Genomic DNA, 288358 nt, shown 5'->3' on the forward strand with positions numbered 1-288358 from the left:
GGGAAGTTAATGCTCTGGAGCTTGCGGTAAAGGAAGAGAAGAAAACGGAAAAGTGAGGAAATCCACCGTGGACTTGGGGAAGAACAGGAAGTGAACCCAGTAGGGAGGGTGTTCACCGGGGCGTATGTAAGTGCGAAGTTCAGAGTAGAGGCAGAAACACACTGGTGCAGGGCCCTGTAGAGAAAGGTCAGTTCTTTTTTTTTTTTCTTTTTTTCGGAGCTGGGGACCGAACCCAGGGCCTTGCAGTTGCTAGGCAAGCGCTCTACCACTGAGCTAAATCCCCAACCCTGAAAGGTCAGTTCTTTAATGATTACAAAAACAACCTCCTCCGGTGGGGTGACTGATAATTTAGGAGAGTCACCTGCAAGGTCACCTTTCTTTAAGCTCCTCCTTCTGGGGGGTCGGGGTGGGGGAGGGCTCTAGATACTTAACTTTAAAAACAAATACCAGATACTCTTCTTCCTCCAGTCACAGCCCTCGGCCGGCTAAGGGCCTGTGTGCCTTATCTCAGTTCTTTTTCTAGAGCCAGGAAATGGCTCTTTTCAGTTTCCTCACTTAAGCCCTTGGCAAACACTGGCTGCGTCCTCCCTTTTCTTCAGATGTTCTCCTGTGTAGACTTAGTCTGTCCAAAGTGCAGACTTCCTGCAGGGCCTCCCTTGGGTTCGTCCTGGGGGCTCCCTTGGCACAGTTTGTCCTTGGATTTCACCCACACCATTTCATTGCCCAGTGACCCAAAGCTCTGTGGTTGAATAAATGAGCAAAGCCTGCCGGTCGAATGTCTCTTCACAGTCTCCAGCCAGTCCCAGGTCGACCCATCCTCATTATGCAGGGAGAAGGAGCCTTGCTAGAGACCAGGCAATGAGTACGGAGCCCGATTCCCAGAATTCACTGAATACAGGGATGATCTGAACGAAATAAGGAGAAACATTAAAAGGAGAGGTGGGGTTCTCAGTTTCAGTTTCTCAGCAGCAGTTCCTAGGCAGGTGGGGGTGATGTTGGGAATGAGGATGGGGGTGAGGATGGGGGTGTGCCAGGAGGTTCTGAAAGGGGACGGGGGTGGGGGGGCAGAAACCCAAACAACAAAACCAAAACACACACAAAATAAACAACAACGGTGAGCTGTGGCTACACCACCGGACTTAGCAGGAAACTTGGTTACTCTCAGGCTTCCCTTGTCCAGGGCATAGGACGAGGAGATCTGCACACTGTCTCCTTTGGGCCTTTGTCAGGGGCTGCTCCAGGGTAACTGATTGCCAGGCTACTCCAACTGGACACTTGCAGATCTCACGAAGAAGGTTCAGGTCAATGAAGTCAGTCTCTAGGGAAAGCCAGCAGGGCTCCAGGAGCAGAGCTTGGCTCAGGAGAGAGTGGGGACAGCTACTACCCTAGAGGCAGCTGTACCACCCCTCATAGGAGCAAGAACTTCTGCTCAGCACCAGTGAACCAGGAGCCAACACCCGGCAGTGTGATGCAGGCCTGGGAACGAAGGCAGAGCTCTGTTGGGGTGTGTTCACTACTCAGAATCTCACCTCAAAGTACTCAGCCTGTTTGGATACCTCACTGTGCTTTCCCACGAACACTGGCGACAATATCTACCTTACCCAGCGCTGAGAAATACACCCGGAAGGACAAACAGAACATTTTAAATGCCAGGCTGTAGAGAGACTCAATGATCAGTAAGTGGACTACACATAAGTCTAACAGAGCCATGGAGGATGGGTCAGAGCGAACCAGGCACAGACAAGCTTTTTGGAAGTGATTCAGGACCATGTGGATGGACGGCTGGGCTTGTCAGCCATGGGGCAGAATGCTTGTCCAGCATGCAGGGGACCTTAGGCTCATGGATGATGTGACATGGAAGGACAGTAGAACAGGACAGACACTGACTCCTATAGAGTACACTGCACTTCCTCCACCACTCATGGCTTCCTGCTAGGACCTGTGTATGCCACCGCTCTGCCCAGGCTGACTTACAGTGGGCCCTCTAGGTTCCCATGGGCACTTTGTCTTGTCCTCCATTTCCATGCTCTCCCAGCAGGCTCACGGAACTGTAATAGAGGCTATAGTCCAGTGTCTTGAATATACAAAACACGTGTACATGTGTGTAGCACACTGAGCTCTGGAAAACTGCTGTAGAGTCGGGGTTACAGACTCATCTTACCCGGCAGAAATCCAGTTTATATGAGGCTGACAGACAAATTAGCATGTGGGGGGGGGGTTACAATCTTTTAAAAATATTAGGCAGTCTAATTTCTATTATAAGCTTAAAAAAATTTACAGTTGTGAGGTTGGACCGATAAAGCCATTGTTAAAGTGCCTGCCAGACCTGAGCCGGGTTCTCGGGATTCAGCCAGGCGTGGTGATGCATGTGTGTAATCCCAGAGCCTAGAGACAGAGACAGGTAGCTCCCTGAGCTTGCCGGGCAGCCAGCCTAGCTGAGTTGGCAAGTGACTGCACTAGTTTAAAAAAAGTGTGTGATTTTCTTAATTTGCAACTTTAAAAAATAATAAAGTTTCAAAAAAATAAATAAATGCAGTCGAGTGCACAATTTTACACTTTTAATCCCAGCTCTCAGGGGGCAGAGGCAAATGGATCTCTGTGAGATTGAGGCCAGCATGGTCTACATAGTGAGTTCATGCTGGCCATGACTGTACAGTAAGACCCTGTAAATATATAAATAAAATTAAAAGGTAGATGGCACCTGAGGAAGGACAGCTAAGGGTGTCCTCTACCTTCTACACACATGAGTTGGTGCACACAAAGGTACATGTACACTGTCTGAGTCACTCTTCTGTTGCTGTGAAGAGACACCAGGACCAAGGCAACTCTGATAAAAGTAAGCATATGTGTTTGCTTACAGAGGTGGAGAGCATGGTGGTTCACAGGCAATGTTGAGAACTACTCCATGGGTATGTGTGCAAAAGAGAGAGGAGAGACAGAGAGAGAGAGAGAGAGAGAGAGAGAGAGAGACAGTGAGACAGTGAGACAGTGAGACAGTGAGACAGAAAGACAGAGACAGACAGAGAGACAGACAGACTGGAGCTCAGGGACTACCCCTAGTGGCACACTTCCTCCAACAAGGCCACACCTCCTAAATCTTCTAAGTTCCACTCCCTGATGACTAAGCATTCAAATAGATGAGCCTATGGGGACCATTCTTATTCAAACCTCCACATATACGTTTGCATGCACACACACATGCACAGACAGACACACACACACACCATGTCACATTTGTGTTCTAAACTGCTGTGCTGTCACCCATCACTCCCTAACTCCAGAAACCAACTCTGTCTAGTTCACAGTTGCAGCTGAAGAGTTCTCTACCCCTCAATGGGCAGAAACCCATAGAGCACCAAGGAAACGATGAGCTCCAAAATCTGCTCTGGACAGTGTGCCCTCTAGTGGTAGAGCAAAGACCCTCATGGAACTAGCCATCACCCACCCTGTAACTCATGTGAAAGTTTTCTTCAAGAGTTCAAGACAAGGCCTGCATGGCCACTTCAGAAGGGATGGCATGATGGTGTGATGTGGTCCTGCCCCTGTAGTAGAGCCCACTCTGGCCTGCTCATGGGCCTCCATGAGTGTTAATGGTTGCTGTAGGTGTAAGGCTTATTCCTCATTTGGGGAATGCTCTCCCTCCCAGGGTTGATGACTCCATGATAATTAGAAACAGCAGGAGTCTGAGAAGCAAGAAAGTGTCTATGTCCTCAGCAAAATGGTAACTGCTGTGACCTTCAGAACCACCCTAAGGCTGTGGGAAAGAACTCTGAAAACATGAGTTCAAAATGTATAATTTCTCAACCAAGCAAAATATAAGGATGCAATATGAGTTATATGAGAGACTTCATGAACCTAAAAGAACAGAGGCAGCTGCACTATGAGCTTGTCAGAAAGATACTAAGGAAGAAGATAAAGAGATTTCAGGAGTGGTGATCTCAAAGTGAGATCCCACCCAGCTAAACTTACTGTCTTAAAAAGGCAGGCAGATCTCTGAGTTTCAATTGCTATGTTAAAAAAATGTACTTAGTATCTTTTCTAAGAATCAAGGGGCTAAGTTCATAAAATGCTGGTTCATGGGATAATCAAAAAGGAGCCTGGGATGGAGAATTGAAGTGATATGCAAATAAAAGACTGGGCTTTGGTGTGCAAGAGCTGAGCTGTCTGGAGATCAATCTGGAGAGCTGTCCTGAGCAGAAGACAGGGCTGTCAGCTTGCATCTACGATTAACTTAGAGTCATTTCTTTCAACACTCCCAAACACCCCTTACTCAGGACCACCCTCTCCAAGCCAAGGCTGGTCCTTGGCATGTGGTGGTGCATGGCTTTAATCCCAGCACTTGGGAGGCAGAAGCAGTCACTTCTCTAAGTTCAAGGCCATCCTGGTCTACAGAGCACGTTCCAGGACAGACAAAGCTACATAGAGGAATACTGTCTCAAAAAAAAAAAAAAAAAAGGTTTGAGACAAAATCAACACCATGTGTTTGGGAGACAAAGGTGCCTTCAGCTGGCCTTTCTGAAGATGCCAACTCAAGTTGCAAGCCTGACAGTCATGTCCAAAGACTGCAGCCACCTGCTTAAGAAGCTGTTGTGATGGGAACTAGTTCATTATGGAAAATGTTCTTCCTCTTCATGTAGCTCTGGAGTTATGTAATCCCACCACCACCATGGAGTCAGAAAACTATGATTCCAAGTGGAAAAAAATGAGGCAGACCTCTGCTGTTGCCAGGTTTTCTGTTTACATTCTCTGTAAGGTTTTGATACAAATGCTTAAATGTAAGGCATTAATATAAGAAAGTAAGAGAAACAATACATACCAAAGTATTTCTGTGAACAAGATTTTACAATTTAACTTTGTAATAATTTAAATAAAACCATTAATTTTTCAGGACAATACTTTTATTTGGACTTTAAAGAAAAAAGTCAGTTGAGAACATGCTTAAGTCTAGGATTAAATATGGTGTCCATTCATTCATTTGGACTCTAAGTGGGGAAAATTGGAGCATCATGGGACCACAAAGATGCAGCTGAAACAGTGGGATCTTTGGGTCTGTGAAATAAAACCTTCGAGGAGGTTTAGCTGTGAGCTTTGTAACGCCCTGTATACAGGTAAGCAGAGATCACTGGGGTAAGTCAACTGATAAAAAGGTTGCCTCTAAATCTGAGTTCCTTCCTGGTAAGAGGAATCTATCCGTCTCCCGCCTAACACGCCAGTGGCCTGGCTTCTATCCCCAGCACTACCATCCCTAGCAGCACTGGGATAGAGTAAGTAGCACACTAAAAGACAAGGGAGCCACCTAAGCTCCCTTTGGGAGCGCAGAGCCTCACTCCACTGAGAGGAAAGCATCAGATGCTGAGAACCAAGATGCCAAGCCTGGAGAGACCTCCCTGGCTCTTCCGTGTGAGCTTTGTCCTCCTCCGCCTGTTGGGTAAATCTGGGGAGACGTTCCCTAGGGTGCTGCCGCCGCTCCCAGAAAACCTTTGGGCTTGACTATTGCCAGCGATCCTGAGTTCTAAAGTTCAATACAAAATTTTAATCAGAGTCTACTGAGAAAGCAGGGAGGGAACATATTACGGGCGTGGGGGGTGTTTTCAGCCTCCAAAGTTACATGCAAAGGGCTAGATGGAGGAGGAGTTTCAAAGGCCAGTATGGGCGTGTCTTTAAACTGTGTGGTGGGCAGACATGATTGACAGCTGCCTGTAAGCTCTATACCCAAGGGTCAGAGTCAGCAGGATTGGGAGTTCAAAGCCAGTCTGGGCTACACATGATCCTGTCTCTAAATAACCAGCCAACCCAAGCCTTTCAACAGCCTTTATTACCCTTTGAAAAGTGGTACAGGCTGTTATGTTCTTAGATTTGGGTACCCGAGCTGTGGGGATAAAATGAGCCACTGAACGCTGAGCCTTGGGTACTCGGCTGTAAAATATTACAGAATGCCAATATTCTCCAGGCTTCCAGTTTTAATGTTCATCTTCAGTTGTAAATACTTTATGTAGTTATTTACTTACATCATACTGTTTGTAAATTTACAACCAGATGTTAGGCCAGATGACAAGCATTTAGATGACCACTCTGCTATTTGAGATTTATAGATATCGATACCCATAAACCAAACCCAACAGTTGTGTTTTATGCTTACAGAACACTGATCATAAACACACAAGTCATCCTATGTTACAAAATGGCAAGCTGATTCCTCAGTGCCAGCAAGCAGGCAAGCAGACTCCATCGCCACTGTCCGTTTCTAACCAGGTTGTCCTGCCTGCAAGAGCTTATTCTGAATGCCCCCTGTCTGTTGTGCTTACTCTGTAATGGTAATTAAAGATACATTTCTTCCCTTAAAGCTGTTAGCTTTGAGCTTGTGTTGTATGAATGAATTCTGTTGGCACTGAAGCATGTCACTGAGCAGCGGTGCTGGGACCAGATCTGAGCATACAGGAAGAGTCCCCGGTGCCAAGCAGTGGGCATCAGGGTTGTGCAGGGCTTCAAGGAACACAAGGCAGCAGGACTCATCGTCAGTGAGACTGTCCAGTGCCTCAGCAGAAGGCGCAATGGAACAGGAGCAGAGTATCTCAAGAGTGGAAAGGGAAAGAGATTCTCGTTTGGTGAGAATGCTTTATCTGGAAAAGTGTGTTTCAAAAATGAGGAAAACATAATACATTCCTGTTGGTGCTTTTTTTTAATTTTACTATTTTATTGCGTTCTTACATCTCCACCTCCCTTCCAACCTTTAATCCCCCCAATCCTTTCCAACCCCCCAACATTAAGTAGGAGAGAAAGAAAGTTAGACAGAAAAGGGGGTATACATTTCTTTCAGCCAACAACATAGACTTCCTGCTGCTTAGGGGCCTGGGCTCCTTGGGGCAAATCCTATCTTTGTCATCAGGATATTTCCTTCTTCTTATCAAGCCAGAGCCATAGCAAGCAGGAGCAGCAGGGACCACAGCAGCCACATTTTCCTCCTCCTCCTCCTCTTCCTCTTCTTCTTCCCCTTCTTCCTCTTCCTTCTCTTCCTCCTCTTCTCCCTCCTCCTCCTCCTCTTCCTCCTTCTCTTTCTTTTCTTCCCATTTCTCCTCCTCTTCCTCCTCTTCCTCCCCTTCCTCCTCTCCCTCTCTTCCTCCTCTTTCTTCTTCAGAGTGCCCCAACCCTCTCTGAGCTCTGGCATTTATTCCGTCTCCTGAGTCCCCAGAATTAAAGTATCTGCAGCTCACAAAAGTCATGCCGTCTGAGTTAGCAATCACAGCGGCTGTGGGCAACCTGAAGCAGCCCCATAGCCCATACCTGGGATTAAAACAAAAAGCATATTCACATAACATAGCGCCTGCATAGACCAAGGAACAAATGGCTTCTACAGTGAAAAGTTTAAGAAATTACAGAAGACACTAGAGGTTTGGAAAGACCTCCCACACTCAGGGATCAGAAAATTTAACACCATGAAAATGGCCATCCTACAAAAAGCAACACAAATTCAGTGAAAGCTCAATAAAAATTTCTGGGCCATCCTTTACGACATAGGAAAAAAAAATCTTAAAATTCAGACGGAATCACAAAAGGCCCTGATAGCCAAAGCAATCCTGAGCCTAATGACCTCAGCTGAAGGTATCATCATATCTGATTCCAAGTCATGCCACAGATCCATCACATAAAAACAGTACGGTACCAGCACAAACACCCAGATCCCTGGAGAAGAGGACACAGATATAAGCTTACACAGCCATGAGTAATACAAGACAACATGCGAAAGCTGCCCTGGAGAAAAAACAGGTCTACAAATGGTGCTGGGGCAACTGGACAGCAGCCCATAGACGAACAGAGCCAGACCCTTACCTCTCATACAAACGCAACTCCAAATGGATCAAGGACTTCGGCACCCTAAAACCTAGAGGAAAATGTTGTGAGCATGCTTCAAGATACAGGCAGGGGTAAAGCCTTTCTAAACAGGATTCCAACAGCACAGGAAGACCAATAATAAACAAGTGGGAGCTCGTGAAACCGGAAGTCTTCTCTACAGAAAATGAAACTATCAGTCAAGTGAAGAGGCAGTCTATATGCTGAAAGAAGATGTTTGTTATCTAGAGAATTATTGTCTAGGATATACAAAGAACTAAGCACAATAGAGCAAACTACCCAATTAAAAATGAGCTATAGAATTGAACAGAGTTCTCAGATGGAAACCAGGGATAATTTTTTTTTTTTAGTGTTCAAAACTTTTAACCATCAAGGAAATACGTATTAAAAACTTCTTTGAGGTTCCATGTTCCCTGAGGCATCATCAAGAAAACAAAAAGCAACACACACACACACACACACACACGCCATGGATATGAGTAGAGAGAAAGCCTTTAGCTCACTTGTAACTTTATATATAGGGTGTGTGTTGCCTGCATGTATGTCTATGTACCGTGTGTGGTTAGTGCCTATGGGGGACAGAAAAGGGTGTTGTACCTTCTGGAACTGGAGTTACAGATCATGGTGAGCCACTATGTGGGTGCAGAGAATCGAACCCTGGTCCTCTGGAAGAGCAGAGAGTGATCTTAACTGTGGGCCATCTCTCCATCTCAAATAAACTCTCACTGTGGAAATCAGCCTGGAGGATCCCAAAACCTAAAAATAGACCTAACACATGACCCAGCAATGGTGCTCCTGGTCCTGTACCCAAAGGACTACATCCTACTGCAGAGTCGCTACATATCCGTGTTCATTGATGCTTCACTCACGCTAACTAGGAAATGGAATTGGTCCCAGTGTCATAATTGATCAATAACAGGAAACACACTCATACGCGAAACGGAATTTTATTTAGCCTCAGTAAAACGTGAGTATGGTTGGAACTGGAATGATTTGCACTGAGCAAGGTAAGTGTGGCCCAGAAAATCAAACAGCACGCATTGTCTTTCGTATGTGGTTCTTAGCTTCAACTTTGAGAGGTGAGTAAACCGGAATTGTCCGGTTAAATCTGGAGGCAAAGAAAAGGGCCAGAGAGGAGGGCTGAGGGAAGGGTCTGTGTAGGGAATGGGGATGATAGAAAACCGGAGACAGGGAAACAGAGGGAGGGAGGACTGGGGGTGGCAAGGCTTACTCAGGGGGAGAGGAAGGCACATGAGGAGAGTCAATGAAAGCCAAGGATGTATGGGGCCTGGGAGGCAGCTTGGTGGCTGAGGAACTTGCTGGTCTTGCAGGGGGCCCAGGTTTGGTTCCCCTGCACCTACAAGGTGGCTCACCACCATCCATAACTCCAGCTTCAGGGGATCTAATGCTCTCTTCCGACCTCCTTGGCCATCAGGCTTGCAGGTGATACACATACACACACACAGGCAAAATATACATAAAATAAACAATACTGCCTTTTAGAAAGGGGGCTGGAGACATGGCTCAGTGGCTAAAAGCACTGGCTGCTCTTCCAGAGGACCCGGTTTGATTCCCAGCACCCACATGGTGGCCCCTCGTTGTTTGCTACTCCAGCTCCAGGGGATTCAGTGCCCTCTTCTGCTCTACAGGCACTAGGCATACATGAGGCGCACAGACATACATGTAGCTAAAACATGCATACAATTAAGTCAACGCGGTGATGGAGAAATACACACAGTGTATGCAGAAGCCATGTGGAAAATCTGCTACTTCAAAAGCTGATTTATAAATACAATTCCAAAGAGAATATAAGAGTGGAATGCAAGAGCCAATTTCCTTAGGAAGCCAGAGGCAGAGGCGAGTGGAGGACGCTGGTGGAGAGAGTTTAGCATAATTAAAACGCTTGCGTGGTGCTTGTCATACAACAAAGCATTAACATCCCTAGTGTCAGACACTACACCTTCAAAATAGTTCAAATGATAGCTATGTTTCCTTCCCTCAAAACTCAGACTGAAAAGAACTGAAGGAAAAATTACTACCAACAGTGCCACTAACAGTCGCATAAGCTAAAATTCTCCTTGTGTCTGTTCAGAGAAACCGAACTTACTTCAGCTCTACTGACCTGAAGCAGTGGAAAGACTAGGCTTGGTGACTTAAATGGATTTTCAGAAAAGTAAATAAAAAAAATTGGGGTTGGATTTATTTCAGTGGTAGAGCATTTTGTTAGCAATAAGGCCCTGGGTTCGGTCCCCAGCTCGAAAAAAAAAAAAAAAAAGGAAAAAAAAAATCTCATGACCAGCATAGCATATATTATTAAAATAATATGCATTGTATATAAATCTATAACATGTATGGTACTCATGTGTCACCATTATTTTTGCATTTAAAAAGAAAGACTTTTTTTTTATTTCAAATTTGGTTTAATTGTAAAGAACAATATGATTTTTTTTTCTTCTTTTTTTTCCGGAGCTGGGGACCAAACCCAGGGCCTTGAGCTTGCCAGGCAAGCGCTCTACCACTGAGCTAAATCCCCAACCCCCGAACAATATGATCTTAACATAATACCAGATTGTTTACATTCAAAGGTCTTCCCCTTCATTATGGGTTGTCTTGAATGTTTAAGGCACTTGAAACTGGAAGAACACTGATTACATGAATCACATTTATCCCATAATTTTTCTTCTTTTTTTTTTTTTAATCTTTATTAACTTGAGTATTTCTTATTTACATTTCGATTGTTATTCCCCTTCCTGGTTTCTGGGCCAACATCCCCCTAGCCCCTCCCCCTCCCCTTCGATATGGGCTTTCCCTCCCCATCCGCCCCCCATTACCACCCTCCCCCAACAATCACCTTCACTGGGGGTTCAGTCTTGGCAGGACCAAGGGCTTCCCCTTCCACTGGTGCTCTTACTAGGCTATTCATGGCTACCTATGAGGTCAGAGTCCAGGGTCAGTCCATGTATAGTCTTTAGGTAGTGGCTTAGTCCCTGGAAGCTCTGGTTGGTTGACATTGTTGTCCATATGGGGTCTCGAGCCCCTTCAAGCTCTTCCAGTCCTTTCTCTGATTCCTTCAATGGGGGTCCCATTCTCAGTTCAGTGGATTGCTGCTGGCATTCGCCTATGTATTTGCTGTATTCTGGCTGTGTCTCTCAGGAGAGATCTACATCCGGTTCCTGTCGGCCTGCACTTCTTTGATTCATCCATCTTATCTAATTGGGTGGCTGTATATGTATGGGACACATGTGGAGCAGGCTCTGAATGGGTGTTCCTTCTGTGTCTGTTTTAATCTTTCCCTCTCTATTCCCTGCCAAGGGTATTCTTGTTCCCCTTTAAAAAAAGGAGTGAAGAAAAAGAAGAAAAACTTTTTAAAGGGGAGGGAAAAAAAAAAAAACAGGGACCAGGGCTTAAAAGTTAAGAACTCATCCTGCTTTTACAGAGGCCTGAGTTTAGGTCCAGACACCTGTGTCAGGTGACCCCCAATCTCCAGCTCCAGGGCATCCCCCGGCCTCCACAGGCTCCTATACTCACATGCACGCCCCCATCCCCAAACACGTGAATACACGTGACTAAAGATCATAAGCTTATAAAAAACCCTTCCAAGTCTTTTTGTGTCTTTAACAGCACGCTCGCTTTTGGAAGGCGGCTAGAGACCCACACGCACTAGGTGAGTGGCCCACTACTGAGCTGTGTCCCCGGTCTTCCTTACCTTTGGAAGGACGAGTCCCACGGTTCTGTTTTGATATGATCTCATCAGTTATGGCCCTGGCCCAGCCTGGGCCTGACATGGGACCTAAGTAATGAAGTCATTTCACCTCTGCCTGAATTCTTATTCCTCAAATAAAAATATCAACCTGGCCTAACAGAATAGGTGTGAATGTGTGGAGGGAGGGAGAGAAGGAGAGAGGGAGAGAGAAACAGGAAGACGGGGAGACAGACAGACAGACACACACACAGATAGAGAGACATAGAGAAACAGGAAGACGGGGAGACAGACAAACAGACAGACACACAGATAGAGAGACATAGAGAAACAGGAAGACAGGGAGACAGACAGACAGACACACACACAGATAGAGAGACATAGAGAAACAGGAAGACAGGGAGACAGACAGACAGGGAGACAGACAGACAGAGAGACAGACAGACAGAGAGACAGACAGACAGAGACACACAGATAGAGAGACATAGAGAAACAGGAAGACAGGGAGACAGACAAACAGACAGAGAGACAGACAGAGACACACACAGATAGAGAGACATAGAGAAACAGGAAGACAGGGAGACAGACAGACAGAGAGACAGACAGACAGAGACACACACAGATAGAGAGACAGAGAAACAGGAAGACAGGGAGACAGACAGACAGAGAGATAGACAGACAGAGACACACACAGATAGAGAGACATAGAGAAACAGGAAGACAGGGAGACAGACAGAGACACACACAGATAGAGAGACATAGAGAAACAGGAAGAAAGAGAGAGACAGCAAAGGAGAGACAGACAAGAGACTAGTTCAGAATGTGTGAGTGTTTTAAATACTTGTGGCGTGGTTGTCCCTATTCTTTCTTGTCACACAATCATGATGCACACCTGAAACGCATTTTAACCACTACCCTTCCTGGACCTTAAATCTTTAGATGAACACGGTTCTTGTTTAAAATGAGGATGTTACTGTATTTAGTATTTTCTGCATGGCATTCCTGACCTCGGAGAAAGCAGCTGAATGATAATGTGGTCCACAGCGGGTCGCTTCCCAGACTGGTAGGCATTTCTTCACGTGACCAAGAGCAAACTATACTGAAGGTGACGCCCAAACACTGGACTCCAGTGAGCAATCTCAAAGCGTGGAATCTCAAACAGGCTTTCTGATAGCAGCCTGGACTTTTATCTGCCTAAAAGGGAGGTGGGCGGGAGGATCACCACCAGGGCCGACAACCCCAGGATATAGCACTGAGTGTAAACAGACATTCTGCAGATTCGGGAAGGGATTCATCCCTGGGAGGACCTTTGCCAGATGGAGTTAGAGCCAAGGAGGGACCCAGGCAGAAACTGGGCTCGAAACCTGAACTCTCACCAAGGCACACTTGGAATTTAGCCCCTGGTAATCTGACCGCTGGTGAAGGTGACCCCAGTAGGGCTGCGAAGTCTCGCACACACCCTCAAGGGCCTCCCCAGGATAGGTATAGAGGAGGAAGTGGTTCGGGGTGTGGCTGAGATCTTGGGACAAGCTCTGCAGTCAAGAAGCCTGGGGAGCCCAAGTGTGCTGGAGAATCCCGGGACTCCCGTCCCCCCCTCGCAGAGTGTGCAGTCATCCCCTCCAGCGTGTTGGGGTCCACTGGGAAGTCCCCCTCTTGGGCCATCCTCATACAGCCCCTCCCACGGTTTCACCTTCGTCCTCTCTAATCGCTCGGATCGGCTCCCAGCCTCCATGGCTGTGTTTAAAGTCCACCTCTGGGGAACACAGACTGACTGTTCCGATAAGCCCGGGCACGGGGCTGTGCGTGTCCCCGGGCGTCCAGGGACCCTGGCTGGGGTTGGGGACAAGAGCAGCAGCGAAGTTCTACTTGTGCGAGCAAGATGAAGCTGCTCTGTGCCTTCTTCCTCCTGTGGCTTGGCCTGGTAGGCAGCCTGGCTCAGAGTGACCCCAGCCCCAAGGGAGAGGAGTCCTACTCTGACTGGGGCCTGAGGCAGCTGCGGGGCAGCTTCGAGTCCGTCAACAGCTACGTGGATTCCTTCATGGAGCTGCTGGGAGGGAAGAATGGAGTCTGTCAGTACCGGTGTCGATATGGTGAGTGGGTGCCTTCTCTGGGGGTGGGGGTGGGGGTGGGGATGGGGAGTGACGACATAAGCAGCAACACCGGTCACATCTGTCCTACACCGGGTAGGCCAGGTTGCCGGGCAGAGCAAAATCAGGAGTAGTGACATCAGAAATCCAAGCAGACAACTAAATTCTGTGAGGGGCCCAGAGTGACAACTGGGATCGATATCTCCCGATAAAGTATGATTTGTCTGAAACTCAAGCTCTACTCAGCTTACTAGGAACCTTCGCTGAGGCCTTTTAGTAGTTGGGAGGCAGGTAGGGCCTTATGGGAAGGCAGCAAGGTCTGAGAGGGACCTCAGAGACTCAGAGATGCTCCCAAGAGAAGAACGCTGAACCTGAGAATCTGCCCGGGGGGTCAAACAATTACCCTTGTATCCCTAAATCTCCGAAGGACTCTCGTCTGCTTCGGGCCTCTGACTGCCTGCGATTAGCCTAGATTCTACCAAGGGAGCCCTTGCCTAGTCACTGCATCACTGAACTGGCCTGCCTGCTGCCCACCAGGGCTCCCAAGCACCGCCCCAGAGCTGGATACCAGAGACACAACTGGGAACCGGGGTGGGCTCCCATGCTTACCTTACAAAGTCAGCAAGGGCAGGAGCTGGGGCTGAGGCCAGTTCCTCTTCACCCTCCTGGGAAGAGACTGGAAGCTGAGTATCATGTCCCCCTGAAAATGTCGTGGGTTCAAATTCTGGGCCCCTCAGCCTCATATTTACTCAAAGTTAGAAGGATGAGCACAAGACCAGGTCACCTCATTAAGCCCACCTAATTTCCACCAAGGAGGCAGGAAAGGGTTAATGCCTGCCATTTGAATCAACACAGATATTGTCAATAGACCCAAGGCTTAGCAAACATCTCACAACAGTAGGGCTTACTTCTCTAAAAAGACTTGAGTAAGTTTTGGTTGGGCAGCCTCTGACTGGGCGGGACCAGCAAGCTTTTCGATTGCTTATGGAGGAGGGTCTTGAGACTGTGGTCTCAGCTACTGGGGAACCTGGCTACATAGTGAGACCCCCCAGATCCCCTCTCAGCCCACTTCCTCCTAAGGGATGCTTAAACATAAATCTTTTTAAAAATTTGAATCAACAAAAATAACAGTGGCTGTTTATGGGAAAGCCTGATGTTTTGGTCCATTGTGGAAAGGTTCAGGGCCTAAGGGAGCCTCCCACAAGCTCACTGCTTATTTGTGGGGAGAACATTAGGCTACTTTCTCACTGGCTACAAATAATTTAAGGAGGGAAGGGCTTATGTCGGCTGAGGGTTTCAGAACGTCTCTGTCTGTTACGGAGGGACACCAAGGAAGCAATTGTGGGCGGGCGGTGGGAGCTTGAAGTGGAGGCTGGTTCGCCAGGCCATGTTGGGAAGCTAGGCTGGGTGTAGCCTTCAGAGGTGTGGCCCTGGACAGCATCTTCCGATACACAGGGCCTCTCTCAGAACTAATTCTTCTGCTTCCCAAAACAGTAGCATTGGCCAGAAAACTAACATTTAAAGCAAAAACCTGTGGGGAACTGTGTGTGTACCTGTCTAAATATGTACATGGAGGCCAGACATCTGTGTCTCGAATTATCACACTTCAGCTTGTTCCCTGAGTCAGGGGCTCTCACTGAACTTGGAACTAAGCTGGCAGCCAGGAAATGCCAGCCATCCTGTCTCTGTATTCTTACAGCCTTGGGGTGGCAGATGCATGGGCAGCCATGCCCAGCCTTTTACACAGAAGCTATCTGACCTCAGGTCCTGATGCTGCATGCCCAGCATCAGATGTATTTACCCACTGAGGCATCTCCTAGTCCCCATGGTTCAAATTCTAGCAGAAATATATAACACAAAATCATTAGCTATGGTCATCAGTATACTAAACTACTAAGAATGACTCCTTCCATCAAAAATGGGCCCTTTGACCAAGATCTCTCTTTCTCAGTTCCTCCGCTGCTCAGCCTCTCTGCTCTCTGCTTCTAGGAAACTAACTTCTCTTTCTTAGGTTCCACACTGGAGATCACACCATGTGTGTTTTTCTGATTCATCTCCCACCAGTGCAATGGCTTCCAGTTCCAGAGTGCAGGGTTTCCTCCTTCCGATGGTACAGCATCCCACTGTGCACACGCGTTTTCTTTATCTACTCCCTGTAGGCGTGTGTTGGGGTTGTTTCTGTGTCACAGGTAATGCTGTGAGGAGCAAGAGAGGGTCGATGTGTTTTCAGCTCGGTTTTGATGGATATGTACCAGGCGGGGGATTGCGGGGCTACACAGCAGTTCTGGTTTCAGTTTTTAACTTGCCAAGGAGCTTCCACATTGCTTTCCAAAATGGCTACGCTCATTTTGAGTGACACTCCCACCTTTGGGGTATGAGCTCCCTTTGGCCATTCTAGCGAGTGTAAGGTGGTGTCCCTTGTGGTCTCCACTTGCATCTCCCTGGTAACAGGAATGCACCTTTTCAATCCACCCATCATTTGCTGGGCTTCTTCAGATCGTTTCTTGGATGTATTTATTTTATTTTATGTGCGTGGGTGTTTCGCTTGCATGTAGGGGTGTCACATGGGTGCCTGGCTTGTTTTGTTTTGGTTTGTTTTGTTTTGTTTTGTTTTGGTTTGGTTTGTTTTGGTTTGGTTTGGTTTGGCTGAGACAGGTTTCTCTGTGTAGCCCTGGTTGTTCTGGAGCTCACTCTGTAGACCAGGCTGGCCTCAAACTTAGAGATCCACCTGCCTCAGCCTTCTGAGTGCAGGAATTAAAGGCATGGGCCACCACAGCCAGCAAGGAACACGTTTTGGTCATTCTAAAGTCAGGCTGTTTTGTTTATGCTATTGCTGGGTTTTGGGTGCCAGCCCTTTCCTAGCTGCAGTGTACGAACACCTCCTCCTGTCTCTCTGCCGTCTCCGGTCTGTCACTGCTCCTTCTTACATTCAGAAGCTTTTCGCTGTAGCGAATCTCCACCTTTTTAAATAATGTGAGACAGTGTCTCATACAACCCAGGCTAGCTCCAAACTTCCTACCAAGCCAAGGATGACCTGGAACTTCCCATCCTCCTGCCTCCACCTCCTGAGATCATAAACACATGCCAACACGCCCAGTTTCCTCACATCTGTGGGTCAAATCCACAGATTCATGTCAACACGCACTCCGCCCACTGAGCTACATTTCAAGCCCTATCAGTTTTATTTTTTTAAGAGACTTTTTTTTAATCTGTCTGAAATTTCATAGAAAAACTTCACATACTTGTGAGTTTGCCTATCTTCCCAGCGAAGGACTTTATTGCAGCCTTCACTGGGTTCTCAGAAGCCTGTGGGAAAAAAGGAAGTCTGTTCTGTGGATGGGATGGATGACGCTGTCTTGCCGCCTCCAAATCACAGTGCTGGTCATTTGGGCAAACCTGGAGGTTGTCGTGCATGTGTGCCCTGTGCCCTCGCAGGTGTCTTCTGGATGAGGGCAGCCTCAGCCTCCACAGGAGGAGTCATTCAGACCCCTGATCTGCGATGTGCCCTTCTCTCCATCTTTACAATAACAAAGATGAGAGAGGAGAAAGGCTGGTCAGGAGTGTGGGACCCGTGGCCGGAGGCAGCATTGTTGGGCCTCGTGGCTGACTCTTCCTGGGACCTCCATCCTGATGTCTGTGTTTTATGGGGTTAACTTTGCTTAGGCTTTACACTTTATCAGGGCAAATCTGTCTTCTCTCCTTTTTTACGGCCCCTGACTTTTACATCTTGATTAAAAAAGCATCCCCGGTTCAAAATTGCAGCAATCTCGTGGGATTTCTTTTCCCCGTGGAAACAGCCACAGCTAATGCATAATAAACGAGAGTGGCTGTGCCCCAATAAAACTTCTTTATGGGCACTAAAACTTGAATTTCATATAATCTTCACATGTCATAAAATATTGTTCTTGTTTTGGTTCCGCCCCTGATCATTAAAATAGACGAAGCCCACTTGTAGCTGGCAGGCTATAAAAGGCTGGCAGTGAGGGGACTCACCATTTGCAAGCCAAGGAAACAGAGTTTCAAATTCTCAACCGCACCAGGAAATAAATCTACACGTAAGTGATGCGTGTTGGGGACACTCAGGCTCAGAGCATCAAAACTATAACAGCAGCTTGAGGCCATGTGTTGTCTCTGCCTCCATTCAACTGACTTCACTAGAACTTAGACTCCACGCTGCTCTCCCAAGCAGCTTCCTGCAGCGAATCCAGCAGCTCACCAGCAAGCACCAACACCCGGGCAGCCACTCCATTATCTTTCAAACTGACTTTAGAGGCTTCTCTTCTGTGATTTCTTAAGTGCAAAAGACCAAGGGGTAACTTGGGAAGTCACCAGAGCCTGCAGCATCACCTCATGCAGTCACTAAAATGATGCTTGGGGGAGGGGGGCTGGAGGGATGGCTCAGTGGTTAAGAGCCTCTTCCAGAGGACCAGGGTTCAATTCCCAGCACCCGCATGATAGTTCACGATCATGCTAACTCCAGTTCTAAGGGGTCTGATACTCTCTTCTTGTCTCCGAGAACACCAGGCATACATGCAGTACAAAGACTGTACTGTATAGGTGAAGCACCCATACACATAAAATATAAAAGGCAATTTAAAAAGAAACTTTAAAAATGCATTGCCTGTGTATTCAGACATTAGTTTTATTTACTTTTTTCCTGATGTCTATAAAGGTAGCTGTGTGGAACGCTTATAAACGAGCAATCTGGAGAGGAGATAAAATCCCCATCATCTTACTTCCAAGAGACATTAAATTATACCACACGGCTCCATTGTTTGTCCATGTGTGACTCAACTACTGATGTCAGACTGTTCCCCAGTGTCACACACACACACACACACACACACACACACATGCCCACTCACACACATGCTCTCATGTGTTTGCACACACGCTCATTTACACTCACACTCTCACTCACACATATACTCACTCACACACATGCTCACACACACTCTCTCACACTCACACCCACACTCTTTCTCTCTCACAGACACTTTCTCTCTCTTTCACAGGCACTCACACTCTCACACACGTGCTCACACATACTCACTCACTCACACTCACATCATTCACACACACTGTCACACACATGCTCACACCCACTTACACACACACACACACACACACACACACTGTGAGATGATAATGGAAATCTTCAGAGAGGAGGAGAACCTGAGGAGGTGATGATGGGCAAACCCTAATGCTGCATACCCTAGTGCTTGGGTTTGAGAACAGAGAGTAACGCCAGACGGAGGACAGGGTGTCCGGTGCTCAACACCAGGAGAGGTAACTGGCGCCTGTAAGAACTGGGATGCTGAGCTGAGCCTGGGCAGCTGCAGAAGGAACTGAGTTTCTTTCATTTTCACAGAGGCGTATCTGCTGTATACATGTTTTCTGAGAGCCCTCGAGTTGGTCTAATTTACTTAGGGTTTCAGAACTGGGACCCAGTGCTGTCCTGTAAGTGTTGATGGCACTAGCATGGATACTTGTTAGGAGGAGGACCTTCAGGTCCTGGCCCGTGTGGACACTGGGCCTGGGGTACTTGCTTATAACCTAGCCCTGCAGGGCAGAGACAAGTAGATCCAGTTACCTTTCCCAACATGCATAACACACACACACACACACACACACACACACACCACACAATTACACACACACCACACAATTACACACACACCACACACATTATACACATACTACACATACACCATACCACATACATGTACACACAGAACAAACATACCACACACATCACACACATGCACATAGATGTGCACACACATACACCACACACATGTACATGCATATATATACACTATACATGCATGTACACACATACACTGCACAAGCATGTACACACACAGATGAACTCACTCACATGTGCAAAGAGATTACAAAATCTCAACCCACTATTATAAGAAGCATGAAGCCTCTAGCAGTGATGGGGGTGAAGAATGTCCGCCTGAAGCATCCCCAGCCCCAGAACGCCTCACACACAGGGAATGAGCAGAACTCACCTGCTCACCTATGGCCCCAGGAAAGCAGGCTGAGCAATACCTGTAGGTATTAGTCAGCCTGAGACTCTCACAGTCACAACCGAGGTGTTGGAAGGATGGAGCATAGACCAGCCGCAGGGTATGCTCTCACAGTGTGCGAGGTCCTGGTACAGGTCTAGAACACCCACCGTCGAAAGCTTCTTTGTGCATAAGAATAGGGGGCAGGGGTTGGGGATTTAGCTCAGGGGTAGAGCGCTTGCCTAGCAAGCAAAAGGCCCTGGGTTTGGTCCCCAACTCAAAAAAAAAAAAAAAAAAGAATTGAGGGGACGGGGAGACGCTGAGCAACTTAGACGAACTCTTAAGAGGTGCCCATACCTGTCTGGGTTTCCAGCTCTAAATGTGTCCAAAAGCTGTGCCCTCAGCGGACATGAGCATGTGCCCACTGCACCACCATGCAGAGCCACACGCATGCACAGAACACACAGAACAAAACAAGTGGTTTGGACTTTTAATTTTACTCTTAAATGGTGTGTGTGTGTGTGTGTGTGTGTGTGTGTGTGTGTGTGTGAGTGAGAGAGAGAGAGAGAGAGAGAGAGAGAGAGAGAGAGAGAGAGAGGTATGAGCATTTGAAGGATACACATGTTATGTCTGTACATGCAGTGCCCATGGTGGCCAGAATGCTTGAATTGCCCTAGATGCACAGAACACATGAAACTCAAGACGGATGATCAAAATGCGAATGCTTCACTCCTTCTTTAAAAGGGGAAACAAGAAGGGGTTGGGGATTTAGCTCAGCGGTAGAGCGCTTGCCTAGGAAGCGCAAGGCCCTGGGTTCGGTCCCCAGCTCCGAAAAAAAAAGAACCAAAAAAAAAAAAAAAAAAAAGGGGGGGGGGACAAGAATACCCTTGGCAGGGAATAGGGAGGCAAAGTTTAGAACAGAGGCTGAAGGAACACCCATTCAGAGCCTGCCCCACATGTGGCCCATCCATATACAGCCACCCAATTAGACAAGATGGATGAAGCAAAGAAGTGCTGGCTGACAGGAACCGGATGTAGATCTCTCCTGAGAGACACAGCCAGAATACAGCAAATAAATAGGCGAATGCCAGCAGCAAACCACTGAACTGAGAACGAGACCCCCTTTGAAGGAATCTTAGAAAGGACTGAAAGAGCTTGAAGGGGCTCGAGACCCCATATGAACAACAATGCCAAGCAACCAGAGCTTCCAGGGACTAAGCCACTACCCAAAGATTAGACATGGACTGACCCTGGGCTCCAACCTCATAGGTAGCAATGAATATCCTAGTAAGAGCACCAGTGGAAGGGGAAGCCGTGGGTCCTGCTAAGACTGAACCCCCAGTGAACTGTATTGTTGGGGGGAGGTGGTAATGGGGAAGGATGGGGGGGAACACCCATATAGAAAGGGGGGGGGAGGGGGCTAGGGGGATGTTGGCCTGGAAACCGGAAAGGGAATAACAATTGAAATGTAAATAAGAAATACTCAAGTTAATAAAAAAAAAAAAAAAAAGAGGGTGTTGGATCCTCTGGAACCAGAGTTACAGACGCCTGTGAGCCATATGATTTGGGTGTTGGAAACCAAACTTGGGTCTGTTGAGCCTCCTTTTTTTTTTTTTTTTTTTTTTTTAAGAATTCTTACAAAAATTACATTCTCTGTAAATTATCATCATGGGGAAAAGTGGATCAGCATTTAAAATGTGAGAAAAAGCCAACTATGGTAGCACATGCTGTTGTTCCAGAATTCAGATGATTGAGACAAGAGAGCTGTGAGTTCAAGGCCACGATGAGAGAGAGAGAGAGAGAGAGAGAGAGAGAGAGAGAGAGAGAGAGAGAGACCCTGGCTCAAAAAATAAAACCGCAGGCCAAAGCCCAAACATACTGAGAATCAAACCTCAGGTCCCAAGGACTAGAAATCATAATAAATAATATTTCAAATTATCTATTAAAAAGAAAACAAAGTTTTACAAGCGAAAGCCAAAGAAAAGTGAAGGCCCAAATCCGCAGGAAGAAATCAGTAGAACTCAATTGAAAAAATACAGTATTTGAAAGGAAAGCTTCAGTGGGTTAATTAAATGGATTAGTTGACCTAAAGAAAATTAATAAGTGGAACAATGTAGTTCAGTATTTTAAATTAGAGCCAGAAAATAGATTAGATGAGGAACGCCCGGATTCAGGTGAGAGAAAAGAAATAAACTACGAAAGGGAGATTGATACGTATGAAGATATATGGAGGATAGGAAGAAACTCAGCCCGACATGAAAAAGGCAGCTTAACAACGAGTCAAGCAAATGTGTACAGCGGCCGCGGAAATGAATAGAAGCCACGTCTGTCCTCTGATCTGGGAAGCAGGGGAAGGACAGATGCCCTTCTGGTTAAGGACAAGGGCGTGTGGAGATCGGAAGCAAGGACTGTGAGGGAGGCCGATAGTGAAGGTTGGTGCAGCTTCGAGGAGAAGCAGTGCCCGGGTACCCTCAAAAAGGTCATGACCTTAAGCATGGGGTCATGTGACCCAGAGGTTCTACTCCTTGTGTACTGTGCACTTCATCTCCTCCATAAACACCTCGGAGGAGAAATTTAAAGCAATTTAAAGATTTATGTTGTCTCCTGGTCTCAGAAGGTATCAGCAGGTAGGTCTGTGTGTGTGTGTGTGTGTGTGATGGTGAGGAGGGTATGGTAGAGCTCCTGGTTGTGGCAGGGGTTTCTCACATTCTGTTGCAGCAGGAAGCAGAGACCAGGGCAGGAAGCAGATGGGTCAAGGTTATGGGATGACTCACCATTACGCAATGGAACCAGCTTCTTTGACACATCACGATTCCTAAGCCCTATGACCAAGTTAAAGCATCCAGACTGTTTGCACAGAGTTCCTGAACACCAGGCACGGGCTTTGCTCGGTGGTCAGGGACGCTGTGTCTGCGCCTGCAGAGACGCCCCACGCTTTCTTCAATGCAAAGTTAACCTCTTTGGTGGCACAGCTGCCCATTCTGTCGCTGCTGATGTGTGACCTCCTGTGTGCTGTGCTGTGTTGGGGGGGCATGGCCCCACTCTGTCTGGAGGAGATATTCAACTTGTAAAACAGTAAAGAGAATTCCTCTATGACCTCCTCCTCACTACCTATTTAATGGGAATATCTTATGGGAGACGGTGACACACACGCTTTAAGGACATTTTTATTGGATGAGTAAGGGGCAAATGTTTGACTTCTAACTATTTCTTCCACTTTTCTCCTTCTTCCTGCTAGGAAAGGCACCGATGCCCAGACCTGGCTACAAACCTCAGGAGCCCAACGGTTGTGGTTCCTATTTCCTGGGTATCAAGGTTCCGGGAAGTGTACGTACCTCTAACATTACCTTCTGGATTGATATGTTTTTAAGTAAATAAGAGCAATCCAAGTGGTATCACTGACAGAAGCGATCATTTATGGAATCTACTAGAACAGTGAGATTTGGAATTTTAAACTAGACTGGGAGAAGGGAGAGGATTTGGTGCGGGGGGAGATACTTGAGGTCATTTTCTCAAAGACTGCTGGTTTTTGTCAACTTCAATGTCACCATTGTAAGCATCAGCCAAGATCTACGACATCGGGACACACATAAAGATGATTGGATGATGGTGTTTTACTTAAATTAGTAATTCATTCTAGTGGTGGACTCCAGTGTTTGGTGCTAGGCAGAAAGAACGGATGCTATGTTGGCTGACCTCTGCAAACAGTAGCTTTGTGTTCAAAGTGTGAACTCACCAACGTTTGCAGTTTGGGCTGGACAGATGGTCAGGGGTTAAGAGCAGAGGTCTTGAGTTCAATTTCCAACAACCACATGGTGCCCTGCAATCATCTATAACGGGACCTGATGCCCTCTTCTGTAGAGCAGGCATACACGCTCATACCCATAAAATGATCTTTTAAACACTTGCATTTGACACACCCACTGCTTCCTGAGATTCATTAGCATGTCACCGACCCTTCCTCAAACTCACAGCCTCTCCCGGAAGCAAGCTGTGACTTGACCTCCTTAAAGATTTCCTGACCCTTTCTGGGGTTTGTGGAGTGCTTGCCTTGCACGCATGACGTTCTAAGAAGCATCACAGGAACTAGGTGTGTGGCACAGGCCTGGAATCCCAGCGCTCCAGAGGTTCAAGGTCATCCTTGACCTCACAGTGAATTTGAGGCCAGCCTGGGCTACAGGAGGCCCTGTCTCAAAAATCAGGGGGTTGTTGTGCTGGGAGGTAGCTCAGTCGGCATAATGCTTGCCTTACCACCAAGAGAGTCTGAGTTTGAGCCCCAGAACCCACGTTAAGAAGCCCGGTCAGCAGGGGTTGGGGATTTAGCTCAGCGGTAGAGCGCTTGCCTAGGCAGCGCAAGGCCCTGGGTTCGGTCCCCAGCTCCGAAAAAAAAAAAGAAAAAAAAAAAAAAAAGAAGCCCGGTCAGCGTGGCACACACTTGTAACGCTGGCCCTGGAGGGATGGATGAAGGCAGCCAGGTGCCCACGGCTCCGCAGGCAGCAACTAATTTATTTGGAAAGTTCCAGGCAAAAGATGGACCCTGGCTCAAAAAAGCAAGAGAGAACTGAGAATGGGACCCCAGTTGAAGGAATCAGAGAAAGAACTGGAAGAGCTTGAAGGGGCTCGAGACCCCATATGAACAACAATGCCGAAAGCAACCAGAGCTTCCAGGGACTAAGCCACTACCTAAAGACTATACATGGACTGACCCTGGACTCTGACCTCATAGGTAGCAATGAATATCCTAGTAAGAGCACCAGTGGAAGGGGAAGCCCTGGGTCCTGCTAAGACTGAACCCCAGTGAACGGGATTGTTGGGGAGGGCGGTAATGGGGAGGATGGGGAGGGGGAACACCCATATAAAAGGAGAGGCGGAGAGGTTAGGGGGATGTTGGCCTGGAAACCGGGAAAGGGAATAACAATCGAAATGTAAATAAGAAATACTCAAGTTAATAAAGATGGAGAAAAAAAAAAGCAAGAGAATTGGTACCTGGGAAATAATAGCTGAGGTTATTCCCTGGCCTCCACTCACAGGCCTACATGGGTGCACACACACACACACACACACACACACACACACACACAAACATACACACACACACACACACACACACACACACACATACACACACACACACACAAAACATACACACACACACACAAACACACACACACCAGCACACCTGAACATACACACACACACACACACACACACACATACACACACACACACACACAAACATACACACACACACACACACACACACACACACACAGACACACACACACACACACAAGACAGACATACACAGACACACCTGAGCACACACACACACACACACACACAGCAGCACATCTGAGCATGTGCACACACACACACACACACACACAGCAGCACACCTGAACATGCACATACACACACACACACACACAAGCACAGACACACACAGGCACACCTGAGCGTGCATGAAAATACACATGCACAGAGAGGGGGAGAGAAAAAGAAAGAGAGAGGGAGGAAGGGGAGACAGAGAAGGAGGAGAGAGACAGTCAGACAGAGATCATGCTTTTGACCTGCACTTTAGAAGCGAGGTTTGATATAAAATGGAGCCGGAGGGACATCAGCTGTGATATTGAGTTGTGCTCTCTCTGTGTGTGTGTGTGTGTGTGTGTGTGTGTGTGTGTGTATGAGCACACACGCATTCCGGAAGGCAGAGGGTGGCACTGGATATCCTCTTCCTGTGCTCTGCACCTTATTTTTTCTTGTGTGAGTGTGTGTGAGTGTGTGCTTGTGCATGCTTGTGCACATGCACACGTGTGTAGAGTCCTGGGGTCAATGCTGGATGGTTTTCTCATTTCCTCTCCAGCTTTAAGTTTTTTAAATTGTACTTTTATTTGTTTTGAGCGTGGGACCACGCATGCCACAGTGCATGTGGAGGTCAAAGGGCAACATGCAGGAATTGTCTCCTTCCTCTGTGTGGGTGCTGGGAATAGAAGCTACGTCTTCAGGCTTAGTGCCTTGTGCTTTTACTACGACGGGAGCCATCTTGCCTACCGTCGGCCTTTTTTTGGGGGGGGCGCTTTTTTTGTGTTTTTTTGTTTGTTTGTTTGTTTATTTGTTTGTTTTTGAGGTGGGTTCTTTCATTACACCCAAAGCTCATCACGTGACTAGGCCCGCTAGCCAACCAGCTTTAGGGATCCAGCTGTCTCCATCTTCCCCCTCACTGTTGATAGAGAAGCTACAGTTCCTGGGTTTTATGTGTGCCCTGGGGACCAGGGCTCGGGCCCTCCGACTTATACAGCTGGCACTTTATCGAGTGAGCCATCTCCTTATTTCTTACCTAGAGCTCACCAATTTACCTAGACTGCCCGGCTCACACGCCTTGAGAACCCTCTTTCCAGGCAGCCAACCTTGATACGGACACCGAGAGCTACCTCTCAGGTCTTCGTGTGTGCGGCACGTACGCCACTAAGAGCCATCTCAGGTCCCAAATAGTGTCTTTTTGGAAGTTTTTTTAAAAATACGTTTTTTCTTTTACATTTTGATTTTATATGTTCGATGGTTTTGTGTGTGGGGCTTGCAGGTAGGTCTGTGCACTTCGTGCCTGCAGTCCCTATGGAGGCCAGAAGAGGGCATCAGATCCCGGGGATGGCGTCATAGATTGTCGTTGAGACAGCATGTCGATGATGATGCTGGACTCAAACTCCAATCTAACACCTCAGTGTTCCTAGCCTCTGAGCCACCTCCCCAGGCCCCTGGATTATATTTTAATACATACAGCTAAGCCTCAATTTTAAGCTGATTTAATAATTTCACTGGGCTTCTAAGTAGCTCTAGGACCCTTGTTCTATCTGACCTGCTGCTCGCCTATTAATTTAAATCCAATTTAATTCTGTACCAACTGCAGGAAGAGTCTCCACCCTCTAGGCAATTTCCAAGCATCTGTCAGAAATACGTGTTCACACACTGATTGGCTAGAAGAAGCTTGACTGCTATTGGCTGAACATATTTTCTTAAGTATGTGAAACTAAATGTCTTGCCTCTTTCCATGCAATGTTTTGGTCCCTTGCACAGCCTGGGACCAGCTTATTCACAATCGGTGGTAAATGTGTGAACACACTATCCTCTTGACTGAGTGTATTAGAGAAATAACACATTCTCCACTGTGAGCTTAACTCTTCTAGAAGTGACCGCACAGGGCAGAGGATGGAGCTCAGAGGTAGAACACTTGCCTAGCATGTGCAAGGCCTTGAGTTCAGTCCCGAGGGCTGCCGAAATCAATCAGTCAACCAATCAATCACCAATCAATCGATTTCTCAGTTAATGTAGTACAGTGTTGGTGCACACCTTTAATCTCAGCACTCAGGAGCAGAAGCAGGTGGGCCTCTGAGCTAAGGCCAGCAGAGCTACACAGTGAGACCAGCTCAAAAAACAGACAGACAGACAGACAGACAGACAAACAAACAGATGCACACCATTCAAGAGTCTCCCATTCGGTCAAGTGGAGTGAGTGGTGGTCACTACATTAGGTAATGGGCAGTTGCCTTGTCCTGTGTAATTCTAGTTTGGGGGCTGGGGCCATGCAAAGTCCTTTTGCCTTAGGCATTGAAAGACCACGCCTATGAAGACTTACAAAGCCCAGCCTGTGCCTCTGCTGGTGAGCTGGGCTGTCTTTAATGGGATTTTGTTGTTGTGTCGCTCAAAGGACATTTCAGATTGTGAAAGTCCTCACTCTGCATCAGGTGAGCTTGGGTTAAGAAGAGAACCTGAAAGGCGCTATGGAGGAGAGGCTGTACCACCACTGATGGCACAGTCCTCACACATGCCCTGAAAGCAGCTGTCCATCCCTCACCCGCATCCCAGCCCCCAAAGCCAGGTGTAGAGGCAGGAGGATTCATTCAAGGCCATAATGAGTTTGTGGATAGCCTGAGCTACATAAAAACCAGTCTGTAAAAACAATAAACAAGAAACCAAGCCCATGTTATCAGGAAACTGCAAAGGCTTCTAAGATGCCCTCCCTAGTACTAACCTCACCTGCTCTGTGATTTCATGCAGCACTGAGTGCACCCATGCACCACTGAATGCACCCATGCACCACTGAGTGCACTCATGCACCACTGAATGCACCCATGCACCACTGAGTGCACTCATGCACCACTGAATACACTCACCCATGCACCACTGAGTGTGCACATATGCCCATGTTTTTGGTTTTTAACGCCATCTCTTTCTTGCTCAGGATAATGTGTTAACTCTAACTTGGAAGGCAAAGCTATTTATCAGTTTCATGAAGAGGAGCAAACTCAAGGCTCAGGCATCACCAGTGAACCTGACCCTAAGGCCCACACAGCTTCTCCCGTGTGTGCACACGTGCTTGCATGCATGTGTATGCGTGCGCATTTCCTGCTAACCCCCTTGACACACTAAGTAAACTGACTTGTTAACCTGCACATTCTCCTTCTGGGCTCTGATCTATTTTCATTTTACTTCATCTTCTTCCTCCTCCTCTTCTTCCTTCTCCTCCTCCTTCTCCTCCTCCTAGTCCTCTTCCCAACCCTCCTCTTCATCTTCCTCCTCCTCCTTTAAAGGCATGGTAGTCCAGGCTGGCCTCAAACTTGAAAGGTAGCCAAGGATGACCTTTTCCTTCCAATCATCCTGCCTCTGCCTCCCGAATGCTGGGATACGGGCATGTGCAGCCAGGCCTGGTCTTTGCAGTTCTGGGGATAAAACTTTACAAACACGAGGCAAGCACTCTTCCAGCCCAGCCATTTCCAATCTTTTACTTCAACAGGCTCTCAGACCATTGCTAAGTTTTAAACTCCAACCCCCCGGTGCCCTGTGGACTGTCCCTCTAATATGTTTTCATCACCACACATGGCTGTGGATTTGAAAATAACTAACATCACAAAAGGAAAGATGAAAACTAGGCTAGCATCACTTACAAAGCTAGTAACAACGTTAAATCAACGTCCTGTGACTTGGAGCAGCTTTTCCCCAGTTCTTGGTGTCTCCGAGCTGATCTAATACGTGGCGCGCACTGGTCCACAGTGAGGGGGCAGGGTTGCCTCAGGTGCCTGCTCTTAACGTGGCGCACCCTCGTGCTTCACTTTCACAGATGGACTTGGGCATTCCAGCAATGACCAAGTGTTGTAACCAGTTGGACGTCTGCTACGACACCTGCGGCGCCAACAAATACCGCTGTGATGCAAAATTCCGATGGTGTCTCCACACCATCTGCTCTGACCTCAAGCGGAGCCTGGGCTTCGTCTCCAACGTGGAAGGTAAGTCTCTTAAGGACACTTCCTGGTGACGGGTGTGGCTGGCTGTGGGGTGGGGTTTGCGCCTGTCTTCACACAGGGAGCCAGGATTCCCTGGACTGGAGAGATGATGGGAGCTTGCAGGGAAGGTGGAGGGAGAGATTAGGCACTCTTTCATTAAAGATCTCGCTACCCACAAGCCGCTGGGCCCCTCCCTGCCGGAAAAGGCCACAGTGGCGCCTTCACAGAGAATAAAACCTGCCTTTTAAGACTGGAGAAAAAGCTTCCATGGCCTGTTAAACATTTTTCCGCTCAGTAGTCCCTCTATATGGGACCACGTGGTTTGGCTAACGCCCTGTTTTCATAGTTCGCTCTTAGCTTGGCCAGGAACTTTATAAAAATTCTCTTCTGTGTGTGCATAGCTTTCTGTGTGTTTTTGAAGCCCTGCCTAACTCCTGGGCGGCCAGCTCTGCCTCTCTTATTTCTTTTTCCTAATTTCTTTTTCCTAATTTCAAAGGTTTTCATCGCTCTACTTCGGAAGCCAGAACATGATAACCTGGTGTTAATGTTCAAAGTTTCCAGATGGGAGAGGTTGAGAATCAGGCTCCTCTGAGCCAGAGATAGCAACTGTGGGGTGTGGGTCTTAGAACGGTGTCTAGAGAACGGTCTTCAAGTGAATGTGTGAGGGCCTGGGATGTGGAACACTCACCCGGCCTTGTAAAGTGAGAGCTTCTCTAACCCGTGTCCACAAAGGGTAGGAGAGAGCTGGTGTTGTGGCTTGGGTCAGGGAATGGCTCTAGGCCAATGTCCTATTGATTTTTCTTCCTAAATATCTCATTGCTCTCTCACTGGCCAAGTTTCTGCAAGTTCTGATTTTGTGTTCCACCAGCCGAGGGGCACCCTCTGGGACCAGCTCTATTTTAATATCACCTAACTCTGACAGCCTTTGCCTACACTTGAAGTTGTCTTCTCTACAGGTTAAATACAAGCACCATGTTCTTATCCATAGGTCTTGCAGGGTTCTGGGCTTTTTTGGTTTGTTTTGGTTTTTTTTTTTCTCGGTGATATTAAATGGAACTGTTTTCTTAATTTTCTTTTTTAAATTTTGCTTTATTTTTTACATGTGTGTTTATGATGGCTCTCCTGACCTTGCCTCATCTCATTACAGGGGAACTGGGTCCAGCCTCTGCTTTTGTTCTTGTTTACTGGAGACAGCGTCTCACTAAATAGCCTTGGCTGGCCTGGGACTCACTACGTAGACCAGGCTGGCCTCAAACTCAGGGGTCGTCCTGGCTCTGCGTCCAGCGCTGGGATCAAAGGCGTGCGCCCCTACTCCCGACTCCAACTCCTGCATATTTTTGATTGTGAGCCCAGCCTTTAAACAGCTGAGCTGTCCCTTCAGCTCCCAACTCCAGCCTTTGTATATGGGCTCCTGGGATCAAACCCAGCCTGTGTCAGGTTTGTACAGCAAGTGCGGCTACCCACTGAGCCCTTCTTTCCTCCTGCCCCTTTCATTGTCTTGACGAGTGACTTATTGATGCTGTGCAGAGAGATGATTGATTTCAGTCTATTGATTTATTCTTTGATCTTGCTGAATTCATGTATTAGTTCTAGTAAGTTTTCAGGGCATCATAAGATGTCATCAGCACATCTTTCCATTGGGATTTAAATGCCTGCTTTTTGCTTGACTTTTCTGGCTAGAACCTTAAATACCCATTCGATGGAAGTGTTAAGACTTCCTATCTTGTGTCTTCTTCCTGTTCTGCAGGGAAGAGGCATCAGCTTAGCCCTGAACATGAGTACTGACCCTGGTCTTCCTATCAGGCGTGGAAGTCCTCCTGGTTCGTTGAGTGTTTCTATCACAGAAAGGTCTGCAGTGTGTGGTGTGTGACTTTTATTCCATTGGTAGGGGATGTGCTATACTGAGCTCAGTGTGTAAAACCAGCTTGAATTCTTAGGATAAGCCCCACTTGGTCATGGGTGTGAGTCTCGTTGACTGGAATCTGTTGAAGATGCTGCATTTAGCCAGGAGAGATACTTACCAGAGGTTTGCTGTCGCTCTGCTCTCTCTGTCTGATTTGGTTATCAAAATAATACTGACTGGGGTTGGGGATTTGGCTCAATGGTAGAGTGCTTGCCTAGCAAGTGGAAGGCCCTGGGTTTGGTCCCCAGCTCCAAATAATAATAATAATAATAATAATAATAATAATAATAATAATACTGACCATATACATACTCCTAAGTTTTGTAAGCACTTAGAAGAAATTGCTATGAGTTCTTTAAACATCTAGCAAACATTTCCTGGAAACCACATGTGGTGGATTTCCTTGGGAGATGCCTTTTTAGCGACCAGTCATCTGTTTTCATTTTCAATTTCATTGGATCAGTCCAATGGAGAGTGGAGAATTTATATTTCCTCTAAGTTGTTTACAATGTCTGGCATGTCCGTGGTATCTGGTATACAAGTGAACCAAGGTCTTTTCCTGCCCTGTCCCTCAGAGCTCCTTCTCTCAAGGGACAGAAACCTTTCCTCCAGTTCCCAGTCACCTTGTGGTTCCTGTCATCATGGTGTATAATTAGCTACTGTCCCGTTTGTTTGCTCCATCTCTTGGTTCAAACTGAGGTCCTTGAGTTGGGATGATGCATTCTGTCTGTCTATCTCTGGTACCCTGGAGCAAGGCTGGTGTACCTACCTCTCATACACATATTCCTTCCATCGATAAACAACTGTGCACCCATGGTTGAGCAGGGAAACGTGGCTTTGCATTCTAAATGAGTATTCTAAAATCATGAGCGTATGGGACTTCTAATGACTTCCCCCTCCCAGGGAGGGCACGAAAGTGAGACACCAGCAAGTGTATCTGCTTCATTGGACTAGAGGGGAGCTTTTCTGGAAGTGCATCTCTTGACGCACTTTTAACTCTATGCTGTCTCTGTCAGCCTGGGAACACGCTGCCTCGCGTGCCCCCGGGATAGTCTGTGCTGGTCTTTAGGGATGGTCTGTGCTGGTCTTTAGGGATGGTCTGTGCTGGTCTGTCTTTAGGGATGGTCTGTGCTGGTCTTTAGGGATGGTCTGTGCTGGTCTTTAGGGATGGTCTGTGCTGGTCTTTAGGGATGGTCTGTGCTGGTCTTTAGGGATGGTCTGTGCTGGTCTGTCTTTAGGGATGGTCTGTGCTGGTCTGTCTTTAGGGATGGTCTGTGCTGGTCTGTCTTTTAGGGATGGTCTGTGCTGGTCTTTAGGGATTGTCTGTGCTGGTCTTTAGGGATGGTCTGTGCTGTTCTTTAGGGATGGTCTGTGCTGGTCTTTAGGGATGGTCTGTGCTGGTCTTTAGGGATGGTCTGTGCTGGTCTTTAGGGATGGTCTGTGCTGGTCTTTAGGGATGGTCTGTGCTGGTCTTTAGGGATGGTCTGTGCTGGTCTTAGGGATGGTCTGTGCTGGTCTTTAGGATGGTCTGTGCTGGTCTTTAGGGATGGTCTGTGCTGGTCTTAGGGATGGTCTGTGCTGGTCTTTAGGGATGGTCTGTGCTGGTCTTTAGGGATGGTCTGTGCTGGTCTTTAGGGATGGTCTGTGCTGGTCTTTAGGGATGGTCTGTGCTGGTCTTTAGGGATGGTCTGTGCTGGTCTTTAGGGATGGTCTGTGCTGGTCTTTAGGATGGTCTGTGCTGGTCTTTAGGGATGGTCTGTGCTGGTCTATAGGGATGGTTTGTGCTGGTCTGTCTTTAGGGATGGTCTGTGCTGGTCTTTAGGGATGGTCTGTGCTGGTCTTTAGGGATGGTCTGTGCTGGTCTTTAGGGATGGTCTGTGCTGGTCTGTCTTTAGGGATGGTCTGTGCTGGCTTTAGGGATGGTCTGTGCTGGTCTTTAGGGATGGTCTGTGCTGGTCTTTAGGGATGGTCTGTGCTGGTCTGTCTTTAGGGATGGTCTGTGCTGGTCTGTCTTTAGGGATGGTCTGTGCTGGTCTTTAGGGATGGTCTGTGCTGGTCTTTAGGGATGGTCTGTGCTGGCCTGTCTTTATGGATGGTCCGTGCTGGTCTGTATGTAGGGGTGGTCTGTGCTGGTCTTTAGGGATGGTCTGTGCTGGTCTGTCTTTAGGGATGGTCTGTGCTGGTCTTTAGGGATGGTCTGTGCTGGTCTTTAGGGATGGTCTGTGCTGGTCTTTAGGATGGTCTGTGCTGGTCTGTCTTTAGGGATGGTCGGTGCTGGTCTGTCTTTTGGGATGGTCTGTGCTGGTCTGTCTTTAGGGATGGTCTGTGCTGGTCTTTAGGGATTGTCTGTGCTGGTCTTTAGGGATGGTCTGTGCTGGTCTTTAGGGATGGTCTGTGCTGGTCTTTAGGGATGGTCTGTGCTGGTCTTTAGGGATGGTCTGTGCTGGTCTGTCTGTTAGGGATGGTCTGTGCTGGTCTGTCTTTAGGGATGGTCTGTGCTGGTCTGTCTTTAGGGATGGTCTGTGCTGGTCTGTCTTTAGGGATGGTCTGTGCTGGTCTGTCTTTAGGGATGGTCTGTGCTGGTCTTTAGGGATGGTCTGTGCTGGTCTCTAGGGATTGTCTGTGCTGGTCTTTAGGGATGGTCTGTGCTGGTCTTTAGGGATGGTCTGTGCTGGTCTTTAGGGATGGTCTGTGCTGGTCTTTAGGGATGGTCTGTGCTGGTCTTTAGGGATGGTCTGTGCTGGTCTTTAGGGATGGTCTGTGCTGGTCTTTAGGGATGGTCTGTGCTGGTCTGTCTTTAGGGATGGTCTGTGCTGGTCTTTAGGGATGGTCTGTGCTGGTCTTTAGGGATGGTCTGTGCTGGTCTTTAGGGATGGTCTGTGCTGGTCTGTCGGGAGGGATGGTCTGTGCTGGTCTGTATTTAGGGATGGGCTGTGCTGGTCTTTAGGGATGGTCTGTGCTGGTCTGTCTTTAGGGATGGTCTGTGCTGGTCTGTCTTTAGGGATGGTCTGTGCTGGTCTTTAGGGATGGTCTGTGCTGGTCTTTGGGATGGTCTGTGCTGGTCTGTCTTTAGGGATGGTCTGTGCTGGTCTTTAGGGATGGTCTGTGCTGGTCTTTAGGGATGGTCTGTGCTGGTCTTTAGGGATGGTCTGTGCTGGTCTGTCTTTAGGGATGGTCTGTGCTGGTCTGTCTTTTGGGATGGTCTGTGCTGGTCTGTCTTTAGGGATGGTCTGTGCTGGTCTGTCTTTAGGGATTGTCTGTGCTGGTCTTTAGGGATGGTCTGTGCTGGTCTTTAGGGATGGTCTGTGCTGGTCTTTAGGGATGGTCTGTGCTGGTCTTTAGGGATGGTCTGTGCTGGTCTGTCTTTAGGGATGGTCTGTGCTGGTCTGTCTTTTAGGGATGGTCTGTGCTGGTCTGTCTTTAGGGATGGTCTGTGCTGGTCTGTCTTTAGGGATGGTCTGTGCTGGTCTGTCTTTAGGGATGGTCTGTGCTGGTCTTTAGGGATGGTCTGTGCTGGTCTCTAGGGATTGTCTGTGCTGGTCTTTAGGGATGGTCTGTGCTGGTCTTTAGGGATGGTCTGTGCTGGTCTTTAGGGATGGTCTGTGCTGGTCTTTAGGGATGGTCTGTGCTGGTCTTTAGGGATGGTCTGTGCTGGTCTTTAGGGATGGTCTGTGCTGGTCTTTAGGGATGGTCTGTGCTGGTCTTTACTTTTCTCTTTATCTTTCTTAAGCAGCCTGTGACTCCCTGGCTGACACCGTGTTCAACACCGTGTGGACCTTGGGCTGCCGACCCTTTATGAACAGTCAGCGGGCAGCGTGCATCTGCGCAGAGGAGGAGAAAGAAGAGTTATGAAGACGAGGCGGCTTTTCCAGGCTCGGCGGCACATCGGGGCTGTTTCAGAGACGGTGGTGAGGTACAAGTCCTGCCCTTTCTTCCAACCCTTCAGAGGTCACGAGCTGGAGAAGGGAAACAGCAGGCCTCGTCCTTTGAGGAAAGTTGAGAAAAAGACACGCAGAGTCTGAAGGCTGTTTGCTCTAACACCGGTCTCCCCAGCCGAGAACCATGTGCCTGGAAATTCAGTTCTTAGTTGAAAGACAAGCCATAAGTAGACCCGGCTATTCCTCGACCTGGTCATGACAGTCAGAAGCGAAATCTGGGGGAGCCCAAACATTTGGAGACAATGACTTTTCTCTGGCCCGTGTTTCAGTTGCCAGTTGACACCTCACGTTTAATAAAGCACACTTTTTAGAAAACTCTAAGAGAGATGAATGACTTCGTCTCCTCTGTGGTTCTGTTTCACTTAATGAGAACGGAATCCAGGCCGGTGAGTAAGTTCTGTCCGTGAGGATCTCTCGGTGGGGAGCAGAGCCAGTCTGATGAAGGTCAGATGGAACTGGGGCCTCTGAGATTCCATCTCTCCCTCGGGTGGCCTGCTCCCAGGGGTACGCTCAGACTTCAAGCTCTGTGAGAGCCATCTGCAGATCTGAGATATGGGGATGTGTCTGGTTAGGGGTAGGGGATGTGCTTGCAGCTGACAGGGAGTGAAGGCCATTCCCTCAATCGTGGCTCTCAGCACTGACTGTGCATTAGGACTACCTGTGGACCCTTTAAACTAGGCCAGTCAAGACTCTGTGGTCTCTGACCAGGCCACTTCCATTACTCTGCAGGTGGTCTGTTGCTCCAAGGGGGCCACTAATGAAGATTATAATTAGCTAACAAAGTCACACTGGCCAGATTCACTCCAAGGCCCGCTGTTTTGTACAGCCTTTCTGAACACAGCACACTCACTTTTATATTTGTTTCTGTTTGTTAGCTGCTCTCACCCTGTCACGCAGAGAGAGAGAGAGAGAGAGAGAGAGAGAGAGAGATTGATTATGACAAAGACTGAAAGGCCCCCAGGTCTAAAACAGTTACTTTTGACTATTTCTAGAGAAACGTTGCTTTCTGACCCAAAATTCCCCCTTCTATTTCCTTCCTTTTTTTTTTTTTTTCTTTTTTTTTTTTTTTTTCGGAGCTGGGGACTGAACCCAGGGCCTTGTACTTACTAGGCAAGCGCTCTTCCACTGAGCCAAATCCCCAACCCCTATTTCCCTTCCTAATTTCATTAAGTTAAATCAGGATTGTCCATCACCCCACATGGCAATTAAAGAGTAGAGGAAAAAAAAAAAAAAAAAACCAAAAACCAAACTTGTTCATTGCAGTCATTCTGAGAAAGAAAGAGAGCTCAGTTGAGCACATGTAAAGTCAGGAGTTAACTGGAGTATCAAGGAGCTGAATCCACTGCAGACAACACTTTTCCTTATAGTTTATGATATTTATTTCAATAAAATTTTTTGAGCACCTGCAAAGTAAGAGTATGATACAGTTTTATACCTTTTCCTATTGTCTTGCCTAACTGATGCACAGAATACTAATATTCAGAGCACATGGGGCCAAGAATTAGTTTTGCTTATAATATAGCCACTGAACTACTTATGTGCATTCTGATAACTTAAATTTTAATTTATTTTACTTGTCTGAGTATTTTGCCAGTATGTATGTCTGTGTAGCATATGCAGGTCTGGTGCCTGGGGAGTTCAGAAGTGGCCATTGGATTCTTGGAACCAGAGTTAAAGAGTTACAGATGGTTGTGAGCCACCATGGGGGTGCTGGGAATCGAACCCAGGTCCTCTACAAGAGCAACCAGTGCTCTTAAGCACCTCATGGATTTATTTTTAGGTGAAAACATTTCACTCAAGGCAATATGAAAGCACTCTATTGTGTTTTCTCTTACACATTATTTTTATTGATAAACTCTCAACTCTTCTTTAAATAGTCTATACTGGGGTTGGAGTTAGGTCACAATTATTAGATGTTTAGGAAGTCATGGGTTATGTTTTAGTAATTAATTATTTTAGGTTTTTGACTTGGAATGCCATCCCAACCCTCATGTTAGAGGTCCTGTTACATCATAAACGAGGTATTTCATTGTAAGAAAGGAACGGAGGAAGTGAAGGAGATGCCCTCCCATGAGGACAGATACAATTCTTTGAATCCAGAAGCTGAGGCCCGCCTAGGCCACATGGGCCAGCAGTGCTGCGATTTGGACCAACACAGGCACAAAGCCAGCCAGTCCTGTCGTGGAGCGGGCTTGTCTAAACTCACAGTACAGGATTTAAAGAAGCCAGGTATCTCAGGAGGTTCTCTGATGCTCCCCGAGGACACAGGAAGTCATTCTTGAGAGGTCAGCTGGAAGCCAGGGAGCAGGAACTACTCCTCCCAGTCGATGGTGATGGGGCCGCCTGTCAGTGTCTGGCTCTGCAGCCCAGCAGAGTCCTCGTCTTCACCCACCTCACGACGCACTCGCCGGTGGCACCCCTGGGCACAGCGGGAACGTTCATCCAACACCCCACACACAAGGACCCGGCAGTGTAGAAAGACCTCCTGAGGGGGTAAGGACAGTAAAACAGCAGCGTCCACTGTCACTGTAGGCGACAGCAGAGAGCCACCCACAGTACCAACCAGAGGCGACAGGGACCATTTTGTATTTGTGGACATGAAGCTGAGACTTAGGATAAGAAAATTGCCCAGTCCACACATTAGTGGCTGGAAAGGTCCCTTAGAGCATTGTGGGAGAGAACGCGCTCTGTGCAGCTTTCCTTGGGCTGGGTTTCAGCACTGCCAATAGCAGCAAAAGCTCGATCTTGTCGCCCATGCCCTCTTGGGATAGCCTCTTGCCATCCCGACCCATGTGCACACACGCTGTTAGGACACTTCTTCACACCTGCTTTTCTCATGTTCACAATCCTAAAAACTGCTTACTGTTCCATTAAATTGATACAGTGTGGCCCCCTTGATTGTATTTATTTGAGGCCTCCCTCTGTCCTCTTATGAGCATGGTATAAAACATATCCAGCAAACTGTTCTGTTTCTGCGAGACCGATGGACATGTAGTTAGACAAAGATCATGTGTCAAGTTAGTGATTATGTATACTGGCAGTAACATGTGTGTGTGTGTACGTGTGTGTGTGTATATATGTGTGTGTATGTGTGTATGTATATATATATGTGTGTGTATGTATATATATATGTGTGTGTATATGTATGTGTGTATGTGTGTGTATATATGTGTGTGTATGTGTGTATGTGTGTGTATGTATGTATGTGTGTATATATGTATGTGTGTGTGTGTATGTATGTATGTATGTATGTGTGTATGTGTGTGTATGTGTGTGTATGTGTGTATGTGTGTATGTATGTATGTATGTGTGTGTATGTGTATGTATATATGTGTGTGTATGTGTGTGTATGTATGTATATATATATGTGTGTATGTATGTATATATGTGTGTGTATGTATATATATGTGTGTGTATGTACATATATATGTGTGTGTATATATGTGTGTATGTGTATATGTATGTATGTGTATACATGTGTGTGTATATATGTGTGTATGTGTGTGTATGTGTGTATGTATATATATGTGTGTATGTGTGTGTGTGTGTATGTATATATGTATATATGTGTGTGTATGTACATATATATGTGTGTGTATATGTGTGTGTATGTGTGTATGTATGTATGTATATACATGTGTGTATGTATATATATGTGTGTGTGTGTAAATATGTATATAAATTTTACCATTGTTGTTCACTTCTTATGGCTTCGAAAGCCTTATAATTTGTAGTTTCCCATAAATTCCATATAGAACATTCCATGCTACGAAGTTGTGTCCTATGATTAGCATTCTGGGTTCTACCCTCTCCCCATTCCTGTGCTGTCTGTCCACGAGATTCCTGTCTAAATCCTGAACTGACAGCAACACTGGCTTTTCACGCTAATCTGCCCACGAAGATCCCAAATTGTGGTCCTGTGATAATCTCTGTGTGGGGGTGGCATGGGGCAGGCAATTGTAATGTGTGTGAACCCCGACTTTCTCAATGCTAGTTTAACTATATTCTCCCAGAGGTCGTTCAGAAGCTAACCACAGGCTCTTAAAATGTCAATGGACCAGGACAATGAGAAGGAAGGCTCAGGCATGGGGTTGTGAGACAAAGGTGTCCCGCTTACCTTGTGGTCTTTGCCCACAAACTTGAAGACGGGGACTTGGAAGTGCTTTGCTAGGTGGTCCCTGGATGAGTACTGCTTTACTGAGTCATCGGAAACACAGCTAAAAGTAGGAGAGACAGCAAGTCAGACCTGATCGCTTCCACAGAGGCAGCAGACACCCGCAGCCAAGGCATTTGGCCCAAGGAGAGGTAAAGTGGGTGGGGTGTACTGGGCTGCACGCCAGCCTTGTGAGAAGAAAGAATAAATGGCTTCCTCTCCTAGAAAAGGCATCTTCAGGTCTCCTCAGGGCTAAGTATGATGTCTGACCCTCCATTCACGGAGCCTCAGAGAGCACAGCACCCCCTGCTTGGGTAAGGGCTCTACGTAATTAGAAGCACTGAGATGTGCTCTTCAGAGAGACCGTTGGCTAGTAACGTTGTCTTTCCATCTGTGACATGTTGTAGGAATCTAGGTTAGTCTAGCTGTTGGTCTGAGAAGGCTCTCCCTTGATTTAACACCTACTTCCTGGACACAATCCCCCGAGGGTGGACAGAGGTGACGGGGCCATCTGCACACATACGTTTAAACTTCTTAGGTGACAAGTAGCCTCCAATGATTCCATTCCCTCTCTTCCCACAAGTAACAGCAAGTCGCTATTTTACAGTCTGTGTCTTAATCTTGGTTCAGTTTGGCTATGAGGTGCCTGCCATGGTAAACTGGGGAAAGGACTCATTAGCTGACACACGAAGGCCATGGCTTTGGATATCAATGCACATTTTCTCCTAAGAAGCTAAGGTGTGATTTGACCCATTCTCACTTATTTTATATCTTCGTACATGTACATACATGTGTGCACACACAGAGGCACACACATACACACACACACACACACACAGAGAGAGAGAGAGAGAGAGAGAGAGAGAGAGAGAGATTTTATATGTATAAAGGGAGAAACAGCAGAGCTGGTTTGAACGGTCTGAACCGAAGGTGACAGTCCTTTACCCAGAGTCTAAATGACAAGTACATGAGCAGACTTCCCAGCATGAGACAGCACTGACTCAGCAAATGTAAGAAATGACTTCTAAAGCTGACCTCATTGTATTAAGGGTCAGAAACCTCTGTTCGGGGCACTGAGGTCAGGGTGAGAAGGGAGCTGTGGGGGGAGAAAAGCAAGACGCTAAAGTGAACTGGAAACCTAGGAACTGGGCAACAAGGGGAGGGAAGGACTAAAGCCCAAGGAATGTTTGCAGACACACTACATCCCTCCCCCATCTAGGAGGCTGCAGTTCCTCACTGCCCGAGCTACTTCCCAGCTGCCATTTAGGCTAAGGAAAGAGGTCTTGGTATGAACTAGGGGAGCAGCTGGGTTCACTGACACCATCACACACATCCAGGGCCTTTCAGCGACGCCACAAAAATCTCCATCTCTTCCCTCTAGAATCCTCCCTTTCCAGTCCTTCCCAATTCACTTCTCATTTCTATGCATGTCTGTATGATGTCTGTTTGTGCACAGGTGAACATGTGACATGCGTGCATGTCTGAAGGTCAAGGGTCAATATCTTCCTCCGTTGCTGTCCACCTTATTTTTTGAGGCAGGGTCTCTCATTGACCCTGGAGCTCATGGATTGGGGAGACTGTTTAACCGGGTGAGTGGGCTCCTGGATGCTAGGAATCTGAAGTCTTCTCTATAGGGCAGGCATTTCACACACTGAGCCATATTCCCAGCCCCCACCATCAAACTTCTTGAAAGTGGAGTCTGCACAAGCTGTTTCCGTGGCTTCCCACAGCCTTGACTCCTAACACATAGCTCCTCCCTCTGAGCAGGCTGGTGGATCCTACTCTTAGGGACATATGAACAATTTGCTATTCTCTGTCTATAGTTCTGATCGTGTTCTTGAGACTGGCAGACATTTCTAGTGGCCCATCAAACGTCTTAGATATTCCACGGGTGTTCCAAGTGAAAAACTATTTATTGGCTTCTGACCAAATTCAATGGTATCTCAAATTTGTGTGTATGTATGTGTGTGTGTATATATATATGTGTATATATGTATGTATATGTGTGTGAAGGTATGTATATATATGTATGTATATATATGTATGTATATATGTGTGTATGTATATATATGTATATATAGTAGTATATTATATATGTATATATTGTAGTATGTTATATAATATGTAATATATTATGATAATATATTATATATACACATATACACATATACACATATACACATATACACATATACATATATACATATATACATATATACATATATCAGCACACACACACCATCACCATCACCATCACCACCACCCCCACGACCACCACCACACCAAAGCAGCGCTGCGCTCACCCGTCCCGGATCAGGTAGTACTTGAGGATTTCGTCCACCTTCGCAGTGGGCGTGGCAAAGCAGCTCTCTACCAGGCTCTCCAGGCCGCTCACATGAACCAGGGGCTCGATGCCAAAGTAGAGTGAGTCTCGAAGCTTGAGCGTGGGCAGAGTCTCCCGGTACGGTTCCTCGAACTCGTGGTCCTTGAAGATCTCCAGTGTGAAGGGGAAGATGCCGTGGTTCCGGCTCCTGATTTCCAGTGGGGCGTTGCGCAGGTTGGGCACGTACCCTTCTGAGATGGTGTACAGGCGTGGGAACTCGCAGGTCACCGGGATCAGCAGTTTGCTGGTTCGAATGATGATGTCCCCGCTGCTCCCAGGGGTCTGCTTGGGCAGACCCGTCACGAGGTTGCTAGCCACGATTTTGTCATTCACCACCTGTGCCGGTAGAGGGTGAAGGGAGATTGTGAAGTTTGTTTCTAGTTACCCCTGTCCTCCCCTTGACATCCTCCAAACACCCAGTCCGTCAAATGTTACAGATTTAGTTCCTTAAACCGGAGGGGCTTTAGCTCTGAGTGTGTTCGTTTTGAGAGGGGGCTGTTTATGTTGCCCGGACTGGCCTGAACTGGCCTCAAGCAAATCTGCCTGAGCCCTTCCTCTTTGTTGGTTAGTAGGACATGCAGACTGCTAAGCCAGCGGACCGGCTACTTCTTGGTCAACCCAGGCGTCCTTCTGGTGCGTTAGTCAGGAGAGCTGATCTAGGGAGATCATCAGTGAACCCCAAGCTCACAAGAGGACAGTGCCACATGTTCTCTGGCAAGAATCCTAGATCCTGTTGCACCGATCAGGCTAGCCCTGGATTCGTCCCGAACCTGCACCCATACCAGTATGGAGGGATTTCAGCTCTTTACCCCAGAAGTGTTTTTATTCAACCATGAGGAAGTAGTACCAGGCAGTTATGGGGCTATTCTCTCAGGCTCTCCATAGAAACAATCCACACGGCTCGCCTGAATGGGGAACCCCTATTCCTCCATAACTACCTTGTATCGTACCCAAAGTAATTAACCCCTGCGATTCATATATCAGGACTCATAAACAAATGATCATTAAGACCTCTGCCCTGACCTATATCCTGTATCTGTGTACATCCATCTTGCGCGTTGTGGGGTCAGAACTTCATTCAATTTTGGGGGACTCAAACCTGCTCTCTTCCAAGCACCCAAGCCAGGCCTTGGAAACAATCTCTACCCCGTGTCCTTTCCAGCTTCATTTTCTGCTGAGGGTCCCTTGCAGTGCAGTTGCTCTGCCTGTTCACCTTAGCACGGACCTGAAGAGTCCCCTGAGGTGGGGCTCCTGTGTTCCCCATCACCAAGGCCCTTTGCCTCTTTCCTTGTGTGTATCACACACAGTCGTACCCACGTCCAAGCCACAGCCCTCTCAGGGACTCCTAGAATCCGTGTATGTCCTGTGTCAGTCAGCCCAGCCTTTGTTTACATTTTGTATCTTGTCATCTCAGGACTGCTGTGTGCTTCCTAACAGACAGGAACTCATTCCACATTCCCTTCGGGTTTTCAGCGTTGGGGGGGTGGGCGTGTGAGCGTGTTTGGAAAAGAAAAACATTAACCTTTTACCTCAGCCCGGATCAATGTCTGGACTCATTCACCTGTCGTAAATGAACCACGGGTCCCCTAACCCATATCATCTTAGCCTCCAAATAGCTGACTGCAGGGTGCACCCTGCCTCTTGCTACTTCTGGGATTGATGTGAGAAAATACCTTGCATACGGATGTCTCAGGGCTGTGCATGAACAGGGATGGCAGAATTAGTCATTCCATACCTCACCGTTCCAGGACCATGGCTCGGGGCGGCAGATGTCTTGAGCTCAGTTCTTTTGTGTGGACCTATCGTACCCTCTGTCAGCTACCTCCCCAAGTAGCTTTGGTCACTACCTAAGCATCCTCTAGGGGAACCTACGTCGACCACGGTGCCGCAGGTCTTGAGGGAGAAGACGATGTTGACGTGGGTGCCATTGGACACTCCTCGACAGGAGGTGTTGGTCAGGAAGAGCTCCAGGCCTCCAGCCAGCTCCCGGGGGACACTCACTTCAATGGCGCTGGACTTGCACAACACAGGGACTGTGTGAAAGGGATTCTGTTAGAACAGGAAACCTGGCTCCGGGGAAGGCTAAGGAGGCTTCTACGGATGCTTTCTCCTCCGTGCAACCTGCACTCTTAGTTCTTTCCTCCAGGAAAGGGCTCGAAGCAAGTCGATGAATGTGATCAAGATCCCTAACGCCGGAGATCGTGGTCAGTGATGCTCCTCAGATCACACATTCTTTTGAACAGGAAATAGTGTGGTTAAGCTTCCGCTCAACAAACGCCTGTCCAAAGTGTGGCTGGCGTGACTCCATGGGACGGACGAGACATCGTAAAGATGAACTTTAGTGCCCACACAATTTACTAGCAGCCTGGAAAGACACCGCTGACATAGCCCGGGAAAGACACTGCTGACACAGGATTAAATGGAACAACAGAGCTACTTTGTTCTGACCATTAGTTACTGCCCCATTAAACAGGCAATAAACAGTGTTCACGCACTCTGGAAGCCTTCCAAATTGTCCTTGAGCTACTCAGTAAACTGTAAAGTCAGACTATAAATCCCACTTTAACTTAATATTAAAAAGAAGTCGCTTTTCTGCGGCGTTCCTGCACTCATGTTCTCTCACCCCACAAACATCCCAGAAGGGTACTGCCAGAGTCCCGTCTGTGAACACACATCTCGGCATCGAGACGGACAAAGAAATCAGACACTGGTGCTGGTCAGTGTTTGTTGGGTGATAGGGACACCAAGAGCTGGGGGACAGTTCTCAGAACACTGTTGATGGAGAAGAATTCAGCAGTCATCACTGTTGGAGTTTGGCTCGGCCCCTGAAACTCTGCGGAATAAGGACTGGATGAATAGTTGTAAACCGAGGAGCAGTTGCACTATTGGCTACAGAAATCAGAGACCAACTCAGGGACAGTCAGTGAAGCAAAGTTATCTTTTCTTGACAAGAGAGAGAGAGAGAGAGAGAGAGAGAGAGAGAGAGAGAGAGAGAGAGAGAGCTCTTCCCATTCCTGTTTGAGACAAGTTCTCTCTGGTAGCTCAGGATGGCTTTGCTCTCTCAGGCAGGGTTCTGGCCTCCACCACCCAAGTGCTGGGACTACAGAGTGAGCTGTCACACCCTGGAGGGGGAGGGATGGGCTTGGGGGAGGGGATGGGGGAGGGGTTCTCTGTTGAACCATTCCTGACTGGTGACTCAGGAGACACTGGGTGCTCAGACAGTCTTCAGAAAGATAAGACTTCCAGTCTGGGAGGAGGGAAGGCGAAGGTGGGAGGGAGGACCGTGTGTGAATCAGAAGGGAGTGAAACCTGGCCCTACCTTGGCAAGTGTGGTTATCTTCGGACAGCACCAAACCCCGAGGACATTCGCACTGATAACCCTTCTCAGACCCAAGGCAGGAGTGGCTGCAGCCGCCATTGTTACTGTGGCATCCTTCGATGTCTGCAGAGGGAACCCACAAAGATGAGAGTCATCCTTCTGCAGAAATCCCAGCATTAATCACTAGAGAGTATTCTTAACTCATGACGTAATCCCCTGTGGTCTCATGTGGTAAGTGGTAATGAGGCAAATCCACAAAAATGTTCATTAAATGTTATGACTGCCAAAAGTAATCTCCATCCTCAGCCACACTTACTGAGGCTCTCCCGGCATCTTGTAGAGTGTCTTTCTAGTTTTCTCATGGTTTTTATGATTATGGTGAGGTCATAAATATGTACGAGACTAAAAAACCATTTCTTAACTGTTGTAATATATGTACACATAAATTGGAATTTTAGAGGCCTATTGGTGGATGAAAAGAGAGTGAGTAAAAGTTCTTCTGGACCAGCTGGGTCAGAGTGGCTGCGGTTGGAGCACTGGCGCCTCTCCTAGACCCTCTAGGAATAAGAGCACCGGATATAAAGGTCTTCAGCAGGCTGGGGGCTGCGGAAATACCTGTCACAGTGTTTGCCTACCATTCCCAAGGCCCAAGTTCCACCCCTGCCCCAGCAGGTCGGTGACCATAATCTCAACACCAAAATGACTTTCGTGGGACTCGGACATTATCTTTTAGGTTAAGGGCTATCAGATTCCATCTGGTACATAGGTATACATGAAGATAGGGCACTCATATATTAAATAAATTAAAAAATAACAAAGTTATAATGAACTTATCTTTATTACCTGCTTAGGAACCCACCTATAATATTTAAAAATATTTATGAAGTTTGTGTGTATGTGTGTGTGTGTGTCCGTGTCCGTGTGTGTGAATGTGTGCATGTATGTGTGTGCATAGCAAAGCCACAGTGTGTGTGTGTGTGTGTGTGTGTGTGTGTGTGTGTGTGTGTGTGTGTATGCAACTGTATGTGTATAGAACAGCCACATAGCAAAGACACAATGTATGGGTCTGTGTGTACATGTGTGCAACTGTGTGTATAGGAAAACCACAGTGTGTGTCTGCGCATGCTTGCATGTGTGTGTGTGTGTGTGTGTGTGTGTGTGTGTGTGTGTGTGTGTGTGTAGCAGAGCCAAGCAGTGTGTGGAGAGCAGAGGACAACTTGTGGGCACAGTTCTCTTTCTCTGGCTTGCGGGTTCTAGGGATCAAACTCAGGTCATCAGGTTTGATGGCAAACCCTTACTGCTGAGACATCTTACCAGACATAGACAAGCCACATTTTTCCATTAATTAATTTATTTATTCACTTTATATCCTAATTATAGCCCCTCTCTGCTCCCAGTTCCCCTTCCTCTGAGAATGAGGAGTCCCCCCACACACTCCCCCTGGTACCAACCCACCATGGCAACTCAAGTCACTACAGGACTAAGCACATCCTCTCCCACTGAGACCAGACAAGGCAGCTCAGCTAGGGGAACAGTGTCCAAATGCAGACAAGGAGTGAGGGTCAGCCCCCTCTCCAGTTGTTGAGGGCCCTGCATATAGACCAAGCTGCACATCTGTTACGTATGTGTGGGAGTCAGGGGAGAGGGAGCTAGGTCCAGCCCCTGCATGCTCTTTGGTTGGTGGTTCGGTCTTCGTGAGCCCTCAAGGGTCCAGGTTAGGTGACTCTGTTGTTCTTCTTGTGGAGTCCCTATTCCTTCCAGGTTCCTCAATTCTTCCCCCAACTCTGCCACAAGACTTCCAAGCTCTGTCTAATGCTGGCTATGGGTCTCTGCCTCTGTTTCGGGTGAGCTGCTGGGTAGATCCTCTCAGAGGACAGTCATGCTAGGCTCCTGTTCGTAAATCCAGGGTGCCAGTCACAAACATCATAGCCTGAGGCTCCAAGGACGTTAAAGGAGGAAGGCAGGCCTGCAGTGTGTCCCTATTGATCCTTGTAGAACAGCTCGCACACGTCCCATCCCCCCACGCCCTACAAATTGGCAGAGGTGGCTACTGCATTCATTTATGTCCGTCTTACACAGGGTACCTGTGTATCCAGACCAGAAGTGACAAATGTCACTGTCAACAGTGTATTATTGTGACAAGCCAAGCCATATATTTTTAAAGGGTATATACAGTTTGTGGACTTTTGAAATAGTTGAGGTTATAGATAACAATGTGGAAGAAAATATATAAATATGCTACTGTACTATGAAGTGTAAAAATCACCGGGATGGTGGTACACGCCTCCAACCCCAGAACTTTGGAAGCAGAGGCAGGCGGATCTCTGTGACTTCTAGGCCAGCCTGGTCTATATACTGACTATATATGTACTCCAGGCTGACCAAGGGCACATAGTGAGACTCAAAAAAAAGCGTTAGAATCAGCATTAATGGTTTAGTGCTGAGATCATACCTGAGGCCACACCTGGCTCAGCAGACACTTGGCTCCCTGCCACCCTCAAAATGACCTTTCCTACGTCAGTTTATCTCTCTAAGTTGCAGTTTCAATATTTGTAAGATGAAGAGGTAACCCTAACCTCTAACCACACTGGGTATTTTCAGGTCTAAAAATGCAAAACAAAAAATAGGTCCCCTCCAAAAAATCCAAATTGCCTTAAAGGATTTAAGCCCCTCACGATGGTGGAAAGAAGTGTTCAGGGTAAAAACATCTAGCAATAGACTGGGGGGTCACTTATATTTTTCCTCTTTTCCCTTTTTTCCTATTTATATAATAAAGCATTAAAATTTACTTAAAAATTTAAAAGTATAATTAATTTTTAAAGAGCTATAACCATTTAATAGCCTCACTAAAGAAACAAATACATTTAGCCTTTCAATAAAAGTTAAATGTTATAAATAGAAACAGTATTCCTAAAATACTGCTCATATAGACACATAAAATCTTTATCATTTCTAAGTATTTTTTAGTTATGGTTATTAGGTTTTGAGATTATATGAATATTAACTATAATGGTCTCAATAATGTGTTCATGAATCATTACAAATGTTCCTCATGAAATATTTTATTAATATTCAAATATGCTAAAATTATTATGTAAAACTATTAAGATTTAGGGAGGATTCCAGACATTCTTTATTCAATAAAATTCAAAATAATTTAGCTTCATTATAAGGACAGCAATTTAATACTCCATTTAATGATTTCTGAATTAATAATGCAAACTTTGTAGGGTGCTCCTCATAAATTTTTCTCTTTGGGATGGTATCTTATTATTTTGAATGTGACAAGAATAAGATGAGCTCTTATATATAGATTATAGCTCTATTAATAAACAAGTTCAATGCTACTGAAAGATGAATCATGTAGCCTTTGTACATAACAACAACTATTCTATTTACCTTTCCGTGACAGGCTCTGCCGGGAGTGTTAGGGCAACTCAGACTTGTGAAAGCAGGTGTGAGGTCACTTTAGCTGTGGTGAGGACATGACCAGAGTCCCACAGAACAGTAGCAGATTACTGTCATTACTCATAAAAATGTGAAATGTTATAGCTATTAAAAAGCAATAGAGTAACAATAGATACTTTTATTTCAATTCCTTGCAAATACATCAGTAAGGTGTTGGTTACTAAGCTGAGCACACAGCAACTCTGTTATTAAAGGTAGGTAATAGGGTCAGGGAGCAGCTAAGTAACAGGTGAAGAGCCCTTGCTACTTTCCCAGAAGACCTGGGTTTAATCCTCCCAGCACCCACATGGTGGCTTACAACCATCAGTCACTCCAGTTTCCTAGCCCCTGTGGACACCAGGCACTCAAAGTTTTAAGTAGATCATTTTACCTCCAAAAATACACTAATCTCCCCAAAGCAAAGGAAAAATAATTCAATGTAAAAGGAGTTTCTCCAATTCTCCGTTTTCTTTATTTGCTTGGTTGGTTTGGTTTTTGACAGATGTTTTCTCTGTGTAGCCCTGGTTGCCCTGAAACTCCCATCCTGAGCCAGGATGGCCTCGAACTCAGAGAGATCTGTCTGCCTCTGCCTCTGGAATGCTAGGATTAAAGGCATGGGCTACCACCACCTCCTTTCCAAGTGTTTTCTTGAGTTTCTAAGCCAATGAGAATCACCGGTGCAATTTGTCCAAATTGTTAATTCTGAGGTCCCATCCCAGCCCGTCGAAGCAGACTTCCCCGCCTATAAGTGGGGGTTGGGTGGGAGCCCAGTCTCAGGCCTAGGAGGGTTGAGAACCTGGGCTGCTGCCTGCCACTGTCAGCTTCTGGCCAGCAGTAGCTGGCACCTAGACATTACTTAGCAACATGGTACCTCAGCCTGAATCCAGACCCACCGGTCAGAATCTGCACCTTAACAAGATCCTATGGGATTTGTGGGTACATTTAAGTTTGAGGAAGTGGGTATTAACCCACTTCAGTTTCCCCACGATGCTCCACTTCTCACAACACCCCCGCACCCTTCAATCTTGAATTCTGTTCACAGCTTGAGCACCCTCAGTGCCCCTGAAGCCCTGTAATCATTTTCTTAGGCTGACAAACTTATTTTCCTCTACCGCCAAGCCAGCTTCCCAAATGTCAAAGAACAAGCCCGTGGCCCACTTTGGATGCTGGGTTCGGATCCCCTCCCCACCCACTCTCACCTTCGCAAGTCTTTCCGTCGCTCCTGAGCACGCGGCCGACCCCGCATGCGCAGCGGTGTGAGTTTTTGAGGTTCACACATATCTCACTGCAGCCACCATTGTTGTGCTCACACTCATTTTCGTCTGTAGAAGGGAAACCCACATCACTGTCACACCGTTGAGCAACCTTACCCTGCCCACAGCCCCAGAACAGAATCCCCTCCCCTGTGTCTTCTCAGACGCTATTGGGTAGCCCCACGCCCCATCATGCAAGAACCAGTATAGTCCAGTCTACGGGCCTGGTCTCCCTTAACCAAGCTGTTAGCTCATCTATCTTCTGTTCATTTGTCCTCTGTCAAGCAGAAGGTGCCCGAGGACTTGTGAGCTCCTATCCTTTAGGGTAGAGCTGTGGGACTGGCAAGATGGCCCAGCAGAGAAAGGCGCTTTCTGCCAAACTTGACAGCCTGAGTTTGGGTGGAACGCACAGGGTGAAGGGTGAGAACGGACATCTGGAAGTTGTTCTGTGACCTCTACATGCATGGCACAGCACGTGGGCACACATGCACAATAAGTACATAAATGTAATAAGGTAAGGCCACGGGGGATGAGGTTCCTTTTGTGTGCTGGGTACACTTCTTTATTTTTTTTTTAAGGAATTCCACTTTCTCCAGTAAGTTCATGAAAAACTGTTCTGTGCAAGGTTATAGACTGTGTTTAGCTTTACAGCATAGAAAGAACTTACAGTGAAGGACTATCTAGTAAAACACTGTGTGAGACAGTCTTTGGTTATTGCATGGCAAACTATCCTGAAAACCAACTTTAAAGATTGAAATAGTCTCATCCCAGCACTCAGGAGGCAGAGGCAAGCGGGTCTCTGTGAGCTGGAGGCCAGTTTGTCTATACAGGGAGCTTCAGAACAGCCAAGGGCTATACAGTGTGACCCCGTTTTTTAAAATTCATGTTCTCACATTATATTTAAGAAATGGTTTCTAGTTTTTAAAGCATCTGATGAACTATGTGTGGATTCTTGTTGTAAAAAAAAATTAAATGGACAATAAACACGGATCTCTCTCCTTCTACAGAGAAAAGGGAACCTGAGAGTAAAATGTGTCTTTGTTCTCAGGAAGGAACCCGGATTCAGGATGTGAGCCAAGGGCTGGAGCTTAAACGATCACTGGGTATCAGATGAGCTGTGTGGAACTCCCCTTACACTCAGAGCCCTGTGGAGTTGGCAAGATGGCTCGGCAGATAAAGGGGCCTCCTCTCTTATGGTCTGGGTAAGTTCTAAGCAAACTCTGGCTTATTGGATGTTCGTTCCCCAGTGTGATGTTACGAGGTGGTGGGCCTTTAAGAGGCGGGGCCTATTGGAATAGTGAGGGGCATTGCCATCGAAGGGAACTGTGGGATCCCCTTTCTCACTGCCTTTCTTTCTTTGCTTGTGTTCTTGGTTGACCATCTTCTGCCAGGTCTTCTCTGGAGCTGAGCCAGTGTTGGCAACCTGCCTGTGAGCCTCCTTGAACTAGACTTCCTTTTCTTCATAAGTGTCTGACTTATGTCTTCATAAGTGTCTACTGAGCATCAGCTCTTTCACTAGACTAAGAGAGAGACCACTGCATATGTCAACAAACTTCAGAGTAGAACTCTGCCACAGTAGCAAAGAGGAGGCTCCCTGCAGGAGCCCTGAAGGGAGAGGGGTGCACTTCCCTTGCCAACAGTGGAACCCCATGTCGGTGCGCTGCAACAGCAGAAGCATACACTTCCCGCTCAGGATGTCAACCTTGAGTTGAGAAACTGATGTGCAATCTGACCTGAGCTACAGACACCCTTGGAGACCTGCTCTGGAGTTGAGCATCCTTGGAGGAGGTGAGAAGTGGGGAGAACCACAGAAAACCCTTAATGGTAGGTGAGGGCTTGGCATAAAACATTGCAACAACAACAACAAAACAAAACAAAACAACAACAACAACAAAAAACATTGCAACAGCTTATGGTGGAAGTGGATAGGCAAGATCTAGAGGCTTTGAACTGGAGATAAAAGAATAACCCAGAGAGCCATACAAGCACTTTTTTTAAAGAGAAAACAAAACAAAACAAACAAACAAAAAACGAAAGAGGGGAAATGAACTAAATAAGGGAAAGCCAATGTTTAGAGCTTGCAGTAGAAATACAAAACAAAGCAAACAACAGTAGATGAGAGTCTTGTGTAGCCCAGGCTATCCTAGAATGCACTCTGCAGAAGAGGCTGGTCTTGTACTCTTGGTCTTCATTTTCCACAACATTAGGTGAGAGTCTCGTGTAGCCCAGGCTAGCCTAGAAGGCACTATCAGAAGAGGCTGGCCTTGTAATCCTGATCTTCCTTTTCCACTTTCCAAGTGCTGGTGTCCCAGCTATCTGCCACATGCACTGGGCCCTGAACTTCACTCCACTACCCGCACCAGAGAGGGCAGGAGGCTAGCAGCTTCCTTGCAGAGGTGAGACCATACCCATGCTACGACTTCTTTCTGGCCTCCATGGTAAGCCTCCATTTTTGCTTTTGCTTTTCTGTGAGGGAGAAATTAACTTCTACTTATTTAGGCTCTGTTGCTTGGGGCTGTTAGTTACAGCTAGTGGAGGTATCTTGATCACTAGCAATTCCTGCTGCATGCTAACACCCTAGAGAAAATGCCCCGCATGGAGTGGGGTATCATCTGTAGGCTAACTTTAAGCACTGATACAATAATTCTGTATGGTACAATGTTACACATACACACAGCAATAATAAGACATAGAGACAGGGCAGGAAGGAAGCAGGCTCCCATTCAAGCAGCAGCCACTGAGGATGACAGAGTGTGGTGGAAACGTTCTCACAGTGAGAACGTTTAGCTCGAATACCAAATTTTATTTTCACCCCCTTTTTTTTTTCAAAAGAAAACAAATTTTAATTACAGTTCCATCTGGGTACATGTGTAGCTACTTTGTTATTTTCTTACTCCCTTCTCTTTGCTGAAAAAAAGCTAATTTAAAACAAACAATTAAGGGCTGGAGAGTTGGCTCAGCGGTTAAGAGCACTGACTGCTCTTCCAGAGGTCCTGAGTTCAAATCCCAGCAACCACATGGTGGCTCACAACCATCTTTGATGGGATCAGATGCCCTCTTCTGGTGTGTCAGACAGCAACAGTGTACTCATTTACATTAAATAAATAAATAAAATCTTTAAAAAAATAATAATTGGGGTTGGGGATTTAGCTCAGTGGTAGAGCGCTTGCCTAGCAAGCGCAAGGCCCTGGGTTCGGTCCCCAGCTCCGAAAAAAAGAAAAAAAAATAATTAAAATTGTCGGGCTGGTGCTGGCCCCCTAATGATCTTGAGGCCCACTTGGCAGAGAGAACCAACTCCAGCAAGTTGTCCTTGACCTAGCACATACACAGTAAATAATAAATGTAACGAAAAGTTTAAACTTGTTTCATTTCCATGGAAACTAAATATAAACTAAACTTGACATGTGCTCCTAGACACAGAAGTCTCCCTACAGTCATCGCTCTAACGTTTGTGGGAACTTGGGGCTTCTGATAGGCAAAGACTTAAGGAACAATGTCAAGGAGAGACAGGTATGATGGCGTGCCACCTTTGATGCAGAAAAGAAAAGGTCAATGAATAAACATATATTTCCATTTTAATATCTGCCTGAAGAAGCTATGCATGAGACAACAATACACGCCTTTGGAACCAACTGTGAAATAACCTTACAGTGTATCTCAATTTCGACCTCAGATTTTCTGTTTTTGTTTTTGTTTTTTGTTTTGTTTTGTTTTGTTTTTTCTTTTGAGTCAGAGTCTTGCCTATGCTGCTCAGGATGGTCTCGAACTTACCACTCTCCTGCCTCAGCCTCCTGAGTGCTAGAGCTACAGAATGCACCACTCCTTAATGGAGGCCAATTTCCACCAGAAACACTTCATCTGTGTTCACAGTTAGTAAAAACGGACACTTTTACTAACTTGTAAAATTTTAGTCATTTGAGTTTTCCCAAGCATTTTTGGTTGTCAATGACTGGATCAAAAGTCAGTTTTCATATTAAAATTTAGTAAATTTAAGAGCCGGATCCTCAAGCACACTGGCCACTTTTCAACGGCTTCATAAGACAGCAGATGGTGTGGTTGCAAACTGTCCCTGATCACACCATGAGCTTGTCCTGCGCTTTAGTTCTGATCGACAAAGACAAGCTCAATTACAAATGCTCAGAGATGCACTGGATGTCTCGTCGATCCTGAGGGTCACTTCTGCCTTGTGACTAGTTCTTACCGAAGCAAGTCTGCCCATCTGGGCCCAGCGAGGTTCCCGGAGAGCATGCGCACTCAGTGGTATCCAAGCAGCTGCCATGGCAATCCTCATCACAGATGTCATAGAAATCTGTGGAAGGACAACAGTCACTTTCTGTGAGTGTTGAGGCTCAGAGGACCCTGTCTTTTGAGTTGTCTCATGAATGCAGGCATGGGTTACAGGTTCCTGCCATTTCTCGTGTCTCACCAATGGAGAGACAACATGGACAGTGTGGTTCTTTCAGATAGCCAAGCCCAGCTACAGATCTCAGGCTCATGGTGGCCCGAGGACTTCAGCAAGCTGAACACGTCAGTGCATATGAGTTAGGTGCTCTGGGTTAGGTCATGCTTCACTGTGGACTTTCCAGAATGTGCACAGGAACTGGGAACACCAGCTTCTGTGGGCCCTGGGTTTGAGCTCTACTGTTAAGGGTGCTTATGAGGTCCTCCAGATTTTGATGGCATTAGGGATGTGATGAAATTCACTTTGAAGGTTTTATTGACACTAAGTTGCCTCTTCCTGTTATATATTGGGTCTAAAGGGCAGTGGGAGCAAGCACAGAGCTACCATGTAGATGTTTGGGCATCTGTCTGATGTTCATCCATTGCTCCTCTCTCAACAGGGAGATGACTGAGGGTTCTTCCATACTCAGGAGGGTGAAAATCCATCACTTTTAACCTTACAGTTTTAATGAAACAAGCATCACAATAACTGGGATTCACATTTCTCTTTAACGCCATCCATGGCCTTGCCGAGGAAGGAAGAGAGCACAGGAGGGTACTTACGTCCACAGTAGACGTGGAAGCAGACGCTGGGCTTGGCCAGACGATACACGTAGTAACCTCCAGGGCAGGCCTTGACCTCCACCGTGGTGTTCCACAGACAACAGTTCCCTTTGAAGCTGGCACAGGCCTGGCGTTGCACAATGCCATCCCCTTCTAGGGGGTGGCTGCCATTGAGCCAGACAGGTGCATGGGTCCCGCAGTGATTTTCTGGTATGCAGAAGGTGGGCATGGCGTCCCCTGCCATACCTGTGAAGCGGTACCACTCCCCATCCATATGGTTGTCGCAGAGAGGCTGACTTTGGGACTCATCGAACTGGTGGTCAGTGTTCCTCCAGGGCTCATTCAGACTGATATAAGCAGAACAAGGATCTAGGGCTGGGGATGAAAGGGACCCAGAGACATCCGGTGATGTTTCAGATCACAATGCAAACGGCTACATCTACCTCAGTGTGTGTGTGTGTGTGTGTGTGTGTGTATGTGCGCGCGCGCGCGCGCACGCACATGCATGTAAGATATCAAAGGTGTACTTCCTTAGGAACCATTCGTTTTGCTTTCTTTAGACAGAGTCTTTCTCTGGCTCATTGACTAGGCTAGACTGTCTGGCCAGTGAGCCCTAAGAATCCTCCTGTCTCCACCCTCACTGTTGAAATTAGCAGTCTGTGCCACGTCTGGCACTGTAACAGCTTAAACTTGCTGTGCATGGCCAGCACCAGAATGAGTGGACAAATGAACGAGTAAATAAATCAATATACCGAGGGGATCACGTGTCTGGGGATCTAGGAATTTTGATACAAGGATGGGAAGAGATGGTGTGGAAAGGCATTTTGCAGTTCAGCTATGCAGTCATGGGAGAGGCCCTGTTACATGCAATTAGGTCCTCAGTTTCAGAAATTAAAAAAGAAAAGAAGGCCTTGCATTGCCTTTGCAGAAACGGCTGTCAGGTGTTGCATCAGTATGAAGTTTGACTGGATAAAGAATGTGGAAAGCTCACTCCACAGAAAGGGAAAGGGCCCAAGGCACTCAGCCAGTTGCTTTGAAATACACAGCAACCTGGCAAGAGGACACGGGAAATAACCTCACGGTCTGGGGCAAGAAGTGGTCAGGACATTGCACTTTCTGAAAATGACATTTGCAGAATTGTAGGTAGCACAAGCAACCTTCTCTTCAAGTTTTGTGAGTTCCTTCCAAAGTCTTTAAAATGCTTCTGAGCTATCCCAGCTCAGGGCTACCTAACCATTCAGTGTTCCCTGAAGAGGAGGAGATGTCCTCAAATTCCCTCTCTTCTCCAAGGGGGCAATCTCGTTTTCCCCTTTGGCTATGGCTCTCCAGTGAGCAGGGCTTCCAGAGCAATTTCACAGATGATTATAACTTCATAGAAATATTTCACTCATCTTCCTGTCTCTAATTTTACAAGAAATAGACACTCAACCTTTAATGGCATTGACAGCAACTCCCATAATGACTATTCCATGATTTCTAAAGTTTTCCTTAAAGTTAAATGTCACTCCTTATACTGTTGAAAAGTTCAATTGCCTTCCTCTTGTAGAGGAACAGTGTTGTGAAGAAGAGAGACTGACCCTGTATGGAACGCTACACAAACACAGTCACTGGATGTTTGCCAACAATAAATTCTTCCCCCTCTTTTAAATGCCCATTCTGTGTCAAGTCCTCTTCTTACTCTCAGTGTGGAGCCAAGAATGTGGCATTGCACACACTGATCCTAATGAGCTCGTACATCCTCAGCGCCAGGGCTTGAAAGAGAACAAGCCTGTGTGCTCCTCTCCAAGTCCCTCTCCCCCTAGAAGGCTCAGTGGCTCAGCAGAACACTTAGGGGCATCTTCGGTCTCCTACAAAGACCAACCATGGGGCCTGAGCAGACATATTTGTGCCCTATCTTGCTATGCTGGAGGCTGTTGTACCAGGAGGCCCTGTACACTGCCCAGATCACAGTCTTCACAGTCCCTGTGCCTTTGCTGTGTCTAGAAGCTCCCCTTCCCCTGCTGCTTACTGCCCACCTCCTCTTTCCTGTGTCCTAAGCAATGGGCCACTGTTGAATATTATTACCTCAAGCCTATGTTCACTCCCGTTGTCTTAGTTTTTATCTATAATGTTCCCTTCCCAAGATCCCAAACAGGATATTGCCATACACGTAGCTTCCGTAACTCCTCAGTGTCCAATCTTTTGTTGTTGTTGTTGTTGCTTGGTTTCTGTTTTTCAAGACACGGTTTCTCTGTGTAGCCCTGGCTGTCCTGAAACTCACTCTGTAGACCAGGCTGGCCTCAAATTCACAGAGATCCTCTTGCTTCTGCCTCCTGAGTGTTGCAATTCAAGGCTTATGCCACTATTGCCTGGCTTCAAACTTTGTATGTATGTGTATATGTATGCATGTGTGCATATATGTATGTGTACATATATGTACACAAATATATGTATGTATATACTTACACATATATCTAAGTATATATATATGTGTGTATATATATATATATACACATATATATATACACATACATACACACTTAAAGGTGCCAGAGCACGGCCCAAGTTCCAGCAGAGAAACCAATCTAGGACAGTCCCACCCTGAGCCACACAGACATGCCCAGGAGGATGGCTGTGTTTTGCTGTCTAGTTTTTTGCCAAGCCTGAGAGAACAGCTGTTGAGTTGCTTGGTTTGTGCAAAAAGTCACTCGTATTTTTAAAGGTCAAATTTAATACTTGTTTTACCCAGGTCTGTACCCTTCGTGGGGACAGAACATTTGGTCCCTTTTATTCACTAAGGAAAAAGCTCTACTCTCCTCTCTAAAAGAAACAAAGTATCATTTCCATACTTAATGTTGGAACTCTAAAGTCCTTGCGCTAGACAGAGATGTAATTTCTTTTCACACATACTCCAAGAGCTCATGGGAAGGTTTTAGAGAAAAAAGGTCTTCGGACGTCCGGGACACTCAGGCAGGCAGCTAAAGGAGCATCACCAGAAACCTTCTGGGCATGCATCCGGGTGGGCTTGGTGACTGCTATTTTACACAACCACAGGGCTGGATTTAAGGCCCTGTCATCCAGTTCTTTACATTTGGTACGCAAAAGCAAACAGCAACAAAAAAGTACACTGTAAAATTTTTGACATGAGACTCACCCACGGGTGACTGCAAGGTGACGGTGGTGAAGAGGCAGGCGAGCAGCAGGGACAGAGGCATCTTTCTGATCCAGCTGCCGGAGCGGAGCAGAAGACGCCTGTGACAACAGTTCTGCCTTGCTCTTTTCTCAGGCACTTAGAGAAAAGTATCCCTCTGCACTCTTAGGAAGAAACTCTGTATCAGCACTGGCTGGGACCTTGTGGGACAGCGGAAGAGGGTGAGTGGGACAAAGCATCTGCTGCTCTGGCCTTGACTCCAGATAGAGCCCCGCTCTTCACTGTCGCGTGTTTTACTGATAGTTTCTTTAGAGGAAACAAAAACCAAAAACCCCCTCACCACCCCTCATCCTCCTATTGTGTAGTTTTTTCCCCCTAAAGAACCTCCTGAAATGGAGCCTTCCTATCTTATCCAGAAGGGACTCTCACTCAGGGACGTCCCTTCACGTCAAAGCTTGTTTTGTGACTTCTAGGAACTGAGTTCCTGATGCTGCAGCCATGCCATTGTGTGGCCTCCTGCAGCCGGAGCAGGGCAAGCCGCTCAGTTAGAACTGGGTACTGGAGAATTTTCTCAATTTAATGGGCCAGGAGCTAATAAGAACACACACACACACACACACACACACACACACACACACACACACAGAAACACACACACACACAGAAACACACACGCAGACATAGACATACACACATAGACACGCATGCTCTCACACACAGACACACATAGATTCAGACATATATACAAAGACACGTAGACATACATACACAGACACACATGTAGTCAGAGACACAGACACACAGAAACAGACACAGCAACACACACACACAGACATACACACACAGACACGCAGAAACATACACACACACTCACATACAGACATATATACAGACACACACACATACACACATACACACAGAGAGACATACAGAAACACACACACAGACATAGATATAAACACATAGACATGCACGCTCTCACACACAAACACACATAGACACAGATACTCATACAAAGACACACAGACACACACATACACACACAGACACACACACTCACATACACAGACACATATACAGATGCATTCACACACACACACGCACTCACACACACAGGAGGTAGTGAGGGGTCTGTAAGGGGCTGGTATTCTCTTGAAGAAGATTGCAGATGTATCTTATTCTGGTCTCCAGTCTCAAACCTTTACTTGGGCATTACCAACCCCGGCAGTGGTATCTGGTGGTGCCATGCTGGGGTCCTTCTCCATGGAGCAGAGGTGTCAGGGTTTTTATTTAACCAATTCTCACACTAAAATAGCACTAGGGACTTAAAATGTGAAACTACCCATTAATTAACAAGATCCTAGAAAGTTTAAAATTACCTAGAGTTTTACTTTTGATCAAAGAAGAAAACCATGAGGACCAGCACACTAGACATCACCAGGCCTGGGTGTAGTAACTTCAGATGTGGGGTTCAAAGGTCAATGGTATTCTAGGCTGTGGGCACCCAGCAATTACCCTAAAAATACAATGCAAAAGGGGCAGATCAGTGGGGTGGGCTAAAAGTGTGTTAAGATCTATTTTAAATAGATCTGAGGGAAATAAATTCTCTTTCCCTGTTCAGCTTTAAAAGCCCCAAAGCCTGAGCTTATCCCCACATCCCCTCTGTACCTGTGTTTGTTTTCTGAGTAAACATGTCTCTATCAACGGGTAAAAGAAGCCTGCTTGGGGAAGGCAGCCCTTTATGGTCTTAAACACTTTTTCCAAATGACCGTGACGTTCTTCTAAGGGCTCCATTTCCAGAAACTATTAGTGCTTATTATCGGATTGCTCGTTTCTAGATTGTGATGGTGAATGGAAGTGGAACCGGCTGGAGTCTCCGGTAGACAAGGGGTTGCATGGGTCTAACTGTGCTACTTCCTGTCCCTTAGGACCCGGGCAGCTTGACCATTAGCGCCGTAGGCTGTGGTTTGATGGCGGTGATGGATGACCGTGGGACTCCATGGCAGGGCAATGCTGCTGTGCTTTTAACAGAAAGAAAACAAGCCTCAAGGTTTCCTGTCCCTGAGAAGACATCCGAGTGCTTCATATGTGTTTGAAAAAAACAGAGGACGTGTGCCTGAGATAAACCCAGGCTTGTTGCCAAGATTGATTGCCGGAGTCAAGGACTTGCACCAGATAGCCCTTTGGTTCAATAAACAAGAATCCCCGGATGCTAGGATTCTTCCCTCCCCCGCTCTTTGTCAAGTTTTTTTTTTTTTCTGCTTTTAGTTGATCTGTCTTTAAAAATAAAGTTAGAAAATTTAAATATATTTAAGACAGAAGAGTAAAGCCAAACGCCCAGCAGCAAAGCTCACTGACATCTTATTAATTTTATTCTGGTCACAGTCCACGGTGCATTCCTAAGAGATGGTCTCTCTTATGCACCCAGGAGGCTGTTATTACAGCTATGGAAAGCAGGAATCGTTCTTCAGTATCTGATATCTATGTTTAGCTTTTCTAATAGTTTTAGACACCCATTTGTCTTGCTAGTATGAATCAGTTTTACTCTAGACTGCATTTGGAGATGTCCCTTTTCCTCCTTTATACTATTGGCTGAAAATGGCCAGTCATTTAACCGTCAGTGTATGGAATGTTCCGGATTTCAGTTTTGGCTCATAGTTTCTTTGTTAGCACTTGTTTGTATCTCCACTTCTCCTAAAGTGTGTGTTATTAGAATTTAAGCCCCCAAATACCCTGGTGACAGGGAAGAAACTTTCCACCATACATCAGGGAGGAGGGGAAACCAGCTTGCTATTCTGGAGAGATCTCGGAACCAAACCGGGACAGCTTTCAACATATAAATGGTATTTAGGGGAGTGGGTGAGATTGCCTAAGGGAGGCGTGCCCCAGGTTAGAGCATTGTGGGAAGTAAACATTTAAAAATGGTCACTGGCAGGAGACTCTGCAGAGAAGACAGAGAAACTGAGGTCTTGGAGAGGGAAATCCAAGGGCTGAGTTGCAAGAGCCGTTTGAAGGACATGGCCCTGTTTAGCAGGTGTCACACTTATAAAGGATATGCAAATGATATGCAGATGTGAACATATAAAGCATTCTGTACGATCCCAAGGAAATGACTCAAAAGGTGCTTTATGGTGTGAGTCTTGTTAGGGAGAAGAAAAGGAAAGATGTTGGGGAAAAAACAATCAATGGCATTTATGTCATCCCCCTGTAAGGGTCAGGGAACACTGAGGAAGAGGGGGCAAGGAGTGTGTAGGAGCCAGGAGACAGGGTGACAGGCTTCAAAATGCCATCTAGACTTAACACAATTCTAGTCGTGAACTAACAACCACGGCTACCCACACTGACCTGCACAAGGCTGCCCTGTCAACCATCTGTCATGGCAGGGACGGCTCATGAGCCCTATCCCTTGCCGCTGAACTATTGGCTACTGATAGATTCTGAGAGAAGGGGCATCATTGTCATCACCAGGCTCTCATGGGCAGCTCCATGGTCACACAGATGACCCCTGTTTAAAGTACTCAGTGAGTCATTAAATAAAATGTATAGACATGAGTTAAGAGAGAGACAAACATCTACAGCAGGGGCACGCCCCCGCAGCCATTGGTCTACACGTGATCTAGCTTTCTTCTCTTCCTGTTGTTTCTCTGGAGCAATGGTTCATCTGGACCACAGTCTCAAGAGAATGGGTGTGCAGAGGCAGAAGAATGTGCAGTTCTAGTACAGGACCCTCTGCTAGTCTCCCCTGTTCCCTCAGCCAAACTGCACTGCCCCACCCTGTTGTTGTAAAAATATAATAATAAAGCATTGTGGTTCTTTTACCCCACTAGGTCCTGCACCTCAGTGCCCCAAGATATCTGTTGGATGTCTTGGCGGAAACACATCCCAGCCGCACACTTTCCTACACTCAAGCCCTCAATATATCATTTATACCTTTGTGAATTTGACTAGATATTTCACACAAGTGGAATCGTAATGCGTTGTTTTAATGTTTTTTTTTCCATTTGGCATATTATTGTCACAGTTCATCCGTGTTAGAGCATGTCAGAACTTCTGTTGTTCATGGCCACATCCAGCCATCTGTGGCTGGAACCTCAGAAGTGTGCTGGTGGACACTTGGCAGTTCTTCTGAATTACGCCCTCATTATCTGAATCTTCAAATTCTTTCTGACACATACTTAGAATTGCTGAGTTATGGCCGTTCTGTTTAGCGTTGCTTTTGACTAGTATCTAGTACTTAGTGGATAATTTGCAAAGCATCGTGTCATAGAACTCATCCATTGTCTAGGATTTGCCACGAACCCCCGCAAGGTAGATGTTATACCCACATCTTCCAGACAGCACAGGCGTTTTCAGAAAGAATAAGTGCTTGCCCATTTCCCACGGAGAAGCCCAACCATAATTTACTCTTCATCTGCCTCAAATCCCCCAGGCACAGAACGCTGAGTGCAGTTAATGGGAAAGTTTCACCCTTCCCTACCTTATGCTTCTCTTACCTCAGAGGTATCCTGTGAGGCTCTGTAAGCTGCAGGGGGAGGGGCAGACTCTTCAGCAGAGCAGCCAGAGACCACATTGCTGCTGGGTGGGTTGTTTGTTTTAAAGATGTATTTATTTACTTTGATACTCCTATTTTTTTTTAAGATGTATTTATTTATTATATATAAGTACACTGTAGCTGTCTTCAGACACACCAGAAGAGGGCATCAGATCCCACTACAGATGGTTGTGAGCCACCATGTGGTTGCTGGGAATTGAACTCAGGACCTCTGGAAGAGCAGTCAGTGCTCTTAACCACTGAGCCATCTCTCCAGCCCCGATAGTCCTATTTTTATAAAATCTACCTTGATTTATTTTTTTGTTTGTTTGTTTGTTTAGGTTTATTTTATGTACATGAGCACACTGTCACTGTCTTCAGACACACCAGAAGAGGGCATCAGATCCCATTACAGATGGTTGTAAGCCACCATGTGGTTGCTGGGAATTGAACTCAGGACCTCTGGAAGAGCAGTCAGTGCTCTTAACCACTGAGCCATCTCTCCAGCCCGCTGCTTGTTTTTTGAGACAGGGTATGACTGTGTATTTCTTGCTGGCCTGGAACTCTCTGGTCTAGAAATCACAGAGATCCACCTGCCTCTGCCTCCTAAGAGATACTGGGATTAAACATGAGTGTCATCATGTCTCGCCCATATAAAATAAAATTTTAGACAGAAAAATCTTCCCAGCTACAATTACAGGAAAGGCAGTTTCTTTCTGGCTTTGTTGTAAAGAACAAGATGCCATGATTCAAAAATTGAATAAGTATTTATTGTTCCAGAAGGTACATTGCTTTTTATACATATTTCATAAATGATACAGGATTGTACACGTGTTCCACATCTTGCTTGCCCCCCCTGCCTCCCACACCACCCAGATGATTTGCTCATTGCACTGTGCCATTCCTTCTTAAGAACCCTGCACACAAACAGGATAGATGGCTTAAACACAATCTACACGAGGAAAAGAATAGAGAGGTTGAACACCAGGAAGGAAGGAGGAGGCGGGCTGGGGACTGAGACATGCGTCCTCTCACTCACAGGCCGGTGACAGCTGGTGGTGGGAGCAGTGGCCCGGCTGGCCTTCAACCCTGCAAGGCACCTGGAATCTGGGTTTGTCCTCTGAAGGTTTTCTTTCATACACAATGATCCCAAAAAGAGGAGGCAAAAGAAACCCCTTGTCCCATGAGGAGGGGTGAATCATGTGAAGGGAAAAAAGAAAACCAAACACCCAGCCAGCTGTGCGGCAAGCCCCCCCCGTCCTCACCGCCATCCTGTCCCCAGAACAGTTAAAAACAGGACGCTAGGCAGAGCGCTTTGACTTCGAGCGCAGGTGCCGTCTGGTAAGATGGTAGAAATCACTCTGATAAGAGTGTAAGAGTAGTTCTGTCTCTCGCTAAGAGAAAAAGAAACAGGGTGGAGAGGACAGGCTACAGGAAGCCATAGAAAGGTATTCTGGGTAAAAAGAGAGCTGCACCCTTTGAGATCTGCCCTTGATTTACAGCAACTGGGGTGGTCGAGCTGTGAGGGCGCGTGATGGTGAGGAAGCTGTGTCTGGTGACCAGAGAGCATCCTGGTTCTGAGAGGCCGAGGAGCCGTCTTTAGCTGATCTGTAAACCTTACATCCTCCTCCTTTGGGAACAGGGATGAGCGCTGGCCTGATCCGTGGTATGCAGGAGGCGAGGGTTATCAACGGGGTCGGTGTAGGAAGGAAGGGATCTCCTCCTCCTCTCAAGACTACTTAGTAAAAAACAAAACAAAACAAAACAAAAAAAAACCCAAAATACAAAAAAACCCTCATGCAGTACTGCCACTGACTTCTAGACAGTGATTCGGAGCCCAGGAGACAGACATGAGATCTCATTAAGAGATAATCTAAGTGTCAATTATCAAACAATTATAAATTAATTCCAATGATTACGTGGGCAAAAGCAGTGTAACCGACCAATCCCAGGAGTAGGTGGGTGGTCAGGAAAGGGTGCAGGACGGAGACAGTCGGTAACCGCAGAGACTGGGGCCAGCTTAAAATGCAGGCTAACCGCACCGGCTCAGACTCTGCCAATCACGCATCAGAAGATTTGATTTTCTTATCTACTTATATATTCCTATGTCAAAAATAAGAAACTTTAAATTAAAAAAAAAAAACAAAATCTAGAGCTGAGTGGGGTGCTGGTGTGTTCGTGTTTTGCACACCCTGCAAAGATGCACGAAGCAAACCCAGCACCCCCTCGAGCTGTGACGTCATCACTCTCACCCAGAATCGGGTGCTCAAGACGAGATTCGCTAAGCCCTTTGCACTTGGATTCCAGGAAGCCTGATCCTCGGCATTTAAGATCCCTTTTTCCCTAAGATCCTTTTTGTGTTTTGTTTTTAGAATTAAAGGTAAAAACCCTCTACCCCCACACGGCCCCAGCTTCCACCTGCCATGCTTTAATTAAAAAGGCGTGAGTTACAAACAGGGGCGCTGTCTGCCGGGATTCACGCTCATCTCTCATCATTCCTTTTCTCCGATCTGTCGGAGGGGCAGATGTACTTGTAGCGGGTCTCTCAGTCTCTTAAGATCCATTTCTGCCTAAAATAGAAACAACAGGTGAGGAAGGGCAGCTAACGAAGCCTACAGGGACAGTGCCTACCGAGACGGCTCTCCTTCCTGACCATCCTCTCAGAGACTCAGAAAACCCTAAGTCGGATGTCTTTAGCCCAAGGCAGAGCTGCCCGGCCAGGCTCCCAGCAGAGCAGACCTGCTCAGGGGGGTAAGGAGCCCAGCCTAAGATTGCAGAGACCATGGTGCGTGACAGCATTTCTCCATACAGCTTTAGGAGGAGCGGGTCTTAATCCCTGGCATTTAAGACTTCATTCATTCATTTGATATCTATTTAAGTATTTTAGTCAGCAAAGTTTAGGGTTTTGTTTTTGTTTTTGTTTTTTGTTTTTTTGTTTTTTAAAAGATAGGGTCTTTCTGTGTTGCCCTGGCTGTCCTGGAACTTACTCTGTAGACCAGGCTGGCCTTGAACTCAAGAGATCTGCCCGCCTCTGCCTCCCGAGTGCCGGGGTTAAAGGGTGCACCACCAGGCTTGGCTTTGCTGTTGATGTAGTCTCACTCTGGAGCTTAGGTTAACCTCGAGCTCATGGAATCCTTCCTACCTCGGACTTCACTGTGAGTCTTAACACTGCTACAGCGGTATTAAGAGAGATGTGCAGTCAACGGAAGCATCCTTGAAGCCTGTCACATGCTTGGGTCTCATCCTTGGGTAGCTGTATTAGTTATCATGGGTGGGGCTAACGTTACTCTATTTGTATTGGTCCAGAGATGACTGGTCAGGATTACACGTGGCTCAGAGTGATGTCATGCAGCCACAGAAGGCAATGTGAGTGTGCACTTACCCACACTCTCTCTCACACACACATACATGTACATGATCATACACACTCACAAACACAGATACACACACATAGATGCACAGGCATACAGAGAGACAGACACACAGACAGAGGCACACACACACACACATGTGCACCACACATACACATACAAGCACATGTACTCATATGCTCACAAACACACAGACACACTCACACAGACATATACAAACAACACTTTCCTCCCCTCACAGACACACACACACACACCACACATACACACACACACTCACACAGACATACACATATACCACAGACACACACACACAGGTATGGACACACACACACACACACACACACACACACACACACACACACACACACACACACACACAGACACACACACACACACACACAGACATACAGACATACACATATACACACAAACAGACACACACACACAGGTATGGACACACAAAAAGACATAGACACAGACACACACACTCACCACACACACACACACACACACACCACACCCCAGAGAAGGGCGGCCAAGCACTCTGAGGAGGGAAGGCCTTCTGGGGACTGTTGTAAAGCTCTACAACCACAAGACTCTGGGGGGAAAGTGAGGGTTTACCCACCCAAGTCAAAGGAACTGCAGGAGTTTGAAGGAGGAGCAGCTTCTGTGAAAAGAAGCTCACATCCCCCAGCACGGCCTCGGCATGCACTGCCGAGCCCTCCCTGCTCTCCTCACAGCTCAGTTTGCTCTTGTGCAGCTGCTTCCGTCCAATTCACTTGGAAAGTCTTTGGATCAGTCATTGTAGAAAGATTAAAAAAAGAGAAAAACAACAAGGAAGCAGCAACAAAAAACTCTTCGGGTGACTCTAGCTCAAAACCAGGTGGCTCTGAAGAACTGACTATGAAAAAGAAACAAAGCTCTAAAATTTTCAGTGTGTTTGTGTCAACAATACAGTGGGGCTCACCATTTTCATCTGCTGAGATGAGAGCCGGAGCCGGTGTGGTGACGGCATAAGGCGCACGCCCAGTGCTGGTGCCTGAGGCTGAGGTAGGAGAGTCACCTGGAGTTAGAGGCCAGCCTAGGGCAGGCGTCCGACTGTCTCTCCAACAACAGCAGCCAGCAAACCCCGCTGGGGTGAGAGCACCTGCCTAGCGTGTCTGAAGTCCTCATCTCAACACTCAGCGTCTCCTAAACCTTCGGGGTAGTCAGGCCGAACACTTGGAAGGTGGAGGCAGGAGGACCAGAGTTTGAATCATCCACAACTGCTATACAGTGAGTTCAAGGACAGCCTGGGTCAGCACTGCCTTAAAACCATCAAACAGAACGATATCCTTCTAACAGGAAACCAACCTCCCTTCAGAAAACCAAAAACCAACCTTCTAGGTAAACGTCCATTGCTAAAGCTTTTTATTAACCACCTTTATACAGGAAATGGGGGCTGGACCCCTCCTTCAGGCTGTCTGATTGAAGGACCACAGTTACCAATAATAATGGTGCTGTGTAAGACGGGGCTGGGTTCATTTAATTCCTAGAGAACTTACCTGAGCAATTGCATCCTTGAGTTGATTGTATTTCTCTAGGTCAAAACGAGACTTTTTGGCTCCTTTATGGAAAAATAATAAGTATTGTCTGTCTCTGGCTTCAGGATAAACATATTCCTACAACACAAGGGAGAAATAGCCTATTAGTCGTCGGCAGTAGCACTCTATAAAGACACTCATTAACTGTGGTTGGTAATTCGGACTCCGTACGTTAAGTACACACAGACAGTCCAACATGCTGCGTGACACATTTAGTCATTTCCTACACATTTGTTTGCCTTTGTGCTCTCCTATGTTTCCTGGGCTGGCCTGGACCCTTGCCTCATCCCCCAGGCAGCTGGGACTTGAACACGTGCCCTGTTCCAGGCTTTAGCTGTTCTTTCTCAGCTACTGTCTATTCATTTCCCATTGCCCTGTAGACCCCCAGTGCTGCTGTCTCCTCTACCATGGCTAAGCTGGGATGGTGATAGGTATGTGCTAGCAGGCCTGGATTCACCAGCTTTCATTATTTCAAGGGATTTGCTGTCTTACAAAGACCCTTTATGTTGAGAACGAATGTAGCCATCACTGTAACGACTCCGAAGTGTTTAGATGAAGCTTAACAGTCGTTTAGCTCATGGTGCTAATTAGAGATGCTAGTTAGGTAAGCTAATGTTTAACCTAAGAAATTATGTAAATCGATTGGCTAAATGTTTCTGGTCAGAGGTGTGACCAAATTGTTTACACTGCTATGTCATAACTTGTCACTTGGGGGCAGTAACAGGATTCTGGAAGTCCAGTGGAGCATGGAACCCAGGACAGACACAGCATTAAAGATACAAGTACGAGGCAATGAAGGAGAGTTGCCACTGAGCTCCAGACTAGCACCGCAGTGCTGCAAAGCCCCAGTGACCGTGTACAAAGCTGAGCTTTCTGGGGCAGTGTCACCCCTGCCACCCCTCCCTCCCAGTTCAAACTGGCCTAGAATTCTCTGTGTAAATCAGGATGACCTTGAACTTACAACACTCTCCTGCCTGTTACCTACGTGCTAGACTGTGGTTGTGTGACACGTACCTAGCATCTTCTGTATTTCCACTGTTAGATAATCCAGATAATTTAGTTTTCACAAACAGCTACTCACAAATGAACTCAACAGACGGGAATGTGATAGGAACGTTTACCGGAAAGAGAAGCTTGGGGCCAGGACACATTGGGGTTCAGTTCACCTTAGCCAAAGGTGCACAGACATTTTGGCAGATGTGAGAGGGCTTAATCTTTTCATAATCGAAGAAATGCAAAAATCCACAAATGCCATTTTAAAAGTTTTAGACTGGCAAGAATATATCAAAAACTGTTTCTGAATTGAAGTGTAGCTGGGAAGGTTCTAGTGGGTGCCCAAGTGTGTGGCTCTGTTTCTTCATCTGTTCATTTTATTTAGCCCTCGAGATGTAAGGAACCACGTTACAGGGCAAGGGAGCGAGACGTGAACAACGCCAGGCTGGGCAGGCGTGAGGGAGCACACGGGTAACCCGGCACACGGAGGCCCAGGCAGGCACCAGGCCACATGGAATTACAAAGTGTGAACTGTTCCCCAAAGCAAACAAACCACACCTTTTCACACGCACACACAAAGCCAAGTAAAGGGGGATATTATAGTCTCCTTTGACGGAAAAGACACTGAGCCAATAATAGTGAGACAGCAAGAAATAGAAAAGAATAGTTCACCGCAGTGTCTCAAGAGAAAAGGGAGACAAGGAGCTGTAGAAAAATGATTAAACATTCCCGAAAGATGAGAATTTAAGTAAGCTTTGAAATAGGACAGAAAGGAATAGTGAGAACTTTCCAGACTGAAGATGGCATGAGAAGGGGAGGGGGTGGGAGGGCAAGGCAGGGGAGGGAAGGAGAGGGGAGATCTTTATGTCAGGGATAGTTTGTTGTATTTAAAGCCGTGAATTACCACTAAAGACAGACTGATCAGAGTTGATCTGTCACTGGGTGTGGTGGAGTGTGGGGCTCAGGTATGGCTCAGTGGTAGAGCGTGGGGCTCAGCGGTGGAGCATGGACAGAAAATGAAGCCAGTAGGGCTGGGGAGGTAGCTCAATGGTAGGGCACCTGTCTAGTGTATATGAGGGTTTGAGCCTCAGAACTTTAAAAATAATATTACAAACAGCAAACAAATAACTAAATATTAGCAAAAAGGCGAACACATCCCCTACAGAGGCACACCGTTCTGTTCTTACTTGCCTTACCATGCTCTTAACTCTGGAAGCATCTATGCACATGAGTCCTAGTGGCCTGCACTTCCCTGTCCATGTTTAGCACCCCCGACCATGCCGACACCTAACTGAGAGTTGTCACGTGAACTCCATTCCCAGTCTGTAAAAGGAGGCGTGGAGAGGGACCCTCACCTGGCGCGTCATTACAAAATACGCATACATGGCCATGGCGCTTCCATACGTGATGAAGTAGGTGACCGGTTCCATGATGTCCCAGGAGTATTCCCACCAGGTAAGCCGGGCCAAAATGCCAAACTGTGTGGCCATGTAGGCAAGGCCTCCCCATAGCACCAGAGTGGTCCTCTTCTCCGCTTTCCTGCTAATTTCAATCCGTACCTATGGGGCACACGTGGACAACATTAGTCACTTGCTTTTAGAGCCAACTCACAAACTCTTTAAACTGCTCTACGTCCATTAAAGGAACAGGGCCTTCCGGCAAGCTGGAGTCGATTCCAGCAAACGTAACCTAATAACAGCTGCAGGGCTCACTGAACAGAATGTCTGTAGCGACAGCAAAGATTTCTGTGTGCTTTATTAGAGTTTTACCCTGGAAGTGGGTTCGTCCACCTGCAAGGCTAACTTTTTTTGAAAGAGAAGAACAAAAGCCGCGACATCTGCTTATGGGTGTGCTGGACGTCATCCATTATCTGCTTCAGTTCAAACGCCGACGCCAGGACAACAGAGTGAGCAGTCTGTGGGTGCTGAGTGAATGGACTCAGGACGACGTCTGCAGAATCCCCTCTAACAAGGGACACAGACGAGGACACCCCAGGATTGTGCTACATGGTGGTATCGATGTAGTAACAACTGTCTTTACGAGAGCACAGGCACAATGTGAAAGGTACTTATTCTGCTCCTCAGTCCTGATTATCCAGTTTCTTAAAATGAAAATATAGTCCCATGCCACACTGTCGTTTTGGTCAGTGAGGGACCCCATATACGATGTGCTCCCAAAAGACAGTGTGTGATTCACATGTTTGTGGCGATGCTGGCGAAAGTAAGGCCACTGCACTGTTAGCACATCAAAAGGTGATGTGATTCTTGAAGAGAAGCTACGCTATGGGGAAGGTGATTCTAAACACCTCTGCTTTCTGTTGCTATGTTAGAGGCTGTTACACAAGCCTCATATGTGCAGGATGACCGGATCTTAAGACTGTAATGAGAGCCCAGCTGACTGAGGACATCCACCATCTCTGTGCAAATACACCCTGTGAGGTTCCCACAGTGGAATCTCGTAGAGACATTTCTCAGAATGTGTCCCCGTCAGTAAGTGAGCTGTGGCTGCACCGGCAATGTTACAAACATTCAGGTTAATGTTTCTAAAAAGTGAAAGGAGAAAATCAGTCCTGGGCCTACAACTGTAGTGTCCTTCGTGTGTAAGTACAGACGAGTACAGGTGTGTGAATGACACATTAAAACCTGAATCATAGTGGCTGTGAGGTGCTCAGTGGGTAAGGGAGCTTGCCAGCAAGGTTGATGATGTGAGTTCGATTCCTGGGACCCACACTTAAGGGAGAAAACAGACTCCTGCCTGTTGTCCTCTGCTGTCTGCATGAGCTCACTGTGTCGTGCGGGTGTTGGCAGATTTATAAATAAATAAATGAAACCTGGATCATATCTACACTGCTTTAGGGTTTATTTTCTGTATCAATAATACCATAGACATTTCCTATAGCACAACTTTACATAAATAGTGTCCCATATACTATTCATCTGACACCCTCTACAACCAGAAGCTCTCGGGGTCAGCAGTAATTCTAGTCTTTGTATCAGCAGTGGTAAATCTGGTACGGGGCGGTACAAATGGACCTTGGGGTTCTTGGTCTATCACTGAGCTTCAATTTCCTTTCTTCTGGCTGTGATGGAAACTTTTTTAGTGGTTCAGACCAAAAAGTTAATGGACCAATTTGAACGAGTGGTCCGGATTGTATCACAGTGAGACACAGAAGCCCATGCGTACTGGGGGAAAGGGTAATGCAGGGGGAGGCTGAGGGAGTCTCACCTTCTCCAGGGGGGCCAGCTGCTGTCTGAGGTCCTCTAACCTCTCCACGAGCTCCCGCTCCTTATTAAGCTGATGCTGCTCAATGCACAGTGTGGTGTAGAGCTGCTGGACCAGGGTCTTCACATCGTTCAGGGTCTCTGCGTTTTCATGGCTCAGGAGGTCTAAAAGGAAGGGTTGTGATGGGGTCAGGATGTGATGTATGAGAGAAGAATAAAAAAAAAAAAACCTTAAAATAAAATAACAATTGAATATCTTGGCCAGGAGATGGCTCAGTGGGCAAAGGTGCCTGCCACCAAGCCCGATGTCCCGAGTTCAATCCCAGGGAACAACGTGGTGGAAGGAGAGAAGTAATTCCCATAGGCTGCCCCCTGACTTTCACATGTGCACGAGTACGCACACACTCAAAGCATGTGCACCTGCACACCTACATAAATAAATACAAATGTAGGCAGCACTGAACACTTTAAATGCTATTCCCAGAACTATTAGGAAATGATACGGCCATTCCATCCACTACAGGAGACTTCCAGCATTAAACTGAATCTCTGCTTTTTAAAAAATCAGTCTGCATATCAAGGAAGTATAGTCACATGAGGGCAACTCCAAACCTTGAAATCAACACCCACTATTTTATTCATGGACGTTCAAGTTCTACGAATACAGACATGGCCAAGGGAAACTCGAAGGGTAACCCCCCGTGGTGGGTGTGGCTGGGGACCTTGTGTAGCCCGTTCAATCCTCAGTCCTAAAAAGCAGTAATATCCCAACAGACACAATTGCATATCTCAAAAAGTTAATCACAGTAATCTGTGCAAGGCCAGGGTGTAGACTGGAGAGTAAATGATGAAGCCTTCAACGTGGAATCTTCCGGAGCTTCAGTAAATGTTTACAGAGTCAGCGGTGATGTGGACAAGACTCTGTGACTCTTGAAGTCATCATGACAACAGGACCCACCCTGAGGCAAAGCGGCAATCTCACATGGGATACAGCATTTCCACACAAGGACACGCCATTCTGGATGGCGTTTCTTCTGTAACTTGTCCGGAACCTTCCTGTGATGTGGTGGAACCCACCGCTCCTAACTCCCAGGCCGAGAGCTGAGCCAAGGTGTATCTGCTGCAAGCCCCTGCTCCCCCTGCAACTCGGCCTCTTTCGAAAAGATAAATCCTGAAGTTGACAAGAAGTCTCTGTGGATAAAAGGGTTCTCTCCCAAACAGTACCCTGTGCTGTGTTGGTTTGAGTGAGGATGGCCCCATAGGCTCGGCTGTTTGAATGCTTGGTCTCCAGTTGGTGGAACTGTTTGGGGTCTCCAGTTGGTGGCCTTGTGGAAGGAGTGTGTTATGGGAAGTGGGCTTTGAGGCTTTAAGCCATGCCCAGTGTGCTCATGGCCTCCTGCTTTTGGGTGGAGATGCAGCCCTCAGATGCGCTCTAGTTCCATGCCTAGTTGCCCGTGTGCTTCCATGGTCCCTAGTTGCCCATGTGCTTCCATGGCCCCTAGTTGCCCGTGTGCTTCCATGGCCCCTAGTTGCCCGTGTGCTTCCATGGCCCCTGTTATGATGGCTACCATGAGCAAACCCTTGGTCTTTGTGTTTGATCAGTCTTTGGAAACAAGGTTTGCATTTGTTTTACAATAAAGGAAACTTCTATTAGCAAGTCATTAAAATGTGTTAGTTAAAAAACCCTCAGGCTATGGGTTCTACCATTCAGAATTAATTAGTTAATTGATTAAGAGACAATGTCTCATTATGCAGCTTAGGCTGGCCTTGAATTCATCTCACGACCCTTCTACCTCTGTCTCCTGAGCTGGGATCTCAGGCAAGCATCCCCATGCCTCTGAACTGTAATTTTCCATCAGTCTTCCCGTGCTCACTAAGGTGGTACATCCCCCCCACCCCCACTCTGCTGGGTTGTTTTCTCATTCCACAGTGTTTTTTCTTCTTCTTTAAAATCTGAACTCTGATCCACACTCCCTCTGTCGCAACAGTTCTACATCTTGTCCTCCCATACATTCAAAGTTGCATGTAAAAACTATGTCAAAAGATCAAGACTCCAAGTCCTGCTGGCAAATCAGAAAACAAGCATTGGAGGACTGGGGTGGGTGGGTGGGTGGGGCACAGGACGGACAGATGATGGACAGGGGAGGGGGATGGAGGGGGTGATACACGGATACAGGACAGACCTCATCCAAACAAATACAGCAGGGTGGTTGTGGAGGAGGAATTCCTTACTAACTGGCACGGAAGGGCCCTAGAGCCTCTTACTAGGTGAGGGAAGTGGGTTAGTTAGGCTTTTATGCCTGGTCAATGTGCAAAATCGGAGTGTTTTTCCCAGAATGCATTTCTCTGCATGGCTGTGAGATTTTTGGGAGGAGAAGTGAAGCCGACAGCACCACACTTGGACGATGCTGAGGTTAGGAATGAGGCCGACCAGAGATGTCTGCTGCTACCAGCTGCACCCGCTCCCCCGCGTTTGCAGCATTTGTTGGTTAGCAGCAAACCCAGGCCCAGAACCTTCTAAAAATGGCCTGTCCAACATGGGGCCACTAGCCACATGCTTCTGTATATTTTTAACTAATGAGTAAAACGTGTATATATATACATATATATATATAACATATATATGTATATATATATATGTATACTTTTTATAATGAGAATACAAAATCTACTCTTAGTGTTGTTCAACAATACAATGCGTTGGTGAACTTTTTCAACTTCTGTTTGTTTGTTTGTTTGTTTAATCTTCTGACTAACACTCTATACCTTCCCAGGTGCTAAATTTAAATTACTGAAAAATCCAGCTCTTCAGCTACAGTCTACTTACTTATGTATTATATTTGACAGGGCAGAAACGAAACATTTTAATATCACAGAGTTTTCTTTTTGGGCACTGGGAATTAAACTCAAAGCCCTGTGCCGGAAAGTCCCATTTAACAACACAGAAGGATTTCTCTACTACATTAAAGTGCTTCATCATAGTTTTCCATTAAAACCTGGACGCACATGTATTTCCAGGTTCTTAACGACCACGGTTCATCCATGGTGCCAAAGCATCAACATTTCTGACTTTTCCCTGATCCTCTGAGCTTCCCTTTTAGATCCTCTCTTCTTCAGCTATAGCTGTAACTGTCAGTGGTCTTCTTCCTACCATGAATATTTTCATGCCTGTGTATGGGTACATGTGTATTCATGTATGTGCATGTGTGTGCAGAGGCTAGAGGACAGCCTCAAGTGTCATCCTCAGAACATGGTTCACTACCTTTGACACAGGTCTGACCTGGGGCTTACCATTAGGTTAGACCACCTGGTCCGTGAGCCCCAGGGATCTGCTTGTCTCTGCCTCCCCAGCTCTGGGTACGGCCACCACGCTGGACTCTTCCTACATGTTCAGAGAACTGCGAATGAGGCAAGCACTTCCTGACTAACTTTCTCCCCAGCCCCTTTAATCTTATAATATTCACACGGCTCTGCTCCATGAACTGAAATGTGACCAATAAATGATACAAATAGTACGTGTGATATGTCGCCATTTGCCCAAAACATGCTTCTGTGCCATAAAGGAAAGCTGGGGAAGGGGATTGGGTGAGTTTATGTAAGAATATTTTAGACTTTGGGAGCTGAACCTTATGAAGGTGTTACCCATTACATCATAACAACAAAGTAACATACCACCCAATGCTTACTAACAGCAACTTAAAAACTGGACAGTGATAAGCTATAGGTCACAGAGATGGATTCTACCTGGCCGAAAGTGAAGTTATCTTTTGGAGTCTGCACTGGTAAAGCCTTAGTAGAGTCAGAGTTTATGATTCATTTGTCAGGTTGCCTTAACAAGGATGATGTGACTGTAAGGTACTGTCGAGACACAGGTGACAACTGTAACCCCAACCCCTGACCTGGAGAAGTCACTGAAGATGAAGTCATAGGAAATGCAAAAGCTTAGCAATGGCTTAGCAATAGAGCTAAGGGCTGGATCCTGCATGCTACACACACACACACACACACACACACACACACACACACACACACACACACACACACACACTGTTATGTACACACACTGCACACACCAGCAGTCCCAGAATAATAACGGCAGAGAGCTATGCTAATATAATGAGCTATAACTTGGCTCTCTGGTCTCTAACAAGGCAGTCATTATCCCTGGTTAGTTTGCCTTTTCGACCTCGCTCCTGAGCCATATCATTAGGAAGTGAGCTAGCTCTCCAGCTTCCTGGATGGCTAAATGGGAACTGGCTTTAGTGGTGCCAATCTTGATGATTCTCCTAGTGGGGAAGTCGGATCCTCTTGTGACATGGGTTCCCTTCCTTTCCAGGAAGAGAAAGGCGGTTAGCTGCCTTTCTATGGTCTCACTTCTGTTTGAGATGTCAGTGGCCACCAGCCGTGACTACTAAAGAATGTGCCAGCGTTGGTGACTAGCCCTCCTCTATGACACATCTCCCTGTTCCAACCTGGAATACAGGTCCTCTTGTTCCCCTGGCTCAGGCACAGGGATGTCAACATTTAAGGACCCACACCACCTACAGCCCTTGTAAACATGGCATGTGGCCATTCTGGGCTGAGAATGAGCCCTCTGTCTTTGGAGCCTGGCATGTGTGATAGTTTATACGACATCCAGAGTATTTTTAGTTCTCAAAAGCCACACTATGCCACCACACACACAATTTTTTAAAGCTATGTATGAAGCCAGACATGTGGTGACAGCAGAAGGGGAGGGGTAGGATGGTGGAGAGGGGAAGGGTGGTAAAAGGGGAGCAAGGGATGGTAGGAGAGGGGAGGGTCGTGGGAGGGAAGGGGTGGTAGGAGAGGGAAGGGGAGGAGAGGGAGGGGTGGTAGGAGATGGGGAGGTGGTGGAGGGGAGGGATGGTAGGGGAGGGGAGGGGGGCCATAGGAGAGGGGAAGGGGAGGGGGTGGTGAGGGAGGGTCGTAGGGGGGGAAGGGGTGGTAGGAGAGGGAGGGGTGGTAGGAGATGGGGAGGGGTGGTAGGAGAGGGGAAGGGGTGGTAGGAGAGGGGAGGGGTGGTAGGAGATGGGAGGGGTGGTAGGATTGATAATCTGAGGCTGGCCTCAGCTCTATAGTAAGACTGGCTCAAAGACCAAAGATAAACAACAACAACAACAACAACAAAATCTTCCAGAATCCTGTTGAGTTTACCAAACCCCACCCTTTGGGTTACAGTTCCCTCCATAGATTTTAGACTTTTGACCCCTGAGAACTTCATATCCCAATCAATTTCTAGTGAAGCTGGGCAGATACCTCATAGTTTTGAGTCACAGAAAAAGAAAAAAAAAAATCGCCCGTGAATCAAATATTAATTCCTCCTACAATCAGTTTCTGCTTTAGTTTTCCTTAATCTGCTTGAGAGCAGCTTTATTAAAAGAGAGAGAGGAGAGAGAGAGAGAGAGAGAGAGAGAGAGAGAGAGAGAGAGAGAAAGCATTTATTTCCGTTTGAAAGCACCGACACATTATTGGATCATTATTTGGTCATTATGCCAAATGAAAGCCCTTAGTGTGTGCACTGTATATGGAAACTCGCATCTTTACTTTCCTGAGTGTTACACTTCACTCGTTCACTCGTTCATTCATTCTTTTCCTGTTGTCAGACAAGGAAGTCTGGCCTCTGGCAAAGAAAATGTTCCCCATTTGGTTCCTTAATTCCTTCAACATGGAGTGACCGTGAGTCACGGAGCCCGCCTTCTCAGAGGGCGTTTACAGAGAAAAAGAAGAGGCAGAATTCAGAGGCTAATCCCTTTCAGTTTGTTTGGAGCCAGAGGAAGAACGAACAGGATCCTTTGGGGTGTCATGGGCAAGCTGACATGATGATTTTAACATGAGAAAATGGAGGAGAGGAAGGAGGGGGGGAAGGGACCACGATGGGACGTGGGGTGATCTGATCTGGTAAGGCCAACATGGACTGTATTGGGGGTGTCAGACTTCCACTCTGAACATTTTCTTTGATTTTTTGAGACAAAAATTTGCGTGTCCCTTACTGTCCTGGAAGTCACCGTGTAGATCAGGCTGGCCTTGAACTCATAGAGGTCAGCTTGCCTCTGCCTCCTAAGCGCTGGGGTTAATCGTGTGTGCCTCTACGGCCTGGCTTTAGTAAAATTCAAAGAGTAGGATTAAAAAGAGATGTCCTAGGAGGGTGGTTCTCGACCCCTTTAGGGATGGCATATCAGACGTCACATTGAGATGCACAACGGCAAACTTACACTTATGGCTTTTATGGTTATGGGTCCCCTTTAGGGATGGCATATCAGACGTTCACATTGAGATGCACAACGGCAAACTTACACTTATGGCTTTTATGGTTATGGGTCACCAGACTATGGGGACTGTGTTGAAGGGTAGCAGCATGAGGGAGGTTGAGAACCTCTGGCCTAGGAAGTTCGTGTATGAGCAGAGACTGTGGAAGGGGCATTCGGAAGGGGAGATGACAAATATCTCAGGGCAAAGAGAGAGAGAGAGATGGTCCAGAGACATAAGAAGCAATGCTATTTCAGAGGGGCTGCTGGGCATCGACACAGGGCAGAGCCACAGGGAGCTGGAGATGAAAAAAACCAGCAATGCTGAGGCACACGGTTTACGTATGTGTGTGTGTGAGAGTGTGTGTGTGTGTGTGTGTGTGAGTGAGTGTGTGTGTGTGTGTGTGTGTGTAAAACAGGCCACTGAAGTATTACCTTGCTTTGGTGCCCTCTTAAAATGTGTCCCCAAGATGAACACCACTTTCCCCCTCCACACATAAATAAGTAAGTATGTGTATGTCAGAAGTTCCTAAGGGTCATGGACAGCCATAGGACTTGGAATATTCTGAGTTTTACAGTGGGGACTATGAATTTAGCAGCAATCTGGATTCCTTGAAATCTGGTCCTTTTTTCATGTTAGTGATATCTGTCAGAGCCTGCCAGTAGCTGTTTCCACTCAGTCATGGATCACAGAGATAATCAATCAACGGTCTATCATATGCTACATGTGTTGCTAGTGAGTTTTGTTTGACACCGTGTTTTACATATGTGCATTTAACTATGTCTAAAAAATACCCAGCTGTGTGTTGTAGATGAGATTATCAGAAATTTATGATAAAGCAGGCTTTGTGTGAGATGATTTTGTTCAGTCATATGTGATGTGTTTAGGTTCTGTATATGCTTAAAGTAAACTTAGACATACTTTTGTAAGTCAGGTCTATCTAATACAGTTTGTATTAATAATTCCCGTGCACTTACTAACCCAAGTCATGTCTGTACAATACCTGACTTTAGACTGCTGGATGTGAACCATCAGAGAAAGAAAAATGACTAATACCTAGCACAGTGTTTAATAGAACAGAGAAACCCTTACTTAAGCATAGAGATTCCCTGCATGTTAGTTTAGTATGTAAGAGTCACATGTCCCGTCATGATAGACAGTGTTCCTCTGGAACTGTAAGCCAACTGAGATCCTTCTGCAAGGAAAGGGAAAGGCTGGTGGGTTAGTTCAGTGGGTCAGTGGGTCAGTGGGTCAGTGGGTCACGGTGCCTGCTGCTGAGCCTGAGCACCAGAGCTCGGTCTGAGGGACTGCTGCCAGGTATTTGATCACACTGTGAACCTTGAGATCGTGTTAGTCACTGAAAAGTCCTGCTTCTAGTGGTCTGCTCAGCCCTGGAGCAGGGCTTTCTGTAAACAGGATTAAATAAAGTCAGCCATTGGTCAAGAGGCAGAGCAAGCAACCAGCCACAGGGGTGGAACACACACGTGGAAAGGTGGACATCGGGCTGGAGGGTGTTACGCCAGCAAGGAGAAGGAGAAAGAGCTTTCTCCTCTGGCACAACGGTGGAGCAGGAAGGTTAGCTGGTGCTGCTCCTGCCTCTGTGAGCTGTCACCACAGTCTGGGTCCTGAGTTTTCAGTTGGTAAACAGAATGTTTGGCATTTTGTTTTAAAAACAAGGTACTTTCATGATGGAGGAAAAGAACTGATTCCCAAGAGTTGTCCTTTACTAGTATGCAATGGTAGACAGACAGACAGACAGACAGACAGACACACACACGTATAATAAAAAATATTTAAAGAGAAGAAAAAACGGGTCAGGAAGGAGCTTATGGTTAGGACTTTCTCGTAAGTGAGATGGAATGAGCAGGCTCTCCAGGACTGAGCTGGAAGTCAAGTGTTGAAGGTGTAGCCAGACACTCATGCGCTCTGAACCAGAACGGTTCCCTGCACTGAGTGGGAAGACAGTGTCGTCTGTTCCCAGGCTACTCATGGGAAAACGAAGTTCTTCCCAAAGGTCTTCCACATTAACAAACCTTACTCAAGCTGTTTTTACCTCTCTTTGGTGGCCGTACGTGGTATGTTAAGTCATTAATGACAAGCTTAAAGTCATCGAGGAGCAGGAGGTCTATCCCCGTGGAGGCAGCAACTCGAACACCATCTGTGAACGATTTAAATAAAACGTGTCATGGGTCCATAATTATTTAAGAACGATTAGAAAAAAACACAACATAAACCCCCAAATCTCAAATAGCTTTAAAGTGCCCTCATCTCTTCTACATCTCTGTTAACTTTGCTCACCCCAGGCCTATGCTGGGCAGAGGTGAGGTTGTATAACAGACGCTCTTTGTGTTTAGGCCAAATTGGATGATTTAACAGTCGCTCTCCCTGCAGCTGTGGCAACTGTTGCTCACAAAGAGACCGACCGGGCTCAGCTGGAATCTGCCTCACCTACAGAGTGGTATGATGCCCGCCTTTACCTTGGAAGCTGGTGAGTAACCATGGTACTCAGCCACCATGGAGAAGTTGCTAATTAATTCAGCAGGGAGGGATGGGATTGGGAGCAAAGTGCAGCAAATGGCTGTGCCTAGGATGTGACTAGGTGAGCTTGGAGTGTTTAAAGCAAGCAGTTAAAACTCAAAGGACGGAAGTCGGCAGCTTTCGTAGCTGGTGACCCCAGCGAAGGGTAAATGGGTACTTACTTGTCTCAATCTTTCTGTAGGTTTGAAAGACTTTTCTAAGTCAAAGCGAAAACAATTTTTTTGGCACTTAAATAAACAGATGTTACATCAAATGAGAGGTTTTAGTGTCTTATTGTACACTCTCAAATCACAGACTCTATTTTGGTAAACATTTGAAGGTTCAATTGCCGGAAAACATATTCCGAGCCTACGGTAATGACAAGAGGCCTCAAAGACATGAAGTGTGACTGTCCTTGTGGTGACATTCGATGTGAGCTGCTTTTGAATGAGACTCCCTGTGGGCACACATCTGCTGATACGGAGTCGTTATGTCCCTGGACCACTGGGACGGAAAGGGCTTTGTCGTCCACGCTTGCAAAGCAAAAACTCCCATGCGTTCTGATGCTAACAGGACAATATCCTTTTGTACCGAGCTGCTTGGGGTGGGGCATGAGGAGGAGGAGAAAATTAAAAGTGGGCCCGACTATACCTGGGGAGTAGATGGCGACGCGGTCGATTCCCCGATCCTCCTCTTGCAGTTGTCGTAGAAACACCCCGACGGAGTCCGAGATAGGCTTGAGTGTGAACTGGCAGCGTTCGCGCCGAGAAGGTAGCCTCACAGATATCACCGGTAAACCATTTTGATAAACCACCGTCACGTCTGAGCAAAAAGACCCACAAACATACAACGGTTAGATTTTATTGTAAGTAAAATCTCCTCATCGTTTTCCCTACTTGTGGTGGGAATACACACTACCATTAGTGTGACTTAAGATGTTTTTAAGGAAGGTTTAAGAACAAGAATTTTTAGAGTTAATCTGGGAACAGACTCACTGGAGCTCGAATAGATCAAGGGACTCTGTTTCAGATATGGAAAAGTGCACAAGGGGCTTGTCTTCTGAGGGGGCCAGAGAGATGCTTTTGTGGTATACAACACAGGGGGCTCTGGGTGTGGCTGAGTCACGGCCTGGTCCTATCTGGCACGGTTCTAGTAAGTAGCCAAAGGAGCAGATGCAGGGGATTGACCTGGAGGAGGTCTTGCCATCCAGAGTCCCAAAGTCTGCCGAGAACTGAGACTCTTCCTCAGAATGATAAACTTACGGTATAACAGAATAGCTAAATATTCAGTTATACGACACAGACGCAAAGCAATAAGACACAAACCAGCCCCTTTGGGGTGCATGTGAGCATCCTCGTAAGACCAGCCGGGAGTGAACGCGGAACAGAATCTCACAGCGTTGACGTACGAAGGGGAGAACCGGAGCCACCAACAAGCTACACCGTAGGAACTGCATTCCTTATTCCCTTCTCCTTTCTTGGCAGTTTTGATGCACAGAGCCTTAGTAAAATGAATCTCAGAAAACCTTTTCTAAGAATAATTTTCAGATATATTTTTAAAGCAACGTTTTCAGTCCCAAGCCTCACATTAGCAGCTAAACACTTAAAGTTGAAGCCAGAAGGAGAGGAAAAGGCTTTGGAGTAGGAACTGGGGTTGCGTCTTGGCGCGGGATCTTTGGGAATTACATAACTTCCCTTGGCTTCATGTCTTTTTTTTCCTACATAGAGAGTGGGCTCCTAATTCTCAGAATGTTGTAAGGAAGAAAGGAAACAAACCACTCTAGCAGCGCACGGACTGGCCACGAAGTGCTAATGAGCTCACTTGAAGCATCGAAAGGCTCCTCTGTTGTTCTCAGAGCACCGCACACCTCAAAACTAGATCAGGAGGAACTGCTTGGAGATTCAGAAAGCATCGGACTTCCCAGAGCTGCTCCCATGCTCTTGCCTGTCTCAACAACAAACCCCCAACTATTCTCATTTTCAACGGACATTTGATGACTGTCTCAAAAACATCCCCACGATTCCCCACAATTCCCTCAGCCCCGCCACTGCAAAGCCCTAGGCTTTGTAGAGCTCCTGTATCGGATTTTGTCGTATCAAGGTGCTACTGGTGCTCTATGACAAGCAACTCTTTGTAAATGGCGGCTTTCCCCTGGCATGGTTGATACATCCATGCTCTATGCGACCGTAGTTCATTTGTTTGTATCACTGAGCGGTATTTTTAAAAATTCTAGGTTAATGGAAAGTAATGGGTCCACCCTCGTATCTCCATCCTCCCACGCCCTATTCCGGTGTAAAACCCACTGCAACTTCTCTTCACGCCCTTGACAGAAAGTCTTAGCTATCATCAATGAAGCTTCTACGATGACTGGAATGTTCTCGTGCCACAGTTAGCGTCCATCTGTGGCAGATTCAGCCTCCTGCAAATTGGTATTTGTGAAATCTTTGGGCCTACACTGAACAAAGCACGCATTATTCTCTAAATACTAAAGTGACTGTTCGCAAAGCATTTGTGCTTCGTTCAGTGCCCCAAGCCGCCACCTCCTTTCTGTCTGAATGACTGTTGCACAAATGCACTTCCAGTGGGTTCTCTCCATTTTTGTATGTCTGAGAAAGTCGCTGCACCTTGAGTTTTGGAAGATATTTTTAGTGTGTAAGAGAAAATCTAGCTGACAGATTCTCTTCTCCCCTTTTGGCACTTTTGGAAGAATTAGCTCCATCATCCTGTCGTACCTGGAATATGGAGTTCGGGCGTTTTGTATCTTTATTCTATCTGTGATCCGTGTTCCTCCATGTGCTCTTCGTGGTTTCTGCTCAGCATGGTTTTCAATGGGCTGATTGTGACGTCACTTGTTTTCCTTCGTGATTGTTCTACTTAAACAGATGCACGTCGGAGAGCGGAGCATTCACAGTGTTCACCAAATTTGGAGAAAAATCTTACCATTATTTAATTTTCTGTCTGTCTTCCGCCCTCTTCCTGAAAGCCCTAACTATGCTTCTGGTCAATCATGTGGTAGTCTTGACACTCGCTGACCCTTCTTCATGTATTTCAAGTCCTTCCCGCTCAGCTTCTGGATCACCTTAGCACTATTCCCCTGTCCCCTACCTTCTTAATTCCTCCTGTATGGTTTTGTTTTAATTGATTGATTGATTGATTGATTGACTGACTGACTGACTGACTGATTGATTGGTTTTTGGTTTTTCGAGACAGGGCTTCTCTGTGTAGCCTTGGCTGTCCTGGAACATGCTCTGTAGACCAGGCTGGCCTGGAACTCAGAGATCTGCCTGCTTCTGCTTCCCCAGCGCTTGGATTAAAGGTGCGTGCCACCATTTCCTGGCTCTATATGGTTTTTAAATTTTAGATATTAAGAAGCAAACTATGAGCAAACAAACAATCTCTAGAAAATTACTTTGTCTTTTCTAACGTCTCATCCCTGTCTTCACATTAACACTGTATTTCCCCTTTCCTTCCTGAGTTTAGTAAGGGCCATAGCCACATCTGCCATTTGAACACCAGCTGCTGACTTTGTCATCTCTGTCATTTCTGGGTCTCTGTAGGCTGAGTTGGGGGATGGCCTCCCAATGTTCCATGGCTAGGTGATTTTAGTCACTGGTTATATAGCCTTATTTTGTATTGCTCAGCACTGTATGACTCTTTCAAGACAGAGGTAGAGCAGTCTTCACTGTGGGGCTACTTCCTAGGTGGTCTTTCTGGAAATCTCTTGGGAGTGTCTCCATTTGTAGGCATTCTGGCTGGGTGCTGAGGTGTGCTCATTTTATGTTTTCTGCTAAAAATAATTTCTGAGAAAGTTTTTCTAGTCACTCTTGTGCAGTGGACTTTAGTCGGGCTCACAGGAACATGATTTCAGCCCCCTCCTCCGGATTTTTTGTACCACAATCCCAGAAGATGCTGCCCACCCTGGTCTATTCTTCCTTTAACCAGACAACCTGGATCTGGCTGGTCACCGCTCCTCGAAGGAAGCTATCACACAAGCCCCGCTGTCTAACTAGCAAGGCCTGTTCATCGTCCTGGTTCGTTGTTGTTCTCAGCAAGCCGATCAGGCCCTGGCTGTTTCTTCTCCTCATTCTTTAGTCTGGAGACTGCCTCCTGCTGGAAGCTGGGAAGATGCCTTTAGCTGGGATTGCAGGATTATGCTGTTTGATGTCCAGATGTCTGAAAACCGCTGCCACGGGTAAGTTGTGTGTTTGTGGTGGGGCAGACATCACCATTAGAGCTCATACTTCACGGACACAGATACGTGACTTGAGATTTGACGTAGAAAGTTAAAAAACAACTGAGTACAAACTCAAAGAATAGTGTTGTAGGAAATATTTAGTCTCGACCAGGGTTTCTATGCCATCTTTGACCATTCAGTTCCTGGATAAAGGACACACAGCCTTTATATTTACAATAAGCCTTAATCAGCACAAGACCTAGGCAGATATCTACTCTCTATGCTACAATGTTTATTTCTCTATCGACAAACCCACAGTATAACTTGCCATGTTCCATTTGGGATGCTCTTAAATTCAATTGGCCAGCCGTCATAACTGTGATTTTATGATTCTTACCCCATGGCATCTTTTGCTCTCTCCACCTTCCTCTCTCTCTTCCTCCCCAGACCGGAAGCCTGGGAACCCCAGACCCGAAGCCTGGGAACCCCAGATCCTGTCCATCTCAATTCTGCCCAGCTCTAGGTGGTAGGCATCTATATTCACCAATCAGGGATAACTTGGGGGGGGGGTGTGACTGGGTACATCCCTTGGGTACATCTGCTTCAGGGCACTAGTCCCAAGGAACCGGTATTTAGCATTAGAATACTGACAAGCAGCTTCAGACCAACCCACAACAGAGCAGAGGCTGCTTTCCCAGGAACAGATCAAACAAAACACCCAATACCAACACCAGCCATATCTGCAACATCTAAACACTTTGAAAAGATTATCATTTTCCTTCTCAGAAAGAGTCCTTAGCCCAGCATTCCCAGCCTCTGGTATGTAAACACATAGGCTTCTTCTACAGACAGCAATGATGGTAAATTAAGTGATTAGCGTTTTCACTTGGCATCTTTATAGCAATTATCTTCTTTCTGTTATGCAAAAGACAAGCTAACCACAGATCCCTAAAGGAGGCAGAGGGGATTTAAAGAAAAGATAGAATTCTTGGAGCTAAGGCTTGGAGCAGCTCATCACACCAACAGTTTCCGCAGATAAACGCCCAAGGTTACTGTCTTTAAAATAACGGAGCGAGACACAGTCAACCGGGAGTCTGAAGATCTTTGCATCTTCCTTTAAATACGAAGCCTTTGGAAGGAAAGAAATAGAAGAGTTTCGAGCAACAACTCTGCATGGAATACACAGACCTTCATTATAATACTGCTTTCTAAGAGAAGCCCCAGGTCCTCATCTTTCCCACACGTTGGATTGCAGTGCAAATGTTAGACTTCTTGGTTAACAGCCTACAGGGTAATCCCCAAAGGCTGTCAGCTTTAACTGTATCAAGAAAAGGCCCATGGAGGCTCACAGAGGAAGAACCTCCACCCAAGAGGACAGAGGGGCCAGACCCAGGCCTTCTACACATTTGTAGCAGACGTGCAGCTGGGTCTTCATGTGGATCCCCTAACATTGGAGTGGGGTTGTCTCTGACTTTGGGGCCTGCCATTGGATCCCCTTCCCCTAGCTGGACCGCCTGGCTGGGCCTCAGTGGGAGAGGATGTGCTCTTAGCCCTGCTTTGACTGGATGTCCCAAGGCAGGGTGGTACTAAAGCAAGGCTTCCTTTTCTTTGAGGAGAAGACAGGTAATGGGGTCGGGGGATGCTGTAAGGGTGGGACTAAGAGGAGAGGAAGGAGGGGGTTATGTTCAGGATGTAAAGTAGGACTTACAAGGAGGGCCACAGCACCCACTACTACAGAGATACTCCTTTAAAGTGTAAGTTCCACAAAGTAGCTTTGGCTTTGACTTCTATATTAATAAAATAAGAATAACCAAGAATGTTGTTTCAAAGAGGCTTAGAAGTCACTGGGTTGTCACCATAAACACTTAGAGCCAGTCATAGTGCGACAAGGGCTTTAAGTGTAAAACAGAGTATCTGGAATTCTGTAGGCAGAGATGGCTCATTGGTTAAGAGCACTGGCTGCTCATCCAGAGGACCCAGGTTCAATTCCCAACAGCCACATGGAAACTCACAACAGTCTGTAACTCCATCCCAGAGGATCTAACTCTCTCCTCCAACCTCTGCAGCACTGCACACAACATGGAATTCTGTAGGCTAAGGAGAGCAGTGCAGGTGCTCCGGACAGAGAGTAGGAGTAGACTGGGAACAGACCTGTGGGTCGGGGTCAGGAGCTGGGGTACAGGGGTGGGGGTTGGGTAGGGTGGGGCAGGAGGGAAGGAAGGAAGGTCAGTGGTAGAATACACATATTATCATTTGGTCAAATGTTTAAGTTTAAAGGCTTGTAAAACCCCTGCCCCTTGTTCTCTCTCACAGTCTGTCAGCCTGGGGTAGTGGTTCATAATCCCAGAGCTGTCAAGGTGGGGAGAGAGCAGTTCACACGGAGCAAGTTCCGGGTCGGGATGGGTTAGAGGAGACCTTGACTGGGAAACAACCTAACTCTCAGACACCCGCCACTGCAAAGGGATACAGTTTCTCAGTTTGGTTCATGTTCAAAAGACTGTGAGATCTCTACAAATCAAATACCATTCATGAACAGGACTGTGTTTGGAGGGCTCACTGTGGAAGGGAGCAGTAGACAAAGCAGGACCTGTAGGATGGGCTTTGTAAAGTTCCCTGGATCTGAACTTGGTGTGACAGATGATTTCTGTCCCTTATGTTCTCCGCACACATTGCCTGCTTCTGGTAACACTAACGCATCACAAAACAGATGCAGTGGCAAGGTTTTAAATCAGGAGCCAAAGAATCATGCATTCTTCTTCTTCAACAACAACAACAAAATAGAGCTGCAAATAGAGCTGCAAATACAGCTAAGAAAATTAAAGCCTCACAAGATCAGAGAATGACCCTGAAGGTCGAAGTTGGATTAAATGCAACCTAGTGTTCGTTGTTTGACTAATTCACTTCCTCAGTGTTTGCATCACATCTACCTTGCCTGGCCCAACTGTCATCTCTCTTAGATCACATACTATGTCTGCTGCTGAAATTAGTGGGGATTTTGGCCCATAGCTTGCTTCTTTTAGCAGCATTCCATGATGTAATTACTTCATTGGTAAAACATTTCCCCCTTTAGCTTTAATGGCTTTAATTTACCTCTGTCTGTCTGTCTGTCTGTCCATTTTTTTTTTTTTGAGACAAGGTCTTGCTACATAGCCCTGGCTCACCTGGAACTCACTATGTAGACCAAGATAGCCTCAACCTCACAGAGATCTCTTGCCTCCACCTCCTAGTGCTGGGACTAAAGGTGTAGGACGCTGTCTGCCTAGACCTAACTTTGAGTCATACTCAGTTCTTCCTCCATTCACTCTTCAAAAGTTTCTAAGTGTTTTGCTCCAGAATCTGGGCTTCTCAGCCTACATATTCTCCAAGCAATTTTACATCTTTCCAGCTTCAATTACCACACAAATGCCAGTGTTGTCTCAGTGCCCCCATCAGTTGTGTGGGACACAGGAGCTTTCCATACAAGCACTAAAAACTCATGGCCCCAAAGAGAATTCATCTCCCTCTCTAACCATTACTATCTCAATTAAGACCATTATTTAGCTTTTGTCCAAGCAAGAAAACTACCTCGTATCCGACCTTTCCTTATGCTGGAACCTGCACTTCCCTACTAATTAGTAACTGAGGCTTTTAAGGTCTAGCCTAGGCTACTACCATCTCTTTTATGAATGACACTGACCTTCATCCCAGCCTTGCTACTATTTTATTATCCACACTGAATCAGGGTGATTTGCCTTTCTCCAAAGGAAATCCCAACTTTGAGATTAGAAGTTGGTGTTTATTACTCCCACCTAACAACACACACACACACACACGCGCACACGCACACGCACATGCACACGCATGCACACAATTGCATGAATACAGGCAGGTACATAGGCACACATACATGTCTGTGTATCATATGCAGTATTCTCTCTAAATATCTATTATAATAGAAGTCTCACCATGACAGCTCTCTCATCTGTAGGTGCTCACACAATCATGTAGCCCCACTCATATCAAGTCAGGACAAGTCTGTAGCCCCATGGGGAAGCCGATATGAGGAAGCAGTGCCTCTCACTGACAACCCACTGAGCAGCCTTAGAATTGGCTTCTCTAGCCCAAGTCGTCTTCAGTGAGAGCAGCCCTAGATGACACAGGACTACAATCTCGCTGGTCTCCAACGTGCTCAGCTAAACTCTGAATCTCCACCTCACAGAAACATGAGAATAAAGGACCCTTTACTCAAGCCCCTCCTCAGTAATATGCCAGAGCTAAACGCAGGTGTTTTGCAGGTGTTTTGTGCATTCAGACTGTGTACGCGCGCGCGCGCGTGCGTGTGTGTGTGTGTGTGTGTGTGTGTGTGTGTGTGTGTGATAGATATGATATAGATGATATAGATACAGATATAGGTATAGAAATGGTCTTGCTATATGCAACCTTCTACAACTTGCTTGAATGCTCATCACTGTTAGGAGATTTATTAGGGTGGGATCCTACTTCTGATTATTTACTTATACACTTACAACAGAAATTCATTGTATGAACATAGTATTATTTATCTACTGAAAACAACCCAACACATTTCTCTCACTGTAAATACAAAAGGCTGAGAAGGATACCAGCTCAGTGCAATGTTTTAAGCGTCTGGTATTTTTCCTTATGGAGGTATGTGTTTTATAACTTACTCCTTAAGCACCTGGAACTTGCTTCCCTGGTAATAGAAAGTACCATTTATTAAACAGCCTTCTCTCCTGCCTCTGACTTCTAAAACTAATTCTATCACATGCCAGCCTTCTATTGGCACAAGGTTCCTCTGACCTGAGGCAGTAATCTTTCCCACGCCAACATGTCACCTGTTTTGATGACAGCAGCTAGCATGGCCTTCAGGTACGCCTTGCTTTCCTATCCCTGAGCTCTGCCTGGGCTGTCTGTGCATTTCCTCACTCATGAATTCTGAGCAGCTTCATCAGTGTCTGCTGGGTTTTGACTAGTGTTAAACCCAGTTTACAGATTCCCTGGGAGAGAGGAAACATTTTAGCCACATTATCTTTACAAGCGCTAATGTGCCCAATCTGCATTTATTCTATGCCCTATGTCCTCCAATACAGTTTATTCTTCTCAGTAGTGTCTCGGATACTTTTATTAGTTTTACATCTAGAAACAAATATTTTAACAGTACTACCCCCATGGGCATGGTTTTTAGTTAAACTGTATGTTAGGCTAAGCATAAAATGATCACATTAGTACAATGAATGAACTTTTATTGTGGTGATGACAAAAAGCCTCTTATGTAGTATACAGAAACGGTCTTGGGGGGTCTACAGTTAGCACACGTAGGTGTAATGTATAGAGTTGAGTTTTGCTACACTGCTTGGGCTCCTGGGGATTTCATGTGTGCACCCACCCTGGAGCTATCTTTGGGTCTGTGAATGAAAGACACACACACATTAGCTTCTTTTTAAAATGCCTTGGCTGTGCTCGCTTCGGCAGCACATATACTAAAATTAAAATGCCTTGGCTACCTCAAAGGCTGTGCACTCCTAAACCTTCCCCTGCTACCCCAGGTGCAATTGGGGAAAAGGTCGGTGGCGACTTTACCAAAGTCTCACATGACTGGTTGGCTTTCTCTCCTGTAACTCCTGCGTCCCATCTCCTTCTACCCAAAGTCATGGTAATTCTCCTCTGTTCCTCACTGCAGCCTAGCCCAGATGACTCTAAGGGACCCGTGCCCAGCCATTGCCCATTGGCATCTTTATTGATTGATCAAAAACCAACTGGGAATATGGACCATTAGCATTTGACACACACATTCCTGATTGAATCAAAGCATTAGAACTAATCTCCAACAAAAATATACTTGCCTCAAAATACCCTCAGAAGAATCACCTATGTAGAATATGTCTTTATTTAAAGTACTCATAATATATAGATGTAAAAACACATTTTACCTACATGTGCTAACTGTAGACCCTCCAAGAATGTTTCTGTATACTATATAAAAAGGCTTTTTGTCATCACCAAAAGTTAGTTCATTCTACTAATGTGACTAAATCTGTCTCATTTTCATTTGAAAAATAACCATGTCTTAAATCATTTTGTGTCACTATGACAAAATACTTGACATTAAATTATAAAGAAAAGAGATTAATTTAGCTCTCAAACTGGAAACATCTGCTGAGGACATCACATGGCTTCCTCCCACAGTGAATGACATCACATGGCTTCATTCCACAGTGCATGACATCATGGCTTCATCCCACAGTGCATGACATCACATGGCTTCATCCCACAGTGGATGACATCACATGGCTTCATCCCACAGTGGATGACATCACATGGCTTCATCCCACAGTGGATGACATCACATGGCTTCATCCCACAGTGGATGACATCACATGGCTTCATCCCACAGTGGATGACACCCCATGGCAAGAACAGGTGTGAAACAGCACGTGTATACATATGAAGAGAGAAGAAGGGACATGCCAGCTTTGTAACCATTTGCTCTTGACAGTACTGCATCAAGGAAGCAGCCTCTCCAAGAGGTCTGGTTGGAACAAGTAAGTCACATTGGACCACACCAACTTATGGAAATAGTTACAGAAAATATCGGCCTAGGCTAGGCATGGCGGCACATATTTGCAATCCTATCACTTCAGAGGTGGATGCAGAAGGACTGCCAATTCAAGGCCAGCCTAGACAACCTAGCAAGTTGGTGGTCAGCCTGAGCTAAGAGTAATATCCTGTTTCAAAATAGCGAGAGTAGAGTTGGCAAGATGGCCTAGGAGACAAAGGCATCTGCTCACAACCTATATGGTAGAATGTCCCATTCCCGTCAAGTGTCCTCTGACCGCCACATGTGTGCCATTGTATGATTGGCCCTATTAATAAATAAATGTAATCCCCACCAAAACACTGCTAGGGTTGGAGGATGGTGCAGTGATGGAATACTTGACTGGCATGTAGAAGCTTTGGGTTTGATCTTTAGCATACACACACACACACACACACACACACACACACACACAGAGAGAGAAAGAGAGAGAGAGAGAGAGAGAGAGAGAGAGAGAGAGAGAGAGAGAGATTTATCTTTCCACAGTAATATTTGATTACATTTCTTTCTTTATATGTACATGCCATCATGCATGTGTGTAGAGGTTCAAAGACAACTTTCAGAACTCAGTTCGCTCCTCCTATGTGTGTCTGGGGACTGGACTCTGTATCAGGTTTACTATGTGTGTCTGGGGACTGGACTCTGGTTATCAGGCCTACTATGTGTGTCTGGGGACTGGACTCTGGTTATCAGGTTACTATGTGTGTCTGGGGACTGGACTCTGGTTATCAGGTTACTATGTGTGTCTGGGGACTGGACTCTGGTTATCAGGTTACTATGTGTGTCTGGGGACTGGACTCTGTATCAGGTTTGGGAACAACAGTTGTCTGGGGACTGGACTCTGGTTATCAGGTTACTATGTGTGTCTGGGGACTGGACTCTGGTTATCAGGGTTACTATGTGTGTCTGGGGACTGGACTCTGGTTATCAGGCCTACTATGTGTGTCTGGGGACTGGACTCTGGTTATCAGGTTACTATGTGTGTCTGGGGACTGGACTCTGGTTATCAGGTTACTATGTGTGTCTGGGGACTGGACTCTGGTTATCAGGCCTACTATGTGTGTCTGGGGACTGGACTCTGGTTATCAGGCCTACTATGTGTGTCTGGGGACTGGGCTCTGGTTATCAGGCCTACTATGTGTGTCTGGGGACTGGACTCTGGTTATCAGGTTACTATGTGTGTCTGGGGACTGGACTCTGGTTATCAGGCCTACTATGTGTGTCTGGGGACTGGACTCTGGTTATCAGGTTACTATGTGTGTCTGGGGACTGGACTCTGGTTATCAGGCTTACTATGTGTGTCTGGGGACTGGACTCTGGTTATCAGGGTTACTATGTGTGTCTGGGGACTGGACTCTGGTTATCAGGCCTACTATGTGTGTCTGGGGACTGGACTCTGGTTATGGTTATCAGGACTTGCTTTATCTATGTGTGTCTGGGGACTGGGCTCTGGTTATCAGGTTACTATGTGTGTCTGGGGACTGGACTCTGGTTATCAGGGTGTGTCTGGGGACTGGACTACTATGTGTGTCTGGGGACTGGACTCTGGTTATCAGGCCTACTATGTGTGTCTGGGGACTGGACTCTGGTTATCAGGTTACTATGTGTGTCTGGGGGCTGGACTTTGGGTATTAGGCCTCCTATGTGTGTCTGGGGACTGGACTCTGGTTATCAGGCCTACTATGTGTGTCTGGGGACTGGACTCTGGTTATCAGGCCTACTATGTGTGTCTGGGGACTGGACTCTGGTTATCAGGCCTACTATGTGTGTCTGGGGACTGGACTCTGGTTATCAGGGTTACTATGTGTGTCTGGGGACTGGACTCTGGTTATCAGGTTACTATGTGTGTCTGGGGACTGGACTCTGGTTATCAGGTTACTATGTGTGTCTGGGGACTGGACTCTGGTTATCAGGTTACTATGTGTGTCTGGGGACTGGACTCTGGTTATCAGGCCTACTATGTGTGTCTGGGGACTGGACTCTGGTTATCAGGGTTACTATGTGTGTCTGGGGACTGGACTCTGGTTATCAGGTTACTATGTGTGTCTGGGGACTGGACTCTGGTTATCAGGGTTACTATGTGTGTCTGAGGACTGGACTCTGGTTATCAGGCCTACTATGGTTACTATGTGTGTCTGGGGACTGGACTCTGGTTATCAGGTTACTATGTGTGTCTGGGGACTGGACTCTGGTTATCAGGTTACTATGTGTGTGTCTGGGGACTGGACTCTGGTTATCAGGCCTACTATGTGTGTCTGGGGACTGGACTCTGGTTATAAGGGTTACCATGTGTGTCTGGGGACTGGACTCTGGTTATCAGGGTTACTATGTGTGTCTGGGGACTGGACTCTGGTTATCAGGCCTACTATGTGTGTCTGGGGACTGGACTCTGGTTATCAGGCCTACTATGTGTGTCTGGGGACTGGACTCTGGTTATCAGGCCTACTATGTGTGTCTGGGGACTGGACTCTGGTTATCAGGGTTACTATGTGTGTCTGGGGACTGGACTCTGGTTATCAGGGTTACTATGTGTGTCTGGGGACTGGACTCTGGTTATCAGGCCTACTATGTGTGTCTGGGGACTGGGCTCTGGTTATCAGGCCTACTATGTGTGTCTGGGGACTGGACTCTGGTTATCAGGTTACTATGTGTGTCTGGGGACTGGACTCTGGTTATCAGGTTACTATGTGTGTCTGGGGACTGGACTCTGGTTATCAGGCCTACTATGTGTGTCTGGGGACTGGACTCTGGTTATCAGGCCTACTATGTGTGTCTGGGGACTGGACTCTGGTTATCAGGTTACTATGTGTGTCTGGGGACTGGACTCTGGTTATCAGGGTTACTATGTGTGTCTGGGGACTGGACTCTGGTTATCAGGTTACTATGTGTGTCTGGGGACTGGACTCTGGTTATCAGGTTACTATGTGTGTCTGGGGACTGGACTCTGGTTATCAGGTTACTATGTGTGTCTGGGGACTGGACTCTGGTTATCAGGTTACTATGTGTGTCGACTGGACTCTGGTTATCAGGTTACTATGTGTGTCTGGGGACTGGACTCTGGTTATCAGGCCTACTATGTGTGTCTGGGGACTGGACTCTGGTTATCAGGCCTACTATGTGTGTCTGGGGACTGGACTCTGGTTATCAGGCCTACTATGTGTGTCTGGGGACTGGACTCTGGTTATCAGGTTACTATGTGTGTCTGGGGACTGGACTCTGGTTATCAGGCCTACTATGTGTGTCTGGGGACTGGACTCTGGTATCAGGGTTTCTATGTGTGTCTGGGGGCTGGACTCTGGTTATCAGGCCTACTATGTGGGTCTGGGGACTGGACTCTGGTTATCAGGGTTACTTTGTGTGTCTGGGGCTTGGACTTTGGTTATCAGGTTACTATGTGTGTCTGGGGACTGGACTCTGGTTATCAGGTTACTATGTGTGTCTGGGGACTGACTGTGTTATCAGGGTTACTATGTGTCTGGGGACTGGACTCTGGTTATCAGGCCTACTATGTGTGTCTGGGGACTGGACTCTGGTTATCAGGGTTACTATGTGTGTCTGGGGACTGGCCTCTGGTTATCAGGGTTACTATGGTGTCTGGGGAGTGGACTCTGGTTATCAGGGTTACTATGTGTGTCTGGGGACTGGACTCTGGTTATCAGGCCTACTATGTGTGTCTGGGGACTGGACTCTGGTTATCAGGGTTACTATGTGTGTCTGGGGACTGGACTCTGGTTATCAGGCCTACTATGTGTGTCTGGGGACTGGACTCTGGTTATCAGGTTACTATGTGTGTCTGGGGACTGGACTCTGGTTATCAGGTTACTATGTGTCTGGGGACTGGACTCTGGTTATCAGGCCTACTATGTGTGTCTGGGGACCTACTATGTGTGTCTGGGACTGGGACTGGACTCTGTTATCAGGGTTACTATGTGTGTCTGGGGACTGGACTCTGGTTATCAGGCCTACTATGTGTGTCTGGGGACTGGACTCTGGTTATCAGGTTACTATGTGTGTCTGGGGACTGGACTCTGGTTATCAGGGTTACTATGTGTGTCTGGGGACTGGACTCTGGTTATCAGGTTACTATGTGTGTCTGGGGACTGGACTCTGGTTATCAGGGTTACTATGTGTGTCTGGGGACTGGACTCTGGTTATCAGGCTTACTATGTGTGTCTGGGGACTGGACTCTGGTTATCAGGTTACTATGTGTGTCTGGGGACTGGCCTCTGGTTATCAGGTTACTATGTGTGTCTGGGGACTGGACTCTGGTTATCAGGTTACTATGTGTGTCTGGGGACTGGACTCTGGTTATCAGGCCTCCTATGTGTGTCTGGGGACTGGACTCTGGTTATCAGGCCTACTATGTGTGTCTGAGGACTGGACTCTGGTTATCAGGCCTACTATGTGTCTGAGGACTGACTGGTTATCAGGCCTACTATGTGTGTCTGGGGACTGGACTCTGGTTATCAGGTTACTGTGTCTGGGGGACTGACTTGGTTATCAGGCCTACTATGTGTGTCTGGGGACTGGACTCATGTTATCAGGCCTACTGTGTGTCTGGGGACTGGACCTGTTATCAGGTTACTATGTGTGTCTGGGGACTGGACTCTGTTATCAGGGTTACTTTGTGTGTGTCTGGGGACTGGACTCTGGTTATCAGGCCTACTATGTGTGTCTGGGGGACTGGGCTCTGTGGCCTCTATGTGTGTCTGGGGACTGGACTCTGTATCAGGGTTACTATGTGTGTCTGGGGACTGGACTCTGGTTATCAGGTTACTATGTGTGTCTGGGGACTGGACTCTGTATCAGGTTTGGGAACAACAGTTTCCTTTACCTGCTGAGGCATTGTTCCAGCCTTCCAGGTTAACATGTGAAAATCCAATCATAATATTCACATCAATAATTTGATGATCACAGTTGTTCGGGTCTTTCTTATAAGCAACATAGTCGATTTTAATCACATCGGCTAAATATTTCATTGTGTACCCCAAGTAAATTAGACAACTGACTTCCTCTGAGATTATATAAAATACTGTCATTAAGGCATTGTGATGTTTAAATTACAAATGTTAAAAAGCATCCTTTAGTGTTTGATAAAACAGCAATGTGACCTCCTAATTATAGTTCTCTTAAAGTCAGTTTATGAAATAATTGATTCATGATTAAGTGTCAGAGAACCTTTGTATTACATAAAGGCCATTGTCTTAACTACGGTTCTAGTGCTGGGCCTGGCACGGGCTTTTGAAACCTCAAAGTCCACCCCTAGTAGCACCATGCCTTTCGGACACTTCCACTCCCTGGTGACCAAGCAGTTCCACACATGAGCTTATGGGGGCCATCTGTTCTATGTCGAGGATGGCACTATAGCTATCCTCTCTCCTTGTACTCCATGGAGATTAAGTAAGGGATTCAGTATTTTATTTTGGTTTTATAAAAATGAAATCCTGCCAGGTCGGGTGGCAAATGCCTTTACTCCCAGCACTCAGGAGGCAGAGGCGGGTGGACCTCCGTGAGTTCCAGGGTAGCCTGAGCTACACAGATGCACAGTGAGACAGTGACAAAAACAAAGAAGCAAAAAGAAAATAAAACCTCATCTTAATTCTGTATATTTCTCTTTTAAAATAATGCATTTGATGGTGCTACTGGGAAGTACCTTTAATTATACTTTGATCCTCAGCCCATTTTAATTTCTGAGTGATTAAAAAGCTAAACACACACTCAAATACAGACAGTGGAACAGTAGCGAAATTATGGGTCCCGGGGTCTCGGACTTGGTAGTGTTTAGCTCTCCCAGAAGGCAGCACTGTGGCTCTGTGGCCAGGCATTTAAACACGAGTGACCCTGTGATCCTCACCCATCATTCAGCTCTGCTCACGCTGCTGGGGCTGCTGAAAAGATTCAATGAAAACGTATGGGAGGCATTTCTGGCTTAGGAGTTTCTTTTGCTTTTCCTAGAATTGGGAGTTTAAAATTATATCACAAATGCCTAAGAAAATTTCCAATTATACGTTTGAATATCACATGAGCAAAACAGACTTCTTCCACTCAAGACGAGGAGGAGAGAAGAGCATCAGCTCAGACTGATTTGCCACGGGTATGGAGATGGCAGGTCATGGTGGATCACAGAAAGAACACACTCTTTCTTGCTGACCATGCTTCTTGGTACCTGCCCCAAATAGTGAAGGTTTATGTTCACACGGAAACCAGCACACAGTGTTTTAGGAACTGTTATGGTTAGGTCTAACGGCCAACTTGACATAACCTAGAGTCATCTGGGAAACAAGTCTCAGAGACGCTTGTCTAGATCAGGTTGGCCTGAGGACCTGTCTGCCAGGGAGTTTCTAGTGGAAGACCTGACAGGTTTGTGGTGGGCCCCGGGGTGTGTAAGAGCAAGAGAGTGAGGTAGGTACTGAAGCATGCATGAGTTCACTTCTCTCTGCTCTGGGCTGTGGGTGTCATGTGCTCCCTCAGAAGGAGGCCGGTCTATGACTAGAACTGTGATAAACCCTTTCTGCCCTAAGTTGCTGTGTCAAGATGTTCCATCTCGGCAGGAGAAAGGGGAGCAGAAGTGGCTCTGTTCAGGATCACGAAAACCTTGGACATAATCAGGGGACAGATCACTGTGGCGTACTCAGACTACTGTTTGCTGAGAAAGAGAAAAAACTTAAACCAAACAAACAAAGTCCCACACTGTCTCCCTATCCTCGACTCTGTTTTTCAAGACATTACATTATATATCTTCAGTTGACATTTCTTAACATTTTTGGTTTATTGACCAAAATGATGATCCTGATGAATTGTAGACTTCTTTAAATCTAAGCAGTTTGCATATAAAACTTTTATGTATAATTTATTTTACTGCACTGACAATTAATTTCCTTCATATTTCAAAAGTAAATGCTCAAGGAAGCTGAATTCTTTTCTCATTTAAAGCCAATGTCATGAATATTTCCTGTTTATTTAAAGAAGAAATAAATCACCTGGGCAGTGGTAGTGTACGCCTTTAATCCCAGCACTTAGGAGGCAGAGGCAGGTGGATCTCTGTGAGTTCAAGGCAAGGCTAGTCTGGTCTACAGAGTGAGTTCCAGGACAGTCAGGTCTACACAGGGAAACCCTGTCTCAAAAAACAAACAAACAAACAAACAAAAAACCAAAAACACCCAAAACCAAACAAACTAACAAACAAAGAAATCATACAAAATTTAAAAAGTAATTCTAAATATTTAATTTAATAAAATTTAATTATATGTGAAGGATCACTTCAAGGCTGCTCTTGTTTGACTGGAGTAAAGAAAACAAATGTCCAGGAGTGAATGATGACCCACGGCAGTAATCCCTGTACTGGGGGGTTGCGACTGGACGACCGTGAGTTCAAGGCCAGTCTGGGCTATGCCATGGGACCCTGTGTCAAAGCCGAAGACAATACAAAACCCCAAACAGACAGACACGGACACGACCCAAGGGCCTGGCTTTAACTCGGTAACCTGCATATCCTTCTTGGCACCGGAGGTCGTGTGCCTTGCTCTTTAGATTACGGTGACAACTCTGGTGTTGACAACACCTGCAGCCTGCTCTCCCAATGACAGGCTTGCATGGGGAACCTGAGGACTGTTACTCTCAGGGTTAGAGTCTTACCACTGTTCCAATGCCAGGTCACAAATGGGGAGATCACAAACCCACATCTCAACCTGGGGTTTTCTGTATGTGGGTAATCCTCATCTCTCTGAGGGATTCCCCAACACCTGCAGACGACTCTACAGAGGCACTTCCTCCGCTGAGGGAATCCACTTGCTTGGCCTTGTCTAGCTATCTAGTTGGGAGACAGCTCAGCCCCAGGGTGCATCATCTTCCTGCCAAACCAGTAACAACAGCCGTGAGGTCAAATGAGAAGACCATATTCATTCATGGAGCCCCAAACTCTCCCAGGTAACTTAGGCCAGGAAGGAGTAATCCCGCACGTACCTCTTCTCTCATGAACACAAAATTCCCACCCAAAGTCTAAGAAAAGAACTTTATATTTTGATCTGCTCTTTGGATTTAAAAAACCTCAAAACCCTCATTCTCAAGACCTGGACACCTGTGCAGAAGGCTGGACTTCATTTTGGCCTGTGAGAGGCCTCTTCAGAACCAGCGTGAATGGAAGAGTAAGGCTGTCACACGGCTGGGGCAGAGCTGCCTTCTCCCTGACAACCTAAGTATCCATGTTGCTAAGTATGGAGAATGCACCATCTGTGTAGAGTCCTGGGATCTTCCTTACGGTCAAAAATCGTCTTTTCCCTCCCTACACGGTGTTTTAGCAAAGAAATGGAATCTTTCTTCAAAGATGGTAGCCAGTCACAGTGAGAGACCTTCCAGTTTCCTCCAGTACCCACACCTTAGAGGGTTTTTTTGTTTTTTGTTTTTTTTTTTCTCGGAGCTGGGGACCGAACCCAGGGCCTTGCGCTTGCTAGGCAAGCGCTCTACCGCTGAGCTAAATCCCCGACCCACCTTAGAGGTTTTTTTGTTTGGTTGTTTTTTTGCATCAGCATGCATATCAACAGAAACACCAGGATCTAACTGCTCAGAGCAAGGGTGGGTTCACCAAGCTGCATTTGGGAGAGAAATGAGTTTCTAATTCCCTAAAATCCTGAAAAGGATGCCGTCCCCTGAAATCTGACACAAGCTCGCTTCCCCCCAAGCTAAGCCCACACACACCCTGTTGGCATGTGAGGTTTGCATCCTTGCCGATGTGGGGTGGCCATTCTTCAGTACAATGTGAACAGCGAGGCTTACCACACCCTTCAAGAGAGGGCGTCTGTGGCAGAACAAGTCTAACCTTATATTTTGGTAAGGATTCAAACTGAAACTCCTGCTTACAAAAAATGTCCAAGCTGTTGGACATGTCTTTTAAATAGGAAAATATAAGGTGTTGTAGGAAGTAAGGCTCTGTAATCTGTCACCTTCATGCTAAATAGCTTCCTTCCTTCCTCTTTTAGTGGTCTTTTTAAAGGGAGGGTGAAAGATGTGTACTTATGTGTGTCCTTGGTATACGATATTTGTAGTTGATAAGCGATATATATACTCAATATATTGTATGTATACTCAATATATGAGACATGTACTTGATATTTGATGTGGTTACTCAATATGTGATATATATACTCAATATGTGGCATGTGTACTTGATATGTGATATATGTTCTCTATATGTAATGTGTGTACTTGATACATGATATATACACTCAATATGTGGCATGTGTACTTGATATGTGATAGATGCACTCTGTATGTGACATGCGTACTTGATATGTGATATATACTCTTTGTATATGACATGTATATTGATATGTGACATGTGTACTCTGTATGTGACCTATGTATTTGATATGTGACATATGCACTTAATACATGACATGTACTTGCTATGTGATATATATATCACTCTACATATGACGTATGCACTTTATATGTGACATGTGTATTTGATGTGATATGTGCACTCTGTATGTGACACGTGTACTCAATGTGATATATGTACTCAATACATGACATCCATATTTGATATGTGATATGCACTCTAAATGTGACATGAGTACTTGATATGTGCACTCTGTGTGTGACACGTGTACTAGATGTGGTAATAAGGAACTTTAGCTGTGCATGAATGGTTACTAACAGTGCCATTCAATTCAAATCATCTTTCCCCCTTAAACCATTTTTATAAGTGACATATGGTGACTGTGATGGCTATGCTCCTAGGACTCAGGTGGCTGAGGCAGGGGGATCACTGAGGTAGGTCAGCCTAAGCTATATAACAAGACCTGTCTCCAAAAATCAAGAAACAGATAAAAAGCTAATCTTGGTTGTTGATTTGACTACATCTGGAGTCCACTAAATCCCAAGCATCTAGGCATGCCTGTGGGAAATGCTCTTGACTTGACCCCTTGAGGTCAGAAGTCCCCACCTGAAATCTGGGGCACACTTTTGGGTGGCAGCCCATATAAAAGAACGTGGGACAAGGAAGCTTTTGCTTTTTGCCTGCTTGCTGTCATTCTTGCTGGCAAGTTCATCTACCCTGTTGTGGAGGCATGCCTTCACTGGTGTTAGGACCTACTTCTTCAGGACTCCGATGTAGACTGAAGACCAGCTGAGACATCCAGTCTCATGGACTGAACAGCTACTGATTATTTTCCACTGGGAGACAGCCATGGTTAGACAAGCTGGACTACAGTCTGTAAGCCACTATAATAAATACCCCTTTTAATGTATATGCATCCATTCTCTCCTAATGTTCTTTTAGAGAACCGTAACACAGAACTCTTACGACTCAGTTGTAAGAAGGTAAATATCTCTTTCCCCCACTGGCTGCTGCTAGATAATGTTTTCTAGACATGACAGGGAAGTTGCAGCCACAGTCTCAACAACACGGCTGCCTAACCAAGTCCTACATAATTAGAATAGCAGTTGACATGCCAACGCGGAGAACGGAGACTTCGGGGCCCCAGCTCTAGATGAAGAGCCACAGATAACTAAGGACTACAGAGACAGAGAATCAACGTTCTCTGGGGTTGAGGCCCTAATGGGTTATCCAACCCCAGATGGTCAATCCTCAACACATGTACATGCCAGCTACACCAAATGGACTCAGTGGTGTGCGTGCATGTGTGGTGTGTGTGTGTGTGTGTGTGTGTGTGTGTGTGTGTGTGTGTGTGTGTGTGAAACAATCATAATTAAAGATAAAGAAGGCTTGAATTTGATAGGAAGTTATGGGGACATAGGAGGATTTGGAAAGGAAAAAGGGAGAGAGATGATGTCAACACAGTACTAATACATGGAATTTGAACACACACACATATTAAGATAAAAATGAACATGATAGGGCAGAAACCAAAGTGAGGGGGAACTAGGCATACACCTAGATCTGCACCCCACTCACAGATCCGAGCCTAAGAACTACAAATTCTTAGCTATAATTACCCATGCCCAGGGCGGCCAAACAGACGTGAGTATAGCACTATACAGGATTTTCACTATGGAAATTGCCCCCAAATGATTTTTATGAGGCAGCCATAATGTCTACTGATTATGAAGATCACACAATTCCTACCACAATTCTTATGACGCAGTGCCAAGTGAGCGGACTGCATCTCTGGACAAAGAAACGGAAGGCACAGATTATTTTTCTCCCTCTTTTCTAGTTGGCCTTCCACTCTCCAGTTAGAGAGGAAGATGGGGTCTTGGCCTCTACAAATCAGCTGACCTCACAATTTTTAATATCACATTCTTTTTCTCTCTAAAGCCTGCCAGGCTCCATGTTAGAACTGCTTTCATCCTCCGCCTTCATTAACATGGAGGGACCCCTGAAGGCCTTAAGCAGGTCCAAACCATCTGCTACAAATGTTTCGCTATTAGTCATTTATAGCTGGGGGTCTGGGGCCAGAAAAACTGAGATGAGAAGCTGAAGACCATATGTCCTGGGTGTAGGGCTTTGCTGTCATTGCAAGCTCCCCTCAGGTCAGCAGGGCTCTTTCTGCAAGGCAAGCGCATGCCTCTCTCTCAGTCATCACTTCACGGTGAGCAAGCAGGCTGTGAGGGACGACCTCCCGAGGTTTACATGTTCACACAGCAGAGCCGGGCCACACGTGTAGCTTGTACTTGTAATGTTAACCATACTATTGAGAGAAGACGGGGTGAGGGTTGGGTGTACATGCATTTGCACCCAGGCTCAAAGACTCCAGTTGGGGACTGCTACTATGGAAGCAGTCTAGGGCTTCACTCAGTCATCAAAGTATGTCTGACCCAACACAAGAAAAGTGGAGAATGTGTTAGATTGCTTTTGGTAGAAAAGTTAAATGTTTAAGATAATCTATGTGGCCTGGAGAGGTGGCTCAGTGGTTAAGAGCACTGACTGTTCTTCTAGAGATCCTGAGTTCAATTCCCAGAAACCACATGGTGGCTCGCAACCATCTGTAATGGGATTCAATGCCCTCTTCTGGTGTGTCTGAAGATAGCAACAGTGTACTCACACAATAAATAAATCTTTAAAAAATATAACCTAGGTTTTATACCAGCTATAATATAGTCACAACTAGAAGGTCTTTCAAATGATAGTGTTCATGAAATTATTGAGAGGCGGCATCTTTAAATTTGTAATGTATCACAACGTATCATTTTAGGGTGTATATTCTAAAACTGAGGGCCAATTCACCTTGAGATAATGAATATGACCCAGAATAAAGACAAAGTAGAATGAATGGTGGCGAGAATGTTCGTTAACGGTGACTTAACCTTCTTCACTGTATGTCAGGCAAAGTTTCTAATACACTATACTGACCTAAGGCAATATCAATTTTTCAATGCAAAGTAAGAGGCTGAGGGTGTAGCTCAGCGGAAGGGTGTTTGCTTAGCACTTATAAAGCTCTGGGTTCAATGTCCACCATCACACGCACATGCACACATGCACACAGGGCAGGAGCATGAAATAAAAAGACGTACAATTGGAAGGCAGCACGAATACGGAGTTGTAGTAAACCAAATGACGTTGTGCTTCTATTTCTTAATAACTAATATAAACTATGGGTTTTAAAAAGCATTTACTTATTCTGTGTCTGTAAGTGCCTGCGGATGTAGATGGGTACATGCCGTGCCTTATGTGTGGAGTTTAGAAGCAAACCGTGGGGTTTGGCTCTCTCCTTTTATCACGCGGGTCCTAGGACTCAAACTCAGGTCATCAGACTTGAGGCAAGAGCTTGACCCTGAGCCATCTTGCCAACTCAGGAAGGTTTTTTTTTTTTTTTTTTTAAGAGCAAAAACTTAGTAAAAATTTGGGAGCACCAGTCAGTAGTAATATACTTTTTTAACATGCCCAAACCCTGGGGCTGAATCCCAACCAAAATATATACACACGTAAAAATTTGCATTCTTTTATTTATAAAAATAAAATTATTTTAAAAGTGTGTGTGTGTGAAAGAAAAAGAGAGAGAGAGAGAGAGAGAGAGAGAGAGAGAGAGAGGAGAAAGAGAGGAAAGCACACACAAATGTGAGATGTGAGTGAGTGTTGTGTCTGAGGAAACCAGAAGACAGGGTCTGATCTCCTGGAGCTGGAGTTACAGGTAATTGTAAGTCACCTGATGTGGATGCCAGGAAGCAAACTCAGGTCCTCTGCCAGAGGGGTATGTGCTCTCAACTGCTGAGCCGTCTCTCCAGCCCCTAGCTCCTTCCTTTCTTTCTTCCATCCTTTTTTTTTTTTTTTTGGTACAAATATTGTTTTTAACCTCTTGTGGAATATGGGGACAGCCTATTAGCACCCATTATTTCAGATAACATTCAGTCATACCCTTAAACAACTGTATCATTATTAAATTACTAGAGTTCTTCATATGAATTGATATATAGGAAAACAGTAGACTCAATGATTGATAAAATAATACAGATGCTTATAATGGATTCATTAGCTCAGATCAATCACCATGAATATCCCACCAACCAATGGCACCCAAGCTTCCTCTATTTAACCCTGATTTGGTTGATCTTAAAAATATATTTTCCAAACATATACTGTTAAAGAAACACTGACCATATAATAACTTCATAAAATCTAAAGGCTAGACATTTTTGAATGAAATACTCTTAGTTGGCACAAGCTAAGAGACTCAGTACTGTGGATTATTTCTCACATGAAGAGAACATCTCTAAATTGGAAAGGGCTAATATTTTCTAGTAGAAGAAAGGAATGGGACTCAGGAGTGAAATATGTGCAGATTTGGTTGTGTCATCAAGACCATGTTGGAGGAACAGAAATACTGCTTTAGAGGGGCTCTCTGAGAGAAGGGAGTAGGAGGTATTTCAGACTTCTGGCTCCTGGCTAGGTGGCAAGTTTTGCTACCTGGTGTACACTGGAACTAGGCCTTGACACACACATGTTCCCCAGCTGCAACACAGCCAAGTTCTGCTTCTTAGCTTACATATTTATCTGTTTCTCTGGAAGCCGTTTGTCTTCAGGACACAAGGATGCCAGGTCGTATTTTCCTTGTTTTGCTTCAGCCTAATTTCCCTCTCAGTTGCCTCTGTTCTATAATTGAGTAACCACAGAAGGGTTTTGTCAAAAGCCAACTAGGAAAGGCTAAGGCACACAAATGAGTTTTCTGGTGATGGCCCACTATTTTGCATGTCCTTCAATGGGTAAGCTCTGAGATGCAGGGTCCTTAAAGACTTCATCCCAGGATTACTTCTTGTTGCTGATCTGTCTTTCCTGTCACTATTGCACAGTCTAATGATTCCTGAGCAACAGCCCACCCTATTGGGCAAACTTCCTGCAGATCAACATGGAGATGTACTCTCATATAGTAATGCTATATAGACGAATTGACTTCACAATTTCTGATAATGATTTAACTCTTAAATTGAGACAAGTAATCCCAATCCCCCTATAGAATAAAGCTGCAAATAGAGCTTTGTAAACCACCGTGTGTCATGGAATAATTGCACTAGGATAAGAAATAAGGCTTGGAACAAATTTGTGATCGAGGAAAACATTCATTCTAGGTCAGGTCCAAGGATGAAGCCACAGGTGTGCACCATGATAAAGCAAGGCCATGTGAAACTGTTGCTTTGAACTTATAATGAGCTTATGGAATGAAACACTGCTTTGAACTTACTATCAACATCCTTCTGTAGCTCCCCTATTGTGTAACATTTTATTTATGAGGTAATTCTTTTTTACATACAGAATTTGTCTAAAGACTATAAAAAGCTAAAAGCAATAATAAAGTTTTGGTATAGCCATTTCCACCATATCTGGTGTACATGTTCTCTGCATAAATGACTTTCCGTCTTTTCCTTTTCTCTTTTAAAGTATTAATGAACTCCAAGTTTCCACATGGCCAGAGAGGGGTCCCTAGGTGGGGTACCTGAGCCATAGAGAAAAAGGCCCTAGCAATTAAGCCTTCTTTTTTAAATCCCCTGCTGCTAACTGCAGGAGTTAATTACCAGAAGTCAGTGGCTTTGGGTCTTAGAATAGCAAAGAAAGAAAAAAATTAAAATTAGTAAGCAACTTTTGCTCCCCACAATCATTGATGTCACCCACAGCTGTCGGTCCCAAGCAAGGTTTCCTTCAAAAGCTGAAGAATCCGCAAACATGAGCGCATGGTTATGCGTCCAGATTACCCAACAGCACTGGGGAAGGATTCCTGCTACAGAGTAAACTTAAACTGACAGATTCAGAGGACTCTGGGGCTTGCATGATCCATTTTGGGCTTCTTCAGTTTTGGTGTTTTTGTGAATTTGCAAGATGCTCTTTTAATGCATGCCGTCTGTGAATTAATGTGTATAGAGTTGAAATTAGAACAAGATCAAACTGAGGTTTACACAAAAATGTTAACCCCTAAGCCAAACTCTGAATTGAAAATTTATGGAAGAAATGGTAGCGAAAGTTAGGAAACATGACCATAGGGGAGGATGGGGGGGCATCTCCAGGACAAGGATGAGATGTGGCCTAGGACAAAGGAGGTGCCCAAGAATCAATGAGGGTGACCTTAGCTATGACTCACTACACTGGGGATATGGAACCTGAAGAGGCCACCGCCCACCTGTATCCAGACAGGAACTCCAGTGCAGTGATAGAGACACCAACCCACCCACAAAATTTTCAATTCCAAACTTACCCTGTCTACAAGTAATACAGGCATGGGGGTGGGAGCAGAGACTGAGGGAGTGGCCAACCAATAACTGGCCCAACCTGAGACCCATCCTATGGAGAAGCACCAATCACTAACACTATTGATGATATTCTGTTTTGCTTGCAGACAGAATAGGAAAAAAGATTGTGGGACCCGAATGGGATAGGAACTCTGCAGGAAGACTAACAGAGTCAACTAACCAGGACCCTTGGGGCTCTCAGAGTCTGAACCACCAACCAAAGAAAGAACAGACACAGGCTGGACCTAGGCCTTCCTGTACCTATGCAGCACATGTGCAGCTTGGTCTTCATGTGGGTCCTGACAACTGGAGCAGGGGCTATCCCAAAAGCTCTGCTCTGTGTGTGGGATATGTTGTTCTAGCTGGGTTGCCTTGTCTGGCCTCAGAGGGAGAGGAAGCACCCAGCCTTGCAGCTACTTGAAATGCCAGGGTAGGAGGGATACCCGGGGGAGCCCCCACTTGCCCAGAGGAGAAGGGGACAGGGGAAGGATTGTGGGAGGAGTAATCAGGAGGGAGGCAGTGAGTGGGATGTAAAGTGAATAAGAAAATAAATAAATTAAAGGAAAAAAAAATAAGCCGTTTGAATCCTGTTGCCAGTCTGTGACACTGTGAACATTTACAAAAGCCTCTGCCCTTCCCTCAGAAGCTCTTCCCTATATAATCCAGACATTTTGGTCTCCCCTCTCTTTCTTCTTCCCCTTCTCTCCTGCTTCTCTCTGCATTCGTGATTTCTTTCTTTCTCTTCCCTGTCTCCTCTCTCTCCCTTCCCATGCGACTTCCCTGGCTTCAGTCCTGGGGGCCAGTGGACCTCTCCAAGAGCAGCTTCCCAATAACCCTGCATTTAATATAAGCTAAACTGGCTTGAATTGGCTCATTTCACTGGCAGAGAAATAACTTATCACTTGTTTATAAATGTGAACGGACATCCAGGACCTGGGAAGACTTGATGGACAAGCTAGTTTTTCATGGTTAACTCTCTGAATTCTTTGTCTTCCCAGTTCTACACCCCTTCTCTAATCGTCCCTTTCCCTGATATCCAAGAAAACCACGAGAGGGAGCATGGTTTGTAAATCAGTAAGTTGGGCTGGAGAGGTGGCCCAGCAGGTACAGGTGACCTCATTCAATCCTCGGAACTTACATTGTGGACGGACAGAACTGACCCCCCTCAGGTTGACCTCTGACCTCCAAATGCATGCCATGTCATGCATGCACACACACCCCAATAAATACATGTAAAAATATTATTTAAACATATGTATGTGTTGACTAAAAGAATCTGGAAACACTAAGCTAAGGAGGGAAAAAAGGTAAGATATAGAAATGGATTTGCCAAAACTCACCATCAGAGGGCACAACCGTACTGCAATATGCAGCGCCCACGCTCTGCCAGGACGCCGGCCTCTGGTGTGCCTAAGAGACAAAAGCCAGGCAAACTGTCAGGGCAAACTGATTCTAGACACATGTGTTCCAAATAACGCTAGTGTTTGAGTGAGTAAGAATGATGGACTCTTCATGGAAAAGAAGAAAATGCAAATAAATGGAAACAATAAAAGGTATTCCTAGCAGCCTAGCAACAAGCACACTGCAAACAAACACATCCTCCCATACACATGGGTGGTCTCACACTAAACAACATGAGAACCATACCTAAGCAATTGTCTTTACTGACTTTTGCCGTTAGACCTCAGACTGGCATCTCCCATCAGTTACGAGAACGAGATGCACTGAGCATTTCCAGTATCGAGTGGGCTCTGAATCTTGCTGTTTGCTTTCCTTATTAAAATCTCGGACAGGCAGCCTCAGTGCCTGAGCCCAGAGCATTTGAAGGAAGCCACAGCCGCACACTTTAGCCGCACCTTCATAGGGCAGTGCTGCAGCCAGGAATCCAGACTGAAGTTCTCAGAATTAAGCTGGGCTTCAAGGAGAATACTGAATACATTTCTAAGTAAGTCTTTCCTTTGAACCTCTCTCCCAGTCCCCAAACGTGTGACAGGAGGAAGGCGGGAAGGCACTAAATAAAACCCATCCAAGACATTTAGGATTCCAGAACAGTGCACAGGGTAACTCAGCTGTGCCACAGGACGCATGGATCTCGTTACCTCCCTCCTCCTAAGACGTGGGGGACAGAAGGCTGAGTGTGGTGTCTGGATTGAGAACGGCCCAGCAGACTCTTGTGTTTGAATCTTTTGTCCCTAGTTGTTGGAACCATTTATGAAGGATCAGGAGGTGTGGCCTTGTTGGGGTAAGTATGTCACTGGGGGTGGGCTTTGAGGTTTCAAAAGCCCAAGCCAGGCCCAGTGTCTGCTGCTTCTGTATAAGAATAAATAAACCTCTAGTTATCGGTCTGGCACCATGTATGCCTGCCTACATGCCGCCATGCTTCCTGCCATGATGATTATGGACTAACCCTCTGAGTTCCGAAAGCAAGGCCTAATTAAATGCCTTCTTTTGTAAGTTGCCTTGGTCATAGTGTCTTTTCCGAGTAATAGAAAAGTACCCAGGACACTAATATTTAGAAAAAAATATAAATAAATCATTTAAATTACTGAAGAGAAAGTTTGTGGATTGTTTTTTCTTTCAGTTTAAAATTTTGATTCATAGGACTTAATTTTGGTCACATTTAAGAAAGAAACACAGCTAACCTCTCTTCCACGACACCACAGCTAACGGATGTAGTGAATAACCCATCTTCATCTCACCTCAGATGGCACCTCCCTCCCTTTCCAAATACTTATATGAAATTTCAATCTGTTTCTGAACCTTTGCTCTGTCCAGAACTCCATGATGGTTTCACGTTCCGGGTTTATGGTAAATTTTAGTATCTGATTTGGCTAGCTGTCATGAGAAATATATGTGTGTGTGTATATATATATACACACACACACACACATATATGTGTGTGTGTGTGTGTGTGTGTGTGTGTGTGTGTGTGTGTGTGTGTGTGTATCTGGCATGTAGAACAGTACCTGTTCTATAGTAAGGGCTCAGGAAGTACAAAGCATTTTGCTTTGAAACCATGCTAATTCCACAGGCCTGGAACTGACTGGGTAGACCAGGTTATCCTCAAATTCACAGAGATCTACTTGCCTCTGGGATTAAAGGTGAGTACTGCTCTACCTGATGGAGCTGGAATTCCACGTCTCCTTTTGAATCTTTATCTGTATGCTAGAGAAGCGTTTTACAGAGTTCTCATCACAGAGTCTGCATCTGTTCCCGCGAATGCTTTCTGTGTTGTAGTGTAGTAGCCAGCGTTGAATGCGTGACCCTGAGTCTTTATTTTCTTCGTGCACATCTGCTCTATTGGCCTGTTATCTTACTATCACTTCTGAGTTGCTCTGTTTTCTTTGTGATCTAATCTGGGAATTCTTCATTAGGAAAGTCTAGCCTCCTTACATTTATTTATAGGTATATAAAACATATATTTAGTCTTTTCCACTATGCAATTTTAGAGTCTTTTGTGTTTGTAATGTTTTTCTCTTTGTCAATATGGAAGATTAAACCCAGGGCCTTGACCATGATGGGCAAGCAGTATTGTCTGAAATTTTATGTGTGTTCTGACTGCTGCTTTCTTCTTTAAATAGTTTACTTAGTGAACTAAAGCATGGGGATGCATGCTTGCCGTCCCAGCCCCCAGGAGAGAGAGGCAGGAGGATCACAAACTGCAGTTTATAACGTTGGTTTTTGTGACTACTTGGCTCTGTCTTTCCCCTTTGCTCTTTAAATGTCATTACTGCTCAGTAAGGTCTACTCTGGCCCCTCCTGTTAAACATTGATCCAGCATTTGCCTCTCCTGGTGGCCTTCAGGTATATACTCCTACCCAAAGTTAAGTAACTTTCCCCTGATTTTGGTAGGCCTGATTCTTTTAAGTAAATTACTCACTTAGTTTATGGCTGTATTCTCTGACCTACGGGACAAGAATTTTTGACTGGTTCAACCACTGACAGTGCTTGTGAAATAACAAGTCCTCATCAAATAAATGCTAAGTTAATATTGACAATGACGGCTTGTAGAAAATATATATTATATTAAAACAAAGGTCTTCCCTCTGTTATGAGCACGGAGGCTTTTTTTTTTTTTTTTTTTTTGGAGCTGTGGACCGAACCCAGGACCTTGCTCTACCACTGAGCTAAATCCCCAACCCCGAGCATGGAGGCTTTTTATGTCCCTTTTCCAATCAGTTTAGTTCAGGTGTCAGTTATCTACCCGCCTTCCTGCTTACCTCAAGGCTCATTGTGTGGAGTTTTGGCTGGCCTTTCTGAGATGACCATGGGTGGCTTACATAAAGCACGAGTTTATGCAGTGTTAGTCCTTTGTTCTCCTCACTGCCCTTTGGAGGCCTCAGGGATTCAGACTCTGATCTGAGCATATGAGCCCACATTTGTTCTCATCTTAACTCTCTAGAGGCTGGGCTCCATGCTAGCTGCCAATTCTGTAGCTAGAGTTTCTGCTTTTATTGCTTCAAGGACCAAACTTCTCCCTGAAGAGGGGGTCTTGAGAAATGAATTTTCTGAAGCCTGACATATTAGTTCCTAACAATCTTTCCTGGAAGACTTGTTAAAGTCCTGAATGTTGCTTTTGGGGAGTCTGAGGCCAGCCACCAACTCTGGAGAACTTGCTTGCCTGGCTTTGCTGGAGATCCGCAACCACAGGTGTCACCTTTTGAGGTCTCTCTGGACGTCTGTCTGGCCTTCGCCAGGTTTGGCTGTCACCCTCTATACAAAGTGCTATGGGACTGCTCCCATAGCACGGTTGTGTTGAAGACAAAGCTTAGAATTCAGTTTCTTATTCTCCTTTATGCTTCGGTGTGAGGAGAGAAGGGAGGGACTGTTACATTCACTGGGTCATTATCGTCATGCAGTGGCTTTTACCATGACCATCTGTGAGCAGGAGAGAGCAAAGTGGGAAGAAATCCCAGGCACCTATCACTCCCTTCAGTAACATTTTGTCAGACTCAGTTTATCTAGGTCCATCTAGTTTGCTCTCTTCTTTCCCCAGTCAGTCAGTCTGCCAGTCAGTCAGTCTGTCTCTGACTCTCTCCCTTCCAGCTCCCCTCCCTCTGTCGCTCTTTTGATGTTTATGAAATACAGTTCCAGGACGTCAAAGCTGGCCTGAGTCTTGCCATGTAGTCAATGGTGATGCTGACCTCTCACCCTCTTCTCTACCCCTCAGGTGCTGGGATGATAGGCAGGCAGAATTGTGCCTCATTTCTCCCAGAACATCTTAAAAGACGTCCAAACCATCAGAACACTTCACCTGAAAATACTTCAGACCACATTTGCTGGAACACTGTAAAAACCAGAGGCCTCTAGGATTTTTACAAATTGTCCTTGGCGATATTTTCTGTAGAACAACAGTACAGGGCATGATTTCTGTTAGATGCTGCAGGGCATGGATTGGCAGGCCAGCCACCTCTGTCTGAAGAGTTTTATTGGAACACAGTTGAGCTTGCTCATACCTACCACTGATCAACGGACTCTCTAAACAGCAGATTTCAACGGCAGTGGTGAGAGGGAGGAGTAATTGCACAGAAACCACGGGGTCTCAGGGGCCAGACTCTCTGCAGCGCAGCACCTTAAGAAACCCTTAGCTGGCTCTCACTATAGAACGAAGCTTATATGATGTGGGGATAACTCTCCAGACCACGTCTGCACTGATACTGACAATCACCACTAAAATTCCATTTAGAGGCAGGTTTTCACTGCTGCACAGGCCGGCCTCAGACTTCCGACAAGCTATAGTCTTCCGCAGCCTCCCCAACTTACAGCCACCATCCCAAGCTGTTATTCATGAAACCGTCCAGACGCACATATAGGTCTGTAGTTTTCTCTAAGATTTCTCATGAGAAACTTGTTGAGACTAACATAAACAAGGATTTCGTTCTAGCTGCTTCTCCTTGAAATATGGTAACACTACAGAGGAAGAACAATAAATCAAAAGCAAGCAGGAAATTGGTAATGGATGCTCAACACCAAAGAAGTGACTGCTGCTCACCCCTGCGTCCCGTGATCCCCACATCAGAGTCATCTGTGCTGCATCTCTTTATGTCACAGTAAAACAGTAAGCTTTTTCGTTTTCTTTTGTTCTAAAGTAGCAAGCATCGCATAAGTATTTGGCTAATATTAACATAAAAAACCCAGCGGGAAGTTTGCTGGGAGCCAAGAATGGTGGTCTGTGCATATCAGCACCTGTGGCCAGAAAAAGCCTCACTGTGCCATAGCCTAGATCTGCCAGATTCCATGTTCCTGTTACCCTCCATCAGTATGACCCACATGCTTACAAAGATGGATCCCTTCAATACTGTCTCCAAGTGTCTTTTTCAAGACCAGAGTATTCATCTGGCTGGGCTAGCTCAGTGAACAAAGTGTGTTGCCTCTTGAGGACATAAGAACTTGAGTTTGGTCGCCATATCCTAGCCGATATTCCCGAGGAAGCTTCCTACCCAACCAGAGGCAAGGCCAGCATTCTGAAACCCAGAAGCCCCTCAGCCAGATTAGAGACCCTTGGGTGGAAACCCTGTTCTACCAGAGGCCATCCAGGCCATCAGAAATCCAGTTCCCAACTCAGGTAGAGACCCTCTACTTAACCACAGGGCACTCCAGCCAGAGGACCAGAGGGAAAACAGAAACCAAGGACGAAACACCCATCCCAACAAAGACAAACCCAGCACCTAGGCCTACAATTGCTCCAAAGCCAAATGCCCAAATGTCAGTGTAAAAACACAGTCAACAACAGCCAGGACAACATGTCACCAACAGAACACAGGAGAGGAATGGAAGAGGGAATCTCAGCTGTTGACGATACAGCAGAAGAGATAAAGACACATTGATCCAAGAAAATGTTAAATCTAAAAAACTCAAAATCAGGGGTACTATGGCAAGGTCAAACCTAAGAATAATAGGAATAAAAGAAGAAGATTCTCAGCTCAAAGCCTCAGAAAATATTTTTAACAAGATCATAGAAAAAAAGATTTTAACCTAAAGAAGGGCACGCCCATAAAAGTAAAAGAAGCTTCAGAACAATAGATTGGGCCAGAAAAAAGAATGCCCTTGCTACACAACAATCAAAACACCAAACACACAGAACAAAGACAGAATATTAAAAGCCGCAAGGGAAAAGGCCAAGTAACACATAGAGGCTGACCTATCAAAACGACACCAACTTCTCAAGATCGATGGAAAGCTGTGGAAACGTAAGGGCAGTAGAGCCATGGGTACTGGTTTCCAGATGGAATATAGGCACTGTGATCGGAATGCCAGCCAGCTGCGACTTCCTGGATATCCTTCCCTCCCTCTTGTGAAGGGAGGGGAGGGAGAGAGGGAAACAGGAAGGGAAGGAGGAGAGGGAGGGGAGGGAGGAAGGGAAACAGGAAGGGAAGAAGGGAAGAGAAAGGAGGACACAGGATAGGAGAGGGCCAGTTGGGAAAGGAGGGTAATGGACTAGATAGAAGGGACCTGAGAAAGGATGGACAGTGGATGTAGTCACAATGTATTACACACAAGTATGGCATCACACACACACACACACACACACACACACACACACACACACACACACACACACACACACACACACACACACTCTTTAAAAGCAGACACAGTGAAATGCGTTTGTAGTCCCAGTGCTGCGGGGTTGGGGAAGAAGCACAGGAGGAACCTGGAGACTTGCTGACCAGACTATCCACATTGCAGTGAGCCTATCTCCAAAAAAAGGCAGATGGTGCCTGAAGAATGACACCCAAGGCTGTTCCCCAACCTCTCTCCTCTTCCTCCCTCCCTCCTTCTCTCTCCCTTCCCCCGCTCCAGAGTCTATGGCATTCTATAATTAACAGTGTAAAACTACTGCAGTTGGCCTACAGCAATACCAGTGTGCTCAATTTGTTTTTTCCACGTTTATCTCCTGACGCAATAAAACTATTGAAGCCGCACACCAGTGACAGACTCTTACTACCTTCAACCAGTGTACCCACCTCGACAGAAGCGGGGACCCTGGAGTTATTAGAAAAGTTATTCGTTATTGGGACCTGGAACTTCAGGCCCCAAGATGCAGTTTCTCACCTGTTCTATTAATCCTACCCCTGTTGATGATTTCACTTTAGGGTGAGCTCGTGTTTGAACTTTAATGTTCCCCAGTAACGCACTCACCAGCCATTTCTGTAAGGGATCTGACTCTCCTGAAAAGCCTCACTCGTTAGAAAGTATAGTACATTTTCAAAAGCACGAGGATCTGTACCCTGAAACCAGTATAAGGTTAGCCCTCCCATGTGAAAGACAGAGAGTCCAAGTTTTTCAGAAACGTCCCTTTAGACAGCAACAAAAACAAACAATTACACTGAACTTCAGGACGTATTTTCTGTTTGGATAACAAGGAGACAAAGTGTCTTATGAGACCAAGTGTCTTATGCAGTTTAAGTTAGAGGGCTATTAAGATGTGTGAATTAGTGCTTTAATATCAGAAAGTTACTCATCCTTTGCTTATTTAAAATGATTGTTAGACTTTATTATATCTGGACTAATATTTTCCCCACTAGATACATTGTAATGTCATAAAAAAAAAGTCATGCGTAAATATATAAAGTATATGCCTTCAATTCCCAAGGCAACTTCTGTTCTTAGGAAGTTACTAAATCTATCCAAGAGAAGTGACTTTAGAAAGCACTTACTGCCAGGAGCTGGAGAGATGGCTCAGCAGTTAAGAGTGCTTACCCCTCTTTCAGAGAACCCAGGTTTGGTTTTCAGCACCTACACCAAGTGGCTCACAAACACTTGTAACTTCAGCTCCAGAGAGATCAGTGCCCTCTTCTGGAGTTCTCAGGCATGCTGGGGGTGTACACGAACTCACAAGAACCCACACATACACATAAAAAGAATAAATTAAAAAAACAACAACAACAAAAAAAAAAACGAAGTCTTAGCTGGGACCAAGATGGTGATCAAGCCTATGTTCCCAGCACCTGGGAGGTAGAGGCAGGAGGATTTCGAACTTAAGGCTACCTTTGACTATGTACTGAGTTTGAGGCCAGTCAGAACTACATGGGACCCTGTCTCAAACAAACAAAACAGGGAAGAGTTTTTGTTTTTGTTTTGGACTGCGGTTCTTGGTTCTCTGTAGCAAAAGATGACCTTGAATCTCTTCTCCTCCTGCCTTCAGCTCGAAAGCATGGAGGGTGAAAGGCAAGCATTTCCTCAGGGATCATTTGTGATGCTGGGTACTGAAGCCACAGCACTGGCTCTGAAAACGTTAGCAAGCGCGCTTACCAGCTCGGCTACACCCCAGTCCTTGTACTACTTTTAAACAAATTATATCTTAAAGCTCATCTTCTTTACCAAGTCTGTACACTGTTCCTAGATTCTGTCCATGCCCCTTTTGTTCCATTATGCTGTCTTCTAATATCTGTTCTGATGACCGACTTCCCTTCAGGGCTATGGTCAGCAGCCAGAAGACTGCATTAATCTCCTTACATATTGGTACCTCTCAGTATGCCGGGAGGATAGAAACTTCATAAAGACTTACTTCACTGAATCCTCGTGCGTTCTTTTTTTCTATCTCAGCTTCTTTGACAAGCTTTATGACGGCTTTGTACTCTACTCTTTCCGCTGGGGAATTATTACTGATGCTTTATTTACTGCGGAGGGATTCTGAGAAATGAGAAGAGATGACGGCGGCTACAGGCGTTTGGGGATACTTAGAGCATCCCTTATGTATATATTAAAAGTCTGTTTTACTTTTGGCTGCTGCCGGTGGATTCCACGTTACATTGAGGTGGTTAATAACTATACTGTTAACTATTTTTAGATGGCAAAATACCCAACCACAAAAATTCCTTAGAATCCTTATCCACGAAAATCCTTATCGTCATACAAATATTAGCATTTGTTCTTGATAAAAATGTACACTCTTCAAAAAAGAATCAAAGCAGAATGCCACCTGTCAGATTGACTGAAGAGACACAGTTTGGAAACCGCTCATATCGCTTGTCAAGAGTGGAATGTGATGTAGTGTTCTCCTTGGAACTTGAATCTGTGGGTCCCTCTACATTCCCATTTAAGTCTGTGAAGTCTCCAGTCACCACTGCAATGACCCTGAGAGACAGTTGCCTCTAAATGAACACACCAAAGTAAAACTTCTCTCTCTGAAGAGACTTAAAGTTAGAAAAATAGAGAGAACTTCTGGAAGTATTTGATTTTGGCTCGATGGTAGGTCAACAGGTGTTAATTACATCAGTCTGTGGGTTTTAAAAAGTGCGGTATTGTGTGCTGTGTGAAAATACTCTTTCCTGTTTGGGGGACTCCTGGGGCGGTTCTGACATCTGCTCCCTGCACGGTGGCATCTGCATCACCCAGGAGCCTGGCAGACAGAGGTGCAGGCTCCCAGCTCCCACCTCAGCCCTCTGGCATGGTAACCAGGTTACTAGGAAATTCTTAGGCACACAGAAGCTTGAAGAGCCTTGTGTAGCTCACCCAAAGGAGATTCAAGGGCACTGGGGAGCAATCAGTGTGGTGGTCTCAGACCTCCACCTCTCTCGTCAAGACCCTGGCAGAAGCAAGAGAGTTTCACAGAGAGTTCATGTGACCGAACAGAAGGAGTGCTGCTCAGACGGCTTGTAAGCTCGATTCTCAAGTCACATCTGGTTCCATGACCTTGAACCAGACTTCGTCTGCGAAATGATCGGGTCTTACAGCAGACACTGTGAGTCTTTACAACCCGGAAAGCTCTGCATTTGTGAAGACAAATAGCGATGTGTTCTTCCCGACATGTGTCACACACGATGAAGTAGTTGAGGGAACTGATTTAACGGTTCGTGCAGCTGGAGAAACGGTTCAAGAGGCCTGAGTAACGCTTTGGGGCCTTGCCCCTCTAACACTGAAGCTGAGCCTCTCTCTTTTTCACACTTGAATTCTGAAAGATGCACAGTGGTGAATAACTTAGGTGGTGGGTGGCAGCTATTAATAATCCCTCCCGCTTCCTTTGTTCCCGAATACAGATAAAAACACAGGTAACAAGAGCGGTCCAGAGATGAAAACAGCTCGTACATTGTGCAGCAGAGCCGGAGAAGGAGATTGTTCTTAGGAGAGCAGGGTTAAAGCGTTTAGAGGTAAAGGGTCGAGGGAAAAAAAAACCAATATGTATGTGAACATGTGAATGCACCCATGTAGAGAAAATGACACTAATGTGCATCTGTACATGTGAACACAAATATGCAGATAACATGAAACTAATTGCATGTGTATACATGAATACACATATGTAGGGAAAACAAAACTAACACATGTGTACACATGAATGCACATATGAACAGAAAAGAAAACTAACACGTGTGTACACATGAATACACATATGTAGGAAAAACAAAACCAACACATGTGTACACATGAATGCACATATGTAGGGAAAACAAAACTAACACATGTGTACACATGAATGCACATATGTAGAGAAAAGAAAACTAACACATATGTACACATGAATGTATAAATGTAGGGAAAACAAAACTTTCATGCATGTGTGCATGTGAATGTATATATGTAGAGAAAATAAAACACACATACACACATGTGAATGCACATACAGAGAAAAATAAAACACCCATACATATATGTGAATGCATATACATAGGGAAGATAAAGCAAATGTAGCAACATATTAATAACGTAAATCTAGATGGGGTATAGGACCATATGTACATTGCATTCTTCCTATAATTTTCTTTAGATTTGAGAATATTCAAAATAAAAAACTGAGGGAGAACAAACTGACATGACTATCCACTGACTCCAATATGCTTCTTGCATTATTTTTTTAACAAGTAAAATGTATTAGATTTAATTTTTTGGGTAAACATAAAGCTAGAATAGGGTGGAAAAAAGCAGTAAGCAGGGCATTTTAATAACTCGCGGTGCTTCTTTAATGAAGTAAACAATATCCAGCCACAGGGTGGGAGATGGCCCAGGCAGCAGGGCTTGTCAAGAAAGTGCCCTGGACCCATGCAAAGGCTCAGTGTGGGGCTCACTGCAAGCCCAGTGCTGGTGGAGGGGGCAGGGACGGCGTGCAGGGGACTGACTGGCCAGCCAGTTTAATAAAACAGAGATAAAGAAGAAAGTGGTAAGGAAGAAAGGGAGACACCTGAGGTCAACCTTGGGCTCTACACAAGTGAACTCACATAAGCACGCGTGTAGGCATACACACACGTGAACATGCATGTGCACATGAACACACACACACACACACACACACACACACACACACACACACACACACCACAGAGGGGCAGTACATAAATAGGCCTGAAGTGACTTTCATTTTCGCTCTAGCATCAGCTAATATTGGAAAGAACACAGCTTTCTCTTCCTGCCCTGTGAGGAGAGGGGCGCAGTAGGTGCCGTGAGCATCGCTCTCCCGCATCGCTCTCCCTCCCACGTGCGTCTGAGCGGAAAGGATTTCTACTCAGGAAACAGACAACAGGCGAGTTCCAGCACGGCAGTAGGTGTGCTTCGACACCCTTTCCATGCGCGCATCACTTCCGGGCCCAGTCAATGCGCGCATGGCTTTCCGGGATGATCACCCTGCTGCGGCACTGGTAACAGACACAGGGACCAGGAGCAGCCAATGCTCCTTCGCCACCACAGCGATGCCACCCAGAACAAACAAACAAACTTTAATTAATGAGATATTTAAATACATTTGTTCTTAATACCCCGGGGCTTCATAAAAACATGTCAAATTCAAAGACTTTTTTTCCGGTTTCTCTGATGTTAGCTAAGTGGATGGATTTGTTTTATTTTGCTGTTAAGCTTCATACAGTTAACACATTACTTAAAATGGTCACAAAGAGGCTGTTGTTAAAACTCTTACAAATCAAACCAGCACAGCGTAGTGTAAAGGGATGTAGACAAGGCAGTTGGGGTGATTTTCATACATAATTGAAAGCCCAACTCACCATAGCGCTTTGCTTATTCTGCCTGAGGGCAGCCGCGCTCCACTGACTGACTGGCTGGGCGCCGCGTGGGACTAACCGCTCGGTCAACAGTTCGAGTCACAGCCTCACGGTCTAAGCAGGACACAGGCTCAACTACATATTAAGAATGACTCTTCTTACAAACACCACTACCATCTTCATTCTGCAAGGATTATGGACGCCTAGGAATGATAATTCATGAAGTTTGCTTAGTGCCAAAACTATCCATTGATTTAAAAATGAATAAATCTCAAAAGCAATGTATAGTAAATGTGTAAATTATAGTGTGCAACATATAAATACATTATTATTATTTTACCTTTACAGGTATATGAATGTATACATATTAATGACTATTGAACATGTGAAATATATACATATAATAGCTAATTGAATATGTCAATGTGATTTCTCTTAAGACACGTGGAGATGGTGTATCATTTTTACATTATGTAGCTCTGGAGAGAAAGGTTTGGAAATTGGGGATGGAAACAAAGAGCGTTGACAATATTGTAATATGTATTTTCTGTGGTAGTATTAAATGTCAATTTACCAGAATCTAGAATCACTTAGGAGTCATCTCCAGGAGCTCATGAGGGGATATGGACATAAAGGTTAGCTCTGAGATTGTCTACAAGGTATTATCTTAATTATAATAATCGATGTGGAAAGTCCCATCTTAACTGTAGGCCACTCCCCAGCCGAGGACTCCGGCCAGTTATATATAAAGTGTAAAAGGCGAGCTGTGTGCTGGCACACACGTATGCACGCTCGGCTCTGCTCCTTAAGCTTTTTCCATACACTACAGTTAGAGCATATTCTTTCCCCTCCCCCAACTCCCTCCAGATCTTCCCCACCTCCCCAGTTTCATGCTTCATGCACTCTCTCTCTTTTTTTTTTTCAAAAACAAAAACAAAAACAAAAACCCCCAACAAGACAGAAACAAAGCAAACCCACCCCAAATGATGGATGCAGAGTGATCGGCTACCACAAGCTGTGGGAGGTGCTTTGCCCCTCCCCCACCACGATGGCCAGTACCCTGAACTGTGAGCCCCCATAAACCTTCTCTTGTGTCGCTTTCCACAGAGCATTTTATCACAGCAACAGGAAGTGAAGTCATCTTCTCAGTTTAAAAATAAAAGCTTTGACACAAGATAGACCAAATGTAGATATTTAAGAGTGATTAAGTGTAGAGTCTGTGTTACAGAATCCTTTGTAAATTGTACAAGTATTTCCAAACTGCGTTTGTTTGTTTGTTTTAAAGCACTGTGCATCTTTCTGAGTCCCCGAGTCTGCATGCTTGCTAAGAGACGTGGGGAAGCTCTTTCTGATGAGGCTTGGATTGCATGTGCACAGAGTCAGACAGCATTTATCGATATTATCTTGCTGTGTGCTGGCCCACATTGGCTCCCCCAGGCTCTCCCATGCTGGCAGGCACAGAATAGCTCCGGTCCACTGTTGCAGACTTAGGCATCCGTTAAACAAGTCCACCACAATGGGCTTTTGGGCTATCTCTAGGTTGACCAATACACTGTAGTGTACATTCATTTTCTAAACTCTTCGAGATAAAACTAGGAGACGAACTTCAGGGCTAAGGAATGTGCGTATGTTCATGGGGCCACACAGTGAGTTCTACCACAGGCTCCGATGATAGCACCCAGAGTTCCAGACTCTTTGCTTAAACAATTTTTTTTTTTAAATTACGTGTGTGCATGTGCATCTGTATGTGGGCATGTGCATGTGAGGGAAGCGCCCATAGGGGCCAGAGGCACTGGATCTTCTGGAGCTGGAGTTGGAAGTGTGAGCCTTCAGGTGGGGGTCCTGGGAACTGAACCTAGGTCTTCTGGTAAAGCGGTAAATGCTCTGACTGCTGACCCATCTCTCCAGCCGCAGGCTTTTTCTATTTTTATTTTATTTTATTTTATCATGCCTAATATTGTCAGCTTGGCTAATTTCGGACTTCAGGTAGGAATGTAATTGTTTTCTAGTAGCTTCCTTTCCCAATGACTGATGTTAAGATCTTTTTGATACATTTATAACTCATTTGGGTATCTTCTCCTATGGGTGCCCCTTCAAGGATCTTTTGTGTTTTGTTTTGTTTTTTTACTATGTTACCTTTTAAAATTTATATAAAATTACTTATGTATTGGGCTATAAGCCCTTTGTCAGGGCCTCATAGGTATGTATGTGTATATATGTATTTATTTATGTACATATAAAATGCATGTGTGCATTTCTTTTCCCACGATGGCAAGCATTTTAGTGAGACCTCAAAGATGAAATGGAAGCTTTTAATGTAGCCCGACTGGTACTGTTTTCCTTCATGGGTAGTGGCTTTTCTAGTCTGCCTTAGGTATTGTTTCCTGTCTGAAGGGCAGGAAGATATTCTTCTGGTTTCTCTAACAAGTTATGCTCTTCTAACTTGGACATCTGTACCGGTGTTTTATGATTAGTTTTATTTGGTATAGGATTCAGCCAAGGTTAAATTTACTTTCTTTTGTAGCAAGCTGGCCATTTCCCCTCCCCTGAGAATATACAAAACCTGCAGATGAACCTGCAGGACAGAGAAGCAACAACTGAACACTGTTAAATCTCTCAGGCATGATCTTGACACTCTTTCCTTCCTGCGAACCTCTGCTCTCCTCTGGGGAGGCCCAACATCTCTTTCACAGCTTCCTTATGACACATTTTAATGTGTCCTAATGTTACTGCAAATAGTTTCATTTTTCAGATCTCATTTCCTGAAAGCTATAGGAATAGAGCTTACTTCCCCTAAGCTTTGTGTTGGAGCACTCGTTGTGTCTACACACATGTAGAAATGTCTCGGCTTCATGAATTTAAGAAACTGACTGATCACATCTGACTCACAACTGGTTTACTATGCGATTCACTTTCAATCACTTTGTGGTAGTCATAATTTATAACTTTCCTGTAGATTCTTTCAGATTTTCCATATGTACAATTGTGTCATCTGTATATGAGGTTAGACTTTCTTCTTCTTCTTCTTCTTCTTCTTCTTCTTCTTCTTCTTCTTCTTCTTCTTCTTCTTCTTCTTCTTCTCCTTCTTCTCCTTCTCCTCCTCCTCCTCCTCTTCCTCCTCCTCCTCCTCCTCCTCCTCCTCCTCCTCCTCCTCCTTCTTCTTCTTCTTCTTCTTCTTCTTTTTTTTTTTTTTTTTGGAGCTGGGGACCGAACCCAGGGCCTTCTAGCAAGTGCTCTACCACTGAGCTAAATCCGCAACCCCAGACTTACTTCTTCTTGAATACTGAAGTTCATTTCTTCTTCAACTTAATTAAACTGGATGACTCTTTAAGTTCAAAAGAGAATAATCCTTACCTCAGCCTGGATTTTGATTTCAAGAGAAAAGTCTTCAATATCTCATCATCAGTTATAAACCTATTGGAATCTTGGGTAAATAACCCCACGGGTTCCCCTGCATCCTCCTCTGCTGGGGTGGGGTTTGTGGTGGTTGCCCATTAGTGGAGAGCACCTGTATTTATCTGCATGAAGAGGCCCTTTTCCTTTCTCATAATGTCCCGATAGATAGTACATTATAAATTAGTCGCATTTTTACATTCTCTGGGGAAGTTTAAGATTTACTATGTTTTATTTTAAGTGTATGAGTGTTTCACAAGCACGAATGTACATGAATCACACGTGCCTGATGAGGTCAGAAAAGAGCATCAGATCTCTTGGGTTGGTGTTAACAAATGAGCCATCATTTCAGCTCCCTCTGGAAAATGTCTCAAGCCTAGAGTTTTATATGTGTGAGGGTTTTAATAATGGGCTAAACTTCTTTTAGAGCTATAAGACCAATCAGACTTTGTATCTCTCCTGGCATTGGTTTTTCTTGGGGAAGGTTTTGTTCTTGAGAGGCTAAAGCAAGAGAAGCTCAAGGCCATCATCGTGGGCTGTACAATGAGCTTGAGGCCAGCCTGAACCATACAGTGTGAGTCCATCCGAAAACCTGTGACGATATGATGGCTTGAGTACATACACAGAGTTGTATATGCCCCACCTCAATCAGTGGTACCATCATTCACCGTCCTCATAACCTGACATCCGCTAGACGCCATTTCCCATTTTCCCTACTCCTAATCTTGACAACTACTTTCTTTTTTTTCTTTTCTTTTCTTTTCTTTTCTTTTCTTTTCTTCTTTTCCGGAGCTGGGGACCGAACCCAGGGCCTTGCGCTTGCTAGGCAAGCGCTCTACCACTGAGCTAAATCCCCAACCCCTTGACAACTACTTTCTGTTTGTATGGATTTGCCTGTTCCTGACATTTCATGTAAGCAGAGTGACTGAGGACGTGGAATTTTGTCGAGTGGATTTTACTTAGTAACATGGTGTCTTCAAGACAGAACTATATGACATCGTGTACCTGTACTTCATTCTTTTCAATGCCAAACATCGCTCCACTACATGGAGATATGGAATTCTGTTAACAGTGGAGGGTCACTGGGGTTGGTTTCACTTTCTGGCTAAGAGGAATAATGTCCCCATGAATATTCATATGCAAGTCTCGTGCTGGGAGGTTCTGTCTATGTCCTCATCAATACTTCTCACTACATCTCTCTTACAGTTTCTTCCTTTGTAGATATATAAAAGTCATATATATATATATATATATATATATATATATATATATATATGTCCTACCTCACCGTGCCTCCCATTTCCCTTTCTTAGGTAACCAATGCTGTTTTGCCTCATTTCAGGCTCTGGGCAGCCATAAAGATAGAAGAAATGTCTGCTCTGATCTTTTGACCATTCTTTTTTCTTTTTTAAAGGAGCCATCTGAGTTTTTAAAAAGTTATTTATTTTATTTTTATGAATATGCTGTCACTGACACAGCAGAAGAGGGCATCGGATCCCATTACAGATGGTTGTCAGCCACCGTGTGGTTGCTGGGATTTGAACTCAGGACCTCTGGAAGAGCAGTCAGTGCTCTTAACCACTGAGCCATCTCTCCAGCCCCTTGATCATTCTTAAGATCAGGCTTGCCTTTTAAAGTCTAATGTTAGTTTGGGGAGTTATGTTACTCTAGGAACGTTTGAGGGGAATTTAAGTTTGTAGGCATCAAGCTTTTCTAGCCCTTTTTGGTTGTCGTTGTTCCAGTGCTGGGTACCAAGCCCAGGGTTTCGTGCTCAGCAGCAGCCTAAGCCGCCATCTTAGTGGCCCAAGGCTTTGTAGTGATATTCTTCTTCTCTGCCTTTAATCCTGGGAAACTGTGTATACTTCTAATTTCTTAGTATGGTTACTATTTCTCCTTTGATACACATTTCAAATCTTGGAGGGTTTCCCAGAGAAATGATTCATTGTTGCAGTGATCTCCTCCCTGGTTAGAGAAAATGCTATATGACTCCAGTCTTTTGGAATTTATTAGTGTTTGCTTTATGGCCCGATCTGAGGTCAGTTTCAGAAAATATTCCATGTGTGCTTGAAGCAGGAAGTATTCTACAGTGGTGGAAGCGGTGTTACCATGGGCTTTTAATAGCACATGATGGAGAGTTGGCTCTGTGTGTGTGTGTGTGTGTGTGTGTGTGTGTGTGTGTGTGTGTGTGTGTGTGCATGCGTGCGCGTGCGTGCATATAGGAAGGTATGCATGACATGTGTGTGAATGGAGGCCAGAGGAGACACCATCCTCTCTCACTCTGCCTCACGCACCGAGACAAGGTCTTTCACTGATCCTGGACTTTTCCGCATTGTGAAAGGCTGGCAGCTAGCAAGCCCTAGTGTTCCTCCAGTCCCTATGCTCTTCCCCCATCCCCATGCAAAGAGGTGTAGGGGGTTGTGAGCTTCCTGACATGGGGGCTGGGAACTGAACCCAGGTCCTCTTCAAGAGCAGCACGTGCTCTTGGCCATTTAGTCATCTCCCTATCCACTCCCCATGGCTTTTTATTATATGGATGCTGGAGAGTTGACCCCAGCCAGGCTGTCAATGCTTGCACAAATGCTTTTACCTATCAAGTCCTCTCCCCAGCCCTATGCTCGTTTCCTTTTTTGACAAAGGCCTATTTCATGTTAAGAATACAGACAAGCACATCAATCTTATTAAAATCAATACTGGATAAAAGGACCAGACTGAATCTAATTTGGAAAAGGAGCTCATCATGTAGCCGAGGCTGGCCTTGAATACCCAGTCTCCCTCCTCAGCCCTTCTAGCGCTGAATTACAAGTGTTCATTACCATGCTCAGCTTAAAACCAGCCTTTTAGAAGAAATACATATTATTCAAAACGTTTCTCACATACAATTCAAAATATTTAAGCACCAGATGAAATTTAAAATTAGCCAACTATTTCACTACATTTTATATAAAGAGAAAACTTCATTAGAAAAGTGTCAATCTCTGGATCTCATGCAGATTTGCAGAATCAAATGTTTAGTGTGGGGGAAAAAAACCTTAAGCCTTATGAGCATCACCATAGATCTTTGCTTCCTTTCTAGTCTGTCTCCAACAGTACAGGAGGGTACTGTTCTCACTGACGGTAACAATTATTAGGAGGTAAAAAGCCAACAGAGAGAGGACGATGTTTGAGATAATGGAATCCAGAAATAGAACCTGAGGCAGAGAGGCCAAGTTCAGGTGTCAATACTGAGTGACAGGGCTGATGGTTGTGTCAAATCTAGTATGCCACCATTTGGGGGAAAGTCCAGGACAAGAGTATAGATGGGACATGGTAGGGACTAGCTATTGACCCAAACACGACCCCTCTCTTATCGCAGCCCTCTAAGAATCCCTCCCACCAGGACGGAGGAGGAATCCAGAAGGCTGTATGCTATGCTGGATCATCTTCTGCAACGCAGCAGCTGCTTTTCAGCTTCTCCTTAAAGTAAGGCTGGAGCAACCGTGACAAATGTGGCAAATCACCCAGACAGCTGTCTGGACGCTACAAGCACAAGGTCCAAAATAAACGTAAGGAATAGCCGAAAATTATATTTCTATCCACAGATTAGGTCAGGCAGTCTGTGAGTGAAGTTTGTCTAGTAGGAGGGTCAGACAAATGGAGGATTAGAAGTCAATCGGATCTGTGGCACGTGGCACATTATCCCTTATGCTGCACAGATGTAAGTTATGGAACAATCACAAGGCACGGGAAACATGAGATGGCTCCGCAGGTAACAGCATTTGTCACACACACCAAGACTCGAGGTCAGCACCAGAACCAACAGTGGAGGGAGCATCAACCACTCGCTGTTATCTTCAGACCCACACACATGGGATGTGGCATGCACGACCCCCCCCCCAGTCCATAAAGAATGTGAATCTGTATTATACCCCTGCACAGTGTAGATGAATTTTTTTAAGCATAAATGGACCGCGTGTTGACACATTTACACTGACGAACACTGCCTACCTCAGGCACAGTGATCTCCCTACCCTGTCAGAAATATATACTACTCAGTGTCACAGAGTAAACGCCACACATTTCCCCCTCAGTCTTGTCAGCAAGGAAGAAAAGTGTTCCTCATTTAGGTGGGCCATAAAATAAACATTTTCCATAGGCCAACAACTCTGTCATTTTTTTCTCAGGTGACTGCCTGGTTCTGTAGAAGAATGTCCTTCTTAGAAGACTGAGCACTTTATGGATGGAACATCAATGAGACCTCTCAGAAGGCTCGGTGGAGGAGAGCTAGATGCATGGGCAAACCGTTAATGAGAGTGCGCAGGTGAAAAGAGGTGTACGGCTACTGTACTTTTTTGTCAGTGTGATTTTTTTTTTCAAAATAAAAACTTAGGGAGGAAAGTCCCCATTAAAAATCCAAAAGTGCCAAAGATTGACAAGTTACCACAGTGAGGGAGCTGCAATGCTAACTATTGACGGTATGGTAGCTTCTTGGTATGACAGCCTGTGCCTCCCATGTCAAAGGCAGTGTGCTAACATCAGACACTATGAGGTCTGAGTGGTTAGTATACTGGTGTAAAAGGGAATGAATGGTAAGATATAGGAATGGCGACGACTAGTTAAAGAGTAATGGTCTGTCCTAGTTGTTCATGTGTGCACAGGTCTTAACTCTTACTTAAACCCCATGTCTCAAATTCTTCCAACTGGGGACATGCTAGGACTACAGGCATCCCACAGCGATACCTTAACCAGAGCAGAGGAAGACAATGCAGTCTTTCTTTATGTAAGCCTGGTAGAACCGCGAGAACCATGGGAGACTATTTGCTAGTGACATTGGTTTAGGGAATCCACTTGGTCCCATCAACTTCTGATAGGACATTACCAGCGTCGCTTTAAGGGTTTCTGCATGAAAGCATTTGTCCCCAACGCCAATGCCAATCTGGTGTTAATAAAAATGCAAACGTATACCACAGCACCAAATGCATGTGTGGGTGGCAATGACATCGCTTCCAGTCTCCTTCTCCTCAAACTCTAACTTGTCATAAAAGCTGTTTGCTCCAAGTAGCTCTTCCTTTAAGTTGTTCATAGCCGACGGGAGGATGACAACAACTCATTTCCTGTATTGATCTTGAGAGGTTGGCCGCCCCAACTTCACACTCAAGAGACTGCTTCTCTGAAAATCATGTATGTCATCAAATATGCAGCATTTTCAATCATTTTCTCCTTGCCCACCAGAAGAGAACATTCTAGGGAGATAATGCTGTACAACATGCGGTCTGTTTACACGGTGGATTAAAGTTTCCTTAAAAGAAGGATTAAGATCATTAAGCATTAGAAGTAACTTTTCTTTCCATCGAACACTGAATAGCACTATGTTTAGTGTCACTGACACGGGGAGCTACACAGCCCTGGAGTTGATGCTATCTCGTGTTCTGTCTTGACAACACGAGGTCTTTGAGGATGGCCAGAATATTACCTAATTGTTCTTTAGAGTCCACACACTAAATAATGCGATGGTTGATTTTCACTGACAATGGCAGTAAGTGAAAGCTGACCACCTCTATACCAGGGAGTATCAAGGACATTTACATTTTTAAAATGAAAGTCAAGAAGGATGAAGAATGTCAGTCAGTTCTCAGAATAGTATTCTCTTCCTTGTATCCATAGAGAAATTGGCATTCTATACACAGTGAGCCCCACAGAGCACCAGTGGCTAATTCACACGTGACCTCTCCCCTCCCACTAATTTGTCCTGAAGCCCATGGAAATCTAAAGAATCACAAGAAAGAACAGTGACCCAGAGGAACTCCTTGTTCTAAGTCACATTTGCAAATCCATTATAGCCAGAGCACCAACTTAATTACAGGCGGCTGATGCCTTTCATGGTCCCTATTATTTTCCTATTGTTTAATTCTGTTCCAAGGGAGAAAAGGAACACTTGTTGACTTTGCATAGTTTAAACGGCTTCTTTCCATTTTCCATATTTCAAAAGAATAACACAAGTCAAAATACTCTCCACATCTGGAGGTGAGAGCTAGTATCGGATTTCATTTGTTAAGGAGTTGGGTATATGAAAGGCTACTCATTAAGTGTTTGTTTTCTTTGGGACAAAAATCTGAGGTCCCTGGGTCATTGACACTCACTACAGTGGATAATCTACTAATTATCATTATTGCTTTAGCAATAGGAAATGTTTCCAGCTTTTACTGACATTATTGATCTATTTGTGTCTTGAAAACAAAAACAGCATCATATTCTGATAATCACTTCTAGTCACCATTTACTAACACTCCTGTTCAAGACACTAATAATTCTATACTCAAAGTTGGAGGTTACTGCAAACAAAGTCTTATGACTAGTGTCACACCCTTAACTATGGTTTCCTTGTAGACCATAACAAGCTGTCACACTTCAGATTATCTTAAGAACAGAGTAAGAAGCTGGGCCTGGTGGTACAAGTTGGGACCTAACAACTGCAAGCTTGAAGTCCACCTGTGCTACAGGCTGAGCTCAGGGTTGGCCTAGACAACTTAGTCATAAAGAAAGTTTAAAGGAGGTTGGGGGGAGGCTTTGGAATTCAGCTCAGTGGTTCGAGCATGAACAAGGCTCTAGATTCAACCCCTAAAACTGGACAAAAGCGAGGAAAAATAGGGGAGTGGCATCGGCGAGTTCAATTAAGCCAGATTGGTGCTCTTCGAGGAAAGGCTGCAAGGGAGGGAGCTGTGAAGGTTAAGGTATCCTGTCAATAGCTGACACAAAGGTGAGAAACAGTAGAATGGATGGACCCCCTCACGCAGGGCAAGCTTCCTCATATTACTTACTCTGCCTGGAATGGCTATCTAGCAGGCATTTGCTTTGAATAGAGGCCTTGTGTTTGATGTAACAGAAATCACAGAACAAGCAGAGGAAGATGAAGAGAAACAGTAACCAGAGACTATTCTCCAGGACACTACAGTGTTTTTAGAATGTGCATCAGGGGATGAATAAGAAGACATTGACTCTATTAAGTAACAATAAGTAATTATAAAGTCACCAGTAATGAAATGGAGAAACCATATCAGCAGTAGCTGGCTGCAGACCACTTGGTGTTAGTAATTAGGTTGTTAAGTGTAACTATTTAAACAATGACATTGTTTCCAGCCCTCCTGGAGTATAGAAACATGCTGATTCTCCTAGCTACCCAAAGAGCTTTTTGGCCTTTAAGTTCCTGACCTTGCTAAGTTACATCTTTCCTCTAGTCATCTTGTGTGCCTGTTTAAAACACAACAGCAGGATCCGAAGGAAGAACCTTTAGTTACTGAGGCCAGGAAGCCTGCGGACTCCCTGTTTGCTGCAAAAGATTACTGTCTAACCACCACCACCCACGCTATTTTTAAAGGATTTTGTTGTTGTGGGACACTTCTGTGCATGGCAACGGTTGTCTTGGAACCAGAGCAGCTGTGACCACTAACATAAGACCCTCACAAGGTCAGGCTCACTTACATTCCCTGGTGAAAGGGAGAAGTGAGTCATGAGGGGCTTTGAGCAGCCAGAGGATCTGAGGATACTTAAGGGATGACTGTGGGGCAGGAGACTTTTCCCTCCTGGCTGGTGCGGCGGCCAGGTGTTGCTCACGCGTCTGTGAATAACTCACTGGGTTCTCAAGCTAGACAGAGGAGAATTATCTCAGTGCCTTACCTAGGGTTGTTCATATCAACCCAGGGAGAGTGTATACGATATTTATTTTAAACTTTTGTTTGTCTTTATTTCTGACAGGGGCTTGTGGTTGAGGCTGGCCTGAAACAGACTACATAGCTAAGGCAAGCTTTGAGCCACAGTCCTCTCCCTACAGCTTCCCAAGTGCTGTGGTTACAGGCCTGCATCGCCATGCCCGGCTAGGCTTAAAGTAATTTTATATTTGCACTGAATTATCTGGAAAAAATTATCTAATGAAAAATGGAAGGCTTGGTTATGAGTCTTGATTCATGGCTTAACAGTTGCTGAAGACCCTTCTGGGGTTAAAGAAATAAAATGATTATAAAAACATTAAGACACTGGCATAATTTTTAGTCTTGTTCAACAGTCAAGGTGGTTCTAGTCACTTACTACTGAAGATAACAAGTTTGTTCTCCTTATTTTCCCTGGCCTCACTTGATTATCATTATTTTCATAACAAAATCCATAAGCTTATAATTTATCCTAAAAGAATAATTCCCACTAAGGCATATTATATCTACAAAGCAACATACTTACTTATCTACTTTTGAAATCATGTTTAACAGAGGGCAATGGGTACGGTGCCCGAGATCCCTGGTGGAGGGATTTAGTCAGCTATGCTCTAAGTTTACACCTAAGCCCTCGTGCCTCAGTTCCCCAAGGATCAGCTATGCTCTAAGTTTATACCTAAGCCCTCGTGCCTCAGTTCCCCAAGGATCAGCTATGCTCTAAGTCTATACCTAAGCCCTCGTGCCTCAGTTCTCCAGGACAGACCTCTCTTCTACTTTCCTTTCTTCTTGGTTTTTTTGAATTTCAGAAAGTGTAGGGAAGAGTAAAATAGCTTCTCTTCCTGACATGTATTTTAGGACGAGGTAATCATTAAAGTTACAGGCGATGGTGTTAAGGCACCGGAGAGCAGACTAACAGACACTACTGCAGGACAAAGGAACTGTGTGGGGGAAGGGCTGTGCTGGGAACACTGGTGTGGAGATCCGTGCAGCTCTCGGATCAGTCGGATTAGGAGCACCAGAATATTCTACTAGGAAAGGCTTCTGTGCGGTTCTGCGGTTTACACCAGGATATAGATGAACAGGTCACGTATCATCACTGACGTCCTGTGAAGCAGGATGGATTCAGGACCTGACCTTAACCCCTAGTCCCATGGGACAATGCTAGATTTGATGGTGCATGCTTACAATCCCAGGGCTGGGGAAGTGGAGGCGGTGGATTCCTAAGGCCTACAAAGGCCAGCCAGCCCAGTCTACGGTAAGCTCCAGGCCAATGAGAGACCCGCCTCAAAATAAGGTGTTCCTGAAGAATGACACTGAAGATGACCTCTGGTGTTTGCACACATGTGTGTACATAGACTGTGCATCTTCCCACCCATGAACATACATGCACACACAGTCATGTGTGGCATTCCCTATTGATCTGATCCTATCTTATTGACATTTGTGTGTATGATTACCTTGTTTCTTGCATCCTCCATCATTCAGGTTGAACATCCCCCACCCAAAACTTCAGAAGGTTAGATTAGTTGATATTTGAGATTCATCATGCTGTTAGTTACAATATATTTTGTGGGGTAAGAAAATGAATTAAGTTTTTAAAATATCCCGTAACATACTAGAAGAACATGAGATAGATCTATAAGGGACTATTACCATACAGTTTACAACAGTTATGTATTATTTTGCAATCAGAAAAAGAATCACCAAAATTAATATCCATTAGTGCAGGAGAGATGGTGCTCAGACTAACAGGTGTTTACGCATCTGACCTAACGTTTGGGGGTCTGCAGTTGGTGGAGTTGTTCATAGCTCTGGACTTCACAGCATGTGGCAGCTGATGCCACTGCTCATGAGAGCCACTGACTCTAAATGTCCATTTCCAAATTGGCTGGTCAGCGGCTGCTCATCGCAGCCCGCAGCTGGCCATACTGTGGGAATTTGTGTGCTAATGGACTCTGCCCATCTCAGTAAAAGCTGTCTCATTTCGGCTGCCTATGAGGATCCCCTTGGATTCCCGCCATGAGTCAGCCTCAATACACGAAACATCCAGGATCTTGGATGGAGATGCTGGACTAGGAACTATGCTGTATTCCAAGTGCTGGCATTGGAAGCAGCAGCAGGCCATTGTGCTAGTTAATGTTTACTACGGCTCAGAAGTGACAGTGGTGAAAGTGATCCAGGCATTAGATGTGACAGAGCACATCTTTACTCTGCAAGCCACAGATGACCAACATGTCAAGCTACACATTCTGAGTTTCCACAGAGCTCAATGCTCCCCTTCAGAAAGCTTGGATGGGGATGCCACCTAGCAATAAAGAAATGTAAGCAGCTGATAAAATATTAGTTTGCTTCTTTTCCTATTGTTTCTACAAACTGATCTAAACTGTAATAGAACGTTGTATGAAGAAAAGCCCCTCACTTGCCATTGCATCTTTAACCCAAAAGGAGTCAAAGTCCTAAATATTACTTGCTTCATGTTACTGATGATCCTGGTCTCTTCAGAGCCAATGCTCTAATCACCATTCTAGAATTCCACTCTCTCTGGTCCATGAATCAGAGCTCTCTGCTCTCTTCTCTCTTCTCTCTTTTCTCTTCTCTCTCTCTCTGTCCGTCTGTCTGTCTGTCCTGTCTGTCTCTCTCTCTCTCTCTCTCTCTCTCTCTCTCTCTCTCTCTCTCTCCACTGTTTCTACCTCATCAATAATAAAATACAAGATGGGGTTGGGGTGTGGCTCAGTGGGAGAGTACCTAGTCAGAGTAGGAGAGGCCCTAGATTTGACCTGAAACATGTGTGCAGGCATGTACACACACACACACACACACACACACACACACACACACACACACCCATACACGCACAGGCACACACCACACACCACATCCACGCACAGACACATGCATAAACACACATATATGCACACACAGAAACTTTTGTTTTAAGCACAGTAACATCCCACCATGAATAGGTTAAGTATTTCCTAAAAAATATTCTGTACGTGAAAGTGAGAGACAAGAAACAAAGGCTTTGCTAAGTGAAATTCATTTCACTTTTATCCTGAAAAGCGAGGGAAGCACGGGGAATGTTTCAGGTTGTGATAAGGGAAGAGATGTGTGTAGAACTGTGTGACTGCCAAACAAGACTAAAAAAGCCAGAAGGACTTTTGGCAAAATTCTTTTTAATGCTACTGGAACAGGCTATCATTTCTCTTCAAAGACAAGCTGCTTAATAAGGAATGTGTCTTTCAGTGATTTAAACCATTACTACTTAGCCTGAATTCAGAGACAGAAGGAAATCATTAAACAGCAAGTTCAACGGTAGCTTTAATTAACAGTGGGTTCTTCTATCAAATCAGACCAAGGCGAAGCTCCCTCTTGTTAAGGGATTCTAATGCGTTGGTTGAAAGGAAAAAGCAAAGAAGAGGAACTTTGTGTCTTCCCAGTTAAAAGAAATTCCTACTCCAAGAATAACCTGGAAGGGCCCTGCTGATCTCACATGGCCACCCTGTTACTGAGGCTGCTGGAGGACCAGTCTATTGGTTACACCAGAGCTCCTCAACATCCATCAGCACCGCAGGCACAAGAAGAATACAAAACTGCCGACTTGGTTCATCCAACACACACATCAACAAGAGCTCAGCAAATCTGGTTTGGGCTCATTGAGCCTAGAATGTGAGTTCCCTTGAACACCAATACCCATTTTCTCAAAAACAAAGCCATGCAACAGAGGCGCAAAGGCAATGCGGACTTAAACCCAATCAGCAACGTGACGGCTTACTCTCCTGCGTCATGAGTGCACACTCACTTTAAGACCCAGACGTAGGAGATCTGGGTCTTAACCATCTGGGACGAAAATGTGACCTTGTGGGGGGGAAAAGTGACAGAGGGCACATGGTGCAGCTGCTTCTGAACACTCACGCACCTCTCACCACGTCCTGTGCAGTACAGCATTTTCTGCCATCTTACTTTATGAAACCTTATCTCCCAAGTTAGCCACAAATTCCCCCCACAAGGCTTTCTCTTTCCCCGTCTTATCATACTTCATTGTTTGGTGAGCTCAACCTTCCTTAGACCTCCTAAGCTATTACCCTCGATGAGAATACTACATCTAGCCTTTTCTGTATTGATTTTCAGATCCAGACTTCCAAGTGCTGATTAGTTATCCCCCTGGTTCCTTGATTAAAACGAGTCTCCAAAACCTGTTCCACTCCTGTATCCCCTGCTTTGATTAACTGTAACCACAACCTTTTGCTCAGCCTCTCACGACTAAGCTGCACAGTTGTTTTAAGAGTCTTCGTCTCCTGTTCCTGGGAAGTCCGTCATAGCATCTCCCCTGCCAACACTGTTGTAGCCCAGTGGTTAGGAGCATAGCCTTTGCATCCTGGCTTCCACTGGGCATGCCTTGCCCTTTACCATGTATTTCTGCTGTGATATCTGCAAGCTACATAGGTCCAAAGTAATGGTGCCAATCAGCATAGATGGAAAGCCTCAAACCTGTGAGCCAAAATAAAACAGTTCCTCTTTTTAAGTCGATCCTCTCGGTATTTGCCCCAATAGCAAGAAAGTAAACCAAAGAACCCTGGAACATCTGCTCATCAGTGCTTGCACCTTGGACGTGCTTCAGCTTTCGGCCTCAGGAGAAAATAAGTATCTATGGTTTACGCACCCTTTCTTCCACCCAAGCACACATTAAATTAGTATGAAATCAGACAGGAATACGAATGGCCACAATCACTAGAACTAGCTATGAAAACATTTCCACATATCCGTCTGGAGGGACACGGACAATCATACCTTGAAGTCAAACAGATCTGAGTCCTGGTCCCTTCATTTTGATTGGTGATGTTGAACCCTGTGATTTTTAAAGCAAGTCTCTAAGCTTCAGTTCTACATCTACAAACCCAGATGTTGGAAGATTCCAGAGCATCGATACATAGTACATTGAGCAGAGTATCTCACGCTAAAAGAAACAGTTACTGTGATCTTCAGTCCTCCCGGTGCACACTCCAGGGTGCACCAGTTGCCTGAGTGACGTACCCTGTCTTCAGACACGCCCACCTGATTATTTAAAGAACAGAGCTGAAACTGAGATTGTTTTCAAGGACTTCTAGAAACAAACTCTAGCCCTAACTTGTCTTTGAGTCACTTAAAGGATGTCTCCTAAAACTGACCTTCACCACATATTAGAAGAGGCCTGCTTTCCCATCTAACACTTATGTACTATGTGGATACCAAGAAAGACCCTGAACTCACAGATTCTTGAGGTAAAACTTTGAACTATTTCTCAGGGTTCTGCAAGCCTCCGTGGAGAGTGCTTTTGGTGCCCACAGTTGTCCTACAGCCTACGGGAGAGAGAATCATCTAACTTCAGGGTAAACATTTACTTGAGTCTCTTGCTCATCTGGTCAGCAATGAGTGCTACATCAAAGGCCAAAGGCAGGAGGGTCTGGCTGAGTCTTAAAGACTTCAGGCAGCAGAAAAGGCAAGCCAACTACAAACCATGACTAAAGAGCCGTAATTCACACTGTGGTGATCATGCAGCCCGGTGAGACATCATCATTATTCCTTAATTAATACTGTCTTTCCCTATGCATCTCTCAAAGAAACCATCTGATTACCATTTAACAAAACAAGCTTATCAATAGATTGCTTAAAAGTTTCCTGCTTCAGGTTGCTTATTGATGAGATTTCATTTAAGTGCCTCCTTGATTTAGAAAAGTAATTAAATTCTCAAGCATCATTTGACAGAGATCAGGGAGTCTCTGCATTTTTGGATTTCCTTAGATTATCCTACTAATATCTTGCAAAATGCATGCCAACAGAGTGTTATTTTATGAACAGTACATAGTTCTGAGTGAGAAGACTGTCAGTGACCTATGTGTCTTCTCTTGGCTAACATTAGGCTAGACAATCAAAACTGGGGTGGGGAGGGGGTGTTTGCATATTTCATTTTGTTTAAACATATTATATTTCAGACACATTGGCCTCAAGGTGACTATCTAGCCCAGAATGACCTTGAACTTCTGTTCTTCCTGCCTCTGCCTCCCGAGGGCTGGGATTCCGGGTCTGTGCTACCACCCCTGAGCACGAGATACTGAGGACGGAACCCAGGGCCTGGCTCCTTCCAGGTAAACACAACCTGAGCTACTTCTCCAGGTGCCCCACGTAAAAGAGATCACCATAGCATTACTTATGTGGAAGAGGTGAGAGAAGACAGAGAGAGCATCTGTGTGTCTGTCCAGACTGCTAGGAGGGAGAGCAATGAATGAATCAAAACCAAGTTGCTTCAGAGCAAATGTCTTGACTTTGATTCTCTCATTATGAATAACCTCTTTGTCTAAAAAAAAAAGTTTCACGGAATTTAGGCAAATTTCAAATTTCATTAGTTCTCTTGGCATAAAACACATTCAAGTTACCAGCTCTAAGGGCAGGTGCTGCAGGTAATTTTTTAAGAAGAGTTCAGAAAAAGTGCATTTGGCATAATGGAAGCTATTAAAATGTTATTAACCTTGGATAATTTAGTCTTCTAAGTTCTTATGTTTGACTCCAACCAACAGTATTGTCCTTATCTGACTTGCTAGGACAAGAAATATTTTGGATATTGTTCATTGTGTTGAATTTATTATATCTGCTTATATATTTAATATATAATATATATAACATATAATATAATTATAATACTATATGATATATATAAGATATAATGAGATTCTTGGGAGTGGGTCTAATTTTAAACATGAAATTGAATTGTGATTCATATATCCCTTACATATGCAGTGTCAAAATAATCTTGCCCAGCATTTGTACCGCTCCTGTGAGTGAGGTATGGAATTTTCCACCCATGATGTCACTTCAGCTCTTAAAACAGTTCAGAATTTTGGAGCGTTTAGGACTTTGAATTTTCAGAGAAGGGCTGCCGAAACCATAAGTCAAAATAAATCCTTCCTTTTAAAAATTGTTTCCATCAAGTATTTCTCACAGCAATGAGAATCTAGCTAACAGGACTGCTAAAGTGAAGATCATCCTTCAACGTTGTGTTACCCACACTGCAGGGCACGCTCACCCCCATGTTTGTATCTTACACTGAATTTGTGAGAAGGCTTGGTGTCAGCAGGTGGAGTTATGGATAGATTGCTGTATGGCCTAACACAGTCTCTTTCCTCTGTCTAGTTTTTGTCTGGTTATCTTCTTCATCATTGCCGACCTCAGAGGATGCTGTCCTTCATGCTGTGTCAACTGGCTTAACTGCACGACCACTCAACTTCATTCTATTTGCACGTCACCCTGTGTGACACTTCCTTTCTTACTGACGTTATTCTTACCTTCTTCCCTCCTGCCTGCTTCTCCACAGCATGCAAGGTCGACAACTGGTTCCACTTCACCTTCATGACAGCAAGAGTTTTGCCTGGTGCTTAAATGATATATTCATTCTAATAATCACTGTGTATTTGAATGAATTAATGGAAAAAGCTCTCCACATAACTGCCCTTCCAAAAGAACTGACTGAAAACACCAACAGGATAGTCAGGAAGTTTTAAGCGATTGTTAGATATTTGATGCTATTAAAGTGTTACTGTTATTCATTTGGTAATGGCATTGTGGCTACTCTTAACTTTCAGAGAAATATTGGAGCATTTATGGAAACATTCACAGGATAAGTGATTTGCATAGAGTAGCCCAGTATCTGTATGAGTGCCAAGGACAATGACTGAAGTGAAGATGAAGTTAAGACTGCCCACACAAACCCAGACCAGTGGCTGTGCGTGTCATGCAGGGATTTGGAAGGTGGAGGAGTCTTGAGGGTCAAGAGTTTTCCCTTCTTCAAACTACCGCAGTACTGAATGGATCCTTCTGGTGCTCACTGAGTACTTATCAAACAGGCAGTGTAGTAGCCAAGCAGAAGGTGAGAGGCGACAGAAGACAGCTGGATAAGGGAAGGCAGGAAATATTAGAGCTGCTACCAATCTTGTGGAGAAAGGCTTCTAAGACAAACAGCAAGCAGGGCAAACACTGCCAACAAACTGCTGTGTGTGCCAAATTGTCCCCACAATGACACAAACCAAGATGGCTAACCCAGATGGAAAAGCCCGCTTCATTTTGCTCCTGGAAATTATTGTCTAAGTCGATCTTGTCTTACAATAGAACTCAGACAGGAGATGAGGGGGAGTGTTACGCTGTTGTATGAGGACTCCAGAAGCAGCGTGTCATGAATAATACAAATGAAACATGAAACAATGCTCTTGGCCCCAGGTCTGAAGGTTGTTACGGAGAATGAAATCATCGCCGGTGATCTAGAGAGAAAAGTGGCCCCAGTTACTCCCAGGTCACGATCCGTGTAAGATGAGGTCTGCTAGTGATGTCTACCTGGTAACCGACTAAACACGCTCCACAGGCAGGTATGAGGGCATGAACCCCAAAGCAGAAAGAGAACCTTCACAGATTCAATGCTTGGTTGGCCGGTTAAACCAAAGAATATTAGGAGACGCACAAACAATGCATTTGAGGAAAGCGGCTCTGGGGCAAGATTCTGGCCAGTTTCAGTGAAGCCACGGTTAAGAATTCCTGACCAAAGAACTGTCATCCCCGGGTTGCTCATAAACCTTTCCTTGTAAAGGAAAGCAGGTTGATTTATACTTTGATTAAGTACAAAATTATTTTAGAGACTAAAAATATGAGAATAACAAAAACTGCCTAACCTAATTTTTAGCTCTAGTCTGTGTCAATGCTGAAGTTAATGGGCAATGGCTTATCAGTATCGCGAAAGGGACAAACAGTTAGGCCGGGGCATATGGAGGCTGCATGCTCTTGCTATGTGAGAGGTCTTAGGTTCAACCCAGCACTCCACCCACCCACCCACCCACCCACAAAAGGTCACAACACACTGATATACAGCTTCTCCCAGAACCAGCCAATCTGTCTCCCTAAAGTGTGTGGGAGAGACACACAAGGTCGCCAGGAAATGCCTTAGGCTCCATAACACGGGCCTCTTCATTGTAAGAGTTTCTGAGCTCAATGCTTCAGCATCTGGATTCCTCAAAAGCTACACCAGTGTCCCGAAAGGGGACCTCACAGGAATGCAGACAGAATCAATTACCTAGAAGCCTCACCCAAAAGAACTTTCCTATTTTTAGTAGCAGCTGTAAAAACAAACTGGCAGAGAGGTACCAAAGGTGAAAAGTATCTGGGTTAGATGGAGTCCAAATCCCTCAAGAGAAGGCGGCACGATGGAAAGAACAGAGTTAGGGTCGGAAAGCCAGCAGTGGGCAGCGTTAGCTCCGGCGCTGGCTAAGGCTGTGGCCTCCCTCAGAGCCCTCACCACTCCAGACTGCTTCCTCTGTGTGATAGAAGACTGGGTCGTATGACCTTCAAGGTCCTGCTTAGAAAATTCCAACAGGCCCTGTCCATCCTGAAGCTTCTCTGCTATAATTGCACGTCATTAAAAATGGATTTATAGTCATAACAATGTCACTCAAGCGCCCAGCAACAGAATCATTCTGAAGCTCTATCGCACGGTTACCGACCTTCGTTACCCAGCATACACCCGTGGTAACTGAGAGTACACATTCTCTGGAGAGAGAAGCTGAACAAGGTCCTAAAGGCCCTTTCTCAAATCCTCCCCTCCCCCAAATTAATGAAACTATGTGGATCATCTAATAAACCCTGTGCTGCTTTGTGTTACGGTCAGTTTTGGGTTTGGGTCTTCCTGTGTAGACTAAGCTGGCCCTTGACTTACAGAGCAGTGCATGGCTGCCTCCCTCCGGAGCACTGAGCATGTGCAACCACACCCAACCGGTTCTTGATTTTCATAGACAAGGAGGTTTGTCTGAGGAAGTACAAGTCTCTCTTCCTTGGGTTTCGGGTACTCACACACCTTACCTTACAGCAGCTGTGCCTTGGCGAGGAGAGCACATTTCAGAGCCCGTAACTTTTAGGAAGGATCTCACGAGGCGTGCAGATTTATTAAAGCCATCCAGCAAATAAATCCTAATTTAGACACGAATGACGGGCTTCTCCATCTTTTTTGCATTATTTGTCGGATCGATTATAAAAACAATTAATAATCACAGAAACAACAGCTCAGACAAATGTTGGACGTCCAACAGGTCTCAAGAGAAACACACGGCCACACTTCTTATTTACTGTTTGTGGTCCTCGGGGTTGGGGTAGAAAATCCATGAAGGGAGAGGCGTGAATGGCAAGAAATTAGAAAATGTTTAACTGTAAGAAGGGACAGATGTTTACATTGTAATGACAATTCTAAACTGAGACACAGTACATTCCTGTATTTTAATACTCAGGAGTCTAAGTCAGGAAGATGCTGAATCTGAGGCCAGTTTGAGCTGCATAGTGCGACCCCATAGCGGGGAAAACACACACACACACACACACACACACACACACACACACACACCAACTACAAACAAAAATAAGAATTAAATGTTTTAAAGTGGAAGTAGGCCAGAGACGGCTCAGTATTTAGAGCACACACTACCTGTGAAGAGAGCATGAGTTTGGCTCCCAGCATCCTCTTTGGATGGCTCCCAAATATCTGTAACTACACCTCCAGAGGACATGATGCCCCCTTCTGGCACCTGTGGGCACTGCACTCACATGCACATAGACACACATCTACACATAACAGAGAAATGTTTAAATCTTTAAAAAAAACAACCCACAGGCGAACGGTAATGAACTCAATCCAAACACACATCTTGGAAAGCTGATCATTAAGATCTTGACTGCTAAAACTAAAAGGTAAAATAGCCATAATCTGATAATAAAATATCACTTGACTTTATCCGAATTAAAATGCAGAATGATTCTATTGTGTTTAAAATGTAGAAGAACCAATAGCAAACTGCTAAGGTATCACACGAGAAGACAGGCCTTCCTGCCTTTCAGTCTACAGACCTTTGGGTGTTGTGTAACTTGTTTATAAGTTTCATATACGTCCCTAATAAATAATTTATAAAAACTAAAAGAATAAAGGCACCTAGGAGCAATTCCTGGAAGGATGACACAGATGCGGTGGTGGCTGTGGGTACAGGAATGTCCCCTCTGTGTGTCTTCGTTTGCTCTTTTAAGAGGCCAGGCTGGGTACTTTTCATTTACAGTCTTGGGATACTTCTTTTTCCTCTATGCATGCAGGCTTATGTCTTCTTCCCTTTACACATTTATGGGCTGTATAAATTTTAGCTATTATTACCTTTGTAATTAGAGGAGAGAGAGAGAGAGAGAGAGAGAGAGAGAGAGAGAGAGAGAGAACGAACTAACTGGAGAATCTCAATATGCAGATGCAGATACTATTTTATGACCACGCTGGAACTCACATAGGTTAGACGATACAAAGGTCACACAGCTATCAGGGTGAGCGCCAAGGGAGCACCCTTGGGGGTGGGGGGTCCAGGTACAAGCAGGACAGGGCAGCTATGAATGCTATGCAGAAGGACGGCATAACAGCTGGTTACCATGAACAGAGAGAAGCATGAGGGGAAGCCTCACAACACAATAGTAGGCTTTTCCTTCACAGCCTGAGCAGATAAAAGTAACAGTGAACAGGCCAGGTAGCTCAGCCAGTAGAGGACTTGCCTAACATGTGCAAAGCTTTCGGTTCAATCCCCAGCACCGAATAAAAACAAGCCCTGTAATCCCACACACTGGTATCACACACGGTGATCCCAGCACTGCAGATGTGGGGGCAGGAGGGCCAGCTCAAAGGTTGCCTTTCTGACAACCGCCTGCTCCCCCTTGCAACCAGGAATCAGGATAACCCAGAAGAAGCCTCATCCCTACAAGAAGGGACAAAACCCTATGAAGTGGACTTATCATACGAACCTGCGAGATCACTCTGGGGACAGCCCTGGCAGGTTCCAAGTCAACACAGCACAGCACTACTGCATGACGTTTCTCACTGCCCTATTTGCCATAGCAGAGGAAAGGACGGAGAAAACGGGGTGCGTGCACATGTGCAAGAGCTTCTTCTGCAGCACAGGGAAGAACGCAAGAGGGCTGTGGGCAGCAAAACGGACACAGCTGAAAATGATCATGTTAAGCAGCCACGACACTCTCAGAGAGATAGTCTCTCATCTGTGGTTCCTATACTTTATATAGTTATATAAAGTCACGTGTGTATGCATGACTTGAAAGTCATAGTGAAGCTGTCTAGGGGAAGAAAGGGCTAAGAGGAACCGGAAAGAGTGAGAAAATTGGGTTGAAGGGCTTGGGTCCAAAGCAAAAAACACATGTAAAATCATTTTTCTTTACCAATCTGTTTTCTAATTTATTTTGAACACAGGAAAACCAAGGCAGTAGACGTATGGATCTAAGTGCATAGTAACATGACTTTGGAGAGAACTGTCAGTCTCCTTTCACAGCAGACAATAAGCCTTCCTCCACCCTTGCATATTGGTTGTGCCTGCTTTGGCTTTAGACTCATCAAGACAGGAACCATCGTGTTCGGTTTCAGAATTCCTAAAAGACTTTTATTTATTTATTTATTTATTTATTTATTTATTTATTTATTTATTTATTTTTAAGAACAAAACCATACTATCCAATATACGTGCATTTTTAAGTTCAAGTAGTTTTAATGAAAATATTTCCACCATTTAACTCACTTTCTGTAAAGCATACTGAACACACAGCAGATTTTATTTGATAACTCAGAGTTGATACTTCAGACACCGGATGCTGCCTTTTGAAAGCACGTGGCCCTGATACTGGGGTGAAGAAGCAGGTGTGGTGGGACTCAGGAAATGCCAAGAAGGGCTTTCTGGGAAGTGAGAGAAGCCAAATAGTACTTGACAATGACAATACTACCCACCCCCCAGGGAATGTGGGGGACAGGAGACTTATCTAATGACCCATCCCCCCATTCCCAGAGCAGACTTTGCAGCTGAACTTGGAAGGCTCTTTGCATCTCCAGCTGTCCACAGAACAACACAGCTCAGGGGATGAGCTGGTGGCAGCAACTTCCTTTGTTTGTAAGGACATTTTGGAGGAATTACATGATGGGCATAAAAGCAAGTGAAAAACCAGACAAACCCTGTGTCTCATTCTGTCCCTTCTCAAACAGGTTCCAGGCAAATGTATGATACCCAGAGTAGACTTCTTACGACACTTAGTAGGACCTCAAATTTGTGGTGGTACTTACAGAGCTACCCAACCTAAGGGTGTGCCTCAGACGCTGACCACTACACAGCTTTTCTAAGAAATGTAAGGATGCTGTCTTTACACCGTACCACAAGGAATTCGAGGTGAAGAGGGTTTAATCCACAGATTCTGGGCTGTGTTGGTCTAATGAAGCAAACTGTATGAGCTTGGAGTGAAAAGAGGAGAAACAGCAGAACAAAACTAAAGAGGGCCTTTGGAACTCTCAGAGTCGTATTGGAAGAACCAGGCTTTGTAATTCTAGCAGCCCTGGGGAGGCGGAAGCAGGAGGATCACAGGTTTGAGAACAGCCTGCTCTTCACATCGGGTTCCCATCTCCAAAATTCAAGGCAGGGTAGGCTCTGGGTGAGGCTCAGTGGAAGAGCTCTGACCTAGCATGTGAGAGACCCCGGGTTTGATCCCCAGAGCGGCAGAAACAACACAAATCAACAACAAACGTTGTGTAGGCAAAGGACAGTCAAGACAGCCACTCATGCAAAATCAGGCTCCTTTCGCAGAAGAGCCCGGATGCCCGTGGGGTAAAGAGCCCAGCGGGTACAACCTTCAGACACTGCACAGGCAGGAAGGCAGCTTCAGGAGAAGAACAGGCAAGGAGCATGCTTGCTGAATTCTGGAAATGCTTTGAATCTCTTGGTTTCTCTCCGGGAATTACAGGATTTAACGTGGTCGTTCCACGCTGATATGCCGCGTGTTGTGGGGCAGGTGATGTGACCTAGTAACAGGTCTTCAAACCCACACGTGGTTCTCAAGGAGTGGCTGGGGGTGAGCCTCGGAAGCCTCATCCACACAGGGACTTGACGTAGGTAGTCAGATAAGTCATAGACTTGATGTTGAGATCAGAATAGAATGTGAGCTGGGACTCTGGGCAGAAGGGCTGAAAGTGTGTGTGTGTGTGTGTGTGTGTGTGTGTGTGTGTGTGTGTGTGTGTGTGTGTGTGATGGCACAAATGTGTCACAGGGTATGTCACAGGAGTCAGGTGGCGAGAGGAGCTCTACAGAACCCATCCTCTCTGTTCACTTCCACACAACCCTGAGTTAGACTGGGCCCATAGGCTTCAGTGGTAAGTCCTTCACCCATGGAGACATGAATAGGCTGAGGAATTCGAATTCTTATGGCTAAAGTCAGACTGGTAGGCTGGTCACACAGCATATCCCATTCTACACACTGTTGCCACAATACAGTAAAGGGGATGTCCCTCCCAAGAGGTGGGGGACAATGATTCTCTGAATGTGGACAGCCTACAGATATGGAGTAAATAATGATGTATCATTTCTAAGACTAGGTCATAAAGGGAAATGTAGTTTCCACTTGGTGCTTTTGCGACGGTCACTTGTAGAATCTAGCTACCATGCAGCTAAGAAATCCAAGTCACACACAAAGACCAGATATACACTGTCACCTACAACATCAGCATTGGAGCCACGTGTCAGCTGCCATTTGACTGCAACCACATAAGGTATGCCATTCCAGGAAGAAAGAAAGAAAGAAAGAAAGAAAGAGCGAGCAAAACAAAGCCTCCAAAGCAAAAAAAAAAAAAAAAAAAAAAAACAAAAAAACAAAAAAACAAATCAAACAAACGTGGCATTGTTTAAGAATTGAGGCAGAAGGATGGTAAGTTCAATTAGCCAAGAGGGCACAGAAACACCAATCCTGGGTTTTGGTTTTGGTTTTGTTTATTTTAGGGTTTAGAAATAGGATCTTATGTAGCCCAGACTGGCCTAGAATGCACTATGTAGGAAAAGATGGCCTTAATTTAATTCCTGATCTTTCTGCTCCCACCACACAAGTGCTAGGATTCTAGGTGATGAATAAGACATTGTGTTTAAAACAAAACAAATAAGAAAAGCAGAATACCCCAGTCCGGGCCCTAGCAAGTGCAAAACATTATGCCAAACAATGATAACATTATGCCAAACAATGATAAAATGACTGTTCTCAAGCTGGGCACTGGGGAGGCAGAGGCAAGCAGATCTCTGTGGCTTCAAGGTTAGTTTGGTCTACACAATGAGGTCTAGGACAACCAGGGCTAAATAAGGAAATTCTGTCTCAAAATAAATAAATAAATAAATAAATAAATAAATAAGAACATGAAAATAAAACCATTGCTTTAAGTCACTAATTTTGATTAGTTACACAGCAATGGATAACCATATGCCAATGTATTCTATTCATTTTTGGCTTTGTTTTCAATGCATGGTCGCATACTGCAGCCCAGTTAACCTGATACCTGGAGTGACCCCCCACTCTGCCCCTCCAGTTCTGAGACTGCTGAACCCCACCATACTCACCTTCTACCCCTGTTTTAACAAAGTATTTCCTCGGGTCCAGAGAGTTACAGAGTAGTAAGTGGGTCACCGAGCTCCTAAAAGGCATCTTCATGGTCCCCGTCTCCTTTTTTTGGGAGGCAATCACTGTTTTCATGAGTGGTTTAACATCTGGCTCCCCGTCTGTTGCTTTCCTTTGCCTATGGGAGGGCCTGGGGTAGGCTCTGCCTCATCTCTGTGACAATAGCTATTTCTAGGTACTCGGTGTATTACTGCAGTGAGGCCTTGAAAATTGGCACAATCACGCGGCCACCCATGTCTACTCAGTACCAAGCCTTGAGATATACTGTCCCTTCCTGTGAGCGTCTGTCATTTAGCCGACCAAGAGCCTCCTGAGGGGCTTCATAGAGAGATGGAATGTGACTTCAGAAGCTCAATATCATTGCTGTGCTGATGGTGTTCTGATAAGGGACTGAGGCAGCAATCTCTTCTACACACAGTGGAAAACATCGAGACGGGGAAATTTAAAATAAGTTTCTGTCTTTTCATATTCTCTGTCTCTGTCTCTGTCTCTGTCTCTCTCTGTCTCTGTCTCTGTCTCTGTCTCTGTCTCTCTCTGTCTCTGTCTCTCTCTCTCTCTCTCTGTGTGTGTGTGTGTGTGTGTGTGTGTGTGTGTGTGTGTGTGTGTTTTCTAGACAGAGTCTCACTATATAGTTCTGGCTACCCTGGAACTCGCTCTGCAGTCCCAGCTGGCTTTGAACTCCCAGAGATCCACCTGCCTCTGCCTTCCGAGTGCCAGGGTTAAGGGCGTGGGCCACCATACCTGTCCCTGATACTCTTATTTAAGAGTGAAGAGGTGACTTTTCAATCAATATATCTACATGCAGATAGTATTTATTCAAATGAATGGGTGAGCTGTAGCATCGAAAGACCTGTGAGGGAAAATACTGGGTTTGGAAGGCTTCTTTGGGATTACTGTAAAATAAAAACAACTTCTGTAGTTAAGTAGGTAACATGACTAAGAAGAAATAGCAAAGGCAGAAAACATAGAGCCCTGTAAAAACAGAAACAGCATCTAAACCACCAAGCTAGGGTAAAGGTAAAGACTGGGGCACTGTGAGAGCTAAACTCAGAAGGAAGGATGACTGCTGGATACCCAATACCAAATGGTCAGCCCCGAGAACACACATGCACCTCTGTGCAAACCAACCCACGTGTCAACAACAGCCAAGAGGGAAATGACATCACTGTACTCCTAAAAACAAAACAAATAATTTAAAAAATATTTTTCTATTTAAAATATGTTTTAAAAGGAAAGAAGAGGGGTTAGTGATCTCTAGTGATTAAGCTTTAGAGCCCATGGGTGACATTAAGTTACAATTTCTCTTTTGCCCGTAAGTACAACTTAACTATGGCAAGAAACAACTGCTGATGGAGACTTAGTTTTAAGACATTAAAATCACTCCACAGAAAGGATATAAAATGGCAGAAGACCCATTGATCATTTGAAAATGCTGGGAATAGGTAGGGCAACAACCTCTTGGTTTCCACGAGGAGGCTCATCGCCGCTCTGCCCTGCCCCTCCCCCACTTGCTAATATTAGATCAAGCATGTATCACTTCCTGGGGAGAATCAGTGGTCCTAACGAGCATGCACTGGGTGGGCGCCAACAGAGCAAGGCTTTCAAGACTTTGAGGAGCCTCCAAGAGAGCTGACCTGTCTTACCATTGTTACACCACAATAAGTCTTTTTGTTTCTTGATTCTCTATATTCAAAATGAAAAGCATTATTACAATCTAAGATACACAGTGACTTTAAGGCCGTAGGAGATTACATTTCAGCTGAAATGCTTTTATTCACAGAAGAACTCCTGCAATCAAGGCTTTCTGGGCACAGCGGCGTACAGCATGCCTCGTGGCTTTTATGCTGCTACAGTACAGACCCTAGATACAGTTCTATAAATAAGTAAGCACCCGGGAGTCCTGGGGATACCCAGAGTTATTTTATCAAGCAAACAGAGATTCCATTTAACAGGCGTTATGGATTTCGCCTGTACACTCAACAGCTTCATCTGTAAAATGACAATTTAAATAGAAAATACACCGGGGTTACCTCAGAGAGCCTCCCACATCACAGCAAGGCTTCAGAGAGCGAGCATGAGCCTTTCGTCTCATCTGGTTAACGATCTTCACACGCGTGATTAGGCTTTGGGAGGACTGTGGCACACACAACTTCCTACGTAGCTTCTCCCTCTGTCACAGTGTTTCTCAACCTCCCTAATGCTATGACCCTTTAATATAGTTCCTCGTGTTGTGACCTCCAACCGTAAAATTATTTTCATTGTAACTTCATAAATTGTAATTCTGCTGCTGTAATGAATTGTAAAGAAAATATCCATGTTTTCTAATGGTCTTGGGCAAACCCTGTGAAAGGGTTGTTTGTGACCCACAGGTTGAGAATTGAGGCTCTACATCCATCAGAGTTAAGGGAAGGAATTATTTAAAAACTGACTACTTTCCATGGAAAAGACTAGCAGTCGCTGGATAGAGGTGAGGAGTTACCTTTTCCTCCTGTCTATGCTGCTGAACTTTGCAACAAGAAAGACAAACAGCAGACGTATAAACAATCCACATGAGTTGAGAACTTTGGGGTACATTTTAAGTGGTCTACAATGTGTATGTCATGGAATGGGTTCCCATGAAGTCTGTGGCACTGGGGGCACTTTCAAAGCAGAACTAAAGCCAAAAGATCTGCGTCACAGTGCAACCAAAGATGGCTGGTGGGTGTCTGGTGGGCCATGGGCTGAAAAAGAGAACCTGACATTCTTCTCCTATCTCTGATCACTCGGAGTGGGTTTCCCAGGTCCTGTCCAGTAGCCCATGTTACATTTGCAGTTAGCTACTCTATTTACTCAGTGTGGTCCGGTCTGGAATCATGTTCAAAGAGGACGATAATTTTCCTATGATTAGAAATAAAAAATCTAATTTCAGAAGCCAGGGAACACTGTGGATGTGGACATATTGATAACTTTACTTAGTGCTAATATGATGGAGAGTAACAATGGGTGGGTCTTCACAAGGATTGGTGGGAAACAGGAGGGGAAAGGTAAGGACCGAGACAAAAGCAGCCAACGTTACATTTGAGGAAAAGGAGTTAGAAGAGTTCATACTGTTTGTCAAATGTGGTTTAAGCTAGCTTCATCTGGATTTAGTTTGAGGAATGGAATAGCTCCACATAAAAACTGACAGCTCAAAACATGATTGGACTATAACATACAGAATTAGCAATATAAATTCTTACAAGCTTTTACTTGACACGAAACTAAAACTACCACAGTTGTAAATACACCACAGAGGAAACACACATTTTGGAAACCCTGTAATGTGTGATAGTACCAGATCAATTTCAAGCCATTAGACTCCGTTGATCATTAACTGGTCTGTCTACTACCAAGAAGCAAGCATGGATTATATAATATTTAGATCTATAATACCTTACAACCTAACGTGTTAAGATTATAGTTTTAAAGTTCTCAGTGGTTTCCAAGCCTCCACTCATTTAATTTCCTTTGTGGACTTGCTCAAATGGCTCAAATTATCAGGCTCTGGCAGATTGAATGGTGTGAATACTTAGTCCCCAGTTGGTGGACCTGTTTGGGAAGAACTAGGTGTGGCCTTATTGGAGGAGACGTGTCACTGGGATCTGGATTGAGGTCAGAGCACTGCTGCCTCCTGCTTGGTGAGTCAAGCCTTCATTCCACCACCATAGACTCTACCCCTCTGGAACTATTAACCCAATTAAAATCTTCCTTTTATAAGTTGCATTGGCCATGGTGTTCTGTCATGCAATACGAAAGTAATTAAGACTAGCTGTTTTCCAGATTTTCTTACCTAATACCCCAAACCTATTCCCTACAAGTCTCAAAGAACTAATTCAACACTTATTCCAGGCGGCACAGAGGAGTCAGTGTCAGACCTCATAAGTCTAGTGTTTTTAGGTCATAGGAGATTTATGAAACAGCACAAGTGGTTCTAAGACAACACACTCAATTCCCACATGGCCTGTGACTCAAAATTCTTTTGCTTCGGGTTCCCTGGAACTTAGATTATAGGCTGCCACACTCAACCCTGAGGAGTTTTTAAACACATTCGTCTCTGCTGCCTCTTAGCAACGTGGGCAAGGAACAGAATTTCCACTGCTGGTTTGTACACACACCAGGCTCCTGCTTATGTCCTTCTGCCCTTTTAAGGCTATGCTGGACAGCAGCTGCTGACTTCTTTAGCCAACTAGAGGTTTACACGCGAATTCAACTGGTCTTTGTTTAGGGCAGAGCTGGCTGCTTACTGAATGAATAAGCAGGGTTTGTTCTTGCTTCCTGACAATTATAATCACTAGCCTCGGGGAGAAGGTATGATCAACCCAAGTGCCTGTGATGTACGATATATCAAGTAAATAAAAGATTAAAACACAAGGTCAAAGTGGGCTGAAGAGTTGGCCCAGTAGTCAAGAACACTTGTTCTTGCAAAGGACCCAGGTTCGATTCCCAGTACCCACATAGAAGCGCACCAACTCCTTGGGCATCAGGCATGGCTGTGATACAAAAACACTTATATACACATAATAAAAAATAAATGTAAATAAATAAATTAAAGTAAATTAAAATGTTTCTAAAATTACCAGGTCAGTGACCACTAAGTGGCCACAATCTAATGAGCAAGGCAAGATATGTGTATGAAAACAGATATGCCTTGAGTTATAACAAAACTGAAGTAGGGGGTCTGCTCAGTCCAACTTATACAACCAACAGAAGTGAAATCTTCAGTAAGGAAAAGAAGGCTTTTCCCGAGGCTGGAGAGATGGCTCACCAGTTAAGGGCACTGACTGCTCTTCCAGAGGTCCTGAGTTCAATTCCCAGCAACCACATGGTGGCTCACAACCATCTGTAATGAGATCTGATGCCCTCTTCTGGTGTATCTGAAGAGAGTGACATTCATATACAAAAATAAATAAATCTTTAAAAAGAAAAAAATAAAAGAATAGAAGGAGTTTTCCCATAGCACCTCAGCCAGGCCCAGAACAGGCACACATTATGTGCTGTAAAGTGCAAATTCAGCAGAATTGTCTTTCAATTTATATTTTCTTCAACTTGATATAAAAATAATTTATAGTATTAAACTTGGAAAAGGTTTATTGTATGCTTAAGATGAAAATATGTCCCTCCAACAATACTTCCCTTCCTACATACAAATTTGTATGTGCTACGTGAGGCCCAGGCCACTGTGACTTAGAAAAGAAGGCAGGGAAACATGAGCAGTAGTGAGGAGACATCACTGCAGGCGTCTCTGCCCACAGGGCATGTCTCCAGGAAGGCTGCATTTAGTCAGAAATCCGGGGACACTGTATGTGAGTGCTTCCACGTAATTTAATCCGGACCCTCCTGTGACCTTACCCTTTCTATAAACACTGATGCCCAGAGTGAGCACAGAGCAGAGCCGGCCCGTGACTGAAATCAGACACAGCTGATTCTACACACACCTCTTCCCACTCTGTGACTCATTTGAAGAGAGCAAAACAATGGCTGACTACTCCCTGCCATTCCAGTACAATCCATAGCAGCCTAGCTATTGAGCCAACCCTGCTGAAACCCCACAACCAGCTGGGACTACAGACTGGTGTTACCTCTCAACATGCGATTCCTATCTGCTGAAATGATCTCTCAGCAGATCAGTCAGCTAAAGAGTTGTTTTTAAAAGACAGGGTTTAACTATGCAGCTCTGGCTGTCTGGGACTTGCTATGTAGGCCAGGCTGGCCTTGAACTCAGAGATCTGCCTGCCTCTGTCCTCTGAGTGCTGGGATTAAAGGTGTGTGTTACCTCGCTGGCGATACGCCACCTTACACGTTCCCTGCGGTAAAGGCCTTACTTGAGTCTCACAGGGGAGAGGAGCAGGTTGTCGGGGAGGACGCTGTTACTCTTCAGGGTCTCTAAACTGCCCGACTGGTCCCTCTAACAACACACTCAGTAAACAACTATTAACTACGAGTTGCCGAGCAACGCGCCTTTGATTTCTATAAAAATCTCCTCCGTACCAGGAATCTCTTCATTCATTTCCATGCCCACACCGACAACTGACACTAGATTAAAACAAATGGCTGCACGTGCATGATAGTGCTTCCCTTGCAAATTAAAGTAAGATGAAAACTGCAGCCTTGTGAGGTCTTACAAAGCCTGGCTCAGGGACACTCGGAGATGGAGTGAGCTTCATTTCCACTTGGAGAATTTGACATAAACGCTCAAGTGAAAAAAGCCGCAAGTCTCGACCACACACCAGCACATGGAAGCAGCTCTTCAAGCCCAGATGAATGGCCACCGAGCAAGCGTGCCCTCCTAGAGCACCTCTGTCTCTTTGACATTCAGTGTCCTTAAGCGCCACTAACTGTGGCAGTCACAGAATGTTTTTGGACACTGGGGTTTCTATTATGCCCATTTTTATTATTTTTAAACTCAGAAGTAGGTTTTTAAAATGTCACCCTTGGTCTCTGCATACCACCTGCAAGCTTACGGACCCCAGTGGGAGGGGTGACTGGGGAGGAGCCGGGTTCGTGTTGAAGGCAGAGATGGCTGAAGTGTTGGTAAGCTCAATCGCTAACCTTGCTGCAGAAACGCCAAGGTTATGAGGAAAGTCCTGGCAGCAGCGCAGACAGGGCTGTTTGGAGAGGCGGCCACCACCGGCTCACTGTGTGATACTCGGGGACTGAGGAAATTCTCCTGCTGGATCACCAAAGGGCAGCCGCATGCCTAGAACAGTGGTTCTCAACCTGGGGGTCGCGACCCCACCAACAAACCTCCTATCTTCCAAAAGTATTTATGTTACAATTCCTAACAGTAGCAAAATTACAGTTAGGAAGTAGCAACAAAAGTAGTTTTGCGTTTGGGGATCAGCACAGAATGAGGAACTGGATTAAGGGGTCACAGGATTAGGAAGGTTGAGAACCACTGAGCCTCTGAGAGGCAGGAGAACTCTGGGTGAGGGGAAACAAGGGCCACCCCTGCCTGTGTGTCGTGGAATTGCAGCCTCATTTGGCAGTGGCAAGATCCTGCTTCAACAGCTTCAGCAAGAAGTAAAAGCTGAATTCTGCAGAAACTGATTGGCGTTTGAAGTCATTCTCTTCATGCTCTCCTGCTACCAAGAGCACTGTCACTCTGGCGCTGAAATGCATGAGCATTTAGGAATTACCCAAATTGCTCTTGGTGGGAGGGATCCCCGTGGCGAGACATGGCTGCCGTGCAGCACACTTCAGGCGGAGTGTGCCCAGCTCTCGCCCACGCACACCTAGGGCCAGGCTTTCCCTGCTCTGAAATGAGCAGGCTGCAGCTTGGCCTCCCGGGACAGCGCCACATTAGCATTGATGGGAGCTGCCCACAACCCAGAGGGCTTTTCCTGACAGACAAGGACAGTCTGAGATTTAATCCCTGCAGACAACTGCTTTGTGGGACTTTCCAGCAAGCTTGCTGCCAATTCTTCAACCTCTCTTACAGCTAAAGGAAAATACTCCACTTGCTCTCGACAGAATTCAGGAAAATCAGACGTGACTACATGGGAGCTTGATTTTTAAGTTAATGAGTCGCATTCATGTTGGTTTGCTTTAAAACCTGCAGTTGCTATCTGCCCTGAGAGACTCTTCCAGGACATCTACTAAAGCTGGGCAGCGCCCTCCCAGTGTCGCACTTATTACTTTGATAGCATCTGAAAAACCAAACTAAGAAAACAAAATTCTTCATGCTCCTCTTTGACTCTGATCAAATCCTGCCCCTCTCTGCAAGTCACTGGCATTGGGTCTCAGGGCAAAGTCGAATAAAGTCTTCTCTTGGAATGCTACACCTCCTAGATCCAGGCCGGTGGGCTATCCAACCTTGCAATAAGATGGGTTAAGCCAGAAGCCACAGCACCCAGCAGTGTGGGTCTCCCCCTGGCTTCCCTTGCACTCTGCAGCAGGGTTAATTGTGTGGAACAGCCAAAAATGGTACAGTAATTGGATATTGACTTTTGGGGGTTGGTAATTTCTTTAACGCCTATGGCCTCAGACTTTCTAATGAGCTTTTCCTTAATCTACGGTTGAAACTGAGGAGTTGGGGACTTGGCAAAAGATTTTCTAAGAAGGAAGAGAGAGAGGGCAGAGCCAACTGAACGTTCTGCCCTGTCACGTCCCAGCCTTGGGGTGAGCCTGAAGACCCTTCCCCAGAGCATCATCTCAGGGCATGCAGCATCCTCCCCATCACCCCCTAACCCGTGCACCTCACCTGCACTCTCCACTTTCTCCCTTCTTTAGAGAAAGCAAGCCCTGTCTGCTCTGTATTAGCGATTTACAACAGCCCCTCCACGTCTCTCTCTATCCTGTAAGGTTTAACTTGGACGTTCCACTCCTGGACTTTTCGCACAAAAGAAAGCAGGCTAGAAATTTAAGTCCACAGTGTACGTCCACCAAGTGATAAGACCCATCTTGAAAGCAGTCTCCCCGATGACGTTTGTAGCCAGCACGGAGGATGTGCAGCGCGGTGACACCAATCAAACTATCTAATGAAGTACTTAAGGTAGATATCGATTATGCTTAAAGTGCATTCTGTAGAACTTCACCTCACTCAAGTTACTGTTTCCTTTTTTATGGATGGGAACTCCCTTCACACTTTCCCGTAGAACTGCAGGCTGCAGTTAGACACCACCAGCCTCAAGCGCGTAGCTAGGTCTGCGCTGTTGGTTCAAGGCTAGACAGCTGCACCTCTCAAGGCAACCTCTGCTGTCCCCAGCCTTACAGCCAGCGCATACACACGGAACTAAACACCTAGTGAGCGAAACTAGAGGCACACCCAGATGGAGCAAAAAATAAAGCGATCTCCAGAGAAAAGGGTTTTGGGTTTTTTGTTTGTTTGTTTGTTTGTTTTTGTTTTTGTTTTGTTTTGTTTTTTGAGTCGAGAACTTCTGAGTTACCAAAGCTGGTCCGATCCTCCCGCCTCAGCCTCCCAGTGCTGAGGATTTGTAAGTAGAGGAGGGAACATACAGACTGTGAAGGCCCACATCGCCCACCACCATTCTACGTCCTGGTTCCTGAATACATGGCCAGGCAGCTCTTGTCCCTTGTTTTTGTTTTGATTCTGGTCGGCGAGGGTGATGGAAGATTCCGGAACACAATGCAGAGATTCTCGATCCAGGAACTGGAGCGAGAATGTCTGCAGCATCCTGGCAGCCCTCAGAGTTTCTGTCATGGAAGGGATCCCAGATATTTGATGGAGATGAGGGGGTGCTTCCTGCCTCTGCAGATGCTGCCTGGGAATTGTGCTAAATCAGTGTGGCTCTGTCAGCATCCTCTGTAGAGATCTTTCCTCAACCGGACTGGAGGAAGACCATGACTGTATCACAGCCACCAAGGAAAGTGGGGTGGGGAGAAACTGATATGAGAATATTCCCATTTTCCTAAGGAATGGTGGAAGTGAAACAGCTTTTTCTCATTCTTTACCTGGGAATTAGCTTGAGTTAAGTTCTCTCAGTGGTTCCTAAGACAAAAAGTCAGCTATAGGACTCTCCAGACTGAGTCCCAAAGGCTGGTTTAAGCTAAAAAAATGGGATAAGTAAATGATACCCCCACCATCTCCAGCTCTGTTGTTTTTGGGGGAGGCAGTGGCAGGGAGCCTATACCCCCTAGAACCCAACTAACCTTAAGCAGGCTTTAACTCCACACTGGTTCATTTAAAATCTAAGAAGCTGTATCCAAAAGCAGTCAGAGGCAAAATAAACCACTGGGAAATCCTGAATGTTTGCAGCCAGGCTGAAAACACCATTAGTCTCCAAATCCAAACAGAGAGGTCCCTGGTGGCTTCAAGCTGCCTCCACCTTGACAAGTTCAATTCCAGACTCTCCTGATCTCTAGTAACAAGAGGCCAGGTCCTGCATGCAGAGCACTTCTCCTCACTGAATTTCTCCAGAATGCCAGCCCTTTCCTCCCACTCAGCGCTCCACTTCTGAGAACTGTGCTAAGGTGGGAAAAACACCCCCAAACAAATATTAACTAAATGATGTCTCTACATTGCAGACCATCGCAGTGGCCACCACAATGTCACCAAGTTAAACATCATTCAATATTTCACGGATTTGTGTTACAGTTAGAGACTGTGCTTAATTCTTTAAGGTTCCTTTTCCCATCTAAAAAAAAATTGTTTTTAATTTAAAAAGTTTAGTGGAAACAGTAGCAGTGGTGTGCACATATGTGTGTGTGCACGTGCTTGTGCCAGCAGGCAAGTGTGTAGGTCCTTAGGACTGCTTCACAGAGCTGGTTCTTCTTCTGCATTTAAGGGATTGAACTCAGACCAGCGGGCTACCGTGACAACTGGCTTTACCAGTTTAGCAATCAACAAGCCTCCATCTAAAATCTGATTTGACTCTCGAAATAACCCTGTGAGTATAAGGAAGATGTTTATATGGAGGACAACTAGAATGCAGTTGACACGGAACATGCAGGCACTGCTATTCCAAGTCTTTCCTAGACCTTCCTCGGTAACGGGAGTTTAGGAGGACAAGGGTAAGAGCGGCTGTGTGGTCTCATCTGAATCACACAGCCCCAGTGCCCCTGCTCCACCCAAGACACTGCAGAAACTGCATTTAACAAGTGATGACTATGGTATCTTGCCTCCTCTCTTCCTAACTCATTCACATCACACACACACACACACACACACACACACACACACACACACAATCTATACTAGACAAACATTACAGGAACTGGCAGATTAATTTCCCACAATCCTTCCCCAGTGGGAGTTTTAAAGCATACATTTGATATGTAATTTATATTTCATAAAAGTCACATTTTAAAGTGTGCACATCAGTGGTTTTGTTACACTTGTAGTTATGTGACTGTCACCAGTCTGCCATTTCAGAGGGTTTTTACCTCGGCAAAGAGAAATCCTATGCTAATTCTCACATGTCTTTCCTGTTTTCCCTGGCTTCTGGTAACCACCAATCCACTCTCCGTCTCTATGAATCTTCCTCTCCTTGAACACTTCATACAATGCGATCAGATAGCTGGCTTGTTGTCAAGGATCACTCGTGTTTCGTCCCTTGACACGACTTCTCTCTACCACATTCCACACTCGTACAGCATCAGAGGGGTCCCTTCCTGTCTGTCTTTTACTGTCATTATGGGCACCCTAGTGAGTATGAGGAGGAATCGGACTATATTTTTCAGTTTTGTTTCCTAAATGTCTAGTGAGAGTGACCATCCTTTCGCCTGCTTACCGGTCATTTATTCCTGAGTCTCCTCTGGAGAGTTTTGTCATTAAAACCATTCTCTATTTTTAAATGGAGTGTCATATTTTCATTATTGAATTGTAAGAGTTTTGAAAACAAATATTTTAGGAGCAAGTCCTTGGTCACATCTAGGATACATAAATATTCCTCCTGTTTGGGGTGGGGCGGAGTACGCTTCTAATTTTGATTTTGATGGCATTATTATTTAATTATTTTATTTTTAGACAGAGTCTTACTAGATAGCCTTAGCTGGCCTGGAACTTACTGATGTAGACCAGGCTAGCCTCAAATTCCTAAGAGATTCATCTGCCTCTGCCTCTCAGGTGCTGGGATTGAAAGCCTGAGCCATCAGACGCATCACTGATAACATCATTTTGAGGACACCGATGACCTGATTTTTACTTTTTTTACTTATGGTTCTGATGTCACAGTCCAAAGATCATATAATTAATTTCAGATAATCAAAAATAGATGGAGAAAAGGGGGAGGGGACAACCCCTGGAAAATTTATACCCATTTTCCCTACGAGTTTTATTGTTAGGCATTTAGACCTTCAGTTCATTTGGAGTTATATTTTCTCTGTGAGATGAGGATTGTTCTCTTAGAATTTAAATTTGATCACCTTAACATAATTTGTTGGAAAAACACCCACTCCTTCTACCGGTGCTTTGTCCTGGCCCCCTCCTCTGCAATCAGTTAGGGGTCTGGACTGGTTGACCGCGTGTTAGGAGTATCCATGAGTAAAGTGCTCATCCCCCAGCACCCACGAGGAAGGAAAACCATGAACCATGGATGTCGTGATTCATCTCTGGGGTCTCGCCTCTGTTCACCTTCATGCTCAGTCCATGTTGCTTTGTAGTAAGTTTCGAAGGTCAGACGCATGTGAGTTTTCATGTCAGCTTTCAATTGATGCAAAAGTGGAGTGGGATTTTGATGGCAGTCATGTGACTAGGCAGGATGCTGGCCTTCCGATCTGTGACATTTTGACGGTAACTGTTTGAGGCTGTCTTGCATTCCGTGTCTCACAGTGTTGCCTATCTAGCACCTCTTCTGCACCCTCCATACTTATTTAGGTCACAGAGACACAATAGAACTGAGGTTAACCTATTAGCAGGTACACAACGGTCCTGGCTGTGTTTGGAGGGTTCCTGCAGTGCTGTGATCATGGGCAGTATGCATGCTAAGCCCACACTCTACCACTGAGCTACTCTCTAACGTGCCATAGGCGTTGATGAATTGCCTTCCACCCTATGCTTTTGTTAACTGAAGATTCACATGATTTAAAGCTTCATGTAACCTTTCAATTTGTTGCAAAACCAGCAGACCCTGCCCACATCCCATCGTCACCCCAACTCCTGACTTCCTAATCCTATGGGTAATTAATTACTTAGGGATTCTATTTGCCGTTCTGAAGAATCACTTGGAGCTTTCGATCACTGATTCACATCTCTAATACAGGTCTAGTACCATTTAGCTTTTTTGCATTTTGACTGCATGCATCATTTACTGAGTGATTTTTTTTCCTATGTATCCCTGGCTGGCCTGACACTCGATATATGATCCAAGATAGCCACAAACTCGTCAAAATTCCCTTGCTCCGCCTCAAGCATGGATATTATGGGTGTGCCGCAGGCCTGGTTTCTGCTGACTTCTTACTGTAAGGAGCACCTCCGCAGGCACACATCCCCTCTCCAGTTTCCTCTACGATGGAAAGGAAATCACCACAAGGTGTGGTATCATTGCTTTCCTTTACAGCTTTAGTTTCTCCAACGAATTTTTTAATTTTAAGTTCCCTGTGGGAAGACTCTGCTAATTAAGGTCAAAGTCCACCATGACCCAATAGCCTCTGGCCTGAGAGCAATATGGGAGACTCCCTTCATTAGCACAGTCTCTCCTTCTCTGACCTTCTCTGGGGGATTCTAAGCCCCCAAACACACCTCTACCTGAGGAATGTCACACAGCCTCAATTAGATTACAGGACCAATTTCCTTTCTCCTGAGAAAATTTGTTCGGCCAGCATCTGAGCGTCCTGAAATGCTTCCCGGTGCTAATGAGGCCTTCTAGGTGCCCTAAGCCCCCAGCCTTTGCCCATTCTGCATGTCCCTACCCTCAGTCCCCCAAAACGTTATAAGCCTTCAATCACCCCAAGTAAAGTTGATCTGCCTACTGTCTGTGGGTTCCAGTGTGGTTTATTCACCACACATACACATGGGGCTTCCGAACACCCTGTTCACATCTGTCCCCACTGCCCTCATGGACTGTATCAGCCAACAATCCATGAGAACAGGGAGACCCACTGTTTCCTATATATCTAAGTCATCAATTCAACTCCAACCCTTCATCTATACTTATAGAAATCTCTTAACATATCTAATATTACCCATCAATCCTTTTTAAAGAAAAATCTCCAAAACTTCTTCCTCTTGGACTGCTCTGGACAACATAATAATCTTAAGGCTTTCCTTCCCCTATAAGGTCCTAGTTTTCAGTTACATTTCCTACTACATATACTTTTCCATTTTTGTAGCATACATGCTCTAACAGCTTCCTGAAAGCAAGTACTTAAGAGGGAAAATAGTAGACTGTACATGTCCCAAGATCTTTTTACCTTTCCTTGTGCAGCAGTTTCATCCTAACTGAAACATTCTATCCTAGAGGGAAGTTCAATTAAGAATCAATCAATCAGACAAACAAATAAACACAATTTTACTAGGTTCAGGAAGCAAACAACTAACAAGTCTCAAGAAGTTCCTGAAACCTAAACTCACAAGGCCCCATCCCAAAATTACATAAGCCTCCATCTCAAGTGCTGAGATTATAAGTGTGTGCCACCACATTTGGTTAACTGCTGTGTAGCCATGACTGACCTGGAACTCACTAAGTAGTCCAGGCCTCAGGAAAGAAGAGACTCTGACAGGCTTAGCTGCCTACAAGTCCTACATGGAGCTTCAGAGATACAGCTTCCCTGAGCTCTCAATTATACTAGGTTGGGTCTTCTCATGATGCAGACACCTTTTGGATATCCATGTTGCTATAATTAACCCATCACTCATACTCCTGTAAGTTATAGCAATAAACTCACTGGCTCACTGAGCTAGACGTGAGTGGAATCATTTCTTTGATCTGTACTCGGTGCCTCATTAGTGATGAATAGATGTTTATTCTAGAGGTCATTTCTACAATGCCTACTAGGTTCTGTTGAGATGAAAGCTCTGATTTCCAATCCTCAATATCATTTTGTCTCTGTTATAAAATTTCACAACGATGCCTTTGACTTGAGACTTGTGCATGGCAATTGCTGGACCATCTCAGTTTTAAAATCTGCCTTTCAGTTACAGGAAGTTTTCTTGAAGTGTTTGTTTGATAATATCTTCTCCATGTTTTTTCTCTGCTTTCTTTCTGGAATTCCTATTACTTGAGCCTCCTTTAGTTACTGGACCTTGTGCAATTGTCTCCTAACTTCCCCACTTTCCTTCCCCAGGTTTGTTTATTTCAGGCACATGTACTGAATCACTTCAAAGTTTTCTATGGTTACTTATACACTATATTAATTTTTATTATATTTTGCATTTCTAAATTCTTTGGCTTGGTGAAGGTCCTTTTAGTATATTTTATATTAATTTTAGGCTACATTAATTTGTCTTTTTTTCTCCAGAATATTAAATATTAAAAAGCATATAATTCTAAGAGTCATTAGCAACTGGAAAAAAACTTTGAAGAAAATTAATTACTTTTATTCAGATGACATTTCCTCAATGTTTTTCCCAGTGGGTATTGTACTATATAAAGAAAGTGTGGGTACTGAGGGTGTCCCTTAGTGGTAGAGCACTTGCCTAGATGTGCAAAGTTTGGGCTCAACACAGCATACCTGAGGGGGAAAGCTAATCTAAGTTGTAAATACATTAAACCTTAACAAGATAACATTTAAAGTTTCCTAAAACCTATTCTAAATGACTCTTTCACCATGCAAGTACACGTGTGTGGTAGAACAATAATCTCTAAGAAAGGAAACTGAGGGGTACACAGAACAAGGGAAAAATGGGGAGGCTTTCCCTACACGTTGGATTTCCAACACCAAAGCAAATGAAATAGCACACAGCCCCCAGGATCTAGAAGAAAGTAGGCAGGGAAACCGGGAGACCCCGCCCTCACACTCCCCTGCTGTTTATCTCAGATCATCCTGTCTCCCACCTTCAGCTCCCATCAGGTTTAGACCTGGTGTAGATGATGTCTGGGTGCCTTGCAGGACCAGGGAGGTGGGAGCAGGACTGCGCCTAGCTGCTGTTCCTCTTGTTAAGGGGGCAGAACTGAAGGTTCAGCAGCTTTCAGAGTAAAACCTTAGTAAAGAGCAGCATTTTCTTCTCCCCGCCCTCTTCCAACTGGGGATGTCACACAGAGGAACCCTTTTCTTGTGTTTATTTTCTTGGGGTGGAATCAGGATACAAGAAACACTCGCAGGCTTCAGGAGTCAGCTCAGTGGTAGACTGCGACACAGCAGGCAAACTCGAGGCCCTGGGTTTGGTCCCCAGTGCCAGCAAAAATAAATCTCAAAAAGAACACAGGTTTGTTCCTCTTCCTGGTTTCTGGCACAGAGCTCCTAAAACTCTGGGGATGTCTAGGATGATGAGTGCCTCTTGAATGTCAATGAAATACCTAGGAGCCCCTAGAACGCTTCAGTGTGGAGCCGATCACCAGAAAGATCAGGGCCCCATGCTCCATAGACTAATGCCCATAGAGAGGACCAGGGGGTCTAAGGATCCAGACCTGGGAAACACTGTTCAGGCCGCGGCAGCCAGCAAACTAAACTACTTTGATCATCACACAAAAGGAATTTCAGTTCCAAGCTTGTTACCTCATTTTTCTGCCGCAAGAATAAAGAAAAGCAAAGAAAAAGAAGGACCGATCTCCACAGAAAGCAATGCGTCCAGCCCCTGTTTGGGTGTTGGTGTCTCTGGGTGAGCATTTGGCAATAGAGCAGCAGAGCCCAAGAGCAGCAAAGGTGGTGACTCAGCAGTGTAAAGCGTGTGTGTGTGTGTGTGTGTGTGTGTGTGTGTGTGTGTGTGTGTGTGTGTGTGTGTGTGTAACCTCCGAAGGGTTCACCTTGCCCAACAGCCTCTTCCATTGGAGAAAAAGTAACAGCAGCAAAGGAGGGCCTTCTCGGCTGACCAGCTGGTCGCAGCCTGGTTCTTAGGGCTTCCTCATTCTACGTATGTGTGTTGAGGCCTGAGGGTAAGTGGCTCACACACAGTATTTTCAGTATTAGAACACAGTAGGAAACCGATTAGTTGTTGCTACCTGGCTATTTAATAAACATTTTTTTATCCACATATGTACAATTTTTAAAACTGCTTCACTATATCATTGAGATTTTCTCTGACGTACACTGCTTTGTGTTGTTACACTTTCGGGGTGGAGGTAATAAGAGAGCATCACCCAGCACTTATGCACGGACAGCACGGACTCACTCTGGAGACCGGCTGGAGACACTTAGCCTTCCGCTGTTTGTCATGGGGGGCGGGGGTCCATTTATAGGCTGTTAATGGGTTCAGGGGGGCACTCTGATGTTGTAGCTACTACTAAGAGGGCAGACGAGGGCAGCAGCTCTGTTTTGGCACTTCTTGTCTTAGCGGGCTTTTGTTTGTATAGTTTAGTTTACAAACATGAACCATGATGAAGTTGGGTGAGTAGGGAGGTGTGGGGAGCAGGGGGGAGCTGGGCAGAGCTGGGGGGAAGGGAAACATCAAAATATATGAAAAATGTTTTAAATAAAAAAATGAAAGAGAGGGCAGCAGAGGTGGGAGTCATCATGTGAGTATGAAAAGGTCATAGTAAAACCATTACTATGTGTAATTAACACATGCTAATGAAAAACAAAGCATAAAAACAGGGTAATCCAAAAGTATGAAGTAAGATGGCAAACAGAGTTGAAGTGCAGGGTTCCAGAACAGTGATCTGCGATACTAAATCATCTACTCAATGAAACGACTGTAACGGGAAAATAGTCATGGTCGTTTAAAGTCTGGAAATTGTCCTAAAAGCATACAATGAATGAAAAACTAGTCAAGAGAATCCCCCAAATCTGTCCATAGTATCTGAGGCACAATCCGCTCCTTCTTTGACCCCTGACCTCCGGTTCGGCATGATGGTGTCTTCTCAAGAGGAGCCGGCTGCCCACATTTCTCAGCTGCAGTGCTTGTACCAGGCAAGGGTTGCTGAGACATCTGGGCTGTACCCAGGCTAGACTCTGGGCTGTACTTCCTCAGGCTAGACCCTACTACTAAGACAGACCTGGGCGGCAGGACCGCCATACTGGACCCCAATTGTCCTTGCACCAGCTTATCCAGGAGGTGAATCTTGGACAGTGGAAGAGGCTAAGAAGACTGAGGAGAGGCGATTCTCCGGCATCACCTTCCCCTCTGGTTCCAGAGAAGCAGCAGAGGCATGGCGCAATCTAAGGCAGGGCAGAAGCAGAGAGCTCCAAGCCTCTTAGCAACAACGGGACACAGTGGAGAAGGTGACACATGGCAGGACTGTACAAATAACAGGATTTGCATGGGGAGCACTATCAGAGTCCCACACCACCCTTGAACTCCTGGAATCTGAGAAAAGAGCAGAGAGAGAGCGCTAAAGCAGGGTCTACTGAGAACGAGCCTCACAGACTCTGGGGTGGGATCAAACTGGCTTTCAAATGTGGCAGAATTAATCCCACTGATAACAACAACCAGGTTGGGCATGAGGCCACTTCCACATGGGTGTGCTACCGACAGAGGCAAGCAGACTGAGAGAGAGACCCAGGAAAGCAACACCCACAGGTGCTGAATCATCTCCATCCCAGAGAGACGGACGTGCCCAAGACACCGTGGCGGGACACACAGGCTCCCCAGAGATGATCCTGCCAGACACTGAACACAAAGCAGACGACCACGACGACTATGACGATGAAGACGATGACCACGACACCCAGCCGGGCGAGGAGGCTGAGCGGGGAGTCTACAGCCTCTAATGTGAGCCACGCTGCTGGTTTTCAACAAGACATCAAACAGGGAGAGTATAACCCAAAGCAGGAGGGAAAACGAGCACAAAATCTGCCTTTGTCAGACTAAAAACGTAACGGGAAAACACGCAAAGCAAGGGCGTACTGCGTTCAAAGAACGGAGGGGGGCAAAGCTTCAGAAAGAGGGGAGACGTTGCAAGTGTAGCTTGGTGGCCTTCATCCTCAGTGAAGCGCCCCAAAGGACAGAGTAGCCAAAGCTACGATGACTTCCTCACTAAAGAAACTATGTAATTTGAGAACTGCTTGGAAATGGAAATTCTCCATTTAATACTAGTTTTGGAAGACAGACACAGAAGATCTGGAGTTCAAGGCCACCCTAGGCTATGTCTGTGCCTGATGCTCAAGGAGGCCAGGAGGGGACACAGGATCCCCTGGAACTGGAGTTACAGGAGAATGTGAGCCACCATGTGGGTGCTGGGAACCAAGCCCCAGCTGTCAGCAGGAACAGCCCGCGCTCTCAAATGCTAAGCGACCTCTGGCCTCTTGGTTTTGTTCAATAAGCATGCAGTTAAAATGTATAATAAGAATTATACAATATCCTAATTAAAATAATGGTACATGTGTTGGCCATGAACCCAAGGAAGGAGTTCTACCTAAGAGACCCAGAGAGAGCTGACGGTCACCAGAACCCAGATTCCTGCTATCAGGAGGCTTCTGCTGTTGAAGAAGGAACTTGTGCTTTCAAACAGTGTCACCCGCTCCTGTAGCCCTCTGGGCCCCACTCTTCTGCTTAATTAATGAAACACGCTCTTTGCAAACCCTTGACCCGAAGAGGGCTCTGAAATGTTGGTAATTATGATGTAAGTAGACTACAGTCACCCTAGAAGAAAGGGAAATCCCCTCTGTAAGTGCGCTCTATGCAACACTCAGGCTTTTACAGTCAGCGGATACAATGCCTTAATGTAGCATACACATTGTTACAGAAGGGGTGTGAAGGCACAGTGCTAAGACTGATTCGAATTTGCAGGATTTAGCATGAAGAGTGAACCCCAAATGCACTGAGATAGTAAAAAGTTAAAAAACAAAACAAAACAACAACAACAAAATTACCAGAACCCTTCAGAGTCCTATTGCTATTGAACGAAACCTGGCTTTTGAAAGAATATCTAACCATCCTGCAACCTGGAAAAGAAGCATTAATAATTTAAGAATTGGTGCTGAGCACGGTAGGGCACACTTGTGAACTGAGCACTCAGGCTGAGGCAGGAGGGTCACGGTGAGGTCAGGTCCTACACGGGCTACATATGGAGTTCAAGGCTATCCTGGACTACATGGCTATGCCGCTTCAAATATAAAATGAAATAAACTTCATAGTGAAGTAATTTTGCCCAAGAGGGTTCAAAGTCTTTATATATTAAGGATCCCACAGTAATTGGATGCAGGGAAAATGTAAATGAATATCGTTTTTGGGTCTTCTCCCCCTTTCTTCTCCAGCTCAAAGTTAACTAGTCTTTATTTTTCAATTCTCTTTTTACTTCTTGGAAATGTTTTGCTCCAAGGGGATGGTATAACTCATTTTAAGAATCTTGACATTTTCTGGGTTGCCTTAGAGATTGTTTTTTGAAGTTGATCTGATCATGTGATGTCTGCCTAAATTCAAAGCCCAGGACCTGGGAAGACGCTGGTGAAACAGCTCATTCAAGCTCCCCAGACCGAAATGAGCCTCTGTCTATTCATACGCTCCCTTTTAACTCCTTCACAACTCTGAATTTTTATTTAAGAAAACTCAAATGACTAGACCTTTTGGCCAGACACCCAAAATGAGGGATGGGGGGAATGGAATGCAAGACTCCAACGCCAGCCTTAAATCTTTAATTGACAGCTTTTATAAATTTTCCAGAACCTAAGAAGACAAACATAGATGAGAAGGAGCAAACCCACAGGCATGGCCCACTCAAAATATCCCTATGCCTTTCAAATTCTTCCTGAGCTTCGTTTGCAAAAGCAAGGATCCTCTTGTCCCGGGCGACTGCTGCACCTCTGATACCTGTGCCAACTTCTTAGCTGTCAATTCCTCTCCAAGGCAGCCCAGAGACAAAGCCACTGCACGCCATAAGGGAGTAGGTAGTGGGAACCCTTAAAATAATAAATCAGAATAATCCATTAAAATAATGAGTATAAAACAACCCCAGCTTGAAATAACGTTGTTTTTTATTTTATTTTATTTTTTTACGGAGACTCTAAACCTGTAGTCCATACAACAGACAGCAGCCCAGCGGTAACTCTGACTGCAGTGGGCACAAGGGTACTTCTGCAGTTGGGGGATGCTCATCGGCCTGATTTTGGCAGTGATTACATGGGCATGAACACTTGTCAAAGTTATTACTTGTACATGCAAAACAAGTTTAGTTCATTACATGGCAAATTATACCTCAGTAAAGTTGATTTTTATCCCGTAAGATCTCTCCTGAAAGAAGAATTTTCTTTTATTCTAACTTTATATCTAATTGCTGGGGAAAGCTGTTTAATGAATTTAATTTTGTCACTGATACTATCAACATTATTTATCTATTCATCCATTCATTTCTTTCGGGACTTTTGAGACAGGGTCTCATAGACAGCAGGCTGGCCTACAGCTATGTAGCAGGGGTTGAACTCCTAGTCTTTCCTTCTCCACCTCCCAAATGCTAGGGTTATAGGCACCTAATACCACACCTGGCATGGATTTTATTTAAACCAGAAAAAAAAATTATTGATCTTTAAAGTTCATTTGAAGACTCTTAGAGTGTATTCAAAAATCTGCTTTCTAATAGAGTAATAAACATGCAAATAGCAATAAAGGACCAATTTCAAAGACAGTCAGAAATATCAGGAAATGGATGGCGATTTAATATTCAGTATCAATGCCCTAACTGTAAAAGACTGCAATATACTTAAGGTGCACGTAAGAAAGGAATTCTTTCTAAATTATTCAAAGGTAAAACTGAAAATAGTTCCTAGAACCAGGAAGTTTCTGTGAGTCGACGCAGCCCCATGGTGTAGACACTAATTTATGACCTCAATAATCTAAATGTGGACAACAAACATAAATTTTGCACACCTCCACCACTGCAGTACAGAGGCCGGCCAAGGGAACGCGCCGAGCCCTGCACTAAGAGCCTGCATCCCAGTCAAAATGGCCGCGGTTAGGTTTGAGCCTGAAGGGAATCCAGTCTGTCATACTTCTACTAAATGTAAAAAGACAAAAGACAACAGTCCACAGGGACATGCAGCTTCCAACCCTCCATGCATTTCCCTTTACCGACTATAAACCTCAGCAGACAGAAACAGTAGTGCGAGTTGTTCTCTCTCTGGGCAGTTTTGAAACAACTGTCGTGTGGTGAGGACAGGGATCCCTGTTCATAAATGGAGACATAGGCCTTAACGTCATAGGCAAGAGGAAGCCGTTCAGGTTACTAACACAATAATCTTTCAACTTGGAAATAATAACTTCACAGGAGATGGTGGCACAAAACAGAGCAAAAAGCTGATAAAACTCAGCTACATGTAAAAATCTCTCCCATCATCTCTCATTTCTATAAGACCTCTAGCACAGCAGATTGGCAGATTCTGTAATATTTTACAGGCAAAAGTGTTTTAATTATTGTTATCTCAAAACAGTCATAAATGTACTAAGCATTCAACAGCCGAGTTCTAGTAGACTGGGTTGACTTGGTAAAACACTGTGCTTTCCCATTCTGGGGGCGCACTGCTCTTGCAGAGGACCGAAGGTCAATTCTCAGAACTCATAGTGAGACACACACCCCAGAGCCAGGGAGTCTGGTGCCCTCTTCTGGACTCTGTGGGCACCTGCACTCACATGCACATATACTCCAATGCAGATACACATAGAATTAAAACAAATATTCTTCAGGAAAAAAAAAAACACTTGTTCTGAATATACTGATATCTTACTAATATATCACATTTTTCTCTCTTATAATTTGTGTTATTAACAAATCTATATAACAGCTTTTCTTATGAGCAGTAAATTCATGCTTCAGAAACAGGTCAACCCCCAGCCGGATCAATATCATTCTCTTCATACAGTCATATCAAGTCTTCTTGGGTTTTGTGGCAAATATATTTATATAAAATATATCAGTATATATAATTATATATTATGTCAATATATAATTATATATTCTATTATATACAAATAACCATATACATATATAATATACTTACACATTTATATATAATATATACTAATATAAATATATTTATATAATATAATATATACATAAATACAATGCAGTTATATATATTTATATATAGCATATATAGCATAATATATTATATATAATTATATATTATAATATGCACATTGTATAATTATATACCTATATATGATTATATTATGTATAATATAACTCTAAATCTGTTTAAGAGAGTACAACTACTTAACTTCAAATGATACTTATTTTCCCTGAGGAAAAGTCCTAATGAAAATGTATAGTCGCCTTTGCAGTATCCTGTAAGTGAATCCACAGCATGTAAGAAATCTTAGTTGGCTATTAAATAGAAAATACCTGTACACATGAGCTACATCACATGTTCTGTGAGCTGTGAAATAATAGATTTAAAGGCTGCATAACCATGGGGGAAATACCATGTCTGCACGTCGTCCCAGCCCACATCAGTAACCCCTTCCCCTCGTTTTGCTGCCCTTACCTTTGGTGTGTTGTACTTCAGCCTCTGAGATCACACTGTCCATTAACCTGAGTAATGGACTACTTGGCAAGCCAGAAACTGGCTCCACCACCACAGCCCAACAAAGGGAGAGATGGCAAATTGAAGTAGACCTCTATAGTGCCCTGATTCCTTAAATCATTGAGTAGAGCTGAAAGCCACAGGCCAGGGGGAGAATAGAACATGTGGGCGGGCAGTCAACAGTACGAAAATGGGGTATGGACGCCAAGGGGAAAGAGCTTCTACTTCAGAATAGGAAGTCTAACAGGTCAACCTAGTGTTCCCTACATGCTAGGTTTTAAAGAGGTGAGGAAGCTTTGAGCTGCTGTCTGTCTGTAGCACTGGGAGATGAGAATCGATTGCACTCCTCGGGCTTCCCTGTGCTCTCTCTCCTACTGCAAATGGTATGACCCAGCAACCCAGGCCAAAACCATATCCAATGAATTATATATAAAGACACCTGAATGGTACCGGCATCTCGCTCGGCCTCCAGCCCTGTCCTCCCACCAGTTGCAAATGATCTCTCTGAAGTGAAATCTGATCACGTCACTCCCTGGTTTCAGATACTTCAATGTCACACAACTATTTGCCCATGGGATAAACAGGGACTCTGAGACAAAGTCCGACTGGACTTCACCACCTCATACTACATTTGGAACTTTTTGGAGATTCTTGAACATAAACTTAGAGCCAGGCAGAGGGGGGCACACATGTAATCCCAGAAGTTTCTATATGATACCGAAGGAGGAGGGTGTCAAACTGAGGCAGCCTAGGCTATGTCATGAATCCCCATCCCAACAGTAAATACATATATAGGATATAAGTAAGAAAATGTACAGCATTCTGTGCATACTCCTACATATACTCAGAGTCCCTGGAACTCAAATCTCAACACCGATCTGGTATATCAATCCAACGACCATCTCTCTACTTCATACGATCCAAGGTTCAAGTCATCTCCTCTGAAAGTCTCTCTGTCTTCCTAACTTAAGTTGTTTCTTTGGTGTGCTGGACAAAATAGCAGCCCTCAGATATGTCCACATCCTAATCCTCAAAGCCTTTCACAATGCTATCTTGTTTGCAGTAAGAGACTATAAACATTGTTACACCCCCATCCAGGCTGGTGCAATTCAATCTGATCAGAAACCCTTTCTCGATTATAGAGAACCTGAGAGACGGCAGCCTCCGAGAAGCTGGACCTCCTTTGTAGTGTTAGAGGCCCCCAGGCCAGGAAATGCAGTGTCGCATAAAGATGAGAAGAGGCAAAGTAGCAAAGCAAGCATCTGTGCTACAGTGAGCAGAGGACACTGCCAGACTGACATCTTCATCATGGGGCAGTGCGATCCCAGGCAGGCTTCTGACCGACAGACCTGAAAGACACTAAGTCTGTTGTTAAGTTTATGGTGATCTGTTACCCAAGCATCGACAGAGAAAGACCAAAGAGGTCACAGGGGCTTGGCTTAGATGGCGGAGTGCTTTCCTAGCATGCGCAAAGCCTGGGTTGCTTGCCCTGTGCTGCATGGCCTGGGCATGGTACTGCATGTCTGGAGGCCAGCCTGGAACGCATGATATTCTGTTTAAACAAACCAAGCCGCCTATGCTTGGGCACAGTTCTGTATGTTACACCGTTGCTGACTGCTCTCTGATTAGCACATACTGCTGCTTAGAGCAGGGACTCCACCTTACATAGAACAGTACTCTCAGTACAGACTCCTTCCTGGCGTGTGAAGTCCACAGCAGGACGTCAGAAGCAATAACAGCTCATGACTTAATTCCAAAGAAGCTATTACTATGATTAAAATGTGTTTTCCTCAATCCAAAATCAGAAGTATGAATTTTGTTTGCTAGCAAGCTGTTCTGGAAACCTCTGTGGTTCTGATCACTTCTGACTTGCCCCTTTTGATATCAGGGTAGCTTTGACCCAGTCTTCCATGAAACTCACATGTATATAGTTGTGAAAAAAACAAAATCTGAATTCTCAGACTAATGACTCGGCTATCACGATTCAGGTGCCTGCTGCGAATCCAGACCTAAGCTTAATTCCTGGGACCCACAGGGAAGGAGAGACCAGAGTCTCTCAAGGTTGTCCTCTGACTTCCGTCTGTGCGCTATAACACACATGTGTGTCACCCCCTCATCCCCACTGCCAATGACAACAACAAAGAATGTAAAAGTAAAATCTGAATTCTCTTGCGTCATACCTGATATGTTTTAATATCACATATAATCATAGGAACTCACTTTTCCTTTTGTTAGTTCTAAGAAACAACAAGAGCTACCTTATTTACCCATAAGGCTTTGCACTTGGATCTCCTAAGTATCAAATAAAACAAACTAGTGTTCATGCTTCATCTCTTGAATCAGGATTTAGAAATATTCAGGAGTAGTAAAATGCCACTTTATAATCCTCTAAAATTGACTTTATTTACCCCTTTTAATAGGCAAAACCGGGCTGGAGAGGTGGCTCAGTGGTTAAGAGCAATGAATGACTGCTCTTCTAGAGGTCCTGAGTTCAAATCCCAGCAATCACGTGGTGACTCACAACCATCTGTAATGGGATCTGATGCCCTCTTCTGGTGTGTCTGAGGACAGCAACAGTGTCTTCGTATACATAAAATAAATAAATCTTTAAAAAATAGGCAAGTGTGTGGGTGTGCACTCACACGCGAGTGCACAAGTGCGCGAGTGTGAGTATGAGTGAGTGTGTGTGTGTGTGTGTGTGTGTGTGTGTGTATGTGTAAGGGTAGAGTATGTGCCCATCACCCATCACTGTGCTAATTAAGTCAATATCAGCACTGAAGTAATCACCCATGAACTGGTTCTATATATTTTCTCCCTCCTAAAGTGCACTGGGAAGAATGGAGATTCAGAGGCATTAGGATCCTGCTTCAGATTAATTTACACAGTTTATAAATCACAGAGCTGGGAATTCTAAAGGCAGGTCATTAGTAAAAGGCAAATTGCACAAATCAACATTTATATAGCTTAGTCTCCTAATCAACAAATGGAATTTGGGAAAAGCCAGCCTTCCCAGTTGACACAGAATTTTCAGGATGGCAGGCAAGGACGATGGCTACTCTATAAGATCAAAGGAACACTGAGCTGCAGCTCCATGATGGAGCATCTGCAAAGTGTGTGCAAGGTCTGAGTTCAGTATCTGGCAGTACACCAAAATCAAACAAACCAAAAGGGAGCCGTGTTATAAAGCGAGACAAGGGTCTCTGGCCACAGATGACTCCGTCGTGACACACCTCTCCCATGATGAAGCCATGCCTGTCCTGAAAGTCTTCCTGCCAATGACTACTTCCATTCTGTAGGACACAGAGTAAAGAGTCTACTTCAGACTCACTTTGTAACTTAAAATGGGCTCCACATCGAACCTGCAGGCTTTTAGGGAAGGCCACCTCAGGATGGGATCCCTGATGTGCTGATAGCTTCACATTAAAAACATTGGAGGCCAGCAAGCGCAAAAAGAAGCTTTCGCATGATTCCAGAAGTGTGGAACTCCTTCTTTTAGGCATAGCAGGGACACTGCCATCTTAATTAGACCTGCCCAAGACCTCCCAAGATAGGGCCTGTCTCCTCCCAGAGAGAGAGTACCGGTAGGTCCGTGAGCCTTGCCTGAGACCCCAGCCATTCTACCTTTCCCATTTCCTCTCCTCTCCTCCACGTGTGCATAATTCTGCCCTGCTAGATGTGCTCTTGGATGGAACAAGGTAGCCCCTCTCCTCCAGTATGCAAGCGTGGGGCTGGCAAGCATAGGGAATGGCTCAGCGACTCCGCTTGGTCTGGGCCTCTCTCCTAATACTGCATTTGGCAGCCTAAGGGTCTTACCTGCAGGTACTACACAAACACACCCCTCTCCAAACAATGGATCAAATCTCTCTTCTCATAATGATGATCAAATTTGAGACAGAATACTCTATGTTCAGCTATGAAAATAAGAAGGTCAACCTTGGCCAAACTAGTTTTGGGTACATGAGTAATAAGTAAACTATGTCAGTGTGAGTGAGGTTTTGAAAGAATCCACTGTTTGCTATCTTATGCCTGTGTGTGATTAAGCACACATATGATTAAAAAGTCAGATGCATTATGGGACAGGAAATTCACAGTAGAGAAATAGATTCATAATGCAATCTATCAGAGATAGAGAACCACCCAGACGGTGCCTCGGGTAACTAAACGGCTTTTTCTTTCTCATCCCATGCAAAGAAGCTCCAGACAGTGAGGCCGTGAGGACCTTAGCTCATAGGATCTGCTGTCAATCTTGACCTGTATTCCTGTCTAACTTATTGTTGCTTCACTGTGAATAAAATTTTATTGCCACTTTTATAATCTATTTCAACTCTTTGAGTAAAGAGGCCCCAGGTCTGGAAACACATAGTCCAGGCCCTGAGCAAACTCAATAAAGTCACTGGATGAACTTGGGTGGGATTTGTCTTTGGTCTGTAGCTGATGCCCTACGTAGCTGAGGTAAACAGACATTTGTTAGCCTCAAGAAAAGTTCATCCAATACATACCAGCTTAAAGTTTAGATCCAGGAGGAAAAATACATACATACATACATACATACATACATACATACATACATACATACATACATATATGCATACATGCACACACACACACACACACACATACATGCATACATGTATGTTCTTCATACAATGTTCTTCAACCGTGTCCCTGAGATTCCGCCAGCCAGAGAAGACTAAATGTTTATCTGGAAGGAAGAGGAGCATCCCCACACTGAGTCCGATTTTAACATCCACAATCATCATTCACCTTTCTTCACAGAGAACCAATTACAAACCAGTCTGTCCTTGAGTCCTCCGTGTCCCCTGAAAATCATGTCTCCCCTCAAATCCCCCACGTTCCCTACACTTACAAAAAGACTGCAGAAACGTCTGTTCTCATTGGCTCGTTAATATGGTAATATGGATGCAGTAATAAATCTGTACGCTTTTTCTGCTAGTCATTTATCCACTGTCCGTTCACTTCAGCAACCATCAGAGGACAGAGGGGCAATTTTGTTATTGATAGTTAGCGTTAAAACATGTTTAGATTTGAACAACAAAACATTAGTGGTATTGATCTTCACACTTGACTAATTGCTACATAATCTTAAGTGAGTCCATTAACTCTCTTGTTGAGCCTTCTTTCTCATCTGTAGAACAAAAAGTTGGATTAACTGAACTAAAATCCTTTCCTAATTCTAGCATCCTAAAATGACGATAATCTTGCACTCTGCCGGGCATCCTACTGAGCTCCTTAGATGGATAGAAAGAAACGGGGCATAATGAAAAGCTTTAAAGCACTAGGCCCGAACCTTAGCCTTGCCCTGTATTAACTATAAGACTGTGGATAAGCCTTGGGTGCCTCATCTCCAAAGCGAGATAGAAATGTCTTTTATCTAGGTTTCTTTTTTGTGAGGATTAGATTATAAAATACATTTGAAAAATACATCTAGGTCTTGAGGGAGGAGCCATAAGTCAATGGGAAGGTGTATACTCGGTTTGATTTCTAACACCAAAAAACAAACAAAAAAACAGAAAAGCCACCTAAAACCTACAACAGCAGCGTCCCTCAGTGAGTGCCCACTGCACGTCCTTTCTCTCAAAGCCTGACTTCTACACATCAGCATGATTTTCTTCCTTGAGAGGCATTTCTTAAGCCGAGATTTTTAACTTAATGAAGCATTAAGAGCGTCTTAACAAAACATCCTGAGTGGGAAGGTTAAGCAGTAGGAATGGGTTTTCTTTCTCTCCTAGAGGCTCACAGCAGGCCTCAGGCTGGTGTCCTCTTTGGCAGAAAGAGCTCATAACCTGGACAAGCTGGCAAGTCTGTGGTGCAGGCCTCACTGTGAGGGCCCCATTTAACCTTTCTCACCTCACAGGTCATGTCTGCCCACAGCCAGGAGATCGGGCTTCCCTCAACAATGCAAGGAGAGCTGGAGACCCTCCATCTGTAAGTGCTGAGGGGCTGTCTTAAGGCAAAATGGTCATTAAAACTTCATGCTAAGTTTTGAAGATGAGCAGAACAATTATCCTACATGCAGACTTGGGGAGCAGGCAGAAACATACCTGCTAGAGAACGATTAGCCAGGCTACAGATTTGGGGTCTTGGAGGCTCATTCTATTGAATACTGCATTAAAATTTCTTTTTAAATGCATTATTTATCATTGTCTTTGCTCACTCAAACTCTGATTTTAATAGAAAGTTTAATTATTATGGAAGGGGATACTAAAGCAATAAGAATCACCGAGCACTGGAGAGTTCGAGGCCAGCCTGGTCTACAGAGTGGGATAAAGGACAGGCAGGGCTCCACACAGAGAGAGCTGCCCACCAGTGCTTACTGGGGAGTCTCACCCATTATCCACCCACAGAGGACAGGAACGGATGGATTTCACCAAGGTGTTTCAGTTTTGCCAGGAGACTTTGTGTGTCATCTCTCTGTGTACCAGCATACAACCATGTCAGTGGACACGGAGCAAAGGTCTCTTTAAAGAATATTCTTGAAGGAAGAGAGGGTAACTCTTTACCAGGGAAAACGCTGGCATGTGTTTGACAGATATTACTAAAGCTTTCACACGCTCTCATCAGGTACTTTTACCAGCAAGGCATACACTATCCCTCTGTTCAGGTGTGTGTGTGCGTGTGTGTGTGTGTGTGTGTGTGTGCCGTTATCCTAATTTTTATGTGTATTTTTTCTACTTTTATCCTTTACCACCGGCATACAGGCTGGCACCTCGGCTAAAATGTGCAAAACTTATATTTAGAAATAGCAATTTTTACAGAGTTTTCTGTACTTTGGGGGAGGGAGAAAGATGGAGCATATTGTATGTGTCCTTATCCAATCAAAGACCGTCCTTCCTTCCTGCAGTGTCTGGACCCCCTGTGCAACCATGCTGCGCCCATCTTCCTGCATTTCTCCAGCTGGAAGAGGTGAAGGTGGCGGCTTCCTGTTGCTAATCCCTACATTACCTCCCTACATCCCACTTGGCTCTTGGCTCCCTCAATGCCTGCGTGAGAATTTTCCTGTCATAAATGCCTTCTGCTGTAAGCGTCAGAAATGGATTCTCTTTTCTTGAAACCCTCACTAATAAACCCACCATGACAGTGAGCCATTCACTGTTTTCTGAATGCTTATTTACTTTTCATACATTTACCTTGCTTTCATAAGGTCAGGGATTAAAATCAAAACTCTGATGCAGTGGGGCACACATCAAAAGTACAAGGACTGAAGAAGAGAGAAAAAGGACCAAGAAGATCACAGTGTGAAAGACACGGCCAGGGCTACTTGGGTAACAGGCTGGCTTTACCAGCACACACTCAGGCCAGCAGGTCTCAGATTGTCTCTGAATACAAGCAGAGTACTATTAGGAACAGCTCAGAAGGGACACTGCCACAAGCCGCAAGACTCCCATTCACCCAGTGAATTGTAGTTTCTCCTCAGAAGCTCGCCAAATAGACAAAGGACCCAAAAGAAAAAAATGTTATGAGTAAATAACTCTTAGTGGCTGTAACCTGGAGCGATGTGTTGAAAATGCAGTTCTTTAAACACGAAGCATCCAAACACAGACTGGTGGACGGCATTAGAGCATGCAAACACCAGGGCCTCAGTGAACCAGAAACAGCATATGGTTGTGGAAGCCTTGCGTTTAGGAGGTGGTTTCAGAGAGCTGGGGACATAGCTCAGTGGTAGATCATGCACATAGCCCAGTATTGCCAAAGATCAAAAGTAAAGAACTGGTTTCAGTTGGAAGGGCTGTCCTTCAACCAAGGACTCTGATCGAATCTTTGCAAAGAACTGTTGGGTGCATGGGCTCATGCACACATATTGCAAGAAAGACTTCATTAGGATGCAGATGAGGTTTGCGTCTCAGCAATTCAAACTGCCTTCTGTTATACTCTTTGTCCATGAATTATGATGATTGGATGTTAGTAATACCAACAGAGGAATTACCTCATCTATGTGCCTACCAAACATAATGTTGCAAATTTTCCTAAGGGTCAAATATGAAAGTTTAAGAGCTTCTTGTTGAGCAGTGTTTTAGACATGTAATTCACTGGGATAGGAGCTTAATGTCTCCTTTAACATTACACACCGGCCCGAAAGACACCAAGTAAACTGCCTTGGGTTTACAGCTCTAAGTTTATTCTTCTAACCACACTATACGATACTCTCTTAGTCAAAAGTAGAAGGTCAAACCAAGAGTGTATTTAACTGTTGAGCAATATTTAGTGAAGAACACAATTATTCAAATCCTAAAGATTCTGTCACCATCTTCAAAAAGAAAAAATAGTGCCGACACGGGGAGAATAGGAAGACAAAACACAGGACTCCAGTGTCGTCTGTAATCTGAAGGTATGGGCTCTACCAAGGAGCATGAGGAGAGTTTGAATTCAGAACTTACATTAACTCTTTGCTTTCCACTAATGGACATTTAGTACACAAGAATACAGTGCTGGAATCCGACCTGCATGGACACCCTGGCTTTAAGGTCATCAGATAGAGGCATTTGGTGTAGCCCACAGTGAGCCACTTGGATATCCATCCTGGAGAAAGGACACAGGCTGGAAGAGACAGCAAACCATGGACTCCCAAGTCAGTGAGCCGAGTGGAGAGCCAGGCCAGAGGGGGAACCTTTTTCCTTCAAGCAAAAACGTTTCCTAACTACTGGTAACTGCCTGCTTTGTATGACACAGCTTTTGTAATCAATAGCAAGTTACTTACCCATGCCAGACCTTAGTTTCCTTAATCTCAAAGACACGGTTGAAAATCGTACTTGCCTTAGTGTGGCTTCTGAGGGTTGCATAAAATGATGCAATTTAATGTCCTTGATAGTGCTGAGCAGTTAGCAAGTGCACAGTAAACAATGTGTCAAGATCTGCTAAAATGAATACCATGTATCTTACTCAGGGTTACCATGGCTCTGATGAAACACTATGGCCAAAGGAAGGATTTGTTTGACTTGCACATCCTGAGTCACAGTCCATTGAGGGAAGCCAAGGTAGGAACTCAAACTGGACAGGAAGCTGGCTGGAGGCAGGAGCTGATGCAGAGGCCATGGAGGGGTGCTGCTTACCACAACTTGCTCAGCCTGACTTCTTATACCACCTGGGACCACCAGCCTAGGATGGGACCACCCACAATGGGCTGGGCCCTCCCAAATCAATCACTGATTAGGAAAATGCTCTGCAGGCTTGCCTGAAGCCTGATCTTACAGAGGCATTTTCTCAGTTGAGGTCCCTTCCTCTCAGATGACTATAGCTTGTGTCAAGTCGACATAAAATTAGTCAAGCCACTATCCATGTCAAGTTAGGGTGGTAGAGTATCTCCTACCATGCACAGGGACTTGGGTTTGATTCTGAGTTAGCACCGCAAAAAGAAACCAGACAAAGCCCTAAAAGACATTCTAAGTATGTTCAATTAAACTTACTGAGAATGGGCAAGCATTTTAAGGAACCATGGCATGATGCATAATAATTAGTAATTACAAAGAGTTCTTCGTGCCTAACAGTTAATAAATGTTTTATATGGGAGCTGGAGAGATGGCTCAGTGGTTAAGACCTTGTGTTGCTCTTGCAGACAACCTGGGTTTGATTCTCAGCCCCCACACGGTGGCTCTCAAACATCTGTAGCTCCAGTGCCGAAGGATCCAGCCTCCAAGGGAGGGGACCAGGCATGCAGGTGGCACGCACACATACATGCAGGCAAACACTTATATGTACAAAAATGAAGTAAGTCTGAAAGGAATGTATGTATAATGGATGCTAAAATAATAATGTTGCTGTCAGCTGTCAAGAGCTCATTTGGAATGTTCAATCTTGTCTGGGTACATCTTATTTTAAGGATGACATCGTGTCCATGTGTCATTCTGCTGTTTCTTCAGTCTGGGGATGGAACCAGAACCTCATGCATGTTAGACAAATACATAACCAGTGAGTTATGCGCCCCTAGTCTTCTCCCAGATCATCTTAAATTGTGAAAGAAAAGTGATCTCACTGGGGAGAGCTGGAAACAAACCTAAGGGGTCTCGGTCCAAGAGAACTAAGAATCAGAGCTTCCTAACAGACGAGTCGGTCACTTTATATCCATTCTCCAGGATGCACAAACCACCAGATGCACTCAGAGTGGCCTCCATCCATCTTCTCTAGATACAGCTTTCTTCAGAACCTCATTGTTGATTCATTCCAACCCCAGAATAGATGTCTGGCCCTAGTCCCTTCAAAGAAAGACTTCCTTCTGTCCATACTGCAATGTTTGGGATATTTTAAACTTCTGTTGCCATAAATTCCTTGCTGACAGTCTCATAGCAGCCATAATTCAGTTGCAAGGAACACACATTTACCACAGGCCTGCAGACTAGAAGATTTAATAGACCCCTAGCTGTGTAAATGAATGGAGCTCACTGTGACCCAGCAGCAAGCGGGTCCCAAACAGCTAGGACTTGTGTCAGCTCTCGCAACCCTCCAGATGTGCGCTCGGCCTTCCAGACACAGATCCACGAGCCACTGTAGTCTGTGCAAGCCTCCATCACCAAACCGGTAACATGTGCCACGTGCTTGTACTTCAAACACCGAAGCCCTACGTCTTTATTAATAGCACCTTAGCGCTAACAGGGGCTTTAAAATAATGAACCTCACAGAGAATGCTTGGGATAGACATTGCTCCAACAGACATAATTCACATACTGTATCTATGTAGAGTTGGATTCAGTCAGTCTGAAACAGAGATAAAGATATTGACACAATATTTATGTTTCCTTGATACTAAGTATCCAGGAATATTTGTGTAAAAGCTTTGCTTTGTTTTCTTAAGCAATAAGGGGGGAAAATCTATGCTTTAGATCTGTGGTATCACTGGGAATTTCTATGCATCTATTTGTTTCCTATTAGGGCACATACCACACTTTAGAGACTTTATTGAGGATTCTTCCCTCTGGTGTTTGAAAACCTGCAGCCAGACCAGCATGGCTGGTGTTAGTCCCGTATTCAAGCCAGACACTGACAGAGTTACCGATCAGTTTTTATTATCCTGGGCCTTACTGTGTACGCAGAAGGCATTCCACCAACACTGGCGGAGTGCATGAATGGAGGAGGGAGTATCTCTACTACTACCAGGTTGTGGAGAGTAACTGGATACAAGGAAAGAAAACATAGATAGAACCAAGTGGGATGCCCTATGGCAAATCTCGATTTTTCAACTTGGCAGGATGTAGAATCACCATGGAAACCCTCATCTAAGTGTTTTCAGAAAGATTTCACTGAAGGGGAAGAGCCACCCTGAATTCAGGAGGCGCTATCTCACAGCCTAGGTCCTGGGGCGCAGCATAAGTGAGAGCGATTGCAGCACAGCAACGTCTACCCCGTGCCTCCTGACTGTGAACGCAACGTGACCACATGACCCATTGCCTTGACTTCCTGTCACCATGCTTTGCCCACTACGGCAGATAGCATCCGTCTCCATGTTCTTCTCACTGTGGCATGCTGCACCTTTAGACCATGACAACCCATAAACTTGCCTTCTTTAAAATGCTGTCCTTGGGTATTTTTCCATAGCAACAACAACAACAACAACAGTAAACAATGCACTTAAACACTAAGAAGAGCCATTTTTAACCAAGAGGTGTCTGTGGAGTCCTGAGCCATGAATGGAGTATCTCGACCATATTCCCTCCCTGCACAGCTCAGGAAACATCACAGACGAGGGACTGGGAAGACTAAGGTCAAACGGTGTCTTTTGGACATGAAAGGATGTTACTCTCATGAACTCACAGCACCTACGGTTGCCTGCACAAGACCCAGCCCAGCAATGCTGCAGCACAGAGGGAGGAGGGGCTTGTGAGGCCATCTCTAGCTGAGGAGCCACGGACACTTGATGGCTGACAAGTGTGGGAGCATCAGTCTCCCTTACAAATGTGGCCCTGGGGGATAGATCCAGTGGACAGCTGCACACTATGCATACAGGAGGAGTGATAAATGGATTTGGTGAATTATAAAAAACAAAAAATAAATAAATAAATAAATAAATAAATAAAGTTTAAAAGAAGACATAAAGGGGCTGGAGAGATGGCTCAGTGGTTAGGAGCACTGACTGCTCTTCCACAGGTCCTGAGTTCAAATCCCAGCAACTACATGGTGGCTCACAAGTATCTGTAATGGGATCTGATGTCCTCTTCTGGTGTGTCTGAGGACAGGGACCGTGTACTTACATATAATAAATAAATAAATCTTCAAAAAGAAGACATAAAGTTGAAAGGGAGTAGATGTTCGAGGAGTTAAAGGGTAGGGTAAGGGTGAATATGGTCAACACATTGTAGGAATGTATACAATTCTCAAAGAATTAATAAAAATTATTTTTTTAAAGAAGGGCTATTGGCTATTGGTGACAGCAGAGCAGTGCTGTGTCTGGAGTGTAATGGACTACAGCCATGGGAATGCACTTTATATTGCTGCTCTGTACGCTTGTGTTATTACTTGGTCTTGGTTTTAATTTTGGTTTGGTTTGGTTAGTTAGTTGGTGAGTTGATTTATTGGGACAGGGTCCAAATCTGATCCTTCCTGGCCTGGAATTTGCTGGGTAGACCAGAAGGCCTCAAGCTTATACCCACCGTCCGGCGTCTCCTCCCAAATGTTAAGAGACAACCATCCAAACACCTTCCTTCCTTCCTTCCTTCCTTCATTCCTTCCTTCCTTCCTTCCTCCCTCCCTCCCTCCCTCTCTCTCTCTCTCTTTCTTTCTTTCTCTCTTTCTTTCTTTCTTTCCTTTCAAAAAACAAACAATCAAAGATGCTTCAGATCTAGGATAAGAAAAATGAAGTCAAGAGAAAGGGTTTCCCATACTAAGAATAGGAAGATGCTGGTGATCCCAGCAGGAACATCAGGCTTGGAGCTGAGCTTGGGCTATACACAAGTGAAACTGGAGTGTGTGTGTGTGTGTGTGTGTGTGTGTGTGTGTGTGTGTGTGTACAATCATGGAGGAGAAATGAATACCCTAAGCCACGTATACACCTACAGATATACAATGGCTGACTGGGAAAGCCCGAGAGTTCAGTACCACAGCATAGCACATGCTCAGCCTCCCAGAGTCAGAGCTCATCAGGTACTAACCCCAGTAGAAGGAAAGTTACTACACAGAGCTAAGGGATCCTCAAGCTTAATTAGTCCCAAACTCCATCATACGCCCCAAAATAGTCAGGATCCCTTCACTGCCATTCTTCAGAAGAAAGCATCTTCGACTCCAGGTAATAATGCAAAATGAATTTAAATCGAAGTTTTATCCACCTCATTTAAGTCCAAAGTATAATAATTTACATAATAAAGACTGTATTGAAGCCTACAGAGGTAGAAACAAAACCAGCACCTCACCTTAAGAGAACAATGTTTTTAAAAGCTCCAGTAATTAGAGAAATAGCCGACATACTAAAGGGATACTAAAGGAGTTGTTGAATGGATAAAGGGATTAATTATTATAAAATTACCATTTCCTCTCCATAAAGATGGCTGTAGGAAAGGAGCTCTAAAAACCCTCACCTAAATAGCTAACCATGGGGCAATGCAGAGGTCAAGGGTCACATGTGCACATGCTCATACAGTCTGACATACACCCGCTGGACACCTAAGCCCAACAGAGGCCTTCACTTCCCCATTCCCTGACTGCCTTGCTAAATCCCTAGCAGTGTTTATAGCTCTGTATGTGATTTAAAAACAAAACACAACAACAACAACCACTCCCCTTAGTGGATGTGCAAAGAGGAGACTGCCCTTAAAACCACATCTTCAGAAAACAGACCTTTCCAACCTGGATCTCCAGAGTCTCATCCAGTGTCTGAAATCTATACCTCCTTGAAGACTTTAGGATTAAAGGCTCTTGAGCAGGACACAGCAATGGTGGGATGCACCAGGAAGTCCAAGCTGCTCAGGAAGCCAAAGAAGTTGGATCACTTGAGTCTGGGAGTTAAGGACAGCCTCAGAAACAGACCGGAACCCCACTTCAAACAAACAAATGTGCTAATAATCCCTCGTTATTAGTCATACCTCCAAGTATGAAAATGTGGGGGCAGGACATCAGTCAGGCTTATCTTTCACTGAATCCAACATAAACGCTACCAGGTATGGTTTTTCACACAATTAATCCAGTCAGTGAACAGGCAAGCACTCAATAAACACAGGAAGGGTGGGGAAACGAGAAGAAAATTCATTTTTTTTAGCATTATTTAAAAAACTGTGCAGTCCTTTCGTTAAGTGGCTGGAGCCTGGAGAGAAGGCTCAGCAGGTAAGAGTTCGCTGCTCTCAAAGGAACTGAGTTGGTTTTCAGCACTCAGTTCAGGAGGCTCCCGACCTGTAACTAGGGGCTCGGACACCCTCATCTGGCTTCCGAGGACACCTGCACTCAGGTGCACACATTCTAAACACAGCTTTAAAAGATTGTTTTGTTTTTAAAAGCCGGTTTCAAAGTCGACTTGATAGTAGCGGAAGTCTAGACTTTCGAAACCATCTGATGACCAGGCCCACGGCACACACCTGAGACTCGCTCTGTGAAGTGGAAGTGGAAGAAATAAAATAACGTTTTAAATAGCTGCTAAGATAGGTCAGTAAAGCGCCCGCCACCAAGCCTGCTGACTGGAAATTGATCTCTGGAACCCATACGGTAGAAGGAAAGGACTGACTCTGGCAAATCGTCCTCTGACTCCTACATGAGTACCATGGAATGCATGCGCGCGCGCGCGCGCGCACACACACACACACACACACACACACACACACACACACACACACACACTGACAATAAATGCAGGAACACTTCAGTACAGATGCCTTCCATGCTCCCTGCTAAGGAAACACCTTGCACTATCAACAGATGACTTTCTGCTTCCCTTCTCCAGGAAGCATCACACAGGGTGTGTTTGTGATATAATTTGCCTGTACCAATGGAAACCTGTATTTAGCCAGAGGCCTAAATGAGGCTTTTTTGTGAGCTTGATTTATGTGCCATTAGCTGCTAGATGGGTAGTTGGGGGCACTGACAACTGTGTTTATAATTAAATGTATGCATAAGTAAAGGCATCAATAGCTTATGAACATATATGCTAGAACAGCCGACATGCTGTGAAATACAGCTAGAATCATATCTAGAACCACACTCTGGTTTCCGTACTGCTGCAGCTGGACTGAAGGATTCTGTCTTGACCGAGAACACACAACACATGTAACAGGTACACACTGGCTGCCTCAGCCCAGGGCCAACGACTCTAAGAGCCTGTGGTTTGAGCTCACTCTTTGTAGATTTGGTTTTTCAGACAGAAAGGAAGTTGAGAATTTAGAAAACAAACAACATGCAAACATGAGGCTAGGAGCCAGAAGTCAAAAGAGAAATATAGAATTAAACTCGAAATTTCCAGGTTTGTAATTCCAGCTACTCAGACTATACAGCAAGTTCAAGGCCAGCCTAGACAACTTAATGAGACTCTATCTCAAAAGAAAAAAGAGAAAACGGTCAGATTGTAGCTCAGGGCTCAATTCTACTACCCCTCCATAGCCTCCCTCCCTCCCAGACCCACACTGCTCAAGACTAGTAAATAAGATATCTTACTTTCTAATGTTTTAATTAGAAATTAATTTCTAATTATTTAATTTCTAATAAATTAAATTGTCCCACTCACAAACAGAAGAACTTCTTATCTTGGGACAACAGAAGAGGAAAGAGATAACTCTCTTCCTGGGCAGACCACAGAACGGTGAGCAAGAGCCTACTGCAGTGAAGGGAGAAGGCACATTGCAGTGAAGGGAGAAGGCACATGCCACAGTACACAGATGGAGGTCAGAGGGCAACTCTGGAACAGATTCCCTCCCTTCATTTTACCCAGGCTCTAGGGACTGAACTTGGGGCTTCAACCACACTGAGAAATCTCAGTGGTCAGAAGACATTGAATGGGTTGAAGTGGAGGGACAGAATATACAAATTTTCTTCACTGATCCAAGCCTACTTTTAAAGGGAAGAAGCTGCTCAACCATTCTCTCTCCCTCCCCTCCCTCCCTCTCCTCTCCCTCCCTCTCCCTCTCCCTCTCCCTCTCCCTCCCCTCTCCCTCTCCCCTCTCCCTCTCCCTCCCTCCCTCTCCCTCTCCCTCTCCCTCTCCCTCTCCCTCTCCTTCTCCCTCTCCCTCTGGAAAGAGCCAGTCTCTGAGAGAATACAAAGCAGCATTTTTTTAATGGAAAATGTTTTCTATTTTATACACAGGAGGGACTGCTCCAAGGAAAGCTGTTAAAATATTAAATGGCATTCCTGTCTCTCCAGACTTCCTCTTAGTCTACTACAGCAGCCTGCAGGAGCCCCTTTTCCCACTGTACCTCTCTTCCCTGGTGCTGAACCAGGATCCCCTTAGCTCTTTCCCACTGACCCTCTCAGCATTCCCTTCTAGCCCATCTCTGTTTCTATGTGTCATCTATCAACCCTTAGAAACACTCTCTACCAGGAACCCAACAGCCTAGGAACCATAGTAGGCAACAGCAAACAAAGGACAGAACATCCAGCCAACAGAGACAAGACCAGATACCAACACCAGGAAATATCGCAAATATAACTCCAGATGCCCAGATCCCAGCACAAAACACAAACATAAACAGTCAAGATAATATGTCTCCTTTAGAAGCCAGTAGCCCAACTCTATAACAGGCCTTGAGAAATGCAATTTAGCTGAAGCCAAAGACAAGGACTTCAAAATAGCAATTATTAATACACTCAAGAACTCTTAAAAGCATATGAATAAATGCCTTAATGAATATCGTGAAAACACAAATAAACAGTTGAGTAAATTAGTTAAGACATGAAAGTAGATTTTAACAAGGAACTACAACCACTAAAGAGAATCTAAATAGATAATATTAGAAATAAAAAACTTAGAATGTCAAACAAAACCTCGGAGGCAACTAGAGGTAAGACATAGAAGAGAGAATGCAGATGTAAAAAAAAAAAAAAAAAGGCATAAAATATCTGGGAAATCTGGGACACTATGAAAAAACCTATGAATAATAGGGCTAGATGAAGAAGAAGAAACCCAAGTCAAAAGTGCAGAAAACATTTTTAACAAAGTCAAAGAAGAAAAATTCCCCAAAATAAGGGAAAAGATATCTATTAAGAAACAATAAGCATAACAGATACAAAATAGAAATGGAAGAAAAAAATTCCCGTGACCCATAATAATCAAAACATTAAATGTACAGAACAAAGAAAGATTATTAAAAGCTACAAGGAACAAAGAACAAGTCATGAAGGCAGACCAGTTAGAATATTTGATGGAGACTCTAGAAGCCAGAAGGGTCTGGATGGATATATTCTACAAATCTAGGAGACCATAGGTACCAGCCCAGACTTCTATACCCAGCAAAACTATCAATCACAATCAACAGAGAAAGGAAAGCATTCCATGATAAAACCAAATCTAAGCAATCTGTCTACCATTCCAGCTCTACAGAAGGCACTACAAGGAAAACTTTAAACAAGGTTAATTATACCCTAAAAGACAGGAAGAATAAATAATCCCAGTACATCCAAAGAAAGGGAAAATTCATAAAATAATTAAATAAACAGCAATTATCAGTAAATACAGCTCATTGACAACTCTCAATATTAGTAGTCTCAATTCCTCAATAGACTAGCAGACCAGATTAAGAAACAAGATCCATCTTTCTGTTACATCCAAAAACACACTTCACCATTAAGGGTGGACATCACCTCAGTGAAAAAGCATAAAAAAAGATTTTCCAAACAAATGGACCCAAGAAGTCAGTAGATATAGTTATTTTAATTTCTGACAAAATAAACTTCGAACCAAAACCAATCAGAAAAGGTAGAGAAGGACAGTACATATTCATTAAAGGAAAACCCCACCTAAAAGATATTATAATTCTAAACATTTATGTACCAATCACAAAGGGGAATGGCCCACCTTACATTTGAATATGAACTTCACTGCAAAATACCATTTGACTTTTTGTAGTTGGTTTTTGCTTGTTTGTTTGTTTGTTTGTTTGTTTTGTTTGTTTCTGTAAACAACTAATTGGTCACTAATCTAAAAAAAACATTAAGGTAAATGACACTTGCAGTCTCTACTTCAGTAATTTGATTACAATTAACTGTATGTTCTCTTTGTGTGCACCACCCCAGCAGCTGAGATAAGAAGGAGGACAGACAGCGGGACTTATCAGGCAGCATCCACTTCCTTTTTTAAGACAAGTAAGAATCCACATTTCTTTGCTTACCACAAACTTTCTGGAAAGTCTCTTTTGTCTTCCCGCCCCATTTTATCTAAGACATAGCACAAAGCAGTGGAACTAACCCTTGTTCCCTGTATAAGCTAAGTCCTGCAGGTCAGCTGCACACTGCTCTAATTATCTCCCCCACCCACCATCCCCCACCCACCTCCTGTCTGCAGTGCTGAGCTGGAACTCAGGGCCTCAAGCATGCACTCTGTCACTGAGCTACCCCCCTGCACTCCCCAGAGGTTAGCTTTTATTTGTTGGACTTATAATGAAGGAGGAAAAGTGGGAGGGATTTTTCAGTGCCCCGAGGACTTTATACCGTTTCACTCTAGTTTCTCCACCTAAATAAATAATTTTATAATTATTTTATAATTACAAGCTTTATTCCATCAACTGTGAAAAGATTTTCCAGTCTTTTATAACACTATAATTCTGCCCCAGTTCCAGTGTAGACTTTCTTATTCTTTTAATGAAGCCTCTGAGACCCAGCGATATTAAACAACATTGTCTACAAGAAGTCCTGTCACGCCACGGATCAGTTCACCTTTCAGAGTGAAGGATGTGGCCATCGGGTGTAGTAACAGCCTGTGTGCAGCTGACCCGTAGGACTTGGCTTATACATGAACGAATAAACACTAGAAGGATCTTTTTCTGCTGGTTTGTTCTACTGTCTTAGATTAAACCGACAGGAAGACAGAGAGAATTTGCAGAAGTGAACAACAGAACAACACAGAGTAGCCAAGGGCATGACAGTTGCCTGCTGCCCTGGTGAGCACATCAGGTCAGAACTTAGAAGGTAGAAGGGAAACAGTGCCCTTGGCAGCTGCCCTTCTATAGAACTCCTAGAGGATACTATATGGGACTATAATAATTAATGTATATAATACAATAGATATGTAGTAATATAATTTAGAAACTATTTCCTTTATTCTAATTTTAAATTTTAACACCATACCAAGACATGGTGGTGCACATCTGTAATCTCAGCACCAGGAGGCTGAGGCAGGGGGATGAAGACTTTAAGCCCAGCTTGGGCTACAATAGTGAGTTCAAGGCTAACCTGTGATGCTCGGAATCTGAGATCGAGGACTAACAATGAGCCTTTCACAGAGAAATACAGAACGTTAGCTTTAAATAAAAGAAGTGCTCTGTGAATGAAGTTCCTGCTCTATGCCACTTTTGCTCCTGTGTTGCCCTAAAAGAATTTCTGCTGTTACATTTGTGACTCTTTGTTTTCCTGTGGTTTTTATGTTTTACAACACATGTTAACACATTTGACCATATCCAAAGGAAATGACAGCTGTAAGTCGGTATTTCTTGTGAACACTGTTCACAACAGTTAGAAAGACATAGAATCAACCTAAGTATCCGTCGACAGATGACTGTTGTAAAGACGAATATTACGAGGATGTTTAAGGGGGAGAGGTTTTAGTGGGGGGGTAACACCCAGAGGAGGGTTTCCCCTTTTCAAAAAGGGAAGGTGGAATGGGGGGAAGACTTGCATGAGGGGGTCCTGAGAGGAGAGGAGGGGCTGATATTGGGTTGTAAAGTGGATACATAAATAAGTTTAAAAAATAAAAACAGGGGTTGGGGATTTAGCTCAGTGGTAGAGCGCTTGCCTAGCAAGCGCAAGGCCCTGGGTTCGGTCCCCAGCTCCAAAAAAAAGAAAAAGAAAAGAAAAGAAAAAACAAAAAATATTAAAAATGTAAAATGCAGGAGGATGGGGAGGGGAACACCATAGAGAAGGGGAGGGGGAGGGGGAGGGGGAGGGGCTAGGGGGAATGTAGGCCCAGAAACCGGGAAAGGGAATAACAATCAAAATGTAAATAAGAAATACCCAAGTTAATAAAGATGAAAAAGAAAAAAATGTAAAATGCATATATAAAAAAACCAGAACAAAATCACAACTATGGATAAACCTGGGACCATGTCAAGCAAAGTGAGGCATAGAAGGACAAATCCTGCGTGACCTTATAGAAGGATGTTTAGCAGAGAGCTGGGGTTAGTGGGAAAAATGGGTTGAGAAGCTGTGGGTCACCTGGTTATAGTGTTAGGAGGAATTTTAAAAAATATCTCCAGAAGGGTGGAAGGATTTGGTCAAAGGTTACACCATTATAATTAGATAGTAGAGATGTTTTCTGGTAGTTCCACATCCGGAGAGCACACACACAGATGTGACGACAGGGCTGGGGTTGGGGTGGTGGACTGTAGGTAACTGACGGTCTCTCTAACGTGATAATAATGGTCTGGCATCGCCAGTGCCACCTCTTTCTGTTATCACTCTAGAGACATCGCTTAAACGATTTGGATGATGGATGGTTTGAGATAACTTGGTGCCAACGGAGAGCTGCCTGGCGTTTGACACAATGTGCTAGAAGAAACTGTTCCGTTAACATTTGGTCAAACAGTACTTACGGGGGGTGATTCGTAAGACACCGAATCAGAGCGTCAAGGCTGCTATAAAAAACCCAGCTGGATGTAGTTCGTGCTAGAGGAGGGACTTAGCAAACCCAAGGTCTGCGTTCAACCCCAGCACCAATCCGCACCCGACTGCCAACACACGTCAGAACACACAACAGCCGAGACATTTACAACTGCCACAGCGTCCCCACTCCCACAGAAACAACTGAGGGTTTCTCAAGTTTAGAGAAAACAAATAAAGTCAAGAAAACTTTTACGGCCATTTAGAGCTGCCGTCTTATACATATCATATACTCTATACACTTTATTAACAAGCCCCCTCCCCCCAAAAAACCTTGGGGAACATCTTTAAAACAAACAGATCTTGGCAGAAACTTTAGAAATATCAAAAACAACCAGCCCAGGAAAGCATTCTGATTAAATATTAACAGATTAATATTAGAAGAAAACTCTCTCCTCCTATCATAGTATATCAGACATCAAACAGCAATGCCCAAACTATCTACCGTGGGACTGCTAAACGGCTGGCCTACGATAATCAAAGGCAAAGGCATGAAAAGTCCCTTCACTGGCAAAGCAGTGCCAATCCTAAGAGCATACGAGAGTCCCGCTTTGATGTAAGGCATCTTCTTTGGAGATTATAACTTAATTACAACATTTCTCCCTTCTCTGTCCTCCAAACTCTCCCATACACTCCTCCTCACTCTCTGCTTTGATGTTTTTATATATCAGTTAAAATAAATCTAATTTCAGGAGTCAAGCATGTCCACACAGCCATGTTATCCCAGAGCTTCAGAAGGCGAAGACAAGAGAATGAAGAGTTGAAAGACAGCCTGGGCTACATTAATGATATCCTAAGACAAAAAAAAAGTAACTTAATTTTATTTAATTACAAAGCTACAATCCAGGATAACTTCCCAGAGGGTGGTAGTATTTCCTCCTTTAAAAAAATATGTGTATACATATTTAATGTGTGTATACATATACATATATATTAATGTGTACTTTTTTTTCAGAAAGGGTCTCATGTAGCCCAGGCTGACCCTAACCTCCCGTTACTCCTGCCTTTTAAGAGCTGGGATTACAGGCAAGTGCTACCAGGCCTGGCTCTGACATTTGAAAGCGCCCGAGGGAAGTACCGAAAACCTGAAGAGAGATCTGGGGTAAAAAGTCCTATTCCCCTTCTGTCTCCTTGCCCATCCTGTGCATCTGCAGTAACACCAGGACCACTGCACTCCTAACTGAACAGGAAGAGCTGCTACTAATGATTTTCAAAAGAGCTACACACACCCAAAGCGCCTGGCCACATCGTGACGTTGGTGATGTTCAAATCTGCTCTTGCCACACTCGTCATTTCAGTTTTCAAATTCTGAGTCAAGCAACAATAGAGCCTCCTAAGTCTTTAAGTAAAATTGAGGGGCCGAACCATTTAAATAACCCCCAAATCCTAAACTAACATTTACTAAGATTAACAGGGAGGAAGAGGGTGTGGCTTGGGGTTTCATTTACAACCTATTGACTTAAGTATCTTAGCAACACTTTCCCTAAACACTCCCAGAAGGCAAGAGCTGGTCATAGTCCCGCTTACTCAACAAGCATTAGGGGCCAGCCCTTGGTCTCTGAGGGATGTAAGAGAAGCCATCTGAGGGAAAGCAAAGATGTCTGCCTTAGCAGGAAATATTTTCAGGAGAGATACCAGCATTTTCTCCCCCTCGCTTCCTTTTAGAACTAGCAGCCTCTGACATTACAGCCATGCTAGGCAGCAGCAGTCGGGAAGGAAATGAATCACAGAAATTAGTCAGGATTTCCTTTTAGTTACTTAATAATCCAAACCCGGAGGCTGGAGGTAACCCTGAGCAAGCAGAATGATCTGCCAAAGCCTGACTTTCTCTAGCACTAAACAAGCTAAAGGCAAAAGGAAAACCGGCATATCCCAACCCAGCGTCCACGTGTGCACTTGGGTCTGAGAGCACATGTAGACCTTCCTGCCCACCCCAGACACTGAGGGCTGACATTCTTAGAAGACAGGCTAACAGGAGAGAAGCAAAGCATGTGTATTTGATCATAATTTTACAGAATTAAAGACCCAAAGACCAAGCGAGAACCACACATTTTTTAGGCTTAGGTTTGATGACTCACAGACAGCCGTGTCGAATTATGACTAGACAAAAAGGCATGACGGAAGACTATTGGCCACGGTGTGTCCATTTGCTTCTTTCCCTCCCTTGGTAGTGCTTTGAACACCTCCTCCCAAAGGCTGGGACAAGACCCCTGTGAGCTGGTCTTATGGCCTTATCTTTATGGCTAGCTGTAGGGCAGATCAGCAGGGGAAGATTAATGCTTTGTGGGTTTTATGACTGGCTTTGGAAGAAAGGTTCTGGTTTCTTGCTAGGGGAAGAGGAATGAAGTCTAGTTTCTATGGTTTGCCTTGGGAGAGAATGAGGGAGGGGTAAGACACAAGAGAAAGAAGAAAGAGCAAAAAGAAACCTTAGCACACTGTTTTCTGAACTCCAGCATCTGAAAATGCTGATACAAACAAAAGATTTCTATTTACTTGCCAAGGGTTTTTTTTATTTTGTTTTTGTTTTGTTTTTTTAAGAACTTCAAGCAACAGGCTGTGTGTTTCTTGGTGGTACATAAGAGTTTTTAGAGACAGTCTCATAAAGCCCAGGTTTACCATAAGGGCTCGGGGTAACTTTGAACTTCTGATTTCCCTATCTCACTTTCTGCTGGATTATGGGCATGCAACACCACACCTAGTTTATGCAAGGCAAGGCATTGAACCCAGAGCTGGGCAAACACTATCATCGGAGCTGCATCCTCAGACCTAAGTTCCTTGTGTTGTGGCTGTTTAAAAGTATTATTGTTTATTTGCAAAACAAGAGCACTGCTTTTTTTATGGAGTAATATATTCACTATAAAAGCTAAAATTACATGCAGACATACATAACAGAAAATGAGTTTTCTGCAGTCCCATCAACTACGAATGCTTTAAACACAAAACTGTACAGTGTTCTATTATTTTAAACTCTCCGATGTGCAGGACTCACAGGGTATTATGCAGATTCAAGCACGTTGTCTGCCTCTGCTGGGAAGCCACTGGTGTTAAACAGTCAGCAATGCACCCTCACATGTTCATCACGGTCGGTGCACAGAAATCCTGTGACCAAGACCTGACGATCAAGGCAGACCACTAAGCTCTGAATCTAGTGAGTGGCTACTCGCTTCCTATAAAATATCCTGGTTTTTCTTTTAAATATACACATTTTAAATATTTAACCCTTAAAGTACGGTGGTGCCCAGTCATGGACACAGCTGCAGCTGGACCACAGTCCATGTTCCATTACACTTCTTCTAACAGAGCCCAAGTCCGCCTGCACCCTGCGGTCATGGAAGGGTGTCAGGTGTTTATCGCATTGTAACTGAACCACGTCACATTCCTTTATGGTTACCTATTGTGTGAGAATCACATATGGAATTTAACACCAGTGCTTCCCACAGCTTGACGAACACAGTCTATCCCATAACTATTGTCCATCTCTATTTGGAAAACTCAAAACTTTAACATCACTGCCAACCCATGCCATTTATGGATTGCCAAGCAAATCATTAATATTCCATCCATGTTATTAGTAAAAGTACTGCACAGTCAAGAATTACTTAGTTATAAAGGGGAGTAAAGGTTTGATACTGTTTGACACAGTATCTATGGGCCTTGGACACATTATGCTTGTAGAGTAGGCCAGACTCAGAAAGATAGATATTGTATGATTCCTCTTACATAAAGTATGTAGAGCAGGCAAATTCCTTGAGGTGGAAAGTGGAGTAAAGGTTACCAAGAAAGAGGTGGAGGGAGAGGAGTCTTTGATAAGTGAAGTTGTTACCAAGGATGATGGGAGTATTCCCTAAACAGATGGTGAATTTCTTGTCACTGAAATGTACACTTGCAAATGTTAAACAGACTGCACGTATTTTATTGCAATAATTGTCCAATGGAGTAAATTACTGGTCTAGACAGCAACTTGGATGAGTCACAAGGTTACTACCATGCTAAGAGAAAGAAGGTAATCTCACAAGGTTATGCATTGTGCGATTCTATTTTTATAACATTCTTGAAATGACAAATCTATAAAAACGGAGAACAGATTTTCAGTGGAAAAGAGGAAGAGTGGAAAAGAAAGAAATCAGTGTGGTTATAGAACGACCTGAGCAGGTTTCAGGTGACAGATTTGTTCTGTACCTTTTTGCTCCTTGTTGAGGTTTGGTCTTTTGCTGTGTATTATAATGGTAACTAGTGGCCCCCACGGCCTGGTTGCCCATAAGGAGGAGAGAATCCAAAGTACAATGTGACCTTGCTCCTCTAATTTAAAACTATTGGCTAAATAAAGATGCCTACAGCCAATAGCTGAGCAGAGAGGTAGGTGGGGTTTGGGTTCCAGGGCTTAGGGTCTGAGGAGACCACAACTTGAGGAGTGAGTGGAAAGAAAAGGCACCATGGGTTAGGTGAGTCATAAAATATGGCTATGACAGCTGCCCAATTGGAGTTAAGAGCTGCCCAGATAGAATATGACAAGTTATAATTCAAGGTTATCAATGGGGGGATAAATTCTAACAGTTTAGAGGGTAGATAGCTGTCCAGCTGATTAAGGCTTATTATACATATAAAGGTTGTGTGTTTTTTATCTGGGAACTGAATGATTAAAGGTGGTGTAGAAGCCCTGGATTGAGGTTAAATATTTGGTACAACAGCTCCTCCCCATTCCCACCCAGGGATCTGAACGCAGGACCTGTGCCTGCGGAGACAAGCTCTCCCTGGCCTCCATCTCCATTGCTGTTCTGTGCCTTGACTGTGATACTAGAAGCAGGGCCCACACCGAATGAGGACAGTGTCACTACAGAGACAGGTGAGTGATGGCGGTAGCTGCTTGTGACGTAATACTATAATTAGGCAAATGTTGCCATTGGAGAAGAGGGGTTAAGGGTATAGAGACCACTCTACAGTACTCCTCACCGTTACATAAGTCTACAGTATTCTCACAGTTTAACTTAGAAAACAAAACATGATTAATCTAGGCATGGTGGCAAATGTCTTTAACCCCAGCACTCAGAAATGGAAGCAAGCAGATCTCTGAGTTCAAGGCCAGCCTGGTCTACACAGAGTTCCAGGACAGCCAGGGTTACATATATACCCTATCCCCAAAACAAACGAAACAAACAACATCAGTAGAAAGGGTGAATAGACGAGGAGAAAGTGTACTGTCTCACCGTTGCTACCATTTCCACTTACTGCTGTTACCATGGTTACTAAAACTGCAACCTCCCTCATTAGACACTGCCATCCTTTTATTAAAATTCTTCACAGTTTTGTTTAATCAATTATAAGTTTACTTAGGTATGAGAATGCAAGTCTTGTTTATTAAAAAGTTATTAAAGTCTTGGTTTGATATTGAACACATTAACTTAAAAATTTCAAATTTCTCAAAAATAACTTAGTAAATAGTATAACACCTAACACAACATCATTCGGAAGAGATATGGGAGCCGTGCGCCAAGTCTAAGAGTCACGCTGACAACAACAACGGAGGAGCGGAGGGTGCGGTACCGTGTACAGTACCTACACAAGGCCTCGAGTTCAATTCCCAGCATCAACAAATCAACCAACCACCAAACAACAATAGTAGTCAAAAGTAGCAAAAAAAGAACAAAGCAAACAACGACAAAGATACAATATCTTTTAATTTTATTATTTTGTCTTCTTGAGACAGGGTCTCTCTATGTATTCCCAACTATCCCGGAGGTTACTATGTAGCCCAGGTTGGCCTCGAATTCACAGCAATTCGCCTTTGTGAGCCACTATGCCCAGCCCCAATTATATTAGTGTGTGTGTGTGTGTGTGTGTGTGTGTGTGTGTGTGTGTTTATGTGTGCGTGTGGTTGTGTGTGCATAGTGTACTCCTGAATATGTGTATGTGGTTGTGTGTGGTTTGTGTGTGTGTGTGTGGTTGTGTGGTTGTGTGTGGTTTTGTGTGTGTGTGGTTTGTGTGTGTGTGGTGTGTGTGTGTGTGTGGTTGTGTGGGTGTGTTGTGTGTGTGTGTGGTTGTGTGGTTGTGTGTGGTTTTGTGTGTGTGTGTGGTGTGTGTGTAGTTGTATGTGTGTGGTTGTATGTACATGGTATATTCTTGTATATGGGGGGGTTGTGTGTGTATACTCCTATATATGTGTGGTTGTGTGTATAGTATACTCCTGTATGTGTATGTGCACTCCTCTGTGTGTGCGTGTGTGTGTGTGTGTGTGTGTGGTGTACTCCTTATGTGTGTGTGGTTGTGTCTATTTGCTCCTGTATGGTAATTATGGTTGTGGGGGTGTTGCTGTATGTGTGTGTGGTTGTGTGTATGTATATACTTCTGTGGTGTGTGTGTGTGTGTGTGTGTGTGTGTGTGTGTGTGTTTGTGTGGTGTACTCCTATGTGTGTGTATGTGTATGTGGTTGTATATGTTCACTCCTGTATGTGTATCTGGTTGGGGGGGATGGGAAGGGTTTACGCCTGTATGTGTGGTTGTATGTGTATATACTCCTGTAAGTCTGTGTGTGGTTTTTTGTGTGTGTGGTTGTGTGTCTGTGTGTATATACATATATACATGTATGGGTACACACGCACATGCATGCTCATGTGGAGGTCAGCAGTTGACATTGGATAGCCTTCTCTATTGCTCTCCACCCTGTTTTTTTTTTTGTTTTGTTTTGTTTTGTTTTTGAGGCAGAGCCTCTCACTGATCCTAGATTTCTGACGTGGCTTGGCCAGTTGGCCAGAAGCTCCAGGGGTCTGCCCACCTCTGCTCTGCTTTCCCAGTGCAGGGGTTGTGGCAGTGCCCGGCTTGTGATGTGAATGCTGGAGAACTGGACTCGGGTCCTCAAGCTGGAACAGCAAGCACTTTACTGAGCCAGCCATCTCCCAGCCCTGTAAAATGTAACTTTAAAAATAATCTCTTTAAATAAGCACATTTTATCACAATAAAAAAATCCTTCAAGAAAGAAAACCAGACTTGCTTTATGTGCATTTTATAAAATTAAATTACCAGAAAGGCTTGTTGGGCATGATCCGATTTAAACAATATAAGATTTTCTGACTCTTCCCCAAAAACACATCATTGTAAAACATTTTTAAAAGATGGTTCCACCAAGTCCAGTTCCACAGGAGCCTGTGTGCGCCAAGGACCAGCCCAGAGGCTCCTCACACACTGCCTTGTGGTAGCTTCACAATCTTACAAGAACAAGGCAGACTGTGGTCCTTCCTTCTTCACGTGAGAAGACACTGCACGCATGAACATGGGTTGGCCAACGTCATTCGGGTCAGAAAGCAGAGTCTGGTACCAAAGCCTGTGCCCCCCCAGCCCTCCCTGCCTTCCCTCCCACTCTCCCCACAGCTTGTTGCCTTATACTTCCTCCATTTTGTAGAAATGGGCACAAAAGCTCTTACTGAAAGATTACACCCAGATTAAGGCCACTGCGTGTAGAAAAGGCACTCAGAACGGCTATTTTGATCTCATAGATGTTCTCTCCCATAATTTAATCAAGCTAACCGATAGGCTACATTTGCTATGGCGGGGATAAAGTACATGCTAGAGATGTAAATCGCTATCTCAATCTAGTTAAACTAGTTACGAGTTCTTTAAACATCCACATTCCTCATGAGGGAAGGAAAACAAGCACACGGTCAAAGCTGCACACAGGAGACCTCGCAATACTTGATGGATGTGTTTCCTGTGTTCCAGATAAGGACTGTGCTTAAGGAGACGCCAGAAACCAGCGTCAGCTGTTGGATAAAGTGAGCACTGGAACAAACCTGCTCAGGCTCCCACGAGTTAGACTCTCTCAGATCCTCAGTGGGAACCCTATGCGTTAAATTCAGTTTGCAGGTCTTCTCCTGCCTGCTCTGTATTACCAGGGCCTCTTAGCTTCTTCCTCTTGTCTGTCTTTGCACATCAATGATCTCCACTTCAATTGTTTTAATTATGACACTCTCTTGGTAATAGCATCCAAGGCTCTGAATGACGCTGAAAAGGACATCACTGCCTTCTTTGAAAAATGATGCTGTAAGTTATTGGTTCAAATAAATTAATGGATTAACTAATTTAATTAATTCATAATGAAGTAAAGGATTTTAGAAAGATATTCTTACTCTTAAAACCCAACAATACAAAGTAATCCGATTTTAAAATGGACTAATTTGGGAGGTTAGAGATGGCTCAGCAGTTAAGAGCACTGACTATTCTTCCAGGGGACCCAGGTTCAATCCCCAGCACCCCCTCAGAAGCTGACTCAATGCCAGGGCACTCAGTTCACCTTCTGCGTCTGTTGGTACCACATGCATGTTGTACACACCAAAGCAGCCAGCCATACACATAAACAAAAATAAATAAGTCTCCAAAAATACTTTACAGGCTACATTTTAAATGTATTTTTTTAATAACTTCAAATAGCTAATAAGCACATGAAAAGTCACTCAGTATAGTCAGTCAGTAAGGAAATGCAAATCAAACTTACACTGGCGATCTGAGAGTAAGGAGAAGAGATGCTTATTGATAAGTACAAAGACCTGGATTCAGCCAGGCCCTGGTAGCTCCCAAGTCCTAGCACTTGGGAGATAGAGGAGGTAGATCTGTGAGTTCGAGGCTAGCCTGGTCTACAGAGCAAGTCCCAGGTCATCCAAGGGTACACAGAGAAACCCTATCTGGAAAGATCAAAAGAAAAGACCTGGATTCACCCCCAATATGAAACAAACATGAATGAGAGACGCCAGGGAGAGGCCACTTCATATTTGCCGGGAAGGCTAAAACAAAAACAGGGGTAAGCAGCGGACCCTATATGGTACTCCTATATTCTCCTATATGGTACTCCTATATTCTCCTATATGGTACTCCTATATTCTCCTATATGGTACTCCTATATTCTCCTATATGGTACTCCTATATTCTCCTATATGGTACTCCTATATTCTCCTATATGGTACTCCTATATTCTCCTATATGGTAGTAGGAGAATTTTTAAATGGCCAACGCTTTGGAAAACAGTTTGGAAGTGTTTCGCGAAGCTCTGCACAGAGGAATCCTGTGACTCAGCAATTCCACTCCTAGAGAAACGAAAACACACATCCACGAAACAGCCACACACGCGTGCTCAACAACACTGCTCATATCAAAGAAAAACATGGAAAACACCCACGTGGGCATCAAGAAACTAATACATAAATGAAATATTCATATGATGCCGTATTGATAAGCAAGGAGGAAGCATAAATAAATCCTAAAAGCAAGATTAAGTGAAAGAGTCCAGTGTATGAGTCTACTCAAGGAAGTATTCAGAGAAGATTCATGAAAATGAGAAAAGCAGGCTGGAGAGATGGAGCAGTGGTTACCAACAAACCCTGCTATTCCAGAGGAACAGCTCACAAGAACCTGTAACTCCAGCTCCAAAAAATCTGATGCCCTCCCCTGACCTCCTCACTCAGACACACACACACACACACACACACACACACATAGATAAAATTAAATTTTTAAATTACAATATAAGAAAAATGGGGTTTTGCCAGGGTCTAGGTATAAGTGATACTAGGCACTGACCATTGAAAGTTTTCTCGAATTTAAAACACAGTGGTGCTATAAGAGAACCTGCGTGTCTTTAAAACCACTGTGCCATATAATTTACGTGGGCATCACCCTATGTGGACCAGCTCTGCAGAAAGCTGCTGTTAGAGAGGAGACAGAGATTGTCCTCCTTCCTCAGTCCAGTGGGAGCTGTCTAATACCCACTGCCCTGTGCGGAGTTAGAAACTCTTAGTTTGAATACCAAAAGCAGTGCTTCCCAGGTGAGGATAAAGGATCCACAGATAAGGACAAGACTTGATACACAGTATCTCAATAATAAAAGATTTTATATATAAAGTATCTACGATTCATAAAGTGGCACATACTGCAAATAATGAGGTATTGAGTTTAAACGAAGCTGGCTGTTTTGTGAGTCTTGAAGTAACTTATTCCAATCCAGCGTTGCAGCATCTGTCCCAGAACCGCACACCTCTGTCCAGTCTGACGAGTCTCTTGAGCCGCAGCTAGAACAGCTCAAAAGCGTCAGAAACATACTGGGCGATCACAAGGAATGGCTTCACGGCTGCTGAATCTCACTTCCGCTCCCGGGTTACACCCAGGTTTAACACACCTGCTTCTCTGTCCTCCCAAGGCAGAAGAATGAAGAAACACATTCCACAGGGAGGAAATGAGGATCAAGAAGAAAAGAGATGACCTAATCCAAAAGCCTTTCCTTCAGGATGACTGGGCCAGCTCAGAACACAAGGCTATTCCAGAATCGACGCCAGTTCCCAAACGGGAACTCCGTGTGCAACTCCCTTCAACCCGAGCTCCTCACTCAGTCACTGGCAAGGATGGAACTGACAGGATTAGCTCGCACAAAGCTCCCTAGCTTCTTCAACTGAAAGCTGCAATAAGAAACAGACACAGTAGCAGACACCTGGGATCCCGCCACTTGAGAGGTGGAGACACTCTGGGCTACACACAGTGGGCTTGGGCCAGCCTGAGTTACATAGCAAGATCCTGTTTGAAAGTACCAAACAACAAATAAATAAAATCCCCAAAAGTCCTGCCCTGCTTAAGGATGGAAGACATTCCAAGAAACGCATTATTAGGCAAGCCCATCTTGCGCAAACACCAAACCCAAACTAAGTTATTAATGAACTCAGTCATTACAATGTTATGGAATCATTATTGCGTACGAGGTTGGTCAGTTACAAAATGCTGTGCCATTTATAGCTGCAGTGTGTAAGGCTCGGTTCTCACAAACGTGACACTGACATCCGAGAGAGAATACTGACCCCGCCTGTACAGAGTGCACTCTGGCATCTTTGCGTTCCTTTTCCATGGCCCTGTGTAGCCAACCTCAGGATAACTGGCTTACCTAATCAGAGATCACCCCGAGGGAAGGGCAAAACGCAGAAGCCATCCTGCCACTGCATGATGGAGAAAAGGCTCAATGATTTGTCCAGACTAAGTCACTGCACCCACAGTGTCACCCACAGTGAACATGGGTGACACAGTCTCTCATTCAATCTAACAAAACATCTAAATGAGATGCACAGAATACGGATAGAGTTTTGTCTTCTCGTTTCAAAACTTTCAAGTTTCCTAGAGAAGAGTGTGATATATGGTCTTGACTATCTAGGAGGCTGAGGTTGCAAGCCAACGTCATCCCAGAGTTCAAGGCCAGCCTGGGCACACAGTAAGACCTGTTCCCAAAACAAATACAACTTTCTCAGGGTATGGCCACCAGACACTAAAACCACAAATAAGTTTTAAAAGACAGGCAAAGGGAAATGGAGAGGTGGTTCTCAAACAGAAATGGTATCTGTCGATGCCCAAAGCCCAGCTGAGACAGAGCATGAACCTGCTGGGTGGGGACCAGGAAAGCAGCTACACATTAGAGTACGAGAGTACTAGATAGATCTGGATGTGCTCCTCTGCTGGGGGCCAAGTTTTACAAATGGAAAAGACTTAGCAGGAAGCGGGCTGACTTTACTCAGTGTTGAGATTCTGCCTTCCAAAGGGAAATTCTGGTTGGCACAGTAGCTCAGCAAGTATGGGTGCTTGTCACCAAGTCAAGCCTGACAGCACGGGCCCCATGCAGTGGCAGGAGAGAACCAACTCCCACAGGATGTCTTATGAACACCATGGCAGGCATGCACACAAAACGAATGCAAGGCAAAGTCATCTACCTTGTAGGACTGATTTCTTTTGAGTCCAAAAGGCAGGGTTTTTAATCACTTCACCACATAATGCAGTTATTCTTTTGTTCATGGTGGTGATGCTGGGGATCACCCCACAAGCACGGTCAATACACGATCCGTCACTGAGGTATATCTCCAGGCTAGGCTCGAACTCTCTCTCCTCCCGCCTCACTTCCCCAGCGCTGGGATTCCCCAGCATGTGCCATCACACCCAGGTCATTATGCAAACTGAAGGCTCACTTTTGAGACTCCAGGCTGCACTTACACCGAAGCAGTCAGGAGACCTAGCATAGCGTAAGCAACTGCCACCACGATCCTCAGGGCCCACCAGGATGGGACAAGGATATCCCCCTCATCCCTTCCTCCCATCCCTTCATCCCCCTGACTTGTCAGTCTCCTGAACCAAGCGCAGATGTTAGTCACCCCCACGACATCTTACAGCTCATGGTGGTTCAGTTACATAGGTGTGTCCTGTATTCACACTGACAGTCCCCACCCCCTTCTCTACAGGACACCTCAGAGGAGGAAAGGGGGGCAAGATGAGTGACCTCAGACTTTAGTTCAAAAAGTCTCTCCCATGTTACTTCGCCACACACTTCCTCTTCTTACCCATAACCACACATCAGCCAATCGGCTCTTTCTCCAATTGGAAGCCCATATAACAGCCAGGCCACCTTGGTTGCTCCAAACTACAGGCCAGGGGCTTTGCACTTGTCTCTCAGCAGGAATGCACCTGTGTCCTTCCCAGAACGTAAGCCTTCAGTAAGCCCTTCTGTAACTACTCAAATCTAAACTGATCTTCTAATTACTCTACCAAATTCCCCGTGGTTTTTAACTACTTAGTCCTTTTAAATAGCCTTTTTGCCGGGGGAAATTATCATCTTATAAAGTCTGCCGCCTGTGATAGAAATCGAAAGCTGACTTTCCCAGCCATCTTTGCAAACAGGTGGCAGCTATGTGGCCATCTCCTGCCACTCTGGTATTTTGATTAAGAAGCAAATGACATCATGGAGGTGGCCTTGTGGAATCCACGCTGACCAGAATGAGACTAGCTTTCTTTAGGAAGCGAAAGTGGCAGAAGCCCTCGTGGTTCATGTGACACTTAGTGATGACCAGGCAGGGCCAACACTTGTTCCCAGTGCAAACGCAGAACAGGGTCTTCGGTGACTTTAGTCCAGTGGTAGGACGCTGCCATTGCTCCTGCTGAGTATATCTGAAGACTGATTCTCGGGTTTCTGTGAACTCCCCAAAGCACTCTTAGAATTACTTTTTTCTACTTAGTCTAAGCAGAGAGGGTTCTACCATTTGTGACTAAGAACTCTGCTCGTCCTCGAACGTTTTTTTTTTTTCCACATAGTTCAAATGATGACGTGCTTCTTTATTATTTGTTTCATTTGTTGGCTGACTATGAAGACAGGGGTAGTGTGTACGCTGCTCATTTCTATAAACCCAGTATTTAGAACAGTGCTTTACATATGTGAGGCCCTCAAGGACACACACACACACACACACACACACACACACACACACACACACACACCCTAAAACCTTTCAACTACTATGCAAATACATACTTGTGACCCAGTAGAGAGAAACTCAAAGTTATCAGTGCTATGGGAGTCAAAATCGAAAAACTTAGGATCAACCTGGACCAGAAGTCACAGTTTATGAAGAAGATGCATCTGCAGACTACTGAGAAGGTAGTCTGCAATCGGGGTATGGCATGGAAAGAGAGATGCATGACGTCGAAGGGATGGGGAGAGTTGGCACTGGGAAGGGGGGCAGCAAGCGTGGAGAGAGTCTGTTAAGGGAAAGAACTCTGAGCTCTCGGAGTACATCATCAGCCATGCAAAATGAGCAAGATTCTGAATGGCTCCAAATGCTAGGCCTGGAGAGTGCTGGATTTGATGATGTTTTAAGAACACTAATCCTCAATGAGTATTTTCATCTGTTCTTTATTCTAGATGTTATCTTCTGTGCAAAACTACAACAGCTACCCACACATTTTCTACAGCTCCCTCTCCAAACACTGGCACTCTATATTTATCTGTTCAGCTGAGAGACTACAAGAGGAGAAGATCCTTATAATTAATCCTCTTGCAACCAAGCAAATATCCAATTTAAAAATAAAAATCCATTACCAAAATGGCCTTTATTCCTCAAACCCTAGCTACAAACTCAATTTTAAAATTTCCCAACTCCATTTATCTTCTAATCTATTAAAATCTTGCACTGGTTCCAAGTATTTAAACTAAGCTCCTTGATGAAATTCTATGCTAAAATCACAGTCATGCTGAAAACAGAATGTGGTCAACTTTCTAATAGACGTTTTTAGATAGATTCTTTTAAATGTACAGCAAACCTGGGCTGGAGGTGGATCTCGATTGCTAAAGAGCCTGCCTGGCATCCACGAAGCCTTGGGTTCAGTTCCCAAGTTCTACATAACTCAGGCATGGGAGCTCACCTCCAAAATACCAGCATTTAGGAGGAAGAGTCAGGAGGACCAGAAGTTCAAGGTCATTCTCAAATACACAACAAAGCTAGCCGAGGCCTGTGAGATCCTGTGTCACTTAAAACAAACAAACAAACAAACAAACAAACAAAGACTGCAGATCCTGTAACTATAGAAAGCCTGTGTGATTATTTTCTGGCCTTAAATAAACCCGAAGAGATGTATATTACTCCTAGTTACGCCACTAGAAAACATATGCCAAGAAATGGACCATAGCGTTCAGAGAGGCAAAGACAGAAACAAAATTAGGAAGAGATCAGTTTGCTATGAAGCCACCCCACGAGGCTGGTAAAACTCAAGGGTGAACGCCTGCCTAGCGGGAGTGATGGCTGGGGTTATTCCCAGAGCAGGAGGAGGAAGGAAAGGAAGACTACAGCGGCGGCTACGTCAAAAGTACAAATTTAATTTGCATCGGTATACCTTGTTCACATCATAAGTCACAGATCCAAATGTTTGATAACACGGGTTGAGAAAGATGTGGGCAGAGAGTAACCCCCCTAACTTCCATTTTTAGGAACACATCCTAAAATTCACAGTGAGCCATGATGGTTATCCACATGGTTGTCACCTTAGCACTGCAAGAATCAGCAAAAGACTGGAAACGCATGCGCAACAGAAGGGAATTCACTGGTCAAAGGGGGTGCCATAGGCTGAGAACAGAAACTTGGACTTTTTCAAGTTTTTGCTTGTATACGATGAAACATCTTCAGGCTAGGAGTCAACTTTACACACAAAATTCATTTGTCTCACATGTATTTTATGTTCACAGCCTGAAGTACATTTATACATTGTATTTTCATATTTTAAAAACGTATTTATTTAGGATACATTACAAAGACTTGCTTTTAAAAAAGTCAATGGAAACAAAAACAAAGCCCACAGGCAATGCCACAGCAAGGGATGCAGAATCCAGCCCAGACATAAAGGAGACACAGGCGGTCTAAAGAGTGAGCAGGCACACAGATGCGGTGGAAGGAAGCGCAGCGCGGAGGCTGGAGACTTGCTTTCAGTGCGTTTTGTTGGTGGGTGGGGTACTTCTCAACGACAGTGAAAGGTCAGCCATTTGTCCTCCTGTACATTCAGGTAGAAGTTACCCTGGATACCCGTGCTGGGAAGCTAGCAGGGAGCAGGCCCTTCACCAAGGGCACCATCGGAGAAGCCACCAAGGTGCTACAGGAATAGCTTAACCTCTCATCTTCGGAAACGAGGCCAGTTGCCCGTTTAATAAGCTTGTCTGATTCATGATATCAAATACAGGCACGGGGATCTACACTCACCTTTGCTCTCTCTGAGAATGTGGACCTGGAAACTTTTAATGGCCTAGTTAGGGGGTGAGGAGCAGAGGAGGAAGAGGAGGAGAAAGTGGGAGGAGACTCAGCAGCAACTTCTAGATGATGCTTTCTGGAGAAAATTGTAACAGAACAGAAAATTAAGCTCTGATAAAGAAAAAAAGTTTTTCCCAATGTGCAATAAATAGCTTTGAGAAAAGAATGGAGATCTTAGAGCGCTGCTGGAGAAGGTGACGGCTCTCCCAAAAGTCGAGCAGACCAGGCTGAGACGTAGCTGGGGCAGAGCGTTGGCCTGCAAGTGTGAGGCCCTGAGTCTAATTCCCACACAAGTAAAAATGGGACAGAGAAAGAAATGGAGGAGGGAGAGGGCTGGTGAAGCAGCTCTGGCAGTGCTAATAACTGTCAGGACATTGACTACCCCCAGCCCAAGCCAAGTGGAAGCTTAATTTCTTAATAAAATAGAAAGGGGTAAAAGTGGGGCTGTGGAGAAGGCTCAGGGAGAGAAGAGAACGTCTGTATCAAGTCTGGCCACCTGAGGTCTGTCTCTGAGGAGAAGACTGACCACCAAAAGGTTCCTCAGTCTCCCATACATGCATGGGGGGAGTATGGGAGATCTATCCCAATCAGTCAATCAACCAATAATAAAAAGTTAAAAATAAGGCAGCAGCTACTAGTTATAAAAAGATAATATTCTAATATTTACATGACTCTGTATGTGCACATGTTCATGTGTGTGCATGTGTTTACATGTGTATGAAGCCAGATCAACATCAATATCATCCTCTATCATTCTCCACCTTATCTCTTGAGAGCATCTTCACTGAACCCGAGGCTCACAGATTCAGCAGATCTGGCTAAGCAGGGAACTCTGGGGAATCCTCCTGTGCCTGCCTCCCAGCCCTGGGGACTACAGGCCTGCCACCACATCCGCCTTCTTATATGGATGCTGGAGACCTGAGCCAGCATTCCAATCAAACAAATGTGAACAGAAAGAGCTGGGAGGCAGGTGCATGGCTAACTTTTTTTTTGAGGCAAGAAAGGGGTCAGTACTGCAGGAACAGAGTGGGCCAGAGCAAGCAAGGCAGCAGATGGAGTCGGACCCGAGCCAAATGTTCAGCGGTGGCTGGAGAGCAGACTGTCACACGTTCTGTAACTCAGTTAGCCCGTGTGGGAGGAGTTATATCAGGCAAGGAGGCAAAAGCTGCAAGTCAGAGGCTCTCCCTGGGAAGCTGGCTTCTCGTGACCACCTCTAGGCCACCTGTGCCTTTTACTATGACTAAGACCGGAAGATACAGGAAGAGAAAGAACAAAGCCAGGCATTGCCACTCTGAGTTCCGACCACTGGGAGAAGGGGACAGAAGTCAGCTGTTAATACAACCTGGGTGGGATGCTTCAGTAGCCTCACCCATGGTGCCAGTGGTGCGAGAGTGAGAGGCCGTTGACCTCAGCATTCGAAGAGTCGCTCAATTCTGAATCAGGACCAGGTTTCACATCCACAAGTCACAGCCTGACCCTGTAACCCCAGCCTCTAGGGAGACTAGGGTAGGAAGACTGTATGAGTCCAGGAGTTCACAGCTAGCCTGAGTACCTACCTCAGAAAACAGATACCGGGGCTGGAGAGATGGCTCAGCAGCTAACACACTGGCCGCTCTTCCAGATGAGCCAGGTCCCATTCCCAGCACCTACGTGGTGTGGCTCACAATCAACTCTAACTCCAGTCCCGGGAGATCTGACATCCTCTTCTGACCTCTGTGGGTACCAGGCAGAGCACGTGGTACACAGACATACAGATAGACCAAGAAACGTATACGCATAAAGTAAAAATTTAAGTAACTTTAAAAACAAAATCTCCAATTCTAACCTCAACACCTCCTTCCCAGTTCTAAAATGAGGCCCGCTAGTCAAATCAGCTCAGCGAGTGCAAACAAGAACGAGTCTGAGATGTAGTGGTGTTGGTCTGACTTCCGTCACAGTGACAAATGTCTGAGACAAACTGTAAAAGAGTTATGATTGACTCTAAATCCTGGGTCCAGCAGTTCAGCTCATGGTTCACAAGCTCTCCTCCATCACTACGAGCCTGGCCATGGGGATCAGAATGTCAGGGCAGCAAGGTGCGTGGCAGGGGAGGCTGCTCACCTCACGGTGACCAGGAGAGTCGGCTGTGCTAATGGCTTCTTTCTTCCTTTACTCAACTCTCAACTCATTAGATGGTGCTGTCCGCATTCCTGCCAGGCCTTTGTCTCTTAATTGGTGTCCCAGATGAGTTACCTCTCGACATACCCTCAGAGACACATCCAGAAATATGCTTTCCCAGTGAAGGCCCCTGTCAACTCAATCACTGACTATGACAATGAGCCAACACAGAGGCCCGTCAGGTACCTTTAGCTAGGGTTTATTATCATTAACTGAACAACACACTCACTGATTGAATGACTATCGCTTCTGGTGACTCTCTTGAGAAGCTCAGCCCACTCCAGGCTCTGTAGTACCTATTCTTTCTTTCTAAGAGTCTCTCTCCACGTTTAAATCGAAATTAAACCTTCTTAATAAACCCAAAACAAACAATAGAATTGATAACAAAAGACTCAAAATGAGAAAGTTCAAAAGATTTGAGTATCATATATAATATGAATATACAAGTATTAATGTATGCATATTAATATATCGGTATTGACAGGTGAATACCTAATATGCTTATATTAATAGACAAGTAGTAATTTTTTGGGTGTTAATTAATATGATGGGCATTCTGTAAGCTGCAGATGAGAGGGAGGAACTATTAGCCATCCGGGACTTGAGCCGGTCAGAGGAGGCGGGGAACTGGGCAGTAGCCCTGTTCAATGCCCACACCACCCCAACCGAGGGGAGAATGGGGGTTTGCAGCTGGCCTAGGCAACACTGTAATGTCTTTTCTTTTTTAAGGTAGGATGCAAGACACAGGGAGACAGACATTAACAACTATGAGATATGTGAACACGTATTTGAGCTCCTAATTAATTCCGTCATTCATTCCCTTCCCTGACAAGTTATTAGACACCTCCTGCCCATTTTCTTCGATAATGGCAATCAAGTACCTATGCCAATGGTCTCTCAAGAATAAGAATACAGTAATAAAAATATTACTATAAAACTTACTAATTGGATACTACTTATCGAAATAAAACTAATATCACTAAAGATGAAGACGGATTAGAATTCAATCATAGAAGGTCATGAACTTCAGGCTAAGCAGGATATGCATTAAATTTTACAGATAGTAGCAAGGCATAGTTTTGTGTAGGAAATGAGAAGTCAGGTTCGGTGGGTTCATTTACTTATATCTGTGGTGCTAGAGATGGGACCCAGGGCCATGTGCATAGCAAGTAATGAAAAGAAATCTACCCCAGGACCACCACTGATGATTTAGGAAAGCCAATCTGTGGGAAGCCACAAAATGGACTAATTAGAGAGGAAACAGGGAGGTTGGGACCTGCATAGTACAAATCCAGCTGCAGGATGAGAAACTAAACAAGAAGGGATGCTGAGAGGGGGTGCTGGTATGTGGAGAGGCAGGACTCATTCACAGATCTAACCAGGGTGGTCAGTGGGAAGGACAGAAAACCGCAACACAGACACACTGACAGACCCAAGTTACAGCCTGGCTTATAAGCCGTTAGCATAGAAAGTGCGCTAAGGAGCATTGAGACTTGTTGACCCTATGTAACGCAGATCAAGAAGAAAAACTCTCCTCTAAGGGGTCACCAGACCTGGGAACAGTTAGGAAAGAAAACAGAGGCTCACTTTGTCTTCTAGTACAAACAGGCCCACATCAGCTCCACTAATCCACATGTACCTGCCAGAGCTCCATGATCCAGCCCCATTTATCCTAAGCCATAAAGTCAATTCATTCAACTTGTTCAGTAGAGCCCTTAAACATCTGCAGGGGAATTCTGTGGTGCTTTTAGAGTACTTTTTAAACTCTGTACATGTATGCCCTCGAAGAATTCCAAGCACAAGCACATGCAAAGTCTAAGTTCATTGTCTGTCATGGGTGAGCACACACGCCTGTGGAGCGAGGACCTACCAGAGACACAGACCACTACTAGTATCCCAGACTCCTTCACTGTCACGGAAACACGTCTCCAGACCCTCAGGGGTAACCGGCCTCCCAAGTTCCGACCCTCGGGTTAGTTTGCCAGTGTGAAAGTGATGCCAGTAAGACTGTAGAATGTTGGCATGAGGTTCCCTTCGCCCAACAGTATACTCCTAAGATGCCAAGTCTCTTCTACAAAGCTCCGGTTTACTCTTTCCGGCCACTACCCAATATTCCTGGGCATTTATTTCACAACTTATTTTCGCATGCTACTATTGATGACCATGTGGAAATTCCTGTGTGGCCCTTCATTTGGCATGAGCGTTCCTGCCCATCTGCCTTGGTGACTGTGTGCACACAGTTCTGATGTGTGCAAATCCACAGCGGAACTGCTGCATCGCAGGGAACACGTGTGCTCCGCTTACGTCAGCCACTGAAAAGCTTTTAAGGAGGAAATATTTCAAGGCCTTTGCAGTAGCATGTGAGTTAGAGTAATGACTGAGGAGAAGGTGCGAACTCCCTCCGGCAGCCTGGTGAGTAGAGCTGAGGACTGTGGAAGGCGGAACTTCTGAGTAGCTTTCAGTCGGAAGAGCCGATTGCCATGGGGGAGCTTCCCCGCCTGGTCCTCAGAGGCCACTCAATTTAGGATATTTTTAGCAGCTGCCTAGCATGTTCATGCTTGCATGTATGCATGCATGTATGTACACACACAAACACGCATGCCCTTAATGACAGGACATAAAAAAAGGAAAAAGGCAGGGAGTCTGAATAAAGTATGGACCTTAGTACTGAAAGATCACGACTGGTTCATTAATTACAGTAAATGTGCATGACAGTGTAAAAAGATAAGAAGAGGGGGAGGGGAGGAAAGAAAACGTAAGGAATTGAGGAAATATAGGAATTTAGTTTGTCTAAAAACCTAAAACAGTGCTGAAAAAATGAATTTTAAATGTCCACTTGAGATATAATCTCCACATTGTTTTTGTTTTTGTTTTGTTTTGTTTTTCTTTTCTTTTTTTCGGAGCTGGGGACCGAACCCAGGGCCTTGGGCTTGCTAGGCAAGCGCTCTACCACTGAGCTAAATCCCCAACCCCTAATCTCCACATTGTAATGTAGCTACAGAACTTCTTTCAGGTCACACGTTAAAGGCTCTAGCTATGTACACAAATGTGCACACACATACACACATGTGCACTTTCTATCTATACACAGATACACAGACAAACAAGGGGTGCATTCTACCTGTGCAAATACTGAGGTTTGTGCCTTATGAATAAACCTTTCTTTTCCATTCTAACTAGTCTAGCCTTTCTGACTTCACACTGCACGCATTGATAATTCATCAGGCAGCAATCTTCCAGTAATCTCTAAGCAATAACGAGCCGAACCTCCAAGCAAAGCTAACATTCCAAAGGCCATGTCTTAATAGTAGTTTAAAGTCACGGAGTCCTTATTTACACCATGGAGGTGGGGAGGAGAAGTGGACAGGCCTTCAACTATTAGAGAAAATAGCCACTAACGTGATAGAAGACGTAAGAAAAGGAACCTGGGCAAAGGGCGAGAGATCTGCCTCGTGCAGCCCTACACTGCTTGGGACCACTCAGCAATCCTTGACCATCTCCAGCCCTCAGTACTCAAGACTTCAAGTCTATGATCAACTGTGGAGTCTCTCCGCGAGCCAGGAGGTCCTTCATTCTCACTTCTTACCTGTGCAATTATCCTACTTAAAGCTTTTCTCTCCATTCTACAAAACATTGAGATAATCTAAAAGAGGACATCTCACCACTGAATGAACGCCTATGCCTAAACACACATACACCCACACACACATACCCACAGACACACAGACCCACATGCTTATACACACACACACACACTCATACACACACATGCTCACACACACATACACACATGCTCATACATACACACATACACACACATGCTCATACATACACACACACATGCTCATACACACACGCACACACACACACTCACACACAGACACACACATACTCACACACACACACACACACACACTCACACACACACACACACACACACACACACACACACACACACACACACACACACACACACACACACACATGCTCACACACATACACACATGCTCACACACACACACAAACACATATATACACACAGACCCACATACACACACACACACACACGCTCATACACACACACATGCTCATACACATACACACACATACACACATGCTCATACACACACACACAGCACGTGTGCAAGTACACATATAGACACACAGACCTACATGCTCATACACACACATACACACACGCACAGCACAAGCACACACATAGACACACAGACTCATGTACACATACCCACGTGCTCATACACACACACACACACACACAATGCTCATACATCTACACACACACACAAACACACAAACACACACAATGCTCATACATATACACACACACAAACACACAAACACACACATGCACACAAACATGAGGGGGATGAAAAATGAAATGAAAGATAAAGTTAGATATCAAGTTTCCACACACACACAAACACACAAACACACACAATGCTCATACATATAACACACACAAACACACAAACACACACACGCACACAAACATGAGGGGGATGAAAAATGAAATGAAAGATAAAGTTAGATATCAAGTTTCCATTTCTTTAACCTTGCATTATAAAACATAACACTACATAGGCTCAGTTTGATGAATGCTTGTCCCAGGTTCTATCCCTGGCGCTACATAATCCAGGAGTGATGTCTCACACCCGAAATTCTAGCACTCAGGAGGTGGAGGCAGGAGTATCAAAAGTTCAAGGTCAACCTCAGGTAGGTAGTGTTCAAGGCCCATCTGAACTACACCAGACCCTTTCTCAAAGTACCAGCCTCAAAAGACACAGTACCCACGCCACTCCATGGATTGCAGACATTTACTTTAACATATCGAGGCTTTCTTGGTTTGTTCCCTAGGAGCTTTTAAATCAGCTGGGGTTCGAGCAATTTTATGCGTTTAAAGTTTGTTTCTCCTAGAGTTAAACAAGCTTCTTGTTAAAAAGCCAAATAATATTTATGAGATCACATAGTCTCTGCGGTAAGAACACAACTCTGTTGTTAGACGAGGACAGACAGGCAGACATGAAAGTGAATGGACCTGGGTTTCAATAAAACTTTATTTATAAAAATAAGCAGCTGCCGGCTATAGTTTGCTAGTCTCCTCCTTAGAGTCACACTAAGACAACCGTTTTGTTTGCAGGGGGAATGCTCATGAGTCGGGATCTGCACATACCTGCGAACGTTCAAGTTTCCCCTGCATGAACAGGTCACACCACCAATACCTAAAGACAGAGCAGGAAAACACTCTCCCTTACATGGTTGTTAAGACAAAATAGGGATGTGTTAATTTACATAGGCAAAATTTACAAGATGACCTGCAAAAGTAAAACACCAGGTTTCAGCAAACTTTAGTGGTAAACGCGGAAACTCAAGTCTGGTCATCCCTCTACATATTAAGCAACTGATTAGGATAAATGCTAAGGTTGTTGGCTTTCTTGGAAGACCTACTCTGTTTGCATTCAACCCAGTTGCTTCAAACCTGCTGGCTCTTGGTCACCCTTAAACCGCTCAATCTACAGACAGCCGGAGTAATTACTATTTGACCTGATGTATTTGGGGCTGCCACAAGAGTTGCTCACCAGAGTGAATGAGTGGGTAGTCGATTCTACCTTCCTTTGGGTCTACCCTAGCAAAAATGTCCCATCTGTAACAGTCACCTCCCTAAGTCCGGCCCCATGGTAGCTAGCAGGTGTTCAGTAGCAGGCTGGAGCAGAGCTGGCCCGCCAAGATCAAGCAAGTGCCTTTTTAAAAACTGACCTTAAGAAGTTTCTCTACGTGGCTTTGCCAAGTGAGCAAAGACCACGTCAAATAGTAAAGAAGGCACTTACTTGACTCCCACAGGCCAGCTCCACACTCTAGCAGCTAAGATGTCACTGGCATGGACAGTGGACAGGGAGGAGGGAATCTTGCCAGCCACTGAGGAACGGTCATGAGAGAAAGACCTAAGGAACAGAGAAAAGTAAGGTCAACGTCAAAGGCGCAGGCCCTGAGCCTACCAGCATGGCTGCCTCAGCCCGCCATGCTGGGAGCCTCCAAAGACCTTCTGAGAGCGCTCTTGGCATAGCTCCAGACGGATTGGGAGAAACCTTTCAGAGAAGTAAAGTATTAATTCATCAATTGCCACCCGGAAAGCTCAGAGATGGAACAAGCATGGATCAGAAGCAACACCCGCACACAAATATTTTCCGAGACACTTGTGAAGACCAGCGATTTTTTTTTTCACTTTATTTCCTGGATTCAGAATATAAAGCTAAAACAGAGAGTTCTAATAAACAATGAAGATGTAACCATTTCTAATGAAAGTGTCTAACAATAGAGCTTCGGGGCTTATCTCAGCACTGCGAGATCTCGATACACTTAAAAACGTGACAGGAGTGAGGGCATGGCAGTTAAGAGCAACCCAGGCTGGTTTTTCGGAAGACCCGGGTTCAATTCTCGGTGTTCACATGGAGGCTTAAAGCCATCTGTAACTCAAGTTCCCTGGGATTCAACACACTGCTCTGGCCTCAACAGAACACCAGGCACACTCTACGTGACACATAGGAACACCAGCAGACAGAACACCTATATACATTAAATAAATAAACAACAAAAAAGTTCTTAAAAATAGATGCAGTCTATTGGCCTAACCACAAAACTCTCTGGGACCAGGGTTGCCCTTGACTGTGACTGGGGAGTCCTAAAAGCCAAGAACAGTAATAAAAGAAATCTGCATGTATCAGGATACACACCCCCCTCCCCACATATAAACTATACCCGTATTTGTTAAAATGTGTGGTTTTCTGAGAAGCAGCAACAACGAAGAACAAAACTCTCATCTGTCCATCATCCTCCTCCTTCTAACTAATCATCCCTGAAAATAAAAGACAGACTGATGGACTGACGGGCAGGTAGACAGGCAGACAGGCAGACAGGCAGACAGGCAGACAGGCAGACAGGCAGACAGGCAGACAGGCAGACAGGCAGACAGGCAGGCAGGCAGGCAGGCAGACAGACGGGCAGACAGACAGGTAGGTAGATAGGTAGACAGACAGACAGACAGACAGACCTACCCCTGCCTTTACCAACAATCCATTTAGCACTCATTCTCAGACAATGGATGAAACACACAAGCAACTGAACTCAGGCATTCCTGAGCCTCTGGAACTGACAAGTTCCTCAAAATGCAAATATAACTTTTTTTCATTCTAAATTAGTATTTGTCAAACAAATGTTCTGAAGTGCCCTTTCTTTGTTTTTCAATGTATTTATTTATTTAGTGAGAATTTCACATGAGTAGTGAATATGTATCATTCCCCTGTCCAACCATTAATTCTAAGATGCATTAAAATTGTCCACTCTTTCCAGCAGACAACTGGTGGCTCAAACTGTCCAGGTCCCAATCAGCTTAATTACAATTGGCTACTCACTGTTAATAGCATTTCTGGCCAGACTACAGCTTGAATGCCTAAGTGGCAGTTTCCCCTTGGTCTTGGCCGCTCTCGCCTTGCCTTACGACCACCCCTGGAAGCATCCCGCTGGCTCACCTTCCCCTGCTGGCTAAGCACTTCTGGTTAATGTGCCGCAGAGCAAATCACTTGGAGGGACAACCCCGATGAAGCTGGGCACTGTGGTTCCTGTAAAAGATGCTCAGATTGTTAGCATGGATTCTGAAACTGTAAGATAAAGGTAGGAGACTGAGAAGATAAAAATGTATCCAAGACTGTGCCTTAAAACGAGGACTATAACCCAGATTCAATCCCGGCTCCATATGGTAACGCCAACCATCTGGGACTGGACCTCTGTGGGCACTGGGCACATGTGGTACACATACAGACAATACACAGAAAATCAAACATAAATACATTAAAAACTAAGGACTATAAAGTAAGAATCTCCATGGACTAAGACTGATTATTAAAACAAGTATTTATTTCACATCAACTATCTCAAGAAGTCCTCCTTGTCCTTCTAGAACTCAAGTTTCTTCGGCTTGCTCTGGAAAGCTATGCCACAACTCAACAACCAGCTTTTTCTTTAACCATAAAAGGCATTATATTCTTTTTACAAAATAAAGCAGCATCTATGCACTGCAGACCAAACACGGAGAAACAAGTTGACACCAGCAGGTTTCATGCCTCGTCTACCCTGGGAAAACCCTCGGATTTCAGTGGAGTGAAGCAAGCTCTCCAGCAGCAGCCGGTCCCCGTGAGCTCGCTGTTAGAGCGGACGCTACTGTGCACCCTTCTCAAGCCACGTTCGCCTGTGTGATGAGATACTACTCTCCGCCTTCTCTGGGGAAGCACAAAAGGCTTTCCCAAGAAGATGACAAAGGAGGACACTGCACACCAAAAAGGGAGATTAGCTTTTCTGAAAGGCAAAAGAGCATTCCGGGTCTAACCTTAAAAATGGCATAATAGATCCCTGCCCCTCACAACCGTCAGTGAAAAAATACTGTTAGCTAAGAAATGATCCTCTACATGAGTCAGACTCAGAAATGCCACAGAGCACTTAAAAATGAATGGAGACTGGATTGATGGCGCTGGCTAATCTTCCGAGGACCTGGATTTGATTCCCAGTACCACATGGTGGCTCAAAACCATCTGTTCCAGGAGACCTGATGCTTTCTTCTGGCTTCCACAAGTACCAGGCACCAGGCATGCACATGGTACACAGATACACATGCAGACGAAATACTCATACACATTAAATAAATAATAAAATAAAAGTAAACTAGATAATGTATTAACTAAACACAATCTTATTCTGTATTACTTTTATTTGGGGGGCTGCAGGTAGAGGTCAGTGGCCAACCTACAGGAACTGGTTCTCTCCCTCCTCTGAGTAAGTTCTATGGACTAACGTCAGGTGATCAGAATTGGTGGCAAGCACCCTTACCCACTGAGTCATCGTGATGACCCCCAATTAAAGCTTTTTCAAGTGTTATGCCAAGAGAATAAACTGGAGGAAGACACCGAGTGTAACGATTTCTAACTAGTTTTAAAGCACGTGGACAAGACTCTGAAGGGTTTGAGGATGAGCACATGCACGTACAGGATGACCACACACTGGGTGGGAAACACCAGATCCCAGAGAGTGTTACTCTGGGAAAGAGGTCAGGAAACAGAAGGAGCTCCTAGGGGAATCCACTGAGCATGATGTAATCTCCTTATGACCCGCCCCTCTAGAAAACTCCCTCCGGTGACAGAGGTCTTTCCTAGTGAGTCCTTGGAGAGCTGGAGGGTCAGTACTTCCTGCTTTCTCCTATGACTTCTCTGGTGCTGACGTGATGTGACCTTTGCCCATAGCTCAGGGCCTCAGCCCACGGCTACTTTTCATCTTACCAGAATACTCATTTTAGGTAAAAAATAAAACATAAAAACTACTACAGTTCCCTTTCATTCTCCGTCCTTGCTGCTACAAGCTGTAGCAATCATTAAAAAGAAAGCCATTATACAGTTCAAGATCACCCAACTTTGTGGTATTGGCCATGCTAAGAATTATAATTCATTCGGAGTCACAGACCAAGGCAGAATGAGCTATTAAAATTAAAGAAAGCACTGACTAGAGTTCAGCTCTCCATTACATAAATCAATATTCCAAAATTCTGTAATGTGTTACACTAACAGTCTGTCTTACCACCTCAACCGTACTTAGAAACCATTTGTTTTAAGACGTAGATCAGAGCTACAGATCTGAAAAATTATTTCAGATTTTACTTTCTTGGAGATTTAAAGATAAAGTAAAATCACCAAGCATATATATACACTTGGATTTTCTTTTTAAAACAATTCAACAATAGCTTCTGACCGAAAATTTTCTTTTTATATAGAAGTTTCTGTCACCAGCACTTACAGATCAGTGAGAGAGGAGGAAGAAGAGGAGGAGGAGAGGAAGGAGGAGCAAGAGGAGGAGCCAGAGAAGGGTGAGGAGGAGCAGGAGGAGGAGGAAGAGGAAGAGGAAGAAGAGAAGAATTTTTTTTTTTTTTTTTTTTTTTTTTTTTCGAGCTGGGGACCGAACTCCCAGGGCCTTGCGCTTCCTAGGCAAGCGCTCTACCACTGAGCTAAATCCCCAACCCCTGAGAAGAATTCTTAATACCCTCATAAAGTTTTACTGTTCCGCTATATTCAAACTATCTTTAAACATACTTCTTTAAAGTATCCTAATATCTGAATTCTGTTTTAAAAATAAAAAGTGGGTTTTTACCACAGTTGACCACCTGTCACAGCCTGATTGGTGGCAGCTAGCAGGGTGGGTCCTGGCGGTGCAAAGACGAAGCTGTGGTGGGGGCAGGTTGGAGATTCAGAAGGTTAACTCCAAAACAAATATCTGCAAAAATCTGCCACCTTTGGAATGCGCAAGGAATGTGAGCTGGCAGAACCTCTTCAATCCGTCCCCTCCAGTCTTCTGCAGAACCCAGTTCTGCCCAGCTCCCACCACCACAGGCCAGATAGCAGTTTCTTTTCTGTGTGGGACCAGGGAGTAAGCAAACACCCTACCTCTCAGTCCTACTTGCTCTCCACCTAGCAGTTGTAGAAGCCCCTCTAGACTGCCAGGACTGGTACATCGCCTTTACACCACCCTGTTTCAGCACAGACTCCTTCAAGACCGTTTGCTGCTACATGAATCAGAAGTCATTCCATCACTGTAATGTCCTGGCAGAGAATGAGATGATCTACAGCTACAACTACCCCGGAGCTAAGGGACTTAGACAATCGTCTTTGGGGTTGTTTAACTCGCTGACTCTGGTCCATCCAAAAGTGATTGAATATCTAAGCTCTTGACACTGTGCTCCGGTTCTGTCCATGGACCTAGGAGAGTTTATGGGCTTCTAGTTGCCCACCAACACTATGCCTGCTATTAACACATGGAGATCGTGAACAGCTAACCACTTACTAAGGTCTTCCTGCTACACTTTCAGCTAATGTAACTACAAAGGGAAAAAGAAACATTGTATTTCAGGCTACACTCCTGGATGCATTTAGAATCCATTCACTAGTACAATCCTATTGCATCACACCAACTTTGCTGCTTGTACCTTCTCCCCAGTATATCTGCCCCTCCTCTGCTGTTCTCTCAACATTGTAGATTACAAAGAAGGGGGGGAGGGGCAGGGAGGCGATGACACCCACAAAAGAGAAAGATGAAGCTCCAGTCATAAATGACTCCCTAAGGGGGGTGAATACAATGTTGACCAAGATATCAGATGAAACTGTGGAAATTGTCCTGATGAGGAACTAGAGGGCCGCTTGTCTTACCCCAAGCTGACCTCATCGTGAAGACTAAACCTGGAAGTTCAACTGTAATGAAGCCACACAATGAAACAAAAGTTACTTGTAAGAGTTATAAAAGTAAAATACGGAGAAAGAACGATGGCTCAGCAGTTAGGGGTGTGCACTGCATACTGATCTTGCACAGGACTAAAGTTGGGTTCCTGGCACTTACATCAGAAGGTTCACAACCGCCCGTAACTCCAGCTCCGGGGGCCTGACACCTCTTCTGGGCCTCCATGGACACCCATACACACGCGGCATACATTCCCATAGACACACGTACACAGAGAGAGAAAGGGAGGGGGAGAGGGAGGAAGGGAGAGAAAGAGAGGGGGGGCAGGGAGGGAGGGAGAGAAAGAGTGAGAGAGAGAGAAGGAGGGAGGAAGGGAGAGAGGGAAGGAGAGAGAGAGAGAGAGAGAGAGAGAGAGATATCTTTTGCAGCCAGATACCATGACACCTTAATCCTAGTCTGAGTACCCATCACAAACACATACCCGCATGTACAAACAAGCACATACAAATAAAAGACACTCTTCAAGATCACCAGATTGTTGAGCACACTTAGATAACTGACCAAAAACAAAACAACAACAACAACAACAACAACAACGACAAACCCACCAAAACGTTAAGATCAAAGAGGTTAAATGTTTTGCTCAAGTTCATAGAAAACAGAGGAGAACTCACACCACTGACTTTTTATTTATTAATAATTTTCTTTGTTAATATTTCAAATGATATCTCCCTTCCCTGTTTTCTCTCTGCAAACCCCTGCCCCATCCCATCCCCCCTCCCCAATGGAAGGGTTAGGGGAAGGACTGAAGGACCTGAAGGTCAACTAACCCATCCACCCTGAGCTCCCAGGGACCAAAGAGTGTACATGGAGGGATCCACGAGTCCGACTACTGATGATTATACCACATAGAAGCTTCCATTTCATTTTAGTGGAAAACAAACAAATATAAACACATTACCTCTTCACTTAAGTATCCCAGAGAATAGCCTAACGGGACAGCTATCCTTTCTCTGGGGAGTTCAAGTTCACCAACAGCACCACGAGCATCCCCTCTTCTGTAAAGAGGTCTCAGTGCCTCTGAAAGACTGTCAGTTACTGAAGAAACAGATGCCCACATTCGTACTACAATCCCGAGAAAACCAGAGAGCTGTGCTTTTTAAACGAACTCCAGACATTTTTTTTTTTTCATTTTACCTCTTAGGCAATGAGGGAAGTAGAACTAGGAATCACCTGCATTTATGTTTCTAGTGTAGAAAGGAAGACGGCTAAATTTTTTAATCAAAACAAAACCTTGAGATTAGGAATGCCCACTTAGAGATGTTAGACAGCCATGTGCTGGATTTGAAAGTTCTTCCAACGTGAAAATAAACATTTAAGGAGATGGGTATGTTTACTTATTTGAACATCACACAGTGTGCACACAAACCAAAACAACCTATAACAGTTACCCATAAACAGACAGAGCTATGATTTTTATTTGCTAATTCAAAACAAATTAAGGGAAAAAAAGAAAAAGACAAGACCATTACCATACCATATTCAACAGTTCCTCAAGGGAATCAAACCTTACAGCCATTAAAGAGCTCTTATCAACACATAAATCAAAGACAAAATGGAAGCTAAGGAGGACTAAGTCCAGGAAAATTACTCTGAAGTCCTCCTCCAATGAGCGGAGTACAAAGGGCAGGACACTGCAAAGCTACGGAAGTACAACACACAGCACAGTCTTTGTCCAGAGATTGCTGTGTGCTCTCCATGCATGTGCACCTTCTCATGCCGCTGAGAAAATCTAAATTCTGTGGGGAAGACGGGGAAGGCGGGTACGTGAGAAGGCAGGCATCTGACTTGATATATAAATGTAAAAGTGTCTTAATAAAAGCACAACGACACATTTTAATACAAAAATAGAAGCCCAGAAAAGAACTCGAAGGAGCACATTTAGTAAGAATATGAAATGGGAACTTTCAAGCATCAAGAAATAATCTTTGTGCCTAAGGAATAAAGTCGGACCTTGAATTAAACTAACCTCAACCTGGTGCTGGCTAAGAACTTGGCAGACGGACATAGCCCATCATCAATTCTGCTAAGGAAGCTCTCTCTTCTCTACTCCCTATCCTGCCTCTCCTGTCTCTAGCTAATGTCCTAGTTCAGCCATCCCTTCCTGAGCCACTGAACTGGTTGGCTCTTATTGCTCTTACCTCTCTGGTGCCGCCCTCTCTACCTCCCTTTACAGCAAAGCCAGCATGGCCCGTGTAAGAGAGTACGCTTGGACAAGTGACCTTCCTACTTTATATCCTCAGCAAGTCTACAGACAGGCGACGTTTGGGTTTTGTGTCTTTCACACGTGGCTTCTTCGGTGGCAAAATCAACTTGAAAGAGTCCAGTGGTACCTCTTGAGCAGAAAGGAAACCACGCATATTTCTTCGCTTTAACCTGTTCGCAGGCGCACTCATATATTAACCTGTTCGCAGGCGCACTCATATACACACAGTGGGGCATTTCTAACAAGTTCCAGGACAGCATTGGCCCACGAATGGCCACTGCTGTACAGAATAAACTTCCAGCTCTTTTGCAAGTCTCTTCACACTCACAGTCTGAGACACTTGACTACCACAGAGGCTGGAGCCAGGCTCTCTCAGGATGACGAACCAAGTGCGCTTCGGCTAATGTGTGGTCCTGGACAAGTGTTCTCAACTAGGATCCTGGGCAAACCACTTAGCCAATCAGAGGTAACATTATCTGTGAAATGAGTACTCGCATCTTGAGGTACCTCAAAAATCGAGAGATTTAATATAAAGTGTGTGGTGAAGCTGATAAATATTACTATTGGAATCACCTTACCTGATCTTGTCCATACTGTGCTGTAACAAACCCCGTCACACTGTCGTACCACATCTCTATGACCGGAAACACCAAGTTTTCCAGTCCCACATGCATATACTGCTTCATGCTTTAGCACTGGGAGGCCACCTCAGTGAAGCCTTCGCTTCCAACAGGTAGCTGTCAGGGCTCCCTCTCAACCTCCATAAGCAAACAACAACAAAAAAGGCCTGGTGTTTTGCCCCATGCCTTTAATCCTAGCACCCACCCAGAGGGGAGAGGCAGGAGGATCCTGTGGGTACAAGGCCAGCCTGTTCTACACGGTGAGTTCTAGGACAGCCCGGGGCCTATCTAGAGAGACCCTGTCTCAAGAGAAAAGAAAAGAAAAACTACATTTAAAAAGCAACAGCAACACACCTGTCACAGTGCTTACACCATGTCCCCTGGCCAGACTGTGCACTCTTGTTTGACCCACCAAAAGGAGCATCTTCCCTAGCACAGTGACTCACAAGGAAAAGTCTACGCATCACTTCCAAGTGATTCTGGGTAATCCTTTCTAAGTGGAGCATTTTGTCAGAGTCCACTAGAAAACATTACAGAGCTATCCAGTATAGAAGACAATACCCAACAATTACCTTGTTCAGCAGGACTATTTAACATTCCAGATTAAATTACCAAGATCCCTAGGAAGCAACCCTGACTCAGACGCAGTCAGCCAGCTAGCGCCCTAAGGGAACGTAGAGAAAGATTTAAGGACTGGAGACAGTAGGAAGGACCTTGAGGTCTCTTGGAAAACTACAGCAGATGCTTAGGGAGGGAGAGGCAGGAGGAGCAGGAGACAATAGGCAGGTGGAGTGAGATTCAGCTCAAAAGCCAAAGTGTTCCTTCCACCCATCGCTAGCACTGAAACCATTTGTGGTACTTAAGGACAAGTAAACCCGTCCTCAATGTCTGCATCCACAAAACTGGGGTAGCAATGCTTCCCGCAGGGTTAATAGTGAGGATTAAAAGATTCGCCAGTGTCCTCAGATCCTTCTACACTGCAAGGTCGGGTGGTGCAAGCTAGCTCGCTGGCTCTACTGTTATTTGACAATTTATCAGTCACTTTAATTTTCTCTGCATCAAAGTTTAAAGCAGACATTAATATCTTGAAACGCCCTGTAACATCACTCATAATAGACAAGAAGCGTGACACAGACCTGTCTTGGGAGGCAAGACAACTTAGGAATTTCGGTACCTGTGAAGACAGTCAGGACTGTGAGCTGCTGGTTGTCCGCCTCTGTAACCTCCTGGAGATTGTTATGAGGATTCCGCACACGATCAGTTAGACAAGAAACAGCAGAAAACACGCAAAACCGGAAAACTTTAGCAACGATGAGAGGAAGGCAAACACCGCTTCCTTACAGACTAACAAATTTAATATCACCAAAAACAGCCATTTGAAAAAGTCATTGCCTTTAAGAGATGTCAAGATATGGTGTCCTATTATCTAGATACTTCAGAACCACATTAGACAAAGGTTCCCTTTAGCATTCTGTTAGATCCAGATGGTGATACAATTTACCAAGTTATATTTTTATGATGATAAAAAATTCAAGCCTGTATACAGTTTATGGGCCAGTAGCTCACTAAACTTATTAAAATTAATTTGCTTGACGCCAGTCTTCATTTTTATACAACTGTCTTCCCTGCAAGCATTTAACGAAGTGCGCAGAAATAAATGGTTTGTTTCCCCCCTTTGTTTTCAACCTGCAGGAGACAGCTTCCTAAAAGATTTACTTTTTGGTTTTTAATCATGAATGTGTGTGTTGGGTATGCGCACGTGAGTGCAGATGTCCACAAAGAAGGTCAGAGGCACTGGACTGCCCTGGAGCTGGAGTCACGGGAGGTTGTGAGCTGCCTGACATGGGTGTTGGGACCCGAACTCTGGTCCTCTGCCAGGGCAGTAAGCTTCTGAGTCACTGAGCATCTCGCCAGGCCTGGCAGGTGTTTCTTAAGCATCTGTTGTCAAGCTTGATATGTATCAGAGAACATTTGTTCAAGACTGACTCACACGCTATGCACTTACTCTAAGAACTCTACCCCAGTTAACTTTTTTTCCCAATTCACCTTTTAGAACCGGTGTTAACACTATAAAGCAGGAAAGGGGGAAGGGGGATGGAGAAAGTAACAAGCCTTCTCAGCTCTGCACTCACAGATACCATGAAAATCCATTCCATCTCCTGCGTCCTCTAAGGCAGAAGTTCTCAACCTTCCTAATGCTGCAACCCCTTAGTATATTCCTCATGGTGACCCCCCAACCATAACTGTATGCTACTGTTATGAATTGTAATGCAAATATCTGTGTTTTCCGATGGCCTCAGGAGACCCTATGAAAAGGTTGTTTAACACCCTACCCAGAGGTCATGACCCACAGGTCGAGAACCACTGCTCTAAGGACTTCTGAGTTCTGTTCTAGAATGGCTTGTATACAATCGTTATAATAATAACATATTCTAGTAGTTTGAATGTGCCCATGAGCACTAGTTTTATCGTTAATCAGTCCAATTATAGAAAAAAGTTCAAAAGCTGAGCAGATATCCTAAAATATTTAAGTATAACCTTGACCTTAATCCCAGTGGATAGTCAGCCACATAATGGCATCGTGTTGTAGAAGACCTAACAGGAGGTATGGGCAGCCCCAAAATAAAATAAAGAGGGTGGCTGTCGATTCATTGTCTTTCACTACATCATTCTTAATGGTGAATTTTCCATTTGGATTTTTTCTTGTATGAAGAGTTTCATAGGCATAAGATAAAGTCCTCAGAGCCTTAAAACGATCAGATCATCAGAATTTGATGAATAAATCCAAGTTCATTCTCTACAATATTTTATGGGATTCAAAATAAGTAAGATTTTTAAGATGAATAAAAAGATATCTGCCTCCTTGAAAATAAAACAAGTGTGTTCTAAACTAGATCATCCAGGATGATCTAGTCCAATACTTTAGCAGACTGAAACAACACGTTTGGAATGTGATGGACGCAAACGGTCCTAACAAGCTGGGTAATTACTGTTACTTTAACCGACTGTGAACAGAAAGCTTCTGGTACCAACTCTCCCCAGCAATCCATCATAAAGAAATGCCAACAACCAATCGCCAGGCTTAAAGAAAATTTTCAGATTTGACTTCCTTGACAGCAGGCTAAAGGAGTCAAGAGGGGAAGACTAGTAAGATACACATTTTCGCTTTATCTCCCCAGTAAGATAGGGAGTCCAAAAATGAAGCCTTCGCTGTTGTTCCCAGATTGAATACACTGTTAATCTCCATCCTGAATGTAATAAATTCTATTAGGATTTAGATTGGAGAATGGAAAAAAATCAAGAGGCAGGAATCACCAAAGTTAAGATATAAGCCAAGCCTTCCATTTAAAGGATTCTCAATCCCTAATTTCTTATTTGCTACAAATATAACCTCATAAGTCAGTCCTCTGTTTTATTAGGTTTATGAAGTGATGGTGCTAGACTTACAAGGAGTTTTATTTATGTCAGCCTTTGGCCTGAAATGGACTTTAGGCATGAGAGGAATGACTGAGGGTTGTTATGGCTGAAATTCAGCCACAGAATCTGATTAACAGCACATATGTATGGAACATTTGAGGCCAGCGCTGAAGCCAGCTTAAATACAGTCGAATTTTTGTACATGAATACAGCATAGGGAAAAAAAAACAACAGACCAGGAGAAACTCGAGAGAATTAGGGTTTGAGACTAGAATTCTCATCCAGGATCTCACATAGGAAGATCACTGCAAGTTCAAGGCCAGCTTGGACTGACTGCATAGGTAGCTAGAAGCCAGCCTTCGCTACAGACTCCCTTCAGGAAGGTGTGGGGTGCAGGGTGGGAGCTGGGGGTTGGCTCCCAACTCAGACGGGATCTGTGTATCAAACAAAGTAGCCTCAGGTAAGTTGCAATAGTATCCATGCCAGGACACTGTGATGTGTGGAGAAGGAGAGCTACAAATTGTAACAGTGTAACGCCGGCCTATGATTTTGTAACTGGGCCCAGAGGCTGACCACTAGGAACTGCCAACATTCAGGCTGTCATAATCTGAGATGATTTAGCAAAGGAATTGCACAGCCCACAGTGAAAGGCAGTTCCCCTCCAAGGGGCATCTTTGCAAACAGCCACCGCCTTCACTAATCGCACGGGAAAGTACACAAGCAACAGTTTGCATTCACTGCAGGTGCTCGCCAATCGGATGACAGCAGGCTCTGTACAGAAGAAGAAAAACACACAAAACAAACAAACAAAACCCCCCACCACTGGGAAAGCCATTTGCCTTCACTCCTGTTTATTCTATCGGCAGCTATTCTAAGATTGCATGGGTGCACATTTTTAGTCTCAGCTAGGTGGGAAACTGAAGCAGGAGGGTCTCTTTAAAGCCAGGAATTAGAGGATGTCCTGGGTGACAGAGTAAGGCTTGATTTCAAACCCTGTGTTGGAGAGGAGGAAACTACATTTTAATGTAGGAGTTATGAACAGTCCCACTTATAACTGTGCAATCATACGGATGGTTTTGTTCAAGTTCTATTTCATCTACACTCGTTTTAAAACAACAACTCTTGGCTGGGCTGAGCATGGTGGTGCAAGCCTACAATCCCAATGCCAGGGAGCCAAAAAGTAGGAAAAGAAGAAGTCACTTAGCCTCAGCTACATAGCAAGACCCTGTGTCAAAGAAACAAACAAACAAACAAACAAGGTGACCCGGGTCAAGAAGAAGCTTCAACTATTATTAGCTATGACCCTTGGCTCCAATTTGCTGTGCCACAAGCTGGGCTTGTGCTCGGGTTCAATGCAGACTGCCATCTGCTGCACACACAGTGGGGATGTCTCCACTCGGCCCAGTGTCTCCTGAGGTAGGATCAAGTGGTTTATTCCATACTCAACCACATGTGTCTCAAAACCATTATCAGCCTAGAGATTCCTACTCCGGGAGGCTTTGGAATACAGAGACTTCCCTGGCAGACAAATGGTTAATCTTATAAGAGAAGGGAGCGATGCAAAGGTAACTGTAGTTTATGATACAATAAAAAGAAGACCTAAAGAGACTAATAATACCTGGGCAGGAGTTTTACCGGCTGTGCAATCTTGGCCAAGTCTTTCTCCTTTCTGGGCCTCAATTCAGGCTTGAAATAGCAAGAGTTAAATCCCTAAGAGGCATCTTTCAAACGGAATGCCATGTGAGGAATCTTAGAAAATCAGATGGGGATACATTTATGATGGCTTTAGAGCAACTGGACAGAAATTCAAAACCTGCTTCCACGTATTTAAAAAATCAAGCTCACCTCTTTTCAAACCTTGGACTCCTAAGTTCATTTACAAGTCACCATTCCCATGACAACACTTCTGCCCTTCAAAAATAACACTTCATTTTTAATTGTGCTTTCAGTTACGAATTCGGTTCATCACTTTTACCCACCCCAGAATAGCACAGAAGAACACTGTCTCAAGTATCTCTACAAGGAAGACACGCACAGACTGGTGCATCTGAGGCACACATTTTTAAACACCACTTGAATACCACACCCAAACAGTATCCAGAACAAACTGCAAAATCGGAAGACGCCTCATTGGAAAACAGAGATAGCTTAGGAAGTCTTCCAATAGTTCAGAGGGAAAAGACTGCCATCACATTTTGGGGGTGGCCTGTATGTCTTTCAGAGAGCATAACTGGAGGCTATCAAACATGCAAATCAGAATTGAACTATAGAAAAACTCGGCTCTCTCCCAAAAGCTTTAGCAAAGCAATGTCAGTATGCCAAATATGAAAAAGTACAATTTTCTCACAAGAAGGAAGCTCGGGTCCGTAACTATCGCTAATAATAGCAATACTATCTTGTATTCGCAGCGCCTCGTTTGTTTGTTTGTGGTTTTTTTTTTTTTTTTTTTCATAGCACTTCCCCACAATTTTATGCTACCACGGGTCTAGGACTATCCTCCTGCAAAGCTCCAGTCCTTTCCTCTTAGGAGACAAGGAATCAGAACAAGACAGGTCATGATGCATGGGCTAAAGGCACCACCTTCTCTATTGGGCCGGCTGCAGCGAGCTTCCCATCAGCACTCTATACAAGCTCACCTTATAAAATTAAACCTACACTTGTTCTCTCAAGAGTTGGCCAGTGACCAACACGAATGGGCCTCGAAAGTCCAAAGGAAGAGAACCTTCTGACCTGTTAGGTCAAGAACTCGATGCCAAGCTCCAGTACTATACTGCCACCACTACACATGCACACGCCCCTAGGCTGTTGAGGCAGAATTCCTTCTTTGCCAGGCAATGAAACCCGGCAAGAATTGGTTAATAGAATCACCAAATCTCTGCCTCTGTGAACAACTTGCCCTGCAGCCTCTCTTGTGCCTGCTGCCTTTCCTTTGGGCACGCGTGCAGCCTGAAAGCCAACCCTCCGAAGGGACCACCGGGACCTTTAAGCACCCGAGGGGATGGTGTTTGCCTCCTGAAGCAATGCAGCATCCACCTCGAGGAAGCTGGTTCCCAGAACACGCACATGCAGGGACCTGATCAGAGAACGGATAAAGTTTGATTTTCCTTCCTGCGTGCTCCTAAGGGGACGAGTGAGGGCGAGGCAGCAGCCTCTTGGGGTCCCGGGGTGCTCTCCGGGGACAGTTCCCAGCAGCATGGCACTGCCACTCTCCTGACACACCGGCAACCGCGGCAACTCCGGACGCCCCAACCCGCCCAGAGGAGGAGAGAAGGGGACAACTTGCACTGGGCTCAGTTTGGGAGCATTGGAGCAAAGCTGTCAGAAACGACGGAAGGAGGGACGGAGCCCGGAGGCGGGTCGGGGAGAGGTTCAAGTCCCGTGCCTTCCCCGCCCTGGCGTCCCCAGTCCTGCGGGAACATCCCTGCTGTCGCCCCTCCTCCTCCTCTCCTGCCTCCCGCCCGCCCGCCCGCCCGCTCTGCCTTCCCAGCCGCCGCCGCAGGCGCTGAAGGACACGGCGGCTCGGTGGCCCGCCACCCCGGGGCGGCCGCGAGTTGAGGGAAGTCGCCGGGCTCCCCGGCCTGCCCGCGGCTCCCCACGCCGCCCCGCCCTCCCCGGAGCCGCGCTCGCTCACCGTCCGGTGCTGCTGGTGCGGCCGCTGGCGGCTGACGCCCAGCCCGGGAAAGCAGCCGGCAGTCAGCGCTCCGCAGCCGCCGGCGCCCCCGCCGCCGCCCCGGGAGCAGAGCAGCAGCAGGAGCGATCTACCTGCGGCGGCCGCCATCTCTCAACTGGAAACGGCGCTGGCCCAGGCAGCGCAGCGGACGGCCGGGGCGTGGCCAAGGCCCGCCACTCAGCCGTACCAAGCCAACTGCAGCCCTGAGTCAAGCCTCCGAGGCGGGGCTTCCTGTGAAGCCCAATCAAAAGGCGGGAGAATCCCGGCTTCGGGCTGTCTGTCACTTCCAGAGTTACCTTTCGGGCAAATTCTAGGGGACCGGTCTCTGGCACTTGAGCCTCTTGGAATGGAGCAGTAAGGGATGGCACGTTCGATTTGGCTAATCTTTACCAAGTGACTTGATAAGAGAACTAGGGAAATAGAAATCTGTGCTGTGCAGAGCTTGTTCGGAGTCGAGTTCTGAGTGTTCTAAGTTGTCTGCATAAGCACCCAACTGGTCATTTTAAGTAGGTTGGCTCCAACTCTCAACCGCATGCCTAAAGTTAGCATCCATAACAGATAGCATTTGGATGTGCTGAAACTAACCCTGAATTGTAAAGTAATCCAATGACAGTGCTGTATAACATGATATACCGTAGAATAGAATGGTTGTAGATTCAAACTCCCAGGATGAGTACCATTGAGCTGAATGAACAGAATTGAAACACAATTGAAACATCTGATTCCTTTTCCCTGCACCTTTAGATTGACATTCCTCTCTAAAAGCAACACTGTTCTTTACTATATTTGACCTTGGTCTCGTTTTTTTTTTTTTTTTTTTTAAATAAACTACAAAAACAGAAGAAGCTGGCAATGTAAGAAAACCATTTAAAGATGAGCCAAGTTTCATAATTTTGCTAAACTAGCAAGTAGAACACAGTTCAGAGTAACTTTTCTTGCGGGGGGCAGGGGGCAGGATACAGAGGAGGATGTCATTATGTTGCCCAGGCTGGCCCGCAATGCACTATGTAGCCCAGGATGACCTCAAACTCACCTCCAACCTCACCAGCCCCAGTGCTCACACCCAGCATAGAATTACTTTTTTGTTGTTGTTGTTCTGTTGCTGCGGTTCTGATTTTTGGTTTGAGATTAGACATGCTACATACTCAGGCTAGCCTTGAATTTAAAATCATCCTACCTCAGCCTCCTGAGTGATATGATCACACGCATCATGCCTGGTTTTAGATTGACCTCATTCACTTTCTCTTGAAAACACAACTTTCCATAGGACAAGGTTTCTCAACCTATGGGTCGAAACCTTTTGGGATCAAAAGATTTTCTTAGGGAGTTACCTAAGACCATCATGAGGCACGGGTATTTACCTTACAATTCAGAGGAGTGGCAAAATTACAGTCATGAGGAAGCAACAAAATAATGTTATAGTTTGAGGTCACCACAATATGAAGAATTGTATTGAGGAGTCACAACATTAGGAACCACCACACAAGAAAAGAGTTCCTAGCAAGGGTTCCTTGAGTGTGGTGTAACAAAGGAGGCCTGCTGTTCCTCTGCTTCCTTAGATCTCCTAGCTGTTAGAACGAGCCACTCGATTGTTTTAACTCCTTTTAAAATCGTGGGTGGGGTGGGAGTTGGGGCGTGTAGATACTTAAAAATTCTACTAAACATCACTGTCGCTTATATGACCCTCCATGAAGTTTTAAAAAGCAAAATTTGTATTACTTGTTCAATTAATATTCTTTAAAGTTTGACTAAAATTGCTTCCTTGGCCAAACACTGAAGTAGAAATTCTGGGTTAGTTCTCCGGTCCTAGCCCAGGACAGTCAGATGATGGGTTTCTCCTGGTGAGCCCCAAAAGAGCTTTATGTTCCAACAACTGGGACCTGAGAACTGAGGGATGTGCTCCATCAAAACAGCGGAATGCAGGAAGCCCCCATTCGGAATTCTTGGCATTGCTGGAACAACTTTAGCCACAGCTGCCTTTTACCCATCTAGAGTGATGGACGACGCAGCATCTCAAGTATTTATCCATACTGTATATCGCCCCTCTCTCTCCCCTCTGGGCCTTTTTACTCCATTCACCATGGGTTTTAGTCTTTTCGGTTTTTTCTTCTTTGCCAACCCTAGGACCTGGCCAAGAGCATCCCATTCCTGTCTCTGCTTTACAGATTGGGGGATGTTTCTAGAATCACCTTTCTTCTGCTTTTCCAAGTATGGAGGTTAAATGTCCACCCTGCAGTACTGAGATTTAGTCCCAGGCACTAGAAAAAGGAACCAGATTAAGCCAGTCCTGGTAGCACACACCTGTAATCACATAACAAGAAGCTGAGGCAGGAGGACTTCTGTGAATATGAGGCCAACATGGCCTACATAGCTAGATGTTTGGGGAAAAGATAAAACACCTGGGGAAAAAGGTCACAGTCTTTTTTTCTTTTTATGTACAAATCTGAAGCTAGAGACATTGCCACATTTCAAACCTGTATTCCAAAATGTATCATTTCATATCTATGAAAATTAAACCTCTGACCCCCCTATGTTAGGCCACATATAGGATCTACCAACGACACCATGGTCTTATCATGTAGATCTAGCAATTTCGTTAAACAGCTGTCATTTCTCTTCTCCCAGGAAAAGAAGCAAAGTAAAACCTTCCCTCAGTGGCCAAGGACTGCAGGAGCTGGTTGGCCAAGCTTCCTAAGGAGAAAGCTTTAGTCAGAAAGGAATCCTCAAACCTAAGATCGATCCATTGCCATTCATGTGCTAGGGAGCATGCTGGTCAGTCTAGAGGTAACAGATTTTTAAAGAAGGACATACACTCTGTGAGAAGTTGAAGATGACCTCAATGTCTTCCGATGAAGTGCCTGCCAAGTATATTAGACATCAATCTCTTAACAAAATATTATTCAACCTCATACAAAAGTTAACTGTCCGTGGGTCAACCATAACGGTACACTACTACACTTGGGAGGCTAAGGCAGAACTGCAAGTGCCTGGGCTGTGTAGTGAAAAATTATCTTAAAAAAAAATAATTTTGGCATGTTCTTATAAGCCGACATTGGGAAAACTCAGGTAGGAAGCTGAACAAGTTTAAAGCCAAAATGGCTACACAGACAAAACCCTAGATCACCTATTTCAAATACAAAAGTGAACAACAATGGAAAGAGTTGTCCCGTCTGTATTTTCACACTTAATCAAAAGACCAAGAAATGATGCATTTATTCTTTATTAAAAGTGAACTGACCATAATGACACATACCTCTTATGTCAGTGTTTGGGAAGTAGAAGCAATAAGATCTGGAGTTCAAGCGTCCTCAGTTTCTAGAGTTCAAGGCCAGGCTGGGCTACATGTGGCCCTGTCTCAGAAAAAAACAAAAACAAAAAGATACAGTATAGTAGTTCTGAGATTTTTGGTATGGTTGAAATCATGTATGAGCTATAAAACTATAAATAATATAGTATTCATGATCATTTTTACATCACATCTAACTTGGGAGTTGGTGAGACGGCTCAGCAGGTAGACGGGCTTGCTACACCTGTCATGGCCTGAGTTTTGTCTGGAACCCACAAAAGGCGAAAAAAGAGAATTCTCAAAAGTTGTCACAGGACTTCTGCCCATGCTCTGTGGCATACACTCATGCACACAAAAATAAATATGCAAAACCATTTTAACATCACATATAGGGTTGAGCATGGTGGCACATGCCTTTAGTCCCAACACATAAAAGGCAGAGGCAGGAGGATCTCTGTGAGTTCAAGGTCAGCCTCTTCTACCTCAAACCTGTCTGGTTCCAAGCTGGCCAGGACCCCATCTTTAAAAGGAAATTATATATATATATATATATATAGATATATATAGAGAGAGAGAGAGAGAGAGAGAGAGAGAGAGAGACATATAGACATATGTATATATATAGATATATATACATATGCATGTGTATATATAATATAATATATAACTTAGGTGGTGATTCTAAAGGAATAAATAGGAAGACACATTGCCTTGGGGAAGTTTTGAGGGACACCTGCTCTTTTGAATAATTTAAAGTGTTCCCACCTGCATATTAATTTTATAATTTAAAAACATGATCATTAAAACATACCCAGTTGCACAATTTTTCCTATGCCAATCCTTTTAAAACAGGTTGCTTTAAAAAAACAAAAAAGGTCAAACAAATCAGAGCATATTTCTTGGAGCATGAAACTTTAACCAGTTTCCCTGCTAAAGTACACTGAAGTCAGCTCCCAGCTATGACTCAACTCAAAGGAGTATTTACCCAAGGGCTCCACAGCAGGTGGGGTGGACAGGTGAGGCACACACTGACTTGAGCAAGCAAACTCGAGAGGAATCTCCTCAGAGGTTTGGGGGCTGTGCTCCCTGGTTCATTGACAACGTGAATTATCATCCGAGTGGTGTCAGCAGTTCTGAGTGAACAGGAAAGAGTACATCCAAAAGGAGGACAGAAGGAAAGGCTGCAGCCTTCAGATGTTATGGGCAGCCCCAGGCCAGCCATACCCACTCTTTATTTTTGCTTCACTCTCTCAGAAGGTCACCATACATTTCTCTTGCCTGCTCCCATTAGAAGTTAGAATTACGTCTCCATCACTACAACCAAGTTCCTGTGACTTCTTCCCTGTTGTGCTCCCTGAAATTCTTTCTATGGCATCTCTGGCAGCTCAGCTGCATAGCTAATATTTCTAGTCAGTGTAGTTGAAAGAGGTTCAAGAACTTTTAAAGTCTTTTTTTGTACATTATGTATATATATATACATATATATATGAAAACACTATGATATGCAATATAATGAGATATAAATATAACAGTGTACTATTATGATATGTAATATAACATATATCATAATCTATGTAAACTAAATTATTTTACATATATGAATACATGTATGTATATACCATTTACATACATACATCTATGTATATGCATGCATATATAACATACATACTATATCATATCTTTTCCTCTATAGATCTACTTTCACTTCATTGGACACATAAACACACCCAAGTTCTTGTTTTTATTTCCTCCAATGCTCCCACTCCAAGCCAGAAATATATTTACATATTTCTCTAAAAATGTTTGTTAGTGGGGGTGGTCCTCAGGCCCTGATTCCAAAGGACAGCTGACTCTGTATTTTATAACTCAGTTTCCCTGTGGCCTAATCTTATTTTCTGTCCGCAACATGCCCGCCTGGATTTTTTTTCTTTCACGCACAGAACCCCCAAGGAGACACTGAGGTGAGAAAGACAGGGCTTGTTCAGGTAGATTGCCTTTCTTCCCCTTCCTCAGAGTCTGGGAGCCTGGCAGCAGATTTTAAGGCTGTCTTCCTTTTTGTGTTGGCTTGGCTCATGCCCTTTCGCAGTCTTTGATATTTACTAGACTTTTGGATCAAGGAAGTCTTTTGTCTCTCTCTAGAGTGATCAAAGTTATGAATTTTGTACTCAAATACAGCACACCTCCTAAGAACATAGGAATTCAGCTCACGTGGTCATGAAACCCAGCACCATCCAGAGTAATAAAAAGACCCAGCTGACGTGTAATGGAATTCAACCAGTGGAGTGGCTCCTTGCTAGCGGTCCCTTCTGCATAGACCTGTTTTCCATGCCCTGGGTTCTCTCAAAACTGCCATTCCTAGCTTTTGCTGTCCCAGTAGCCATCTGTGCTTTTGGAGGGGCAGCGGGGGTAGGGTACAGCCTTCTCTGAAAATAAATGTCTAGGTAAAACTTAAGTCTCCTTGCAAGTGCCCATAATTTACTGTTGACTTTGCACCCCAGTTGCTTAGCACCGGATGCGAGTGGTCTGTTAGTGTGATAACACTCTGTGATCATTAGGCCTTTTGGATTGTTTGAGACCGAGCCTGATGTAGCCAAGGATAACCACACACTAGCTAGCATTACTGATAGGAGAAACTATTCAAAACTCTCTCTAGACCTGTCTGACTCGGCCACACTTCCTGCACAAGTCTAAGTGTATCCTGCAGCAGAATTCCTTCGGTCAAGGCCTTTGTCCCACAGTGGGCTGTCCTGTAACAGGACTCCTCTGCCTTTGTCCTACAGGACTGCTCCAGGTTCAGAGTCGCCAATCTGGCAAGTTAACTAAAGCTTCTCTTAATGATGTCAGTTCTTCCTTCAACTGTCTGCTCTTCATAACACTGAAATTTATAGGCAACTTCCGATAGAACTATCTAAAGGAACCTCACAAACAGAATAATGTAAGAGCCTTCTTGGGCTGGTTTCTAGCCACATGAATCTGCCTACATCAAGGTGAGATACATCTTTAATATTATGCTGAGTTTGGCCCAAATTTCAGCTCCACTGAATCTAAACTAAGTTACTGTCAAAGCTAATATATTTCTCCTCCGTTGTGATGGCATGGACACCACGATTATCAGGACCGACTTCCAGGGGAAAGCACGAAGGTTCTGGGCCACAGGCTGCAGTTGGTGGGAAGCAGGGGGTGGAGGAAGTTGTGGGTGGGAGCGTGGGCATTGCCAATGAACAACAGGTGCAAAAGCCGCTCTTTAAATTTAGCCACTGCACTTGGCATCCTGTCTCCCAGCCGTCACTTACAGCAAGCACTGGTGATTTGGAAAGGATCAGGGGACGGATAGGAGAAGGGATGGAATTTATTAAAAGACGAAAGGGGGAAATTAACTTTTACAAAAAAAAAACAGCCTAAAGAATGAAAACACCTGCCTTCGGAAACAATACACAGTTAAAAGGAATCCGAGGGGAGGGAAATTATTCAGAGATGATAATCGTTAGCAGATCGGCCTTAATTAAGCACTTTGGAATGTGGGAGCGTAGATGGCCTAAGATTTGGGTGGAGACTCAGAAAATAATATCTAGTAATCCAGAGTGTGGGTGAGAGAAGGGGAAATGACTTGCATAGGTGCAATGCATCTGTCGTCCCATCAGCCTGTCCATCTATTGAAGGCTCACATGTTAGGAGAGCTGGGCAAAGCATGAGACACGAACGCTCTCAAAATTCTCGCTCCTTATACAATGCAGTTCTTTTCCTGAGATATTCATTTAACTCTAATGACCCTGAGCTTGAGATGGAATCCATTTTTTTTCCCATCTAGCATTTACCCATCATTGAAAAAAATGAAAAATCTCGCTCTTTCCCCGGTTGGCAGTTTGGGGACCACTGCCATCACAAATGACACTGTAGTTATCCGAGCAGGACGTTCATGACTGACCATCTTCTTCAGAGGAAACAAATGGTCCTTGGTGTCCTTCATCCTGGGAAAGACAGGTGGAAAAGACAGGAACTTGAGAAAGGCTAGCCGAAATGTACAAAACCATGCCAGACGCCATCTTTGTTTTCAGACTCCGAAACCTCTTTGGTAGTGGTGGGACGACTGGCTCCATATGGTGTACAGTTCTTTGGATTACACAAAAAACAATGAGCCTAAACGCAGGCCTGCAAGACACGGCCTTTATTGAATGAAATCGAGGACATAAGTACTTCAGAGCATGTTTGAGGAGAAGAAGGATTTTTATTGTAGATCTGAGGGGGAGTTTGGCTAGAGACATCTGGAAGGGTCCAGACTGAACTGGGCCATGGGGGAGGGGAAAAGAGAGACAGAGGGAGGGAGGGAGAAGGAGAGGAAGAGGGAGAGGGAGAGGGAGAGGGAGAGGGAGAGGGAGAGAAATCAAGGGCCCAAGAAACATGTGGCAGATGAGGCAAGATTATACAGGAACGAGAAGCTGGAGGAAGCTATGAAGCCCAGCCCCTGGGCAGGAAATGTTATGGGTAGGGGGCAGAGTGGGCAGTGTTGGAGGAACCACAGGTACTGAGCGAGCCTTGTCTAGGGTTTCTTTGGGATCTGACATTTATGAGAAGAAAGACCTCCAGAAAGTGGAGAAGAGAATGCAGGAACAGAATGAAGAAGGTTCGGGATACTGCAAAGGCCAATGTTGGTGCTAGCAAAAAGCGAGTGAGGCTGGCTGCAGCTAAAGACGGGGAGATTCTGCAGTGCCATGACCTGGTGCCATGGTGCCAACTTCTAAGGACAGGGCTAATACTCTAAAAGCTTGCCTGTGTCAAAAAAAAAAAGAAAGAAAGAAAGAAAGAAAGAAAGAAAGAAAGAAAGAAAGAAAGAAAGAAAGGAAAAGAAAGAGAGAGAGAGGGGCTGGGGATTTAGCTCAGTGGTAGAGTGCTTACCTAGGAAGCGCAAGGCACTGGGATCGGTCCCCAGCTACGAAAAAAAGAACCAAAAAAAAAAAAAAAGAAAGAAAGAAAGAGAGAGAGAGGGGGAGAGGGGGAAAAGGGAGGGGGAGGGGAGGGAGGGAGGAAGCAAGGGAAGACTTCTAGAATGATCTTTGAGCATTAACACAGCATAAACTTAAAGCACACTACTAACGTAATAATCGCCCGCCCAACATTACTGAAGTCATTAAAAAAAAAAAAAAAATACAGGGTTTTTTTTTTTCTTTGCTTGGGCTCTGCTTTTGCCATTTTTTTGCGTTACAGAGTAATTCTATTCAACTAAAGCTATTTCACCATTCGAAGGACAGGCTAAAACCAAGGCTCAGAAAATGATGAGAAGACATGGTGCCTGGGTGTGCTGGAGCCCTACTAGAATCCCTCCACTTGAGAGCTCAGGACCTGCCCAGCTACACAGCCTGAGCTGTCAAAGGAGACTGTCTCACAAAAGCTGAAATGTCAACAAAAAGCACTATGTTCCTTTCTTCACCTCTTTCTTCCTTAAAATGTCGTTCTTAAGCTGAGTCAGGGGCTTTGAGTGTATCCGGGGTCAGAGGAAGATAGCTCAGTGAGTAAAGTGCTTTCCAGGCACTTTAAGATCTCAGTTTGATATCCAGAACCCACAGTTTTAGAACCATGAGCAAAAAGGTACACACTTATAACGCCAGCTCTAGGGCGTGGGCTGGAAGAAGGCAGAGACAAGGGGACCCTGAGGCTTGCTGGTTAACCTAGCTGAATCAGCAAATTCCAAATCTGTGTGAAACTCTCATATGCCTAGACACACACACATGCTCACACATGCACACACACACACACACACCACACATACCACACTCACACACCACACATACCACATGTCACACACAAACACATGCCACATACACACATACAAACCACACATACCACACACATACACATGCACTACACACACACACCACACATACCACACACACATGCACGCATACACACACAGACAAACCACTCATACACACACACACATAGACACATCACACACACACCACTCACACACAGACAAACATACCACACACAACACACACCATAAACCACACACAACACACACAGAGAGACATACGCACATACACCTACACACACATTCACAGACAGAGACACACACACAGATACACACTCACATACACACACACAAACACCACTCATACACACAAACACACAAACACCACACATGCACACACATGCACACACAAATAAACATACACATACACACACACACACACACACACACACACACACACACACACACACACTCTCCTGTCCTCTCACAAAAGGGAGAACAGGAATTTAGTAGACAGGTTTTTGTTTGTTGAGGCATTACAATGAGATCAACATGGTAATTTCATTCCTGGGGCCATTTACTCAGAAGAAGTACATTTTGAGCTGCCAAGGCTGCTCAAGCATCATGGAGAGCAGTGGGATGACAGATTCCAAAGAGCTGCTGGCCAAAATACACAAAGAATCCTTACAAACCATGGGCAAGAGACTTGAATAGATACCAAAGAGGGCTTCTAAACAACCCGGAAAACAATCAGAAGCAGCTTGACTTCTTTACCAACCAAATAGTGCAAATCAAACCCTCAGTGCCACAGCACTTCAAGCCACAGAAAGGGTTAAAATGAGAGAGATACAGAGATGCTGTGTTCACAAGACCCTGGAGTAGCCGTGATGCTCGTGTGCCAATAGGAGTACCCTGACAGACTGCCATTACCAGAAACCAGACACTGTTAACCAACTGGACAGAGATGGCACGAGGGCCCCTTTTCTAAGGTTTAATAATTCCAACCGTAGGGGACAGAACTGTTTCTAACATTTTCTACCTGTCTTTTCATTGGCCTAAGATAGTTGTGACTGGGGTGTAGGTCAGCGGTAGAATGCCTGCCTGGCATGTGTGAGGCCTTGGGCCTTGGTGATCTGTAGCATGCAGGACAGGGCTGCATAAACTGCCTGGGTATGCCAGGCTAGTGTTACTGGGGGTGGATGTGGCAGTCAGGATTTTGAGATTAATGCTATACACCTTTTAAAAGTGTTTTTGCTCATTTTTAAAAGTTTTCATGTACTATACTTTGATCATATTCTTTCCCCTCCCCCAACTACTCCCAGCTCCCCCACCACCTTCCTACCCACCCCACTTCCTGTTCTTTCTCTCTCTTACTGTATGCCTTTAATCCTAGCACTCAGGAGGTAGAGGGTAGGAAGATAGAAAATTCAAGGCCGTCTTCAACTACAAAGAAAGTTAGAGGCTAACCTGAGCTATAGACCCTGTCTCAAAATCTATAAATTGATAATTTGCATTAAATTATGTTTGTTTGAATCTTAATATGAAGCCTTGTTGCATATGTAATCCTATCATCTTGGAGGCTGAGAAAAGAGGATCATGAGTTCAAAGTTAGCCTGAGCTACAAAGAGAGTCCCTGTCTCAAAAGCTTAAAAGAAAAAAATCTGAGATAGATTTTGTCTCCGTATTTAAGGATAATTTTTTAAAGATTTTTTATTTAATGTATGAGTATCTGCATGAACACCTGTATGCCAGAAGAGGACCCAAGATCTCATTGTAGATGGTTGTGAGTTACCATGTAGTTGCTGGGATTTGAACTCAGGACCTTTGGAAGAGCATTCGGTGCTCCTAACCACTGAGCCATCTCTCCAGCCCATAAGGATAGTTTTGATCCATCTTTGGACTGAGCTTCTCAATAGTGAGAAAAATTGACACTGGTGATCTGTGTCGTGTGAGACAGTCCACACGTAACCTAATTATCACCTACGGTGAGTGTGACTGAAGCACCTGTTTGGCAAGTGTCTTGAGGGCACACATTCCCGATGCACACTCCCAGCATGTGGTAACAATGGTTTCTAGGACGCCCAGGTGCCCACACCCCAGGCGCCTGATACTGTGGCAGTGAGGACTTTGAGATTAAAGCTATATGACTTAAAAGTGTTTTTTATTCTTTTTAAAAAAATTTCATACAATGTAATTTGATCACTTCTCCCAACTCTTCCCAGATTATCCACCACCTCTGTACCCAACCAACTTCATGTTCTTTCTCTTCGAAAACAAATAAGCCCCCACACACAAGAATGACAAAAAACAACATGGAGACCAATTTGTGTACCCCAAGTACTCCCATCCAGGGGTCCTGTACAACTTCACGTCTTGGCTTTTAAAAACAGATATGAATCAAAAGAGCCTTGTAAATAATCTAACCCTGTTACTTGGTTGGATCTCCCTGACCCCCGAAATTAAGGCCACCTATCGATGTGGACACAGCACTCAGAGTTTTGTGCACCTTGGCCCACTCACCATTCTCACCAGCACTGGAATACGCTGTTTCCCTCTATGCGGGGAAACTCCGAGGTTAAGTCATTTGTCCAAACTGAGTGCCCAAGTTCAAGGATTCTAGCCCCTACATCAGTAACACAGTCTGCCTTTCCGGAAGCCACGCCCTCAGTACACAGTCCACTACAACCCTCTTAATACTAGCGTGTAGCATGGCCTTTCTTTTCATGCCTGGGATGGAAGCCAGTGCTTTACATGCTGAGCACATACAACAACACTGAGCTACAACCACAATCCCAGCAATGCCTGTTTTCTCTCCAGGATATTCATTGCAGAGGAGGGAAAAATATCAACACGGAAGGTTTGAGCCGAAAAAGACTTCTCTAGTTAAGTCTCTCTGGCCACAGAGAACTCATTGAGCTCTAAGCGCATAACAGCCTTTATGTGGGTCACAAGGCTACTTAATGGGCAGGCAGGACTGAGAGACAGTGTTCCCAGCTCTGAAGGCACGTCTCTTTCCCTACACCACGAAACCCTCCCGTCCACATCCTGGTCTTTCAGGTTACTGCTAGCTAGTACAGGGTCCAAAGTTCTTATTGACTCTAAATGGAGTGGCCAAGGGGGAACAGGAAGAGTGGATAATTCAGGCAATAAATGCTTACGGCTTCCACTTCCTGATCTGTATTTAGGATGATTTCCAACTGCACCCAATCAAGTGCTATATGCTGGGCTGGAAAGTCCCCTCTGTCTTCAACCCACATCTTGACTGCATGAGCTGCGTCTTGACACTACAAACCCTGACACAGTTTGCTCCTTTGGGTTGAACACTAGAAACAGCTGTTAAAATGCCAACAACTGAACGTCTAAATAAAATCTTGTCAATAATACATTTGCAGGACTTTATTTATGGAATCAGCCATTTGTCTGCTGAGAAAGTCCCTAAGGAATGTCCCTGTTGAGTCGGTCTTAGTGGGATCCAATGGCCATCGGGACAGAGAGGTGGATAAAGTTGTAAGTGCAGGGAGAGGCCGTGGTTGGATGAAGTCATGGAGCACCTGGGGAATAGAATGGAAAGGGGAAGGCAGTGGGAGAGAGAGAGGAGAAGGATGGAGCAGCTCTGTACATCTCGCAGAATGGAATACAGATTCAGTTTCTACTTCTTCCGTGCCACAGGACCATCTTGATGGACTGCCCTGCTTCCTGTTGCTACTCTTTCACCCATTTTGAAACAAAGTCTCAATATGTAGCTCTGGCTGGCCTCGAACTCCCAGAGAGCTACCTGTCTCTGCTTCCTGAGTGCTGGAATAAAAGGCAAGCCCCAAGACTGGAGAGATGGCTCCGTAGTTAGGACCACTTGTTCCTTTTGTAGAGGACTCAGGTTCAATTCCCAGCACCCACACGGTGGCTCACAACCACCTGTGACTCCAGTTTTAGGAGTTCATATATTGTCTTCCAGCCTCGGTGGGTACCTGGTACACATGTAATATACAAGCATACATGTAGGTAAAACACGCCTACACATAGGATAATAAAATAAAGGCATAGGCCACCAAGCCTTTGCCAGAGTTCCTCTCTTCTCACGAAAGTCGAAGGGGAAGAGACTAAATGCTCAGTGCCTGGCTGTAGCCTTCAGCTTGCCGAGACCCATCCTGTGCAGTCTCTGTCAAGATCGGACATCACCATCCCAAATGTACAAATGAGTAATGAGGATCCTAAGAGCTTACTCTAGGAAGCCAAGCACTGAGTGCAGACTGAATGAGGCCCTCTGACCCAGGCTTGCTCATTTTCCCTCACTACCTCCATAGAAAACCTGTTTTCTATGCCCTTCCCCTCTTTCTCCTCTTTCTCCATCCTACTCTCTCCATCCCTCTCTTTCTCCCTCTCCCCTCTCCCTCCCTCCCTCTTCCTCCCCCCCTCTCCCTCCCTCCCTCCCTCTCTCCCTCCATCCCTTCTTCCCTCTGTCCTGCCCTCCCTCTCCCTCCCTTTCCCTCTCCCCCTCTCTCCCTTTCTCTCTCCTCTCTCTCCCTTTCCCTCTCTTCCTCCCTCTCTCTATCCCTCTCTCCCTCTCTCTATCCCTCTCTCCCTCTCTCTCCCTCTCTTCCTCTCTCTCTTTCTCTCCCTCTCCCTCCCTCTCTCCCTTCATCCCTTCCTCCCCCTGTACTGCCTTCCCTCCCTCCCCCTTCTCTCCTTCTCCCTCCCTCTCTCCCTCTCTCTCCCCCCCTCCCTCTCCCCCTCTCTCCCCCTCCCTCCGTCTCTCCCTCTCTCCCCATCCCTCCGTCTCCCTCTCTCTCTCCATCCCTCTCTCCCTTCCTCTCCCTCTTTCCTTCCTCTCTCCCCTTCTCCCCCCTCTCTCCCTCCATCCCTTCCTCCCTCTGTCCTGCCCTCCCTCTCCCTCCCTCTCTCTCCCCCTCCTTCCCTCTCCCTCCATCTCCATCTCTCCCTCCCTCCCCCTTCCCTCCATCTCTGTCTCTCCCTCCCTCCTCCTTCATAGTTCCATATCCTTATTTATGGCAATCCCTATTCTTTACTACATGACACTGACCTTCGCTGGTCTAATTTATCATAGGGAGGCTGGTGTTTCACTCATAAGTGGGCCATCTGGCAGGCAGCATATGGAAATAGACCCTTTGACAAGGTCATAAGAACATTTAAGTTTGTAATTTAAAGAGGTTTCCTAAGCTGGGGAAGTACATGTGGTAGAACACTTACTCAGCATATGTAAGTCCCTGGGTTTGAACTCTAACACCATAAAATAAATAAGTGGTTTTCCTAAAATCTGTAAGAAATACTTCCAATGATATCGAGGGCCAGGAATTAGCAAGGTATTGTGCTGTGTGCCATGTGAATATTACATTATAGTACCTGGCTTAATCCTTACAATTTCCCTGTGAGGAAAATACTCTACTAGATCCTCCCCTCTTTTTTATTTACTGATGAGAAACTAAAACATGCCAGAGTAACTCGTTAAAGGTTGGCTGGCTATTGAGTGATGGAACCAATTCATGGATGCAGACAGACACCAGAGCCCACACAGTGAACCTAGAGTTTATCCTGTAGACTTTCCAGTTTAGAACCCTATACTATTAGCCCACAGGTAATCATCATGAGCCCACATAGGGCTCCAGAGGAATGATCAAATGAAAAGGATTTCTTTGAGGATTGAGAGTTGCCTGATGGGTTAAGAATGTGCACTGGACTAGCAGAGGACACAGGTTTGGTTCCTGGATTCCACATTGGAAAGACCTGACCCTTGAAATGTGTCCTTTGACCTGCACATATGCACTGTGGCATGCATGTGCACACTTTCAGATGATGATGGTGGTGGTGGTGGTGATGATAGTGATGGTGGTGGTGGTGATGATGATGGTAGTGGTGGTGGTGATAGTGATGGTGGTGGTGGTGGTGATGGTGATGGTGATGGTAGTGGTGGTGGTGGTGGTAATGATGATGATGGTGGTGATGGTGATGGTCGTGGTAGTGGTAGTGGTGATGGTGGTGGTAATAATCATGATGATAATGCTCTATCTACCGAGAGCAATAGGCTGAACTACTATCAAAAGTTGTAGCTTGGTTGGGGACTTAGCTCAGTGGTAGAGCGCTTGCCTAGGAAGCGCAAGGCCCTGGGTTCGGTCCCCAGCTCCGAAAAAAAAGAACCAAAAAAAAAAAAAGTTGTAGCTTGGGGCTGGAGAGATGGCTCAGCAGTTAAGAATACTTGCTCCTCTTTCAAAAGAGCTGGGTTTGGTTCCCAGCACTTACACAGAGACTTACAATTCTAGTTCGAAGGGATCCAAAGACTCCTCTGGCTTCCGAAGGCAACAAACACATCGGTGGTCCACATATATACATGAAGGTAAACACTAATACACATTAAACATTTTTTTAAAATAATAGGGGTTGGGGATTTAGCTCAGTGGTAGAGCGCTTGCCTAGCAAGCACAAGGCCCTGGGTTCGGTCCCCAGCTCTGAAAAAAAGAAAAGAAAAAAAAAATAATAAACATTTTTTAAAGGTATAGCACAATTAATTCACATGCACCTTCCTCCTTATGTTGGAAAGTATAGGATTTTGTTTATTTAAAGCATGGTCAGCTCACAGTTCTAACTTTAGAATTCTGCCAGCAACCATTATGTGTAACTTATTGTTGAGGTCCAAATGAACAAGAATATAGTATCCAGATACTCGAAGAAATGTGTTTGTACATTACAGCCATCAAAAGATAAGTAATCTATTCCCTTAAGCATTTACATCGCTGAAGAAATGTGCAAGAAAAATAGACATGCACCCAAAACATCCCTTGTCTATTACTTTAAAAGCCATGAAGAAGTCTAAGCCCAACATGGTAGGCCCTGCCTGTGGCTTAAGTAGCTGAGGCAGGAGGATTACTATAAATTCAAGACCAGCTTCAGCTAATTGGGAATCCCAGGCCAGCCTCAGGATGGAATGAGATCTTGTCCCAAACAAACAAACAAACAAACAGAACTCTGAAGTTTATCTAGACATTGCCCTGGGAGGAAACAACAACAACAACAAAACCCCAAACAACACCATGGTCTCTTGTGACAGATCACAAAGAATGCTGGAAGTGGTTTTACAGACCTAGAACCTAAATCTACATCCAGACTGTGCAGTGTGTGAGACCTTAGGCTCACAATCTATAGAAAGATCTTAGGCCACTGTCTTAGTTAGGGTTTCACTGCTGTAAAGAGACAAGGCAATCTGATAGAACAACACTTAGTTGAGGCTGGCTTACAGGTTCAGAGGGTCAATCCATTGTCACCATAGCGGGAAGCATGGCAGCATCCAGGCAGGCATGGTGCAGGAGGAGCTGAGAGTTCTACATCTTGATGTGAAGGCCACTAGGAGAAGACCAGAAGGAAGAGCTAGAAGGAAGCTCTCTTTGCCCACTCCCACAGTGACACACCTCCTCCTACAAGGCCACACCTCCTCCTACAAGGCCACACCTCCTAATAGTGCCACTTCCCATGGGCCAAGCACATTTAAACCACCACACTCACTGGATCTGTAATAAGAGAAACTCAGACTTCCAGGTTGTTGTAAAGCAGTGGTTTTTAACCTGATGCTGCATCCCTTTGATAGTTCCTTGAATAGGAACTCCTTCTGTTACAATGACTCCAATCATAAAATTATTTTTTTGTTGCTACTTTGTAACTGAAACTTTGCTACTGCTATGAATTGTGATATAAATATCTAACATGCAGGCTATCTAATATGAGACCCCTGCAAAAGGGTCATTTGACCCTCAAGGGGGTCGTGACCCACAGGTTGAGAACTGCTGTTGTAAATTAAGAGATGGGGAGGAGAGAGGGGGAGGGAGAGGGGGAGGGAGAGAGAGAGAGAGAGAGAGAGAGAGAGAGAGAGAGAGAGAGAGATGAAACCATGTGGCTTCCTAAAATGTTATTCGTTTAGTTAAAAGCAAGGATGCTATATTTAAAAGTTCTCTTCATTGGCAAATGTGTTAGCAGAGGAAAAAATACAAAGAAATAGTCTTTAGTTTTTAGTTTGGGGCCTACCTTTCTGAGACAGGAGCTCACTTTTTAGCCCAGGCTAACGTGGAATTCACTTTGCAGCTTAGAAATCCCCCTGCCTCTAACTACCAAATACTGAGATTACTGATTTGAGGCACCATATCCTGAGAAATTGCCTGGGAAAGGGACCATGCAAAGCCCCTTGGTTTCTGAATTTTTGACTGGACTCATTCATCGGCCCTTAGAGGGCTGGCCACAGATGTCTTAAGCGTAAAACAATAAATGCCCACACGCCCTCCTCTTCTATTTATTTTCTGTTTCCCCTGGTCTATTTTAAGAGCTTGGAATGGGCCATATTACCCTAGAGACTGGCACATCAGGCTAGTCAGCCCACGGAAACAATGAGCTCCACTAAGCTCTCTGACTCACAACCCTCTAAGCAGAAAGGCCACAGCCAGGAACTTCTCCTGTCTTTCTCTTCCCCAGACTCCTAACGAGCTTCAACCAACCAAGATCCTTTTATATGACACAAACAAATATTGAAATAGATGACATTCAATGTTAAAAAAAAATCAATTTAAGATTTTCTTTAGGTAAGCCGAAAAGACAGAATTATTCTTGCCTGCCTCTAAGGGAACATTAACTGAACTGATAATAGGTAGAGCCTTATAGCATTGCGCCGACCGCCCTTTTGTGAAATTCAGTGATTCCGTCCTGTGACCCAGAGGTTTACACTCTGTTCTCAGGTCTAACGCTGGCTCGTGACCACCAGCCTTCTATTATTATAGGGGCTCTCGGTTTTGCCACTAACACAGAAAGGTTTCATAAAGACAGTGTGCCAACAAATAAGTGGTTGCAGGAGTCATTGTGGCAATCGACATAGCCAATTGTCTCTAATGACGTCCTAGCTAATGGGGCCAAATGTCTTAATGACGTCCTAGCTAATGGGGCCAAATGTCTCTAATGACGTCCCAGCTAATGGGGCAGGTCTATAGACACATAACTATAAAGAAAACATGGTGGACTGCTTGCCTGGGAGAGGATGTAGCAGCACATGTGAGGCCTGAGTTCCACCCGGGACCACAAAAGATGCATCTGATTCTGCTTCTCCTCAGTTGCCTCACAAATACAAAAGGATGATCAGGAAAATAGTATCAATTCTATGACAGATGTTTTTAAATCTCTCTAAAATGTTGCTATGTAAAGAGAAATGTCCTTTTTATTTTATACATTTTTTATTTTACAAATGTACTTGTTTTTTTATCTTATATAATATATTAAATAATTATAATGTATAATATTATAAATTTTATTTTGCATAATATATTTATACAGGTAATATATTATATATTTTTATTATATATATAATTTTCACTAACATTTCTTGGAACATCATCGTCTCTGAGCTTTGGCAAAATCAATTCTATTTGGAAAAGATCACTATTTATATTGACACCATTTACAGAGCTTCTGCAGAAAAAATATAGGTGGAGGGGGGAGGGGATGCTTAAAGAGAACCAAATTGTTCCACAGGCTTGCTGGAGGTTAAAATTTCTCCTCATTCACGTCATTGTTCCTACTCAAGAGGCAGTTTATTAGTTCGGAGCATCCATACCATATAGATGTCATCTAGACAGCGAATACCTGGGCTGACAGCTGAGGATACCACTCAGTTGATCCTAGTTATGCCGGGATTTCTGCAAAGTGCTAAAACAAGGTATGTAGGCAGCCAGGAATCTTAATATCTAACAACAGCTGGCGGGCTGCCTCTAATCCGTTTAATTCTCTGTGTGTGTCAAACCTGAATTTTGTTGGGATTTTCATGTATCTTATCCAGAGAGCAGAAGGCTTGACAGATAAGTCATCTCCTATCCAATTGCTAAAAGAAGCGTTATCCTTATAATGAGCCATTTTATTTTGTTTTAAACACAGCATCTCATCATATTATCAAGGCTGGCCTCAAACTGGACTCAAGCATCCTTCCTGCTGTGGCCTTCACAGTTGCCACACTGCAGGCTCACACCACCACACATTTTAAGTTTTGGGTTATTTATTTTGAAACAGGATCATACTACATAGCCCAGGCTACCCTTGAACTTGCTATGTACCACAGGCTAACCTTGAACTTGTGACTCATCTGCTTCTTCTGCCACGTGCTCAGATTAAAGGCAAAGATGATAGCTATCACACTTGGCTTTCATTTTAAGTTTTAGAGATGGTTAAAAAAAAAACGATATATTTTGTCATAAAATCTGTTACAATAGAATACTACCAGATCCAAAGCTCAACCTAGAGATGTTGTTCAATGGTAGAGCTTAAGATGCAGAAGGGGTATTTTTCTAATAGCAAAAAAATACAAAGAATTAAAACAGAATAAGAAGAATCCAGGTGTGGTTGTGCCTATCTGTAATTCTAGCAGCACTTGGAACATGGGGATCGTGACCTCAAGGCCTGCTTTGTCTATGTAATGAGATCCTCTCGCTCTCTGTCTGGTTCTCTCAAGAAAAGTAAAAGGACACACAGCTCAGACACAGCACGAATGGTGTTTCTAAAAAGTCACACAAGGAACAAAAGAGCCAGCCACATAAAGCCCAAGTACAGGGCTGGGCCGGGAACTGACAGGGAGCTCATGTCAGAACTGCGGATGCCTAACAACAATGTTAGGGATTAGTAACCAGGAGACCAGAGTGTAAAATCAGAAACTGTGATTACACGGGGACAGATGCACCCATGATCAACCTGCGAACTGTTGGTTGATGTATGTTTTCCTTCAGTCCAACACACACACACACACACACACACACACACACACAGAGAGAGAGAGAGGAGAGAGAGAGAGAGAGAGAGAGAGAGAGAGAGAGAGAGCGCAACTAACACACCAGAGAGTATTCTAGACACTGGAGAATCCTTAGTGAATAATAAATTCTAGTTGGGTTGGGATGGGAGGAGTCAATCCACAGGTAAAGCTCACAGTAATTTAATACAAATGAGTCTATGTGGTGGAGGATTCTGTGGGTAGTGAGTGGAAGCACAATCTTCATTCCTTTGCTTGTTCTTGAGACAGGGTCTCAACTGTGCAGCCCAGCTCTCCTGGAACTCACTCTGTAAATCAGGCTGGCCTCGAACTCAGAGATTGGCCTGCCTGTCTTCCTGCCTGCCTGCCTCTTCCTCCCCATGCTAGGATTAAAGGCACACTCCACCACTGCCTGGTCAGCCAATTTTAAACAATGGTCTGAGGAAAATGTTCTCTGGAAAAATGGTAAGGAATAGCTGTGTGTGTGTGTGTGTGTGTGTGTGTGTGTGTGTGTGTGTGTGTGTGTGTGTGTGTGTGTGTAGAGGTGGGGGGAACTCAGCAGTGGCATTCTGAGATAGCAGGTGAAATGCCTTGCACTCCATCCTCAGAGTTGCAGGAAAAAAGAAAATAGACGGAAGCCAAGCATGTGAGTCCCAATGGTCTTGGAGAGAAGACCAGATAGATTACATTGGACTCAGACTCTGCTGAGGTATCCCTGCAGGCTCCAGGGAGGAACACACGTAGTTGAGCAGTGAGCAGAGTGGTAGGTAAGGTCAGATAAATAGGTAGACTTGCCAATGACGTTGGGTCCCTGGACCACTGTGATGACTTTGCTCTCACTTGGCATGAGGTACAAGGTTGTCCGAAAAGACTGAGCAGAAGAAAAGTGCAAATTGCACGATGAAAGGACCCTCCTGCCTTCTGCTTTTCTGAGTATTCGCTCACCATGCAAGGGTGTAAGCAGACCATGTTGATGGCAGTGTTCTCAGGACAAAAGAATAACAGCTCGCACAGGCTGGCGGTGATGGGGGAAGAGAGGTGATGGGAACCTGGATGTTGCTGGAAAGTGGAGCCATCAGGATGTGGCAAACGTCTGGAACCGTGGAATGACATGAGAGGAAGGGGCAGTCAAATACAACACCAGCCTAAAAACCAGAGAGAGAGAGAGAGAGAGAGAGAGAGAGAGAGAGAGAGAGAGAGAGAGAGAGAGAGAGAGAGGTTTTTTATTTTCTCATTGAAATGGGGAGGAAAGTGGGAAGAGTCTTAATCTTTCCTGAGGCATAATAGCCTGGCACGACACCAGACACATTTCAGTCAACATGTTTGCTGTTAACCTCATCCAAATCAATGTCTGTGTATTTGGGTCAAGAGTTGTTAGAGAGAGAGGGGGGAGAGGAGAAGAAAGAAGAAGAAGAAGAAGAAGAAGAAGAAAGAAGAAGAAGAAGAAGAAGAAGAAGAAGAAGAAGAAGAAGAAGAAGAAGAAGAAGAAGAAGAAGAAGAAGAAAAGAAGAAGAAAAGACTTGTTGGCTTCCAGACTAAGCTTTTGTTCCAGACTCTGAGATAAATTGAAAACCAGACATGTGCTATGGAGAGGGGACTCATTCACGAGCCAGGCTATTGGAAGGCATGGGGCACATTTAATGTTTCTTAAGCATTACATCATATGGATTTACAGGTGGGAAAGTATAGAAAAACAGAGGTGAACATATTAAGTCATCACTTATTTTCTACATTCCACTGTGCCTGGGCTTCTGAAGCAACATCCACGTATGTGGCTGTATGGTACAGTGCTTATCGCCATAACAGTGAGGCACAGTTGATTTCTGGGGCAATAAAAAGAATACTTAAATCAAGTAATGATGCTCACCATGAAGTTTTACTGAACTATGGACAGCGTTTTTGTTTTGTTTTGTTTTGTTTTTAAAGAAAAATGGACTGAAACTCTAAAACTGAAAGCCAGTAAGCACCAATAGCAGATGTCAAGGGCTTTAGCTTGGCCAGGAGATAGGGACTTAGGACACAGGCATTGACAAATGCTATACAGGAGAGTGTGAGCAAACTGTCCGTGTTTTACAAATATCCACAGGGATAATAACAGCATTTCATTGCTGTTATGCAGCATATCTTCCTCTCTAGACAGCAAGGGCTGGGAACTAAAGAAACCCAAGTGGGACCTGCAAGGAATTCCACACAGCTAAATGCTCTTTACGTAGTCCCAGTTAGGAATCGCTAAGAGAGACAAACACCTACGTTCAATCAATGCTTAGCAGAATTAAGCATGAGCCGCAGTACCGGCTGTTAACAGGGTAGATTAGCGGCTTCGGACTGCTTTGTACTTTTGGTTTTGTGGCTGAGATGAGGAAAAGCAGGTAGTCGATGCCAGCAAGATGCCTCTCACAGACTTCTTTAAAAAGAGATGTCAAAGACTCTTACAACATTGGTTACTTCTTTGAGGCAGCTAGAAAAACAACTGCAGTCTGTTGCTTTAATGTTACAAGAAAGGCAGCCGGGATCCAGAGAATAGCTGTGAGTTACTGAGAAAAAGAGTTAGTGAGTCATTTTATTGGAATGTGGGGGAAGAAAAACTGGAAAGAGTCTTAATGCCCTGCCCAAGACCCAGTGGACAACAACAGAGAGAGCGCGCACAGCATTTGGTGCTCTGGTATTTCACTGTTGGGTAGGATTGAAGACTGCTTGCCTAGCATGCGTGGTCATGGGTTCAACCCTCAGCATCTCATATACTGGGGTAGTGGGGCACATCTGTACACCGAACAAGTGGGCCATGTACAGGCTGGATTGTTTGTCAACCTGACACAAGCTGAAGTCACCAGAGAAGTGAGCTTTGCCAGCTCTAAGGCATTTTCTCAATTAGTGATCAATGCTGGATGACCCAGTCCATTGTGGGCGGTGTCATCCCTAGGCTGGTGAATCTGGGTTCTATAAGAGAGCAAGCTGGGCAAGCTGTGAGGAGTAAGCAGCACCCTCCACAGCTTCTGCATCAGCTCCTGCCTCCGGGTTCTGCCCTGTGTGAGTTCCTGTCCTGACTTCCTCCAGCGATGAACTATGAACTGGAAGCATTAGACTCTGAATAAACCCTTTCCTCTTTAACTTGCCTTTTGGTCATAGTGTTTCGTCACAGTCATAGAAACCCAAACTATGACAGATGATCAGAAGTTTAAGGTGATCGTCAGCTCTGTGGTGAGTTTGAGACCACCCCGGGCTATAGGAGAGCCTACATTAAAAAAAAATAATAATAAAAAAGTACTCAATGTCCTATGATTTCAGCAAATGGGAGACTGAAACAGGAGGATCAGGTCTATAAATTCTACAAGCATGGTAGTTACAACTTGACAAAAGAGTCAAGGAAGAACTCCACCCTCGATCTCCACCTTTCTCCAGCTTTCCCACTTTAATAACTCCTGAGTGGTGCTAAAAACCACACTTCCGGGCTGGAGAGATGGCTCAGAGGTTAAGAGCACTGACTGCTCTTCCAGAGGTCCTGAGTTCAAATCCCAGCAACCACATGGTGGCTCACAACCATCTGTAATGCGATCTGATGCCCTCTTCTGGTTTCTGAAGACAGCTACAGTGTACTTATATGTAGTAAATAAATAAATCTTTAAAAAAAAAAAAAAAAACACACTTCCCATTTTACTTGGGTATATCCATTCTCTATCTCCCATCCTTGCTCACTGGGCTTTGGTTTTGAAGCGTCAATGTCTTTGTACTTTTCCTGTGAATCAAGATTCAAAGCTCTCCGCTGCCCCTCCAGCGCCATCATGGCGCCGTGCTCCTCCCCTCGGCGGATAACGGCTTAAACATGTGCAACTGTAAGCAAGCCCCTATTTAAACGCTTTCTCTTATAAAAAGTTGCCTTGGTCTTAGTGTCTCTTTGTGGCAATTAGAAGTTGTGAAGTTACAGAAGAAATACTGTACTCAGTATTTCTGTCCACCATTTTAACCTACCTTCATGACCCTGAAGGGAGCACGACAAGAAATCTTTTCTTTAACTCTGACGTTAAATTGAGACCACTCAGGATGGTGCCTGCCTCTAAAGTGAAGTCGTTTAGGCTCCCTACACTAAACCTTCATGCTTCCTTTGTTTGGGGTCGGGGGCATTGCTTTGGAAATGGCATCTGTGCTCTCCTTAAGTGCTGCACGTACCAGATCTTCCTCCACACCTATATTCCTTGACCATGCTTGCTTTTGTCTTGGTGCTCACCAAGATTTACTGAGCCTGTTGATTTGATTACGTTACAAAAACCTGCTTTTACTTTCCTTTGAGGTCGTTTTGGTTTTTTGCTTCCTTTAATTTGCCTTTTTTTTTTTTTTTTTTGTTTTTCGGAGCTGAGGACCCAACAGGGCCTTAAGCTTGCTGAGCAAGCGCTCTACCACTGAGCTAAATCCCCAACCCCCTTTTATTTGCTTTTAAGTATTAAAAAATCACCTTCCAGAAGTTTGCTACACAAACTTCAACTCTGTTTTCTTCTGATTTTTCCTACTCTTTAACTCAGCCAAGATCGATAGTGTGAAGGGATGATCTAAGAAGCTTCTTACAAATTGAAAAGTATTCTGCTCTGTTTTGGTTTTGAGACAAGGTATCATACCTTAGTCAGGTAGGGAATAAATTACCTATGAAGCCCAAGTTAGCCGTGAACTCAAGATCCCCTGCCTCAGCCTCCTGAGTGCTGAAGTTACATGTGTACCTGGTCTAAACTTAATAAGATTTTTGGAATGGTTGTTCCTTTCCTTATTTGACTATACATGGCATTTATTTATATAATGGTTCTATTTCTGCTCTATGCTGGTTTTTCGTTTGTGCCTTTGTTTTAATGCAATAGTTTTAGTAGACTGTTAGCCCTGCTTTGTCACTAGAGAGATCTTTTGAACTGGTGAGGTGGCTTTGCAGTTAAAGATGATTACTGCTGGGCCAGATACCTAAGTTCAATCCCCAGATCCCACATGGGCAAAGAAAGAACCCACTGCTGAAGATTGTCTTTTGACCTCTACACGTGCCTTGTGGCATAGACAATGCCACAATAAATAAAGGCAAAACAATTTCTTCCATTGCGTGTATCTTATTCCCCCAGATCAATGTTTTAAGAATGTTTGTACCTGGTTCAAAGATTTGACACTAATGACAGTCCTTCATTCTTTGATAGATCCAAGCCTTCCACCCAACACAGCCACTTACATTAACAATGACTAATTAGGTTAGCAATAAGGAAATGATCCTTGGAGTTGACTAGTGCTACTGAATTTTGCAGTGCTGCCTGAAACACCTGCCCAAGTCTCAGAGTACTATAGAGAAGGATTTGTTTTTTTAAGACTTAAAAGTAACAAAGCATCTATACAGAGCTCTCCCTGGGAAGCCGTTTGATGATTTGGAAGAAGAAAGATTTCTCTTTGAAGCAAATAAATACCAAGGCTGTGAAGCCAAAGTGATTGAAAATATAAATTTAATGTGCCCTTGAGTATGTTATATATCTTGCAATAAACCTTTCATAATGTTCTCAAAATGTAAGCCATGCCCTGTCAACAATTTGACAATACAGACCCATGTGCTTCCTGGCCCACGCAAGCTATTTTCCACATACGTTCATTCGCCTAAGAATCACTTTGAGCCTTGAAGGACAAGATTTTTCTTCTCCTTTAAAAATTGAGAACTTCTACATTTTGTGGTATTTCTTGGTAGAAAGCAAATGTTTTCATTGTTGTAACATATGCAAAAATGCAAAAGCTGTCACACTTTCAGATGGGGCTGTACACTAACATATGAGCATGTCTCAGATGAAAAGTAGACATTTTCCTGGTTTTTTCTTTTGTCAGTACTGGGCTTGAAAAAAAAAAATAGAACTTTTTTCATCTCAAGTATTTTCCCAGGATCTTATGGGAAAGGTATGGAGTCTCACTAGAAATTGTGCTTAACAATGTTGAAGTCTCCTATTATGGAACAAAGAAGGCTCTACACACTGAGACATAGCCAGTAACAACAGGGCAGTGACCTGTGCATGGGAAGCACAGTAGGTGGGTGGTCAGCTTTAAGTGTTCTTTTTAGCTCACAGCCTTAGGGGTTCCAATCTAGGAATGTGTCTCCTCACTCAGTCTGGCATGGACATTACCATGTAGCCCAGGCTATCCTCCAGTTCACAGTCTCAGACTCCCACGTACTAAGATTACAGGTATCTGCCACTGTGCCAGGATTCCTACACTTGTTTTCAAAATGATTGTGCTGGCCAATTTCATGTAAAGTTGACATAAGTTAGAGGTATCTGGAAGGCAGGAAACTCAGTTGAGAAAATGCCCCCATAAGATCTGGCTGGGGGACGTTTTCTTAATCAGTGATTGCTAAGAGTGAGCCCAGCCCCCTGTGGGTGGTGCCATCTCTGGGCTGGTGGTCCTGGGTTCTATAAGAAAGCAGAATAACACTCGAAATGTATATAAGAAATACTCAAGTTAATAAAAAAAAAAAGAAAGCAGGTTGAGCAAGCCACTGGGAGCAGCACCCCTCCATGGCCTCTGCATCAGCTCCTGCTTCCAGGTTCCCACTCTTAATGCTTTTAATGATGAATTATTTGTTGTATGGAACTGTAAGTGAAATAAATCCTTTCCTCCCCAAGTTGTTTTGGGTCCACTGGTTTCATCACAGCAATGGTAACCCTAACAAAGACAACGATCCCACCAAAGATATTTCGTCATAAAAATAATCCTCAAGTCTTCTGAGATATGAATTCCCTTTTTCCTCTTGCCTTTTATACTCACCCACTTGCTGATAAAACTCTGGGATTGCTGTGTTTGCTCAAGCTGAGTACATTTCTAGATCTCTTTATACTTGGTTTCCTGTGGTTCAGCCTTGTTGTCTTAGTGAAGCATCAACGGTGACTGTGTTTACTTGTGTGACTGGGTCGCCACACCCAATAATTAGAGACTTGGTTGCCATTCAGAACTGGTACAGTCATCGCTAAAACATCACAGCACGGGTGCTTACGCCTCGCTGGGTTTGGGAACCACTGAAGCACTTCACCACACCTGACCGGTCTGTGAGATTATCAGGTTCAGATTTTTGTAAGAAAACCATCCCAGTTCCGAGGGAACCGTTCTCTCTTTCCAATAGCTTATGAAGCCAGCTTCCTCTTTTCTCAGCCCAGCTGACAACCTGCGAATATTTAAAGGTTCAGAAATGCGCAGAGAAGGTCTGGAGTTAGGCACTGTCAGCAAAAAGTGTTAAGAAGTCTATGCATGTTAAGGTGTATTGCTTTTTCAGAAAACAAGAGTATGTAAGAGGCGTTTGAAATAATGGGGGTTGGGGTTGGGGATTTAGCTCAGTGGTAGAGTGCTTGCCTAGCAAGTGTAAGGTCCTGGGTTCGGTCCTCAGCTCTGGAAAAAAAAAAAGGCAAAAGGAAAGAAAATAAAAAGAAAAAAAAAAAAAAGAAATAATGGGGCTTACATGTACACAATGGAGAGCCAACCTTTAAAAGCAATGCGATGCATCTGGGCCCATTGCCCCCTGACATGTGCAGGTCCCAATTCTCTCATAGTAATAAACAGACAGTCAACCACCAGAAGGAAACGTTCATCTGGTCCATCCTGCCTACATGGCGGTGGTTTGGGGCCTGGGGTGAATACCATGGTGGACACACGTGGCAGAGCAGGACCGGTCACCTCATTGCCTAGTGACAGAGGGAAAAGAAAAAGTAGCTTTGAGGGCACACACCTTATGACCTACAGCCTTCTTCACATGCCCGCCACATTCAGGTTCTGCCGCACCCAACAGTACCACAGGAGGCGCTGTCCAAACCACAGAAGCACAGGAAGCCATTTTAAAGGGAGGAAAACTACAAAAAGACTCTTACTTTTGTTTGAAGTAAGAGAGAACAAAACTAGGGAAAAAGTAGTTTTTGTGTGTCTCATTGGTGGGCGTACATCAAAATGATAGTGTCTGGGTTTTGAATTCGAGATAAGCTTTATATTTTCTGATAATTTTGTTTTGTTTTATGACAGACACTTATTACTTTTACAATAAGACAAACAAGAATAACATTTCTAGTAAAATAATAATAATAATAATAATAATAATAATAATAATAATAGAGGTGTCAGAGAAATGGTTAAACAGGTAAAGGCACTTACTGTGAAGGCTGGAGACCTGATTTTGATCCTTAGAACCTACAAGGTACAAAGAAGGAACTTATTCTTGAAAGTTGTCCTCTAACTTACATACACACATGTGCCACAGTATATGCATATCCATGAACATTCACCAAAACACACACACACACACACACACACACACACACAGAGAGAGAGAGAGAGAGAGAGAGAGAGAGTAAAATTGTTTAAAAGAATGAATGAGCTAAATGAGAAAATTCTCTCTCCCTTCTTCTTTCTCTCCCTTTCTCTCTTCCTCCCCATCCCTCTCCTGTGCCCCTGCCCCAACTTCTCTCTCTCTCTCTCTCTCTCTCTCTCTCTCTCTCTCTCTCTCTCTCTCTCTCTCTCTCCTGCTTGGAATTCTGTTTCCCTCTAATAGGCTTGCTACTACATATAGATTCTAGCCCCAGAGTAGGAAAGTTGAGGACACCTGGCTCCAGGCTCTAATGAAATCATCCTCTGGCAAATAGAGACAATCTTTTTCATTAGCTCCAGCAGGAAAGTCACAGAATAGATTGTCTTCAATCAGGACTCCATAACACCATTAGAAATGAGTGGGAGTCAGCAGAGAACAGATTTTTCTGATTAGACAGGTAGGTCTTGGTCGCTGTGGTTGAGAAGAAGGAATTTACTGAGGTGGTTCCTGTTATAGCATAGACCTTGAACATTGCTCAAAGGCCCGTGTGTTGCAGCCTTGGCCCACAGAGTGAGGCTGTACTGAGGGATAGTAGAGCCTGCAGTATGGGACTTGTGGAGATCCCCCTCCCCCATCCCCATCTTCATCCCCATCCCCGTCTCTATCTCTCTCATTTTCTGACCACAGTTGGCAATTTCTCCTGCTACCTGCTCCAGTCGTAATGTGCGACTAGGTCACACTATCATTGTTAGAATAAACTTTGAACACACTCCTAACCAAGACTCTAGCCCCTTCCCTGTCACTGATATTTCCAAACTCAGCCGCCCATTAGGACCCTCATCTTGATAGCTACACCAAGGCAGTTTCTAAAGATAACATGACCTTGGGCAAAGAACTCCAAGAGAGAGAAATTGCAGGCTCCCGCATAGCGCCCTGCAATTGCATTAACCTCCCCTTCTCCAAACTCCCTATATAAACTCCAAGTCTCCCCTTCCCCCTTTGACAGACCCCTGCCTGCTGTGTCTGCCTCTTGCTACTTGAAATACAAAGTCTATCTGCTGAAGCCGACCTGGTCTTTCTCTGTCTCCTGTCTCTTAAAATTGCCAAGGAAATCAAACATGACACTATTTCAGAAATCTGATAATCATAGTCCCGGAATCTCCAAATTCTGAGTCCAAATAAACCTTTTAAACACATGACTTCATTTTCTCTGATATTTTGCTATAATGAAAAAATGCTAACGTGTTATCATGTGAAGAAGAGAGATCCAAAAACACTAAAATAAGAGATAAATAATGTTCATTATAGAGTCTCCTGGTAAGATTGACGAATTTTAAAAGGTAGCCACACTGGGTTTTTCCAGTATTTGGGAACTAGAAGTCACCATTCAATTTCTAAACTACAAAACACATTCATTCAACAAGTACTTTGTAGGTATCTCTTATGAGCCCAGGAGTCTACATCCTGCTGGGCTGAGAAGAAAACAAAATAACCCCAGGCTCCTGGATCTCATGCGTTCAGACATCAGAAATAAATCTACGAGAATGAATCTAAAATCGTCCTTGGGCTGGAATTTTTGTTGAAGCCGAAGAAAGTCTAAAGGCTGAGGAGAAGTCTCCGTGAGGCAAGTGCTTGCGGAGCAAGCTCAGGGACCCAAGCCAGGACCCCATCATCCACATCGAAAGCTAGGCATGGCAGCCAACGCCTGCAACCCAAGCCCTGGGTGAGCAGAGCCAGACAGATTCCAAGGTCTGGCCAAAATGGTGAGCTGCAGAGTCTGTGACAGAGGCTGTTTCCAAACTAAGGTAGAGGAGACTTAAGGTTAAGATGTCCTACCCATCTCTAACCCCTGCAGCCACAGAGGAGGACAGGTGAGTGTACCCACTCCTGACACACGCACGTGAAAGAAATACAAAAGAAGATGCCTGGAGATTGACCCCTGAGACTGACCCCTGGAACCCACATAAAGATGGGAGAGACAAGAGGAGAGGAAGCCGGCTCCACAAAGCTGGCTTCTGGCTTCCGCATATCCGTGCCTCCACTCTCCCCACACAGTAACGGTAATAAATATTTTTTAAAAGTAAACTGCAGCTTAGCTTTCGTGTTACTGGTCTCACTCGCCCATGAACACACTGTCGAGATGCTGCTCGTGAAGAGAACAAATGAGCCACAGTACTTAACCAGTCTGAAAATAGCACAGGCTTGTGTGCCCGGCATCTGTGCAGAGCTGCATTATCGAGACACACCCCAGGGCATTCTGCAGCATCCCGAACTCTGACCTGTGTTCTTTAACCTTTCGGTGACAGAGGGAAAGGTAATCTCTTGGTATACATTAATTTCGGGGTGGGGGAGGGGAAGGTTGTTTTATGATGACTCAGCACTGAGTGAACCTCCCAGCCAGTAGGTGAAGTTGTATAGAACAGAACAAGACAGTCGCTTGTATCTTGTTGGCTTTTACCCTTGGCACAGCAGATTCTCAGCATGGGGTTTCAAATCTTGGAAAGAGGCTCGAGAGCAAACTTTGGTTATTTGGATCTTTATGTTATTTCTTCAGTTGCTAAGATCACAGGGCTGAGAAGACTTGGGGATATAGTTCAACAAAACCCTCGCCTGGTATGTGAAAGACAGCACGGGGCTAGGGTGGGTGGGAGGGAGGAAGCTATGCATGGTGGAGTAGCCTATATTGCAAACCCTTGGGAATCTGAGACAGGAGGGTCACAAACTTGATGCCAGCCTGGGCTCTAAAATCATAGGAAGGTGTTGGAGAGAAGGCTCGGTGGTTAAGAGCAAGTACTGCTCTCACAGAAGACCTGAATTCAGTCCCCAGCACCCACGTTGGTGATTTACTACTGCCAGTTCTTCTGGACTCTGCAGGCACACACATACACATTTAATTTTTAAAAATGCCTTTTAAAGACTATAATAAAGTAATTTCCAAACATGGTGATTCTCAGTTGGCCACAGAAAAGAGATACAGTAAAACAAGAAGCCTGGGATGGGAGTGCAGGACGGTGTGTGGTAATTTGGATGAGAACAGTCACATAGGCTCATATGTTTGAATACTTGGTTACAGTTGGTGGAACTGTTTGAGAAGGATTGGGGGTGTGGTCTTGTAACTGGGGCAGGTTTGAGGTCTCAAAAAACTCAGGCCATTCCCCTATCTATCTATCTATCTATCTATCTATCTATCTATCTATCTATCTATGTATCTATCTATCTATCTATCTATCTATCTATCTATCTATCTATCTTCCCCTCTCCAACTCGTGGATCACGATGTGAGCTCTCAGCTGTTCCTGCCACCATGCCTTTGTTTCACCATCATGGACTCTAACTCTTTGTAACTACACATCACCAACTAAACGCTTCCTTTTATAAGTTGCCTTGTCTGTGGTGTCTTGTTACCACAATAGACAAGCAACTGAGACAGATGGTTACTGGACACTGCTATCCTTTAAAATCATTGCACAGAGAATGGGGTGCCACTCAGGGTGTGCATAGCATGTGCTCGCCATGGGCCAAAGCCTCAGCACACACACGATACATATTTCCTGTGGTGATTTTAGCATGTGGGTATATTCTTCTTTTTAAGCAGTTGGCTTAAAAAAGAAGACACGGGCAGTAGCAGTGTTGGTTCTGAGATGTTGAGACTGAAACTCTTAGCTACAGTCATTTTATGTTGACCTAAATATCTTCAGCAAATCACCTAACTCTTACCATTTACCTGCTCTTTAAAAGAGGAGTAGACTTGGGCTTGGCGGTGTGTGCCTGTAATCTCAGAACTCAAGAGGCTGAGGTTAAGGCCAGCCTCAGCTGCATGGTGAGTTCTAGATCCAGGTGGGCTGCAGGAGATCCCATCTCAAAACAAAGTGATCTAACGTCTATTATTCTCTTTCTGCCTATCATTTTCTCTTTCCCATTCACCAATTCAAACATTCAATCATTAACAACTATTTGATGACAATATCATGCTAGGTAATGAATCAAAAATAAAATCAGTACTTTTATTAACAGTGTTGGGAAGGTCATACATTTAATAGCGAATAGAAATTTGCCATCCTGGGATTCTCAAGTGAAGTTGAATTAATAACACTTTTTGAAACTCTACAAGAAAATGAAAGTCATCCTGTACTGGACTTATTAAAAGTTGTGTTGAAGCCTGAGTTGTGTCAAGCAAACATCAAAACTCCTGATGTCACATGCTGTCATGAGTCACACAGTAAGCTACCTTCTGTCACTAAATGACTGTCTATCTCATATTGGATGCGAAATCATAAACGCCTACAATTCCTCAGGTCCTAAATAAGAAAGATTCTGGAATATCATCAGCGTTCAGAGCTATCCTAATTTAAGACTCTTCAGGCGCCTTTGGAGTATAGTATGATGTTCTGTTACTTCCGATTTATCAAATCTTTCCCGGAGAGTTCAGCAATGTAGCTTGATGTTTAGACTCTGTCCAATACCCAAATCGAGTTATTGTCTAGGCAAAGGAAGAAGCCCACTTTGTTTAACGGTAAACGCTTCCCTCTGAACCATTTAGGCTGTTTTAAATTCAAGTTGCAGCTTCACAGCGGGCTAAGAATCAACTTAATGCATACTAAGCATGTGCGAATCCTTGGGGAATTCCCAGCGTATGCACCAAAAATGATCTTAAAACACTACTTTACAGGAGGGGACTTTTCAATCGTAGAGCTCATACTTAAGCTTGTGTGAGGTCCTGGGCTCAATCCCCAATACCGGAAACAAACAAACAACAAAACCCACAAATATTTCTATGGATAATCCCAAAACTAGGATTGTAGCTCCTTCTGAGAGACCTGAACATCATCATCCTATAGAATCAGTCACTGGTGTATGTAAAGGTATTCACCTGATGTAATTGTCACCTTAGAGGTTTACTGCCTCTGTCAGCTAACGTAGGCCTAGTCCTGGAGGCTTCTAGTCTCTGTACAATCTTACCTAGGTCTAGATGGTTTTCAGCCTCTAAGGCTCACTGCTGAATACTCTCACCCTTTCCATCTCTTTCTGAACTCTAACTGGCTGGTCAACTCAGCTGTTCTGGCTCAAAACACCTCTCCTCGCTGACTGATTCAAACTGGCTTCTTTCAGCCTTTGACTGAATTGCTGTGCTTGGTCGCACACTAACTCTTAGCAATCTGTTCTGATCTCTGGCTCCTTCTCGTTCTCTGGCTCCTTCTGTCTTCTTCACAGCTTGTTCTCTTCTCTGCAACCTGCCTCTGAACAACTGTCTCGGTAAAAACTGTCCTCCTCCCCTCTTCCTCTCTGCATCGCTCTCCCTTAAGTAGCCTCCTTTACTCGTTCTTCTTGTGTGTGTCAAATCTTTCTCTGATTTGTCACTTTGTCTGCCATTCAATTAGATGTCACTTTCAAATATGGGTGCTTCCTTCTACAAACTTACTTTACCTTCATTGTTTGGACTTATATCATATAGTATATATTATATACTAAGGGCATGCCTGTATTCCAACCAGAGTAGCCATGTTGCTGGATTAAAATCTCTCTACAGATGGAGTAAAACTGCAAACATGCCTATTGTGGTGATTTACACATTTAATCCCAGCACTCAGGAGACTAAGGCAGATTTGTGAGTTCAAAGCCATCCAGGACTACACAGTAAATTTCAGGTCAGCCTAAGCTACATGGCTGGGCCATGTCTTTACTAAGCAAATGGGCTAAAGAGATAATTCAGTGCTTAAGAGCATGTACTGCTCTTGAAGAAGACCTGAGTTCTGTTCCCGGCACCCCATCAGGCGGCTCCGTTGAGATAATAGAATGTTCTCTTCTGGCCTCCATTGGTACATGGATTCACATGCCCATATCACCACCGCACATACATACAGCTTTAAAAAAAACCTAAATATTAAATAAAAAACAACTAAATCAAACTAAGAACAAATGAAAGTTTGTCTTACCACAGACACACTACAGTTGTTGTTGGCATAGTATACTCACTTCAAGTCAAAGAGCAAGAGAAATTCTTTAAAACCAGCTTCAGAGGAAACAATGAATGGGCATGGAGAAAGAGCCATCTTCTTGCAAAGAACAAAGTAAGGCTGATTGAACCGAAAAGACTAAGTCGTATCCAAAACATAACATTCCTTGTAACCACACATTTTTATTGTAACTTTCATATAATTATTATAAAGTGTGTTTGCTCACATGAATCAAAATACAACCAAGGTGGATGGAAGAAAGCCAACATGTAGAGAACAAAGTTAAGCTGAAGTTTTGGGGTGCTGTGTCTGAATCTTTTTTCTCCCTCAAGAAGTTATACTGTCGCAGGGGATGGCAGCAGGAGAGAGAAACAGAGAACCACAAACACAAATTGTCACAATGACACAAAGTGTCTGAAGTTGCAGTCCTAAAAACCGTTACTTTGTATGTGAACTTTAAAAACTAAGGAAGTTCAATTTCTTTATTATTAGGAAAAGGAAACCTCTTATGTTAAAAAGTATCTTCCTGGTGTGTTACTATTTGGAAGAAATTAAGAATAGACAGGTATCAGGGCTCTGAATGGGGGTTTGTTTCATAAGAATGCAGGCTAACCTGAACATATTCTTGGGCCCAATATCCTGATATGATGGCAAAAATCCCAACACTCAGAAGCCAGAGGCAGGAGGACAGCTGTGAGTTAAAGTTCAGCTTCGGCTACACAGTGAATTCAAGTCCAGTCAAGATTACAGAATGACATTCTCTTTCTCTATAAATAAAAAGATCAAATGTTAGGATTGCAGCCCTCTAGTTGAACACTGAAACAAAACTTATCGACATAGACTGTGGTAACTAAGAAAAACTATTGTCAAGACTAGTCCGTCCTCTTTACAAATAAAAAATTAAGTCATGGCTTGAAAAAAAAAATCCTCTCAGGGCTGGAGAGATGGCTCAGCGGTTAAGAGCACTGACTCCTCCTCCAGAAATCCTGAGTTCAAATGCCAGCAACCATGTGGTGGTTCACAACCATCTGTAATGGGATCTGATGCTGTCTTCTGTGAAGCAGGCATACATGCAAATAGAACACTCATATAAATACATAAATAGCCGGGCAGTGGTGGTGCACCCCTTTAACCTCAGCACATGGGAGGCAGCAGCAGGCAGATCTCTGAGTTTAATACCAGCCATTCTTCCACATTTGGAAATGAAAAGCAGCAGATACACATCCACATGCAGGCTGCTGTGGATTCTCTCAGTGTGACGAGGATATCCTGTGTCTCAGAGTTGTTCTGAGGATTGCTGTGAGATAGCCCTATTTGGTGGAGGTTATACTAGTCATGTGACAGGCAAGTCAAAGAGTCTCAGGAAATTTAAAAAATGGTTTTGATGTGTGTGTGTGTGTGTGTGTGTGTGTGAGTATCTCTCTGTGTCTTTGTCTCTGTGTGTGTGTGTCTGTCTGTCTGTTTTTCTGTGTGTATTTGTGTGTCTGTATATGTGTTTGTCTGTCTGTGTATGTATTTGTATGTGTGTGTGTGTGTGTGTGTGTGGTGTGTGGTGTGTGTGTGTGTGTGGTGAGCATTTGTGATATACATATTCAGGTGCACAGATGCATGTGTCTTGAGTTTTAGGAAATTTTTTAAAAGTAAAGTTCCTCTGGCAATAGCAACTCCTGTATGTTGCACCAAATAGAATCAGTTAATATACATATATACATGCATACACATCATATACATGTGCTACACACTCACATACACACATAAACACACATTAGGTCTTTCCATTCAAACTCTGAATTTTAAAACCTTTTCCTAGTTTGATCTAGTTTTTCCTAGTTTGAATTTCCCTATTCATAATCTTAGCTTGAACATATTTACATCTATAATATTACTTCCTCGCACATATTACAGTTGGGTTTTTTGTTTTTTTTTAATCACTAAATCTGAGGGAAAACTTAGTACTTACGCTTCAGGAGAAAGAAATACACAGCTGTTCAGTTTGTGTTGCCAGTTTCTGGACGGAGGCTCGTGGGGCATTTCGAATGAGTGTGGGTAGGCTTTTAGTTTTGGTAGGTTTTTTATTGTCTTGGTTTTTCAAGACAGGGTTTCTGTATAACCCTAGCTGCCCTGAAACTAGGTCTGTAGACCAGGCTGGCCTTGAATTCACAGAGATCCTCCTGCCTCTGCCTCTCAAGGTCTGGGATTAAAGGTGCATGCCATTACTACCAAGCAACTGTGCAGTTATTTTTACTACCACAGAGGGATGTATTTCCTGCAGTCCTGACATTGGGAAATCCAGGGCTGATAATTCTGTAGCTGCGTTCCCTGGCAGTGTAGTGAGTCATGGTGCATGAAGCAGACATTGCAGTTAAACATGGCCGCTGCAATCCCATTTAGAGCTTCAGACCCTCTGTGACACTTGAAGAACCACCAGGAGAGATTGTCAGGTCACGTTCCCTCCAGAGATTCGGGTTACAATGATGTTGGAAAATGGACATTTCCAAGTTCCTAAACGAGATGGAATGTGCCACTCAAGGACCACGATCTGAGGTAAGCTCGTTTAAAAGTATCAGGTAAAGGTCAAGGTTCACGGCTGGTTTTTAGTCACACTCCTGTTCGTGTATAGCCAGTAGATGTTGAAGGCATATTATGGAGAAAGTAAAGATTGGAAAAGGAACACAGCCGTTGGCCGAATTCTCACAGGGAGGCGAGCTCACCTTTCTAAGCACTGGCATTAGGAAGACACTGCTGAGAAGGAAGCTGTTTAAGTCTAACCCTCAAACGGGCAGTAGTGCTGGCGGCAGCAGCGGCACACACCTTTAGCACCAGCACTGGGGAGGCAGAGGCTGGCAGATCCCTGAGTTCAAGGCCAGCCTGGTCTACACAGTGAGTTCCAGGACATTGAGAGCAACACAAAGAAATCTTGCCGGGGCCGCTGCCCTGAGGGAGGCAAAGTTCAGAGGACCCATTTAGACCATAACAGATGACGCATACTGAAATTAAAGGGACCGTTCAATGGCCTGATGGATATTGGACATAAGAATAGCAATTCCTTTTGGAAACTTCAAGGATTTAACATGATGTCATTAGACCAGCATCAGCACCAGCCGGTGGTGATAGGAACTGAAACCCTTGAGTACCACCCTGGATTAATACGGAATTAAAATTCTGGATTGAAAGCCTTCCAGTTCATTATGATGCATGATGACTTCTGAGATAACTGACAGCCCACGGTGCTCAGGGTCTCCACTGCCTGGTAACATTTGTGTCAGCCTAAATTTTCAAGGTCCAGGGACTTCTGATGGAGGAAACATTTTGAGAGACACTGTTCTAGACCAGAAGCTTTCAAAAATTTCCAGCTGGACTCGTATGTTACATCATGGCTGTCAAATATAAGCATACTTATAGCTAATGCAGGGGTTTCTCAAAGCACTTGTCCGTCCACACACAGTGAATACTGATCCTTTCTCTTCTTTGGTAGTTCAGTACCGTAGTACCATGCACTGACTTCATGACCCACTCTAATAGGCTGCAATTGCAGCTTGAAAAACAAGTGCGGGATCATAGCTTCTCCAGGTTTCCAATACATTTGCAGGTTCTGATTCAGCGAGATAGGGTGGGGTGGGGCCTGAGGTTCTGCAGTTCTAATAAGGTTCCACGTGCTGTTGCCTCCGCCCCTACTGCTGCTGTTACTGCCGCTACCCACACCCTTCAGCGCCCTTGTAACTTTAGAGGAACCTGGAACTAAGTCCCATGTAGGGGTAAGGGGGGCACTAGCCCTTTGATCCTAGTGCTTGGGAGGCAGGGGCAGACAGAGCTCTGTGACTTGGAGGCCAGCCTGGTCTTTATTATAGAGAGTCCCAGGCCAATCAGGGCTACATAGGGAAAGCTTGTCTCAAAATAGAAGGAAAGAAAGAAAGAAAGAAAGAAAGAAAGAAAGAAAGAAAGAAAGAAAGGAAGGAAGGGAGGAAGGAAGGAAGAAAGGGAGGAAGAAAGGGAGGAAGAAAGGGAGGAAGGAAGAAAAAGTAAAGAAAGAAAAAAGAAAGGGAGGAAAAGAAATTACAAGTAGCACAGATGTAATTTATAGACCACAGACCATTGTTATTATATTATTACGTCCTGATTTAATGAACAGTGCACTCTCATTACGCCCATTACCACTAAGCCAGGAGCAGTGGCACGCACCTTTAATCTTAGCATTCCACCCAGAGGTAGTTAGATCTCTGGGAGTTCAAGGCCAGCCTGGTCTGTATGGTGAGTTCTAAGACAGCCAGAGTCACATAGTGAGACCCTGACTCTAAAATAAAGAAACAAATCATTGCCACTGTTTAAGGTTATAAGGTGTCCACAAACCGCACGATTAGATGGCTGCAAGCAGTGGTTTCAGCAGATGTCAAGCTACTGTGTTTGTGAAAACTCACAAAGAAAGCTTGTCTTTGTCTTCTGTCTGAATTAATCCTAAAGAAGTTTACCTGCTTCTGGTTATATACCAGACTTGAGAAAATCTTCCAAAATCAGGTCAGGGCTGAAGAAAGGCTCAGCATTTAAGAACACTTGTTGCTCTCGCAGAGGACCCAAGCTGGGTTTTCAGTATCCACATGGTGGTTCACAATCATCCAGTTCCAGGAGTCCTCCGTCTTCTCTGATCTCCATGGGCACTGGGCATGCACATGGTGCACACAAGTATACCCTGGCCAAACACTCACAGACATAAAATAAAAAATAAATCTAAAAAGAATTTAAATCAAATCAATTAATTCTAGACCAGTGATGTATGACCTGCATTGCACTTAAAATTCCTCTTCACAAGTGAAGCAATTCAAGCAGTCTAGAGAGATCAGGGTGTTGTCCAATGAAAGGTGACCGGCCCCACCTTAATAAATGCAGACTTGCTGTCAGTCCTGCAGGCTCAGAAACCTGAAATGTCAGTTGGAAAATGGTGCCCAGACTCTTGAGGGTATCAGCTGATATTAACCTGATACCAGGGTCCCAGATGCTGCACGTGTATAAAATAAGGACACGGGCTGGGAGTGGTGGCAGCATGTTCCTATGACCCTAGAACTCGGACAGGAGGACCGAGTTCAGGGCCATTTTAACGTGGAAAAACAATCAAACAAAAGGAAGTTAAGAACTCTGGGCTGTTTCTTTGGTGACGGAAGCTGCTGGGAGGATCTGCACTCACACCCTTCATCTGTCTCTTACCTTCCTGTGAGAACTGTGCAGGGGGGCAGCCCGTCAAAATGGTGAGATGACTGAAGAGTGTGAAAGCAGGGGGAGGGAATTTTAACTATCTCAAAGAATTATGGGTTATCTCCCTAATAGGGAATTGATTGGGTAAACAGCACCTTTCCAGCCTGGTGTGGTAATACATGCCCATAATCCCTGCACTCTGGAGGTAGAGGATTATCACAAGTTCAAGACCAGCCTGCACTCCTAGAGGCTATCTAGGGCTACATGGCAATATCCTATCTCCTTGTCTCTCTTGAGGCCTGCTCCTTTTAGCTTAACTAGCCATTTTGTATTCAGACTCCACGTTACTCACTAGGTGAAATTAAGTTCATAGTTATTAATTTATCTGACACTAAAAATAATGTTACTAATAAGCCAAAATATTATGGCTTGTCAAAGTTATGGTTATCACTTGTACCCTGTTATCTCAATGGTCTGAAATTTCCCTGTCCACCATCTGTCCACTGTAAGGCTCGAAGTGAGTCTAACTACAGGGAGACCTCCCAAATGAGACAGGAGAATGAGTTCGATGCAAAAGCAAGAGGTTTATTTTCCGGCACTCGGGGTGGACCTTCAGTCAGACCCTCATGGTGAGTGACTAGAAGGTGACCCCAAATGGCTATAACAAGCAGTTTTTATACTTTTTAGGGGTACAGGTTACATCAGCAAGGTTACAGTTTAAACTTATCGGCTAAGCATATTGACCTTTGAATCTATTGGCTAGCAAGCATATGACAAGCATTCAAACTCTATCTGGGACCAGAGGGTCAGATGACTATCAGTACATTTTGCAGTTTTTCAAGAACGTCCCTGCTCCTCCTGAGAACTGTGGGTGGAGATTGGAACTTGGCCTAACCTTGACCTGAGGCAGGAAGCTGGTACTTGGCCTAGTCTTGACCTGAGACAGTGGGTGTAAGACTGGTGAAAGCCCCTAGGGTCCTTCACAGGAACCCTATAACTTTCCTACTTTCTACCAGGCCAAGCTTCTTACACTTCAGTGAGAACTAGGGTCCTTCACCACCACCCCTTACCTCACTCAGGACCAATCAGCTTGTAGCTTGGCTGATGGGTCTTTGTCTAGTTAGCCAAAAATGCTGTACCTTTCACTGCTTGCCTTTGAAATTTTGAACCTGGTTTTTCCTATAAAAAACCCTGCCCTGAGGACAGACTGGTGCCACAGTTAGGTTTTTCCTTCTTGTGGTCCTGGACATCCAGTATTACAGTGTGTGTTCAATAAACTATTCTTGCTTACCTGAGATTGGTGTATGCATGGTGTGTGTGGTGACTCCCAGACCCCAACAGTCTCAAAAGGAATAAACAGCAGACTATACTAGATGTGGGGGTCCCTGCCCGCCATCCCAGCGCCTGGGAAATGGAGGTGTAATATAGGTTCAAGGTCGGCCTGGGCTGCATAGAGGGTTGACTTTAAGGCCAGTCTGGGCAACATGGGACTCTGTCTCAAACAAGGAGAGAGACAGACGGGTGGGTAGGCAGGGACACAGATGGATAGATGGACAGATTGATAGAAATAAATAAATAAAAGGTACCTTTTCCCTTGGCCAGCCTTGAGGCAGGCCTCAGCTGTCAGAATGTGTCTCCAACATTAGCATATCTCTAGACTCTACTGTAAATGACCCACATCCTAAGCAAGTCTAACTCCATAGTCAGTACATTGTTTTCAGCTTGTTTCTTTAACTTTTCAAAAAACTTATCTCTGCTCTAACCTATATTATGTATAATTTGTGGAGTCCCTCAGAGAGGAACACAATTTCTATACTTTTAAAGGACATTTTCCTAATTACTATAAGTTTAGTGATTAAGGAACTATTCTCCCTCCAATTCGGTTTATATATTTTAATCTGAGTAATGACTACACTTCTTTTGATTTTTGTTTTGTTTTGTTTTGAGACAGAGTCTCATTTGGTAATCCAGGCTGGGCTCAAGCTCATGACCTTCCTTCTGTCTCAGTCTCTGAGTCCTGCTCAGCCATGTAAGGGATGGAATGACATGGTTCCCACCCCTGGAACAGGGCCAGCAGAGCGTGAGCCTCCATGAGCATGGATGGTTGCTGTAGGTGTAAGGCTTGTTTGTATAATAATGTATATATGTTCACATTTGTATAATAATGTATATATGTTCACATTCCTCCTTTGAGGAATATCCTCTCTGCCAAGGTTAATAACTCCATGATAATGAGAGACAGCACAAGTCTGGGAGGCAAGGGTGTGTCCAGTGTCCCAGCAAAATTGTAGAACATTGTGACCTTCAGGATAATCCTTAAAGCTGTGGGAAAGAACCCTGAAAAGACAGTTCAAAAATATATATAATTTTTCAACTATGCAAAACATAAGGATGTAATATGAATTATATGAGAGACTTCTTGGGCCTAAAAAAGTAGAGGCAGCCGCACTATGAGCTTGTCAGAAAGATGTCAAGGAAGGAGATAAAGATATTTAGGGGGCTAGAGGTTAGGAGCACTGATTGCTCTTCCAGAGGTCCTGAGTTCAAATCCCAGCAACCTCATGGTGGCTCACAACCATTTGTAATGGGATCTGATGCCCTCTTCTGGTGTGTCTGAAGACAGCTACAGTGTACTCATATAAATAAATAAGTAAAAATCTTTTTTTAAAAAAAAAATTAGTGAGTGGGGAATCACAGGGCAAGGTCCCACTCACCAAAGCCTACAAAGGCAGGACAACCTCTAAATTCTTTTGCAATGTTAAAAAAAGTTTACTTGTCCATTTCCCAAGAGTCAAGAGGCTAAGGTCCTGGAATGCTGATTCCTGGGATGGTCAAGAGGGAACCTGGAGTAAACGACTGAACTGAAATGAAATGAAAAGACTGGGCTTTTGCTCTGCATGAGATGAGCCAGCAATAGCAGTTCTTATTTTTTTTAGAATTTTTTTTCCCAGTGAGAGCTGAGCTGTCTGGAGATCTCTGGATATGGAACGCAGCCCTTTCAGACTTTTTTCTAACAGGATTTCTGACCTTGGTCGGAAATCCCTGGAATTACTTAGAGAGCTAACCCAGCTCATTTAGAGTGTTTCCAGCTATCCAGAGAAGGCTGTCTGAAGAGCGAACACAGCTCTTTTAGAATGTTTTCTGACTTTCTGATTTTGGTCAGAAAACCCAAGAATTACTTTTAAATTTTTTTCTGACAGGATTTCTGACTTTGGAAAATCCATGAGCTATACAGAGAGCTTTTGGAAATTTTTTTTCTAGCAAGAGAGAGCTGTCTCAAGAAGAAAGCTGTCTTGAGCAGACAACAGAGCCAAGAGCTATCCACAGAGAGCTGTCTAGGGAGCCATCTTAAGCAGAACATAGGTTGTCAGCTTGTAACCCACAAGTCATTTGTTCCGCAGTTCCCAGAAATCCCCTTCCTCAGGATCTCTGACGAAGCTAAAGCTGGTCCTTGGCAGAGTGCTGGACTTACAGGTCTGAGCCTGGCTCTACACAGATCTTTAAACTCCAGAAATGCTAAACAAACAAACTGTAACAAAGCAAGTGAGCACCTGTTCTTCTACACCAATACCTTCCCCAAAAGCGGCTACTCAGATTTGCCATGTTCAGCTGTGTGTGTGTGTGTGTGTGTGTGTGTGTGTGTGTGTGTTTGTGTATATGTAGGTGTCTGAGTGTATCTGTATGTATACGTGCATATTTGTGTGTATGTTGAAGGATCATGTGTATGTCTGAGTATGTGTGTGTCTGTGTGTCTGTGAGTAGCTGTGTATATGTGAGTGTGTGTGTGTCTGTGTGTAAGTGTGTCTGTGTGTCTCTGCGTATATGTGAATGTGTGTATAGGGTGGTAGTTAAGGGTATGTGTACCTGAGTGTGTCTGAGTGTATCTGTATGTATACATGTGTGTATGTATGTGTATGTTCAAGGGTCATGTGTATGTCTGAGTATGTGTGTGTTTGTGTGCCTGTGATCATCTGTGTGTATGTGAGTGTATGTGAGTCTGTGTTTAAGTGTGTCTGTGTGTGGTGAAGGGTATGGGTGTGTCTGAGTGTGTCTGTGTGTGTCTGTGTGTATGTGAGTGTGTCAGTCTGTGTGTGTATGTTTATAGCATGTAGCATTAGGATACATGCGCCCATGTCAGCAGGTGCAAGCCAGAGCAGGGTTTTGCTGTATCTCCCTTCACTATGCCCTGCCTTATTCCTTGGAGATGGGGCCTCTCTAACTAAACCAAAAGTTCACTGTTCCCATGAAGCTTTTCAGATGGGTTCTAAGGATCTGAACCCAAGTCCTGTTTGCACAGTAAGTGTTCTTACCCCACTGAGCCATTTCCCAGACCCCATGTTCAACCTAAATTTCTTTTCATTTGCTTGTTTACTTATCACGGTGGCAGGGAGGACATGAACTTGTGCTGAGGTCAGAGGACAACTTAGTAGTTAGTTCTCTCCTCCTGCCATGGGACCCAGGACTCAAACCTGGGCTGTCAAGTGTGGCAGCAAGCACCGTCACCCATAAGCCATTGCACTGACTCCCACGATTACCTTTTAAAGCGTTTTCTCTGGCTCTGAGCTCCAGCCATCGTGCATCTTTATGATTTTCTCTTCTCCTTGAGACACCATAGCTTAGGCTGGCCACCTAACACCACCTCCCAAGCCTCCTAGCACGTAGAGCAGCTGCTGCTTTGCCTGCCTCGGTTGCTATTTCTTGAGTTTTCAGTGTGAGACATTACTTACTGACTTCTCTCTGGAGAAGGAAGGTGGAAAAATCTGATGCCTACACCCGTACATGCCTTTCTTTCTAACTCCGAAAACTTGATATTAGATGCATGGAAAAAGGAATCCCTCTGGAACACTGGTAGGAGCATAAATTGTTCCAACTACTATGGAAATGAATGTGCAGGCCTTGAAAATAAAGAAACAAATAATTTTTATACAATACTGGGCATACACCTGAAAGACGGTTAGGAACATACATCTGTGTCTGTGCTTATTCAAAATAACTGAGGCTTGCAATCCACCTACTCACCTGTCAACAGATGCGTGGATAAAAAAAGCGAGATAAAGATACGGTGGAATTTTATTCAGCCCTTGTGGTGGTTTGAATATGCTTGCCCCAGGAGTGACAGTAGTAGGGGGTGTGACCTTGTTGGAATGGGTGTGGCCTTGATGGAGGAAGCCTCTCATTGTTGGGGTGGGCAAAGAGAGCTTCCTCCCAGCTGCCTGAGGATGCCAGTCTTCTCCTGGTTGCCATCGGAACAAGATGTAGACCTCTCAGCTCTTTGGCATTGTGTCTGCCTGGACACTCGCTGCCTTGCTCCCACCATGATGACAATGGACTGCACCTCTGCACCTGTAAGCCAGCTCCAATGTTGGCCATGGTGTGTCCTCATGGCAATGAAAACCCTAAGACAGCCATAAAAAAACAAAATTATGTGCCTTATAGGAAAATAAATGCAATTGGTGATCATCACATAAAGCATCATAATGAGTCAGACCCACAAGCACGAGGCTCATTGGCTTTCTTCATCTGTAGAGCCCAGAATCTGCACCGACACAGACTTGTTTATATGCATGTGAGAGTTGAAGCAAGACTGTTCAGGGAAGCTGAAGTGACTGGTAGGAGTGGGGGACAGAGGGAGTGGGTGGTGAATATGGTTAACGTGTACGATCGACGTTCTTTAAAAGTCCTTAGGATAGCCCACACTGTGCACAATGAATATATGCCGAGAGTTGTCCAAGCCACCATTGTTGATGCTGGGAATTGAACCTCAGGCTCTGGCACTGACACCACAGCAGACCTTTACTTGTGTTTGCAAATTGCTAGTTTCCTCATGTCACGGGATTTCATTTAAGTTAGTAAGTGGTGCTTACTGCGTTCATATAACTATTTCCTCATTAGGCCCGAGATATATACTATCTAAAGGAACTTTTTCATTTAAAAAAATAATTTATTGGATCTGGAGTTCATGATTATTTTCCCCAACTCCACCTCCAGTTAGCTCTCTAAACACATGCACACATAAGCACACACATGCATTCACACACATGCACACATGCACATGCACACATGTACACATGCCACATGCACACATATGTACACACATAAATGCACACACACATGCATACCCACATGCACACACACACATGCACACACACACATGCACAGACGCACACATCCCAGAGCAGTCTTAGACGTACAGACCTGTAAAGTGAGCACAAAGCATCCTTATTCAGGTTCCCTGACTAGTAACGTTTCGCATTACTACGGTACATTTACTGCGACGCCCCCGCCAGTACACTGTGAGTAACTACAGCTTGTGTTTTATTCAAATGCCCTTACTTTGTTTCTGTTTTGTTTTGTTTTGTTTTGTTTACCTGACCTAGTTTTTCTGTCCCTTAAGTTACTGCTTATCTATTTTCCATCTCCCATGGGCATTTCTTAGGCAAGCACTACACTGTGACATGAGACCTTCTAACAGCATTTCCTCTGGGACCCTCTACTGTTTCTGTCTGGTTCTTGCTGGTTCTGCTGGTGTCCTGGGTTGTGTCCTTATGGGCTTACTGGAGAGTCTCTTCACATTTGCTCTGGGTTCTATGTCCCATTCCCTGTCACTCTGCTTCCTGGCTTGGTTCTTTCCTGGGCGGAGGGTATCCCTTCAGGAGGCCCTGCAGGAGGGACGCATTGCAGGCAGTTATATGCCTGTCATCTAAGTATTCTATTGTAGCAGTATTTTGTTATACCTGATGATAAGTGTGATATTACTTAATAACTTCTTCCCAGTGTTCTCACGCCCCTTCTCAACAAGTAAACTATCCTCACTAAAAGTCTTTTTATGTTCTGTGGAATTGTTTGTGAGCAACTGGTTCTGTCCATCTTCTCTTCTCTGTGCATCAGCCTCTCCCCTGCCCCTACCTCCTGCCAGGACATAGCACCATGCCTAGAACATAGCCACAGGGGGCTAACATACTCAGCTCCTAGGTGACTTTTCCTTTGTAAAAAGTCTTGTTAGACTCAGTTATTTAAGGCCATGTTCACACACGTATACTGTGTACTTAGAAAATATTCCCCACCTGACTGTCTTTCCCCCTTACTCCCCTTCTGCCTCCCTCTAGTATTTTGTTCATTAGGGGTTTATTTCTATTTTCATATCCTCGTTGTCTGTCTGTGTGACATCTGTCTGTCTTCCTCTCTGTGTCTCTCTCCTCTCTCCCTTTCTCTCTCTTTGTGTATCAGTCTGTGTGTCTATCTGTCTCTCTCTTTCTGTCTCTCTGTGTCTCTCCGTGTGTACAGTTTTATGTATCTATAAAGCCTAGGCCCCACAAATAAGAGAAAACGTTCATTATTTCTTCCTGACATTGAGTTCGCTTACTATCATTATCTCTAGTTTCATTTCTTTTCTTGAGAATGACAGAACTTTACTCTTCTACTGTGTATACGCAGCACACGTTCTCCAGTCCTCTGCTGCTGAGCACACAGGCTCGTTCCATACTTCCATAGTGCGAGCCAGGCTGCAGGACGCACGGCTGTGCAGATACAGTTAGGTCCTTAGTACAAATTAGCTGAAGAAATGAAGGCGAGGCGTGAGAAAGCCGGGGACATCTAAAATGGCTCCGAGACTTTCCTCAGGTCCTAATTACAGCAAGTGTGCATAGATACACTCGCAGGCACACATGCATCCCTTTATTGTAACTAATGACGACCAGAGAGACACACCCGACAGGGTGACAGACCTGACCCCAGGGCGACCAGAAGCTGGCTGAAATGTGACTCCCCAGAGCGGAGGGATTGCTGTGTCTTTGCTGACCGGGGCTCAGCACTCGCACGGAGTAACTGTTGTGTTAGTCAAGGATGCCGACAGGAAACAGATGGCTCACTCAAAATAGGATAACTTGAGGAGAGACCATTTACAAGCTGTAGGGGAACCACAAATGACTGGGAAGCAATTCGGGGCTTAGCACATGAAAAGCTGTGGCCGCTGCCCCAGGTCTGAAGGGAGAGGTTACACATATATATGATCAGTCTTGAGAAGAACAATGGTGACTGCTCACAGCCACTGAACCACCCGCAGGGCCACGCCCAGTGAGGGTAGTCTCAGCCAAACCATTATGTTCCATTTTAAGTGGCTGGTGCTAACGTGGAATCTACTGTGGGATCAAGCATTGGACTAAGACAAGGCTGGCACACTCCCAAATCTAACTTCCACAGCACGCCTTTCTAAAAACATCACATTTTTTTTCCTATTTTACGAGGAAAACTACACACAATGTGCTGAGGAATGGCTACTAATAAACAGCAGGGTTTTGGGGTTTGAGTTTGTTTTGTTTTACAATTATAATTATTGTGTGTTTGTGTGTGTGTGTGTGTATGTGTGTGTGAATGTGTGTTTGAGTACATGTGCATGTGAGTGCATGCACGTGTGGCACAGTGTTCATGAGTATATGCATGTGTGTGTGTTCATGTACATGTGTGCTGTGGTCCACATGCATGTTCAAATGTGTATATACACACACATGTGTCACTGTGTATGTGTATGCATGTGCATGTATGCCACAGTGTGCATGTGTGTATGTGTGCATATGTGTATACATACATGTGCCACAATATGCATGAGAGTGTATGTGTGTGTGTGTATACACATGTATGCCTAATGTGCATATAGAGGTCAAAAAACAATTTATGGGCATCTCTTCCTTCCAGCACACAGATTCTGGGATCAAACTCCGGTTGTCAGGCTCAGCTGTCGGCGCCTTTCTTACCTGCTGAGCCATCTTACTGGTCTCCTATGTTTTGGTTTTGTTTTGATTTTTTTTTTTTTTTAAGTCTGGCCTGGAGCTTGCTGTGCAGTACAGGTTGGCCTTGAGTTCTAAATCCCTCTGCTTTCTCCTCTGAGTGCTGGGATTACAGATGTGAACTGCTGTTCTTTTTCAATTTGTTACCCCATAGAAGGCATGTTTGCCAAGCTGACTCAATTAAATTAGAACAGTGGGCGTTTTCTAGTTTTTGGTTGTATATGTTTGATTTTTGTTTTGTTTTGTTTCTTTATGACACATGTTCTTGCTGTGTCACTCAGTCCTCAAATGTCTAGTTCTCCTGTCTCTGCCTCTTGAGTGCTGGAATTGCAGGCATAGATGACCATTCCAGGTTTCTGTTGTTTTGAATTTTTTGGAAATAGAGTTTCACTATCTCTATATTTGAGTCTGGTCTTAAATCTACAGTCCTCCGGCCTCAACCCTTTGAGGCAAATAAAGTGGAGTCTGGGTTAGGTTCTGCTAAGAGGAAGTAAAGCCCCAGCCATCACTTGGGGATACAAAGGTTGGATCCGTTCCCAGGAAGAAGGGACTGCCAAGTGGCTGACTAAACAGTGTGCCCTCCAGTCAGACACCCGGCCTAGGATTCCAGCTAGGATTCCAATCCTCAAGGAGGGAATCAGAATGCGGATCAGCCCCCAAGGTAAAGTTTTCAGGCTGGTCAAACAGAGAGTCAGGGGGAGACCACAGTATGTACACACACAAGATCTGATCTCACACGGGTGCTGATGAAAGGCTATTTCTAGCATGCTATTGAAATAGCCCATGGTGTGGGTAGAATACGATATTTGGTACTATTAAACTTGCAAGAAGACAGCAACTGCTTTTTTTCCCTTAGCATTTAAAAATCACCCTTTCTGCTAACTTTTTAAATTAAACTATGCTAAAGCTTTTTGGGGTGTGTGTGTGTGCGTGTGTGCGTGTGTGCGTGTGTGCGTGTGTGCGTGTGTGCGTGTGTGCGTGTGTGCGTGTGTGTGTGTGTGTGTGTGTGTGTGTGTGTGTGTTTAGATAGAATCTTACTATGTAGCCCAGCCTGACCTCAAACTCCTTTCCAGCATCCCAAGTGCTGGGATTACAGACATGTGCCACCGTGCTCAGATAACTGTAAAGTTTAAGTCCTTAAACTAAAATAAGCCAGACTCAGATCACAGTAACTGTTCTGTTTTCCTCAGCATCTCCTCTTATATGCCTTTCTCATTAGCCTGCATAATAACTTTAAAAGTCAATGTAATCAAACTGGGCAAATAAGGGACAAGAAGTTTAGCATAATGAAGAAACAAGCATACAATTACTTTAGGGTTTGATACAAACTTTCTGGAATCCAAGACAGGTATTACCTCTGCCTCGCACACCCGCTATGTGAGTTTAGTGGACACGTTTTAATCAACCTCAACTGTCTCAGGCTCATCCTAAATAATGATGACGAGCAGGCTTAATGTATTAAGGGAAGATGTATATTCTCATATTATCATTTACCTGCTTGATTAAGAGGGCCCAGCTATTTTATTCATCTTTACATTTTTATATCAGTTGCTGTAACTACCATATTTAAAAGACTTTCTATGAGAAGACATTTTCCTCATGGCTTCTGGTGGCAGGGCAGTCTATGTATTATAGTGTGTTATTTCCTGCTTTCAGACTGCCCTGTTCCAGACATGGGACCCAGAGACAAGCATCTCCCCTAAAAGCTGCCAACCTTTATTAGCTGATAACCTCCCACCAAGCCTAGCATAACAAAGCCAACAGAAGCACCCGCCTGGGCTCCACTCCGATGTCGGACTGGCCAACACAGATTCTCGGGCAACAGAAGATGTGAAACCTGTTTGAGTCAATGCTGGATCTGAAGCATAAACAATAAAAGCAAATAAAACAGACAGCACCCGGGGAGCCCTTCAATGGTAGATTGAATTTCCAGCATCCGAGAGGATCTAAGTTCATGCCTGGCCCTACCAAAACAAACCAAGAAACGATTCATTTTACTTCCTCATGTGTACAAATGGTGCCCATACAAGCAATCTTGTAGGAAAACTTTGCTAATTAGGTCGAAGTCTACCACTGTCCCAGTAGCCTTCTAAGCTTGGTACAAAATGGCAGAATCTCTTTACCAGCAGAGCACTTCTCCTTCTTTGTCCTTGTCTGGGGAGCCCAGAATGCTTTTACCTGTGGAATGCCATGTAGCCTTGGTTAGATTACAGGTTCGACTTCCTTATTCCTGATAAGAATTCCTTCAGCAAGCCCCTGAGATCCCTGGAATGACTCCCCAGTGCTAATGGGGCATTTCAGCACTCTAAGCCTCAGCCAAAGATCTTTGCTCCTCCTGGATGTTTCTACCCCAAGTTCCCCCCAAACTATATAAGCCTTGAATCACTACAAATGAAGTTGGTCTGTCTCCGTAGAGCTGATCCTGGAAATACATATTTCCTGTCACCTCCTTTATACTCACCAGCTGTCTGAAACCCTGGTCATCAGCTCTGCTTCCTTCATCCTCATGGGCCTGTAGCCATTAGCAATGATTAGCCGTCAAAAACTCTTTTTTAAAAATTTAGGATACCTTCAAGTTACAGTAGATTTATCACGTTGGAAGCATCATCTAAGTCAGGGTCTTAAGAAAAAATATGACATGGGGAAATTGAGATAAATGAATGGAATTAATTACAAATATGTGGCTGAGTGAAGGAGGGAGATGGGGGTATAAAGAAACCCGCCCTGGGCAGGAAGGAAACTATTACGACCGTACCCAGGAAGGGCTGCGGGAGTCTGTGAAAGGACAGTTGGTTGGGCGAGACATCTCGAAAGAGCCTTGGTTGAGGTATCTGAAGCTGCCTTCCAGGGTGGAAAGAGGCTGCGGAGAATAAATACACTGGCCTGGTTTCTGCTGATCCGCCCCACACAGGCCAACCTTCCAGGAAGAGAGAGCACCGCAGAGAAGGGTAAAGGTGCGTCTGGTGGGGCATACTAAAGATATTCTGGGCACAGCGAGGTTTAAAAATAACTAAAACAATAAGTAAAGGCGACAGAGCAGTTCAGATGCAGACAGTGAAGGTTTTCTGTAGATCAACTGCCTGAAAAAGACGGGAAGGGAAGGTCTCCCTGGAGGTCCTTCCATATTCAGGACTTGGGCTTTGAGGCTCCGCCAGTTTTAGCCTGGTGTAACTTTGTAACAGGGTCTCCCTTTAAAGAAGCCTGTAAGCGATCCTCTGTTATTTCCTTTTTGTAAATCCACATGCTCAGGAAAACACCAGATACAATGAGAAGAGTTTATCTCTCTTAGAAACCCTGCAAACAAAGATGCGACAGACAGGCCACTTACTGAGAGTGAATTATAACACTCACCTCGCTTTCTGTAAAGTGTCCAGATTTAAAAATAAAGGTGCTGAAGTTGTGAAAACCACTTACTGTCAAAACAGAGAAAATCATAAAACTGACCTAATTAAATGGGTTAGAGAAAACATGGCCAGCTTTTGAAAGAATCACTCTAACGGAAATTAAGACAGCTGTACTTTTTTTTTTCTTGAGTTGTGTTCACCCTCAGCTAAATTTTTTCTCTCTTCCCCCTCAAGCTCCATCCTTCCTTTCTCTAAGATGACAAGGATTTAACCCAGGGCCTTGTGCCTGCCAGCCCACTAAGTGTACTATTACCAAGTGTATCCCCAGTCTTTTAAATGGATTTATTGATGCATTTAAAGTCTGTAAGTTGACCAGTTTCAACATGAGTATCCATGACTATGATTAACATCATATTCCCATCTGTTCCAAAGGTTTCTTTGTACTGCCTCGTAAACCCTACATGTATTCATAACCCCAGCCAATCAGTGATCCATTTTGATCATTACAGATCTGGATGCATTTTTTAGGCTTTTATATACATAGACCAAGTGGGATATATTGTTTTCTTGCACTTAAGTTTTGTTCTTTGGAGACAGGGTATCACTTTAGCTCAGACGCCCAGCCTTGAACTATACAGCCCCAGGCTAGCTACAATATGTAGTGCTAATTATGAACTTGATAGACTCTAGAATCACCTGGGAGATGGGTTTCTAGGTATGCCTAGGAGGACATTTCATAGGTTAGATAAGGTGGGAAGAGAAGTCTACTATGGGTGGCCTCATTCCCCTGGCTGGAATCCTGGACTATGCAAATAAGAAAGAAGACAGAAATGCCAGAGGCATTCACCACTGATCCTGAGAGTAAAGTGGCAGCTGCTTCAGCCTCCTGCCCTGACTTCCCTGCTTGATATATTGTGCCCTGAAATAAACCCATTGCTCATTATGTTGCTTTTCAAAGGTTATTTTATTGTGATAACTAGGAAAGATACTGCGATACTGGCCTTGACCCCTGACAGTCCATTCTGCCTTGGTCTCTGGGAGCTGAGACACAGGTGAGAGCCGCCATGCCTAGCTCTCCTTGCTGTCTTTCGTGAGTTTTGCACACAGTATTGTGATTTCTGAGATCAATCTATGCTGCTGCACATTTAATTGCTGAGCAGCAATCTTTATATAAATTTACCTTCATTTAGCTGGGAGTGGCACACGCCTTTCATCCCAGCACTTGTGCGGCAGAGGCAAGTGGATCTCTGTGAGACCAACCTGGCCTACAGAGTGAGTTCCAGAACAGCGGGGTACACAGAGAAATCCTGTCTCAAAACAAACAAACAACAACAACAAAAGCAATAAATTACCTTTGCTTGTTCTTCATTCACATAGGATCGGACATATGATTCACATATGATGGATGTTTCCAGTTTGGGCTTCTATTCAACTGTTGATTTTTTTTTCTTCTTTTTTTTCAGAGCTGGGGACCAAACCCAGGGCCTTGTGCTTGCTAGGCAAGCGCTCTACCACTGAGCTAAATCCCCAACCCCTCAACTGTTGATTTTTAAGATGCCAACAGGAATGATATTCTGACAGGTGCCTAAAGGTTAGTAGTAATTGCTTCAGTAAAATGAAAGTAAAAGTCTGGTCTCTCGATATCTGAGATGGTCATCGTGGTGTTTGAATAAGAATGTCTCCCACAGTGGTACTGTTTGGGTAGACTTAGGAGCCTTGCCGAGGGAACTATATCACTGGAGCAGTCTTTGAGGTTTTGAAGCCACACACCTTCCGCAGTTCACTCTCTTAGCTTCATGCTTGCTGCTCCAACCGCCATGCCTGTCTATTGCCTTGATTTCCTGCCATTATTCCTGTGGAAACTTAAGCCCACACAAACCCTTTGTCATGGTATTTTATCACTATAATGGAAGAGTAGTTAATACAGTCACTTACTGGTGATGACGCTCAGGGTCAATACATCAAACTTTCTGAACTTCGATTCCTTCAGCAATAAAAGAATATTAGTAATACCTGCCTTCTCCTATTGCACCATTTATAATAGTTAAGATGTGAATTCAAGCAAAGTACCCATCAACTGGTCAATATACTGAATGCACCTAAAATATAAGAAGAATGAAATAATTTTTATTTGAGAGAGAGAGAGAGAGAGAGAGAGAGAGAGAGAGAGAGAGAGAGAGAGAGAGAGTTTATTGTGCACTGGGTTTCAGGTTCTAGGGAATGGACTTAGGTCATCAGTCAGTCTTAATGGCAAGTGCCTTTACCAACTGAGCCATCTCACTGGCCAAAAGTCCATTTTCACAAAGTGGATGTTGCTAGAAATCATTTTAAGTGAAACAAGCAGGCACAGAAAGCAAATATTGCATTTTCACCCTTGTTGGAAGCGAGAAAACAAATTAACATCATAGAAGAAGGTAGTGGGTAGTGGCCCTTGGGGACTGGGATGTGTGCTGTGGGACAGAGAGGGGTGAGCTAATGGATATTGAAATACAGTAAGAGGAAGCCAGACATGGTGGTGCACACCTGCAGTTCTCTCCCTTGGATAAAGGGAGGAGGACCAGGAGGAGTTCAAGGTCACCCTCAGCTAAATAGTAAGCGCCAAGGTACCCTAAGTTATGAGACTTTATCTCAAGAAATAAAAATACAGTAAAAATACAGTAAGAGAACTGGAGCTAGCTTTGGTGTTCTACAGCACAGCAGAGTAACTTTGATCTGATTTACAAATTATGATATAATAACTCTTTGACACAATTAGAGGAGTCTAAAGTTCACATAGGGATGATAAATATTTGAAGAGATGGAAATGTTAATTGCTCCAACTTGATGATCACACATCATAAACAAGCATTAAATTATACTGTATCTCTTAAATTTGCATATTATGTTTCAGTTTAAAATGATAAAATATAAGTCCCAGGATTATTATGAAGATTAAATAGCAAAACTCATACATTCAACTTTTCATTCAAGTATTAACTAGCATTTACTACTATGGAGGTAGAGTTAGTTTACTATGGAGCTTGGTTAGTTTTTGAGGCTTAGAAGTCCAAGGAATGGTTGTCGTCATTGTCAACGTCTAATAAGGATTTTCTTCCAGACTTACAGATAGAAATTTTCTGTCTTTATGGGACAGAAAGGGAAAGGGAGAGCATCCTTGTTCTGTGGTGTCTCATTCTGTGAGGGTACCAGTCCTACCAGGCCACTACTCTCTAGCCGTTTGAATCACCTCCCAAAGGCCCCATTCAGAATGCCACCATATTGGATAGTTCAACCTATAAATTCAATGGTGCTGGTTGGGCATACAACTCAAATCACGTCAGAAGACTTTTTACTTTTCTATGCCTGCTTATTACCTTTCTATTAAGGCCCAAATCATGATGTCAAGTATCATGGCTTTGAGCAACAAGACATTCTAGGTTGGGCTGGACAGGTGGCTCAGTGGTAGAGTACTTGCCTAGCATGTGTGAAAACCTGGATCCCCTTCTCAGCACCATTTGATTTTCTTTCTGGAACTAGCCACGAATGCCATCCTATGAATCTGTGTAAAACATTGGGTCATATTTCTTACTTTCTTGGTGGGGGGGTGATTTTTGTGAACAAAATAGAGGGTAAATTGGAGAATATTGTGTTAAGTAGTTCCCAAGAAGCCACTGTATTGGAAACAACCTTTTACTTATTACTACATATTTTATCCATTAATAAATCAAAACTCTTGAGGCCAAGGAACCTCTAAAAGAGGAAAGTTTATTGAATTATCCATTTTGATTTGTTGATTAGTACCTTATAGCACTCTAAGCACGACAGGCTATTGTCAATATTCTTGGCTACCCTCCAGGAAAGTAAAACCCTATTGCTGAAAACACCAAGCTCGAGCTTGGGCCCAACTGCTGTCTCTGATGCAGCAGGCAGGAGGGTGAAGCCCTGAACCCAGTTTCAAGCATTTGTAGAGGTCAGCAAACAAGCAAGGGGATTTCTAGCCTTGAACACATCCAATTGAGCGACTATTGTAGAATTTTGTTTCCCTTTGTCATAATTGGCTGGGGTTGGGAACCAAACCATAGACTTAACTTCTGCTTTCCTCCTGATTGGTGATTGTGAGGAAGTGACATGCTGGGGCAGTCTTGTAATCCGGAAGTGCAGATTTGTTGGGGGCAACCTAGAAACTGGTGCTAGACACAGGTTTGTTGGGGTTCCTTTCTCTAAAATGGAGTCTGAACCCAAGATCTGATCTCTCAATAGAAACCATGCCTGGCACTGTTAATTGGGTCAAGAACCTGTGTCCTAAGTCCTAGGGGAGAAACGAATGTTATTCTACTAAATGGTCATGGTATTAAAATGACTCCTAATGACTGATTGCTGTGCTGATAGGTTGGAGCATCTCTCAATCCTCAATGACATTGATCAGTGTGTCCATTTAACATGGAAATAAAATGACAGTGTAGCTCGAAGTCCATTGAAGGCCATTTTGGACAGCCATCTTGTTATCATGAAGCCTACTATTATGAAGAACTTCCAGGCGACCTGTATTTATTTATTTATATATGTTTTGAAGCAGTATCTTGCACTATAGGCTAGCTGGCCTTGAACTCTTTCTCAGAGAAAAGTACAACTCAGTCTCCTAAGTAGAATTACAGGTATGGCTACCACACCAAGCTTCTCTTTGTCTTTAAGATCAAGCAAGATAGAGCAGGGTATACAAAGAGGAGTGAGTAAGGCCATCTTTGTAGAAATTGTACTGGGAGAGAGACCATCATTAAGGAAGACCTCTTGTTGCTTTTTGATGAATGGGGTGAAATCTAAAGGCTCAGCTACCTGGGGTCTTGAGTTGGTTTTATCATATATTCAGAAATACATATATTTAACATATATTCAGAATTCTGATGGGATAACTTTCCTTATTTTCCCTCCACTCCATCCTCTGGCTCTTGAAATTAAACTTAGGAGATTCCAGAAATATTCTTTTGTTACTGTGGTTTATACACACACACACACACACACACACACACACACTACCACCTCACCACCACCACTAACAAGAAACAACTCCAGTAGAAAGTTCTATTTGTTCTACTGACATCTGACATGGATTGCATTTGGGAGAAGGAAATAGTTGACATGCCATATCTGTGTTTGTTAAAGAGGCTACTTTTTCTTATATTTGTATCAGAAATTTTCTTTAATATAATATATTTACATTACTTGGCTCTCTCTGGCCACTTCCTATAGCTGCGTGTGTTTGTTTCTTAGTTATAAATCTGTTATAGCACCTGCTATTACTTCATGCAAAATTATTTATTGTAACTTAGCTTTCTAAAATCTGTGAAAACTACTTGCTAATGCCAGTTAAGAGCTTGGAATTTGTTGGCTCCCATGTCAATATTCAAATAACCTTCTTTATAAAGGGGCTTACTAATTCGTCTTTCAAAAATAATTTGCCTTTCAATAATATGGTTTGGAGCTGTTTGCATTCATGGCCCAAATTACCTAAAAGGAGACTATGTAGAAAACAAAACTCAGGGTTAGAGAGATCCAAGAATAAAGTGTTTACTGTTCAGGCATGAGAATCTGAGTTCGGATCTCCAGCATCTACATGTATGTGGATGTCAGTGTGCCTGTAACCACAGCACTGTGTGGGGGAAGGGATAGGACTGATCTTGGCGTCTTGTGGCCAGCCAACCTAGCTACCCCAGGAGTGCTAGGTTCAGAGAGAGATCTTGTCTTGAAAAATAACGTGATGGGGTGGTTAAAGAAGACAACCATGATGTCAACCTCTGGGGTCTGCATGACCCTGATGCACCCACATCATGAATACATCACATGCACACATACAAGCACACATGTGCACACTTTCTGTGACCTCAGGTATGTAGTCTTACCCCCATGCTGAGCAATTTTCAAAACTCAGAAGTTAGATGTTGTGGTAGTTTGAATGAAATGGCCTCATATGCTATAGGGATTGGCATTATCAGGAGGTGTGGCTTTGTTGAAGTAGGTATGGCTTGTTGGAGGAAGTGTGTCACTAGAAGGTAGGATTTATGGTATCAGATGTTGAAGCCACACATAGTGCAACAGTCTTTTCTTGCTGCCTCTGGATCAAGATACAAAACTCTCAGCTCCTTCTCCAGAACCATTGTTGTAGTTTGCCCTGGAGTTATCTGTATTTTGATGCTAATTCCACTGCCCCAAGGACAGCTGCTTAGTCAAGGACTCAGAACTCAGGTGACTTCACCAGAACCACCTCTCCATTGAATTTGTAAAGTACTGGTGAGGGGCAGGTACAGGATAGAAAGAGGCCTGTCATTGGAGGAGAAGGGAGGATGGGCGGGAGAGAAGTTTGAAGGAAGAGGAGGAGACTAAGGGAGAGAGAAGGGAGACAGAGAGGGGGAAGAAACCATGGCAGAAGATGTTAAGATTCTGCTCTGTGTATTTACAGGTCGTTATCAATGTTCCTAAGGGGTGGATGGTACCGGGCTTTGTATGTTTAAGTGGGCAATCATATCTTACCAATTGGATCTAAGATTATTGTGTTGTGTGTTCTTTTATGTGAGGGTTTGAGTGTAGGAAAGTGTGCGGCTGGGCTGTGTTTCCACCAAGATATCTAGCAGATATCTTGGGGCACCGCGGTACGGACCTAGCGGGGTAAAAGACACCAATACTCATTTTTATTTTTATATTTTTACAACAACAAACCATGTCTACCTGCCTGTCTCCATGTTTCTCTCCATGATGATAATGGACAAAACCTCTGAACTGTAAGCTAGTCCCATGAAATATTTTCCTTTATAAGAGTTGCCAATGATCATGGTGTTTCTTCACAGCAATAAAACCCTAACTAAGACAGAAGTTGGTGCTGTGGACTGGTGTATTGCTGTGATAGGCTATACTGGGCTTTCGTTTGGAGGAACTTGGACTTTGGGTTAGGAAAGCAGTGGAATGCTTTAAGTGGGACTTAATGGACCATCCTAGTAACATGGAAGACATTGGTACTGAGGGTGATTTGAATTGTGGGGTCCTGGCTCAAGAGGTTTCAGAAGAGAAGAGTGTTAGTTTGTGGCCCAGAGACTGTTCCAGAGATATTTTGGTGAGGAATGTGCCTACTTTTGCCCTTGTCCAAAGAGTACGCCTGAGACTAAATTGAAGAGTTTTTGGATTGGTTATGTTGAAAATTTCAAAACAGCCTAACATTGACTGTCATGTGGTTCTCTTGGTGTTCATTCTTATAGAAATTATAATGGAAAGGAGAAGCTGAGCAAGGAAAATATAATGTATAGTTCAAGGAAGAAGGGGGCACCAGGAAGTGGGATAGAGCTAAACCCTGTGTTCAGTGAGGTAAACAGATTAAAGAAAAGCCTGATGCTAAATGGAATGCTGAGCTCAGCTAAGATTCCAATGTGTGAAAAGGAATTAAAGCAAAGATCAGAGCCAGGTATGGTTGTCCATGCCTTTAAGCCCAGAACTCCAGAGACAGAAATCGGTGGGTGTCTGAGTTCAAGGCCAGCCTAGTCTACAGAGTTCCAGGACAGCCAAGCTTAGACAGTGAAGGAAATCATCAAAAACAGAAAGCTAATGAAGATGTCACTGAATGAGGGAACATGCTCCAGCCCTAGCAAGCAGCAGAACTTGGCTGCTTTACCCGTGTAGCTCTGGTTTTGTAGTCAAGGATAGAAGAAAGGAGCTATGGAATCTCCCTCCTTCTTAGGAAAGTCATTGAGGCCAGGTCTGTGGCAGAGGCGTACCTGCATGGAGGCCCAGAGAGGCCATTATGTGAAGCTGTGAAAGTGAAGCTCAAACTGCCTTGGAGAGCCCAAGATATTAGAGACTCCAGAGCCACAGGATACCTGCCAAGGAGAGCTGCTAACAGAGAGTGGAAACAGCCCAAGAGAAAGAAATGTGTAGTAGTCAATAAAGCTAAAAGGAGTTGGAGATCCGAAGAATGTTTTGACATGGATATAAAGAGTTTGAAGTTTGCCCAGCTGGTTTTTGATCTTGCTTTTGTCCAGTATTTCCTCACTGAGCTCCCTTTTGGAACTGTAACACATATCCTATGACATTATATATTGGAAGTATGTGATCTCCTTTTCTTTTCTCTTTTCTTTCTTTCTTTCTTTCTTTCTTTTTTTTTTTTTTAAACAGGGTATTACAGTTAAGAGATTGCATGGTCTCAGAAGAGACTTTGGAATCTGAATCAATGTTGAGATTAGCATAGACTATGAGGACTTTTGACGTTGAACTAAAGGCATTTTGTATTATAATACACCTTAAGCCTATGGGGACCAAAAAGTAGAATGTGGTAGTTTGAATGAAAATGGCCCCTCCAGCTCTTAGGGACTGGCACTTTTGAGAGGTATGGCTATGTTGGAGAGGTATGGGTTGCTGGAGGAGGTGTGTCACAAGGGGCAGGCTTTGAGGTCTCAGATGCTCAAGTCA

At 44.7% G+C, this 288358-nt stretch overlaps 3 protein-coding genes and 1 pseudogene across 3 annotated transcripts; 2 read left to right on the forward strand and 2 right to left on the reverse strand.

Annotated features, from left to right (window-relative positions):
- The first annotated feature begins 13311 nt into the window (after positions 1-13311).
- Positions 13312-35093, forward strand: Pla2g12b (phospholipase A2 group XIIB). Its single transcript, XM_032888937.1, has 4 exons — positions 13312-13638; positions 22891-22979; positions 28765-28930; positions 34561-35093. Exons 1-4 carry the CDS (start codon positions 13428-13430, stop codon positions 34680-34682), a joined length of 588 nt encoding a protein of 195 aa, XP_032744828.1. The 5' UTR covers positions 13312-13427; the 3' UTR covers positions 34683-35093.
- Positions 35094-36584: 1491 nt separating this feature from the next.
- Positions 36585-57627, reverse strand: Oit3 (oncoprotein induced transcript 3). The gene is made up of 9 exons (XM_032888834.1): positions 57461-57627; positions 54328-54702; positions 53525-53632; positions 49270-49392; positions 44624-44746; positions 43177-43337; positions 41225-41640; positions 38886-38985; positions 36585-37253 (listed from the first exon to the last, which is right to left on the reverse strand). The coding sequence occupies exons 1-9, from the start codon at positions 57519-57521 to the stop codon at positions 37080-37082; spliced, it is 1641 nt and encodes a 546-aa protein (XP_032744725.1). The 5' UTR covers positions 57522-57627; the 3' UTR covers positions 36585-37079.
- A 5109-nt stretch (positions 57628-62736) lies between these two features.
- Mcu (mitochondrial calcium uniporter) lies at positions 62737-228708 on the reverse strand. The gene is made up of 8 exons (XM_032888810.1): positions 228538-228708; positions 107728-107797; positions 80595-80765; positions 79480-79584; positions 71164-71324; positions 69294-69497; positions 66907-67023; positions 62737-64558 (listed from the first exon to the last, which is right to left on the reverse strand). Exons 1-8 carry the CDS (start codon positions 228682-228684, stop codon positions 64481-64483), a joined length of 1053 nt encoding a protein of 350 aa, XP_032744701.1. The 5' UTR covers positions 228685-228708; the 3' UTR covers positions 62737-64480.
- Positions 228709-235752: 7044 nt separating this feature from the next.
- On the forward strand, positions 235753-252232 carry LOC116887657 (annotated as a pseudogene).
- The last annotated feature ends 36126 nt before the right edge of the window (positions 252233-288358 follow it).

Source organism: Rattus rattus, chromosome 18 (genome assembly GCF_011064425.1).
Source record: "Rattus rattus isolate New Zealand chromosome 18, Rrattus_CSIRO_v1, whole genome shotgun sequence".
NCBI lineage: Eukaryota > Metazoa > Chordata > Mammalia > Rodentia > Muridae > Rattus > Rattus rattus.

Bases quoted from the DNA above. Each gene is read 5' to 3' on its own strand.
- Pla2g12b (XM_032888937.1), top strand. From the start codon at position 13,428: ATGAAGCTGCTCTGTGCCTTCTTCCTCCTGTGGCTTGGCCTGGTAGGC. The intron at 13,639-22,890 runs GTGAGTGGGTGC...TCTTCCTGCTAG, and splicing joins TCAGTACCGGTGTCGATATG to GAAAGGCACCGATGCCCAGA. The intron at 28,931-34,560 runs GTAAGTCTCTTA...ATCTTTCTTAAG, and splicing joins CTTCGTCTCCAACGTGGAAG to CAGCCTGTGACTCCCTGGCT.
- Oit3 (XM_032888834.1), bottom strand. From the start codon at position 57,521: ATGCCTCTGTCCCTGCTGCTCGCCTGCCTCTTCACCACCGTCACCTTG. The intron at 43,338-44,623 runs GTAGGGCCAGGT...CCTTTCACACAG, and splicing joins AGATAACCACACTTGCCAAG to TCCCTGTGTTGTGCAAGTCC. The intron at 38,986-41,224 runs GTGAGCGCAGCG...TCCTACTTTTAG, and splicing joins TACTACCTGATCCGGGACGG to CTGTGTTTCCGATGACTCAG.
- Mcu (XM_032888810.1), bottom strand. From the start codon at position 228,684: ATGGCGGCCGCCGCAGGTAGATCGCTCCTGCTGCTGCTCTGCTCCCGG. The intron at 71,325-79,479 runs GTAAAAACAGCT...CCTTCCTTTTAG, and splicing joins CGTACGGCCACCAAAGAGAG to ACCTCCTGAGCCATGAAAAC. The intron at 69,498-71,163 runs GTGAGACTCCCT...TGTGCCCCATAG, and splicing joins AGCTGGCCCCCCTGGAGAAG to GTACGGATTGAAATTAGCAG.